Source organism: Notamacropus eugenii, chromosome 2 (genome assembly GCF_028372415.1).
Source record: "Notamacropus eugenii isolate mMacEug1 chromosome 2, mMacEug1.pri_v2, whole genome shotgun sequence".
In the NCBI taxonomy this organism is placed as follows: Eukaryota; Metazoa; Chordata; class Mammalia; order Diprotodontia; family Macropodidae; genus Notamacropus; species Notamacropus eugenii.
In genome coordinates, this window is record NC_092873.1 from 383175230 (window position 1) to 383463587 (window position 288358).

The following is a 288358-nucleotide window of genomic DNA, read 5'->3' on the forward strand; positions in this document are numbered from 1 at the left end:
ATAAATACCCAAATTATGCATGAAGAATATAGGAAGAAAGGTGGTATCTGCCTCCTGATAAAGAAGTGAAGGACCAAAGAATATATAGAATAATTTTACATGTATACATACCATCTCTAGAGTAGGGTTGGGGAAAGAAAAAAAGAAATTTACCTGATAATATTCTTTTTTATTCTAAAGGAATAGCAAGTTTTGCATAGTAGATTTGCAGTTTCATGTACAATCATCTTTTTTATTATACTCTATCATAGAAATGCTTACTTTATTCTGTATATTAAAAATAAAATTAAAAAAACTTAAAAAAATAAAAGTCTAACTTGTAATTGATAAAACTGTCCTGCTTGTGTCTGTCTTTATGAGGCACAGATTTCTCAACATGCAAATACAGTAAACAAAAATAATTTCTTACTTAGATTACGTCAAAGGTTATGTTTTATTCTGTGTGCTGAGTTTAATAACTCTCTCAAGAGGTAGATATCATGCTGTATCATCAGTCCTTTGGAATTATGGTTTTTTGTTGCCATGATCAGAGTTCTCAAATCTTTCTTTATTGATATTGTACACATTGTTCTCCTCATTCTGCTTATTTCATTCTTCCCACATCTTACCAGGTTTCTTTGAAATAATCTATTTCATCATTTCTTAAAGGCAATAGTATTATATTATGTTCATATATCATAATTTATCCAGTATCCCTTCAATTTTCAGTTCTTTACTACTAGAAAAAGATGTATGTATGAGTGTGCATATATATAAGTACACATGTAGTATACATACACAAATAATGTATAAAATATATATTATATAAAATATATGTGATATGTCTTATGTATAACCATTAATCTTTTATATGTGATCTGTTTCCTCCTTTTATAACCTCTTTCAGACGTAGCTCTTATAAAGGTAAAGCTGAGTAAGACAATTTGCACAGTTTACTGACTGTTGGGACCTTGTTCCAAATTATTTTCCAGAGTTGCTGGACCAAGTCACAGCTCTATGAATAGGTGCATTAGTGTGCATGTTTTCCCATATCCTATACAAGAATGACTGATTTTTTTAAATCAACGACTGATCTGATAGGTGTGTAATGTGATCTTGGACTTATTTTTATCTCTAGGTGAATATAATGCATATTATTGCACCTTAAGAAATGATGACATCCTCAGATAAACCTTGGAATACCTCCATGAACCAATACGTACTGAAGAAATCAGAGCCAGCAGAATAATTTATATAAAAAGAAAAATACTACAAACAAAAAATGAAAGATTTGATTTCTGTAAATATTAGTGTTTTGGACTATTTTTAAAGATTATTGTTTTTTTATTTTTGCATAACCTTTGAGTATGTATTGGGAAATGGACTTAATTTCTTACACATTTGAATCAGTTGTTTATATATTTCTTGAGTATTAAACATTCATCAGAAAAAGGCTTTTCTTCATTTAATAGTAACCCTTATATTTCAACTGATTTCATTGATTTTTTCCTTTTTATGCAAATACTTTTAAATTTTATTTATTAGAAATGTCTGTTTTTATTCTTCTGTGAGCCTCTTATTTAGTCAGAAAATATTTTCCTATCCATGGATCCAGAAGACACATTTTTCTCTCTGATTCTTCTAATTTAATTGTCCAACCCCTTACATATAAATCATGAATCCTTTAGGAACCTCTTTGGTTACATGTGGCAAAATGTTTGTCTTTACTTACTTTTTACCATATTGCTTTAGAGTTTCCTTAGCAAGGTTTGAAACAGTAAGTCCTCATCTTAGGAGTTGGGATCTTTGAGTTTATAGAGTAAATCACTGTGTTTGTTTGCTTCAGTATATTGTATCCCTAATCTATTCCACTGACTTCTCTATTATTTCAACTAGTGCCAAATCCTTTTATTTCCAATGCTTTGTAGTATATGTTGAGACTTGGCACTTCTAGGTCCTCTTATGTCCTCCTTTTTTCCATTATTTCACTTTCGATTCATGACCTTTTGAATGCAATGAATTTTATTATTTTTTCACCCCATATGGTATAGAGATGGGAAGGCAGGCATTAACTCAATTATTTACAGATTATAACAAAATAAAAATTAAAGTCAATGAGATCAGGATAAACAAAGAATTCAGACTTAAATGATGACTAAATAATTGAATCATAAATAATAAATGTTAAAAACAAATCATTGCTCTTTGCCTCTTAGACCTATGGATAAGGGAAGAATTTATGATGAAACAAGAGATGGAAAAGATCACAGGTAGTAAAACAGACAATTTTTTTACATGAAATTTAAAAGGTTTTACACAAAGAAAACCAATGTAGTCAAAATTAGAAGGAAGGCAGAAGGCTGGGGAAAGGGGGGAAACGTTTAGTAAGTTTCTCTGATAAAGGTCTCATTTCTCAAATATATAGGAAAATGAGTTAAATTTATAAAAATAGGAGCAATTTTCCAATTAATATAATATCAAAGGATATGAACAGGTGGTTTTCAGAAGAATAAATCAAAGTTATCTGTAGTCTCATGAAAAAATGTAACAAATGTCTTTTGATTAGAAAAATGCAAATGAAAACAACTCTGAGATACCACCTCACACTCATCACATTGGTTAGCCTGACAGAAAAGGAAAATAATAAATACTAGATGCAGTGCGGAAAAATAGAGACACTGAAATAATGTTGGTAGAGCTGTCAATTCAGGAGAACAATTTGGAACTTTACCAAAAGGACTATAAAATTTCACATTCCCTTTGACTCAGCAATAACTCTACTAGGTCTATATCTGAAAGAGATCAAAGAAAAATGAACAGGATGTACACTTATAAAAAATATTTATAGTAGTTCTTTTCGTGTTGGTAGAGAACGTGAAATTGAGGGTATGCCCATTAACTGGAGAATGGCTAAAAAATTTGATATATCATTGTGATGGAATATTATTGTGATATATGAAATGATAAACAGATTGTCTTCAGAAAATCTGCAAGATAGATATTAACTAACGAAAAGTGAAGTGAGCAGAGACAGAAGAACATTGTACAAAACTGCAAAATTGTAACGATGATCCACTGTGAAAGACTTAGCTATTCTAACCAATACAGTGATCCAAAACAATTCCAAAAGACTCAAAATGTAAAATTCTATCTACTTCTAGAGTGAAAAAAAGATGAACGCTGCATGCAGAATAAAGGATTATTTTTCCATTTATATTTCTTGCTTTTGTGGAGCAAGACTAATTTGAAAATGTATTTTCCTGACTTCACATGTGTAATTGATATCAAATTGCTTTATTCTCAATGGATGGGGGAGAGACTAATGCAAAGGAGAAAATTTGGAATTCAAATTTTATATTTTTCCTTAATAGTATTTTATTTGTCCAATTACACACAAAGTTTCCAACGTTATTTTTTGTAAAATTTTGATTTCCAAATTTTTCCCTTCCCTCTTTTCCCTCTTCCTCTTCAAGACAATAAGCAATCTGATATAAATTATAGGTACACAATCATGTTAAATATATTTCCACATTAGTCATGTTGTGAAAGAAGAATCAGAACAAAAGGGAAAAATCACAATAAAGAAAAAAACAACAAAGAGTGAAAAAGTCATGTTTCGATCTGCATTCAAACTCTATAGATTTTTGTCTGGATGTGGTTAGTATTTTCTATCATGTGTCTTTTGGAATTTTTTGGATCATTGTACTGCTGAGAAGAGTTGTCTGTTATAGTTAATCATCACACAATGTTGCTATTGGTGTGTACAATGTTCTCCTGGTTCTGTTCACTTCACCCTGAATCAGTTCATGTAAATCTTTCAAAGTTTTTTTTCTAATATTTGCCTACTCATTATTTCTTATATCAGAAAACTATTTCCTTATATTCATTTACATTTATATCAACAACAACAAAAAATTATTAGTGAACTAAACAGATAATTGAAAAATAGAACCTGGAAAATGTGTAGATTAATAATTCCCAATAAATAAAAAAAGGAGACATTCAAAGTCAAAGAGGTTTTTTAAAATTAAAAACCAGACTAATTATAAAACAAATAGAATAGTGAAGCAACAGAAGAACATGAACAAGAAAAAGAAGAATATATAACATAACGCAGATAGTGCATGATTTGTTTTGTTTGATTATACTTTTTTGTTAAAAGGAAGGGCTACTACTTGGAGGGTGTTGTGGGTAAATAGTGATAGATACAAAACTTAATATCAGTGAAACATGCTTAAAAGGTCTCCAGTGAAAGAAAATGTAAATGCAACAGGAGATACAAATACAAGAATTTTACAACTATTGTGCATAATATCCATCATACACACATACACACACATATATAAAGTACAAATATACATATAATTCGTGTGTATGTAACAGTGTATATACATTCTGTAACAATCTTGCAACAATTCTTATCGATTCAACTAGGGGATGGTCCTATGCGGATGACTCCCAAATAAATATATCAAGCTCTAAGCTCTCTCTTGTGTTCTAGTTCCACATTACCAAATATCTTCTTGCTATTTCTGCCTATATCCTTTAGGTATCTCAAACTTGTCAGGTTTGTAAAAAACTCTCTATTATCCTCATTCCCGCAAAGCCATCCTTCTTCTAACCTTCTCCATCTCCCTTGATGTTGCCACCTTCTTTCCACTCACTCTTCCCTTGAGTACTCTCCCTTGACATCTATACCCAGTCAAATGCCATTTTTTAAAGTCTTAGCTCCCTAACATTTTTTACATCTCCATTTTCACAGCTTAATTTATCCTAATTTGAGCCCCGATAGCCTTTAGCCTGGATCTTTGTAATTGTACCCTAACTGATATCACTGAACCCAATTTCTTACCTCTCCTGACCTGTTTGTCTTTATATTACCTAGTAATCTCTCTGGACATTTGCCATCTGGCATGATGCTCTGTAGAAAAAATAGTTAATACCTTGATTCCATATAATGCAAGCTCCTTGAAGGAAAGCATTGCTTTTGTTTTTATTTGTACCATGAACACCTATCAGGAAAAAAATCACTAAAAGGTATGCAGCACAATTGAGAAAATGTTTGGCAAAATTAGGGCAAGAAATTGTCAAGAGTTTTATGGGATCCATTGATGGGTCATGATCTGTATTATTACAGAAAGCTATTAATTGATGAGATCCCAAATATAATCGAGTACAGTATTTATCCTGATTGTTTATATTTTTCTTTAGACCAGACTTTTGATTCCATGAGTGTAATAAAGTCCTTAACATATTTTTGATGAAGTGTTGGATGAATCATTGCTTCCTTGGAAAAGGTATGTGCTATTTATGATGTATATATATAAACTATGCCCACATACATTCAAGAATAGTGTCCATACATGGAAAAGCAATTCAAACAAATTCAAGAGTGACAGTAGGCTCTGCACTCTCCCACATACATTCTTTGCTCTCACACTGATGTTGGTTCACAAAATCACAGTCTCTTTGTCCATGCCCTGGAACTCTGGGCACTCAGACTACATTCCAGTCACCCCTCACCATATAGATCACATACCTTCCAAATCTCCAAAGTGTTTTACATATATTGTCTCATATGTACCTCAAAACAATACTGTGAGGTAGGTACAATAGGTATTATTGCCCCATTTTACAAATGAAGAAGGTTCAGAGAAGTTTAATTAATTGTCCAGAGTTATAAAGTAAACATAAGAAGTGTAATTTAGTATCATGTATTCTTGACTCCTAAAAAAATACTATCTATTATGGCATGCTGTCTCATGATACATCATATAATATTCTTGGTATTTCATCTGCAAATCAGGCCTCATTGGTCACCTCCTTAAATGTTTCTATTGAATATTTATGCGTAATAATAAAAATCCAAATACAAATTTAGAAAGTTTATTCTGTCTCTGAGAATAGCATTCAACCCATGGCTATGACCACACCAATCACATATTCAACCATATATCCACACAGTTATTTGCCAGCAGTTCTAAAATGCTGAAGTTATAGGATTTTATGGGAAAACTTTCTGCCACTGATAACTTTCCAAATGGCCATCTGGACATCCCTGTTCCTGAGGCTATAAACCATGGGATTCAGCAAGGGGGTGATAACAGTGTAAATCACTGTCACCAACTGGTCTTTATCAGATGTGACCTTGGATGAGGGTCTCAGGTACACAAAGGATGCACATTCATAGTGGACTATAACTACTGTGAGATGGGAAGCACAGGTAGAAAAGGCCTTTTGCTTCCCTACAGTTGATGGAATCCTCAAGATGGTTCTGACAACGAAACCATAAGAGATGCAGACAAAAAGCAAGGGGACTACAAGCACTAGGACACCACAGATGAATATGGTCATCTCATTGACATGGGTGTCACCACAGGCAAGGTGAATAAGAGGTGAGATGTCACAGAAATAGTGGTTGACCTTATTAGAGTTACAGAAGGGAAGAATGAAGACCAAAGTTGTGCCAACCACTGAGATCAGGATTCCACTCACCCCACAAGTAGCTGCTAGCAGTCTGCATGTCCCCCAATTCATGAGGACTGAGTAGCGTAGAGGGTGACAGATGGCAGCATAGCGATCATAACCCATTACGCTCAACAATAAGCAGTTGTTGATGGCAAAGGAAAGAAAGAAGAACATTTGGATAGCACAGCTGGTAAAGGAGATGGTCCTGAGAAGAGAGAGAAGATTGAGGAGCATCTTGGGCAAAATGACAAAGGTGTAACAGATCTCAGAGACAGAGAGGACACCTAGAAAGAAATACATGGGGGTGTGGAGGTTGTGCTCAAGGAGGATGACTGTAACAATAGTGATGTTCCCACACAGGATGATTATGTAGAGGCAGAAAAAGACAGCAAAAAGCACAAGCTGCAGTTCTTGGAGGTTGGAAAAGCCCAGCAAAAGGAACTCGGTGACCATGGTAAAGTTCTCTGGAAGAAGTTGTTTCCAGGGAAACATCTGCAGGAAAGAGTGAGAGAAAAGGATGCTCAGTTCAATAAACTGAGGGAATTGGGGGATATTTATATTAAATTTTCTTGGAAGTTGTCACTAACTTGGGTTCATTCAGTAAGCAATTAGGCAAGGGAAAAAGAAGAAAGAAGAGGAAGAGGTAAAATGAAAGGAGAAAGTAATTACAACAGAAATTACTCTGGTCATTAAAAGGAATGTGAATAAACAAAAGAGGATCCATCATACTCATTGGACTGTAGCCAAATGACAACTGATTGAGCAGGTTGAATGCTCTAACCTAGATAAGAGATGGCGAAAAAAATTGTAGGTATCTTTAAGTGTACTGAAATCTGTGGTGTAATAGAGGGATGAGATTCATTATGCTTGACCTCAGGGGCAGAGCTAGTAGTGATACATAGAGGTTGCAGAGAGAAAGATTTTGGCATTTATATAAGGAAAACATTCTTAGTAAAGCTGAAAACATAATAGAGATATAACTCTGTGGTCCCGAGAACTGTCACAGGCATTCACAGGGAGTCAGATGGCTTGAGGGTTCCAGTTGCCTAAAGGAAAGATTTTCTTCAGATATTTGGGGCACAGCAAACATTGAGGCTGAGAGTTGACATTGAGATACAAAATGGTGAGGGTATGAACCTGAGAGTGAAAGGAGAGAAGTCAGATAGAAGAGTGGCAAAGCCATGGACTGGATCTGAGACCCTGGCGACCAGACTAGCAATTATGGACATTGGGTATAGGTAGCATGAATGGAGTCCAATCAGTAATGCTTCATTCCTTGGGTTTCCCAATGCAAAATAGTAACTGTGTCTGGGAACACAGTCACAGCCTCATTTTTATTGTTTAATTAATTAATATTTTTAGTACTTGAAAATATTCTTAATAAACTATACAACCACTTCTAGTGATTGTTGGATAAGACTATAAGTTTATGGATTGAGATGAAGAGAAGAGAATCTTGGACATGCATCAAGAGATTTCTTTTATTCCAAGGAGAGCACCACAGAGCAGTTTTCTAATTTTCATGTCAGATAAGGTCAACTCTAGAATTTTACCTGCAAAATTTTCCTCCCCTTCTAATGCTGTTATCAAAGATTCAATGATTTTTTTCATATTATTTTTTTAAAATTTGACTATGTGCATGTGGGAGAGATGTAGACAGTGGCAGAGAGACAGGAATAGGGAGCAATCATATGTCAATTTAGTCACTCTTTTTGCAGTAGTAATAGAATGAAATTTCCCCCCACACACACACACCTTTAGCATCTTTCCTTTCCACCTTTACATAAGAAGCAATCCCTCAATTATATCAAAATTGTGTCACTTCTGAAAGCATCGTACCTGTACAATTGAAATACCCTATTGTTTTACCTGTCTTTGATGTCTTTAGTGCAATTTCCAACTTCTCTATAAGCAATATGATGCTGTGATGTTAAAATCTGTATTAAACCCATATAAACAGACATAGGTTTATATCACACACACACACACACACACACACATATATGTAGCAATTTTCATCTTTCTTCTCTCTGTTATCTCTCTAGTTTCATCCATAAACATTCTCAGGATCACATTGCCTAATTGGACCTCTTGCCAAGCATTTTTTAAAAATTGGTTTTATACTTCATCCTTCAAATATTCCAAATAATGCTCAATTCTGATCATCACATCCACTTCAGTGGATCCTTCCTGTCTATGAGATAAAATACAACCTTTCTCAGCCTCATCTTTAAGGTCCTCCACCATCTGACTCCCATTTGCCTTTCCAGCTCACTTAATAGAATTTCACTTGACTTTCTAAGCATTCCTGCTTTTACCAGTGTTTAGGCTGCTTTTCCATTTTACCCAATTTCCCCCCAGCATTCAATAAATTCACCCACATGAGTGTCCCTCATACCTAGAATGTTCTCCCTCTTTTGACTTTTTAAATTCTTCATTTCCATGAATGTTGACAACTAAGGTGCCACTTCCTCCTCCAAAGTTTACCTATTCCAATTAGCTAAAAATATTCTCCTTCAGATTTTCTTAGATTCTTGGTCAATATTTTTCCTGAGACTTCTAACAGTCTACCTTATCTCAAAGTGCCTGGTGTCCCAGTAATTTCCTCACTTGTAGATTGTAATCTCTTTGAGGTAAGGAACAAGGTTGTTTTTTTTTTTCATTGTATACACTATGTCAAATAATGCACCTTGCAATAAATGTTTATGAATGTTTTATCATTTCCATCTCTAATTATCATGTGTTTACTGTTAACTACCTTTCCGGTTTTTCCTTATTAGTTTATTTGAAGAAGACATATGTTAGGTTAAGGGAAGCAGATGTCAGAAGTAAAACAAATTTTTGAGGAGGGACAGGATAAAATGAGAAAGAGAAGGATAAACAGAAGAAAATAGGCTGTAGGGATGTATACAGCTAGTTACTACATCTATAAAACTGTTGTTCAGTCATTCAGTCATGTCCACTATATATGACCATTAGAGTTTTTCACAGTGTTTTCTTGGCAAAGATACTAAGGTGGTGTGCCATATTCTTCTCCACTGTGTCTCAGTTTAAGAGATGAGGAACTGAGGCAAATAAGGGTTAAGTGACTTGCTCTGGGTCATACAGCTACTAAGTGTCTGAAGGCAGATTTGAATTCAGATCCTCCTGACTCCAAGTCCTGTGCTCTATCCCCTGTACCACCTGCCCTCATCTATAAAACAGAAGAAACAAAACTTATGCTGAAAACACAAGTTCCTTCACTTCAATTAATATTCACAGAATATCAATTTGGAAAGGATTATTTACCCTACCAAAGCCAACTTACAACTAAACAATAAATCTATCCCCAATATTGCCAACAAAAGATCAATGAATCTTGTCTTGAAGACCTCAAGTTAAAAAGAATTATCTGTCCATTGTTTTTGAAGAGGACCATGACATCAGGGAAATGATTTAACTTGCATTTGACTGATTTAAGTGGGAAAGGGCCGTGCAAGGTCACCAGCCTCTGTTTCTCCTCCAGTCATTTGGACTCAGTGACAAGATATTCTTCAAAATGACTGGTGATGACCCAGGATGCAATGGGAGAACTTGGCCCATCATGCCATCTTCCAAGTAGCAAATTCCAATATTGGGTAGTTCTAATGGTCAGAAGAATTTTTTTCCTACTTTAAGTCAAAGTTGACTTTCTTGTTACTACTATCCACTGTAACTGATTCTGTCCTCTGGGACCGTGAACAACAAGTATAATCCACATCATCATTCTTCAAACACTCAAAAATAGTTATTATGCCTTCTCTCAATTCAAGTCTACAAATATATAGTAAGTGACCTAGCAAAAGTTTCCGAACTCCTCACTATCTTCATCTTTATTTGTACATTCCACAATCTGACCCAGGGAATAAATTCTCTCACATATATAGATGTTAGTCACTTAATGTATTGCCCCCTCTTATCCTGTTGCTTTTCACCTCCTTTCTTTGACTCATGTCAATTCTCTCTTCCCCCAATAGCCTCCTCTTGAATTTCCGCTTAGGAAAATGTAACCGATTTTTCAAAATCTAGTTTAAATGTGACCTCCTGTAAGAAGCCTTCCCTTACCTCCCCAGACCGAAGTGATTTCTTTCTCTTCTGAAATTTTTTCACATGTAATTTTTTCATCATTTATGGAACGTAGTACATGATGCCTTCTATGGAAGTTTCCATATCTCAACTAACCAAGCAAGGAAGTAAGTTCTGTAAAGCTAGGAATTGTCTCTTCATTTCTATTTTATCCTTGATGGCTAATACAGTAACTGACCCAAAAGACCTCAACAACTTTGATGAATGAATGAACGAATGAATGAATGAATGAATGAATGAATATTACATAGTTTGATCCCATGTCTCCTATTTTTTGTTGAAACCCTCCAGCAAGGTAATTAATGTCTTGATGCCTTATTTTCTGCATTAGTAAAATAAGGAAGTCAGAGAAGATGATCTTTAAGGCTACTATCAGCTCTAAATTTTATGATCCCTTACCTTGCTGTCCAGTCTCAAGGCTAATGACACTAAGCAAGATGGAGTAGGAAGAAGGGAACCCAATGTCCTTTCTCCCTGTTCTACTGCTCTGTAAGTGTATCATCAAATGTTTTGCATGAATATCCTGTCCTGCCTTTTCAGCAAGAAGCAAACTACTTGAAAATGAGAAAGAAGGTGATATGTGTGTGTGACTATGTTGCTACATATACAGATATAGATATAAAAGTCTTTTATTTTCAAGTATATATGTGTACGTTTATATGTAATATATTGCAAATAGAAAATAGAAAAATTTTAATATATATTAATGCATACATACACATATATTTATATACATACATATTATATGTATATGTCTATTAAGAATGAATTTAATACCAAATAATGAATCAGAAGTATAAAAATCTATTATTTTATCTGACTCTCACAACATTGTTGAGTAATACATTATTATTCATTGTCAGACATGAATTGGATTAGGAGGTAGCTGTAGCTGAGACTACTTCTAACTAAAATTCAGTGAAACCTATTTTACAGATCATGAAATTAAGACCCAGAGACAGTGAGTGATGTATCCAAATTTGGAAAGCTACCAAGTCAGGCCAAGGAAGAAATCCTAGATTTTTCTGACAATGAGTCCTTTGTTTTCTCCTTTCTACCCCCAATGAGGGACCAGAGTTGCTTTCTGAGACAGCACAGCTGATGTAAATTACATGCCCAGAGAGAATGAAATTTCTGTCACTACTGGATGAATGGCCAAGTGACTGACTGAAAGACAGGTAGTCCAATGCAACGAATACTTGAAGTATTTTTACCAGCACATGGAACTTACCTCATCACTGTTCAAGCTCTTCATCCTGGAAATTGTAGCAGAGATATCCCCAGAATGACACAGGAAAGTGAGATCCAAGGAAATCAAGGAAGAAAGTCATGTTATAGTCACCCCTCATTCAAACTCTCATTACTTTTCACCTGAAATATTGTAATAACCTTCTAATTAGTTTTCCAACCTCAAGTTTCTCCACCCACCACCACTATCCATCCTCCACTCAAAAACCAAAGTGATATGTCTAGCTGTGTCAATCCCTTTACGCAACTAACCAACAAATACCATTGTCTCTCTGCTTCCCCCAGGATCATGTATAAAAGATTGTGTTTGGAATTTAAATCTCTTTAAAAAAATGACCTTTTCTACCTTTGCAACATCCTTATGTGTTATTTTCCATTGTGTACTACACTATCCAGATGCACTAGCCTAGTTACTTCCTCACACATAATGCTCTATTTCTTATCTCTGTGTCTTTGCACTTGCTGTCTCTTGTGGCTACAATACTCTACTTCCTCACCTCTACCTCTGAATTCCTTCAAGGTTCAGCACCACTTTCTGAAGGCAGCCTTTCCCATTTCTCATAGGTGCTAATGTCTTCTCTTTGACATTGTGAGATTATGTACTCTCTCTGTATATACATACATATGTGTGTGTAAATAAGTATGTGTGTATATATATATATATATATAGATAGATAGATAGATAGATATACAAAGATAGTTATACACACATATCTAAAGACATATAGATATGAGTTTTTAAAATTTTGTATTTTCTTGATACTCTCTCCATCATTGGAATATGAGCAGCCTAAGGGCAGAATTTTTTCTCTTTATTTTTTTGTATCCTCCATCCTGAGTAGAATGACTGGTACACAATACATGTTTAATAAAGTTTTACTGACCTACTGGATGACTCAGTCTTTCTCACTGGCTTTCCCTTTTTTACGTACAAGGTGCCTTAAGTAACAATTTTACCAGGTTCTAGAGTTACAAAGTCCAGGAAACGGTATAATTTGTGGGATAATTCTTTTCAGACAAGAGTGTAGGCTAAGGTTTTTCCATTTACATCAACTGGAGGAGGCTACCTGAAGATCATATTTGATGGCTGAAGGATCAGGCAAACTGGGATGAGGTAATTGAGAAATAGGGATGCAGAATACTGAAACTGAAAAGGAAGGTAGTTGTAAGCATGTGAGTGGCTGAGAGGGAGAGAGGTGAGAGGAAAGTGAGTTGTCAGATGGGATGATAAGGATATTTTCCTGAAAAGTGAAAGTGACACACAGGTCACAGAATTTTCTAAAACAGAGAAGGTTCTGGGGGGCGACATAAAGTCAGCGTTTGCTTGTTCTGTAGTTTTCCTGTACTTTCCTGTACTTATCTAGTTGGTTATTGAATACAATGATTTTTCAGCCCCCATTTCAATGGAAGCACTGCCTCTTCTCACTTATTCATTCCTTAACTCCCAGCCCTTACTCCCAGTCTTTGGTCTTCTTTAAGCCCTTTTTATGCCTTCACCTTCATTCTTGCCTAATGCCAACCTTCCTCATCTCCTTACTCAAGGATGGCAAAAATGGACTATAGCTCCGAGGAGAATCAGGTCATGCATTAAGTGAACAAATAAGTCTTGAGATATTTGTCTTTCTATCCCAGAGACAGGAAGGTCCTGATGATTTAAAATCTGCTTTTCCTCAATGGTGTCCTCCCCTCATATTAAACATAATTTACTTCAAGGTCCTGCCTCAAATATAAGTGCCAGCATCCAATGATTTGGGATGTGCTCTCATTTAATCTGTCATTTCCAAGGATCTCCCAACTGAAACTGTCGTCTAAGATCTCTACATGACATCTTCTCAGGGTCCCTCCATAATTCCTAGTACCTATGGCCTCACTGAAGGAGACTCAAGTCCTTCCAGATATCCCTCTATCTCATTGCTCCCACCTCAAGTCTTCATAGTCTCCTGGATCTGGTCTCCATGGACCTTTCTCCAAACTGTCATCCCAATGAGCCTTGTAAATGATATTTTACTTTTCCTCTATCACTGATAGCCAAAGTACCTTTATCAGTACCTTTATTGTTACCTTGAGCTTTGGGAGTCCTTACTATACTGGATAATTTGACATAAGTCCTTCCACCTACAATTATCTAATAGAATTCAATAGGGACAACCAGAGCTGGAACAACGACCTCAAAGCTCCATGCCAGTGTTGTAGACATCAAGACATACATTGGGGAAAGCATTTGGTCTCATCCTGAAGGTTCCCTGCAGGCTCATTAAGGATCAGGTAGTTAGCCGGAATCATCAACAGAGTCAAAAAAATCTCCTCCCTCAGGTCTACCTACCTATCTCTATCAGATCTTTGTCACCCTCACCCAACTCCATTTCCTGTGTCTTCTCCTAAGGGGAATAAGTAGGTTGTGAAGGATGAAGGATGAAATTTTGGATGAGCAGAGAAAGAAGGGACCCTATAGTTACAACAATTCAAAAACACATCTGGGAGATGGAGGGGAGTGGTGAAATATTCAGATCCAGTTATAAGTAGCACCCAAAGGATCAATAAATGCTTTCCTTATCTTAGAGTAAAAGAGTTCTATGTCCAGAAAATCCTTCCTATTAAATTAGCTGGAGGCAAAATTTACACAGGTCTTCCTATGAGGCTCAGGAAAGCTCCAATTGCCTCCCCTCATTTTCCCCATAGGAATCCAGCTTCACATCAGGTTATAACAGTACTAAGCATGAGTTTTAGGCAGAACAACCATAACTCCATTTGAAAGATCCCTAGGAGGACAAGTAATCCCACAGACATAGAGAGTGATGAAAGTTTAATGCAAATCCTGCCTCTCACAGTAGTCCTTTCAAGTCCACGGGGACAGAGGACCTGGCCATGAGTATGCCAGTGTGAAAGGTGGTGCATTTTATTTATCTCTACCATGAGGCAGATGATTTCTGTAGTCTGCTAAAGTAACCCGATACTCTGGAAAGAACAGCTGTCATTTAGTCCAGACTCCATTTGAAGTCCCAACTGACTCATTCACTTAGAGCTTATGATACAGAGCCTTCCTGAACCTCAGTGGCTTCTTCCGTAGAATGAGGATAATCACGTCATAGGATTATTGTGAGGAAAATTTTTTTTGTTAACTTAAAATTCTCTACGGTATCTGTTACATAAAGGAAACTCTTGCCAACCTCTTCCCACTTTGAGTGTCCAATCTGTAACTAGTAACATCTCTTCTTTGAGGAAACACCTCAGCCACTCGACACGTTCCTCTCAACTCTCCAGGCTTCTTTTTTTTTTGTCAGTCCTAGAACCTCTTTACACGTACCTCCTAGAACCTTTTTATATGAACTCTTGCAAGCAGTTCTGGAACAATGAACCATAATCCAATCAGTTCTGGAATTCTTTCTGTGTGTAATGTGCTCAGTCTTTCCCCCTAAGATTCTACTTACTCTCCCTGAAAATTGCCAAAACAAAGTGCTCTCATACGGTCACTACTCTACTTCAAGGACTGTCTCCCCCTGAGAATGTAAGATGGTAGAGGAGGAATGTAAGGAGGATAGAGACCATCTTCCTTTTTGTATTTGTATGCCTGCCCATTGTTTAGCCTACTATAAGTATTTAGGAAATTCCTTTTCCATCATTTTGACAGGAAGTTGCTTTCAAGAACTCAGGGCATCTTCAATGATACAATAAATTCGAGTTTAACTAAACTGATCTCCATCCATACCTCTGTTACTCATGCTGCTGCTGCTGCTGCTAACAGTAATTGCATTTATAAAGCACTTTCAGGTTGGCAAGTTACTTTATAAATACTGCCTCATTTGATCTTCACAATAACCATGCGAGGTAGATGCTATTATTGTTCACTTTATAGATAAGGAAATTGAGGCAGATAGAAGCTAAATGACATCACACATCACACAATTTTTAAGGGTCTGAGGCCAGATTTGAACCCAGGCCTATCCTAACTCCAAATCCAATGCTCTATCAACTGACTCATCTAGTTACCTCTCAAGTCTCAATGTTCATACTTATGTTGTCTTTTCCATAGAGGGAAGTGTTTCATTTTTAGGTCACTATCAAAAACGTATATTCTATATCAGCCTTAACATTCCAATCACTATATTGTGATTATTTGGATTTGGTTTCAGGATGCAAGGTGCAGCTCTACCACTTAATGATTATTAAACTGAACAACATAAATTTTTGAATTCGAGTTTCATCATCTGTAAAATGGAGATAATAATCCTCTTAACCTTATGAATGGAAAAGATTACCAGCATTGTAGGACCTATAGTAGAATGATGGCATGATAGAAAGTGGAAGGATTGAAATAAAAGCAAATAAAGGGCTATTTCTCAACCCAATGTGGTGATAGCATCCCACTAAGGAACAACTTGGGGAGGAAGCAAGAGATATATATCTGCAATGGAAGATGGTGACCTTACAATTGTTCTAATTTGGGGCTATTAGTGCACAGGAAAACCATATCTTCTTTGAAAGTAGTGTGCTTTTATGGACAACATGGTGCCTCAAGGAAAGGGGAACAAAACTCTGGGAGGATAACTGGCACTTAATAGGGTGAAAGGACATGGACACAGAAAATAGAGTCCGTGGTAGATGGAAACAAGATTGATCCTGGGTTGAGCAGGAGATAGCATCAAAGCACAAGATTTATGGACGCGAGATGATTTCTATCATGCTGTAAGGCTTCTCTACTCATCACCTCCCTCATAAATTGAAGGTTCTAAGAGTTAGGAAAAACAGAAAACAAAGGGATGGTGGGACAATATCTACAAAGACAACAATATAGAGATTTTTGAAAAGAGGAGGAAGAAGAAGAAGAAGAAGAAGAAGAAGAAGAAGAAGAAGAAAAGAAGAAAAGAAGAAGAAGAAAAGAAGGAGGAGGAGGAGGAGGAGGAGAAATAAGGTATAGAATTAGAGCAAATAAACAAAAAATAAAAATAATTATACTAAAGAATTAAAATATGGGAGGTGGCAGGGTAGGGCAATTAAGAAAGGAGTTGGCCCCAATGGCAATCAGCTGCACCCTCCTCTCCTCCTTCTGTGACTCTTCATCTTCTTCTTTCTTCCCCTTCTTAGTCCCCTCTCCTTGTCACTTCTTCCTCTCCCCTTCCCTTTCCTTCCCCTTCCTCCTACATACCCACCTTTCCCTCCATCCTTTCTCCCTCCTCCCTTCCCTGGCCTAGATGATGCCATGGTGGAGAAGGAGCCCCTCGAGGTGGACATCATGGGACTGTACTGGACATGTTCTCCAAAATGCTGCATACCTGATGGGCAAGCTGACAGCCACCAGTAAAGACTACAAACTTCTGGAAAATATGAACAAATATGAACAAACTGACTAGCTTGTATTATTTAGAAATGTCAGATATTGCAGTAAACATAAATAGATACCAAAGGGATGTAAACCAGAAATAGGCAACACTTCAGCCTTATTTGGATCAGATCACTTTAACTGAGGAGCACATACCAGCTCTTGAGCAAGCAGCTTACAAGTTGGATGCATATACAAAGAAAATAGAAGCAAAGTGCAAGAAGTTAGAAAGACAATGAAATAAAAATAGCAAAGCATCCTACATGAACAAAAATATTTATAGCCGCTCTCTTTGTGGCAGCCAAAAACTGGAAATCAAGGGGATGATCATCAATTGGGGAATGGCTGAATAAATTGTGGTATATGAAGGTAAATGGAATTTTATTGTGCTATAAGAAATGATGAACAGGAAGACTTCAGAGAGGCCTGATAAGACTTATATGAACTGATGCTGAATGACAGAAGCAGAACCAGGAGAACTTTGTACACAGCCACAACCAACGTGTGCCAGAAATTTTTCTGGTAGACTTAGTACTTCATTAGAATGCAAGGACTTAAATAATTTCCAAAGATGTCTTAAGGCAAAATGTCTTTCACATCCAGAGAAAGAACTAAGGAACTTTAATCACAGAATGAAGCAGATCATTTTCTTTCGTATTATGTTTTATTTTTATGGTTTCTCCCATTCATTTTAATTCTTCTATGCAACATAAGGTGAAAATATGTTTAATAGGAATGCAGTTGTAGAACCTATATAAAATTATATGCCATCTCGGGGAGGGAGTGGGGAGGTAGGGGGGAATGGCGAGATGGAGAGGAAAAAAATCTAAGATACATGAAAGTGATTGTAGAACACTGAAAACAAATAAAATAATAAAAAAGAAAGGCAACAAAACACTTCTTCAGAACAAATACTTTACAAGAATGTTTTGTAAGAGCTGAAATAAATGAGATGGAACTTAAGTTCCATCTCACTATGCTTCCACTATGCTTCACTTCTTAAAAGGAAGCAGTGTTGTTGGTCCAAGGTGAATCCCAACCCTCACTTCTGGTTGGATGTGTACCTCTGGCCATATCGTGTGGTTACTTGTGTGCCCTGAAGCAAAGTTCAGAAATCACAGACGCAGATGAGAGGTTCTCGTCTCCAGGTCTCCTACCTTCTTCCCTCTCCTCAAAGCACCCCACTCCCTTCATAACCTGTTCTTTATCTTAAATAATAAATTCTGACCCATAAAAATAAAATGGAAAAGGCAATGTACAAAAAGAGGCAGGAACATGTAGGGGGATGGGACATCAGGAGGTACCTGGTGCAGGAACATCTTGTTCTGTTCTGTGGACCTGAAACCAGGCTGAGCAGCAAATGCAAAATGGAGCTAGTTGAGTCCAATTTCTGTGTTCTATAAAGTCAGGCATTAGGAGGAGGTTGGTGCGTAGCCCTCCAAATCTCCAATCAGAGAGGAGAGGAGGCTGAGGGAGGTGGTATCAATCAAGGCTTTAGTTAGCAGCTTGGTGGTGAGTTTCAAAGCCATAAGCTTATACTAGCAGGGGCATCTTGTTCCCTGGAACGGAAGCCAGATAGAGCAGCAGATGAAATGTGAAACTATCTTACATTTTCTTCTTTTTTTCAGTCTTTTGAATCTTGCAAGCTGCATGATTCAATGGAAAGATCACTGGACCTAGAGTCAGGAAGAATCAGTTGAAATCAAGCCTCAGAAGCTTACTAGCTTTGTGATCAGAGTAAGTCATTTAATCTTTGCCTTAGTTTCCTTAACTCTAAAACAGAGTTATAACAGCATCTACCTCACAGGCTTATTGAAAGGATCAAATGAAATAATGTTTGTCAAGCACTTAGCACAGTGTCTGGAATATAGTAGGTGCTTAATACATATTAGGCAACTAGGTGGCAAAGTGAATAGTGTGTCAGACCGGGAGTCAGGAAGACCTGAGTTCAAATTTAGCCTCAGACACTTATTAGTTGTCTGACCCTGGGCAAGTCACTTCACCCTGTTTTCCTCCATTTCTTCATCTGTAAAATGAGCTGTAGAGGAGAATGGCAAATCACTCTGGTATCTTTAAACCCCAAATGGAGTCACAAAGAGTCAGAAATGACTAAAATGACTAAACAACAGTAAATAAATGCTTGTTATGCCTCCTTTTCAAGGAATCATTGATTTTTTTTTGATCTATTATAGTTTCCAGGGGTCTATTTCGTGGGTAAGATTAATCACTTTTTCTTGTAATCTATTTATTTTTCCTTTTAATCCTTTCCACCAGAACTTTTATTTCTCTTTTTTTATCCCCACCTTCCTTTATTCTAGCTATTTATGTAGAAAAATCCATTTTTTCCTTTGTGTCTCTCTTTACAGATGTTATAGAGTTTGATTTTTCAATTTTTAAAAATGTTGGACATATTCTTTGATTTCTTAATCTCTAAGCATAGTTACTGACTTGATAGAATTTTGAGTGTGGTGGTCTCACCCTGGGTCTCTTGCCTTTTTTAGCTGACTTCTAACTTCCAAGATTCAGCACCCATGAATCTTTGAGCTTCAGAATGCTGGATGTTAGAGACCTTCTCTGGCATTTCAGGCCTGAGTGCTTGTGACCTCAGATCTCTGAGCTGTCTCTTGATGATAACGCTGTGGCACCACAATGGAAACCTTGTTCTGGTTGTTGCCATTGTTCTGGGCTACCAAGGTTCCTACCCTGGGACTTACTGATTGTCTTGGGGCTTTCTGACATTGCTGTACCTGTTCCAGGGGAGCTTCTGCTCTTGTTGCCTTTAGATGCAGAGCATTTTAGGTTACATATGCCTCTGGCTATCTCTGGTAGAGCTGAAAATTATTTTGTTTGGGGGTGGAGGAGGAAGGTATTCCTATTTTAATCCCTCAGATTTTGGCTGACTTTTTGCGCAGTTGTAGAATAGAAGAAGTCTCCAGTACTTTCATAAATGATTCATTGGTCATTATTCTATTGTGAATTTGGGGGTGCTGAAATTTGTGTAGGATAGATAAAAAGCCTGCCTCCCATTCAGGTGAACATCTTGGAAGGAAAATAATATACTTGTATTTTCATGGACCCTCATACTGACTATTTTCATGTTTTGTCATGTTTTCCAATTTTCTGGTTATGAGTTGAAACATAGAATTATTCTGATCTATATTTCTTTTACCACTGAAGATTTGAAACAATATTTCATATTTAATTCAATCATTTTTCAGTTATGTCTGACTTTTTGTGACTCAATTTGAGTCTTTCTTGGCAATGATACTGGAGTTGTTTGCCATTTCCTCCTCCAGTTTATTTTATAGATGACAAACCAGGCAAACAGGATTAAGTGACTTAGCCAGGATCACACAATTAGTAAGTGTCTAAGACTGGATTTGAATTCAGGAAAATGATTCTTTCTTACTCCAGGCCATTGTCCTATATAGGCATCTCTGACCATAAAACTTCAGAAGCTCCTAATGAAGTCCATCTCTTCATGAACAGACGGGATTTGCAAGAAAAGGCCTTCTCTTCCTCCAGCTCTCCATCTTGCTGCCTGTTCATTAACACAGATTTGTTAAACATTCATGTGACCCCAGGACAGGGGTCACTCACCAGTGCAACACAAACCAGATTAAAATGAAATTGGAAAATAACAAAGTAAGTTAAAATACAATAAAGCATAGATAATGTAAATATATTGTTAGTAGAAATCCTTACTTAGTGACTGCTATTTCTATTTGATTTTGACAACACTGTGTTAACAGATATTGTTACATATTCCACTCATTTCTTTACCTCAGTGTTTCTGGTGACATATTTTTTTTCTTCAACTCTAAAGATTGGAGCAGAAAGCCATACCTCTGCCTAAATGTTATGATTTTCCTCTGAGCTATTGCGATTAAGGCATGGCTTAATATAAACCCCATAAAGTAGTAAAGAATGGAGCAGCATGGCCTAAGGGGCCACTATAATGTCCCATTCTAAAAATGAGCTAATTCTTGTAATAGGACGCAACATATTAAATATGCAGAGAGAAAGAAGGCAGGAAAGAGAGGGTGATGATAATATCTACTGGACAACTGCATCCCCACAGCTACATCCAGAACCACTAATGTTATACTTGCTTTTCTGTAGAGAAATAGTAAGGAACGGAAATAATTAGAGTAGAAAAACTTAAAATTATAGTGGTAAGTCCCTCCAAAGAAGTGAAAGACAGAAAAAAATAGGGAATATAAATATGCTGAAGTAAAGGACTACTTGGAAGTAGAGAAGCAAACAAAGTAATAAGATTAAGCAACACATGATTTCTATACAAAAAAATGCACTGATCTTGAAGACTATTCATAGATAACTTAACAATAACAAATCTCCCAGAAGAAGATGATATATTGAAATACTGGAGCACCAGAATTAAGAAATAGTAAAAAAAGTTCCCCTGTATCTTCTGTATTCTAAATATGAATTGAAAGAATTCAAAAATCATGTTGAAGAAAAGTAAACCAAAACCAAAACTTTGTGCTTCAAACTCCAAGACACACAGTAGTTACACTTAATAATTCCAATGACAAGCAGCAAATTCTGAGAATTCAATTCCTGGAAGAAGAAATTCTGAATACAAAATAGTAGAAAGATATTGAAATGTAAAAGAAAGAAAATTTGAGTAATACCCAGTAGGAAATGTTGAAAAGAATGAAATGATATTTTCTGAAAACAAGAGCACTCAAGTTACAACATAGAATGATATAACTTGCAAAACCATGTCCAATCATTATTGAAAAATATGAAAATTCATTTACCATGAGGCATTTGAAGCATTCCTGCAAGGGGAAGAGAAAGAAACAAATTTAAATACATTATCTGATTTAAAACACATCAAATAACCAAAATGCAAGAAATTTAAGTAAATATGCCTACTAAGGAATGAATAAGTAATGAAATAAATTATCTAATCTCGAGTGAATAACAAAAACAAGCTAGGAAGAGAAAAAAAAACTTTTATTGGATTAAACAACAACTATAACAAAGGTACCATGAAGAGATTTATTTCTAAGAGTACACAAGACAATAAAGATGAAAGTATAACTTAAAGGCAGAAATGGAGACAGAGGAGGCCTAAAATGTTATGGAGGAAATTCCAGAATTCAATTGAAAAAGTGAGTCAATATATTTTCTGGGATTAAATTGCTAATGGCTAAACAAATTGTGGTATGTGAATGCAGTGAAATCTTTTTGTGCCACAAGAAATGATATAATGGACAATTTTGCTCTAAATTACTATTGATTAGAGAAGTACAAATTAACTCTGAGTCTATAATATTTCTAGGAGTTTTCTTTTTGGTTTCTCTTTTAGGGAATGATTGGTGAATTCTTTCGACATCTGTGTTACCCTCCGGTTCAAAAATATCAGGACAGTTTTTGTTGATAAATTCATGAAAGATGATGTCTAGGGAGCCAAGATAGTGGAGTGAGAGCAACTATTCACCTATGTTCTAAGACAAACTCTTTCCAATACCTCTAAAAAGAGAATCTGAATGAATTTTGGAGGGGCAGAATCCAATAGAAGACAGACTGTGGCAGGTCAGGACAGACTGAAAGGTTGATGGGAAGGATGTGTTGCACAGGGTTGGAAGAGCACACAGTGTGCAAAAGCTGTACCAGTGCAGTCCCTGCCATGGCAGGGCCAAGCAGGAAGCTATTTGAAGCTGAAGATGTGCGACAATTCTCAAGCATATCAACTCAGGACGGGAGTCCAGTAGAAATGAGGGAGAGAGAAATGCAGAACCCAATGTAATAGAAGCATCTGCTCCTGAGACAATCAGACTGCCGATTAAATGTCCGTAAGTCACCTACTTGAACTTCCAGAAGTCAAGATGGTGGAGTAATCAGTAATTGCTATCTCCCTTGTTGACCTTGTTGACCTTGAAGAGCCCAGAGACTATTTCACCAGGAAAAATCTTGGAACAGTGGGATCAACTGAAGGGGTAAATAGTCTCTTAGTCCATGAGACAAAGAAAATCCCTGAGGAGGGTCCCTCTTGCTATGCCTGAAGGGGACCAGTGCAGGACCAAAGTTGTCCCATACAGCCCCACCTCAGCGAACCAGTAGGAGATTCTGAAACCCAGGGGGGCAGAGCACCCAACTGCCAACATCAGGAACCCATGCATGCCTCAGCACCCCAGGGAAAAGGGGAAGACACTAGCATAGATGTGTTCAACAAACACTGAGCTTTCCTATGCTCTAGCTCAGCAGAGGGAACCTCCTGTGGCCAGACCCCTCCCCACCCCTGACACACACACTTAACCCAGCAAGCTCCAGGGTAATTCTGGGGTAAATCCAAAAGGCTTCACCTAGCCTCTGCTTTCCAAAACCAGTCAGCTCAGCACCAGGTAAGCTGAAGCATTTTAGCTACTAGCTGAAAGAACCAGAGACCACAACACACAGACCTTCAAGTTCTAGGCACAAGAACTGGGAGACAGAGCCCCTGTGCCCCAGAAGCAGAGATTTACTTTAAAAGCCAGGAAAAGGGTGATCATCATAAGAAACAAAGCTGAAAAGACCATAGAATCTTTCTAGGGGACAAGGACAAAAACAAAAATACCAAAGAGGTCAGCCTTGAGACTTTACTCCCATTTCAAACTTCAGAAGGGAATATGAATTGGTCTGAAGCCCAAAGAGCATTCTTGGAAGAGCTCAGGAAGGATTTTAAAACCCAAAGTTGAGAAATAGAAGAAAATTTGGCCAATGATTTTAAAAATATGAAAAAAGAGATCACAGAAGAATTTAAAAGGAAAACTGAACAAATGGAAAAAGGAAGTACAAAACCTAACTGGAGAAAATAACTCCTTAAAAAGAACCATTGAACAGATGGAAAAGAAGTTGCAAAATTTAACTGAAGAAAACAATGTGATAAAAATTGGAATCAAGTAAGTAGAAGTTAAGGACTCTATGAGACATCAAGAATCAGTCAAACAGAATCTAAAGAATGAAAAAATAGAACAAAATGCAAAATATTAAATTGGAAAAACAATTGACATGGAAAACAGATCCAGGAGAGAAAATCTAAGGATTATGGGCCTACCAGAAAGCCACAATGAAAAAAAGAGCCTGGAAAATATCTTCCAAGAAATTTGCAAGCAAAACTGCCCAGAAGTCCTAGAACTAAAGGGCAAAATAGGCATTTAAAGAATCCACCATTCACCTCCTGAAAGGGATCCCAGACTAAAAATACCAAGAAATATCATTGCCAAATTCCAGAACTATCAAACAAAGAGGAAAATACTGCAGGCAGTCAGAAAGAAACAATTGAAATATGGAGGAGCTACCATCAGGATCATGTAGGACCTCGCAGCTTCTACATTAAACGATCTGAGGGATTGGCATATGATATTTTGTAAGGCAAAGGAGCTGGGACTACAAACAAGGATCAATTACCCAGCAAAGTTAAGCATAATATTTGAGGTAAGGAGATGGACATTCAACGAAATGAGGAAATTACAAGACCTACCTGATGAAAAGGGCAGAGCTCAATATAAAGTTCAATCTTCAAACACAGGTCTCAAGAGAGACATCAAAAGGTAAACAAGGGGGATAAAGCTTGTTATTCAGTATGGGTAAATGGTTCACATCCCTGTAAGAGAAGGTGATACTTGTTAAAGCTGAGAATCGCACATTCATTGTGATATATAAAGTGGATATACATAGATAGAGGGAGTGGTATGAAGTAAATGATGTAATGATAAAAATGTGATTTAACCATGAGAAGGGGTTGTAATTGGAGATGTGAAAAGGAGGAGGCAGAAAAAGGTAAATAACATCACAGGAAAAGGCACAAAAATAGAAATGTTAGCTGTAGCAATAAGAAAAGAAAAAGTAATTGAAGGAATTAGAATAGGCAAGAAGAAAAGTAAGTTATCACTCTTTGCAGATGATATGATGATATATTTAGAGAATCCCAGAGAATCAAGTGAAAAACTACCTAAAATAATAAACACCTTTGGCAAAATTGCAGGTTACAAAATAAACCCATATAAATCACTTGCATTTATACACACACACACACACACACACACACACACACACATATATATACATATATATATGTATATATATATGAATATATATACATATATATGTATATGTGTGTGTATATATATATATACATATATATGTGTGTGTGTGTGTGTATATATATATATATATATATATATATATATATATATATATATATATATATATATATATATATATTACTAACAAACCCCAACATCAAGAGATAGAAAGAGAAGTCTCATTTAAAACTATGGTAGACACTCTAAAATATTTGGGAGTCTATCTGCCAAAACAAACCTAGGGACTATACGAACACAATTACAAAACATTTTTTCACAGATAAAGTCAGATCTAAGTAAGTAGAAAAACATCAGTTGCTCATGGGTAGGCCAAGCAAATGTGATAAAAATGACAATTCTACCTATATTAATTTACTTATTCAGTGTCATACCAATGAAACTACCAGATAATTATTTTCTAGAGCTAGAAAAAATAATATCAAAATTCATCTGGAAGAACAAAAGGTCCAGAACATCAAGGGAACTAATGAATAGAAATACTTTGGAAGGTGTCCTAGCCCTACCTGATTTCAAATTGTATTATAGAGTAGCAGTCATTAAAACCACTTGGTACTGGCTAAGAAACAGAGGGGTAGACCAGTGGAATAGTTTAAGTATCCAGGACACAGTAGTCAATAAATATAGCAATCTACTGTTTGATAGACCCAAGGACTCCAGCTTCTTGGATAAGAACTCACTGTTTGATAAAAATAGCTGGGAAAACTGGATAACGGTGTGGCAGAAACTAGGCATAGATCAATTCCTGTCACTGTACACAAGAATGAATTGCAAATGAACACATGATCTATGTATAAAGACTGATAGTATAAACAAATTGATGGAGCAAGGTATAGTATATTTATTAGATTTATGGAGAATAGAAAAATTTTTGAATAAACAAGAGATGGAGAATATTATGAAGTACAAAATGGATAATTTTGATTATATTAAATTGAAAAGTTTTGCCCAAACCCAATGCAACCAAGATTGGGAGGGAAGCAGAAACTGGGAAACAAGTTTTGCAACTAGTGTGTCTGATAAAGGCCTCATATCTAAAATATATAGAGAACTGATGTACATGTACAGGAATACAAGTCATTTCCCAATTGAAAAAATGGTCAAAGGATATTTACAGGGAGTTTTCAGAGGAAGAAATTAAAACTTTATATAGTCATAAGAAAAAATGCTCTAAATCTCTATTGATTAGGAAATGCAAATCAAAACAACTCTGAGGTACCACATCACATCTATTAGCTTGGTTAACATGACAAAACAGGAAGATGACAAATGTTAGAGAAGTTGTGAGAGAATTGAAACACTAGTTCATTGTTGGTGGAGCTGTGAGGTGATCCAACCATTCTCAAGAGGAATTTGGAACTATGCCCAAAGGGCTACAAAAATGTTTATACCCTTTGACCCAGCAATATCACTTCTGGGACTCTATCCCAAAAAGATCATAGAAATGGGAAAGGGTCCCACATGTACAAAAATATTTATAACAGCTCTCTTTGTGGTGGCCAAAAGCTGGAAATCAAGGGAATGACTATCAATTGGGGAATGGTTGACACCTCTAAAAAGAGAATCTGAGCAAAATTTGGAGGTGCAGAATCCAATAACAGATTGGCAAAATTAGTCTATTTGGTGTTGTTGCTTTGGGAAAGATGGTATGGATTATGAAAAACCTTTCTTGATAATTCTTTCCTACATGGTGCCCATATCAGTGGCCAAAGTAGGCTGGTAACTGACAGTAGAGGGGATTCTACCTAGTAAATCAGACACCTCTGAGCAAGTCTGAGTGAATGGGAAGATATTATCAATAAAAAGCAGTGCATCTTGACCCTCTTGGTCTCTGAAGTGTTCAGCCATAGTGAGGCCAGTCAAGGCTATCTGAGCCTGAGTGCCAGGTGGCTCATTCATTTGGTCATACACCAATGTTACCTTGGAAGTGGCATCCTTCTGATTGACAACACCAGACTCAATCATCTCATGGTACAACTCATTGTCTTCTTGGTCCATTCATCAACATCAGCAAACATAGAATGACCACCATGGGCCTTGGCAATATTGTTGATTATTTTCATAATCCATACCATCTTTCCCAAATCAACACCACCAAATAGACTAATTTTGCCACTCTTGGCATAGGGGGCCAAAAGTTCCACAACTTTGATGCCAGGGACCAGAATTTCTTGCTCTACACTCATCTCTATGAATTCAGGAGACTCAGCATGAAAAGCAGCAAACCATTTGGTTTTGATTGAACCCCTTTCATTGATAGGTTCTCCAATCACATTCATGTTTCTTTCTAAGGTCTCAGGCCCTGTAGGAATTTTGATTGGGTTGCCAGAATCCAGGACCCTCTGCCCTCTGACCAATCCTTCAGTGTCATCCATAACAATGGTCTGGACTGTGCTCTTACCCAGATATTGGGTGTCCTCCAGAACTAGACTGGTTTCCTTGTCCTGCACTTCAAGGGCATTGAGGATGGGAGGGAACCCCTCATCAAACTGCACTTTCACCATGGCCCTGATGACCACCACGATGAGCCTGCTGACCTCCCCACTCTTGGGGGCAGGGGATGTCATGGTCATTGTCCTCATCTGACTGGAGCGTGGCTGGGGCCACCGGCAATAAGGTCTGGGCTTAGGCAACAGCACCAAGGCCTAGGCAGCCGCAGCATGACTGAACAGCCCCAACACAGTAGCGTCTGAGGAGAGATCAAGCCGTGGTTTCTGATTGCAATGATGGGTGTTTTTGGTCTTAAGCCTATTTGTTTGCTGCTCCAACTGGGTCCATCACTACTTCCATGACATTGTACCTGTCAGTCATTTCTTTTGGCCCCCTATGCCAAGAGTGGCAAAATTAGTCTATTTGGTGGTGTTGATTTGGGAAAGATGGTATGGATTATGAAAATAATCAACAATATTGCCAAGGCCCATGGTGGTTATTCTATGTTTGCTGATGTTGATGAATGGACCAAGAAGGCAATGAGTTGTACCATGAGATGATTGAGTCTGGTGTTGTCAATCAGAAGGATGCCACTTCCAAGGTAACATTGGTGTATGACCAAATGAATGAGCCACCTGGCACTCAGGCTCAGATAGCCTTGACTGGCCTCACTATGGCTGAATACTTCAGAGACCAAGGGCAAGATGCACTGCTTTTTATTGATAATATCTTCCCATTCACTCAGACTTGCTCAGAGGTGTCTGATTTACTAGGTAGAATCCCCTCTACTGTCAGTTACCAGCCTACTTTGGCCACTGATATGGGCACCATGTAGGAAAGAATTATCAAGAAAGGTTCTATCACCTCTGTGCAAGCCATCTATGTCCCTGGTGATGACTTGACTGACCCCACTCCTGCCACCTTGGCCCAGTTGTATACTACCATATTTCTCTCCTGAACCATTGCTGAGCTGGTCCTAGCTTGGAGATAAGCTAGATGCATTTCCAATAAGATCAGGGGTGAAACAAGAATGCCCATTATCACCACTATTATTCAATATGGTACTAGAAATGTTAGCTGTAGCAATTAGACAGGGTAAAGAAATTGAAGGAATTAGAACAGACAAATAGAAAACTAAGTTATCACTCTTTGCAGATGACATGATGATATACTTAGAGAATCCCAGAGATTCAGGCCACCTCAGGGGTTTCCTGCTCAGCCACACTTTATGAGCTGTGCTGTGTGCTGTGGGCTAATCCCTGTGGAACAGATCCTTTCCGTAGACTTTTCACCCTGTCCTTGTCTGTGAATCTGCCACAATCTGTTACTGGATTCTGCACCTCCAAATTTTGCTCAGATTCTCTTTTTAGAGGTGTCTAAAGGAGTTTGTCTAAAAGTGTAGGTGAGTAGTTGCTCTCACTCCACCATATTGGCTCTGCTTGTAGGAAACTCATTCTTAACTATTCTAAAAATTCCTGTAACTTACAGTTATTGTTAATAGTTCTTTCTACGTACTCTCTATGATGCATTTTTCCTACCATTCTTCTCTTCATCAAATAATTTGGCATCTGATTTATAAATCAAGTTTTTAAATCTCTTGCTTCATATGAAGCACATCTTCCATTTTCCTTAGCACACCACAGACTTGTAAAGTTATTCTAATTTATTGCCTGCACATTAGGATTTGACAACACGGGAAAACAGAGCCAACTGCAACTTGGAGCTTTCAATATATTTTCCTTCCTCCAATCACTGATGAAAACATTCATTTACAATCATCCTAGCATGAATCCCTGCAGAACCTCACTTTTCCTACTTCATCCAGATAAGAGCCTGTTAAATCTTAACTACTGTTTCCAATTTTTAATTAAGTTATCTCCCTGTACTCAACCAAATATCCTTCCCATTTCTTTTGGAGTTTCTTTTTATTAACTCTGACATATAACTGGGTAAAATAATATTCAAAAGTTCAAAGAAATTATATTGATAAGCTCTCCTTATCAATAGGCTTACAAACTCCTTCTAAGAACAATAATAGATTTTTCAGATTTTTTTGAGCTAGGTGGTAGAGTGAATAGAGTACTGAACCTTGAGTCAGGAAGACCTAAATTTACATCCAGCCTCAGAGTCTTGATAGTGTGTGACCCTGGGCATCCCACCTAATTTCTGTTTGTCTGTTTCTTCAACTGTGAAATGGAAATAATAATAATATATATCTCACAAAGTTGTAGTGAAGATCAAATGAAATACGTGTAAAACACTTCATACAGTGCCTGGCTTACAACAGGTACTTAACAACAACAATAGATGCTTGTTCCCTTCTCTTTCCCATGTAGCAATAATGTTGACTTTCCCCACCAGATTACATTTTAATGTATAATGATTATGTAAGGTTACATATTTCTGACTTGAATCATAGTTCAACATAGTCTCCAATTCCTAAGGCGTACACTGAATTCTTATCTTGGATGAGAGCAAAAAATACTAGAGGCTATTTGATAGTCAAGCAACAAAAAGGGGACTGATAACCGCAGGTTGCTCATTTTACCTAGTGGTTTTACAGTTTTACCCCAACGTCATATTGACGCCATCTTGTCCAGGGTGTTTCTCCACATATGCCCTGTATTTGAGGTCTGGAGTATTTTGTTTACTGTTCTGATTTCAAAAAGAGTTTAGGACTTCTAGGAAGACTAATTGATTTTTTTATTTAGTATTTTATTTTCCCTCTGTTACATGTAAAAACAATTTTTAACATTTGTCTGTTTTTTAAACTTTGAGTCCAAATTCTTTCCCTTCCTCCCTCCCCAAACCCCTCATTTATCAGGCAAGAAATCTGGTAAGCGTTATAAGTGGTCATGCATAATATTTCTGTATTAGTCATGTTGTGAAAAAATAGACAAAAAATCAAGAAAACTAAAGAAAGCAAAATAAGTATGCTTCAGTTTGTATTCAGACATCATCAGTTCTTTCTCTGGGAATGAATAGCATTTGTTTTGGACATTGTATTGCTAAGAATAGCTAAGTCATTCACAGCTGATCATCTTACAATATTACTGTAACTTTGTACACAATGCATGTCAGTTTGCATCAGTTTCTGTAAGTCTCAGGTTTCTCTGACAGCATCCTGTTCATTATTTCCTATGCACAATAATTTCACATAGCACAATAATTCCATCACAATCACAAACCACAATTTTTCAGCCATTTCCCATGATGGACATTCTCTCATTTTCCAATTCTTTGCCACCAGAAAATATCTGCTATTAATATTTTCATGCCTATAGGTCTTTTTTCTTTTTCATCTCTTTGGGGATACAGATCTAATGGCAATATTGCTAGGTTAAAGGGTATAAATGGTTTTAAAACCCTTAGAGCATAGTTACAAATTGCTCTCCAGAGTGGTTGGATCAGTTCACAACTCCATCAATAGTTCATTAATGTCATGTTTCTTGCCCCCTCCCATCCTCTCCATCATTTTTTATTTACCATTTTTGTCCTCTTAGACACCTTGGAAGAACTGAAAACTTACAGGTTCCTAGAAGCATCTCTGAAAATAGCTACACAAACACCTTGAAGGTTGGGACAGTGCACTCTCCATCTTTAAAGCAGAGCCCTGTTTTAACAATGAGTTAAAAGTCAAGAAGTAGAATGATATTCTAGAACTAGAGGATAAAATGGAAACTGAAAATAACCATTGATCACCTCCTGAAAGATTTTGAAAAGCAGAATTGGCCAATTCCACTTTTTAAAGGAGTTTTTTTCTTCAGTGAATTTGTATGCCTCTTTTTAAAAAAAAATTGTCCAACACTGCTTCTCAATGCATTCTTCTCATTGGTTTTGTTGTACATCTTTTACCATTTGACCTGTTTTGTCTTTTAAGGTGTTACTTTCTTCAGTGTGGTGATGTGTGTGTGTGTGTGTGTGTGTGTGTGTGTGTGTGTGTAGAACTCTTTTATCAAAGCTGTTTACTCTTTTTTTCAGGATTTTCTTATATCACTCGTATTTCTCTTCCCAATTTTTCTCTACTTTGCTTACTTGATTTTCAAAATCGTTTTTGAGCTCTTCTATGGCCTGAGAACAATTCACATTTTTCTTGGAGGCCTTGGATATAGGAGATTTGACTTTGTTATTGTTTTCTGAGTGTGTATTTTGATCTCCCTTTTCACCATAGTAACTTTTTTATTTTAATTGATTTATTTATTTTTAGTTTTTAACATTTCTTTCCACAAGATTTTGAGTTCCAAATTTTCTCCCCATGTGTCCCATCTGCCCACACCAAGACAGTGCACATTCTGATTACCCCTTCCCCCAATCTGCCTTCCCTTCTATCATACCCCTCCCTTCTATTATCCCCATCTACTCTATTTTCTTGTAGGGCAAGATAGATTTCTGTAGCCCATTGCTTGTATATCTTATTTCCCAGTTGAATGTAAACACAATTTTTAACAGTCATTTTTAAAACTTTGAGTTCCAACTACTCTCCCTTTCTCCCTCCCCACCCATCCGCACTGAGAAGGCAAGCAATTCAATATAGATTATGCATGTGTAGTTTTGCAAAACATTTCCATGACAGTAATATTATGAGAGATTAACTGTATTTCCCTCCATCCTTTCCTACCCCTCATTTATTCTATTATCTTTGACCCTGTCCTTCCTCAAAATTGTTTACTTCTAATTACCACCTCCTACGATTTGCCCTTCCTTCTATCATCCCCACCCCTGCTTATCCCCTTCCCCCCTACTTTCCTATAGTGTAAGCTAGATTTTCATACCAACTGAGTGTGCATGTTGTTCCCTCCTTTAGCCAAATGTGATGAGAATAAGCTTCACTATTTCCCTATCACCTTCCTACTCTTCCCCTCCATAGAAAAAGCTTTTTCTTGCCTCTTTTACATGAGATAATTTACCCCATTTTATTTATTCCTTTCTCCTCCCAATATATTCCTCTCTCATCCCTTAATTTTATTTTTTATGTCATCCCTACCTATTCAACTCTGTATATGTATATATGTATATATATATATATATATATATATATAAAATCCCTCCAACTAGCCTAATACTGAGAAAATTCTCAAGATTTACAAATATTATCTTTCCATGTAAGAATATAAACCATTCAGCTTTAGTAAGTCCCTTATTGTTTCTCTCTCCTGTTTGCATTATTATGTTTCTCATGTGTTCTCTCTCTTGTGTTTGAAAGTTAAATTTTTTATTCAACTCTTGTTGTTTCAAAAAGAATGCTTGAAAGTCCTTTTTTTCATTAACCATTCCACCCCACCACCCTGAAGTATTATACTCAGTTTTGCTGGGTAGGTGATTCTTGGTTTTAATCCTAGCTCCTTTGACCTCTGGAATATCATATTCCAAGCCCTTCAATCTCTAAATGTAGAAGCTGCCAGATCTAGTATTATCCTGATGGATATTTCCACAATATTTGAATTTTTTCTGCTACTTACAATATTTTCTCCTTGACTTGGGAGCTCTGGAATTTTGTTAAAATATTCCTAGGAATTTTCCTTTGGGGATCTCATTCAGGAGGCAATCAGTGGATTCTTTCAATATCTATTTTACTTTCTGATTTTACAATATCAGGACAATTTTCCTTGATAATTTCTTGAAAACTCATGTGTAGGCACTTCTATGGATCATGATTTTCAGGTAGTCCAAAGATTTCTAAATTATCTCTCCTGGATCTATTTGCTAAGTCGGTTGTTTTTCCAATGGGATATTTCACATTGTCTGCTATTTTTTCATTCCTTTGTCTTTGTTTCACAATTTCTTGACTTTTCATAAGATCTTTAGCTTCTGTCTGCTCCATTCTAATTTTGAAAGAATTATTTTCTTCAGTGAGCTTTTGGATCTCTTTTTTCATCTGACTAGCTCTGGTTTTTAGGCAGTCTTCTACTCATTGGCTTTTTGGATCTCTTTTGTCATTTGGGTTAGTCTATTTTTTAAAGTGTTATTTTCTTCAGCATTTCTGGGATCTCCTTTAACAAACAGTTGACTCTTTTTTCATGATTTTTCTTGCATCACTGTCATTTCTCTTCCCAATTTTTTCTCTACTTCTTTTACTTGATTTTCAAAATCATTTTTGAACCCTTCCATGGCATGAGACCAATACATATTTTTCTTGGAGGTTTTGGATAGAGGAGCTTTGACTTTGCTGTCTTCTGTTTGTATGCTTTGGTGTTCCTTGTCACCAAAGTAAGATTGTATAGTCTGATTCTTTTTCTGGTTTTTGCTCATTTCCCCAGCCACTTACTTGACTTTTGAACTCTTTGTCAAGGTAGTGCTCTGCTTCCAGTGAAGGTGTACTTTCAGTCCCTTGATCTCCCCACAATCTGTGATCCTAGAACTCCAGAAACAGTGGCTGCTGCTCCTGCTGCTTCCACAAGCTCCTTCTTCTTGGACTCCTCTACCCCCTCTGCCACCCTGGGGCTGGGACTCAAGCACTCTACTCTCTCATGCAGGTTTTTTCCATTGACCTTCCAATTTGTCCTCAGTGTTTCAGGGTCATGAAGTCTGGAAACCACCACAGGTGCCGGAGGTTCAATCCCCCCAAGACCTTCTCAGGTTCAGTTTGTGCTGGCATGGCTCACACTAGACTGCACTCTGGTCCTAGTATGGCATGATAGACACTTTCCAGCAACCTTCCAGGTTGCATTGGACTGAAGATTTGCTTCCATCCATCATTCTGTGGGTTCTACAGATCCAGAATTTATTTAGACTCATTTTTGCGGGTATTTGGATGGATTTGTGGGGAGAGTGTTAGCAAGTCCATGCTGTTACTCCATCATCTTGACTCCACCACCATAGTAATTTTCTATAGTCAGAATTATTTTTTCTGTTGTTTGCTCATTTTCTAGTTTGTTTCTTGACTTTTAATTCATTGTTAAGTTGAGTCTCTTGTTCCAGGATGGAGGGTGCACTGTCCCAAGTTTCAGGATTTTTGTGCAGTTGTTCTCAGATATACTTCTAGGATCCTGTAAGTTTTCACAATCTACCAAGATTGTGTGATCTAAGGAGAGGTGTTTAATACTCTCTTGGACTGTACTCTGCTCTATAAGTAACCAAAAGCACTCTTTTCTGTCCTGAAACTGTGACAAGGGTCCCTGTTTCACTGTGGTCCACAAGCTCTGGTGTGCTTGTGCTCCTCCTTGCCCTGGAACAGAATTACACTAATAAAGAAAATTCTTAAAGCCACAGAAATAATAAATTATATAGGCATGTGTGTACATATATGCACACACATGCATATATGTGTGTATATATGTATATATGCATACACACACATATATATGTTGTCATTTGTCATTCATTTTATAAGAGGACCAATGATATCATGGGGTGATGTCATGAGTCATGTGCTATTTAGATTTAAGGGAGGCAGAGTTGCACAAAGTTGTCAGTTTTACTGTCTCTTTCAGAGTCATCAAAGTCCAATGGTAACACAAAAATCAACATGACTGATGATGGCCTGAGATGTAGTGGATGACCTCAGTATCTTCAGTGCCTGACCAAACTCTAAGCGACTCCACAATGCCTGCTTCAGCCACCTTCATGGACATTGGAACAAATGGTTATGTGCCCATTCCATTGATGGAAGTCTTCACATGCTTGGAGTAGACACTTCTGTCACTCATTGATGGATTTGAGCCCTGTATGTATGTATGAGTGTATGTGTATATACATAGATGATTCTGCACCCAATGCAGCCTCTGAGGTTCAGATGCAGCACGATAGTATTGATTGATTCTTTGTTGCTTTTGCTAATTTTGGTCTGTTTATGGTGTATGGTACCAAGAAAACAGAGGTTTTCCATCAGTCAGAACTACACCATCCATATGTGGAACTGTGGAGAAATTTTGCATGCTATGGATAATTTCACCTAAAGCGGAGGTACTTTCCAGGGATGTACCTGAGGATGATGAGGTTGACATATGCATTGCCAGAACTAACTCAGTATTTGGGAGGCTCTGAATGAAAGTATCTAGAGAGTTGTTGTACTGACTTCATTGTGTTATGCCTATGAAACCTGGACCATATACCATATACCATGCCATGAAACTGAATTCCTTTGATTTGAATTGTTTTAGGAAGATTCTGAAGATCATCTGGAATGATAAGGTACCATACACTGAGGTCCTTTCTTGAGCTGAATTGCCAAGCATTCAAACTCTACTGCAGAGAGCACAACTCTGAAGGGCTGACCATGTTGTCTGAATGTCAAATACAACTTTGCCTAAAAGACTATTTTACAAAGGACAAATAAAAGGCAAGTGCTCACGTGAAGGTCAGAAGAAATAATGGATACTCTCAAGGTCTCTCAGAAGAATTTTGCAATCAGTTGTGAGATATGGGAAACAATATAGTGTGCCAGCATCAAAAAAAGGCGCTGTACTTTATGAGCAAAGCAGAACTTCAGCAGCCCAAAAGAAACATGAGATACACAAATTTAGACTTCTCCACTCCAAATGTTCATGTGGACTATTTGTGCTTGACCTGTGGCTGAGCCTTCCAAGTTTGTAATGGCTTAATCAGTCATGGCTGGACACACTGTTCCTGGACCCCAATGTAGTAATGTCATTTTGGCCCTCTTTGAGCATAGACAACAACCAATCAATATGTGTTTGTGTGTGTATGCATGTATACATACATACATACATACATATGTGTGTATGCATATATATGTATGTGTATATGTATGTCTATGTATATATACAGAAATATACATATATTATATATAATCAATTTATGTATCATATATCATCTATCTGTATTACATACGCAATCTATGTATATAGGTTATACATAGTGTATAGACTTTATGTACTATATGGAGAGATTTTACCATTTTTCTCTTAAAAAAACCTGACTATGGTATTATGTGTATATATATTTATATTGACATATATACATACATACATACACACACATATATATGTGTGTGTGTATATATATATATATATATATATATATATATATATATATATACATATATATATATATATACGTATATATAATTTTTCAGTGTGGTTCCCCTAAACCGTTTCTTGACCTTCCCTTCTGTCAAGACCATCACCAGGTTTGTAACCATGGAGTTACTACTCTTCTATACTCTTCCTTCTCCTTCACTCCATGTAGCCAATCATTTGCCAAGTTCTGTTGACTGTATCCCACAGCATCTCATCTAGTCTTCCCTTTCTCTCCACTCACAGTCATTACTGTAGTTTAGACTCTCATCAACTCTCATTTGGACAGTTATATAGCCTCTTAATTGGTCTTTCTTCCTCAAGTATTTTCATGTCCAACCTTTTCTCTCCACTGTTTTCCAATTGATAACCCTAAAGCATGGGTCTAATCCCATTACTCCTCTGCTCATAAAGGCTCAATGGTTTTTTGTTGTCTGAACAATAAAATACATGCTGTTTTTGGGAGTTAAAGCCCTTCCCAATCTATTTCCAGCATATCTTCTTAGCTTATATTATATTACTCTCCCTTGTGTGCTCTATATAGGAAATATAAAAAGATCACACTTTCAGAGAAAGAAATAAAAATTCTTGTAACAGCCATAAGCATTTGAAAAAAATGGGTTTAGAGACACAAATCATAATATATACTATAATAAATTACAATTGCATTAATAATATGAGTATAAAGTAAATTATTAAAAATGGAAGAAAAATTATAGTTTTATCTTGATTGTAGAGAGTTAAAAACATTTTTTTCTATTAAGCATATAAAAATTGGCAGCAAAATGAATTGATTTAATATATGTAAAAATATGTTAAACAGAACAATAAATATAACCTTTTAAGGAAATATGTTGGAAAATTATTATGGTAAAATTAAGAAAAATCTGACAGCTTGATTCTAGGGAGGCTAGACAAAAAATTGCAAAAACTGGTTTTTCATTGAATAAATTATTACATCAAAATGAATTATCAGAGTAATAGTAAAGTGACAAAGATAGGAAATATATGTGAATATATTGATTTATGCAAAGTTACTTAGAGCAAATAATTTACAATTCAAAGATCATGCACCTGGCTATAGTTTTTTTTTTAAAGAAAACTTCATAAGTATCCCCACAGAATTTAATCCAGAAAAGGACACAAAACAAACCACTATAACTTTATTAAAATTTCTATTATTTCCTTTTGAAAAATGTAAATAATTTGGGTGACCTCTTTACCTAGGGTTTCATTTTTTATTTTGTTTATTTATATTTCTTAAGTTTGGTTCAGGAGCCTGGGAAGGAGTTCTGATTTCAGTTAGCCTGGGGATCTCCTGTTCCGGGATCGTCATTTGCCAACCATACGCAACCTTTCTATGGCTTACTAGGTAAGTCCTAGTGAGTCACAGGGTTAAGTAACCTTACCTAATTCCCATCTTCTCATTATTACAGAGAGAATAAATGACAGAGGCAGGATTTGAAAGTAGAGCTTTCCAAATCCAGACCCAGTGCTCTACTCATCGTGTGACCATGTCATTCCATTGTTCAACAACCCTCAATAGATCTTTAGTGATGATGATGATCATAATATGCTTTGGTACCAGGCACTGTGCTAAGTGCTTTACAGTTATTAAATCATTTGATGCTCACAACAGTACTCTGAGGATGATGCTGTTATTATCCCCATTTTACAGATGAGGAAATGGAAGCAAACAGAGGTTAGGTAACTTGCCCAGGGTCACACAGTAGGTGTCTGAGGCCAAATTTAAACACAATTCTTCCTGACTCCAAGACCAGTGTTCTATTCACTTTGCTACCTACTTACCTCCACAATAAATTGCATACTCCTTAGCCTTTCATTTAAGGCTAAAGCCTTAAATAAATCTAGAGTCAACTTATTCATCAAGCCTTACTTATTACTCCTTCCTTCTATTCACTATATTCCAATAAAACTGGACTATCTGCTTGCTTTCCAATTTTATTCTGCTCTTTTCCATCTCAGTGCACTCCAGTGTTCAAACTGCCCTACTCACTCCATCTAGAACCCTCTCCTATATCTCTATCTATTGAAATTCTTCTCTTCTTTCTAGGTTTGGTTGGCTCAGGTGTCATTTTCTCCATGAAGTCTTCTATAGAAGTACCAAATAGAGGTAGACTTTCCCTTCTCAGATTTTCTGAGAACATTGTCTGAATTTTTGCTTTTAGTTTTCATACTCTATTTTGTGTTGTACTTCTTTGTTACATATCAAGTCAAATCAACTAGTGGTTACTAAGTGCGCACTGTGTGCTAGGTTCTATACCATGGGCTGGGGTACAAAAAAGTTTCCCCAAAAGTCCAAGATTTCAAGGAGCTCAGTCTAATGGGAGAGGGGGAGATAATGTACAAACAACTATGTGCAAAGATTTAACAGGATAAATTCGGAGTAGTTTCAGAAGGAAGACACATACCCTTTAGTAGCACTGAGCTATTTTTTTTTAATCTTTGTATGGCTAATGCACAATGCCTTGCATTGCCCTTTAGTAGCACTGAGCTATTTTTTTTTAATCTTTGTATGGCTAATGCACAATGCCTTGCAAACAGTAGGCACTGAATAATTGCTGATTTGAAGTGATAGAATTTATACTTCATTATAATCTTTAGTAATCAGATTGTCACTATAATATCTAGCTGCCATCTGTCCTCTTTCTCAATCTCTTTTTCTAGATCCTCTTCTAGATCACGCCTTCTAACTGCAGGCATTTCTGAGGATTCTGTCCTGAGCCCTCTTCTCTTCTCCCTCTATACAACTTCACTTACTGGTCTCATCGACTTCCATGACCATCTCAGTGTTTATGATTCTCAAGTCTACCTATCCTTGCCCCAATCTCTCCAATCCATCTTCCATTCAGCCAAAAAAATATTACTTTCCTAAAACACAGATCCAACCATCTCAATTCTCCTTAGTAAATAAATTCCAGTGGCTCCCTATTGTTTCTGGAAACAAATACAAAAATTGTTCTGTTTGTGCAGAACCCTTCCTAACCTGCCTGCTTCACACCTTTCCAGTTTACTGATACCTTCCCCCACACCCACCCCAAATACTCCTTGATTCAGTGACTATTCCTGGCTTCTGGGCTATTTCACAATCAAGACACTCTCTGCTCTGGGCACTTTCTCTGACTGTCTTCCATGCCTTGAGTGTTCTCTCTCTCTCTCTCTCTCCTCCTATCAAGTTTCCTGCCTTCCTTTAAGTCATAATTAAAATTTCATCTTTCATAGGGATTCTTTTCAAATCCCTATTAATTCTAGTGCCTTCTTTCTCTTAATTTTCCCCATTTATCCTATGTAGGGCAGGAAGGTGGTAGAGTGAATAGAGTACTGAATAAAGTGCTGAGCCTGGAGTCGGAAGACTCATTTTTGTGTGTTCAAATCTGACCTCAGACACTTATTAGCTGTATGATCCTGGGCAAGCCACTTGACACTGTTTACCTCAGTTTCCTCATTTGGAAAATGAGCTGGAAAAGGAAAGTGGCAAACGACTTGTAATGTTAATGCGCTATTCCAATATTTTTGCCTGGAAAACCCCAAATGGGGTCGCAAAGAGTCAGACATGACTGAGAATGACTGGATAACAACAAAAACATTTATCCTACATCCAGCTTGCTTTGTATGTATTTGTTTGCATATTGCCTCCCCCACTATTAGCTTCTCAAAAACAGGGAGTGTCTTTTGCCTCATTTTGTATCTCTAGCACTTAGCACAGTACATAGAAGGTAATAGAACCCTAGTAAATGTTCATTAATTGATTGTCTACTAGTTTATTTAAAGGACTTCATATTGTTAGCTTTGACTTCTCTGAAAAGGTGTTTTAAAAAACAAAGCTTCTTTCTTCTTTCTAAGTTTTCCCTGATGTCTAGGGCCAACTTTCAGCAAAGTTTTAGAGCAATAATGTTTATATGTTGATATCCCACCTCATCTTTTGATGTTTTTATCCCCTTTATATCCACAGCATGATCCTACCATTGTCTAGCAGTGTATTCCCAGGTGCTTTCTAGAATTTTAGGATGTTAGAATTGAATGAGATCTTTGAGATTTTTCCAGACCAACCCTTATCTAAACCAGGGCATCTTAAAGTTTTTCCAGTTGCAATTCCTTTTCACCCAAGAAATTTTTACATGACTCCAGTATACAGGTATATAAAATAGGTATACAAATCAAACATTTACTGATAATAAATCATAAAGAAATTTATTTTAAAACAATTCTGTTTTATAATAAAATTTTACCATTTATTAAAAATGAAATCCAATTTGCATACTAATGAGATGGATGTGTCTACTTAGTTTTGCATAAAGAATTAAAACTTGGCAGAATATTTGATACTGCAGGACATAGAGCATCTTCAACATTTTTCAGAGTCGATCAATATTGTGATTTTATAAGTATCTTCAGTGCTCTGTTCATAACGAAGGCTTCAAAGTAACACAGTCAAGCACAGCCAGAAATACTTCAGATTCATTACATCTTTGATTTTGAATTAATTTTTGGTGTTTTTGTGTTCAGAAACCTTTTGCTGTTGCCAAATTTTTCATGAACCCTGCATTCAGTTATGCATCCACATATGGAGTCACAACTCACAGTTTAAGAAACTAATCTCAACCATGAATTCCTTCTATTACACTCCCAGGATGCAGACTGTTTACACTTGTAGTGACAAGAAGTTTAATACGTCATAAAGCATAGCAGTCCATATTTAGACAGTCTCATTGTTAGTTTCTTCCTTATATTGAGTTATGTCTACACCTTCTACCTCTTAGTTTAAATGGTTCCTTCTGGGGTTAAGGTATGAGAATGTAAACTTTCTTCTTTATAACAGCTTTTCAAATATTAGAAGACAGTTATCATCATCCAACCCTACTCCTAGTAATGTTCTTTTATATAGGCTAAACATTCCCAGTAACTTTCATTCAGTGCATAGAATCAGAAAATCTCATAATTGGTTTGCATTGAATTGACCAAAAATCCCCATACAATAATATGCTGTAAATGTAGGTAACTTCCTGTACCTAAAAATTTCCAGTGAGGAATACTACTGTGCTATAAGAAATGATGAACAGGAAGACTTCAGAGAGACCTGGAAGGATTTATATGAATTGATGCTGAGTGAAATGAGCAGAACCAGGAGAACATTGTACACAGAAATAGCCACAGTGTGTGAGGAATTTTTCTGGTAGACTTAGCCCTTCACATCAATGCAAGGACCTAAAACATTCTCAAAGGACTCTTGAGGGAAAATGTCATCCACATCCAGAAAAAGAACTATAGAAGTGGAATGCAGAATGAAGCAGAATATTTTTTCATGTGCTATTTTTTGTTTTCATTTGTTTTTTCCTCATGGTTACATCCATTCATTTTAATTCCTCTGTATAACATGACTACTGTGAAAATGTGCTCAGTAAGAAAGTATGTATAGAAACCATATAAGATTGCATGCCATCTTGGGGAGGGATTGGGAGGGAGCGGGAGAAAGTCTAAGACTTACAGAGTCAATTGTAAAAAACTGAAAACAAATAAATTAATAACGAAAAACAAAAGCTTCCAATGAGAGGGAACTCATTACCTTCTGAAGTATCCCATTACACTAGGAGACAATACTAATTGTAAGGAAAGTTTTTTTTATTACACGAAGATTTAATGTCTCCTCACAATTTTCATCCATTTTGCATAGTTTTACCCTCTAGAATCAATTAAGACAAGTCTAACCTGTCTTCCACCTGATAGTTCTGCAATTCTTAAAGAATATTATTTTAGCATGTTGGACTTCATTCATTATACAACTTAATCTTTTGTCTCCAGAAATCTGCCCTTTGGTACCTGGCAATTGTTTTTACTCATGAAATATGTTACTCCCTCATATCTCCCCCTGTAAAAATGCCACATTTTTCAAGACCCAGTGCTAACGTTGCCCCTTTCACAAGGCTATTGTTCAACTCTCTAGCATAGAAGAAATGATTTCTTCCTCCTCTGAACTCTCAAAATACCTTGTTTGCACAACTTTTATAACGTTTATGTTCGTTGGTTACTATTATATATAATCTCTCCTACTAGATTTTAAGCAGTGATTATGCCTTTTTCTATAAGACCAATGAATATGTCTTCTCTACGTTTGTATCCCCAGTGTATATTACTCAAAAGTATAAATGAATAGATGATGGATGTTTGTGTTTTGAAAGGAAGATCCTGGATAGGTTAATACTTTGTCAAAAGTATAGAATGGAATGTTAGAATTTCAGGCATCATGGCATCTGGGCATAAGGGATGGGACAGATATTTGGGGGGGCCTTTCTAGGACTATTCAAAATCCACCACAAAACATACTTATACTTTCTATTCTCACTTAATCTCTCTTCTTTTTCTGCTTTTCCTCAGCAATAAATTTTTCACACTTTGCCAAGGGAACACATAGGGCTTTATCTCCTAATCTGGTCTTCAGGTATTTAACACAAAGAATAGGACTAAACACTTGTGGCATTGCTGTTTGTCCAGAGTTCTGTTTTTATTGGCATAAGGAACTCCCAGTGAGGAAACTTCCTCTACCAAAGCAGAGCAACAGCTGTTCTGCTCTTTTTTATATTGGGGAGTTGTAGGCACTGAGAAGTTGAGTGACTCACTGCTAGTCAAACATCCAATATGTTTCAGTAGTAAGACTTGAAGCCACATCTTCCTAAGAAGCTAGTTCTCTCTTCATTTTGCAAGGCAGCCTTACTTAATTGAAATAATGCCATTCTCTGTTAATTGTCATCCTTATTTTCCCCAGTACCCCTCTTGGATTTTTTGAGAGACAGTCTATTATACTAAAATAGGGATTGGAATCAGGAGATTTGGGGTTGAGTACCCACCCTGCCATTACTAACTGTGCAACCAGTTTCCTCATCTGTGAAATATGAGTAATGATGCTTACACTGTTGGTATATTTGTCCTTCAATGCTGAAGAAGACCAGACTCTCAGAGAAATGATGACATGACTTGCACTTGACTTTGTTTCAAGTGAGGGAGGGCTGTGCAAGATCACCAGCCTCACTTTCTCTTCTGGAGCCATCTGTATCCAGTCACCAGATATTCATCAGGATGACTGGAGATGGCCCAGAATACAATGGGAAACCTTGGTCCCTTTAGGCCAAGGCCTATTCAGGTACTCAATTAGGGTGAGGTAATGCCCATTCAGTGAATAGATCTGTTTAAGAAGTAGTCAGGGGATGGTCCCTTTAATGAGACAAAGAAAAATAACTCAATCAAGCTGGGAGAGAAAAAAACAACATTTACTATTGATAACCCCTCTTAAGCAAGGAGGGTCCAGAAAACAGCCCTTAAGTTGAACTTGGGCAGGGGGGAAGGGAAGGGAAGGGAATAGAAGGGAAAGGAAGGGAAAGAAAGGGAAGGGAAGGAAGAGGGACCAGAGGTGTGATTTCATTGAAACACAGATAAATAAGTTATCTATACCAATATGGATCAGTACCTTTTCTGTAACATATGTTTTTGGAAAGTTGTTTAGAGTGTTGAGAGATTAAATGACTTGGCCAAGGGGCCCACCCAGTCAATGTCAGAGGCAGGACCTCATCCCAAGCTTTCCAGAGTCAGAACTCAGCTCTTCATCACTATGCTATGAATGAGTCTCAGTAAAAGAAACAATCTATAAATACTATAAATTTAACTTATTATTATTCTAGGTTTTTCCTTTTACCACCAACAAACAAAACTTAGTTCCATTGGGATGATTATTATAAGGCAGCTCACAAAATGAATTCCTTTGCCAGATTCTATTCATTAATCAGGACTAAGAATAACGTATCTTTTCTTTAGGGGATACAGAACTCATTGTTTTAAGTAGCAGTCTGATACTATATGAAAACTTATTAAAAGGCAGGGAGATGTAGTGGAAAGGAATGAGCAGATGAATTTGAATCCTAGGTCTGCTTCTTACTGGCTGTATGGCCTTGGATAAATCTCTTAAACCTTCTCTCTCACTCAGCTTCCCCATTTACAAAATGAGTGGGTTACACTACATGATCTCTACAGTGTCTTCCATCTCTCCGTTTTATCCAAGGATAGGAACTTTCTATTTATTTTATTTCTCCTACCATTACCCCCAATACTGGACAAAAAGAATTCCTTACACTCATATAGTGCTTGTTATTTGTTTGTCCTTTATTCTACAAGTAGATCATGCCATCAGGACTTGACAGATTTTTAAAATCACTTTCAAATCCATCATCTGATTGATTTCTTGTAATCACCCTAGTAGGTTTACAATACCAATGTTATTTCTCCCAGTGTACAGATAAGGTAACTGAGGCCCTAAGAGGCACTTGCTTAAGTCCCTTGCTTAAGCTTAGGTGTCTGGTAGTAGACAGAAGCAGTTTCCTGACCCCCAGTTCTATGCTCTTTCCATTTTTATTCCAAGCTGGGACCAGAGTTGTTTGTTGATTCATCATGGCCCCACTATATTCTGTGCCCAAGAAGGGTAAAATTCTTGCTGGTAAAGGACCAAACGACTGACTGAGAGACAGCTTGATGCATCAGGTATGACCATGATTTTCCTCAGACCAGTGGGCACTCTTAGCTCACCAGTGATCTGGTTCTTCATCTCTGACATTGAGTCTTTGGTAGAGTCATTCTCAGATTTAGACAGAAAGGTGGGATCTAAGGACAGCAAGGCTTTCTAGGTCAAAGCAGTAATGTTGCAAACTTACTTCACCATTATTTTCTTGCATTTTTTGCTTTTTTCTCAATCCTAAGTTAGATCTCTGAGGACACTTCTCTTTCCCATGAAAGAGTGGCAATGGGTAGAAAATTACTGGGGAACATGCATTTCACAGGAGGAACTTGAATAAACCATTGCTACTCACAACAACCTAGGGAGTCTTACTGGAAGAGGATGTTTTGGAGAAGTTTGAAAGATTAGAGAGGAAGCATGGCATAGGATATAGAGGACTTTCCATGGAGTTATGAATACCAAGTACCAACTAGCAGCTATGAATGCCAACTAGCCATGTATCAAGGACAAATTGCTTAACCTCTAAGTGACCCAAGAGTATTGTTTGAGACTTTAATTTACAAACTTTTGTCAATTTGCTTCAATGGGGAGAGTTTCCACACTGAGATTTCCACCCCAAACTCATGTCAGCAACACACACACTCATACACACATACACACACACGCATACAAACACACACAAATTTAAGGTTTAAAGATCAGGGAGGTGCAATATTTGACTTAGAAGGGCAATGCATTTGTATGGAGGGATTGGGGAAAAGTTTTTAGAGAGAAGAGACTGAGTAAGAAAAGAGAGTAATGAAGCATTTTGTGTGAGAGGTAAGGGGTGCAGGTAAGGTAGAAAAATAAAGTTTTCTTCAATAGAAAAGTTTTCATAGGACTCACAAGGCTAGGAGCAATTAAGACTATGTTGGAAGCTACTCCTATTGGCCATAAAACCCTTACTGTGACCAATTCAGCATCATCAGTTCTGTCCTTCTTCCAAACTGCCTACCCACTGTCCCTGTCACTAAGCCTCATCCCCATTATTTCCCTTTCCCTCAGCCTTCTGCTTTCCATTAGTTTGCTTCTCTCTCAGCAACTTGTCCCCATCTACTTAACTTGTCACCATTCCCTACCCAAAACCCAACCAATGACTGAAGATAAATAGACACTGGCTTGGGGAAAAGCTGGGTCACCCATGAAATGAATAAAACACCTTTAAGTCATGAAACTGATTTTTCTATTTATTAATGCTTGGCAAATCCCAATGTGAGTTAAGATTCCTAAAATCCTTAACAAAACATCTTCAACTTTAGAACTCCAAGATTTCTAGGTAAATATGTCTCAGGTCCCCACAGATGTGAGTACTTGACTGTAATGACTCCTGGGTATGTCTCTCTTTCTGTTGCCTATCACTCCCAAGTAAGATTCCCCAAACTATCCCCACTCTCCAACTCCTCTGCCTCCTCTCTGCCATGCTCAGAAATCCTATAACTGAATGAAAGAGACCTAGCTTCCTCTAGCTGTTCCCTTGTTCTACTGTTCTTACCTCAGTCCCTTGCAGTGTCCCTCCCCAACCAGACTCCTCTCCAAGGACATTCCTCTAAACTGTCCCAATGAGTATCTTCAATGTCTTCTTTTGTCTTTTTGTCAAGTGATTCCCACACCCTGATCAGTAACTGTGTCTCTATAACCCTGGGGAGCCATTACCACCCAGATCCTTCCTTCCCCTAATTAGTTACTAGGGTACATCCAAGTGGGGACATCCAAGCTTAGGACAATGAATACCTAAGCTCTGTGGTCAAATTGGGTCAAATCTTAGGAGAATTTCTTGGTTTCCTCTGGTAGCTTTCTTTGGTTCTCACTAGGGAAGCATGTGTAAAGACAACAAGTCTGTGCCAATTCCCTCTATGAGATTTTTCTTGTCTGGTTTCTACCTTCTCAAATTATGAGATCAACCTTGGTCGACCTGTGTAATCCTCATCTTCATTTCTATGCTTCCCCTTAGAATGGTAGCTGAGCACAGTGAGTAGGGCATCAAAGTTAGAATCAGGATTGAGTCCTGTCTTGAGTACTAACAATCTGGTGACTCTCAGCAAGTCACTTAGCCCCTCTGTATCTCAGTTTCCTTATCTGTAAAATTAGGAGGTTGGGTTCTATAGCATCAAAGGTGCCTTCCTGTTCCAAATATATGATCCTATTATTTTCAGAAGTGGCTAGAACTAGCAAGGGAGAGCCTGCTGTGATAGCAATAATGAGCAACTGGGCAGCAGAGAGAAGTGGGGTATGTCTAAGATCAGTTTGCAAAGTGATACCAAAAGATGTTCAGTTTTTTCTTCCAGCTTCAGGGACATAACATATCTCTATGTTGAAGGTGGGGAGGGGAGAGGAAAATCTATAGGAAATTAGCTAGATAGGGAACGAGCCAAGATGACGGAGTAGAAAGATACACATATGCTAGCTCCAAACCCACAGCCCATAAATTACCTGTACAGAAGAACTCCCAACAAATTCTGGAGCAGCAGAAGCCACAGAACAATGGAGTGGAGGAGATTATTGTTCCAGAGAGCCCTGAAAAACTGACCCAAAAGGTCCGTCACACCCTGAACCTGGGAGCAGAGCCCAGCCCTGCCTTGGCAGTGCAGCACCAAAAGGAGCAGATCCGAGCAGGATCCAGGTACAGAATCTCCAGCAGCTGAGCAGGTCCCTCCACCCACAGGTGACAAAGGTCAGTGAGAGGTCTTTTCAGCTGGCTGAGAGGGGAGTGGGGTGTCCCCATAACTCAGGCCCCCTCAGCATGCAGCAGCAGAGGAGGCAGCAGACAGGGGCTCCCAAAGCAGGCAGGAGCCTGGATCCATTGTTGAAGGTCTCCACATAAACCCCCCGAGGGAACTGAGCCCTGTGTGGTGGCCCTGCTCCCATCTGAGCACCTGAACTTAATCTCAACTGAATAGCAGCCCCGCCCCTGCCGAAAGCCCTGAGGCTGGGAAGCACCATTTGAATCTCAGATCTGGAGGTGAGGTGCGTGTGAAGAGGAAGCTCAGAAGTCAAGTCACTGGCTGGGAAAATGCCCAGAAAAGTGAAAAAAAAATAAGACCATAGAAGGTTACTTTCTTGGTGAACAGATATCTCCTCCCTTCCTTTTGGATGAAGAAGAACAATGCTTACCATCTGGGAAAGACATAAACGTCAAGGCTTCTGTATCCCAAACAGACAAAATAAATATTCAGTGGGCTCAGGCCATGGAAGAGCTCAAAAAGGATTTTGAAAATCAAGTTAGAGAGGTGGAGGAAATTAGCTAGATAGGTGACAGTAGACAGATTTCCAAAGGAGGCTCAGACTTGACTCCCAGCTAACTGGTCTCCACAACCTCAGCCTCAGCTCATTCCAGAAAATCTGCAGTGAAGGGCAGGAGGAGTAGGGGCATTGCATCTAGGCATGCCAACCTATGCCTACAGGTATACTCATGAAAGAAAGCTAAAGCCTGTCATTCAAGGGAAGAGTTTCTTCAGAAGGGAGAGGTTTAGTGTCATTGGCCCTAATTATCTGGGCCAGAAAGGTGCAAGTTTGCTACTCTCTACAACCTGAACCAGATGGTCAATGCATGTGGTTAGGGCACAATAGCGTGGGGGAAATAGTACTAGCTTTGGAATCAGAAGGCCTCAGGTAGAGTCTAGACTTTGACACTAACTACCTTACTTGACCCTAAGTTAGCCACTTAAATTTCTATTGGCCTAAGACTTCTCATCCACAAAATTGGGATAATAATATAATACCTGTCTCATAAAGTTGTTGTGATGAAAGCAATGTATGTTTTGTTTCATCATTACATAATTATCATTACACATTGTGACTTATTATGAGCATTATTCTTGTGGAGAGAATTTGTTTTCTTTATTGGTGTCCTTATTTTTAACTTAGACGTACATCCCTAATAGGAGACAAAGTTACCAAAATCCCCATGCATGCCCTCTGGTATGATGGTTAGTTTTATCTTTTGGTTTACTTTTCTTGTCAAATCCCAGGACAATACACAAGTACCTTGTTTCAGCCCAGATGCCACAGTCATGACCTCCTACCCAAGTGACCATTGATTCACCTTCTGCACCTAGAATCTCAGAGTTGGAAGGCACTTTAGAAGCCAGATAATACAACATATGCCTTAACAATAGTCCTCTCTCCAATACCTCTAAAATATAGTCATCTAGCACGGAATCACAAAGACATATGGAAGGTGGGTGGGAGAGGAGAGAGAGAAGAACCAATACTTCCCAAGATAAACCATTTTACTTTTTGGCAGCTCTCCTAGAAAGAGTTCCCTCCTCCTCTCCAGTCCTCTTAAGGCAACTGTTTTTATCTCTGTAGCATGCTACTTCAAATTCGGGTAGCTAGGCAGTGCAGTGGATAGATCACTGGGTCTAAAGTCAGTAATAGTCATCTTCATCTTCCTAAATTCAGTTCTGGCCTCAAACACTTACTAGGTATATGAACCTGAGCAAGTCACTTAACTCTGTTTACCTCAGTTTCTTTATCTGTAAAATGAGCTGGAGAAAGAAATGGCAAACCACAAAGATATCTTTGCTGCAGAAGCACCAAATGGGGACACAAAGAGTCAGACATATCTGATTAACAGAAACCTCATATTTAAACCCCTTCCTCGTGATGTCCAGGAAACAGAAAAGGTTGAAAACCTCTGGTATAGGGTAAACATCCCTTATTTCTTCAACCAGCCTCCATATGACATGATTTCAAGGTCTTTTATCATTCAGGTTGCTCTCTCAATATCCTTCCTAAAACATGGTGTCCAGAACTGAACACATATACTGTAGCCTGACTGGGTAATAATAAATGAGAAAACCATCTCCCCAAGTGATGGGCAATACATCTTTCTTAATTTGCCCTAAGATCACATGATTTTGACTTCTGTATCATACTACTGATTTATACTGAGCTTGTAGGTGAATAAAAAATATATATATATGTATACATGCAAACATGTGCAATAGAAAATATATGCATATGTACATGCACACATATACACATACACATGTACATGTGCTGTATGTATATATAACCAAATGAATATTTATATATACATTTACACAATATGCTATCTATATATGTGCATAGATGTGTATATTTTGCATGCTCATAAATATGTGAACTCTATTATTCTTTTGTTGATCAATTATTGCAGTTGTCTTTAACTTTGTGATCCCATCTGGGGTTTTCTTGACAAAGGTACTAGAGTAGTTTGCCATTTCCTTCTCCAGCTCATTTTACAAATGAGAAAACTGAGACAAACAGACTTAAATCACTTGCCCAGGTCACACTTCCAGGAAGTATCTGAAGCCAGATCAGAACTCATGAAGGTAAATCTTCCTGAATTTAAGCCCCAAACTCTGTCCACTATGCCACCTGGTTTTCTCCAGATTCCTACATACATATACATATATGGATTTATTACACATATATGTTTACATGTATAGGTATATATTATATTTTTTCTAGACAAACTACTGTTTGGCTACTTTCCTCACATTTTGGATTTCTGAAGTTGATTTTTTGAAGTCAAGTATTTGATTTTACATTTATATTACATTTCAGAGTCTTTAATTTAGTTCATCAGTGTACCCTATAAACATTTTTCTGGCTCATTGTCTTCACACTTCCCCTCAGTTTTGTGCAATCTGCAAATCTGATGAGTATGTCAAGCACCTCTTTATCATGGCCACTGATATAATTTGTTAAAAGCACCAAGGAAAAAATCCCAGGGGGCATTTTCTAGAATCCTTCCAACTATTCTTTGGGTACAATCATTTGATAAATTTCCAGTTCATCTATCTCTACAATTATCTAGCTTGCATCTTTTCATCTTCTTCACAAACATAACATGATAGACTTTGTCAAATGCTTTCTTGAAAAATACATTAATTTAACTCTGACATTAGTCCATCAATCTAGTAACATTTTGACATTATTTCATATGTCTACATGTATATGTCACTGTATATGCATACATCATACATATGATATATATGTATATATACATGCATATTTTTGTATGAATATAATTGACACTTCCCAAACACTCAGGAGCCCCTTTTAAATATATTCCTTGAAAATAGTTAAAGAAATCTGTCTACTAGGGTGATTGAAAATGAGAGGGAAAGGGAGAAATCAAGAAGCACTTCTTCTAAACAACAGTCCCTGAGCTGATTTTTGAATGGCCCTAGGGATTCCCCACAGTGGACTTAGGAATGAAGAACATTCTAGCTATGAGGAGACCACCTGGCCAAAGGCACTGTGGTGGAAAATGGAATATCATGAGTCCTGATGCATTCACAATTCAAGTGATATTCTAAAGAACAATTAGTACTAATATTATACAAGTTACTCTCAAAAGCTGAGAGAAAAAAAAAAGCATCTTACCATATTCTTTTTATGACACAAATATACTTTTAACACTTAAACCATGAAAGGACAAGTCACAGAAGGGGAACCAAAATCATTAATGAGTATCAATTAAAAAATTTAAAGTCAAATCCTGTTAAACGATATACTGATTCAGAACAGAGCCAAGATGGCAGAGTAGAAAGATGCACATATGTTAGCTCTTCCCCCACAGCCCATAAAATACCTGTACAAAATGACTCTCAACAAATTCTAGAGCATCAGAAGCCATAGAACAACAGAGTGAAAGAGATTTCCAGTTAAAGATAACCTGGAAGGCTGAGAGGAAAGGTCTATCTCACTGGACACTGAGCAGAGCAAAGCCCAGCCCTGGCCGCATGGCACCAGAAGGAATAGGACCAGACCAGGCCTTTGGGGCAGAATTCCCAGGAGGGAGGGCCTCAGATCCCTCAACCACACAAGTGCCAAAGAAAACTTCAAATGTTGGTAAGTGGACTTTCCCAACTGGGTGAAGGGGGACCAGGGTGCCCCCCAGCACTGGCCCCAGGCATCAGCAGCAGGGTGCATCTATTGTGAAGCACACAACCTAAAGCCTTTGGAGGAACTGAGCAGCTGATCTGCACTTCTACTCTGAGCACAGTCCTGGGGGGAGGAGGAGCACTAGGACTCTCCTCTTGACAAGGAATTCAGAAGTCAAGTAACTGGCTGGGAAAATGCCCAAAAAAGGGAAAAAGATAAGACCATATATGGTTACTTTCTCGGGAGAACAAGTATTTCCTTCCATCCTTTCAGATGAGGAAGAACAATCCATACTGTAAGAGGAAGTCAAGGCTTCTGCATCCAGTACCTCCAAAATGAATATGCAATAGGCTCAGGCCATGGAAGACCTTGGAAAGTGAGCCAACAGCTTGCTAAAGGAGACCCCAAAAAATGCTGAGGAAAATAACACCTTTAAAAATAGACTAACTCAATTGGAAAAAGAGGTCCAAAAAGCCAATGAGGAGAAGAAGGCTTTAAAAAGCAGAATTAGCTAAATGGAAAAGGAAGTTGAAAAGCTCACTGAAGAATATACCTCTTTAAAAATAAGAGTGGATTTCAGGGAAGTTAATGACCACATGATAAACCAAGACGTTAAAAAACAAAACCAAAGGGATGAAAAAATAGAAGATAATGTGAAATATCTCACCGGAAAGACAACTGACCTGGAAATAGATTCAGGAGAGACAATTTAAAAATTATGGGACTACCTGAAAACTATGATCAAAAAAGAACCTAGACATTATCTTTCATGAAATTATCAAAGAAAACTGCCCTGAAATTCTAGACCTAGAGGGCAAAATGTTGAAAGAATCCACAGATCACCTCCTGAAAGAGACCTGAAAAGAGAAACTTCTGGGAATATTGTGGCCAAATTTCAAAATTCCCAGGTCAAGGAGAAAATATTGCAAGCAGCTAGAAAGAAACAATTCAAACATAGGATCTGGCAGCTTCTGCATTAATGGATCGAAGGGCTTGGAATAGCATATTCCAGAAGTCAAAGGAACTGGGATTAAAACCAAGAATCACCTACCCAGCAAAACTGAATATAATAGTTCAGGGGAAAAAATGGTCCTTCAATGATACAGGTGACTTTCAAGCATTCTTGTTGAAAAGACCAGAACTGAAGAGAAAATGTGACTTTCAAAGACAAGAATCAAAATGACACATATATAGCCTGTACCAAATTGCCTTCTCAGTGGGGATGGGTGGGGAGGGAGGAAGGGAGAGAGGAAGGCAGAGAAGTTGGAATTCAAAGTATTAGAAATGAATGTTGAGAATTGGTATTGCATATAACTGGGAAATAAGAAATACAGGTAATGGGATACAGAAATCTATCTTGTCCTACAAGAAGAAAAAGAAGATGGTTATAAGAGCAGGGCAGGGTATGATAGAAGGGAGGACTCATTGAGGGAAAGGGTAATCAGAATGCAAGGTGTTACGAGGTGGGGAGAGGAGAGAGATGGGGAGAAGAATTGGAACTCAAAATTTTGTGGAAATGAATGTTAAAATCTAAAAATAAAGAAAGCTATAAAAAACAAACAATATAGCGATTCATCCAAATAATCATTCATTATGATCAACTTGGATTTAAACTAGATAGAAGGGTCCTTCTATATTAGGAAAAGAGACAACATAATTACTCATATCAAAAGTAAGAATTCTAAAAGTTCCAAAAACAACAACAACAACAACAGTAACAATTATAGTATTTGTGAGGAGCAGAGCCAAGATGGCAGAGTAGAAAGATACATATATGCAGGGTCTCCCCACACAGCCCATAAAATACCTGTAGAGAGGGACTCCCAACAAATTTTGGAGCAGCAGAAGTGGAGAACAACAGAGTGGAGATTTCCAGCCCAGAGTGACCTGAAAGGCCCACGGGAAATGTCAGTTGCACACCATGCAGAGCAGAGCCCAGCCCAGCCTTGGCTGTGCAATGCATGGCTCAAGAACAGCCTTTGGGGGTGGAATCTCCAGTCACAATAGCAGCAAGTTCGAAAATCCCTCAACCCACAGGCATCAAAGGTGAGTGACAGGGTTTTTTTCAGCTGGCCAGGAAGGGAGAAGGGCATTACCATAGCTCCAGCCTCAGGCAGCAGCCACAGAGGCCACACTAGTCAGGCAGGCAGCAGTTCCTACAGCAGCCCCTACAGCAACCCTCATCCATTGTTGGATTGTAAAAACCGTGGGGGCACTGAGTAACCCATTCTTACCTCAGCCCTGTGTAGAGGCCCTGAGGGAGCTGATCTTTATCTCACACTGAATGGTGGCCCTGCCCATGAAGCTTGTCTGAATCTCAGCCCCTAGTACTGTCTTGGAGGAACTGGAGGCCAGGTGGCTGTGGAGAGGAAACTCTGCTAAGGTTCTGGGCACAAAAATCTCTTCTTGCTCCCAGACCAGTGTACACGTTTGATTATGCCACCTTGGAGGAACTGAGATCTTAAAGATTTCCAGAGTATACCCTACTCTTGACAAAAGACCCAAAAGTCAAGTAACTGGTTGGGAAATACTCAAAAAGTGAAAAAAGATGAGACTATAAAAAGCTACTTTCTTGGTGAAAGATCCTTTCAGATGAGGAAGAACAATGCTTACCATGAGGGAAAGACATAAAAGTCAAGGCTTCTGTATCCCAAACATCCAAAATAAATATTCAATGGTCTCAGGCCATGGAAGAGCTCAAAAAGGATTTTGAAAATCAAGTAAAAGAGGTGGAGGAAAAATTGGGAAAAGAAAAGAGATGCCAGAAAGTTATGAAAAGTGAGTCAACACCTTGCTAAAGGAGACCCAAAAAATGCTGAAGAAAATAACACCTTGATAAATAGGCTAACTCAATTGGCAAAAGAGGGTCAAAAAGTCAATGAGGAGAAGAATGCTTTAAAAGGCAGAATTAGTCAAATGGAAAAGGAGGTTCAAAAGCTCACTGAAGAAAATTGTTCTTTTAAAATTAGAATGGAACAGATGGAGGCTAATGACTTTATGAGAAACCAAGAAATCACAAAACAAAACCAAAAGAATGAAAAAATGGAAGATAATGTAAAATATCTCATGGGAAAAACAACTGTCCTGGACAATAGATCCAGGAGAGACAATTTCAAAATTATGGGACTACTTGAAAGCTATGATCAAAAAAAGAGCCTAGACATCATCTTTCATGAAATTATCAGGGAAAACTGCCCTGATATTCTAGAACCAGGGGACAAAATAAATATTGAAAGAATCGACCAATCACCTCCTGAAAGAGATCCAAAAAAAGAAACTGCTAGGAACATTGTGGCCAACTTCAAGAGTTCCCAGGTCAAGGAGAAAATATTGCAAGCAACTAGAAAGAAGCAATTCAAGTACTGTGGAAATACAGTCAGGGTAACACAAGATCTAGCAGCTTCTACATTAAGGGATTGAAGGACATGGTATATGATATTCCAGAAGTCAAAGGAACTAGGACTAAAACCAAGAATCACCTACCCAGCAAAACTGAGTATAATACTTCAGGGGAACAAATGGTCTTTCAAGAAATAGAGGACTTTCAAGCATTCTTGATGAAAAGACCAGAGTTGAAAAGAAAATTTGACTTTCAAACACAAGAATCAAGAGAAGGATGAAAAGGTAAACAGGAAAGAGAAATCATAAGGGACATACTGAAGTTGAACTGTTTACATTCCTACATGGAAAGACAATATTTGTAACTCTTGAACCTTTTTTCAGTATCTGGGTAGTTGGTGGGATTACACACACACACACACACACACACACACACACACACACACACACACACACGTTATCTGAGCAATTACTTTTCTTCTTACAAGCAGATTTTTAAAATTAATGCATACCTCTTTTAGAACTATTTTTGTTGGACTAATTGGGACAGAGTCAAGATGGAAAGAGGAAGCACTCAGCTGAGCCTTCCCAAACAACTTTAAAATAACACCATAAATCAATTCTGAAATGACAAAGCCCACAAAAGGTCAGAGTAGGACATTCTTCCAGTTCAACAACTTAAAAGTTTAGAAAGAGACATCTGTGATACCAGGTTGGAGGCTGACTGGCAGCCCACACAGATGAAACATCAGTGATAGAACAAAGTCGTGGTTATAGAAGCAGCAGCAGCTTTGGGAGCTCTCTAGCTAGAAGTAGTAAGAGGACCAGAGACCTCAAACAACCCTTGTCTTGGAATTGGAAAGATGTCATTACACAACTTCATTTCCTATACCCACTTACAAGTCATAGTTCAAAGGTAGGGGGAAGCATTTTCAGTCAAGAGAAAATGAAAGTCTGAGGGGCAGTATCACTTTCAGTCCCAAGGAATCAGAGACCTTGAGGAGCATTATCAATTGCAATCCCAAGGGCTCAGGGGCCTTTCCTGGGTAAGGACCAGAGTGCAGAATACAAGACTAGTTATCACAACTTCCCAGACCTCACCACTTTGGAAGCCCTGAAAACTTCCAAACCCCTAGAAAGTGAATTTGATGCAAGTCCAACAAAAACTCCTGGAAGAGCGAAAACCTTATTTTCTAAATCAGAGTGGTAGAGGAAAAATAAGCAAAGAAATGAAAGCAAAGAAAGGGAAATATAAAAAGGAAAATTAACAGTTTAATAGAAAGAGCACAAAAATAATCAAGAAAATGACAACTTAAAAAACAGAAATGACAAAAGGGGAGGAAAACAACTAGGTACAATAATTCATTGATGAAAAGAACTCCTTAAAAAGTAGAATTGGTCAAATGGAAAAAGAGGTGTCAAAGTTCAATGAAGAAAATAAATCTTTAAAAATTGCAATTGGTCAAATGGAAGCTAATGAGTCTATATGACATCAAGAAGCAATAAAACAAAATCAAGAAAATAAAATTATCAAAAAAGTGAAATATCTCATCAGAAAAAATAACTTGGAAAACAGATTGAAGAGAGATAATTTAAGAATTATTGAACTGTCTCAAAGGAGGAGTCTAGACATCATATTTCAAGAACTTGTCAAGGAAAACTCCCTAGATATCTTCAAACCAGAGGGTAAAATAGAAATAGAAAGTATCCAATGAACCACACTTGAACGAGATTTTAAAATGAAAATTTCCAAAAACATAATGTATCACCAATATAGCAGCACATCTGAGGACTGCTATTGTCAATAATTTCAAGGGTCTAATTTCATAGTATAGCAATCTGTCTATTCAGCAGTAAACTAAACATTGTTCAATAAAGTAAAGCATAACATTCATAGCAATATCCTTAATCAATATCAAATGTCTAAGTAAAGTCCACACCATCCATTCCTAGGTCACAATAATAACAATATTCCTAGTCAATACCAAGTGTCCAAGTAAAGTCCTCTTTCTTTTTAACTTGAGGTTGACTTCCAAGTTCCATGGCTCTTCCTCTGTGGGCTGACCACTCCTGACTGTCAACTAGATTCACACACACAGGCAGTTCTCTGCTCCTGTTCCATGTCTCAGCTTAGGGGTACTGCTCCACTTTGCAACTTCTCCCTCTGAGAAAACAAAGCTCAAAAGGATAGCACAATACTGAAATACACTACCAGCACCCTCATCTCAATTCACCTCCAAAGTACAGAGACTCTGTTTTAATAGCTTAGTTCACTTTAACAACTCTCAAAAGGAGTTTAGCTCCATGGGTGTGTTTCTGCCCTACAGCTCTATTCCCTTTCAAAATTTGGAGACTCCTTCATCAAGTCTCTGCCATCAGAGGTCTTCTCTCTCAGCCCAGAGGTCTCCTTTCCCTGTTCAGAGGTCTCCTCCTGGCTCTCAGGTCCCCTCTTGGCTCTCTTCTTCTCAACGCTTCATTGCTGGCTCTCTTCATGTCTGCCCTGTCAACAATAGCTCTCTCATTACATGCAGTTCCACTCAGTATCTGATTGGCTAGAACCCACATGTATATATCTGGTTGGCTGAAGTTCACATGCACATATCTAACTGGTTAAAACTCAATCCAGAGAATCACAAAGATCCTACTTTGCTTGTTGTTACACAAAACCAAATACCAAATCTTTGAGCCATAAATAAACCATTCAAATATTGTGGAGTCATAGTCAGTATCACATAAGATTTAGCAGTTACTACATTAAAGGAGTAGAGGGCTGTTCTAAAATGATGTTCTAAAAGATGGAAGACCTGAAATTACAGCCAAGAATAATCTACCCAGAAAAACTGAATATAGTTCTTCAAGGGAAAAAAATAGATAGTTAAAGAAATAGAGGACTTTGAAGCATCCCTGATGAAAACACTGGAGCTGAATAGAGCATTTGGAATTCAAAGAGAAAACTCAAGAGAAGCATAGAAAAGTAAACATGAAAGAGAAATCACAAGGGATTCAATAAGGATAAACTGTTTACTTCTCTGCATGGAATGACTATGCATATATCTTTTAAGATTTTGTTTCTCAGTTTTAGGACAGTTAGAAGGATTCTACATAGAAAGAAGGTGTAGCAGTGAGTTGATTATGTTGGTGTGATGTAAAAAAAAGGGACAGGCAAGAAAGAGAAATCCCTTAGGAGAAGGGGTAATGGAGGGGAAGAATGGAAAAAATTATCTCAAACAAAAGATATGTGTAATTGAGAGCTTGTATAATGGAGAAGAAAATGATGTGTATGGAGGTAGGAGGTACTTGCACCTTACTCACATCTAAATTGGTTTAGAGAGGAAATATTACTCAACAGGCACATAGGAGGTGGAAGGGAATAACAGAAGGAAAAGTGATTGGTAAAAATGAGGACAAATAAAACAGTGATCAGAAGCAAAACAGACTTTAAACTAGAAATAGTATAAAAAAATGAAACAACGATAAATGGAAAAAATAGAATAGAGGGCAATACACAGTATTCATAACTATGAATGTGAATGTGATGAACTCACCCAGAAAAAGAAAGCAGATAGCAGAATAGATTAGACACCAGAATCCAAAAAAATATATTTGTTTGGTTTTTTGGTCTTTTTTTCTTAACACAAAATGTACTTGAAGCAGAGAGACACACAGGGACTAGGGGCTAGAGCAGAATCAATTATGCTTCAGCTGAAGTAAAAATGACAGGGGTAGCAATAATGACCTCAGAAAAAGCAAAAGCAAAAAAGAGAGCTAGTTAAAAGGGATAGTCAGAGAAGCTATATTTTGCTAAAAGGATCTACAGACGATGAAATAATATTAATGCTTAAGATGTATACACAAATAAATGACATATCATCCAAATATTTAAAGGAAAATTTAAATGAATTACAGGAGAAAATTGACAGTAACATTATGCCAGTGGGAATATCAACTTTTCCTTCTCAGATCTAGATAAATTGAACCATAAAATAAATAAGAAAGAAGTCAGGGAGATGAAAAGAATCTTAGAAAAGTTTGATATAATAGACCTTTTGAGAAAAGTGAATGGAAATGGAAAGAAAAATATCTTTTTTTCTCATCTGTACATGGAATCTTTAGAAAAAAAATGACCGTTTATTAGGACATAAAAACTTCACAAATTCAGAATAGCAGAAATATTACATGAGTATTTTTCAGATCATGATGCAATAAAAATCACTTTAATAAAAGGCCACAGAAGCATAGATTAAAATTTAATTATAAACTTAATAGTCTAATCCTAATGAATGAGTGGATCAAAGAGCTAATCATAGAAACAATCATTTTTTTTTTTCATTAAAGAGAATGCTGACAATGAGACAACATTCCAAAATGTTCCAAAGCAGTACTTGGGGGAAAAATTATATCTCATAATGTGCGCATCAAAAAATATATATAGAGAGAGAAAGAAAGAGTAGAGATAAGTGAATTGGATATGCATTCCCCCCAAAAAACCCTAGAAAAAGAACAAAAAACCTCCAATGAAACACCAAAAGAGAGACTAATAAAATTGAAAGTAAGAAAATCATTGAGTTAATAAATAAAACTTAGAGCTGGTTTTATTAAAAAAAACAAAATAAAACCATAATAAAATAGATAAATCATTAATTAATTAGATTTTAAGAAAGAAAGAAAACCAAATTACTAATAGCAAAAATGAAGAGAGTGAATGCACCACCAATGAAGATGTAATCAAAGCAATTTGTGGAAGTTATTTACTCTATTATATGGCAGTGGAACTGACAATCTAAGTGAAATGGACAAGCACTTACAAAAATATTAATTGCTTAGATTAACAGAAGAGGAAATAGAATACCTAAGCAACCCTACATTAGAAAAAAGAAATTGAACAAGCCATCAATGAACTTTCTAAGAAAAAAATCCCCAGGGCCAGATGGATTCAAAAGCAAATCCTACCAAACATTTAAGAAACAATTAATCCCAATACTAAATTAATTATTAGACAAAATAGGTAAAGAGAGATTCATACCAGCTTCCTTTTATGACGCAAATAGGTGCTGATACCTAAACCATGAAAGCAAAAGCAGAGAAAGAAAATTATAGACTAATTTTTCTAATGAATATTGATGCAAAATTTTTAAATAAAATAGTAGCAAGGTGATTACAGCAATATATCACAAAGATTATGGGTTATATCAGGTAGGATTTCTACCACAAATTCAGTGTTGATTTAATATTACGAAAACTATCAATATAATTGACTATATCAATAACACAAACAACAAAAATCATATTATTACCTTAGTAGATGCTGAAAAAGCCTTTTACAAAATACCACTTTATTCCTATTTAAAACACTAGAAAGTATAGGAATCAATAGAGGCTTTCTTAAAATGTTATGGTGGTATACCCAGAGAATTCTAGAAAATCAATTAAAATAATTAGTTAAAACAACTAACAACTTCAGTAGAAGTATAAAAAATAAACAATCTTACTTTAATTAAACAATGCAGACAGGTAAGTAGAACGAACTGAGTATTCAAGAAAAAATTTGATAGACACGGCTCCAACTGTCATAACAGACTAATAGATATCTAATCACCAGAGCAGGGAGCACCAACATCTGAATTCATAAAGCTGAGATGCTTCTTAACAATGGCTACCCAGAGTCTATCTGGCCAAATCACAAAGAAACATTCTTCCCATGAGTGGGCCCCAAAATAAAATACCACCCTCCCAGTATATATATATATAGTTTTCAGCTAATAAGCTCAGAGCCACAAGGTATCACAACCCACATTATTCAGTGCCTAATTGGCCCTATGTTAAAAGGTGTGAAAGCCTTCATGCAAGCAAGTCCCCTTAAGAAAGCTTCCCCCTGAAGATGGCAGAGTTGAAAGAAGTACATACACTTAGCCCTTACCCCACAGCCCATAAAATACCTGTAAAGAAGTACTCTCAACAAATTCTAGAGCAGCAGAAGCCACAGAACAATGGAGTGAAGGAGATTTCTGTTCCAGAGAGACATGAAAAACGAACAGGAAAGGTCTGTCATGCATCTGGATGCGGAGCAGAGCCCAGCCCTGCTTTGACCATGCAGCACCTAGAGGAGCAGATCTGAGCAGGCTTCAGGGACAGAGAATCTCCAGCCACAGCACAGGTCCCTCAACCTACAGGTGCCGAAGGTCAGTGAGAGGTCTTTTCAGCTGGCTGAGAGGGGAGTGGGGTGTCCCCGTAACTCAGGCTCCCTCAGGAGGCAGCAGTAGGGGCAGCAGCAGACAGGGGTTCCCAAAGCTGGCAGTAGCCTGCATCCATTATTGAAGGTCTCCTTGTAAACCCCCTGAGGGAACTGGGCCCCATTGTGGCCTCCCTGTTCCCACCTGATCAGCTGAACTTAATCTCACACTGAATAGCAGCCCTAACCCTGCCGAAAACCCCTAAGGCTTGGGAGCAACTCATTCGAATCTCAGACCCCAAGTGCTGGCTTGGAAGAACTGGAGGTGAGCTGGTTGTGGAGAGGAAACTCAGAAGTCAAGTAACTGGCTGGGAAAATGCCCAAAAAAGGGAAAAAAAGTAAGACCATAGAAGGTTACTTTCTTGGGGAACAGGTTTCTCCCCCCATCCTTTTGGATGAGGAAGAACAAGGCATACTGTCAGAGGAAGTCAAGGCCCTTGCCTCCAAAGGGAACTTAAACTGGACTCAAGTGAAAGAAGACCTTAAAAAACAAGTTAGCAGCTTACTAAAGGGGAACCAAAAAAATGCTGAGGAAAATAACAGCTTTAAAAAGAGGCTAACTCAATTGGAAAAAGAGGTCCAAAAAGCCAATGAGGAGAAGGAGGTTTTAAAAGCAGAATTAGCCAAGTGGAGGAGAAGGTTCAAAAGCTCACTGAAGAAAATAATTTGTTGAAAGTGAGAATTGAGTTCAGGGAAACGAATGACTATGAGTTAAACCAAGAAGTTAGTAAACAAAACCAAAAATCTGAAAAAAATGGAAGATAATGTGAAGCAACTCATTGGAAAAACAACTGACCTGCAAAATAGATCTAGGAGAAATAATTTAAAAATTATTGGACTGGAAAACTGCCCTGATGTTATATAATCAGAGGGCAAAATGGATATTGAAAGAATTCATCGATTACCTCCTGAAGGAAACCTGAACAGAAAAACTCTTAGGAATATTGTGTCCAAATTTCAGAGTTCCCAGATCAAGGAGAAAATACCGCAAGCAGCTAGAAAGAAACAATTTGAATACTATGGAAATACAATCAGGATAACACAGGATCTGGCAGCTTCAACATTAAGGGATCGAAGGGCTTGGAGTGGGATATTTCAGAAGTCAAAGGAACTGGGACTGAAACCAAGAATCACCTACCCAGCAAATTCGAATGTAATCCTTCAAGGGAAAAAATGGTCATTCAGTGATATAGACCACTTTCAAGAATTCATGTTGAGGAGAAGATGAAATCTGTATTTAAAAATTTGACTTCCCAAGACAAGAATCAAGAGAAGCATGAAAAGGTAAACAAAAAAGAAAAATCATAAAAGACTCTCTAAAGCTGAACTGTTTACATTACTGCATGGAAAGAAAATATTTTTAACTCTTGAATCTTTTCTCAGTATTTGGGTAGTTGGAGAGATTGTACATACACACACACATACACATACATACACAGATAAATAGAGAGTACAGGGCGTGTTGTATCAGAAGAGATGATATCTACACACACAAAAAATAAAATAAAATAAAAATTAAGGGATGAAGGAGGAAAATTCTGGGAAGAGAAAGGGAGTAATGGAATGGGGCAGGCTATAACTCATAAAAGAGATAAGATAAATCTTATTCAGTGGAGGAGATAAGGGAGAAGGGGAGAGGGGAAAAAATAAAGCTACTCTCCCCACGTGCGGCTGAAGGAGGGAATAACATGCTTACTAAACTTGATATGAAAATATATATACACCAGAGGAAAGTAGGAGAAGAGGCAACAAGTGGAGCAAGGAGAACATTAGAAGGAAGGGCAAATGAGAGAAGGGAGTCACTAGAAATAAACACTTTTGAGAAGAGACAAGGTCAATTGTAGGGGAGAAAAATAAGGGGAAATAGGGTAGGTCAGAGGGCAATATTATTAGTATTACACAACATGATTATTATGGAAGTCTTTTGCAAAATAACACATATTTAGTCTGTATTGAATTGTTTACCTTCTCAGTGGGGCTGGGGAGGGAGTGGGGGAGGGAGAGAAGTTGGAATTCAAAGTATTAGAAACTAATGTTGAGAATTTTTATTGCATATAATCGGGTAATAAGAACTACAGGGATAGGGGTATGGAAATTTATCTTGCCCTGTAAGAAAAGAGAGAGAATGGGGATAGGAGAGGAGTGAGGTGTGATGGAGGGGAGGGTACATTGAGGGAAGGAGTAATCAGAGTGCAAGGTATTAGGAAGCAGGGGGAGGGGAGTGATGGGGAGAAAAATTGGACACGTTACAAAGCGAGGTAAAAGCAGTTAGTATTAAAACAATTGACAGAATTAATTACTGAGAATAAATCAATGACATCTTTAGTTTGGGGAAAAGAATTTTAGTCTAAATTTCCTAAAGGAAGGTAACTGAATAAAATTTGGCATTGACGGAAAAGTTAAGGTTTTAATGGTAAATTTGATTTTATGATTGCTATCTAATCAGGAACTAGAACATGTATAGAAAGGCATGTAAGCCACTTAAGACTTGCCTCAAAAGATGTTCCTTAGCCAAAATGAAATTATAATCATAATTTGAAACCTGGTTATTAGAACTAGCCATTTTTAGATGCTATGGGACTATTAAGTGATTGTTCTTCTGTGTCTAACTCCAGGTATGGGTAGCAAGAAAGGCGATCTGAGCCTCCAATCCATGATGCCAGTAAGCTGATGAGATGCTGGTATGAACTGCAAAGATGATCTCAAGGGAAAGGTGGGAGAGCGGCTATTCAGCATGGACTGAGGTGGGATTCTCCTGACTCAATTTTCCCACTGACACCTGGCAGACTTTAAGCCTGACTGAATGCAAGTGGATAATCTAATCCTGCCTGGAATTGACATGAAGTTGGGGAGATATTGTATCCCTGCAATGTCCTTATTATTGGTGGCAATTTCCTATAGTCAAAAAGTTTGTAATCTTAATACCAGATCTATTCAGTTATAGATTATTGGTAGGGGAACATCTGAGGTTGTCTAAAATTAAGGTATTAGGCATGGGACTTTAGACCAACAACAATAAGCCAGGGTCCTTTAATTCTTGGTATTACTGTAGAGACAATTTGGTCAAGAGCTTGTGAAGTTAGCAACATAAATATCATTTGTGTCTCAGTTGGTTAATGTTTAAAAAAAAATTCTTTTGTAGTCCATATTGTAAATGCTTTAAAAAGAAGTGTCACCTGACCAAAAGTTTGAATTGCTTTATCTGTTATAAACTGTGTTAAAAATAAAAAATAATAAAAAAATTTAGTATCTATCAATCTGTTTCCTAAATTCTAAGATGAGCATAATATTACTTGTTCTCCTTATCTCACAGGTTATCATGATAATAAAATTTAAGAGTGTAAAAAAAAAAAAAAAGAAAGAAAGCTTCCCCCTAAGCAAGCTTCCCCTTAGCCAAGTTCCTCCTCCAAGACAATATAAATCTCCCTGAATCACCTGATGGGCTCTATGTGACTCAGGATGTGTCACAGCTGTGAACTGGGCCCCAAATTCAAAGCAGCAAGACATCCATGATTGAAATACGTGTGTATATTTAGACCTGGGAACATGACCCATGTAACAAGGGAAAAAGGAACACATGGTCACATAGGCCTATTAATGGACAGGGAAGATTTTATATTCCATTAACCCTACAGTGGCCTACCAGTTCCAGATTTCAAACTATATCATAAAGCAATAATCATCAAAATAATTTGATATTGACTAAGAAATAGAATGATGGATCACTGGAATAGATTAGTTACACACACAGTTGTACATAGCATATTAACAAGGGTTTAAAAATGCATAGATGTAAGCTTTGGGGTAAGTACTGAACGTTTGACAAAATTGCTAAGAGAACTAGAAAACAGTTTGTTAGAAACTAGTTATAGATTAATATCTCAGACAATATACTAAAATAAGGTCAAATATGATATGATAAGCAAATTAGAAGAACATAAAAATATACCATTAGATTTATGAACAAAGTAAGAATCTATGACCAAATAAAAGATGGAGAGGATTATGGAAAGGAAAATAGATAATTTTAGTTACATGAAATTAAAAAGCTTTTGCATAAACAAGATTCATACAGATAAAATTATAAGGGAAACAGATAACTGGGAAAACAAATTACAGTGTTTTTCCAATAAAGGCCTAATTTTTCAACTATATAGAGAACTAACCCAAATTTATAAAAATAAGAGCCATTACCCAGTTGAAAAATTGTAAAAGGATAGAAACAGGCAAAAGCAGAAAAAAAAGGAGAAAAAAAGGAAAAAGAAAGCTATTAATAATCACATTAAAATGTTCCAAATCATTGCTGTTCAGAGAAATGCAAATTCAAAAAACTGAAATATCACCTCACACTTACCAGACTGTCATTTTCATCCTTACAAGTTCTCTTCCAACAGTGTGTCCTTCATTCATACAAGATTCCTCAAAATCATAGGAGATTTCTCAAAAGACATAATGGGCAAACCCTATTAAGCAAATCTGGTCATAATCATCATAAAACTGAAATGTTCATCCTTGTCATAAAGGCGACTTAACAAGAGTTTAAGAAGGATTCCTTGTGGATATCGAATCCCCCAAATCAACTATTTTGTCAATGACATCATGATGGTAAATCAAGTCCTAGAAGACTGCATGGCCTCCTGGAAGTAATAAATAATTACTCCAAGACTTTGATCTGATCACCCACCCAAGAAAGATCAAGCAAATGAATAAACTCTATTGCCTAATTTATGATATAGGTTTAGAAGGATAAGTTTAAAAGCTAATGAATCAGACAAACTGTATTCTTAGGTCCTGAAGTAACTCAGATGGGTGAGCCAGTGCCAGTGGTATTTGAAAGATAATGAGAAATGAAAGAGGCATCACAACTTTGGAGGACAAATCATCCAATTTTCCAAAAAGAGAAAACTATAGGTCAGTGAACTGCACTTGGATTTCTTAGAAAATTTTTGAGCATATTATTAAAAATATCATTGACCAAGTGTTTTATTAGACTGGGCAAGACTAGAAGACAGCTGTCTTATCAGAAGTTGACTTCCCAGAGACAGAGTCCAAGGTTTCATAGAGTGAGAGATAAGGATAAGTATTTGAGTTCAACTAACCTGTTATGGATGGGTGGATGGATGGATGGATGGATGGATGGATGGATGGATGGATGGATGACTGGAAAGTAGACTGTAGGCTTGGTTTGGGAGATTTATTTCAAGTTCAGTTATCAGAGCAGAACTTCCCAGAATCAGAGTCCAATGTCCCAGTGGAAGAGATATGAGGATGATGACCAGAACACAGATAATATCATACAGAAATATGTGAATATATTGTGCATATTTGTGTTTATGTGTATATATAAGAAAACTATACACATATTTGTATGTGTATATACGCATACAGACATACATATTTATTTTCTAGTATTCCAATGAATTTGTGAAATTGTCACTTTTGATATTCCTTTTAATACTGTAGATGACAACCAGTCCATGATTATCCATCCTGTGAAATCTGTCTTCTTACAAGTTCACCACAGGGAGTACACACAATTTATCAGGCCTTTCTTCACTTTGTTTTGACATTGTATAGGATATTAATAGAATACACAGGCTGTCACTCAGTTTCACTATGGGACCAATTCCTATTTTTTAAATGGTCCTGTTTTCTTCCTATTACATCATTTATATCATTTTTAATAACTTCTTGTTTGTAGTAAATTCTAGCCTATCCATTTTCACATACACCACAACATTGTTTTTTGTGTAATCCTCAACTTCGATTTTTTGGAGACTACAATGTTCCATGATTTAAAACCAAGAGTTGATCTAGTAAATGTTTAATAAGTAGCTCTTCAAAAATGAAATTAAACATATATTTTAAGTTTAATTTGCATTATTGCCATTTTCTCCATCACTTTTTTACCTCCCAACACTAAAAAAAGAAATTCACGAGAAAATCAAACCAAAATAAACAAACAGAAAACAACAAATAAACCCTTGATTTTTACTGTTTGCCAATTTATTAGGTATAAATTCTCACATTAAATATTTGATAATCTGCACTCAGGAGCCAGTTGGAGTTGACACTAGCACACACTCCTGCTTGTGTGTGTGTGTGTGTGTGTGCATGTGCATGTGTGTGTGTGTGTGAAGTAGTCAAAGTCTTTCTTTACTCAATCAGTCAACAAGCACTTATTAAGTTTATACTATATGCCAAGCATTGAGCTAGGCTCTGGGATACAAATATAGCAAGAAAATTATACCTACCCTCAAAGAGTTTATGTTCTTTTTAAAAATTGTATTTATTTTATTCTGAACTTAAGGAAAAAAAAACACAAGAATTGCCATAGAATAGGATGGGAAGAAAATTATTGCACATGAAACTGTAAATCTGTTATATACATCTTGTCAATCCATTTAAATATGTAATATCATATAACTCTCTTTGTTTTCCTTTTTTTCTTCCCTCCCCATCCCACTCCACCCCATCCCCACCTTAGAGGTAGCTACTATTAGAGAGAAATAAATGTGTTTCTGTGTGTGTGTGCATGTGTGTGCACATATCACACAAATATGTAAAATCATACTTCACATACTTCTATTTTTCAGTTCTTTCTTTGGATAGAAATAACATCTTCTTTCATAGGTTTGCATATTAGTAGATAATTTGTACCTAATCCAGGTATTTATATTAGTGGAAATTATTTAGTCACTCAAAGCTGTTCCTAAAACAATATTGCTGTTACTCTATACTCTATACTCTATACAACATCTAAGATCATCAAGCTTATTGTTTCTCATAGTATGGTAATATTCCATCACAAATATATTGCCACAACTTGTTCAGCCATTCCCCAGTTGACAGACATTCCAGCTATTTTCATTTCTTCTCCATTAAAAAAAAAGCTGCTATAAATATTTTTAGAACACATTGGTTCTTTTTTCATATTCCCTATACTCCATATACAACATCACCATAGGATTATTATTATTATTATTATTATTATTATTATTATTATTAAATAGACAGGCTCTTATTTTAAGAAGAAGCTTTGTCATCCTTAAAAAAGACTGTAACTTTCAAATGGCAATGCTACCTACTGTCCAGGTCCTAGTAAATTTGGGCTCCAGATCATTGAATATCTACAGTTTCTGTCGAAGAGAAATATATTGATGGATAAGCTCTATGGGTTGTTTGTTCAATTACATTCCATCATTGGCAAAACAGGCATTCTTCTTCTTGTTGTTTTATCTTGCATAGGTCATTAGTACAAATGCTTTTGAATGGTTTTATATCTCATTTAGGAGGCTCTTCAATATTCCAAGGTTTATGCAATCAGCATGCTGTGAGTCACAAGTAGAAGCACTTGCAGTGCCTCATCATTTCCTGTATAGGGAAGATTTCAACTTGCTGTCAGCTGTTTCCTCTCAAAGACAGTGGTCAGCATAGTCAGTACACATTGTTTTCTTTTATGCTTCCCTTGATGTTAATAATAAAAGACTCATTTAATCAGTTTATCTTTGTTGTTTTATCTCTCAAAGGAATTGTATTGTCTTGATGTGTATGACAGAAATCTTATTGGTAGAGAGTTTTCCTTCTGGTGGAATTTTACTCTACTTAATCAAAAGTCTTTTAATAGTTCAAAACACAAACCATAATGGGATTCTACACTCTATATTTTTCAGTTAATTGTGTGATGATAAAAATGTATTCTACTATGAAATATTCCTTAAAAAATCTGTCTTTCCCTTTTTAATATATAAAAGTATGATCATACCTTTTATATATAGATGAGAAATTAGGCACATTGATCAGTGTTTATTGATATTCATTTGTCTTTTTTTCTAACTAAACATTCATAAGTATATTTATGCATATGCATCACCTATGTGCATATGGACTCTGCATTTGAAGTGATGGAAAATAATTTTATTTTTGGTAGATATTATTAAAATAAAAAATGAAATTAGAATAGTATATCTCAATTAAAAATAAATTGATCATTTATTAAGAGGCTATTATTTGCCACACATTGTGCTGAGCACTTTAAAATACTATCTCATTTTGTCCTCATAATAATTCTGAAAATGAGATGCTATTTCTCTTGCCATCTTACAGATAAGGAAATAAAGGAAGACAAAAGTTGTTTGACTTTCTAAGAGTCACATATCTAGCAAGAATCTAAAATCAGATTTGAACTCAGGTCTTCCTGACCCCAGGTCTAGTGTTGTGTTCACTGTAACATCTAGCTGCCTCTAATTATCTAACCAAAACTTGAAATTCTTAATTTGGTATAAATATATCATATTTTATTGTTTTCTTCTGTTTTTCCCCAATCCCTTTATTTAAAATGGCTGATTAAATTAATCCCCTAGGAAATATTGACTGGTTTTACTTATGTTCTGATTTTAGACAAAATTTTTCACATTTCCTTACTCTTCTTCTCCCATTTTGGTATCCAACTCCTTATCAGTGTTATCTAAATATAAAGCTGCCACTTCTTCTAAGTCTCTTAAATTTTTCTCATAAGATGGAAATTCTCTGTGTAGGTCACTTCTGATACTTCTTTTCATAATATGGTTAAAGAAATATCATTATATGCATGAAACATTGATTTGGTTTATGCATTAATAAACTAGTTGTGATCATTTTCAAATTTTTTTTTTTGTAGATTGAGGTCACACAAAATCTATCTGCTACTTGATTGAAGTTCTAGTTGTTACAAAGGTATGTCTTTCAACTTCAATTTGCCTTTGGCATAACAATCAATTCTCTGAGTCAGTTGTTCATCATTGGGAGAAGCAGAAACAGGCACCATGGGAACATTTCAATAACTGCCCTTCCTTCACCATAGCTCTCATTGCCATTTTCCCACCTGATGGTGAGTGTCCCTAACCCTCTGGATACTGATTCTCCTCTCATTCTTTTCTATTCCCAAAGATAACCACTAGCCCTATTTTGCTAATACCCTTGGAATCACTAATGTCTTTGCAATAGTCATCAATCATGGACAAAACCACTTACTCTCCTTGGATGAACAGGAAACTTTCAGCTACAATCCTTCCAATAAACTAGAAGACTCCTGGGCCTTACCATCTACTCTGCTGATTTGCCCTCTTGATCCACCTCCAGGTTTTCCCATCTGCCATGTATCTGAAATCTCTTATGTTTGAACTCCTTGAAACTTAATCCATAATTAGAATGTGAGGTCCAGGAGAAAAGGGATTGTCTTGCTTTTCTATTTGTATACCCTACCATGAGTATAGTGTCAGACACATAACAAGTATTAAAACATGGCTTTCCATTCCACATCTGTCTTTCCTTTTTCTTTCTGATCATCTTCCAGAACTGAACCTGGTAACTTTAATGTTCTTCCCAACTCATTACCTGACAGCATCTTTATAGATTTTATTGCACAGATAAAATTATTTTCTGTGAGATTATGGGAAAATTATGCATGAGCGAGGGGAAAAATTCAATTATTTCTCAAAGAGTAAAGCATTTCTTTTCTTGCTTGATATGTGGAGAAAAAGGTAAAGAAGGTGGGAAAGGATGATACATTGAGATAATAGTGATTAATAAAGGGCCAAAAGGTTATAGTAAGAGCTAAAACTAAGCTGTTTGTGTGAAAGAGTGATAGGGAATAAAAGATAGGAGACCATGGTTAGAACAAGTAATTACAAAGTTCTGTATATGAAAACGGTATAATCCTGAGAGATGATAGGATCTAAAATATTACTGTGCTGGTGTGGATTAGAAGTAGTGTGGGGAAGGAAGTCATCAACAATAAAGAAATTTAGGAATTTTACAGTCTAGATATAAGCCAGGTTGTTACTGAAGTTCATGATGATGTCAGGTGATGAGGTGAAGAAAATCCTGAGATACATACTAAATTCAGTGAAAAAGTTGAGATAATTTCTTGTAAACTGGTAGATAGTAAAAAAAAAAAAAAAACAAAGCAATAGCTACATGTGATGCAAGAGGATTGCAGTGATCTTTAAAGATGATAGGCGGTAGAGGAATGGCTAGCAGATGGTAGAGGTGCTTGGGAACAAGGAGGAAGTTCACCCCTCATGCTGGCCCCAGGAACTGGCTGTAGTGGGAGGTTCAGGCGCAGTGATAATGGTTGTAAGGTGTGTCATGTCTCTGGGGGAAGATCCAGGTTTTTACCAAAGGAAAAAGGTGCAGAATTTTAAGTTCTTTGAAAAGATTGAGAATATAGATGAATTTGTTAATAATAGAATGGGAGTTCCAAAGAGTATCATGTTATTGACTAGGTAATGGGTGTACCTTGTTGGAGTTAAATCGAGGTAATTTAGGAATCATTTGAATATGAGTCAGGGTTTAGAATTAGGGAATGTTAGAATACAGCCTCCTCCTAAGAACATAAAACAGAAACCCAGAAAGCATCTGATCTGGTATGATATGTCATAATTCTGATGGTCAAAGTGATAAAAACAGATTTACTAGTGAGATGCTCTTATTAATTGTGCAAACTCAGTAACTAAAATATCTAAAGGAGACTATCTTATCATTACAAAACAACAACAAAGAAGAGAGAAAAAAAATCCCCTTCAAGTCTCTTGAAAGATTTCATTTATTTGGACTTTATTCTCCTCATCTATAAAATTCCAGGATTGGACTAAATGTTTTGTAAGGTCCCTTTCCAAACTGACATTCTTTTATTCTGCTTCTCTCCCCCCTCATTGGTCGCACAACCATCCTTCATTTGGAAGATCTCTATGAGTTGTTATGTATTGAGAAGAGTTTAATAGAACTTTCTTCCATGGCCCTTTCCTGGGTCTCCTCTCCCATTATGCTTATAAATTTATGAGGATTATATATCTCTTGAATTCTGTTACCATCTCTTTCCACTTTTGAGACAGTTTCTGAGTGTGTCCTGTACTTCTAGAATCTCCTGAAGGAAAGGTTTAAAGTTCAGAAAGACTTTAACAGGTCCAAGTTGAACTATGAACCCCAAAACACTCCTACATAGTTCTTTTCGTGGTGAATAAAGTTAAATAATGGGGGACCCTCTCCCCACTTGAAGCATATCCTGGGAAATAAAACAGCATAACTAAAATGATTGTACTACCACCAGAGTAGTCACAGATTTGTCCTAGATGAGGTCCCAGAACTAAAATTACTTATGCCCTCTCCCCAAATCCATCCACAGATCTGTAAGGAGTTGGGTGACTACAAAGTCTTTGTGTGAGTTGTGGACCCTGGCCCCCCATTCAATGTGAAGACTGGAGACCATCTTTCACCTCCATTACTTACAAAAACATATTCCTTTTCTCCCTGAACCCTGAGCTTCCTCCATATACCTCTTTGCTTTTCACACTTAAATGTTCCCTTCTCATTCTTATGGTCTCTGTGCCTCCTATATCCTCAGCTGGAAAAATGAGAGGAGGTAGATTTGGTAGGCTCTAAATTTCCATCCATCTTTTAATCTATATTTCTGTAATCCTGGGACAGCTAGGTTGTGCAGTGGATAGAGCACCATGGCAGGAGTCAGGAGAACCTGAGTTCAAATCTCACCTTAGACATTTGACATTCATTTGCTGTGTGACCTTGGGCAAGTCACTTAACCCCAATTGCCTCATCCTGGGTCATCTCTAGTCATCCTGATGAATATTTGGTCACTAGATTCAGAAGACTCTGGAGAAGAAGTGAGGGTGGTGACCTGCACAGCCCCCTTCACTTAAAACAAAGTCAAGTGCAAGTCATGTCATTATTTCTCTGATGGCATGGTCTTCTTCATCAATGAAGGATGAACATACACATTTCTGCAATTCTAAGAGATTCAGGGCAGCAATGACTGATACAGACTCTGAAATCAAGATCTAGTCATTGAAAGAATTAGATGTGGTAGAGAGAACAGTGGATTCAGAGTCAAAGTCTGATATTCAATGCTATCTCTATTACTTATTACTTATGTGACCTTGGAAAAGTCACTTTTCATCTGTATGCCTCAGTTTTCTCATTTGAAAAATGAGGGGGCTGGAGTAAATTATCTATAACGTCATTTCTAGATGTTTTTCTTTGTTTGTTTGAGATCTTGTGATCTCTCCATTATCCATCTATGGATTATTTATAGAAAATTATATGTAAATATATATAAATTAAATTATATAAAATATATGAATTATAAATTTTAGACTGATTTCCCTTATGCCCCTTTTCTCTTTTTCTTTTTTTCTTTTTTTCGTCTTTCAATGTATATTAACTCAACTCAGTTTAGTTCAATTCAACAAACATTTATTATGCTAGGATTGGCAATTCAACAACTGAAAGGAAGTCAAGGAGCCAGAATTTTACTGCATTTGGAGATCAGCTATGTCATTCTGAATTCTTAGCTATTGGGAATTATTTATGCAGTATCCTCTATCCTTTTGAATGTGTGTAAATCTTTAATTCAAATTCCTCAGAATAATTTCTTACATGATTGGGTTCAATACAGGGGCCCAAAGTTAGAAGTTGTTCAGGATCTCATTTCTTCTGTTTACAGGTGATGTCTTCACATCCCTGGCACTGTTATTTCTATGTGTTGTTCTGGGAATAAAGAAAAGAAAGGAAAAGAAAGGAATGGAGGAAGGAAGAGAGGAAGGACAGAAGGAACTATGATAGTATGTGAGTTACTTGTGGCAATGTACCTGTTCAGCTACCATTGTCTGTTAAATGAAAATAAACCTGGGGGCTTATCTTCCTCTCAATGGGGACAATCTTGCTTGCTTATCAGAGACACAAGGTTCTTCAACACCAGAAGTCTCTAAGTGTGTGATTAAGGTTAAAGGTGCCCTGGAAAACCACCTTCTACCTCTCCTCAGAGGGACCCAAGGAAAAGTAATATCTGTCCGGGGAGGGGGAAGGGAGGGCAGAACCATGATGGTTGAATAACAGCACAGACTTTCTATAGTGCTGCCCCTAAACCCATCCAAATATCTGTAAAAAAAATGGCACTAAACAAATTCTGGAGCTGTAGAACTCACAGAATGATGGAGTGAAGCAAATCTCTAGCCCAAGATGAAGTATCTATCATGTCAAGCAGGGGGCAGGACACAGTCCAGCAGCACAGACAAGACCTGAGCAGGCCTTGGGGAGACTGAGTCTTTCACATCTGTGGTGGTTTCTAGACTTCATGACTCCAAAATGCTGAGGATAAATTGGAAGGTCAGTGTGAAAAGCCTGTGGGACCAGTGCAGGAGAGTGGAGTGGCCTAGCCCCAGCCCCAGGGCAGCAGAGAGGGAAGGGAGCAGAGGAACCCATGGAAACCACAGCTGCAGCAGGGACAGCTGCAGTCGCTTTCTGGAGCTCAAGGTTCACAGATTGTGAGGGGATCAAGGGACTAACAGTATACCACCCACCCCCACTGGAAGCAGAGAACTACCATGACAAAGAGTTCAAAAAGCAAGTAAATAGCTAGGGAAATGAGCAAAAACTGGAAAAAGAATCAGATTATAGAATCTTACTTTGGTGACAAGGAAGACAAAAGCATGCAAAAAGAACAAAACAAAATCAAAGCTCCTGCATCCAAAACCTCCAAGAAAATTATGAACTGGTCCCAGGCCATGGAAGAACTCAAAATGGATTTTGAAAATCAATTAAGAGAAGTTGAGCAAAAATTGGGAAGAGAAATGAGAGTGATACAAGAAAATCATGAAAAACGAGTCAACTGCTTGTTAAAGGAGACCCAAAAAATGCTGAAGAAAATAACACTTTAATAAATAGACTAACCCAAATGGCAAAAGAGATCCAAAAAGTCAATGAGGAGAAGAACGCCTTAAAAAGCAGAACTGGTCAGGTGGAAAAGGAGATCCAAAAGCTCACTGAAGAAAATAATTCCTTCAAAATTAGAATGCAGCAGATGGAAGCTAATGACTTTATGAAAAATCAAGAAATTATAAAACAAAAGCAAAGGAGTGAAAAAATAGCAAACAATATGAAATATCTCATTGGAAAAACAACTGACCTGGAAAATATATCCAGGAGAGACAATTTCAAAATTATGGGCCTACCTGAAAGCCATGATCAAGAAAAGAGCTTAAACATCATCTTTCATGAAATTGTCAAGGAAAACTGCCCTGATATTCTAGAATCAGAGGGTGGAATAAATATTGAAAGAATCCACCAATCACCTCCTGAAAGAGATCTTAAAAGAAAAACTCTTAGGAATATTGTAGCCAAATTACAGAGTTCCCAGGTCAAGAAGAAAATATTTTGAGCAGTCAGAAAGAAACAATTCGAGTATTGTGGAAATATTACCATGATAACACAAGATCTAGCAGCTTTTACATTAAGGGATCAAATGGCTTAGAATATGATATTTCAGAAGTCGAAGGAGCTAGGATTAAAATCAAGAATCACCTACCCAGCAAAACTGAGTACACCTCAGGGGAAAACATGGTCATTCAATGAAATAGAAGACTTTCAAGCATTTTTGATGAAAAGACCAGAGCTGAATAGAAAATTTGACTTTCAAGCACAAGAATCAAGATAAGCATGAAAAGGTAAATAGGAAAGAGAAATCTTAAGGGATTTGCTAAAGTTGAACTGTTTACATTCATACATGGAAAGATATTTGTAGCTCTTGAGACTTTTCTCAGTATTTGGGTAGTTGGAGGGATTATGAACATATATGCAGAGGGCACAGGGTGAGTTGAATAGGAAGGGATAGTATCTAAAAAAAAATTAAGGGGTGAGAGAGGAATATATTGGGAGGAGAAAGGGAGAAATGGAATGGGGCAAATTATCTGTCATAAAAAAGGCAAGAAATTTTTTTTTCCAATGGAGGGAAAAGCAGGGAGGTGGGAGGGAATAAGTGAAGCTTACTGTCATCACATTTGGCTAAATAACAGGAATAACATGCACACTCAATTTGGTATGAAAAATCTATCTTACACTACAGGAAAGTAGGGGAGAAGGGTATAAGTGGGGCATGGGGGGATGATAGAAGGGAGGGCAGTTTGGGGAAAGGAGTAATCAGAATGCATGGTGTCTTGGGGTGGGGAGAGAGGACAGATGGGGAGAAAATGTGAAATTCAAAATTTTATGGAAACGAATGTTGAAAATTAAAATTAATTAATTTAAAAAAGAAACATCTGTCCTAAACTTGCAATTTGTTCTCATTAATCTCAAAGTCTTTATAATAGGTGACTTAGACAATTCTTTAATGAAGAGCTGGAGGATTGAACTCAGTACACCTTTTAGAAATCCATACATCCTATTTCCTAAAACCCAGTTTGATATTTCATATGAGTATTCATAAATGAAAGGGCAAGAACATGAAAACAATTATCTCAAAAAATTTTTATTTATATTTCTCCCCTGCTCAGATTCCTACTAAGGCTTCTTATCATTAATAGACTGATCAAATGATTAGTTCATCCATTCATAAATTCTATACATACCTGGTTATGTTCAGCACTATGCAGTGCTGAATGCTGTAGATAAAATACTATATGACCTTACAGTCTAGTAGGGGTAAAAAGACTAACACATATGATGAGTTGAATGATATTTTGAAGAAGCATATGATTAAGAGATGAGAAGAAATGATGGAGAATCATTTAAGGGAAAAAGAAGACTAGGGAAAAATCCCCAAAATACAGTGGTGAAAAATGGTTAAGAAAAAAATCAAAAGACAAGATTGCAGGAATAAAACTAAGACTATTGAATCTGAAGTAAAAATAAGCTGAGATAATCTAATAATCATGTCTTCCATAATGAACTAAAAAGACTAAATACTATCCCATAATAATATTGTAAATCATGGGAAAATTTCACAGTAGTAGTTGTAATTGAAAGCAAAATACAGATCTATAGGATTCACAGCTCACCAAGAGAGGGTAGCACCAAATTTGACTCAACAAAAAGTTATGTTCCAGAGCTTCAGAGCTGTAACATTAACAAAAAAATAAATACTGTAGGCAATGAGGAGGAAATCCTTCACTTATGAAGGAAAAGCAACTTGCATCATCCAAGATTTCTCTCTGGTTTTGAGAAATCAAAGTAAAATTGTAATATGATATTATGGAAAACAAAGATCAGTTTTGTTTTTCTATTCTGCCATCACAAGAAATCACAAGAGAATTGCAATAATGTATTTCAAAAAGTAAAACTGAAGCTTCAACACTAAATTAAGAAGGAGGAGGAGGAGCAAAAGGAAAAGGAGGAAGAGAAGAAGGAGGATGAAGAGTAGGAGAAGAAGAAAAGGTAGAAAAGAAAGAAGTAAAGCAAAAGGAGGAAGAAGAGATGGAAGATGAGAAGATTCAGCTTGCAAATATCTTTTGTCTTCGTGGAGGAAGTATATGAAGTTTATTCCTGTAGTGACCTTGTCATGAGTTTAGGTTGTGCTAAACTCAACATAATTTCCCCTTTCATATGAAACTTAATCATCAATGAAAAAAGATGGAATTTCAACGAAAAGGTACTATTTGAGATGTTTCTTCAAAAAGAAAACCTCATAAGTGATTTTGGCATTTGACAAGTATGATGCTAAAGTGGCAGTACCTCTAATGTGGATGCCCACATTCACTCGGTAGCTTGGCTCACTCCCCCAAACCTATCCTCACATAAGGAGGTCTGAATTTTCATGAAGCTGCACTTAGGCTTTCTCAGAGTCTCCAGGGTAACTTTGATATGGCAGATACACTCTACCTATTCACTGATGTGATTTCATTGGTGTGTGTGTATTTGTCCTTCGTTGCTGAAGAAGACCATGCCATCAGAGAAATAATGACATGAATTGCACTCAGAGAAATAATGACATGACTTGCACTTGACTTTGTTTTGAGTGAGGGAGGGCTGTGCAGATCACCAGCCTCACTTCTCCTCCAGAGCCATCTGAATCCAGTGACTAGACATTCATCAGGTTGACTGAAGATGACCCAGGATGAGACAACTGGGGTTAAGTGACTTGCCAAGGTCACACAGCTAGTGAGTGTCAAGTGTCTAGGGTGAGATTTGAACTCAGGTCCTCCTGACTCCTGCACTGGTGTTCTATCTACTGTACCACCTAGATGCCCCATTTACACAAACCCAGACATTCATAATTACTGATATATTGGATTGCAAACGTAAACATTTGATTAACAGTAAGATAAAACAAAAACATATACTAGGTAAGGAAATTAAATTTATTCATATAAGGCAATATAAGAATAACAAATGTCATAGCCCACATATACATAATCACACTCTTTCAATATGAAAGCCAAACATAGGATCCTATATTTGATCCTGAAGGTGATAAAGAACCAGGGGTTTGATTTGGAGAAGTGGATAATTGTTGGACTTGTGCTTTAAGAAAGTCATTCGGCAGCTGAGTGGAAGATTTTATTTGAATTGTCCATTTATTTCTCTTCCTTTTATTTATTTAGTTGTAATTTTTTCTTTTGTACTCTTTCTTCTATTCAGTTGATTAATTCAAAGTATTCTCTCCCTCTTTGAACCTTTTATTTTTTATATTCTTTCATTAAATCTTTTTCTAAGAATTTTTTTCATTTTTTGTCTTATTCATCATTTATCTTTCCTTGTAATCTGTTTTGAACTTAATTATTTAATTTGTGGACTATAACTTTCTCTGTCTCTCTCTCTCTCTCTCTCTCTGTCTGTGTCTCTCTCTCTCTCCCCCCCCCTCTGTCTTTTACTCTGTGTCTTTGATATGTTTTAAAGATTCTCAGATTCCAAATATGAACTTCCTTTTCTTCACATTTTCTAAGTTATCAGTTGCCTTTATAGATATTGCCTCATCCTCCCCCTTTATTCAGTCTATGAAGAATGAACTTTTGAGAGAAGCAATGTCAAATAAAAGTAGCACCACGTGATTAAAGTTATTTTATGATCCAAATTTTATGGGATCTAGGGCCATTCCCTAGCCTCACCATGATCACTGCCCTTCTTAAAGAAAAGAGCTATCTGATATCTGGTTCTTTATTATTCTTAGACTATCAGCATTGTAGTTGTCAGCTACTTCTAGTAAATCACACATGTTTTATTCTAGGGTTTTGTACTATCCATAAAGCTATAACACTTCCTCGGATACACAGAATATCCTCAACGTAAACTCATGACAAGGTCACCACAGGAATAAACTTCATATACTTCCTCCACCAAGACAAACGATATTTGCAAGCTGAATCTTCTCATCTTCCATCTCTTCTTCCTTCTTTTTCTTTACTTCTTTCTCTTCTACCTTTTCTTTTTTTATCTTCTTCTTCTCCTACTTTTCCTCCTCCTCCTCTTCTTCCTCCTCCATTTGCTCCTCCTCCTTCTTTCTTCTTAATTTAGTGTTGAAGCTTCAGCTTTACTTTTTGAAATACATTATTGTAATTCTCTTGTAATTTCTTGTGATGGCAGAATAGAATTATGTAATATGAATTTTCTCCTTCATGTTTCAAAATTTTTCTCCCGGGTGTTTAAAAAAATTATTCCACGTCATTGAAATTGTGAAATTTAACTTCTATATTTCTTAGAGCTCAGGTTTTATTCTTCTACCTAAAGGTAGTTTTTGGATTCTCTTGAACAATAATTTGTTTTCTATATTCACAAATGATTGACAGTTTTGTTGTTTTGTTTTATAGATTAGCCTATATATATATATACCTATATATACTATGTATAAATATGTTATATATTTGTTTATATATTAGCACAATGTAGGCACACATACTTATCTTTGAACAACAAACTTTCAATCTTCAATCAATGTCGGAACAACCTATCAGAGTTTATGTTGCCTTTTACTAATTTCCTGCCAGATTTTCCTCCACTTCAATATTTTTTGTGTTCCAAATATACTTTTATCTTACTTGTGGAGGCTCTCTAGCATGTATTCAGTTTTCCACAATCTGCTAATTGTGTTTTTAATCCTGTGTTGAAAAAAGTCATTTCTGACATATTCACTTTTAATTCCTTTGCTTATGATTTTTTTTTCTCTTTTGACCATTCTGAAATTTCTTCTTGTTCGTGCTTGCTCTGTGGGGAGTCAACATGGTTCTATCTTTGAATAGATAACTATCAGTTTATTTTTCTTTGTATCATAATATTTAAAAGAGTTTTGCATTCTTTTTGTGGTTCTACTCATTCTGAATTTTATGTTTAGGTTCCTCTTTGTTCATTTATTTGTGCTTGTGTGCTTGGATGTTGATTTCTTATTGTTATCTCTTGATATCTTTAGTGTTTTAGATTTTTTCTTATTGTTCAGTTATTTCAGTTGTGTGTCAGTCTTTGTGACCCTATTTTGGGATTTTCTTAGAAAAGATACTATAGTAGTTTGTCATTTCCTTCTCCAGCTCATTTTACAAATGAGGAAACTGAGGCAAAGTAGGTGAAATGACTTGCCCAGGGTCAGACAATGAGTATCTGAAGCCAGATTTGAACTCAGGAAGATGAATATTCCTAATTCCAAGCCCAATGCTCTATCCACTGTGCCACATAGATGCCCCTTTGTTTCTTCTATTTCCCATTAATTGTTTTCTTTATTTATCCCCTTTGCTGGTTAGCAGGCACCTGTACCTTACTAGGCTTTTTCATTATCGTGAGTAACTTGGGTGGAGAGGAGGAGGAATAGTGACCATATTACCAGTTGGCTTTCCTTTCCTTCAGGCTCGATGATACTGCATATGCTGGCATCCTACATAGTTCCTCCCTCTTATCTTCTCCAGTCAATGATAGTTGAGCAAAATCAGTATTTTCTGCTTCTTGAAGTGAGGGACATGGAGTTTGGTGGTTCAGGCAGAGTCCTCACACTGTGGGGAATCCCAAAGCAAGCTCTCAGGCATAAATATGTTTGTGTTGTTTTCCCTGCCCTTATCTGTAGGTTGATGGGGAAGAAGGCTGTTTAATGAGTGTTGTAAGTACTAAAGATCTGTCCATGACAAATCATAAAGGATTTACCGTGTCGTTACCTTGCAATTTTGCCTTTTCATGTGGATTCAGCTGTAAATATACTTCACTTGCACTAAATACTAAAAGTGTGAAGAGTTTTGACTGCTTGCTGGACCCACGATTTCATCTCCACAGTTCTATCTATGATTTTATATGTAATAATTCTGTTATGACTACATATTCATGTATCAGATACATATTGGTAGTAAATACCTTTATCACATTTACTTGGAGTATTTGTATTTGTGGCATGGTCACATAGGAAAAAAAAATCTGGGAAAAGGGATTTGAATAAAGTTGGAGTGCAATATCTAATTGAGCCACTAGGTGGTAACCTAGCTATTCTCTCTGACCTATGCTTATGTAAATCTATGACTCTTTTATAGGCTGCAAAATCCCCACTGGCCACTAGAGTGAATTCAAGCCTGCAAATTCTGGTTCTCTCTGTAATACTCCCCACCTTGCTTCCCCTAAGGATTTTAGCATACTTTTGCCCTTTAGTTTATCTCCTTGTGATGTACTGTCTTGATCTAAGAAATGAAATATAAAATCATTAATGCATATTTTTTAAATTTATAAAAAATGACTCCTACTTGTCTCATTCCATTAAAATTCATAATACCTTCCCAAATCCCCCTACCTACTCCCAGATCTGGGTGTTTGCCCTGACATCTTTTCTTTCTGGACTCCAGCAAGATTTATGGATAGATTTTGTGTTCAGAGGACAATAGACTCTGATCACCCAAGAGAGATGGATAGAAGCTACCTAATAGACAAAATGACTGTAATTACAACTCATAGAACTTCTCTCTGATGTGATTACCCAGTACTGTGTACTGTCATGCCTCTCATGTTTTACTGGTATTCCTGCAGTCAACATTCCAACCTGATTGTTTAGGACAGCCAAGTCACTTCACCCATAATTCTGTTTCTGTGACATGTTAACAAAATGGAAGAAAAAAAAATTATCCAGGCAAAAGTTACAATGGCATTAGATCTTCTATAGCTAACATGAAAATGTATTTAATAACAATGTATGTATAGAGTCCACATAAGATTGCATACCGTTTGGGGTAGGAAGGGAGAGGGAGGTGGAGAAAATTTAAAACTTATGGAAGTGATTGTTGAAAATTGAAAACAAACAAACAAATAAATTTTGGGGAAAAATGGTACAATGGCAATCAGAGGCATTCAATCAGTACCCATTAAATGAATCTGAGGAAACTACAACTCTCTGTTGCCTGGGTCTTTCTATATCTTATCCAGATTTTCTAGTCCTATTTCTACACTACCACTATCCCAAAACAGAAGTGGAGTACTGTTTCTACATGGATCAGTAGCTTTATGTCCCAACATAGAGTTAAAGAACCATGAAATTTGAAGAGATTTCCAAGGTCATTGAGTTCTACCCATACCCCTCTCCAGCATCCTTGACAGGTAGTGATACATTTCTTTCCCCAGAGCATATTCCCATTCTCTGTCAGCAGCTCTACTATAGAACCAACAGCTCACACATAGTTCAGTGTAAAAGCCTTGAACTCTGATTTTTTGATTGTCCCTGCTTCCCAGAGATCAGCTTTCTCTAACTCATGCCTCCCCTACCTCCATTCACCATCCTCAGATATAACGCCTGCACATACCATTTGCACTAGGCCTTACTTACATTCTGCACAAGGTTGTCCCACAAGGGATAAATTATGCACTCAACCTGAGAACAGATTGATTGGTGCACATACCCAGCCAATTCCTGTTTGAGATGACTGCTGTGATATATATTTCTTCTCTTTCTTAGAACCTGCATCCTTTTTAATGGGTGATAACAAAATTTATTGTTTTATGTACCCATTCAGCTGCTCAGGAGAAAGAGGAGAGAAAATGTCCATCTCCCCTCATTGACCTAGGTATCATTTGTACATAATGGATGGAGGCTTAATACAGGGCAGTTCAGCGACACATGACTTAGGGTGGTGGCTCCTTGGAGACTAGCCAAGCATTACTGGAACAAAGAATCAAGACTCCTCATACATATTTCTTCCTCCACTAAGACTATAATAGAGATGAACAACAGAGATGAGTGCTCTGTTTCTGTGTTGTGATAATATTCTATTTATTGGCAATCTCTTTTATTTAGTGGTGCTTACAATTCTCCAGGTACAGGAAGCCAGAGATGCACTAAATAAAGTTGATTCCACTTCTGAACAAGTGGAGGCTACTGATATCCACATTAATAAACTCTTCTAGCTTTGTAATTTTTTTCTTGCTTATTTAATCACTTTTAGAGTCTTATAATTTGAGCATCAATTGGTTAGTCTATCCAGCTAACACACTTAGGTTAGTTCTGTTACAAATACAATCCATGGGCCAAGCTTCATCAATGATCACCAGTCAGTGTTAATTAGACCCACTAATAAGAAATAACTCCCATCTGAAAGTTCTCATTATTGTTGTTCAGTCATATCTGACTCTGTGATCCCATTTGGGTTTTTTTTTTTGTAAAAGATACTGGAGTGGTTTGACATTTCTTTCTTCAACTTGCTTTCACAAATGAAACAAACAGGGCTAAGTGACTTGCTCAGGGTCACACAGCTGCCAACTATTTGAGGCCAGATTTGAACTCAGGAAGAAGAACCTTCCTGACTTTAGATCCGACTCAATCTACTGTGCCATCTAGCTATCCTAGAATCAATCACGATGAGGAAGATTTGAGAATTAAAGCCTATTTAAGTATAATGTGGTTCCTACCAAGCCCAAACTTATGAGGAAGCACATAAGTTCACTTAGAGAAAACAGGGTAGGGCACCAAACCTCTGGAGGAGGCTAACCTTAGCCAGATGTCCTATAAGAATGTACTTGAGGAAGTTTGAGAGTCTGTCTGTGTGCACTGAAAGTAAATATACTAGTGAAGCGGATAAGCAGGGAGGAATACCAGAGGTAACTAACAATAAGGAATTCTTCTTGCTAGTTTGTATTGTCTATTCATGACTTAGTTGGTTAGAGGCAGAATGGCCCATGCTTCCACTTAATAAGCAGTAGCCCTACCAGTGTGACCTCAATCTGTTAATACTGATTAAGCAATTAGTGTTTACTGACACTGAGGAAGGTAAATTACACATACATACTTGCCTTGCCAGAGCTCTTAGTCTACAAAAGACAAGACATCTTTGTATACACTTGTTAGTTTGGAGTAGTAGGTGTACACACACACATACACACACACACACACACACATGGAAAGTATATACATGGAATATATATATATATATAATACACATATATATAGATATATATTTATGGAAACTATATATGTGGAAACAGAAAACCTGGGTTCAAATCCTGATGCTGTCCTTTACTATCAGTATCTCCTTGGGGAAGTCACTTAACCTCTTAGGCTCTCAGATTCTTTATCGATAAAAAAAAAAAAGGGAATGAGGGTGGAGCCAAGATGTTGGAGGAAAGGCGGCGATTCAGTAGAGCTCTCCCAAACTTTTCTCTTCCAAACAATTTTAAAATGACACCTCAAAAAGAATTTGGAGCAGCAGAACCAACAAAAAGTCAGGATGAAACAACTTTTCAGCTTCAGACTACTTAGAAAGTTGGCAGGAAAGGTCATGCTGGGGTGTGAGTTGAGTATAGGAGGACCCAGGGCAGGCAGCACCCAGGAAACCAGGAGAAAGACTTGAGGTGACTGAACCTGTGGTGGTAGAAGCTTCCAAAACACTTAGTCCAAAGGCAGTAAGGGGGTGAGACAACTGGACAGAAGGAGATTATAGGGGGCACTTTGCTGGCACTCGAAGCAAAACTCTGTTGCGTTGCCCATGTATGGTTCTGGGTTGCAATCCCAGGGTGAGGAGGCATACTGTCAAGAGTGGGGACCCTGGTCACAGTTTCAGGGCAGAAAATAGTGCTTGTGGTAGTTCAAAGCACAGCCCAGGAGAACAGTGACCACACCTCCTGTTAGATCATACCACCTGGGAAGAACTGAACACTTACAGCCCTTCAGAACTATCTCTGAAAACACCAGCATGAAAAACCTGAAGCTTTGGACAGTGCTCCCTTCATCCCAGGAGAAGCATCCAAATCTAAAGTAATGTTATAAGTAGAGAAATGGGCTGAAAAATCAGCAAACAAGGGCAAAAAAAAGAACCTGATCATAGAAAGTTACTGTGGTGACAGGGAAGATTAAAACACAAACTCAGAACAGGACAGCAAAATCAAAACAGCTACATACAAAACATCATAGAAAAATATGAATGGAGAGAAGGATAAACAGGGAAGAAATGGGATGGAGGGAAATACACAGTTAATAATCATGACTATGAAAGTGAATGTGATGAACTCACTTCCTAGAAGGAAGCAGATAGCAGAGTGGATTAAAAATCAGAATCTTACAATATAGTGTTTACAGGATATACACTTGAAGCAGAAACACACACAGAGTAAAGGTAAGGGGTTGGAACAGACTCTATTAAGCTTTAGTTGAAGTTAAAAAAAAAAAACCCAACAAGGTTAGCAATCATGATCCTAGATAAAGCAAAAGCAAGAATAATTAAAAGAGATAAGCAAGGAAAACTTCATCTTGCTAATAGGCACCACAGACAATGAAGTAATATCAATGCTACGTGTATATGTACCAAATGGTATAGCATCCAAACACTTAGAGGCAAAGTTAGATGACTTAAAGTAGGAAATAGCAAAATGATATTAATAGGAGAGTTCAACTCTCCCCTATCAGAACCAGATAAATATAACCAAAAAATAAACAAGAAAGAAGTTAAAGAGATAAATAGAAATTCATAAAAGGTTAGATATGATAGACCTCTAGAAAAAAAAGTGAATAGAAATAGAAAGGGAAATGTCTTTTCCCCTTCTGGGGTACAGGGCACCTGCACAAAAACTTGACCATGTCATAGGGTATAAAAACCCACAAAAGCAAATGCAGAAAAGCAGAAATATTAAATGCATCCTTTTCAGATCATAATGTAATAAAAAAATTACATTTAATAAAGAGCCATGGAAAGTAGATTAAAAATTAATTGGAAACTAAATAATTTAATCCTAAAGAATGAGTGGGTCAAAGAACAAATCATGAAAATATAGTAACAATCAATAATTTCATTAAGGAGAATGACAAAAATGATACAACATATCAAAATTTATGGAAACAGTCAAAGCAGTACTTAGAGGAAAATTTATATCTTTAAATGCTTACATCAATAAAACAGAGAACAAGTAGATCAATGAATTGGGCATTTAACAACAGCAACAAAAACAACCTAGAAAATATGATAAATTAAAATTCCCCTATTAAACAACAAATTGGGAAAACTGAAAGTCAAAGGAGGGGTTATTAAATTTGAAATTAAGAAAACCATTGAACTAATAAATAAAACAATAAGCTGGTTTTATGAAAAAAATCTCAATAAGTAGAACATTGATTAATTTGATTTTAAAAAAAGAAAGAAGAAAATCGAATTACTAGTATCAGAAATTAAAAGGATGAACTCACTACCAATCAGGAAGAAATGAAATCAATGATTAAAAATTATTTTGCTAAAATATATTCCAGTAAATCTGATGGTCTAATAAAATGAATATTTACTCTCTCTCTCTCTCACTCTTTCTCTCTCTCTCTCTCTCTCTCTCTCTCTCTCTCTCTCTCTCTCTCTCTCTCTCCATATGCATACATATATAATATATATAAAATACACACACGTATACATATATGTAAAATATATACACAAATGCATAATACATATATGTCTTATGTAAACATAAAAACACATATACACATACATGCATGTACAATATATATGTATGTATATATGTTGGCCAGATTAACTGAAGAAGAAATAGAATTCTTAAGTAATCTCATTTTAGAAAAAAAAAAGAAATTAAGTCATTAATGGTTTCCCTAAGAAAAAATCCCTAGGATCAGATAAGTCAATTCTACCAAACATTTAATGAACAATTAATTCCAGTATTATATAAAACTATTTGACAAAAATAGACAAAGAGGTAGTCCTACAAAATTCTTTGTATAATACAAATTTGGTGCTGATACCTACCAGAAAGAGCAAAAAACAGAAAAAGAAAAATATAGACCAATTACCCTAATGAATATCAATGCAGAAATTTTAAATAAAGTACTAGCAAGGAGATTACAGCAATATATCACAAAGATCAGATATTATTGCAAAATGGGACTTATACCAGGAATGCAGGGGTAGTTCAGTATTAGGAAAACTATTTGCATGCTTGACCATATCAATGACAAAATCAACAAGGAAGTCATATAATTATTTCAATATATGTAGAAAAAAGCTTTTGACAAAATGCAATGTTCATTTTTATTAAAAACAATTAACATGAAAATAGAGCTTTCATTAAAATCATAAATAGTATTTATCCAAAAACCATCAGCGAGCATTATATGTAATGGTTATAAGCTAGAAGTCTTTCCAATAAGATCAGTAAAGGAGTAAAATTAGGATGTACAGTATCAGCATTATTATTCAATATTGCATCAAAAATGCTATCTATAGCAATAAGAGAAGAAAAAAAGAAATTGAAGAAATTAGAATAGACAATGAGGAAACAAAACTATCATTTCTTGCTGATGATATGAAGATATACTTAGAGAATCAACAAAAGAATATTTGAAATAATTAACAATTTTAGCAAATTTGTAAAATATAAAATAAATCCACACAAGTCAGCATTTCTACATATCACCAACCAAGTTGAGTAGCAAGAGATAGAAAGAAAAATTTCATTTAAAACAACTGTAGATAATGTAAAATACTTGAAAGTCTACCTCCCAAGACAAATCCAGGTACTATATAAACAGAGTTACAAGACACTTTTTATGCAAATAAAGTTAAATCTGAAAAATACTAACTGTTCATAAGTGGAATAAGCCAATATAATTAAAAAATGACAATTCTGCTTAATTAATTTACTTATTCAACGTCATACCAATCAAACTACAAAAAAAAATTTATGTTAATCTAGGAAAAAAATATAAAATTCATCTAGAAGAACAAATGTTCAAGAATATCACGGAATTAATGAAAAAAGTGAGGGAAGGTGTCTTAGCTACATTACATCTCATACTATTACAACATGGTGGTCATCAAAATAGTATGACACCAGCTAAGAGAGCAATGGATCAGCGGAATAGAGTCAGTCCACAATACACATTAGGTAATGACCATAGTAGCCTAGTATTTGATAAATCCCAAATCCAAGCTTTTGGGAAAAGAACTCACTATGTGACAAAAAATTTTTGAGAACACTGGAAAAATTTGCCAAAAACTAGGTAAAGACCAATAATACCTAGTACCATGTGCCAAGATAAGGTTGAAAATCCCTGATTTAGATGATTAGATATAAATTGTGATATTATAAGCAAAATAGGTTAACATGGAATAGTTTCTCTTTTGCATATATGGTTAAGGAAAAACTTTTGACCCAATAAGAAATAGAGAGAATCACAGGATGTAAAATTAATAATTTTGATTACCTTAAATTAAAAAAAAAAAAACATCTTGCGCAAACAAAATCAATGCAGCCAAGATTAGAAAGAAAACAGAAAAATGGGGAAATATTTTTAAAGCCATTTTCTGTGATGAAGGCCTTATTTCTCAAATAAATAGAAAGGTGAGCCAAATTTATAAGAATACAAATTATTTTCCAGCTGATGAATGGTAAAAAGATATGAAAAGGCACTTTTCAGACAAAGAAATCAAAACTATGTTTGATCATATAAAAATGCCCTAAATTTCTATTAATTAGAGAAGTACACTTTTTTTTTCCATTTGAGGTTTTCTTTATTTTCTATAATTTAGTATTTTATTTTCCCCCAATTCATGTATAAGCAATTTTCTGTATGAGGTTTTAAAATTAAATTCCAAATTCTCACCCTCCCTTCCCAATCCCTCATTGAGAACACAAACAATCTGATATAGGTTATACATGTGTGGTCATGCAAAATATATTTCCATATTAGTCATGTTGTGAAATACAATATAGACCAAAATTTATAAACAATCAAACAAACAAAAACCCAAGAAAGATAAAGTTTTTTTCAAAAAAGTACACTTTGATTTATATTCAGATTCCCTTAATTCTCTCTCTGGAGAAGGATCACAATTTTCATTATAAGTCCTTCAAATTTTCTTGTATTATTGTATTGCTGAAAACAGCTAAGTTATTCAAGCTGCTCATTTTACAATATTGCTGCTACTGTGTGCAATTTTGTCCTGGTTCTACTCATTTATTTCACTCTGCATCAGTTCATGTAAGTCTTTCCAGGTTTTTCTTAGAGCATCTAGCTCATCATTTCTTATACCACAACAGTATGGCTATAGAGAGCTTTGATAATTTCATCTGAAAACTAATTGTACTTATTTTATCAATTGGGCTATGGCTGTTATTCCAATACTACTCTTGAATCCTGTATTTGAAAGTCATATTTTCTATTCAACTCTGGTCTTTTCCTCAGAAAAGCTTGAAAGTCCTCTATTTCATTGAATGTCTATTTTTCCCCTGAAGGATTATACAGAGTTTTGTTGAGTAGGTTATTCTTGGTTGCAATTCTAGCTCCTTTGCCTTCCAGAATATCACATTCCAAATGCTGTAATCCTTTAATGTCAAAACTGATAAACTTTGCATCCATGAAATTTAATTTTTCTTTTTTAAGGCTGCTTGAAATATTTCTCTTAACATGGGAGCTCTGGAATTTGTCTGTAACATTCCTGGGAATTTTCATTTTGGGTTCTCTTTAAGCAGGTGATCAGTGGATTTTTTCATTGTTCATTTTACCCTCATGTTCTGGAATATCAGAGCAGTTTTCCTGGACAATATCTTGAAAGATGATGTCTAGGCTCTTTTTCAATAGTGTCTTTCAGGTCAATAATTTTTAAAATATTTCCCAGGTCAGTTGTTTTTCCAGTGAGATATTTCACACTGTCTTCTTTTTTTTCATTCTTTTGGTTTTGTTTTATTGTTTCTTGATTTCTTGTAGAGTTATTACCTTCCATTTGGTCTATCATAATTTTCAAGGAATTATTTTCTTCACTGAGTTTTTGGACTTCCTTTTCCATTTGGCCAATTCTATTTTTAAGGAGTTTTTCTCTTCAGTGAATTTTTGTGCCCTTTATTTTTCCATTTGTCCAATTTTGCTTTCCAAGGCATTCTTCTCTTCGCTGACATTTTTGCCTCTTATACCATTTGGTCTAGTCTGTTTTTAAAGGTGTTCTTTTCTTTTTTTATGTTTTTAAAATTTATTTAAATATAATTAATTTATTGTCAGTTTTCAATGTTCACTTCCACAAGATTTTGAATTCCAAACTTTCTCCCCATCTTTCCCTTCCCCTATCACAGGACAGCATACACCCCAACCATGGTAATAGTGATATTGTACGATGATGATCAGCTATGAAAAACCCAGCTGTCCTCACCAATATCAAGATCTAAGACAATACCAAAAGATTTATGATGAGAAATGCCATACATCTCCAGAGAAAGAACTAATGGGGTATGAATCAGATTGAGGCATACTATTTTTTACTTTCTTTATTTTGTGTGGGTTTTCTTTTTGTCTGTGACTAATATGGAAATATGTTTTATATGACTGCACATGTATACCTATATCAAATTTCTTGCTTTCTCATCTGGGGGGAGGGAGATAATTTATCCTAAAAAAGAATGCTAAAAATTGTTTTTATGAGTAATTGAAAAATGAAATATTAATTGAAAAATAAGGATATGAGAGTGGACAGTCTTTTAGGTTCATTGCAGTTTTAGAATGTATGACCCCTTGCATCCTTTTGCTTGAGTTTCCTCTTCTTTAAAAAGGACTTGGACTAAACAGCCTAGAAAGCTTCTTTCTGTTTTAAATCTATGATCCTAAGATATTTATGATCTCTTTTGCCCCTGGGATGTAATGAAATACCCCAAATAGCTTTCTATGTATATGTATATGTATATAAATATATATACATACATACACATACACACACACATATATATGCGTATATACACCACACTATTTTATTATGACATATGTATTTTAATAGTATAATATATAATTTTTATACATACTATATTGTGTATAATATACTACAACAATTACACAATTATATTAGATATTCTATATCTATCTATCTATAGCAACTAGGTTATATAATGGATAAAGCACTGGGCCTGGAGTCAGGAAAATCTGAGCTCAAATTTAGTCTCAGACATCTACTGTGTGACACTGGGCAAGTCACTTAACCTTTATTTGACTTAATTTCCTCATCTATAAAATGAGGATAATAATAGTACCTACTTCTCAGTGTTGTTGTGAGGATCAAATGAAATAATAATAAAGTAAATCTCTCAGCACAGTGACTGACATATAGTAAGCACAATATAAATGTTAGCTATCTTTAAATACACACATATTAAAAAAGAAATGCTGATCATATAAGATAAGCTACATAATTATAACTAAAGAACCAGTATACATGTACAATCTCTACTTGCTAGATATAAGTTCATTTTAGGAGTGGAAAGTAATAGAAACATATTCTTGGATTAAGACAAAGAGTATCCATGGGGATCCAGAAATCATGGGATTGAAAGACAATACATATCTCTAATTGATCTTGTAAAACTTTCTGTTTTATGATATTAGAGGTTGAGAAACTGACAAAATGAGGGAAGGTGGACTGACAAAGAAGAGAAGTCATAGAGAAGCCAACAAAAAAAGGAGTAGCTTGAGTGAAGAACATTGAGTCTATGAGACATGCAAATCAATTGAAGCAAGAAGAGATAACTTAGAAGGAATATCATAGTTATATTCAAATATTGAAGGGCTATTTGTAAAAGGGAGATTAGCATTGTTCTCCCAAACCCTGATCTATCAGACCAAGTAAGTAATTGGTGGAAGTTTACCATTTTGTTTTTATGGCAGCAAAATATTTCAAACAATTAGAGCTATTAGAAAAAGAAAAAAGAATGTCCTGATTCAAGCGTTTGTGGATTTTTTCCCTCAAGGGGAGGTCTTTAAATAAAAACTAGGTGACCTCTTATTGAGTGTGTTGGAGCCCGAAACAGTCAATTCCTATTTCTTTGTTCACCTTTTGTATATTCTCCTTTCCCCTAAAAGATATTCCCTGATGATGAGCAAGCTTCTAAATCCACATTAGGGGAGATGGGGAGTCCTCGGAGAATAAATTTGTTTGTCTGGCAACTGATATAATCTACAAGTGAGTCTGGAGAAGCATGAGGAGACTTTACTAACAAATGGAAATGTAGCTTAGTCCCTCAAGAGCAAGAATTTGTAGGATGATGCCCTAGGTCCACCATTTACAGCTATTAGTAGTAGTGGTCATAGCCACGGAGGTATTGGAATGAGCAGAAAATGAGAGGTCAGGCCTCTGCAGGTAAACAGAGAGGTCTCCTCCAGCTTAGTCCTAATGCAAACCACGGCAAATTCTTTAGAGCAGCGTTTCCCAAACTAATTTGGCACTGGAACACTTTGGGACTTGAAGTAGATAGAACTGAAAAATTCTGGTCTAGAGAGACTGGGTACATGGCATATTTCTTGGAGTAAAGGGGATTAAGGAAATTTTGGAGCAAAACAGAAACAATCAAATCTATTTTTGTAGTAAAAAATGCTGCTATACATAATCAGTTTTTGTTCATTCATATGTAATTTCATATTAGATACTTTTGGAGGGTACCATCAAAAGCATAACAGTGTTCTCGTGGGTCAGTCCTATCATATGGAACTCCAGAGTCATAGGACCTTGACTTGAGAGAGACCTTAGAGATGATCTGCCCCAACCATGTCATTTTATAAATAAAAAAATAAATCCAAGTCCAGAGAGTTGTCCAAGGTTACAGAAATAATAAAAATAAGGAGGATTCTAATTGAGATTATCTTTCTTCAGATTCAGTGCTCTTTCCATTCATTGTCTCTCACTGGCTTTTGACACAGCATGGAAAACGCTTATTCTAGAGGCAGCAGAGTCTGATTACTGGGGTACTGAGTTGGGGAGTCAGCAGATCTGGGCTCTCAGCCAACTTGGGCCCTGGAGCCCCCTCAGACCCTTCGGGTATTCTCTCTGTAACAGGAAGCAAGGGGGATAATGATCTCAGCATCTCCCTCTCACTTTATTCCCTGGTCCCTCCCAAAGAGAATAAAATAAAGAGAAGCCAAAAGTAATAAATTCTATGTCTCTGAAATGTATTTTGACTGTGATGATGAACAGTCTCTTGTTCTGAGTCTGTGGGTGTCCAGAGAAGCAGAAGGGTGAAAAGAGTATTATTATTAAATTGGAATGACTCTTGTTTCTTTCTCAAAGTACTTATGTAATCTTGGGCAAGTCATTCTCTGGATCTTAATTTTCTCATTTGCAAATGAAGGAGTTGGATTAGGTGATTCTAAGAAAATTTTTATTCCTAACAAGCTATGATTTTAGTTCTATGGCATAAGTCTATTTGTGCATGTGTATTTATGTATTTAATTTGAATATAACTATATGCCTTTACATAAAAGATAACACTAAGTTTTGGCTAATGTTTTAGAGCCAGTTCTTCATCCCTAGGACTCCACAGGCTGTGGGAAAAAAGACTCCCCATCTTCCTCTTGCAGTGAGCCCTAGCTTCATTGATAAGGTAGGTATCCCTTACAGAGTACAGAGTCAGACACACTCTGAGGAAAGCCTTCTCTTCTTCCTCATACTCAGGATGGGACTGTGGAATGAAACCACTTGGAGGGACTTTGTCTTCTTGGGCTTCTCCAGTTTTGGGAATCTGCAGTTCCTGCTCTTTGCCATCTTCCTCTTCCTCTACCTCATCACCCTGACCAGCAATGTCTTCATCATTGTCATCATTCAGCTGGATAGTCATCTTCACACCCCCATGTACCTTTTCCTTTCTGTCCTCTCTTTCTCTGAAACCTGTTACACTCTGGGGATCATCCCCAAGATGCTTTTAAATCTGGCAGTTGGGAGCCAGGCCATCTCCTACATGGGTTGTGCTATCCAGATGGACTTCTCTGCCTCATGGGCCTGCACTAATTGCTTCCTCCTGGCAGTGATGGGCTTTGACAGGTATGTGGCCATCTGTGCCCCACTCCACTATGCTAGCCGTATGCACCCCACTCTCTGCACCCAACTAGTTGGCACTTCTTTTCTTAGTGGGTATCTCGTAGGGATGGGGATGACACTAGTTATTTTCCAACTCCCATTCTGTGGCTCCCATGAAATACATCACTTTTTCTGTGACACCCCCCCAGTGCTGAGCCTGGCCTGTGGGGACACTAGCATGAGTGAGCTGGGGATCCTTATCCTCAGCCTTCTGGTCCTCCTGGTCTCTTTTTCACTCATAACCATCTCCTACGTCAACATCTTGGTGACCATTCTGAGAATACCCTCAGCAAAAGGGAAGCAAAAGGCCTTCTCCACCTGTGCTTCCCACCTCACTGTGGTCATTGTGCACTATGGTTGTGCTTCTTTCATGTACCTTAGGCCCAAGGCTAGTTATTCCCTGGAGCGTGATCAACTCATTGCAGTCACCTACACGGTAGTGACCCCACTCCTCAACCCCATAGTCTATAGCCTGAGGAACCAGGCTGTCCAGGCTGCCTTTAAGAATGCCCTCCAGGGGAAACTTCTGGGCAAAAGATAAGAGCAATGAAGGCAGCCAAAGATCTTATTAGACAGAAAGCTCAAGATGGAAAGGAATGTAAGCTTCTTTAAGGCAGGCACTGTTTTTTCTTCTTTGTACCCCCAAAACTGAGAACACTAAATATTTTAAAATATTTGTTGGATGAAATTACTGAATTTGAATCACAATCATGAGACTTAGTTTCTATGTGGCTATGGGCATCTAATTTCTCTGTTCCTCACTTTCTTCTTCGGTGAAATGGTGATAAAAAATACTTGCACCAGGGGTAATGTGAGAAAAAACTTCGCAAACATTAAAGTGATAGAGAATTGTAAGCTATTATTGTGGAAGGCCTGAGAGGGATAATTTTCTTAGAAGGCTGGGCACATCTTCAAGATATAAACCATTGAATTGTCTGGGACTTAGACAATTACCCTTTTGCTTCCAGCTCATTCTAAAGGAGAATGGATTCCTCCCATAATTACTCTTGTAAACTCTTGGAGTCTGCTTGGAAGCATGTGATACAGAAGAAAGAACATTAGATGTGGAGTCCAAACACCTGAATTTGAGTCTAGGCACTCCCGTCTACCACCTGTGTGACCTTGGGCAAATTGCTTTAATATCTGGGCTATGGTTTCCTGCTCTATAAAATGAGGGGTCAGAATAAATGACTTCCAAGAAGGTCCCTTCCTATTCCAAATGTATGATCCTATGACTTGGAATGGAAAAGGCAAGCTGCCTATGTAACAACCTCATCACCTGTAATCAAATTCTGGCTCTGATACTAGCCAACTGGATAACCACATTACTTAATCTTTGAACTCTATTTCCTCACATACAGAATGAGTATAACAATTCCTGTAGCAACCAAGGCAGAGTTGTTATGAAGATTAAATGAGATGTGTATATATAGTGCTTTGAAAATCATAAAGCATAAAAAACACGTTAGTTATTATTATTCGTTTTATTTTTCAGTTTCAGCCGCACATTACCTCCTTGGGCTTCCATTTCCTTATATGTGAAATGAAGGGAAAGGATTACATAATCTCTAGGGTGCTTTCTAGCTCTACTCTGATAATTTGATTCTCTGTGGATTCTACTCCTTTTTCATGCGTCATGCTGAGATGTATAGGAGATAATCTCTCTATCCAACTCCACTCATCTCCTTTCCAATATTACTCCACTTCCAGCCCCATTTCTATGATGGGTACCCATTCATTGTCATTGAGTTGATTCTTGGAAGGGCATTGATTCTTGGAAGGGCAGATCTCTACCCTCGAAGGGTTAGTTCCCAATACTCTTCTAGCTACCTTCTCAGTCTGGGCTTCAGAACACTTACTAGAGGATTATTTAAATAATTTTTATTTTTTTCCATTGTATTGACCTTAGACTTGAATACATTACTTTGTTCTCCCCCTTGCATCTTCCTCCTACTCCAGAAGGCTACGATGAAGGGTGCATTTATTCATATATAAATATAGCTATATACATACACATATACATGTATAATATACATGCATTCATACAGATAGAGACATATACTTTCCCTAACAGATTCTACTCCTGATCTTTGTTTTTATGTCTATGTATATCTCTCTTACTTCCTGTCCCTGCTGACTCCTCTACTTAACTTCTACATGCTACCTTGCCCTCCTATTACTTGACCTACCCCTCCCTCCAAGGATCCCTCCCTTATCCTCCCATTCTCATGGATCTAAATACCCTTCTACATTCCCCTTTGACCTATTTCCTCACCTTCCCCTCTAAAGATCCCTCCCTTACCCTCTCCCCACTCCCTATCCTCTTAACATCATATTACTCTCTGAATTTAGAAGACTTCTGTACTTTTCTGGATATATATGTGTTGTTCCTTCTTAAACCCATTCCCTATGAAAGTAAGTTTTCTGAACTAACAGCCTTCCTCTGCTATTTAATTCCTTTGTGTTGGTTCTTCCTCTTGTACCATATTTGTTTAAGATAATTATTCTTTTTAGCTATTGCTAAACAGTTTAACTTTTTAAAATCATGTCATACTCAGGTCTATCTCAATCATTCTTACAAACTATCCAATTACTAAGAGCAACTTAGACATTTCTTTTACATTTTATATACAAAAAATAGTCTGTCCTTATTTATTCCCTTGTAATTAGTCTTTGGTATATTTCTCTTGGTTCTTGTATGTGAAATCTAGATTTTTTTTAAGCAAAATCCTGAAAGTCTGACAGTTCACTAAATGTCCATGTTTTTTTTTTTTCATTCAGGATTATGCTTAGCTTTACTGAGTATATTTTCAGTGAGAATCATAGTTCTTTTGCTCTTTGATGTATAGTATTCCAAGACCTGTGGTCTTTCAGTATTGTTGCTGCTAGGTCTTGTGTGATTCTACTTGTGGCACTGCCATATGTAAAGTGTTTTTTTTTCTTGTTGCTTGTGATATCTTATCCTTGAGCTGGGAGTTTTGGAATTTGACTATAACATTCCTATAAGTTTTCCTCATAGGATCTCTCTTAGATGGGGATTGGTGGATTTCTTCTTCTTTTTTTTTCTATTTCTACTTTCCCCTTTTGCTCTAATGCTTCAGGATAGTTTTCTTTCATTATTTCTTGTATTATTGTGTGAAGATTCTTTTTCTTTAATCATAACTTTCAGGGAGTCTCATTATTCCTATATTTTTTCTTTTTGACCTGTTCTCCAGATCAGTTGTTTTCCTTATGTTTCACATTCTCTTATATTTTTTCATTCTTTATATTTTGTTTTAAATGTGTGATCTGTTATAATTTTGCTGGCTTCCCCTTCTACAATTATGGTTTTCAAGGAGTTGTTCTCTTCCTTGAGATTCTGAATTTCCTTTTCTAAGTGGTTTACTTTCTTTTCATAATCTTCTTGTATTTTTCTTTTATTTGTTTATGTTTTTTCCTCACTCTCTCATTTGATTTTTAAAGTTTTTATAAGTTCTTCTATGATGTTTTTTGGGGGACTGGTGACCATTTAGCATTGTTCTTTGGGATAGAAGAGGGTTTCTTTGCTTCACAATCCTCCTGTGAAGATGAACCCTGGTCTTCTCTGTTCCCATAGTAACTCTCTGTGGATGGATTTTTTTTCCTTTGTCTGTGCATTTTTTTTTATTTGTAATAAATAAATTTTTATAATCACCTCTAGTCCTAGGGTATGGGGGATAGTGCCTTTAGCCTCAGATACTCCTTCAGTTCTCCCCTCCAGCCTGGTACTACAACCAAGAGCTTCAGCCCTCCTGTAAGTGCCCACAGCCAGTGGCATCCCCATCCCACTGCTTCTGCACTCACTAGGCCTGTGCTGGTTCATTCTTACCCTGGCTGGTCTCTGTAGCACAGCTGGGTCTGGCAATCTTCTCCCACTCAGACACTTTACTCTACTCATTGTCTCAGGGGTAAAAGTTCCTGTGGCTGGGCTGAAGCATCTTCCCAGTCCAACTAATGCCAGGGCTTACTGCTTGTTGTTTATGGGAACATAGGCTCTAACCTGAAGGTGTTTATTCTTCCCAGGGACCAAACCTCATGTTGAGATTTTTCTTCAGATCTTCTTCAGTTGTCCCAGGAGGACCCCAGTTTTTCTTTACTCTTATTTTTACCACTCTATGTTCACCCTGAGGCACTAGTTCATCTCTTTTGTGGGGGGAAAACTTGAGAGCTTGGAATTTTCTCATCTACTCTACATTCTTCCCAGAATCCTCTCATTTAAATAAAATTGTAAATTGTACTTAAACTCTCCAAGTCTGTTTCCTTACTGACAAAATGTGGGGCTTAGACTAGAAGATCTAGAAGGTGTTTTATTCTTTCACTTTTTATGACATAGTTATGTGAGATATGAGGCAGCTGGGTGGCATCATGGATAGGGCACAGGGTCTAGAGTCAGAAAGATCAGAGTTTAAATCTGACCTCAGATCCTTTCCAGCTGTGTGACCCTGGCCAAGTCACTTAACTTCTGCTTGTATATAACTAGAGAATGAAATGGTAAATCACTCCAATCTTTGTTAAGAAAATTCTACAGGTAACAAAGAGTCAGAAATGGCTGATCTGAACAATAACAACAACAGTGTGTGGTATACTGGGATCAGGAAGATTAGAGTCAGAAAGACCTAGGTTCAAATCCTATCTTTGAAATTTGCTGTGTGACCAAGGACAATTCATTTAATTGCCCCATGCCTCAGTTTCCTCAGCAGTAAAATATGGTTATGATGTCTAAGGTCTTTTTTCAGCTCTAACTCTATTATCCTCTGCTCCTATGTCCATTTGTGGGTACCAATTGTGTATGAAAGAAAGAAGGGAAGAGAGAGAAAATCAGAGAGAGGTAGCAAAGGCAGAGGGACAGAAGCAAGAAAGAGCGAAAGACAGAAAGGCAAACAAAGACAGAGAGACAAATAGAGAGATAAACACTCTTAGGCTAGGGTTTTGTATTATTCTGAAAGGCAATTCCATCCAATCTAATTGTGAAACAGAGATCATGGAAACATTTAGCAAAAAACCAGAGACAAAGCCTCAGCATTGGGATCTCAATCAGTAGGTCCATTATGTTGTTTGCAATGTATGCACTTGGAAGCAGAAGGCACAAGTCTGAGACCTGTTTCCACAGTTTGCTAGCTGTGTGAGCATCAGTAAATCACTTTTCTATTTTTTTAAATACCTTTTCATTATCTTTGGAAAATGCAGAAAGTAATACCTGTCTGCCTAGCCCACATGATTGTTGAGATGATCAAAAGAGACCATACGTGACAGTGCTTTGTAATTTATGAGGTACTTCAGTAATGCAGCAGAATTATGTGAAGGATGTGACCAGGACTTGTACAATAAAATGATACGCTTTGTCTCTGAAGATACCTATCTCCTTTGGGAAGAGAAGGACTTGACTTTACTTCAACATCCTGAAATCATGGATTGAGGGCTGAAAAGGACCTTAGGGACCAGCAAATCATCTAGCTCCCTCATTTTATAGATGAGGAAACTGAGGCTTAAAAAGGAGAAGCAAATTATCCAAAGTCATACAGGCAGTAAGTCATAGAGCCAGGATTGTCTCAGTTTTTTGACACCATGTTCAGTGCTTTGTATTCTATTTCACATGCTGATTGTGTCATCAAAGACATCTCTTTGATGTGATGTTGAGATTACTCTTGGACTACTGACCTACTGAAATGTTATTGAAGATGACTGAGGGATGACTTTTGTGGATTTGTCTTGATCTCTTGTACTCAGGCCTATAAAGATGACTTTGGTCCAAAGGAAAAAGAAAAGCAGCTTCCTTCCTGCCATCCTCCTTCCTCTTTTCAGCTTCCTTTTGTGGTATCACCTCTCCCATTAAATTGTACATTTCTTGAGGTCAGGGACTTTCTTTTATTCTTATTTGTATCCCCAAAACTTAGTATAGAACATAGTATCACCTTCCATGAGGGAGCAGTATTATCTACCAGACTTAGAGTGTTACCCTAAGATTTAGGGTTTCTATAAAAGGAGATTTTGCATTTGGGAGGCCATTAGTGAAGGCCAAGGTTCCAAGTTTGCTCCTTTGCTATTCTTTTCTGCTAAAGGCTTGGCTTGGGTTCTTGAGTGGAAATCCAATTCGTTCCAGAATACTGGGTCAAGTAACTGAATGCTATTCAAGATAGAGCCTTCTCCTTGCATAAGAGGCTAGATCTAGAAATTGAAGTAGAACTTCTCTTTGCTCTTACAGGTGCAGGCTAGGAGTACTCATTTTTTTATAGTTACCTCTAGCTACTCACATATATCTGGGATCAGATAAGGGTAGGCATTTTGGTAAGTCAGACTTACCTTCTTCCAAGGACCCTAGTCTAGTCTGATTTTTGCTTATGCTTAGTTCTCTCAGGATCTCTCTCATCTTTGGCACATTGACTTGCTCTATTTTGTGGGCCCACCCAAAGTTATGATTCCAGTATTTAATTTTCTTGACTCAATTAGTTGTCCTCAGTGAGATTTCAATGGTTCAAGGGACCTACTCACACACAGTTGAACAGGTGCCCTTAATCATCTTGTGGTATCATTGGAGATGTTTCCACCTTCCAGAGGAAGATGGTTTTAAAGATGTGATCATTTATTTTGTCAGCCCTCATCAAGTTCCTCTAGGTAATATACTCTCTTATAATGATATGCCAAGGGTAAAAAAAAATATATGTTCCAGTATTAAATGGAAATGATTTGATGATTATCCATACCAACTTGTTCTTTTTTATGGATAATAAAGAACTGTTTGTACTTAGCCATGAATCCATTAATTCTAGAAAGCACAAAATACCAGTTTGCATCAGTAGGACTTTAATTCAGGTCATCCCATTACAAAGGGAGATCTTGGTTTTACACTCACACATTCTCCCCCTCCCTCCTTTTTTTTCCACAGTGACTAAAACTACTCTTGAACCTGGAGTTCTTAGAAATATCCAGGTTCTTGCCAGGATAAAATATACTCTTTGCCCATCCTCCTCCTTCCCTAGCCATATCAGGATCTTCTCATCAGTTACCAAAGTATGAATTTGTGAATCCAACGTAGTCATAGCCAGCAGTACGACCACGAGGATCTGTGTATGGTTGCATTCGTGAGGCACAGAATTGTACCTGCTCTGGAGTGAGGGCCTGGAAGACAGAAAGCTATGTTGGTAAACATTCTAGGGAAAACAGTTACTTCAGTCTCCAAGCCCAGTGATGGAGGAGGCAACAGATATGGGAGATAGCTCTATTTTCCCTTTCACTGACCTATCTCACCAACTCTATACCTATAAATTAATTAAGAGGGTCTTGAAATTCCTACAACTCATCTCATCCAAGAAGCCCTTCTTGATATGTGAGTGACCACTGCATAAACTTGGAAGCAATAATCTGTAAACTATTCCTTTATATTTGTCTTTTCAATGTCTGCTACTTCCTCTATGACTCCCCAATCAGATAAGGAGCAACCTTATCTGAAGGAAAACGAAGCCATGACTTCCTCCATCCTCATCCCTTCTCTCTCCCCTTCTTCCCCAACCAGGACCCTAGTAGAACAAGTTGTGTTGGTACCTTTGTTCCTTAATCTTCCTACCAATGTCCTCACTCCATTCCTTTTCCTGAATGAATAGTGACCCTCACCCTTATGGGAAAAAATCCATAATCTTTATTCCACACAGACACTCAAGGTCTACAACCCACCTTTCCAGTGAATTGTGTACAGGGACCTCTACCTCTGGAACATACATGGCTGTTCAAACTACTGGGATAAGCAGGAAGCCACCAACTATGATACTACTAGGAGGTTTTAGGATTACCAAGGCTAACCCTCTCTCTTGCTTTTCCATTCTAAAGTTCCTGGGGCCTGATCATCAGATTTATTTCTATACCTTCCAAACCCAATTCACTCTCATCTGATCTGTATCATTACATATCTTATGGACTCCTAGACCTTGCCACCCACCCCAGTGCTATAACCCTAAGAATGCAGGGTCTTTGCATATACTCTATAGCTGAACTATCTAATATTTGTTGTCTCCCTGATTAGAATATGACCTCCATGAGTCCAGGGACTATCTCAGTTTTCAATTTGTATTTTTAGGGCTTCCCACTGTGTTTGACTCATAATAATCACCTATGCTTTTTCATTTAGTCATTCTTTTTTTCCTTCTGGAAATCATTTCAGTGCTCAGCCTAGAGCTCTTGTTAGAGGGACTGAGTGAGAAAGCATAGAGGAAAAAATTAGAATTTGTGCACAAATGACCATAGAAGACTCATAAAGAAGCATCTAAATAACATAGGGTGATCACTGACCCAGTTAAGTATCTAAAAATTGGGTTGATCCTCACTGAAAACAACAACAACAAAACCAACAACAAACAAAAACAAAAGAAGACAAGAGTACAACCAGGAAGGAGAGGGGGCAAAATTTCTCAGGGAAAGGGACTGACTCATACAAGGGCTCAGAAGGAATTCAGGTGCAGGGTGTGGGAAGTTTATTGACCTTCACAGCACTAGAACTAGATATAGAGTTGGAAGACTCTGGCTCCTTGGCTCTTCTACTTAGTATGAGCTTAGGCAAGTAGGACCTTGGACAAATCATTTTTGTCTCTCTTGAGTTTCAGTTTCCTCACCTACAAAATGGGGAGCTCAGGTGATATTGGAGGAGCCTTCTAGTTACGTCTTTAGAGAGTACATGCTCATCATAGATATTACTGATCCCAAAGATTAGTATCATTAATTAATAAATAAAAGTAATAGAGTCCAGTTGGGGGAGAGGAATCTTTAAAACAAATACAGAATGGTTCAGATCTTTTGAGAGTATCCAATAATTACTATATTGATCACAAAGATTAGTTTAATTAAGTAATAAGGGTAATGGAGTCGAATTTGTGTGTGGGTGGTGGTGGTGATGGTGATCTTTAAAGTAAATGCAGAAGGGTTCAGAGCTTCTGAGCATGTACATGAACTCTTATACTGATCACAAAAATTAATATAATTAACTAACAAGGATAATGGGGTTCAATTAGAGAATCTATAAAGAAAATGTGGAAGGGTTCAAATTTGATATGGCACTCAAAAGAGAGATATTTTACATTCTTGTGTAGGAGAGACACATAAGTGAATGTCAGTTCATAGGAGCATAAATTTAGAATGGAAGAGATTTTAGAAATCATCTAGCGATCCAACCCCCTCATTTTATGAAGGAGGAAACTGAGGACCAGAGAAGTAAATGATTTGAGCAAGGTAGCAAGTGGTGGTAAGTGACAAAACTATATATATTTTCTCTAAATCCAAAACTCTTTTTAGTGTTTTACTATAACGTTAATTATGTTAGGGAAAGTTAAAGATCTTTCCTACCCATTAATGGGCCTGTCCATTAAGGGAAGGTTGATTAGGAGAGATTTGTTTTGTGGGAAGATGTGATGGAAAGCAAAATAGGATCTTTTGCTATTTTTGTTTTAGTATAATTAAGTGCCTCTGATTGAATCTTGCCTTTATCAATCAAGAGTCTTTACTAGGAGTACAGTAGAGAAACAAGAGTTTCTTTTAACGAGAAACAGTATATGTATTTGTATTGTTAATTTTTTGAATGTGACTAAAGATCTTCCCCACCCATTAATGGGTCCATTAAGGGAGTTTGATTAAGGAAGATTTGTATGAAGGCCCAAACCTTTTGTTAATGAGGCACTGGTTCTCAAGGATTGTGATGCTTTATGGCTCTAAAAAAGGTATAAATACTCTGAGTTGATTCTTTTCTTTGGGGCTTATTGGACATGTTTGTTTGGTCAGATGAGGACTCTGGGAGGCTGCTAAGTAGCCCTCCCTGCCCTGGCTTTGAAAACCCAGATGTCTGTGCTTCCCTCTTTGGTAACTATGATCAGACAGTTGAACCAGACTGTTGAATTATGGTCAGGCAGAGGAAGTCATGTCTGTTGATCTTTGATTTCTCTATATTTTCTTTGAAGTTCAGGGTGCTGATTCCTCTGAACTAGGTGATTGATATATGTACTTGGTTAAAGGAAAGATACATGAGATTGATTAAAGTGATTGTTAACCCCTCAAAGGTTGCCTTTCCTTTTAATGAACGCAGATCTAAGAACCTATGGTAATAGCGCCCCCTTGTGTATGTTGGGGTGCTTACTGATACAGAAGGCTCACACTTTTTGTTAATGTCTAATGAGGCATTGGTTCTCAAGGATTGTGATGCCCTTTGGCTCTGAAAAGCGTGTAAATCCTCTGAAATGAGGTTTTGTTTTGGGATTTACTCACTGGAAATGTCTATTTGGCCAGATGAAACTCTGGCTAGTCACTAAGAAGCCCCCCAGCTTTGAAAACCCTTTTGTTAGTGCTTCTTTCTCTGGTAACTATGTATGCATGTATTTATGTGTATATAATGGTCAGACAGTGGGATTTGTCTGTTGATCTGTGATGTATGTATTGCTTACGGTCAGAGAGCTGGAAGCCCTGTCTCTTGGTCTTTATTTCTCTGTATTTTCCCTGAAGTTCAGGGTGCTGACCTTTTCCCCTGAACTAAGTGAATGATATTTGTGCTTGATTAAAGAAGATCAGTGACCCCTCAAAAGTTGCTTTCCTTTTAGAAAAGCAGATCTAAGAGCCTGTACAGCAAGTTCTCCTGTGCCGGGGTTCTTGCTGTTACAATTACCCAAGTTATTTTAGCAGTCATGTGTAGGATGACCTGGTAGAAAAAAACACCAGTAATACTAGTAAGTCAGGCAAGAGAAAGTTGAGGTCTACATTCAGATGGTGTGTAAGCAAGGTAGGTGCAGGAATGGAGACGAAGGGATGGCTTGTAGAGTCTGACCTGTTTCAGATCATCCTTTGTGATGTAAGGTTTGCCCTCAGCCAGGGCCTGGAAGCCATTCTCAATTTCCTCACTGGACTTAATGTTCTCTGACTCCTTGTCAATCAGGAATGAGGTATATTCCTCCAGTGAGATGTAGCCCTTTCTGGGAGAGAGGGATGAGAAGGGAATATTTTAGTAGTTATATCCTTCTTAAGAGGAATAATTCACCTTCGAGTTCAAAACGCATGGCTTAAAGAACTTTTGTCTAGGTTTTCCTAGGTATTGGAGAGAAAGATTGACCACAAAGATAAAATATGAAAGCTGTCTTCATATTTCAGTGGTTGTGATCTTAACCTTGGTCTTTGACTTTCAACTCTGTTTGCTCCCTTGGAGCTGCCTGACACACTGTTCCTATGTGTGACCATCTGTAAGATGAGGATGTCAGATGTCCTCAGGTCCCTTCCAGCAGACAGGCCCCTCCATCTCTGGACCTTTTAAAATTTTGTTTGACAACTGGATCTTTGACCTCATTCACTAAATCTACAACATCTCTCTCCATGAACTTAGGACAGATCTTACTTTTCCACTGCTGTGGCTCCCTGAGTGACACCCCATGGAAATCTTCTACCTTTCTCATGTTTCTACTTCTGATTCCAGAATTGGAATGATTCCATTCTGATTCCATTGTTGTATAGGACCAGAGCAAATATGGCTCCTTCATAGATGGGGCTGAATCATCTATTCCCCTTCCTCTACTACCCTTAAAGAATAGGACAGAGCTTAAAGCCATGGTTAATAATTATGGCTGACAATATTCTTAATAGCTGACATTAACTTTGCTTCCTTCTGCAAATCCTCCCACTTGCTACTTCATTTTTCTTTCTTTTTAAAATTATTTTATTTTTAATTTATAGAATAAAATAAGCATTTCCATAACACAGTATAATTTAAAAAAATGACTGTATATTTCACATTCTCTCTCTCTCCTGTCATTGTCCACCATAATTTCTTCTTTTTCCTACTTGCACTATCACCTCCTCCATGTCGATTTCTGTTATGGTAATTAATTTTGGGAGTCTAGAATGTATCTCCAGATATCCTGGCTGGATTAGGGGACTCAGAGCCAACTAAGGATCTCAAAACATATTGTCAATTTCCTTCATCCTACCTACTTAGAGGAGAAGGCCAGTGAGTAAGTAAAGAATCTATTCTTCCATCATTTCTGAAAACTTTCTTACTGATGACTTGCAATTGCTGCCTTCATTTCTATCCTTGTTATCCTTCTTACCTTCCAGGATCCACAGCATCCAGGAACTTTTCAAACTTGGGCTCAGGTTCCCCTTCCTCCACCATGGGCAAGTAGTAATTGAGGCCTCTGAGGCAGGACCGAAATTCTTTGTGGCTCAGCCGTCCAGTCAAGGTCTCATCAAAGTGTCTGGATGAGAAAATATTGAATACTGATACTTCTTCATAGACCAGTATCAGTAAGTCAGTCAGTCAACAATCATTTAATTAAGCACTTACTAAGTGCCAGGCACTGTGCTAAGGTCTGTTGCTTCAAACAAAAGCAAAAATCACTTCCTGCTCTCACAGAGAGTTCATTCTAATGTGAAAAGCAACATATAAATAATTAGGTAATACAAGATATATACAGAGCAGGTTGAAGTTAATCTGAAAAGAACAATTTCCTTTGTCTTCTAAATATTGTATACTCCCAGTCCTGTGGGAGTATAGCCTTCTTACACAGGACTATGCTGGCGTTCGTTTGTACCAGCTCAGGAAAGTAAAGTTAAATTTTCAGCACAAGTCTATATATGTCAGAAATCAGCAAATACTACAAATCAGAACTTGATTTTGCTAATTGTCTACACTTAAGAAAATGATAAAGACAGTGTAAAAGGAGCAGATTCAATTTGAAATTGTGTCCTGTGCACATTTATGTTTTCCTAGAGAGTCAATTGTTAAATATTTACCAGCACAATCCTGGTCTCATACTTACTGATAAGTTGTACTAAATTCCTTGAGAGTCTCTTCACTCACACCAATCATGTCCCTGCAAAGAATAATCATAATATCTTATACAAAATACTTTCTCATATATGCCTCCCAGCTCTACCGTCTCCCACTGAAAGAGACAGTATCACTATCTGCTAATATCAGCTTGAGATTGAAAGGAATTCCCTTCGCAATGATAAGAATGGCCCATCGGCCATGAAACAAAAACTGGGAAAGATATCAGTGCCTTGGGGCATTTACAGCTGTTGACTATAACTATGTCCAGAGCAAAACAAAGAGTGTTCAGAGATGCGGAGACTGTAAACCAGGTAGGTAGGGTAACCCCACCCATAGGTCATCATATTAGAGAATCCTGGAGATGGAAGGAACCCAATTGGTGATTTAATTCAGTTTCTCATTGCTATTTCTCAGTCTCTTAGCATTGGAAATTTCCTAATGCTGCTCATTCTGACTGACTTCATTTCATCTTCACTGGGGAGCGGGAAAGTGAGTCAGTCAACCAGCATTTATTAAATGTTTACTTTATGATTATTGGGATTGTGTAGAAAGGGGAAGCTCCTACAATGGTTGGGATCCACTTTGGCCTCAGGGAAATGAGTCAGAGAGGCCTTAAATTTGAGTTTAAAGAAACAAAAACAAGAATATAAGGCATTTGGGAGAAATTTCAGGCCAGGATCAAATATTGTCCCAAATCACTGAGCTGTCCTTGAAAAGAAACTCTGTGAGTGTATAAAATGTGTAAAGTGTTTTGAAGGGTATTAGATTGAATGCTGAACTTGAAATCAGGAGTCTCTGGGATCAAATTCCACATCCAACACATATTAGATGCATGACCATGGGCACGTTATTTAATGTCTATAAACCTTAGTTTCCTCAGCTGTAAAATGGGGATACTGATACACATCAAACAACTTACACTATTATGAGGCTCTAATGAGATAACATAATTTTTGAAAACTTTAAAGTGCTATTTATATGTCAGATATTATTATTATTATGATGATAGTTAGAATATGCAGGTAATCATAAGGTGCTCACTGAAAAATAATTCCATTGAAAAGGTAGTACTATTAGCTTCTGTTTCTTTTCTCTCTTCCCTACATGGTAAGCTCCTTGTCCTCTCCCATCCACTGTGCTTTTGTCCCCAGTTTCTCACTAGACCCTCTGGAGTTCTCATCCCTTCATCCAAGCCTAGTCAAAGTCTGGAGGATTCCTAGATTTCCCATAGCCCCACAGTACTTGGCTTGGATCTGCTGTTCAAGATTATGCTGCATCCTCATTCCTAGTTGGTGAAGTTGGTCCCACTGTTGGGCTAAGCCGATGGTGCTGTATTTGATGTCCAGGATCAAGGCATCCTCCATAGTATCCCCCAGGTCCTCAATCTTGCTCAATTGACGTTTCATCACCTGAATTTCCTTCTGTTTCCGCTGGAGAGGAAGAGGAACAAAGAAAGATTAAGGTTGATCAGTGGAGTGACAGCAACCCAGAGAGATATATTTGCTGGAGGGTCTTAGTCCTGTTCTGCTCAGAAGCCTGGGGTGATGGACACAATGCCTACCTTGAAGCCAGGAAGACCTTGGTTCAAATGTTGTTTCTGTACAAATCTGGGCAAATCTTCCAACCTCCCAATACTTTAGGCTAATACTATAGGTTTTATTATAGTTTTATAGTTTCTAATGCTATAGGTTTTTGTTCAGTCAGTTTTAGTTGTATCTGACTCTTCATGACCCCAATTGGGATTTTCTTGCAAAGATGTTAGAGTGGTTTGCCATTTCCTTCTCCAGCTTATTGTACAGATGAAGAACTGAGGCAAATAGGGGTTAAGTGACTAGCCCAGAGTCACACAGCTAATAAAGCTAATCAATGTCTGAAGCTGAATTTGAGCTCAGATCTTCCTGACTCCAGACCTGGAATGCTATTCACTGTGCCACCTAGCTGCCCAGTGAGGGAAAGAGGGTACTAAATGATCTCTGGACTCTCTTGCAGGTTTAAACTTATGATATAACAATATAAGGATAAATATAAATTCCTGCATTAATATTTAAAAACAATTTTACCTCTTAAGTATAAGAGAGAGTCATCTATTACATTCCATGTTAAAAAAAAAAACCAGGATCTTAGCTAACAACAAACTTAATATGAAACAATGCAAATATGTGGCTGCTTAAAATAAAAACAAGGAGAAAAAAAGCTCTCATTATATTATGCTGTATTAATAGAAGGATAGTGTCCAGGACAAAGGAAGTAGTAGTCATAGTTTACTCTCCTTGGTCAACTACATTGATAATACTAGTTGTGTGTGATATATGTTTGGAAGGACACACAGGTAAGCTAGAGTGTGTCAATTAACTGACTGTCCAGAAGATAGTAACCAGGATAGTGGAAAAATGGAGAATAAGGCACCTCAGGATTGGTTGAACATATACTGGAGTTATTTAGGCTGGAGAAGAGAATATTTAGAATGAACAGGACTCCCAGTCATCAAGTATTTGAAAGGCTGTCATAGGAAACAGCGCTTGGCACATAGTGGTGCTTATTAAATGTTTATTGAATTGAATTGAGATTTGACTTGTTCAATATGGCCCCAGAAGGAAGAATTGAGAATAATAGGTGGAAGTTTCCTACAGGTTGGTTTTGACTGTTTCTAAGGAAAAAACTCTTAGCAATTAGAACTATGGGAATTGAACAGACTGTAGTGAACTTCCCATCAGAGAGACTGAATGCCCATTTATAAGAAATGTGGTAGGGGAAATTCATGCTTCAGGTAAAGACTGGACTAGATGAATATAAAAGTTCCTTCTAACTCTTATTCTGACAGTTATCTATGTCATGAACTGAGGGAGAAGAGGCAGATAGGATTCTAGCATGTTTCAGTTGATTGATGGTCCTCAATTATCTAGGATCTCCATTTTTCCCATGAAAATTGGAAAAGAGCACACAGCTATAAACTAAGGGAAAAAATGGTAGAGGGATATCCATGATGCATATTCTGTCAATTTCAAGATAACTGCCCAGTAGTTACTGTCTACACTCTCACATCTTCTCAACCACCCAGCAAGTTCTTTGCACTCCCCATCAGCATCAGGCCTGCTCTTCACAGCCAGCCTCTTCCAACAAAACATTGGGACTATATGGAATTTTGATCTATCCTGGCTAATTTTTTCTTTCCATTATCATGCATAAATATATTACTCTGCCACCCAATCAGATTGGAATAGCCTCCTTAGAGCAAATTAGGAAAGCCCCTGGTAGGTCACACCATAAAGTTCACAGGTTGTGAGATCAATGCTATTTCTTCCCCCAACCTTGAATTTCATAATATTCCTACCATGGAGTTCACTTTCATTAATTTTTACAGGGATAGTTATTCTAACTAATGGAAAGAAACTTAGGCACAAATAATCCAAAATGTTAAATTATCCCCAAAGAACTCCATTTTGATTTGGGAATGTATTTTATGATATTTTGTAATCATTTCTCTTTCTGAATTCTGATTAGAGGGAAAAAAGCTATCTATGTATAGCTATATCTCTAACAAGACCTATACCTATATCTTTATATCTATCAGAATAAACACATAAATACTCTTTATAATACCATAATGGGAGGCCTTTACTTCTGAAGCTCTAGTAAAAAGAGAAGGGAAAGAAGAGAAAAAAACATGACATATCAGCTTGGGGGCCCAGAATTTGACAACACTATAATGGCTCTGGCTAATGGTAAAATTGCTCTTCATTTTCTGGACATAATTTGACTGACAATGAGAGGAAGATAGCCCTAGGTTTTATGAGGAAACAGCATGGGATTAAACATTTATACATAGCATAGTATAGTGGAAATAGCATTGCGCTCAGGGACAGAAAAATTGAGGTTCAAATTCTGTCTGAGGCTACTTTGTGACTTTGGGAAAGTCCTTCTTAGGGGCCCCTCTTAAGGTCTCAGCTTTCTTATCTATGAAATGAGGTATTTGAACTAGATAATCTCTCAGGTTCAGTCCATCTTTTCAATGACTAATTGGATAATAGAGTTGTGAGACCTCCACATTGATCTAGATATCACACTGGTACCCCTTGAAGTACTTGCTGCTCTATAAATAAGACACTCAGTCTCTTGGCTGTGGGCATTTCCCTCAGCTGTCACTCATGATAGAAATTCTCTTTTCTTCTTATCTCCACCCTCTGGCTTTCCTGGCTTCCTTAAAGTCTCAACTAAAACCTCACCTTCTGTAGGAAACCTTTCCCATGTTTGCCATTTGTTCAGTCATTTCAGTCATGTCTGACCTTTCTTGATCCCCTTTGGGATTTTCTTGGCAAAGATACTGGAGTGGCCTGCCATTTCCTTCTCCAGCAAATAGGGTGTTAAGTGACTTGCATAGAGTCACATAATCTAGTAATTTCTGAGGCCAGATTTTAACTCAGGAAGATGCATCTTCTTGATTCCAAGTTCAGTGCTCTATCCCCTGTGACACCTAATTACTTTAGCCTTTCTCAATCCCTCTTAAGTCTGGTGACTTCTCCCTATTCATCATTTCCTGTTGATCTTATATATGGCTTGTTTGTTTATATCTTTGTTTGCTTGTTTCTCCCTCATTAGATCGTGAGCTCTTTGAGGACAGGGACTTTTCCCTCTTTTTGTATGAATAGGGTATAGCACAATATCTAAAATATCATACATGCTTAATAAATGTTTATTGACCAACTAAGATATTAAAAGAAACCAAGGAAGGCCTTGTGCACATTGGACAGGAGGAACTGAGGGGAAAAACATGCAAAAAAATTATACAAGATTATAAGGATGGGTAGTACTGAAATCAGCATCAGGAAATAAGAACCCAAATGGATAAGTTCATGGACTCATCATAGTTGAAGATTACAACCAGGCTATGTGGCATTACAGCAACCAGTCAAAAGATGGAAAACTTCCATGGGGTCACATGCCACCATTTTTTTGAGCTACATGACATGACATAAATATTTTGATTAATGCCTTCCATTGAATTGATTAGATCAGAGAATCACAGAATTTGATAGTTAGAAGGGACCTCAGCAGCTATGTAGCCTAACCCTCTTCAGATTGCTTGGAAGCCTCATAAAAAGGAGGTGAGAGAAAGAACTAGATTAAAGAATTAAAGACTCAACCAACTAATTAAAAAGAAAATGATTCATATTTTTAAAATCTTGAGTCTTACTGCTAGCAGCCTTCCTTGGCCCGTCCCACTCTGGGGCGGCTCTAATTGCTAAAGAGCAGCTTTTGGCATTTCGGTTTTGGTTTGAATTGCTTGACATAAAGCCCAAATTGGTCTTTTTATGCACTGGAGGCCCCTAAGTTTCCCTTCTGGGTGCAAATAAAATAAGTCTAATTTTTCCGCTATGTGATGTTTGAATGAACATGTTGAAGGCATCAGCTCATCCCTCTAAGCCAGGCTTTCTTGCTCTCTGTGATTCAAGCAGCCACAGGCATTGCAGGCACTTACTTTATTAGCTTCCAGCTGAGATTCCAGGGTTCCAGTTTCCTTGAGCAATGATCTAGTCAGAAAAGCAGAGGAAAATGTAATAAATTATAGAAATTGACAGCACCTGTGGAGTTTCACCTGCTCAAAGTCTCTTCATTTCTGTGTCTCCTCTTCTGCTCCCCATTGTTTCCTGGGTTATGCTATGCATGTGAAATGTTCTCCCACTTTGCATCTTCCCTGTGCTCCAATTATCCCTGAAATTCTCATTTCCTAAGAAGCTTTCCTGAATTAATAAGAGAGGATGATTTTTTCCCTAGCTTATTTAGCCTAGGATGGGGCTCCTATAATTCCAAATCACTCTGTGCCCAATCTTTCCCTCACCAATTCCTATTTCTTTTGATACTAACAAGTTAGAGTGTAATGCCAAGGGTAGAAATTAAGATCCAGAAACCAAAATTGGCTTCATAGGGACTGTTTCATTTGTTTGTTTCTACTCTTTCCCCTCACACTACATATAGTCCAGCCTACTTATTTTCCTTACACTTGACACCCTAGCTTTTATCTCCATCTTTGTATTAGCTGCATCCAGTGCCTAGAATGCTCTGCCTCCTAGCTTCCAACTCTTAGAATCTTTGGCTTTCTTTAAGACAACTCAAACACCACCAAGAGGTCTTTTTCAGTAGCTTCTAACAGCTAGTGCCTTCTTTTATAAAGCTACATTTTACCTAACGTGAGTGTTCAAGAATGAGGCTAAAGACTGCGCAGCTCTGCCTCACTTAAATCCAATTCATGCACAAGTCATCATCACCCATGAAGTCACTGAACCTCTTCAAAAATGAAGGAGTAACAACAATTTATCTTTGATGCATACATTTTGCGCATATTGTTTCCTCATTACAGTATAAACCTCTTCAAAACAGGGACTATGTTGGCTTTTTCTTTTTATTCTAAGGCTTATCACAGTACCTGTCACACAGGAAGTGTTTAATAAATAAATGCTTTTGGATTGATTGATTTTTTCATGCATCCTGAAGGGTGTGCCTGGGATTATTATAATTATAATAGTTCAAATTTGCATAAGAGTTTAGAATGACAAAATGTTTTTTCCCACAGGATCTTAACTAATACAAGCCCCGAGTGGATGTGTGATCTCATTAAGGTAGGTACTCCCTGGAATGCCTTCTCAATCTATCTTATACATGCCTTCCAATAAATCTTCCATGGACTCTCCAGGGGGCTGGTAGGGATCTCTTTCTAGACGTTCTGACATTACCTGAAGTACTAATACAGAACACCTTTTATTCTTTGACCAGTCTACCTCTTTTTCTGGTGGTAACATTTCTTTGATGATTTTTCTATGCCATTTTTGTGGATGCAATTCATCATTTGTAATATACTGAAACCTATTTACACTCACCACGCATCTCTCCATTACCCTTTGGGTGACCTGCAATTTCTATTCCCCTGATTGCAGGCAGAGAGCCATAGCAGAAGAATATGCTTGTTTACAAGGTGGGATTCTGTTTCAGGGAGAAGCTCAAAGTCACTGAAAACGCTACTGCTTCTCAAATTCTGTCCAATTCATTGTGTTCCTTCTTTATACAACCCCAGTCTCAGTACATTGTCTGTCTGCAGCAGCTCTCCAGCATCTGTCTACTGACAGATTAGAACTGTGGGCTGGGCTTACAAATGAGTATAGTCTAGCCAGTAGGTACTCTTCAGTCGCTTTAATATTTGCTCTATACAATCCAAGAACAAAGGATGTCATAATTCACATTTTGCAAATGAGGACATCTAGCCTCAAAGAATCCAAACATCTTGCCCAAGTTCAAGCAGTTAATGGTAGAAATGGAACTAGAATAAAAGATCTCTGTCTCTAAATCTGGAGTTCCTTCTATGATACCAGTTTGTCACTATAATGTAAGTGGAGAAGGCTGGGAATCAGAGCTGTTTCATTACTTTACCATGGTGATGGTGATGAATTTTTTAAGCTAATTGGTAGGATGTTACATGCCTACCTGTCTTTCTTTGTCTGTGACTTCCCATAGGGCAGAAACTAGATCAATATGAAGAAAACCCTGGATTTCTAGAGCAAAGGTCTGGCTCTGCCACTTAATTAAGTGGACTTAGGTAAATTGCTTTGTTTCTTTAACCTTAATTTCTTCACCCATAAAATGGGACAGTGTAACATGATAGGTAGAGGATAAATCTTGATTCAGAAAGAACTGAATTCAAATCCTTCCTCTGGCATGTTCTGGCTATGTGACAATAGGTAAACTTTATTTTTCTTTTTGTCTCAATTTATAATTTAATCAATGTGAGGAACTTCTAGTGTGAAAACTCCCTCCACTGATAATCAGAAACTCCTCCTTAACAGAAATAGGAACCAGTAAGGGCTTTACAAGTGTCTGCTTCATTCCCCCTAATTTTACAGATGAGAAAACGTTCAGGACAATTATCTTGGGCCTTGAAAGTGAGGACAATGATTCTACTTTGTCTATCTCCCAAGAATATCATAATATCAACTAAAATGATGGAAATAAAGTGTTTTGACAACACATTCATAGTTATGGAAATATAAACCATCATTAGTATTGGTACTTACTCACTATAGCCTGCAGTCCCCTAGCTTAATCAAGGATGAGGACTACAATATTTAGGCACCAAGCAACCTCTGACTAACTTACTTACCATTTGATTCCTTCCATCCCTTTGACCACATTAAATATAAGGTTCAATACTAACCCATCTAGGAAATAAGCCCTGAACAGAAGGTTCCAGGAACAGGAGCCAGCAGAAAGAAGGAAAAAAAGAAAGCAGATCAGTCAAGTTACTTAACACAAAGGCATCTTATTTGCCTGAATTTTTAATTTTCAAACTGTGACCAAGATCTTAGCCTTCAAATCTCTGGTATCAAAAGTCAATTAGACTGCCAGTTGTGTACCAGCCCCACTCATCTGCCCCCAAATCCCCACCTTTTGATCAAGCCCACCTGTTCTTCTGTGCCCACAGCACTGACAACTCCCATCTCAACAAATTTAAAGAATATCACACTCTGCCTTTAACGGAATCTACCAGACTTCCCACGGAACACGCAAAAGAAAAGCATAAAAAGGGAGAGGTTATGGTGAGCAATTTCTTTTATGCCTGCCATTTGATTTCCATGAGTCTCACTTCTTGATTTCCTTCAGACCACTGTCTTTTCTTTTCTTGGCCCAGAATGGATGGGACCATTTTATTTTGTGTTTTTCTGAAGTACCTGATTTGATCCTCAGACAGGCATTGCTTTATGGTATAGGCTGAGCATGAACTCAGTGATGCACTGAAGTTTTTCTGAGAGTAGGGACAGAGACACTTTTATTCTATCTCTCATCTATCACCTGCTACAATTAAAAAAAATTACACCAATGGAAATTAGTTCCTTTGGCTTAAGTTATTGCCATCTCCAAACCCTCTCTTTTTCCAAAAAAACCAAAAATGTCACCCAAATAGGGAGATATAAGAAGTCTTAGATAAGTAATCTCTGTAGACCCTAATTGTCTCATCTGTCAAATGAAAATGGTCTACTGGATGATCTCTAAAATCTCTTTTTTTTCTCCCAATTCTATGACAAGCCACGAGCAAACATTCACACTTTATTGTAAATTAACTCATCAAACATGTCCCTCTATAACAGTTACCTAGGACCAAGGCAATTTGTTATAATGTATGAGTAATGAGAGAATGAAAGAGGTATAATTTCATGACAATGCCTAGGCAGGTAGGTCTCTGTGGGATACCACAATGACTGCAGTGAAAGCTGAGACAGTGATACACTGTAGACCCCAAGCTACTTTGAACTTTTGCCTATGCTTGGTCTCTTTTTCAACCCTTCTCTCAAAGCAAATTGATGCCAATATTGCAAGGAGGGAGAGAGGAGAGTAGAGGCATTGACGCCCCTCTGGGAGTGTGGTGTTGTTCCCCATAGGATCTCCCATTCAGGGAAAATACACTCTGGCCTCCAGCTTTTAGGGTCTGATGAATCCCTCCCCAGTAGAAGTTGAGGGACCCACATGGGACAGCCCACCTGGTTTCCTGGATCCATTGGGAGAATACACTGGCTTCTTGTTCAAACTCTAGGCACAGCTCATGATTCCTCAGTTGTCTTTCTTCCTCTTTGTGCAGTTCCTCCTCTCGTTCCTGCAAGCCCAAGCCAGAGACTAAGGTAATAATTCTTTGGAAGCCCCTTCTTAGACCAGTAAGTCACCCATCTATATCCCCAGTTGTATCTCATTTTCCTCTTCTCACATGGAAACTGTCACCTAAGCAGTCCCATGTGCCTCTGCCTCTCTACCTTACCTTTTAACTCCTTCTCCTATGGTATCGTTCTGAAACAAGTCATTCCTAATCTCTGCCTATCAAAATCCTATCTATGGCTTAACTTAGTGGCCATGGAACCTTCCTTTATCACCCCAACAATAAATGACTATGCCTGAGCTTCATTGGCATGTTGTTTGTCCTACTGGAATATATTGGAAAGGACAATGGATTTGAAGATAGAAGACGTGGATTTGAGGCTTGGATCTACATCTTATTAGCCATGTGACTCGAGGCAAGCCATTTTATATTGATGGTACTCAGTTTTCTCATTTCTAAAATGGAGATAACAATAATTATAAATATGAAAGGACAGCATAACTATAAGTTATTGGTAATTATCACAAGCTCCTCTGTGTTGTGTGCTGCATCATATCTGTTTACATATCATCAGAGTTCCTACTAGATTGTAAGTACATTAAAGTCAGGTGAGGACTGCATCTTACACATCTTTATATTGCTCTGTTAAAGTGGATAGAGAACATGATGTGGAGTCGGGAAAACTCATTTTCCTAAGTTCAAATTTGGCCTCAGACACCTACAAGTTGTGTGACCTTGAGCAAGTCACTTAACCCGGTCTACTTCAGTTTCTTCATCTATAAAATGAACTGGAGAAGGAAATGCAGAACCACTCCAGTATCTTTGCCAAAAAAACCCTAAAATATTGGACATGACTGAAGTGACTGAAGTAAGATTCACTATCTAACATAAGGTCTGGCACATAATAGTGTACGGATAGGTACTGAACTTGGGATTTCATTGTTACAAGGAAATCTCAAATGAAGAAATTCCCTCTCCCAATGCAGGTCAGTATCTTCCCTATAATACATAATCATAAAAAGTTAACTAGAGGCTGCTAGGTAGCATATTGGATAGTGGGTCTGGAGTCAGGAAGACTTGAATTCAGATCTGGCCTCAGACAGTTACTAGCTCTGTGATCTTGGGCAAGTCACTCAATCTCTGTGTGCCTCAGTTTTCTCAACTGTAAAATGGATATAATAATATCACCCACCTCCAAAAGTTGTGGAATCAAATGATATATTTGTAAAGCTCTTAGAACAGTGACTGGCATATAATATATGCTAGCTTTAAAACAGCAAGACATTAAGACTTGCTGAGGGTTACATAACCAGCATGCACTAAAGGGTAGAAGTGAACCCATATCTTCCTACCCCTGAAGGCAATTTCTTTCTTTCTTTCTTTTTTTCTGGTACTGTGTTGCTGTAATGGTTATTTATTGAATGAAAGTTGCAGTTCAAAATTATCTCCAGGAAGCCTTCCAGTACTGCTCTGTCCCAGCACCCCATTCTCCACCAATATAATATTTGATGAAGACATTTTTATAAACAGTCAGTTCTAAGTTATAAATGCAAATAGCCATGACAAAAGCAATAATCCCCAATAATGGGTAATCTGAAGGGAGTAAAGTCTCCCAAATTTGAGTGAGTGGTAGGAAGACCTGGATTGTAATCTTGGTTTAGCTGCATTACCTTGGGTCTTCACTAACCCTTTATGGGCCTAGCTGTTCACAATTAAAAATCAATATCAACAGGTAGAATTGATTAAAAACAAAAACAACAAGCAAAACTTCAAGGTTTGCAAAGCACTTTACATATATTAACTCATTTGATCCTCACAACATCCCTGTGAATTAGTTACTGTTATCATTCTAATTTTAGAGATAAGGAAACTAAGGCTAATAGGTTAAATGATCAGTAAGTGTCTAAGGCAGAATTTGAACTCAGGTCTTCCTGGCTCCAACTCCCATGCCCTATATCCACGGAGCTACCTAACTGCCTAAAATTAAGTTGTTAGACTCGATGATATCGATGGTCCTGCCTAGTGCTGTCATTCTATGATTCTATTTTTCATTTGGCTTTGGAATTCTACATAAAAATCTTTAGTAGAAGCAACTTGAATTTTAAAAACTAATATTAAGCAGAGTTTTTATTCTTTGGACTAAATCAGCAGATGGTGCTCAGAAGGGATATGGCTCAAGGGCATTGTGAGCAAAAGGGAAAACAGACTGTGACCTAGACAAGTTTCAAGTCAAATAATCCACATACAGATAATCAATACCTAAATATGCATTTTTTAAGACTCTGTGTGTATGTCTGTGTTTGCATGCACAGGCATGTGTGTATCCTTGAATGGTCTCCTTTACCCATCTGTCAGCATCCTAAGAACAGAAGCTATTGCTATTTCCTAATACTATCCTCAAACATCCCCGTTTGTGAACTGGCAGACTAAGAGTAAATGGGTTGACCACCATGAAACTTCAAGCCAGTTCAAGGATGACTCAGGATGTTCTGAATTATACATAGAAATTCATGCCCAAACTCTAGTTCCCTTTAAACAAGTCAGTTTGGGGAGAGGGTACTTGCCCTAGAAAAAGGAATTCTTAACTTGGCGATTGCTCATTTAAAATACATATTTTCATGACGACTTCTATAAGTGGTTTCCTTTTTAATTCTATTATTTTAGAAACTTGAGAATATTATTTTGAGAAGAGATCATAGGTTCACCAGTCTACCACAAGAGTCCATTTCCTCTATGCCTGGAATGCTCTCCTTCCTTGCCCACATTTTGCAAGAAACTCTTCCTCGTACCTCCCCTCCCCCACTAATAATGCCTTTCCTCTGAGATTATGTCCTATTCCTACTGATATATCTCATATGTATGTAGTTTACATGTTATCTCCTTCCTTTAGAATGCGAACTCCTTCTGGGCAAGGACTGAGTCTTTGTCTTTGTATTGTCAGCACTTGCACAGTTCCTGGAATACAGTACTTGATGAATGCTGGATGATGTTGATATTAATGATGAAGATGATGATGATGATGGTGATGGTGATGGTATGACACAAAATCTTTTAAGAACAACTGTGATGTGTGTGGTTGAGGAACTACAGATATCACATGATGACTCTTCCCAACACCTAACCTTCACCTCTCAAGCTATAAGATTGATTTTTTTTTAAATTTTGTGGCTTGAGAGGTCAGTATCATTGTTATAAAATATTTCCCAAACTAGAAAACCATAATTAATTTACATCTCAGACTTCCCTTTCCTAGAACGTATAATCCTAGCTCTTTCAGCCTTTGCTTCTCCTTTGGTCTTTCCTCCAAAGTTCCCTGTATTGTTTCCTGCCCTTGACTCCTAAACTAAGCACAAGTGGGATACAATAAATTGGTTGATATCCCTGATGTCAAGGCCATTAGTGGTGTCAGCAGAATTAGGTTATTTTTGTCTTCCTCTCCCCTGTCCTGAGAAAGCACTGAGGTTGCTTCCTAGAAATGCCTGACGATCTTCTGGATGGTGCTACTAGTGAAGGCCTCTCTCAGCAGGTATGTAGTTCCCTAGCAGGCATTATTTCTATTGGAAATGTAATAAGGCATAAATCTTTCTATGTTTTCATTTTCCATTCCCCAGCATTCTTATGCTTGGTTTCAGTGACTTATGACTTCATCAGTAGGAGTATTCACTCCACTAACGCTGATTGCATCCATCTACCTTTGAGTAAATCATATTCATAATTGCTCTTGCATCCCAAATTCATCATCTGGCTACCATCTTTCTGGTGATGAACCTCTCTAAATTAACCTAGTTGAATCTCATATGACAGACTCATAGTCTATTATTGGATCTTTAATTAAAGTTTTTCCAGTTTGGTAGGGCTTTCCAAATCTTGCATTCCACAGCCTTTGAGAAGCCAAGGTCAACACCACCAAGATGAAGCAATGGAACAGGAGGTTCACAGTCCTGACAGAATTCTGGGCAAAGAGACCAGATGAAATCTGGTCAAAATAATAGCAAAAGTAGCCTTCAAAGGCAAAAGAAGTCATAGAAGAGCAGCTTATGAGGTAGTGGACGAAGTGCTCAGGCTGGAGACAGGAAGACTTGAGATCAAATCCAGCCTCAGATATTTACTATGTGACCTTGGACAAATCACTTAACCTCTCTCTGTCTCAGTTTCCTTCTCTATAAAATAAAGATAATGATATCACCTACTTCCCAGGATTCTTATTAGGATAAATAAGAGAACATTTGCAAAGTGCTTTGCAAACCTTAAAGTGCTATATAAATGCTTCTCCTACTCCTCCTCCCTCCTTTCTTTTCCTTCTTTTTTCTTCTTCCTTCTTCCTCCTCTTTCTCCTCTCCTTCCTCCCCCCTCTTCCTCATTATAGAGGCGAGGGAAAGGTGAGGGGTAAGAGGTGGCTCTTACCCCTGGCAATACTATGTATGTGTTGGGAATGGAATGAAGGGGGGGGGGAGGAAAGGGGGCCTTTGAGCATGATTATGTTTATGAGAACCTCATCTTTATTTTTAAACAGAAATTGGCACTGAAACCCCTTGTATATATACCAGCTACCTTCCTGGGCTAGTGTCCAACTACCCTGAGCCCTGCATGATGGATGGCTCCTCTTGTCTGTGACATGGGGATGGGTTGGGTTATAAAAAGGTCAAACAATTCAGAGTGGTGAAGAAAGAGATTATCTAGTCTAACTTTCTCACTTCATAGATGAGGAAAACTGAGGAATATAGATCCTAAAAGTGTTTGCCTAAAGCTATGCATGAAATAACTATCAAAGTTAGGAAACAAAGACATTTCTTCTGATTCCAAGTCTAATGTTCTTTTGACTATAGTTTGTTGCCCCTAGGACTAGCCCCACGATACCTTGATGATGTTGGGCAGGTTCAGCCAGATGCCTTCTAGAACCTCCACAGTTAGCCAGGTGTATGGACTGGAAGGCATGTTCAAGGCCTTTATTTGCTGATCCAATTCCACCAAGTGGTCAAAGTCAGCTCGAGCTCCTGGGAGGGAGGCCACAAAGGCTTCATGGTCCTTCTGAAGCTGCCGGATCTCTTCTAAGGAGACACAGTGTACAGGTTGCGAGAGGTCCTCCTCTGCATTCTCACACCAGTTATTGAAGGCTGAAGCCTTCTGGGCAAACTCTAAGAATAAGTCCTCAGCCTGGGAAAAGAAAGGAAGAGAGAGAGACAGAGACAAAGAGACAGACACAGAGACAGAGAGACAGAGAGAGCATTTTCCTTTATCATTCATTCATTTTCTGGAGAAAGAGACATTTCTCAGAGACATGATGATTGTTTCTCTAAAATAACAGAAAAGTTTTCTTATCCTGTACAGCTCAAAGGGGCAAGACTAAGAACATTAGGTGGACAGTACAGAGAGCCAGACTTTGGGTCAGTACATAGAAGAATTTCTTCAGTTTCTATTTCCTTCTGCCCTTGTACCCCTCCTTTCTTCCATTAGTGAATTCTCCCCAAAACTTCTATTTGAGAAGATCTCCCTAGCCACTGACTACCCTCCAAATCTGGCATGTTCTCTCTTTAGCTCTACCTCTTGTCTTCCTTTAAGACTCAGTTCAAATTTGACCTTCTGCATGAAGCCTTTCCCAGTCTTCCTCACTGCTAGTGCCTTCTCACTGTAATTAACTGCCATTTATACTGTATATATAAATTGTTTGCATGTTGTCTCCTCAATTAGACTATTAGATCCTTGAGAGCAGGAGGTTTCCCCCTTTCTTTGTATCCCCAGAACTGAATGCTACATTTATAGCACATGATGTGTGAAGTATGCTATCTCTTTAAGAAACATATCAATGATAAGAAAAGTAGAAAAAAATATGTAAAGGAAGAGATTTACATTCATTGTCAAAGATCATTAAGATATTGCTACTTTTTCTATTATGGATAAAAATATTGATACATAACACAAGTAGACAAAGAACTTTTTTGAATATGCCCTTCTAAAATGTGCATAATGAAGAAACAAGTTCTAGAAAGGATTTGGGCAGTTTTGAAAATGATCAATGTGTGGATTTGAGGACCTGGATTTCTTTGTTAACAATGTAGAATGAGGTCTCAATTCCGTGGAAAGAGTTTAATGTAAAGATTAAGGATCTTTTATTTATTAAAAACTAGAAATATGTGATTGTGAGAAATGTGATTTCAAGTACATGAAAGAAATAGACTTCTTTGTTGGAGACCAGAATTGAGGCATGATAGTTACCTCAGATAATTCGCATTTACATGTTTTGTGATAAAAGAAGGTAAAACTAAAAAAAAATAGCTAATAAAAAAATGAGAAATTGGAGAACCATTGGGTGACAAGTAGGTTTAACAAAGAACTATGGGTTCCGTTGCGGAAATTTGAAGAGGTGGAACTTTTTCACTAAACCGCAAGCCACTGAAGGCTCTTGCTTATGACACTGAACTCAAGAACAGGGATAGTAGCATCAGCAGAAAGAGAAGGAAAGGAACTTGAGGGGAGGAGTCAAAAACATTTCAGGGGATCAGAAAAGCTGCTCAGCTTGAGAAGCAATCAGTTTAGAGAAGCTTCAGCTGAATGATTCCTGATTGGACCAGAGAATGTTGTCATTAGTCCAAAGCTCTTTTAACAGCTATTGTTTTTTAGCACCACCTAGAGCTGGAGAAAGGGAAAGTTATTCATAGGGGCTTTGCTCTCTGCTGCAGCTGCTTCTGGCTTGAAAAGGAAGAGCAGGACTTCTTAGCTTCAGTATGAGATTCAAACATAAATGTGAAATGGGTTGCTGTGGAATGGAACTGTGTTGCTCTATTCTGATTGGACAGTGCAAAACTCTGATGAGCAAATAATTGACTGAATTGGACTGTGTTTATATATTGTGATGTATTCGATTATTTACATATTTGCTTTAATTAATTATTTTCTCAAAATTCTATCATTATAAATATTATTATAATATTATTTATGTTTATTATTACTTTATTATTATGAAGTGGTTATATTTAAAATCTAAAATGTCATTATTATGAAAGGATGGTTGCACAAATGTTGCACACTGTGGATACGTTGCCTTGTGAGTGGCTAGATGTGTAGAGAACACGTTGGATGGGGGCCAAAGAGCTAGCAAGATTAATAGGGGAAATATATTTTCCTTCAGTAGGGCTGTGCCTCAGACCCTGAGAGTTTGAATGTAACCACATAGCGATGGTCTATCAGTGGGAATTTAGATCTCCTAGTGAGAGTAGGTTGGAGTTAGTGAGTCAAACCCAGAGATTAGTGGTGTTTTCCATGGGCCTGAATGAGAGATTGAGTGATAGGTAGTGTACACACATGAAAATCCCATTGGAGGTGGTTCCACCTTAATATACTTAACCTCATTATATTTGGGGTGGAGTGGGGAATAGAACTGACCACATCCACTTGTGTCCTTATATAAGCCCTTAATAATTACGTGGTGATTGACTGATCCTAGTGAGAATCCGTCCCATTGCAAAAACTGCATTTGGAATTTATGCTGGTTCATTGCTAACCCAGATGCTACTAATATCTCCCTTGTGTGGTTACCTTCTGAAGGGGTAGTTGCTCCTCCAGCAGTTTTGCCCTTCTGGCTGCAGCCATAGCCAGTAACTGGTCCCAACGTTTGAGAAGGGCAGCATGCCTGTCCTCAATGGTGCTTGCCCTGCTGTGCTCCCCAGCTACCAGCTGATCTTTTAAGTCTGTTATTTCTGACAGCTGCTCCTGCTCAAAGCTTTTCAGTCCGTCATCCAGTGTATCCTACAGTAGGGCAATGGAGAGGGGTAAGCTGGGGTTATCCATGTGGAGACCAAGGGAGTCTCTGTACCTGGCAATCCACCAGCTTTAAAGTACAGTTTGAGTAACATGTTGTGTGAGGGTCAACATGATGGTCAAGATAAGATCTACATAGGTGATTTAGGAACCTTAGGTTAAAAGTATTAACACATTTAGAGTTAGAAAAGATCGAACCTAGTTCTCTTATTATATATATATATATATATATATATATATGAATATGTATATATATATGTATATGTATATACACACAAATACATATATACATGCACATATTGTATATAAAACAGAGGCTGAGAGAAATGAGGCTGGAAGTTGAACCTCAGCCCTCTACCTACAAATCTTACATATTTTCTACTATACCTCACTTAACAAGGATTATGTCTAGTGTCACAAGAAGGGGTGGGAGCCAAGGTTTTCTCATTAAATCATTCACTCAGTCATCCCACTACAACAATATAAGCTGTGTTAAACCAGAAAAGAGAATCTTATTTAAATTTTGTAGGTCCCTTCAGTGTAGCACAGTACTCTGCATAGAGTAGTTCCTTGATAAATACTTTGTGATTGAACATGATATTTGAGAACAGAATTTCCATTAAAACAGAGAGTAGGGTCTTATCCAAATTTTGTAGCTCCCTCAGGACCTAAGAGAGAGACTAATAAAATGCAGAGGCAGAAGAGACTTTAGGATTCATATAACCCAAGGCCCTGATTTTACAGATGGGGGCAGAATTCAGCACTGGTACTAAAACTCAGGTCTTCTGATTCTCTCCAGCCCAGGATGCTGTCTATTCACTGCATCACACACTACCTCTACTTTGGAAACCAGGTGGAGAATTTTCAAACATGGATCTCAAAATAAAAATCGTACCAACAGAGCCTTTAGGAGCTGGGATTATAAAAATTCCTACTTGGTAAGAGCTGTTAATAGAAAAATCAAAATAATTTAAGCCAGAATGAAATAATTTAGGAGGATAAGGTTTCCCTTCCTTTCCCAGATCCCTCATTACACAGACTTCTCCACTGGCTAACTTTCTGGCAAGGGGTAACTCCCATTCTTACCTGCCTGGTGAGGAGCATACGGTAAGCAGCAAGGTCCCCTCCATTTCCATTGATTTTCAGGGTGGATTCTTTATCAGCTGGAAAGCATAGGCTACAGTCATGAGCATAATCACAATTCATGGGACGGGATTGGACAATGACAAGAGTAGGACCAAATTTCTTTAAAGCATAACAAGAAATGATTAGACTGCATACCACCTTCCTAACTCTAAGAGTTATGAATCATTGAAATGTATAATGCCTTTTAAAGTGTTTTGCGCCCTCATTAAGGTGAGCCAGTAGGGTTGAGATTTTAAGATCTCAAGATAATAAAATTAAGCATTTAAAAAGACTTTTAAGTCTTCTGGTCCAATTCCATCATTTTATGGATAAAGAAATCAAGAGGTTAAATCAATTGTTCAAAATAACATGAATAATAATTATCACAATTGCAATTCAAACCTAGGTCAAGTTTAGTGCAATTTTTTATTTTGTTTTTGTTGTACACATCATGTGAAAAGGGACAAAAGAAAAATGCAACAATGACTATTTCCACATTTAAAAAATAAGATGTGCAAGAAGAGTGAGCTAGAAGCAACTCCAATTAGCTCGTCAGTACCAGATGTTAAATTTTCAGTGTATTTACATCTTGGAAATAGACAAATGTTACGAATCAGATCCTGATTTATTATCCTGTGATTGCCTAGACTTAAAGTGATGGAGAAAATGCTAATAATTCATATTAAACTTAATAATGTGCTGTAAATGATTTTTTTTCAGAGAGGTGGTTGTTAAACATTTGCCAGCACACCCCTAAAAGTAAGGTATATATGAATCATATAAAAATCATATTTTATTAAGTACTTAAAAGGAATAGAAATTTGTATATAATAGATTTGTAATTTCATGTGCAATCACATTTTATCTTATACTATGCTATGCAAATGCTTGTTTTATTCCATAAATTAAAAGTAAAATAAATAAAAATTGTATTGCAGTGGCTACTTGAATTGTGGCCACTTTCCTGAGTGGAGGTGAGTGGAAGTTGAAAGCTGTTTCTTGACTTTGTTGGTTATACTTGGAAATCTCAAGAAATCATCATCTCTGATATAAAAAAAAATTTGCTTGTCCACAGCACTGTGAGGGATTCCAAAAGGATAATGTGAAAATGTGTAAAGATCCCAAGTCCAGATGACCCTGCCCATTAGCTCCTCAATGCAGGGGACACTGAGTTCATGCAGGACATACCTATCCAGGACTCCACTGTGTCAGCCTTCCAGTTAAACAATTGGAAAGCAGCATCGTCTTCCAGCTGGGACTTCCAAGCTGCAATTGCCTTGGCCAGAGCAGGGATCTTTGAAGTCAGGCCATCGATCTTGGCCTTGATTTTCTCTTTCTGCTGTGTGTCCTCCTGCCTCACAGAGATAGAAAGAAAGGAGAAGAATCAACTAATCAATTAGCAAGTATTTATCCCTTACAACTGACAACTATCCAGTCCAAAGCTAAGAACTTGGAAAGCTTCACATGTTACTCAAACGTAATTATCTTTTTGACCTGGGAGGGAGATGTGTGTGTGTGTGGCTGTCACATTAGATGGGAATGTTGGGGATCAAAGAGAACTAAGAGGACATTGCAGGTGACCTGTTCCTGTACAGGAATTCCCTTTATAGCTTTCTTTACTAATGGTCATCCTGCCTCCACCAGTGATGGGAAGTCTACCAGTAGAGGTAGGATGTATCATAACCTTAGGAGGCGAAATTTACTCTTGGTTATATCTAATTATAAGAGAAATTTCCCTGTCTCCCTTTCAGCTTTCTGAATCTATCTACCTAACAATGGGTGAATCTAATAATAAATTTATAGTTTTATGTGCACTGACTTAACATCTCAGTCCACTGAAGTGATCCATTTGGTTTGATTGTCTATAAAACCATCAGGAACAGTTTGTTAGTACTGGTGAACTCTCCTATTATCCTCCTTCTTTCCCTTCCACAGAAGTAGCCATAGAGTCATAAGATCTTAGAATTTAGAACTTAAAAAATGACTACAGATATCACCTAGTTTAGCACCTTCATTTTACAGTGGAGGATACTGAGAGAGGTGAAACACAACTAGCACAATTAGGTTCAGTAAAAGTAAATACTTACTAGATATTTGTATTTGTCTTTACTCTATATGTTATGCAGGTTCACAAATAGCCATAGTAGATGTGATATGATATGTATGTACTAGATATGATCAATATGATGTCTCTACTCAGTAAAGATATCATAGATGATAATGAGGAAGCTGTAATATAGTTAAAAACATTATATCAAAAGTCAGAGGATTTAGGTTTGAATCCTGGAACTACCCCCTACTCTCTGCCTGACCTTGAGCTAGTCACCCGCTTACTTGTGGCCTCAGTTTCCTCATCTGGAAAATGAGAAGATTGGATTAGTTAATATTTAAGATAGCTTGCAGCTCTAAGATATATGATTCCATTCAATCATTTTATTAAGTGCCTACTATATGTGATGAGCTGTGCCAGATTCTGGTGATACAAAGAAGAAAAACTATATATTCCCTGCCTACATGGAAATTATAATCTGTTGGGGCAAGTCATGAATGAATTAAAAGAATAATTTATTAAGTGATTAATATATGTCAAGCACTATACTAGGGGGTGTAGGTATGGATGAAAATATAATAAAAAGACAAGAAAACCAGTCCCTACCCACTTGTATTCTAATAGAGAGAACTAACATATATAGGGAAGGAATAACCAACGAGAGGTGTTTTGGTTTAAGAATCATAGGAATGGTGAATCAGGAGTTAGGGACATTACTCAATATAAACATAAGTAAGTGGGATCCAAGACATAATGCAATAATTCAGATGATTACACAAGACTTCAGCTATTCCATAATATTCCAATACAGAAGGGAGGAAAGCAATACACTCAATCAGTAAACATTTATTAAGCGCCTACTATGTTCCAGACACTGTGCTCAGCCCTGGGGATATGCAAGGAGACAAAGAAAGACAGTGCCTTACTCAAGGTACTTAAAATCTAAAGGGGGGAGGGGGTAATTTGCAAAAATAATCTATACAAAGGAAGCTATATACGAGATAAATTACATATAATCAACAGAGGAAAGGCTCTAGAATTAAGAAGAGCTGAAGAGGACTTCTGTAGAAGGCGGGATTTGACTGAAGACTTAAAGGAAGCCAGGGAGGTAAGTCGTTGCAGCAGAGGAGGGAGAGTGTTCCAGACATTGGGGTAGTCAGAAAGAATTCCTAGAATGGTTTCTTCCTCTTTCCTGTCGCCTAAAATAGACCTCTAGTCACTATTTTAAAAAAGTTAAGCCGTGATATCCTTCACTTACCTTGCTCAGAAGGTCTTCTCCTTCAATGCATATTTCCTGCACTCGAGTCTCATGGTTTGCAAAATCATTCTCCAAAGCCTCATGCTTCTTAAGCAAGCTCTGTATGAAAAGATCACATACCAGTCAGTTCAAAATCACCAGACAGAAAGGTGAGAGTCTAAATAGGCAGAATGTGCCACACATTTTGGGACATGGCCAAAGTGCATATTTTTTAAAGATGTTCTCTCTCTGTCTCTCTGTCTCTGTCTCTGTCTCTGTCTCTGTGTCTCTCTGTCTCTCTGTCTCTGTCTCTCTGTCTCTCTCTCTCTCCTTTTCCCTCTGTCTCTCTCTCCCCCCACAGGTAAGGGTGATAGAGAGAGAAAATGAATATTTATCAATTAAAAAAACATGAAACATAAAAAATAAATAAATAAATATTTTTAAAATTTGGTTTTAAAAAATAAAAAGAAATCTTCCACAAAGTGAATCCCAATCACATCTGCCCTTTTCTTATCATGGTACCACCATTTTTCCAGTTACCCAGCGTCCAAGTCTTTGATTATGATCTGCTCCTACCTTTCCACGCTATTGACTCTCCTTTGAAAAGAGAACTTCCTTCTCAATCTCACTGTGATAATTGTTTTGTGAGCCTGCATCACCTCCTGCCAGGGTTATTTTAGCACATTCAGGAAGGCAAAAGAGTTGAGCTGTGAGAGGAGGAAAGTAGCAGATGCTGCCAAGAAACACAGAGAGGGCACCAACCTCAGTGCCATTCTACAGCTGCTACTAAGCATCATAGAAATGCAGCAACAGTACAGGACTTCAAGAGTGTGTTTCTATACTGAGAGACAACATGAAATTAGAAAGAACTCTGGAATTGAAGTCAGAAGACCCAGGTTTGAATCCCATTGCTGTTACTTACTTCCTATGTGACTTGGGGAAGTTCCTTATCTATTGTGGGGTTCAGTTTCTCTATCTGTAAATGGAGTTCCTCCAGATGATCTCTAAAGTTCTTTCCAGATCTAAATTCTATGAACCCTTATTACTGTTGCTGTAAATCCGGTTGTGTAGGAAGGAGGCTGATCAAGAGACTGAGGGCAGAATTCTCTTTAGTAAGGCAGTATGGCTCTGGAAGAGTCTGGTTACTCTGGCTGTGTACCTTGTCTGCATTTGCTATGCTCCCTTATGTTGTGTGTCAGTAGAAAAGTCTTGTGCATTGACATGTATTTTCTGAAGCTGAGGAATGTCAATGACGCTGTTAGATCACAAAGTCAGTGACAGTTTCATAAGGTGCAGTGGACAGAGCTCTGGGTCTGGAGCTTGAAAGATCTGAGATGCTTACTAGCTGTTAGCTCTTAGGCAAGTCACTTTTCCTCTATCTCAGTTTCTTCTGATTATAAAATGGGGATAACAGTAGTACCTACCTCCCAGAGTTGTTAGGAGGATCAAATAAAGTAATATTCATAAAACACTTGGTGCACAGTGCCTGGTACATTCTAGATGCCATAAAATATTAGTTGTCATTATTATTAGTAGCAGTATATTAGTACTTTCTGAACCTTTCTTATTCTCTTGAGTTGCCCTGTATCAGAGGTTGAGAGACCCTGGCAGTGAGCATTTTCTAGATCCGAGTAGACCATTGTGTTTCCTTGCTTCTCTTCTCTCTCTTTTACAATTCATCCTGCAAACAACTACTAAGATCACTAATTTAGCTGTTATTTCCCTATTCAAGAACTTATAGTGACTCCCTACTGCCACCTTCATTAAGTCCTGGGCATGGTTTTTAAAGCCTTTCAGCCAGTGTTAACAGGAGAGGTTCCTTTCTCCTCCTTTGAAAGACAAGTAGTGTTCTCAATCAACCATTAAAGGACTGATTTAGTTACTTTTAGCTAAGACTCCATTATATTTGTCAAATGATTTAATCTTTTAAATTTATAAACAAAACCTTGATGGTAGGACCATCATCATTATTATAGTAAGCTACCTGGCTCAAACCCAGTTTGGGTTCATTTGTGAACCATAAGAAGGGCAGCTTGGTGACGCAGCAGATAGAGCATCAGGTCTAAAGTCAAGAAGACTCATCTTCCTCAGTTCGAATCTGGCCTCAAACATTTACTAGTTGTCTAAGTCACTTAACCTTGTTTGTCTCCATTCCTCATCTGTAAAATGAGCTGCAGGAGGAACTGGCAAACCACAACAACACCTCTACCAAGAAAACTACAAAGGAGGTCATGAAAAGCTGGGCACTACTGAAATGACCCCAAAATAATATTATCAAAAGCAGCAGAATCTGGGATCCTTAGAATGTAACACCCCAAACTGATCCAAGTTATTTGCAAAATTCCTAGTACTTCCTTTATCAATTTCCAAGGCCTCGTATAGTTGAATGTATGTGGCTCACTCATAGATTGAGACCTGGGATGGATCTTAGAATTCACTGATTACTACTTCTCATTTCGTAGATGAGGAGAGTGAGGCACAGACAGGTTTCTGTCTTGCCCAGTTAACAAAGCTAAGGCCCTGAAACAGAATTTGAACTCTCATCTTTCTGACTCCAAATGTCATGCTCCATCCATTATCTTGGACTGTTTTTCATTTAAATGAACCTCTGATCTTTCCTGAATTGTCAGAGAATAATAGAAGGTTAAGACTGAGAGGAAACGTAATAATCTTCTAGTCCAAAGGCTGGCAAATTCTAGCCCATACAGCCCATGACTTAAGAATTTTTATCACTCAAATAAAGTTTTATTTTATTTAAAAATAAAAAGACCATTCTTAGGTCACAGTTCCACCAAAACAGGCAGCAGGGTGGAACTGGCACTTGGGCTATAGTTTGCCCACCTCTGTCTGTGGCAAAAGCATTTATTTAACAAAAGGAGAAACTGAGGAAGAAGTAGACTGACTTGTTCAGTCATAAAATGAGTTAGTGACAAAGCTGAGAGGAGACCCTAGGTGTCTTTGACTCCTTATCCAAGGATCTTTTCACTATACTTGGTACTAACTCTATAAACATGGTCAGTTAGGTGGCACCAGGTCCACAGAGTACCAGGCTTATAGTTAGTAAGATTTATCTTCCAGAGTTCAAATCTAGCCTCTGACACTTACTAGCTATATGACTCTGGGCAAGTCACTTACTCCTGTTTGCAACATGTAAAATGAGTTGCAGAAGGAAATGACAACCACTCCAGTATCTTTGCCAAGAAAACCCCAAATGGGATCATGAAGAATCAGAAAAGATGGATGAATGATTAAGCTCTCTAAACAATTCAGGCATATTTTTGTTAAAATCTGTTTTGGTTCTGTTTAAATATTTTAAGTGGGCTCCTTATTGCTGTATTCTGAAGGGAAAAGGCCTGGCCCTTCTAAGAGAGAAGCAGATTTACAAGGGAATGGAAGCTTGAAAAAGTCAGTAAAGAAGCTTAAACAATGTACTCATAGATATAAGTAAATAACATCTTCTAAATACCAACTCTGAACTCTAAAGGATAGGATGCTGAGCAGGATAAGACCAAAGATGAAAAAATATTATATTAAGACTAGGAAAGGATAGTTACAGGATTTATAAAGGAAATATGAACAGTGGTCAAAATCTCTCGGAGTTGAAGCAATTTCACATGAAGTAAAGAATTCAAGAGGCAGAAAGCCAATTTCTCCTTCATGAAATGGGGTGCAGGGATATACTGAGCTCTTAGCTCAGCTGAAGAGCAAATTAGAATTGTTTAAAAATCAATAAATATTTCCCAAGTGTCTGCAATGAGAATGGCCCTGGATCAGGACATGTAGAGGCAAAGATAAAAATAAAACAGTCCCTGACCTCAGGGAGTTTATTTTCTACTCAAATGGCAAATCAATGCCTTGTTGTTGATACATGCTAAGAGAGTAATTAAATGATGCCCTTGAAATGTGTGTGTGGGAGAAAACTAGAAAGATTTTGGGGATCGAGATGCTCTGAAATCTCACAGTTCTGAAGCAAAAGCAGGTGCTGTATATGTGACCTCAAAAGTTTCTGACTCAAAGACAAAACTTAAGGCTTATCATTTTACATAGCCTCAGAGAGAATAGTAATGACTGACCTAATAATGGAACATTTCTGAGGAAGTACTTGGCTCTATCTCAGTATTGTTTTTGTTTTCTTGTTGTTTCTTATCTTGGCCTAAACCGTGAGAGGCAGCGTGACCTATATGATAAAGACTGTCTCAGACATTTATTACCTATGTGAGTACGGGCAAGCAACAACCTCTCAGAGTCTGTCTTTGGGATAATAGTTTGGTTTTTTTTTTTTAACCTGTCTTAAGGGTGATGTGAGGAAAGTGCTACAGAAATGTGAGAGGGTTTTATCTGTTCACATTGAGTAATGAGAGATAAATTCATTGGTATACTTGACTATTTTAATAACTTTTTAAACACGGAAAAGTCATTGATTATATTGGATGCTATTATCTATGTGCTCTCCTATCTGCACTTGGAAATTGCTAAAAGTGCAAGTTACCCTTTGGACCGTGGGGACATGACTCATATGTGGCCTTCTGGAGGAGTCCAAATCTGTATCAGTCAAATAGGAGGTTACTCATCCCTGGAAACAGCAATCCTAGAAATTCCATTTGCAAAAATGCTATCTCCTTAACAGTAGCTAACACAGTAGTTCTATCTAGAGGAAAATTTCCTTCAAGATAGTGGGAGCTCTGAGTTTGGATCAAGTTTTGCTTGTGCTTTTGAAGGAAGTTGCCCTTATAAGAAGAACCCTTTGTAGTTGAACTTTCTAGTTTCCCATATGTCTTCCCTTCATGTGTAGAACCCCAAAGATAAAGGTTAGATTTCAATTCTTTTCCATTCCCTTTCACTTGTGAGTTGGAGAAATCCCCTTGGACCCTCAGAATATAAGTATCCCTTAACTGGCATAAAAAATAAAACAGTCCCTGACCTCAGGGAGTTTATTTATAATCTGGCATCAAACACTTACTATGTGACCCTGGGCAAGTCACTTAACCCTGTTTGATCATCTATAAGTATCCCTCCCCTCTGTAAAAAGGGATAAACAATCCATACCTTCCTTCCTAAGGTGTCATCACTGTGCAGTGGGGAAAACTGGAGTAGAAGTCAGGAGACCTGGGTTCTGTTCCTGGCTCTTCCATTTACTAAGTGTACAATCATGATTAAGTCATTTCATTCCTCAAGGTCTCAGCTTCCTCATCTTACAAATGAGGAGGTCTGACTGACTGATTTCTGAGGCTCCTCATTCTATTTTTCCCAGGCACAGATCCCTTTCTACCCCTTCCATCCAACCATTTGAGAGAAACAATAAGGTAGTATAGATGAGATCATAGTATCTAAGAAGACAGGCACTCTATAAACACAACAGGCAACTAAGAGAAAGTGAGATCCATTCAAGCCACTCGTCACCTGAGTGGCAGGTAATATGTCTCCTGCATCTCCTTGGGCAACAAGAGCTGTCTTCTCATTGATCCATGCTTCCTCTTCTTCAGCATTCTCCATGAACTGCAGATACTGCTGGGATTCATCTAGTCGGAGTCCTCTGTAAGGGTTTTAAAGACAAGAATCAAATGGTGTCACTCAAGGACTGGAGAGTGTAAATGAATGAATTTCTTCATTACACTAGACAGGATGCAACAACTCCATGGGACAATCAAAGAAGTCAGGAAATTGTTAGGTCTTGTGTATATCTCTTAGTTTGGCTTCAGGATTTAGGGGCTTGAGAGTAGTTGGGTACCTTAGGGGCCTGTGAGGTAACCAACATATCCTTCCCTACCATTGGTGTCAGATGATCATAGTGACAATTTCATAAAACTTATGATTGAGTACAGGAGTAAGTGGTGTGGAGAGACAGAAAGAACAGTGATTTGGACATGGTTTTGAATTCCAGCTCTGTTGTTTACTGGGGCAGCTAGGTGGCTCAGTGGATAGAGCACTGACCCTGGAGCCAGAAGGACCTGAGTTCAAATCTGGCATCAAACACTTACTGTGTGACCCTGGGAAAGTCACTTAACCCTGTTTGATCATCTATAAAAAGAGCTGGAGAAGAAAATGGTACACAACTCCTGTTATTGCCAAGAACCTCCCCAGCGGAGTCACAGGGAGTCAGACACAACCGAAATGACTCAACCAAAAACAAAATCTATCATGTGCTACTTGCCTGTCTTTAGACAATTGCTTTGGACTCTCTGGGCCTTGGTTTCCTCTTTTATGAAATAAAGGAGGTAGAATAGAAAGAACTAAGATACAGAAGGAGTGCTTTGTTTAGAGTCAGAGATCATGAATCCAAATTACTGCTTAGCTACTTATTACTTGAGTGACCAGGTCACAAATCACTCAACTTGATCTTTAAAATAAAGAAGTGTTAGCAAGTCCTATGGTCTTGAGGCCACATGTAGTCTTCTAGGTCTTTGGGTACAGCTTTTTGACTGAGTACAAGTTTTACGGAACAAATTCTTTTATTAAGGGGATTTGCTCTATGAAGTTTGGATTCAGTGAAAGGGTTGCACTTGAGGACCTGGAGGATCACATGTGACCTTGAGGCTACAGGTTTTTCACCCCTGGACTGGAGTCACTTGTAACTCTAAATTCCTATGATCCTATGACATATTCTGCTCTGGAGATACTTCTGGATTTTCCCTATTGCTGCCAAGGCCAAGTAAGTGGTGAGTTCAACCTCTAAATCATTCCCAGTGATAGTATAGGCACTACCAAATCCCAAGATGCTTCTTCTCCAGTCCCCTTATAGTCCTTTCCTCCTTAGAAATTCTACCCAGAGTACAAAATCAAGAGTTTTTGTTCACCCCAAAAAGGAGCTGATTGCTCAACACTGTGTGTATGATTGGAGGAATACAAGGGCCTCTTAATGTTCTTGTGGAGTAGGGGTTGGTGGGTTGAAATGTGTGTGGGGGATAGGCATAGAGAGATAGACAGAGACAGAAAGAGACAAAAGTAGAGGCAGAGATTGACAGACAGGCACACAGAAGAAAACAGAGAACCATTTGGGCTCCCCATAAGGTACAAAGACCTCAAGATGGAGCCTCAAGAAGATATGCCAATCATTGCTACCATCCTGTGCCCTTCTTTCCAGCTCCTGGAAAGAATTCAGTCTAACATCTGGCACTCACCGAATCTTGGCCAACTCCTTCAGCTCATTCCAATGCTGCACCAGTTGAGCCAGCCTCTCCTGGATCTCCTCCCTACCCACAGCATCACTGTCTCCTAGTTTTTCTGCCATTTCCAGTACTCCCTGTGAAATAAATGCCTTTGTTCAATGTTAAGGCAGTTCTAGAATGATCTATTTACCATCCCATGACTTTAGAGCCATTTCTCATCTCAGCCATGCCTTTGTATTACTCCATTTCCTGATTTCCCTTTCCTTCCTATGGTCCTCAGTTTTTAGAACCATTTTAGGAATACTGGGAGAAAATAAAATCATCAGCAACATCTGCATTGACCAAATTATGTAGATGTTTTTGCAAATCGTTCACCAACATCTTGTAATAGAGCAAAGAGTCACCTCCCGCCCACTATGACCATGTACAGGCAGTTTTTCCCAGTGCCTCTCAGCCCTATCCTAAATATAGCAAATGCACCGTTATTGTTAAGGTTAAAGTATCAATAACTAAATAAGAGAGTGAACCTGGAAAGACAGTCTTCCCAGGGGTGTTTGGATCCAGCTCAAGAGAACCAATTGCCATATTTTTCAGTGTGGGTATTTAAACCTTAGAAATGGGCAAATGCTATTAATCAGGGATTGCTTTAGTGTTCTGTTGATGGTCTGGATTTAAGAATATGATAGACAAAATTTTCATAATGTAGGTTAAAATTAAAATGGCATGCATGCATTTCCCCCAAGAGAACTGGATGGTCAACATTTACCTGAACATCTCTGGTCCTACCTGGATGGCTGGTTCATGGGCATCCAGCTCCCCCTCCAGGCGCTTATGTTTTCTCTGTAGATTTTGCACACCAGGCAGGTCCCGTCCATAGTCCTTGGAGCTCACTCGAAGCAGCTTTTCCCTGGGGTCCAGAATAAAACCCAGATCTGAGACATTTCTCATTAGAGCAGAACTCTGGTTCTCAAAGGAAAGAGCAGGAGGTGAGAGGGACATTTGGGTTACAAGCACCCAGCCAGTCGTTTGCTGTCAGTTGGAGCAACCTCTGACAATGACCTCAGACTTCTGTCAGCAGTTTTATTACATTTATTGATTTCCCTTCTGCCCCCTAGGGTGTTCAAAACTTGTCTAGTCACCTTCCCTATTAAACTCTTTTCTCTTACCCATCCCTTCTTTCCCTCTTCTTCCAAGGACAAACATACCTGTCACTTTCTTTCCAAACAGCCTGGAAAACCTGACAAGGTTTTTGTTTCTTTTTTGTTTTTTGTTTTTTTGTTATAAATTTATGCGGGCTGGTGAGGGTTGGGGAGTAGAATTGAGAGGGGGAGAGAGACAGACAGAGAGAGACAGACACACAGACAGACAGAGACAGAGACACACAGAGAGACAGAGAGACACAAAGAGAGACAAACAGAGAGATAGCAATGGAGACACAGAGAAACACAGAGATACCCAGAGAGATAGAGACAGAGACAGAGAGATAAGCACAGAAAAACAGACACAGAGATAGAACAGGAGAGACACAGAGAGACAGCAATAGACACAGAGAGACAAATGGAGAGAGAGGAAAGAGAAGAGATGAACAGAGTGAGACGTGCATAGCAAAATAGATTGGCCTGTGAAATAAGTGACCCTGGGTAAGAGATGCCATCTAGGAAGAAGGAAATTCCTTCTTACAAGATACTCTAAAGTGGCAATCTGTGGTAGGGATTAGAAACCTATTATTAACCTTGAGTTTGAGAATTTAGAAGGGAAGGGAAAAAAATCACATCCTTATTTTCAGTAATCTATAACTGGAATTCATATGTGTGTATGTATGGTGTATATTTGTATGTTTGTGTGTGTACACCATGTACTTATATGTGTATGTGTATAAGTGTGTATGCATGGGGCAGTCAGCTGTCATACTGAATAGAGTGCTGGACATGGAGTGAGGAGGGCTTTTCTTCCTGAGTTCAAATTCAGCCTCAGGTCACACTAGCTCTGTTACCCTGAGCAAGTCACATGACTTTATTTGCCATAGTTCCACATCTATATTATGGACTGGTTTAGGAAATGACAGATCACTCCAGGATATTTGCCAAGAAAGGTCCAAATGGGATCATGAGTTGGACATTACTGCAACACTGAAAAGCACACACATATGTGTGTATGTGTGTAGATATATGCACACATACATACATATACATATATATGCATACCCACATGTATGTGTGCACACATAGATACACATATACATTTGTGTATATTTTATATTCATACATAAGAAAGGAAGGCTGAATTTCCATATACTACATATTTGTATAATGTATGCATGTATGTATTATATAATATATGAAATTATAATGATATAACATATAATATGTACTTATATACACAATTTTATGTATACACATCATATATTATATTTCATGCACATATTATATGTGTAGATATGTATAATGTATATTATATATTTATGTACTAATGTACATACATATATGTATATGCTATGTATATGTATGTATGTGTGTACATGTGTGTATGTGTGTATTCTTTCAACATATTTCCAGAGGGCTCCCTGGCACAAAGAAAGGTCAAGAACTCTTGGATTTGAGGATAGACACTTAGGGAGAAGAGACCCACAGTCTTCTCTGCTAGTTAAAGATGTCAAGACATACTTGATCCAGGATTCTTCATCATCCAGGTCCTGGAAGAACTGGAAAAGGGCATGGGCCTCCTTGAGCTTTTTGTGATGTGCAGCAGCCAGATTCTGAACATTCAGGAATCGGTTATTGACACTGTCCAGTTTCTCCTTGATCTCATCAGCGTTGAAAGCTCCACTGTCAAGCAGGTGAGTAGCCAACTCATTTAAGTCCTTAAGAAAATCCTGTAAACCCAGAGTGGACTCCATGAGCAGAGGCAGTAGAATGGCTAGCTCTCCTATGCCCCACTCCCCTAGGCTCCAATGTGTCAGCTTTGCTGGACAAAGACCTTTCAATTTTTTTAAATGCTATAACTTCTTCAGCTCAAGTTGGAGAAGAATTGATGGGAAGAAAAGTATAACCTAAATACAAAACTGATGTACACCATGCAATTTGCTACTCAACTCTACCTTTCACTAGTATGTAATTCTTTCTTGTGTTCTCTCTCTCTTAACTAGATTGTAATCTCCTGGAGATGAGAGATCATTCCACATTTAGTATCTTTTGTATAATCCTCCACCACAACAAGTAAAATCATTAACATATAGTAAGTACTCAAAATATTCAATCCAATCATTTCTTGAAAATCATGCACAACTACTGATATTTTTGAAATTGAGCCCTAAAAATTTACATGATCATTTTGTTGTATATTTGAAGGGAATAGTAAATTATACATAGTAGATTTGCAGTTTCATATGCAATCATCTTTTTTTGTTATACTATGTTATAGAAGTGTTTTGATTCCATAAACTAAAAATAATTTTTTAAAATATCATCATCGAGGGTGAAATAATTTTTTTAAGTCATCATCAACAATGAAAAATACTAGGGCACTCTCTAGCATCTAAATATTTAAATTACATGGGCCACAACTGATTCCAGCACCTCTGACCTCCTGCAGATTTAAAAGCCTCATTGGAAAGAGGTGGCATCCCTACCAACACATAGAAACTACTTAACAACTGTATGTATACATATTATTTAACCCCTCAGAGCCACAATTTTCACATAGGCAAAATTGAGGCAGTAACAACAGGTAGCATTTATGCAGAACTTTTAAGAATTACAGAACACTTTATACATCATTTTATTTGATTCACACAGCAACCCTTGGAGTTGGATACTATTATTATTTCCATTTAACAGATGAGGAAACTGTGGTACAGAGAGGTAAAGTCAATCAGTCAGTAAGCACTTATTAAGCGATTACTATATGCCAAACATTGTATTAAACACTGAGAATAAAAAGAAAGGCAAAAAAAGAAATCGGTTTTGTTCTCAAGGAGCTCAGTCAGTTAGCCAGCGACTGAAGTTAGACTTCAATTAAGCTCTTCTTGACTTGAGGTCTCTCACTCTATCCAGTGTGCCATCTGGCTTCTCTGCTAATAAATGTGATATCACTTTACTGCATACCTCACAGGATTGTTAAGAGGAAAGCACTTTGCTAACTTGAAGCACAACTATGAATTATAATTATAGTAACAAATTATTATCATTACTATATAAAACACTGACATATATGCTTATAGATTCTCATAGTCTAGATAGAAATGTCCTCATGCCACCCTGGGCATTCCCTGCTGCAGTTCAGAAATGACAGTCTTGGAACGTGCCAACCAGATATTTATATTTCCTTTTAAGGATAGAATACAAGAGACCTGTGTGTGGGTAATGCAAGCATTTTTATTCCCCTTACAAGTGAAGAAAGTGAGGGTCAGAGAGAAAGAGTGTGCATGATTTAGAATTAGGAAAAACTAGGTCTACATTCCTCTTCAGACATTTCCTATTTCTATGATCCTGGGCAAGTCACTTAACCTTTCTGTGCCTCAGTTTCCTCATCTGCAAAATAAGGAAAGGCCACACAGTGGCCTTTATATTTCCTTCCACTCATAACTCTATTATCTTGTGAATTGTTCATGAGTTTACAACCAGTAATAGTCCTCACATTTGCCTATGATCACACAACAGTAGTGGTTTCCTATTGAAGCCAAGACTTAAAAGCTTTTTTTTTTTAAATTTCAAATCCAAAGATATTTCCACTTTACTAAGTTTTTTAAAGCTTTGCAGCCCAGGTTTAGGACCAGGAAAGCAGCTTACTCATTGGCCAAGATAAGGGACTTTCTATAACACTCTCTGATGAGGGAAAAAATCAGAAAACCTCTATTATGGGTGAGAAGGAGGAATTTCAGCTGGCATTTACCTCACGAGTTGACATCTCTGTTTCCAGCAGTTGATGCTTCTTAAGTAAGTTGGCTGCTGAAGACAAGTCTCTGGCTTGATCTTTCATTGCCAGCAGGGTCTCTGCCTTAAATAAACAAATGAACGAACAAATGAACACATACATAAATAAGATAGCTACATAGTGAAAAAACAATGAAGAGGAAAGCTGCTATTTGGTTAAAGATCACTCTTCAAGAGGGGTGGCCATCCTCTGACATCCTACGAATGAATCTATGGACTCATATCTAACTTAGGCACTACCTTCTCAATCCAAAGATCACCAATATAATGAAAAGAAGATAAAAGATTCACAATATTTTCTGACAGAAAGTTTGTACCTCTGAAGAGGACCTGGGAAAATCCAAGGAAATAATGAAGTTACAAAAAGTTAAAGTTGTTTAGAGGGGCTAATAAGCTAACAAGAACAACAAATGAGATGGTGTGCTTGCTACTCTGAGTACTCTTTCCGCTCTATTGTACTTCCAGTCTTTCAGATCAACATCAATGCCAAGATGATACCAGAAGTAAAGGGGTCCCCAATAGCCATTTGCTGGGGGAGGAGGGACCATGAGAGGTAGGAAGAGAGAGACTAAAGAGATTACACCAACAAAAATAATAATGTTTACAAAGCATTTTAAGGTTTGCAAAGCACTTTACATATCTTATTTCATTTGGTCTAGACTGGTTAGGGGCTTTGAAGAGTTATGGAATAAAATAAGATGATTTTAAAAAGGTAAAAGTTAGGTTTGCTACAGACTTGGAAAACTAGAGAAAGGGAAAATTACTTAGTCAGCCACTTTGAACTTCATCTTTAAAAGAATGGGGCTGGACAAGATGATGCCTAAGTTCACTCCCAGCATCCTATTTTGTAACATGATGTGTTTTATCTACATTATGACATAATAGAAAAGCTAACAAAAGTATAGAACAACTATGAAATCCAGCTGTGCATGCAGGGATGTGGTGAAATTTAGAGTGACATATAGACTCTAAGTTGCTCTAAAATCCCTTCTTTCCTGGATCGCCAAATCTCATGCCTAGCTGAAGCCCCTGCTTTCTCTCTATGCCTTCCTTTTTGTTAGTCTCAGTCTTGGCTACACTTGGCCCTATTTTCTTTCTCTTCTTGACTGTCTATTGCACACAATCTCTCATCATCATTGCAAAAGTCATAATTATACTGGGTGCTCAGTTCCTATCTCAACCTCTTAATTCTTGGGAAGATCTCAGCACTATCTCATTACAGAATTCTAACCTCTCCTCATCTTCCTATTTAGGCTATAGCCTAGCGTCATCACCCGTCTCTCCACCTCCTGCCTCCAGGCAGATTACCTCAGAGAGCCAGAATTCAAAGTCACGGATGCCGGTGTTGAATCTCTGTTGCCGGCTTGCCTCGTTCAGCTTCTGCCCTTTGTCTTTGGTTTTCTCCAGAAGGTAGTTCCAGCGTTCATTCAGCCTAGATAGTCGTTCCTGCCAAAGATATAGATTACATATACCTATATCTATAAACACATAGGCTTATGTGCATATATATGTACATATGCATGTATATGTATGTGTATATACATATATATGTATTTGTATATATGGAGACATAGATATCTACATCTCTCTATATACATCTATATCTATCTACATATCTCCATCTATATTTATATATCTATATTTGTCTGTCTGTCTATCTATCATCATCTATCTGTATGAATATGGCTCTTGGTGATATATGGAAATCAGACTCCAGGAGAATCTGAGAGAGTGGTGGAGGTGGAGGAAGGAACTGAGGAAGGAAAAAGATACTCCTTTCTCATTCTAGGTAAATGGTTCTAATACTGGGAGTCAGACTGACCAGGGAAATAGAAGAGGGTCCTGGGAGGGAGGAGTTCTGAACTGTTCACATGAACAACGAGCATGCTGAGTATAGATGACTGTAATAGTAGTCTAATTTTCCAGCTGTTGATGACATATACAAATATGAGATCAAGGAGATTATGTAAGCCCTACATATTGTTGTGGGGAAAGGAACAAAAGGTTTGTGATTCCAGGACAAAAAAGCCTCAGAATCTCAGGTCTCCTACATGCAATGGGACAGGTCTTCTAATAGGAATGCTAACTAAATCATCTCCATTCCTAGAAATAGGAAAAGATAAGAGGATTTAGACCATCTGCCTTCTTAGAACACATAAATCCCCTGGCCTCAGCACCTTGCCATGACCTGAGGGCATTGCAACTATACCTTCATATCTTCCTCCTGGCCATCACATGCCCCCCTATCAATAAGGGAGTTCCCCAGACTGATGACACCTTCAACTTGGTCAGTCCGGCCATAGACTTCATTTTCAAATGTCTGATGCTTCAAGTATTTTCTCTGGAGACAAAACAGAAACAACAGTTTTGCCAACCTACCTGGAAAAGGTGGGAATAAGGTATTCTCCACATTCATGAGAAAAGATTCCTTAGGCAAATCATCCAAGTGGAGCTTTTCTAAGGGTTGCTGGCCTCTCTTGGGTGTAAAAACTCTTCATTAATTAGATGGAGCAATCCCAGAGGACCAGGCCAGTGTTCCTCTGGATCTCTCAGTCCTCCTCCCCTTACTCTTACCTAGGTTGTTCAGCACTCAAGGAACAGCTGACTGATTCAGGAAATGGGCCCATGCCCAGAAATTTAACAAACCACCAAGAACTAACCTGAATATTAGTGGGATCTTTGTAATTCTCATCGCAAGCGGTGGGCAGCATTTCACTGATCCAGTCTTCCAGATCTTCAATGTCACGGTAGAACTGTTTAAGGTCTGCATAATCCCCAAGCTTGGCTCTGGCTGCCATCATCTGTTCTTTGAGAGCACTCCACCTGATGGAGGAGGCCAACCAAGGTCACTCTTTACTTTAAAATCCTTCCCTAGGGGACTCTGGTTTCCCTCTCATCTTCACTTCTCTTTATATTACAACTTGGCCTTTCCACTCTTCTCAGACATACCTGTTTGAAGCCCTTTTTTCATTCTTTCATCCACTACCTTATGTCTACATTGGCCATATTCCTAAGATATCCTCCTTGACCTCCCTTCTCAAAGCAATCTCTTGGCTATGTGGTGCAATACATAGAATACTAGACTTTGGGTTGTGAAGGCATGAGTTTGAATCCTACCTCTGACACTTTAGATCCTAGACAAGTTGCTTAACTGTTTTGTTCCTCAGTTTACTCATCTGTAAAATAAGAATAATAGCATCTATATTGTGGGGTTATTGTGAGGATCAACTGAAATAACATTTGTAAAACCATTCTCAAACCTCAAAGTGTTATATAAATACTAGCTAGTGTTGCTCAAATGTTCCCCAGTATCGTTCTCTTCTAGGAATCTTCCCTAAATGGATCATAGGAAAGCAGTTGCCCCCGATGGCCAACCTCTTCCTAGTATCTTCCCTCTATTGGCTCAAGTACCTTCATCTCAGAAACTGGCCTCCATTTCAGGTAAAATGAGAAGTAACATTTTCCTTTATTCAGTTCCCTTAAGGCTTGTCACTTCTGCCCTTGCTTCTAGACTCAAAAAACACCATTCTTTATCTGGAAATTTAGATTAGCACACCTATAAGGCTAATCTCAATAGGAGCCAGCCAAGAGACTGCTTACTCAAATGAGAGTCCCTGTGACCATAAATGTATCTGTACTATCTATATTGCTTTAAGAAAAGTTGTCCTGGCCTGCTATGAGAAAGCCATGGTCCTTTCACCACCACACTCTCTTCATCCAGGATAATAATTCAACCCAATGGCCCTCTTGTTCTAAAGTACTCTTAACCCTTATTAAATTTACTTTTATCTAGTTATGGGTCTTAATATTCTTCCTCTACACATTTTATACAATTGTTCATTACAGGGGCTCGATTGCCATTTTAAAGGGATGTTATAAAATGGAATCATGAATTATATTGGGAGTTGGACTACAGCAATTCCTTCAGACAATTAATTGTTGACTTATTTATTAATTCAACAAATATTTATTGTACATCTTCTAAGTGCAGGTTCTGGTATTGGATCTAAATGATCTTCATAGCTCCATTCCAACTGTAAACATTCCACAATTCTATGAATGATTTTTAAAAACTGAGGACCCCCCCCCATGAAACTCAACAGATGAAGCAGCTTTAACTAGGAAGCTCACTTTGCACAAATATTAATTCAATCCACACACAGTACCCCAGTACTTAGTACAGTGCCTGGCACATAGTAAGCACTTGAATTTTCTTTGACTGAAAGATTATTTGCAGAAGTTCTCTTATGCAAGATCAGCATCATGTGTGATTTGACATTTATTAAAGGCTTTCTGGTTATGAAAATGATAGAGATGAGAGCAGCCGTTTATTCCCAGAACCTGCCTCTTTCTCCCACTCATCTCTTAGAGTAGACCGCCTCTTTTGCATGTCTCATATAAAATCCCACTATGATTATCTGGGAGCTTTTGTCTCCTCTCAGGCTTTCCACTGCAAGTCCTTAGCTAGAGGTGATCTCTCCCTCTTGGTAGAGCATAGGGACAGGGATTTAAAGGTATAAAGGACCTGAGAGTTCATCTATTTTGATCTCTTCATTTTATAGGAAACTGAAGTCCAGAGAGGTAAGTTCAAGGTCCCAAAGCTAGTAAATGCTGAACAGAGATTCGAACAAAGATCCTTGGACTCAGATTCAGTACATTCATGGCACAGTGCTGCTTTATGCACTTTCCCACTTCTCTTTGTATTCTGACTCCTCACATTTGTGCCTCATTCTGCCTACAAGATTACATGACATTTGAAAGCAAGGACTGTATCACATTCATTTTTGTCTGTCCTTCAGTACCTAGCATGCTGTGTCATGAAGAACAAAGAACTCAGGAAATTCATGTGAAATTGAATAGAATTCTCAGAATCAAGGATGCCCAACCTGGTCTCAAGTTCCAGGCATACTGCTTTGTATGGGCCTAGGGTGGAATTCTAGGATGCTCCACCTGCTCACACACACATACACACACGCACACACACAGACACACAAACACACACATTCCTGATGACATTCATACTGCTGCTGCTGGGTGTTATCTAGTCTATGTTTTCCTGACTCTTACTTCCCCTTTCTAGTTTCTCTGTCAGTCACCTAGAATGGAGTAGAGCAAGACCTAAAATATGAGCATGCAAGGCCCAGTTAGACCATTTACTACCTCTGAGATATTGCTTGAGTGAGTCATTTAATTTCTTTGGGCCTCAATTTCCTTTTATGTAAAACAAGAGATAAGAGTAGATGCTTTAAAATCTCTTCTAGCTTTAAAATCAATTTTCTTATGAAACAATGGACAGGGAGATATTAACTAGTAGAAGGTGCAAGGAGCTTTGCCACAGAGAGTCTACATCTCAGGAGAGGTGAGACCCACATTTCGTACCTTACCTTGAGGTTCAGTATAGGCCTAAATCATCACAAAACATAACTTTTCCCAGCTTATTGCTTCTACATTCACCCTAAGGTTCTGTCACTTTGGCCCCCTCTCATAAAGTCATCTAGACTCCTGAATCCCTATGAGGACAAAAATAAAATTATTCCTTTTCCTATACTGCATTTAAACTTGTGCTGTTCTCTGGGCTAATATTCTACCAATATGTTCCCTGCACCTCAACTGTTTATGTTTCAAGCAAAAACATCCCTAGCACAGGGGGCATTTTTGTACTCTTTCAGTTAGGTCAATGAATTTTACCAAGTTTTACCATGGATTAATAACCAAATAAGAATGGTAAATGCCTCCCCAAACTAAGCTCTTGAGGACAGGACTTTTTTTTTTTTTTTTTTTTTTTTTACATTTTTATCTTTTTATCCCTAGCACAATACTTGGAACAAAACAGATGCTTAAAAAATACCTATTGACTGACTGGGTAACCATCCGACCCCTACCCAAGAAACAGTTTTGGAGAGGGAAACCATCAGCCACCAACAATTGCATGTCATAGAAGGAAATGATTGGTGATGCCTGACCTGTCCAGCACTTTCTGAAGTCGGTCAGCAATCTCTTCCTTGGCATAGTGGTCGTCATCTATGAGCCGCTCTGCAAAACTTTTCAGTGAATTGATCTTTTCTTCCTGGACAAAGGAAAAGTGAGAGGAAACACGGTGTAAAAGAAAAAATGTGGAACTGGGAATCAGGATACTGGGTCAAATCCTAGGTATGATTGCTAATAGTCATGTAACTATGGCCACTTGACTTTATATCTCTAAAGTTCAGTTTCTTCAGCTAGTACTATTAGATGGGGATCAAGCACTATAGTTACAGAATTATTGAGAAGAAATTGATTTGAATGGCACAGATACTCCACCCCACCCCCAAGATTTAAGTGGCAAACTTAGCCAAACTCTCCTTCTTAGACATCCTGCCTGTTGATATCTTGGGAAAGGGAAAGAGATCCTTTCTGTCTGCTCCACTGATGATGGTGATGAATACAGGACCTTGCTAGTAATCCTACAGATGAACTTTTCTATATGAGTTGTATGCCCCTTATGCTCCTTGAGAGCAGGGACTTTCTAGCTGTTCATTTTGCACTGTATTTTGCATTTTCTTATTGTATTTCTTTTTGTATGCAAAGGGCTTAGCACCTAGAAAGCACTTACTAATGCATTTTCATTAATTCATTCATTTCCAAAGTGCACTGGGTGGAGACAAAAAAAAACCCAAACAAAACATACACCACACAAGAAAGATCTTTAGCTTCCTTTCTTGTTGTTCAGGTTTTTTTGCCTACTCCATCTGGCTCTGCTCCAAGTTTCAAAAAGCAGTTTTTCCCTTCCCATTTGCAGACCATCTAATAACTCTCTTACACAGTTGGCATTCATGATTTGTACTGAATAATATGAAAAATTTACAAGCAACAATCCATAAATCTGCACCTTGTGTGCATTCTTGAAGAGATGTACATAAATCATTTTTTTAAATGATCATATTTAAAATGAGCCAGAGGAGCTTGTGATTTAATAGAATCCTAGAATTTTAGGACGATTTCTTCTATGAAGTGAACAATTATATAAAAATTCATTTATTTGGGAAACTGGGATATTCATACATGTATATACACATATACACATATATTTGTTCATATACATTTAATATACACATACATCTCAATTTCCCAAACAAAATTTTAGTAATATATTTTATATACACATACATACACACATCTATATGTATATGTGTATACATACACACATACATATATATACATATTCATGATATATATGAACATCCTAATTTCCTAAATAAGTATGCATGCATATGTAAATATATGTATATAATAGATATAATCCATATATGTTTTATACATATATATACATATATACATACACACAACACACACACACATATATATAAAAACACAGATATGTAATACTGTAATGTTACATATCTCTGAATGTACGGGCTCTGAAAAGTGTATATATACTCTTAGGTAAGGTCTTGCTTTGGGGGCTTGAAAGAAGGTTCATATGCTAGATGAAACTCTGGGTACTCACTAAGGAGCCCTCTCTTCATCCCCCCTTCCCCTGGCTTTGAAAACCCAGATGTTGGTGCTTCTCTCTTTGATAACTATATGTGTATATAATGGTCAGGCTGTTGGATCTGTCTGTTGATCTGTGATGTGTGTATTGCTTATGGTCAGACAGAAGCCCTGTCTGTTGGTCTTTATTTCTCTGCTTGTATTTTCTCTGTTAAGTGAAAGTAATGAAAGTAGGTTGTTGACCCCTCAAAAGCTGCTTTCGTTTTAGAAAAGCAGATCTAAGAACTTGTGTTAGCAGGCCATGCTGGATGTGTCAGGGTGCTTGCTGCTACAAACATACATGTATTTAATGTGTTACATAGCACATAATATACCTAGCTATAATATACAGATATAATATAAAACATACGATATTGATAAATGATGCTTTCTTTTACTTCACCAAGAGTTTCCCTATACATCTTTATGGTCTAGAAAGTCAAGAAAAATTTAGAGAAGCTTCATAATTTTAAGAATTCAGGAAATCTATTCTCCAAACCTTAATCAGAATGGGGATCTCAATTGGCCAGCACCCACCTAACTAGGGAGACTGGAAACACTTATCCTTTCATTCAAGAGGAATTTGACTCCCAAATTCAAGCCTCAATGAGATTTCCAAGTACCCTTATCATACACACACATACACATATTATACACACACACACATATACACACACATATATTTATATCTACATCTATATATATATATATACTAGGTACATATCCATCCATACATATATATTATATATACATACACATGTGTGTATGTGTATGGATATTGTCTATTTCCATGTTTTTTAATGAGAGACAAATAAGTTGTTGCAGTGGATGGAACTCTGGACCTCAGTTTAGGAAGACCTGAGTTTAAATCTGGTCATGGACACTTACTACTTGTATGATCATGAGCAATTCACTTAACCTCTTCCTGCCTCACTTTTCTCTGTAAAATAGGAATCATAAAAGCACCTGCCTCCTAGAGTTGTTGTGAGGATCAAATGAGAGAATATTTATAAAGCACTTAGCATAGTATCTGGCACATAGTAGGCCTTTAAAAAATGATTCTTTCCTTCAATAAACTAGAGAAATAGGTAGTACAAGGTCTAGTTTCCCCATTTATAGATGGAGAAACTGAGGTTTGGAGAAGACCATAGAATTTAGAGGTAGAAAGGAAGTTAGAGATAAGTCAATCCAACCCCTTAATTTTTCCAACTTGTTCACTGAGGTTCAAAGAGCTTGAGTCACTTGTATAAGATGACTCAGTTAATGAATCACAGATTTCAAAAATCAGTTACTGTGATTCCCTGTCTAGTCATCTTTCTTACCATACAATTCCATTGCTCAGTCATGAATGTGACTCTAGCAGACTCTGTTTCTGCATTTTCTTGGTTCCAACTGTTAAGCAGATTGTTTTGGTGACATGTTCTGATCTCACCCCACCTTCCCAAATTGCACTACTCTAAATTAACCCTTCATGTGGGTTTAGCCAGTGACACCTAGGGGTCAAGACATCAACGACATAGTTCAGTCTATACCTGGGCATTGATTGCCTTATCTAAATCATCACGCTTCTTCATCAAGGCCTCCAGACTATCCAGGGAGCTTTTGTCCTCTGTCCTCAGGGAACTCTCTCGGGCCACCATCCAGCTCTCTGCTTGATCACAGTCTCCCTGAAAGAGCTGTGAAGATCAAAGAAAAAAAATCTATTAATATTTCTATAACACAGTCTTTTCTCCAACAATGACAGTGGAGTCACCACATTCAGAAGTTAACATCACAGTTCTTAATGTGCTGCATGAAGAAGCAGGATTAACATCAAGGGAAACAAATTTCTCCTTTTAATATTTAAACCCCTTTTACAGTCTGGCTATCTTTCCAGGCTTATTTGTTTTTCATTTCACTTCTCTATCTTCCTTCTTTCTTCCCTCTATCCTGGAGCTTCCTTCAGTCCTTGGGACTTCCTTGTCCTACAACATCAATCAACACCTGCAGCTTCTTAACCTGGAACATCCCTTTGTAAGACCTTCCCCCCTCTCCCACTGATGATTTCCTATTGGAATTAATGTAGCTTTTGGAGGGAATGTTCTAGGCTGGCCTTCATCCCCGCCTAGTGTCATTCCTGACTACTGAACTTCAACCACCCCTCCCCACTTCCACTCCCTATACTTTTCAGCTCCCTTTCAAATACTCTCTTTCCCCTGTACAACATAAGCTTCTTGAGTGCAGGGACTTGTTTTTTTTAGCTTGTATTTGAATCCCTAGCACTTAGTATAATGCATGGCACATTGTAAGAACTTAATAAGTCTTTCCTCCCTTCCTTCCTCAATTCTACCCTTCTTTGATTCCCTTTAGAATACAGCTGGAAACACATAATTCAACATACTCAAGAACACAATCACCCCACTCCAGCCAATTCCAATTCCTTTTTTGCTTGGCTCTTTTGTCTATAGTTTTAGGAGAGGGTGTCAAACTTGAGGTTAAGAGGAAATTATCAACTCACAAAGGGGATAAACAAGAGCTGAATCTTCACAAACAGCAGAGGAAGGCCAGTGTTCTAGGAAGATCTCATGGTAAATACAGATTGTATATGTGTGACTGATCAAAACTAAGATCCAATTATTGGCCTGGGAGCAGAAATTGACCATACCTGGAAATCCAGACATTGATCAAGCATCTTCTTTCGCCGCTCCCAAGATTTCTCCAGATCATCTCTCTCAAGTTTCACATATTGTAGCTTCCCTTCTATCTCAGGGCCAGCCCGATGCCCACTGCTCAGAAGGTCTATACCAAAATCTTCCAGGGCTTGGAAAGTAGGAGCCTCAGCCTTCATTTCATCATAGTGTTCCTATCAGTTGAAAGGAAGTAACCATTAACATCAGAAGATGAACTGAGCCAAAATTAGGACATATAATTCAAAGAAAAATACCTTCGATGGCTATGGCCCTACCTGATGTCTCTCTAGTAAGATCTCAGTCCCCGTAAGGTCTTCAGCCAATTCTTCTGAGGACACAGGGCCATGAATGCCACTGATCCATGACAATATTTCCCTATGGAAACAAGCATCTGTATTCATAAGATGAAATTCACAAGGCAAGAGATCTCTCTATTCTTGATGTAAGTGAGGGAAGAGGGATCAAGGCGAAGCCTTGGGGAGAGATATATATCTGTAATTCAAGGGCATATTGTGAATATCAATGTACCAAAGGAGACTGAGAAGGGGCTGAATTAGTGGTAGACAATTAGGAAGAGAACCAAGAGGAAGCAGACTCATGAAAACCGAGAGAAAAGTAAATATCCAGGACACCTGAGCAATCAGCTGTGTCAAATGCTGCAGAGAGATCAAGAAGGATAAGGAGTGAGAAAAGACCATTAGATCTTTAGAAGCCAATTGTAAAACCTGTTTCTCACTCACCTTATAACTCCTCTAGTAATAACATCTCACATTTTAGTAGCTCTTTAAGATTCTCAATTAAGTTTCCTCATAGCAATTCAGTTAAGCTAGGTAGTATAACTGAGTGGTTTTGGGATGTCATGAAAAGACATGAAATTTGGAGCTAAAAGACCTGAGTATCAAATCTATATCTCATGCATATTACTCACAGGAACTTTTGCAAGTTCTTTGACTTCACTGGGCTTCCGTTCCTCCATTTGTAAGCTAGATAGAATAAAATTAATAGTTTTAAGGAGTTCCCAAAATCATATGATCATGGATTTAAAGTCAGAAGGCACTTTAGAAGCCATCATCTGCTCAGAATCTGTAATGGCAAGTAAAGTAGGATGTTTTTCTGTTTTTGCTTTAGTATAATCAAGAAGGATAATGTCTCTATCCATTCCAGGATCCATGACCCTTTAGATTGTAGGATTGCGAGGGCAAGCAAAGTAGGATCTTTTGTTGTTTTTATTTTACTAAAAGTGCTTCTGATTGAATAATGTAATTGAGGAGGATCTTTCCCATCCATCAATGGGCCTGAAAAGATTTGTTGGAAGACCCACAGCTTTTGCTAATGAGGCACTGGTTCTCAGGGGAAGTGATGCCCTCTGGCTCTAAAAAAATGTCTAAATACTCTGAGGGTGAGGTTTTACTTTGGGGCTTAGATTTTGGAAGAAGATTTTTGTGCCAGATGAGATTTTGGGAAGCTGCTAAGCATCCCTCCAGCTTTGAAAACCCAGATGTTGGTGCTTCTCTCTCTGGTAACTGTGTATGGATGGTCAGACAGTTATCTGTCAATCTGTGACGTATGTCAGACAGTTTGGAAGCGCTGTCTGTCAATTTAGATTTCTCTGTATTTTCTCTGAAGTTCAGGGTGCTGACTTTTTCCCCTGGACTGAGTGAATGATACATGTGCTTGATTAAATAAGATTGTTAACCCCTAAAAATTTCCTTTCCTTTTACAAATGAACATCTAAGAACCTATGACAGCAGACCCTCCCTGTGTATGTTGGGGTGCTTACTGATTCAGAGTCTCAGAGAGGTAAGGTGACCTACAAGTGGGATTTGAAACTGAGTCTCTTAATTTCAACTTCTGGGTTCTTTGTTCTAAACCCAACCACTTGATTTCTTGACAGGTAACCTGCATTTATTCTCTTTCTAGGGAATAGCAATACCTTTAGACCTCAGCACTGTCAAAGACAGAGGAATGTCCTGAGCAGGAACAATTTCCCATCCATAATGGTGACCCCAATGTAATTGTCACTTCCCCCCTTTCCCCCATCCCTGTCCCTGAGAAGTGGCTCTGCCCCTCACCTGGCCTGATTGAGGAATAAGTAGAGCTTCTGTGCCTCACTCAGGTCATCTTTTCTTTCTTCTGTGTGCCGAAGTAAATTATCCCAAGCCCCTTCAAGTTCCGTCCGTTGCCTCCGCAGGTCATCAATGGCATCTGGGTGGGATTCAATGAGCCTCTCTGCTGTTTCTCCCAAAGTAGTCACCTAGGAAAGTGCCAGAACCCTGCTCATCAAAAGTCATTAGTCTATGAGATCATATACTGCTATAACACGCAATTAGCACGATACATAGCCCTCAGGTATTCTTGTGAACACACTCATCCAGTTATACATAGTGAATACACTATCTTCAAATTGCCATGACTTTTACGAGAAATGCCAATGAGGTAAACATGAAAAACTCAATCATTTTCAACTTGGTTAAAGTAATAGCAATAATTCTTATATTTGTGTAGCATGTTATATTCAATGTAGTTTCATATATATTATCTTTTTATATAATTAATAATAATAACTAACATTTACATGGAACTTTAAAGTTTACACCATATTTTATAAATTTTGATCAACATATCTCATCTGAGCTTCACAGCCACCCTCTGAGATAGGTACTATTATTATCTTTATTTTATAGATGAGGAAACTGAGACAAACAGAGGTTAAGTGACTTGCCCAGGGTCATACATCTAGTACATGTCTGAGTCTAGATTTGAACTAAGGTCACCTTGACTCCGCATCCAGTGCTCTATCCACTGTGCCACCTAATTACTCACTTTGTAGAGCTAGAAAGGGCAGCCACAGCTGGAATATGGTTTTGCAAGAGTAAACCATACTCAAATAGAATCTCTTTCACATACTATAAAGGTGTATAATTATTTCAGTCAGCAATATACCCTGGTAAATTGTGACCCTTCCACAATGTAGTCTTCTGACTTGCTATGGCCAAAAAAGAAAAAAAATCACTTCTACAACCAGACACCCAGTGACCAGCCCCTTCAAATGCTGCTAGGCTGGTGCTCAGGCAGCAAATAGATAGTTTATCACTGGACTTACAGTTTAAGTACTTCTAGCTTGGAAATCCTAAAAGAGCTTCTAGTCTACTGGAATAGCATTTGACAAGCCAGGGTCTACTCCATACCATTCAGGAGAAACACAATATATAAAAGTAGTAGAATAGCACTGATCATTAAGAAGATATATCATATTTGTTTGAGGAAATCTAGGAGGTTAAAGAGGGGATAATAAAAATGTATAAAAATCAAGGAAGAGAAAAACAGAAATTATTTAGTCATAGGAATATATACTATAGACCACTTATCCAGAAGGAAAAATTAGAATAGGAGTTCAGGAAACATATTCCAGATTTATCTTGGAAAGAGTCCTGGAAGGCTCTAAGTATCTTAACAACTTTTTTGGCTTTCTCTCTCTCACTGACAAAAACTGTGACTTTTATTAATTTCATCCTTCAAAAGTTAAGAGAAGCACCAAAGGGAGCTGGCCTTCTGGACCTGGTTCTAATAATTTCAGTTCAGATTTGCTGAGGTAGAAATAATAGGAACCTTGACAGCAACAATGGTCTGTAATTTCATAGAATTTATGATGGAAAAGGAAATATGGGATGGTAAATATTCTAGGTTTGGAGAGAGCAAATTTAAAAAGTTCAGAGAAAGGATAAGAAAGATCCAACGCACTAATGTTTTGTAGGGGAAGATGGCCTGAGGATAGAAAGTTTTCCAGTAGGAAAAAAAAAGGAAAAAAGAAACTGACAACTTTATTATACATTTGAAAGGAATAGCAAGTTGTACATAAGAGATTTGCAATTGTGTGTGCAATCATCTTTTTTTGAAATTATATTATGGAAATGCTAGTTTTATTCCATAAATTAAAAATAAAATAACTAAAAATAGAAATCTAAAGACAAGCAAAAAAATTATTCCTATGAGCAGGGAGGTTGATGGAGCCTAGTGACAAGAGGACTGTCATGTGGGAGATGGTTTAGATTTGTTCTGTTTGTCCCCAGAGCTCAAAGGCAAGAGGAAAGGGTGGAAGATGGAAGGCATATTTTGACTTCCTAACCACTAAAGCTGTCTAAAAGTTGTATGGGTTGCCTTAGGGGGTGAGCAATGTATTGCGCCTCACTAGAGGCGTTCAAATAAAAAGCTGCATAATTAATAATCGGAAGTGTCATGCAAGGGATTCTTGATCAGGTACCAGTTAGATTAGGTAATTATTAAGATTCCTTCTACACCCCCAACCTACCCCTTCGTGGAAGTGGGAGGTCTATGAGGGTAACACATTGCACATGTTTGCACTCTTTCTCAATGTATCGATTAGTTGTGCTGACGTTTTTTTCTCTCTGAAAAAATACTATTTGTCATATGGGATAGCTCTCAAGGAAAGGGAGTGGGAGGGATAAATGGGATGCATCTTGTATCTCCAGGGCAATGTAAGAAACAGAAGACATCAATAAATTTTTTTTTAAAAGATTCCTCCTAACTCAGTGTCCATATTTCTTTGAGAAGAGAAGTAGGGGGAACATGATAACTCTCTTGAAGTATGTGAATATGGAATATGGCTTAAACTGGCCTTACATGGTCCTGCCTTAGGACCAGTCATGGCAGTTAGAGGAAGGGGCAATTAAGTTTAACATAAAGAAAAAAGCTTTCTGACAATTAGAGCCCTCTAAAAGTAGATTAGGCTACTTTTGTTGGAGGTGAGGTATACCCCATTGCTAGAGCTATACATGTAGAGACTGACAACCACTGGACAGGGATGATGGAGAGAATAGAAAGATCTTTGTAAGGGGGAACAAAAGCCCCTTATAACCCTTAATGTTCCATGATCATTGCCCCCATTTTAAAGATAAAAAAGCAATTAAGCGATTTGTACAAAGTTGCTTTATATTCAGAAAACCTGAATTCTACTTTCAGCTAGTTGTATAACCATGGACTATTCATTTAATTTCTCTGAACTTCAGGTTTCCCATATGTAAAGTGGAAATAGCAATACCTCTTACACTAATGGGAAGCTGAAATTTAAGATAATGTATATGCAGCACCAGGGTAGGTAGATGGTATAGCAGTTAGAGCACTGGGCTTGGAGTCAGAAAGACCTGAGTTCAAATCTGGTCTCAGACACTTACTATCTGTGTGAACCTAGGCAAGTCACTTAACCCTGTTGACCTCAGTTCCCTCATCTGTAAAATGAACTGGAGAGGGAAATGGTAAACCACTCCATCGTCTTTGCCAAGAAAACCCCAGATGGGATCACCAAGAGTCAGACACAACGGAAAGTGACTGAATAAAAACAAATATACAGCACTATAGGCATCTTATGGTAGGCATCTCCACATTCTCTCCTTGCATCCTCTTCTAAACCCTTTGTAAATCTGGCTTCCTACTTCATCATTCTCTCTTCATCGTTACCAATGATCACTTACTTTCCAGACCTTAATATTTTCTCTGTTCTGACCTTTCTAGAGCTCAGCGGTCTTTGACAGTATGGATCACCTTCTCCCAGATATACTGTTTTCTCTAGGTTTTCATGACACTGCTCTTTCCTAGTTCTTCTACCTATCTGACCTCTTTTCAGTCTCTTTTGTCAATTTTGTCATGCCCACTAACCATGGGTTAGTGTTTTGCCCTGGGCCTTCTACTCTTTTCCCTTTATCTTACCTCACAAGCTGATTTCATGTACTCCCCTGGATTCAATTATCATTCCTATGCACACAATTCTCAGATCTATATACTCAGACTTAAATTCTCTCCCACGCTTCAATCTCACATCCCTATCTGCCTCTTGGCTATCTTAAAGTGGATGTCCCATACACATCTCAAACTCAAACTGTTCAAAAAAGAACTAATTTTCTTTTCCTCTCTTCTCTCTTCTTAAATTTTCTACTAATATTAAGAGCATCACTATCTTTCCAGCCAGTAAGGCTCATGATTCCTTATTCCCTTTCATTCCATATAACTAACCTATTTTCAACTGTTATCCTTACTGACTTTACAATATGTCTCCTATTCACCCTTTTCCCACTCATGTAACAAGTAAGATCCTCATTGCCCCATGACTGGATTATTGCAATAGCCTTCTACTTGGTCTCTTTTCTTCATACCAAAGTGATTGTCCTAAAGCACAGGTCTGAGAACACCACCCATCTCTTCCAGTTCCTGTTACCTCCAGAGCCAAATATACAGTACCCTGTTTTCCATTTAAAATTCTATGAAAATTGGTCCTTTCTTACCTTGTTAGTCTTTTTGTACTTTACTCCTCTGCATGTGCTGTCTACAATCTAGCTTCACCATTCTACTATTATACTAGCTGCTACTATTTTACTCAGATCCTGTATCTACTACTTTACTAGATCCTGTATCTCCCAAACAGGGATTTCTGAGTTGTCCTGACAACCTTACTAGCATGTAGTGTACTGTGACTGAGCTTGCCTTCTCAGTCCCAAATAACTGGCCTACAAACAATCCATTCAACTGTCTACACATGGCACAGTATAAACCTGAATATTGTGTTTACAGAAATAGGCAGGAAGTGTTCTGGTTTGTATTATTATGGTAGGGAGGAGAGAACAAGCATTTATTAAATGCTTACTATATTTTCCAAAACTCTGTGCTAAGTCCTTTACAAGTACTATCTCATGTGAACTTCACAACAACCCTGGGATGGAAGGGCTATTTTGATCCCTATTTCACATTTGAGAAATATAAGGAAGACAGAGGTTAAATGGCTTGTTCAGGGTCACACAGCTAGTAAGTATCTGAGGTTGGATTTGAACTGATTCCAAGTTTAGCACTCTATCTAATGTGTCACCTAACTATTGTTGTTTTAGTAATAGTAATCAATATCTATTACTATCATTCAATTGCTTTTTATCTCTGTTATGATATAGTAAGGTCAGGCTGTGCAACCAGTACCTCTTGACTAAATCCAAAAGTGATAAGTCCTCAGATCTACTTTTTAGTTATGGCTGCTGTTGTTGAGTCATTTCAGCGGTATCTGGTTCTTTGTGACCCCATTTGTGGTTTATCTTGGCAAAGATACTAGAGTAGTTTGCCATTTCCTTCTCCAGCTCATTTTATAGGTGAGGAAACTGAGGCAAATAGGGTTAAGTGACTTGTCCAGGGTTGGCATAGCCAATAGGTGTCTGAAGCTGAATTTGAATTCACAAAGATAAGTCTACTAGATCACAAGTCCAGTGCTCTACCCACTGCACCACCTAGCTGCTCAGGTCTGCTTTAAGGGTTTAAATAAGCCCAAGACAGGCCTGACTTCAGAAAGGTTTCTATAGTTCCAGGTCAGCTTGATGTCTGGGAGATATTAAGGAGATTGGCTGTAGAATCCCTCAGGTCTAAATTATGTGTAGGGAAATGGTGGGGGAGGGAGGTTCTAGATCACTCAGGTATAGGATGCCAGTTATTGACCCACATGAATCCTTTGTTAGATATGGTTTTAAATTAGAGGGATGAGGGGCAATTTCCTTTGGAGATCACTTTATCTGAGGGGAAAAGGGAAGAGAAGGATGAAAATGAGAGTAAAAGTAAAATGAGAATGAAAGCATTAGAGGCATAGACAAAGGGCTTCAGATAGGAGCCTGAGTCTGGGAGAAGCCCCAAAGAATCAGAGCTTGAAGTGAGAATATGAGTTGGCTCACCTTCTCTCCAAGAGGTTCCAGGTCCCTCTCAAAAGCATCATGGCGACGCTGAAGCGCCTGGACGCTGAACAAATCTGAGCCAGGGTCTGCAGTCTTCAGGGCCTGACTCTTCTTCTCAATGCGATCTTTGGTGTCCTCCGCATCTCTGGGCAATGGGAGAATGAAGAGCTCAGAAAAGGTAGCGAGGAGAGCAAGGAAAAGCCCAGCAAAGTTTGGGTTAATGCTATGGTATTAGAAAGAGCTGACCCATCCTGGTCAGAAATGAATCATCAACTCCCCACCCCACCTCCTCTGCCACTGCTTATGGTATGAAGTTCCAAGTATCATCCGGAAAGCTCCTTATCATCACTTGGGATCTTAGATTTAAAGTTGGAAGGGACCTTAGAGGTCATATTATTCAACTTCTTCACTGTACAGATGAGGAAACTTGGGTTTGCCTCAAGTCATGCAGGTAGTAGGTGGGAGAGCTGGAATTTAAGCCTGGATCTTCTGGCTCCAAGACCAGTGTTCTCCCCAGAGTAGTACACTGAGTCTTCCCAAGGGCTCCTTTCCCAGAAAATGGTTATGGAACAGTACGTTAGGGTTTGATTCTGTTCCTGATTCTGACACTTACTGACTATGGTCTTGGGCAAATCCCTTAACCACCCTGAGGCTCAACTTCTTTGTATGTAATAAGAAAATAATAATTCTCATAAGATTGTAAGGAATATGTGAGATGAGGGTGTATATACAGTGCTTTGTAAGCTACAAAGTGTTATATTCTTTTTTATTACTAATTAAATTATAAAATTTAAATAAGTTACAAATTTTTATTAATTAAAATAATTAATTAATTAATTAATTTTTATTAATCAAATGAGATATTTATCAATGTGTCTGGCAACAGTTAGTACCAGTGCTTAATAAATGTTTCTTTCCCTCTCTTCTTCCTTCTTCTTGTCATGATTACCACTGTTACTATTATTATCAGCTGTTATCATTTTTGACTAAATAAGGACATTCAATTAGATGAATTCTGCTTTAACATTTTGATTTTATGATTCTTTCCCTTCTGGTCATCTAGGTCATTGTCCTCCTTGTCCCAAAGTGTCTCCTTGAATGCAGCCATCACTCCCTTTAAAAGGCATTTATTAATTGTCTTCTCTTTATACGGCACTGTGTTAGGCATGAGGGACACAAAGACCCACTAGATATGGTCCCTTAGGCTTAAGACTTGCAGCAATATCAAATAGATAGATTGTTGTGTATGTAAGCATATACAAAGACATACATATATACATATGTGTATATACGTACACAGATCCATGACATATTAGATAGAGAGATAGATAATTATATTATCGTTAACAGTGAAGTCAATGTGTGCTAAGTGCCAGCTGAGTATCGTAGACCCATAGTACTAGCAGTGTGGACACAGTAACCATGTCACCGTGAGTCTTGCTTCTCCTCCTGCGGTACTATGGGATCAAAAATAAATAAAAATAAATGAATGCAGTGTCCGAAATCACTCAAAGATCCCTTAAAATAAAGTGATTTCCCCCCACACCCATTTCCGCTCGAAGATAGCTGCAATGCCAGTGTGGTATCTGGCACCCTCTGCTGGCAGCTTCCTGAATAGACGGGTTGGCTTTCAACCTTTTCTTCTGCATTTTTTCTTTTTCTGTGAGACTAACGGATCTCAGAGACAAAAGGTATACTAAAAGTTGAGAAAGTGATGCTGGGTGGGGAGCGGGATAACTACTGACTTATGAGTAGTTTCCTTTGGGAGTCCCCAGTCTGTGCTACTTGTAGGTTTAAAAAATGGAAATCTTACCTGTGGAACATTTGGACAGCATGGGCACTGCCCAGCAGCTGGCGCTGCTCCTCTGCAAGTCTCTGCAGGGAGTCCCAACGGGTATTTAACTCCTAAGGGAAGGGGGAAAAACTACATTTCAGTTCAATCCTGTGAAAAAGGGGCTGAAGAATAAATAGAGTTTGGTGTGTACTTCTGTGTGTGGTGGGAGGATGGAAGAAGAGGGTCTCATTATTATCACTATTCCCATTGTTTTCTCTTCTAGAATCAGAGTCCCTGAATCATCTCTGTGTTTGATTCTTCCTGTTGTTATGGAGGAATATTCCCTGACCATGAAAGATAGAGAAGTCTTTTCTGATCCCTTCTAGACATCATTTGATTGTAGAGCTAAGCTAAAATTCTGGAGGAATTTGCTGACCCTGTATTTGAGGCACTCAACTATAAATCTTTGAAAAATGCATGTGAAAATATTGTTCGTAGTAGGTAGAGTTCAATATTTTACCCTAAGAAAAGTTCTGAATCTCTCTACAAGGGTAAAGCGCAGGAAATAAGTAGGTACTCCCTATAGGAAATATGTAGATTTTTTTCTCCATTCTTTCTACAAATATGCAGAGGGTTGTCTTCCACAGCTCAGGTCCCAGAAAGAGAATCAAATTGTAAATTTTGTTTTTTGTTTTTTTTTTCTGAACACAGATCCTAGGCAATTAGTTTTCTTTTTAACTTTCCTTCTTCCACCACACTTCCTCTTTCAAAACCTGGAACAAAGTGGACATTTTCCACCAAGCTTGCCTTGATTAACATCATCCCATTTGAATCACCCTGACCTTAGATTTATGGACTATATTTGCACCTTCCATATGTATGTATGTTCATCATGTTCAAAATGATCAATCAGGCTTTGAGCTCCTTGAATGGAAGCCCTCTAAGTATGACACACTTGTTTGAGAATCTGCTTTAGTAAATTCAGTTTTAACTGTGGAGAAGTCAAAAGTGGGTTGGGTTTCATCTTACTTAACCTGAAATGACTCCCAGTCCTGCCCACTACCATCATCCCAATCATCAAAGCTAATGACACCTAGCCACCAGCCAGGGCTACCCTAGCTCCAACCTGGGCACCTATTCTCCTCATTCCCTTAAATGTCCTCTGTACAATGAAACTGAGTGAGATGGGGAGAATAAGGGCACAGAAGAGGCTCATCTGGATGGAACAGGAAAAACAACAGAGAAAGGGGCAAGGATCAGTAAAAGGAGAGTGACATTATTCACCTGCTGAATTTCAGCTCCTTGTGGAGTCAAAAGGTCTTCCAAACGAAGATCATCAGCCACCTGGTTAATGTCCCTTAGTCGAGGTTCATTGGATTTCAGATCCTGGAAGAAAACAGAGGATGAGAATATAAAGCTACTAAAGAAGAAGAGGTATGGAGTTGTTTTCAGTTTTGTTCTTTTCCAAGGGTCTGTTTCATGTGTAGACTCATGTAAGGGAAAGATATTAGAAGAAACTGAAGAGAGAGAGAGAGAGAGAGAGAGAGAGAGAGAGAGAGAGAGAGAGAGAGAGAAAGAGAGAGAGAGAGGCAACCTGAATGAAAGGTTCATCCATTCTTGGTGTTGACAATGCCTCTAAATAGATTGAGGATCTTTATGTAGAAAAGAAATTGGGGGGAGGCAGAGGGAGGCAATAAGAAGCCTGGGGAAGACTATAGTGTGTAAAGGTTGGTCTCTTCTCACCGTCTGGAAGTCATCAAACTTTTTCTGCAGCTCATAGACATCTTCCAATTCTATCCCAGTGTTCTCTGCCTTCTTCTCTTGGATCCAGTCCAGCATGTCTCCTGCCTCGTAGGCTAACAGAAACTCTTTGTATCTCTGTAAAAGGCGGCGCCGACGTTCCTCTGCCCGCTCCAGGAGGGAACGGTACCTGGAGAAGGGGAAAAAACAAACAAACAAAAAAGTGGTGAGAGAGGTAAGAATAGTCAAAGATCACTGAAGATGAGTTGAGAAAGCAAGAAAAGGGAGGAGAGAAAGACGAACCAAAGGAGAGAAAAGGAAAAGGAAAAAGCAAAGAGGGAGTGAGGGAAAGGAGAAGAAACGACCAGTGAGATAGACAATCAAAGATGATAAAAGTACTTAAATAATAATTAGCTGACATTTATATAGCATTTATATATGTATATATATATATAACTTTCAAACTACATTACATAAATGATCTCATTAGAGAACAACACTATTTTTTTTTTAACAGCACTACAAATATGAGAATATATTACAGGTGTTGTTATCACCATCTTATAGAAGAGGAATCTGAGACTTAGAAAAGTGAAATAATTAACCCAAAGACACACAGCTAGTAAAAGAGGTAGGTTTTGAATCTAAGGCTTCCGGGATTCAGAGAGTCCAACACTATCTATGATCCTTCATTACCTTAGGTCTCCTACAAAACGCACTCGCAAGACACCCCCGCGCTCCAAACTAACCTGCCGCAGATGTCCACTCTATCTTGTTTCTTACACCAAAATCCCCTGGGCCACCTGGAAGCACCCTTGAGAACTAGACCTTCCACTCAGCACAATGTTTGGCATATAGTGAGCAGTCAATAAATGTGGTTTTGTTTGTTCGTTTTAATTTATTGTAAGAAATATGGCCCAGGATGGAATAACAGCTCTTCAACCAGACCATATTAGAATAGGCTTATTAGAGATAGGTATGGCGTTCCTTCTGCCCACTTTCTGATCCTTTGTCTCAATCTTTCAAGTCTTACTTGTTCTCAATTTGTTCCTGGCGCTGGGCAATGTCACTTGGCTCCTCTTTTCGCCGCCGCTCAGGCCTGGGGAGCTCATCCCGAGCCAATCTCCTGACATACACAGCTGGAACAAAGCCCTGGTGATCATCAGCTTCTACCTTCCACCAGTCCTGGAAGGATAACAAAATCCCACACAGGGCTCTTAACAAGAGTGGCTCAATGGGACATAACTGGAAAGCATCCCAATCTCCAGATGCCAGAGTAAGCAGAATAGAGTTGAGCATTTGCCTATTTTTTCTTTTTTCATTTCTCAAGTTCAAGAGGGTAATTGGATGGAATACAATGGAATCATAGAATTTCTGAGTTTAAAGAGAATGTTTATATTTCCGCTTGAGTAGTAATGTTGTCCACAGCATTGACAAGTGGTCTTCAAGTATCCACTCACAGACCGCCAGCAATGGAAAAATCATTATATTGGGAGGTAGCCTATTCCACTCTTGTATAGCTCCAGTTCTTAAAAAGACTTTTTTTCTTTATATTGAGCCTATCTGATTCTGCAACATATGCATATGGTTCCTAGTTTTTTCCCTCTGAGTCCAAGGACAAGTTTAATGCCAGTTTTGTATGAGAGTTCTTTAGATGCTTAAAGATAGCCATCATATTTCCCCTGAATTTTACCTTCTCTAGGTTCAACAGCCTCAGTCCCTTCAACAAATTTTCTTATTTCGTGATCTGATGTCTACTTATCATCCTGGTAATCATTGTTCAAATCCAGTCTAGCTTGTAAACACCATTTCTACAATCCCATATGCGACTTAGGGAACTGGAAACTATTCTGAGCTGGGATTCAGCCTTACAAGAATAAGAAAAATCTATTGTCACATCCTAGAGAGAGTCTCCCACAAAAAAGAGCAAAATTGCTCATAGAAGAAGGGTCAGATTCCATGAAGGAGGGTATTGAGCTAGACTTCCTGACACCTAAGGTTTATGAGACTGATGATATAACTAGAATGAGAAGCCAGAGGCTTTTCATTTTCCCCAATATCCTAAGAAAATATGGGCTACTGTGTCTTTATACTTGGAATGCTCTCTGAAGTGGTCCTGCTCTGGGGCCCAGAAATTTAACTTTTGGTTGATAAATTAATCTGTTTCCTTGAGGAAAATGTTGTAAAATGTGTGTTCTCATACACATAAAATATCTGTGTGGTCAACTAGCTCATCTCCTGTTGGGACTGGAAGCTCAATTCCGTGTGGACAGTCTCGGGCAGGTAAAAGTGGGACTTCTAAATCTTAGAGTCTTACGAGGCCCTCCATGAACAGCGGGGGTTCGAGAAGGTCAGACCGAGCTAGCTCGGCTAGCTCGGGTATTTCCGCCTCTCCCCCGGAGATACCTGATGGGTGGAGTCTCCCTGCCCTCGAGGTCATCCCGGATTGGAGCACACCTAGTTACCTAACAGCACGGTATTGAGATGCAAACTGTGTGGCTGCAGATTAAGTAGGATTGAGGAAGCCTAAAAGCTCTTAGCACGTGTGGAGCCAAAGAGAAAAGTAGGGCTCCTCTTCTTTTCTTTCCTCTCTCCCCTCCCCCTCTCTCCCCGCTTGTACTTCTACTTCCAATCCCTTAAGCTTAGCCTTCTTAGGAAATCTCCCCCTCTTCGTCCTAAGAAAGAAGATCCCCTGCACTTGTAACCGAAACCCTGTAATAAAGCTCAACCCCTGTTTGACTCTGGAACGTCCTTTCTCTCATACGTGCATCCGGCGTGGCCAGCCGAAGACCTCGGGAGGTGAGGTAAGAAAGACTCGGGTAGCCCAATACAGGCCTCTAGGCTTGGCAATCTCCTTTGTTTGGTAGAAAAGGAAAGTCACTTGTCTAAAGCCACTTACCTGATTGACGATGACAGAGTTTAAACTAGAACCTAGGTCTTCTGACTTTAAATCTAGGTCTCTTTCTAGATTCATGAGACCTATGCGTACCACTTAAATTCAGCCAAGAACTAATGACTCAGATTTATACAGCATAAAATACTTTCCTAATAATAATCACAAAGTAAGGAGAACAAGTATTACTATTCCCATTTGAAGGATGAGGGAACTGAGTGTCAGAAAGGGGAAGGAAGGTGTCAAGAGTCATACAGTGAGTAAGAAAGACAGGATGTGAATCCAAGTATCCTGGTTCTAATTCCAATGTCCTCCCTACCATACTGCACTGTCATCTTAGTAAATCCCAGACTCTTCTGTTCCTACTTCCCTCTGAGAGATTTGTGAAGATGAATCCCTTCAAAAATAAACAGGAAGAGTGACTGGCTAAGCATTTCATCAGTGGAGGTAGGTGATGAAGGCAGGGTGGGGAGGGGAGAACAAGGGAGCTCTTTCTGCTAATGCAGGTTAGTAATTTATAATCTTAAGAGTTGTCCAAGCATGAACCAGATTGAAATGTAACTGGGAAGTGTTTAACAAAATAAAGAAAATTACAAGGTAGATAATGTTAATTTGAGGTTTTCTAAGTCAATATGGTCCATGGGGATCTGTCTTTCTTTGAGTTTGATATCATTATCCTAGAACATTAAGGCAGCTAGGTGGTACAGTGGATAGACAACCAGTACAGGAGTCAGGAGGACCTGAGTTCAAATGTCACTGCAATGTCAATTTGACACTCACTAGCTGTGTGACCTTGGGCAAGTCATTTAACCCCAACTGCCTCATCCTGGGTCATCTCCAGTCATCCTGATGAATATCTGGCCACTGGATTCAGATGATTCTGGAGGAGAAGTGAGGCTGGTGACCTGCACAGCCCTCCCTCACTCAAAACAAAGTCAAGTGCAAGTCATGTCATCATTTCTCTGATGGCATGGTCTTCTTGGGCAACGAAGGATGAACACACACTCCTAGAACATTAAAATATTAAGTTACCTGACTAAGGTCAGACAACCAATATGTGCCAGTAGTGGGACCTAAATCTGTGTCATCCTGGTTTTAATACCAACTCCTCAACCATTACAACACACTAACAATCCCTTGAAAGAAAATACAAGATAAATGTCCATGTATCATTGAGCTGTCAGACTCATTTCTTAAAGGGATATCAGGCTGGGGGAGATGAAGTATTAGAATAAAATGTAAAACCTTTAAGTGACTACTTGTTACATCTTATTATCTAATGTGGCACCATGAGGAAACAGAGACTAGCAAGGAGGTAAGGGGGTAAGGGAATTGGAAAAAGTAGGAGAGCAATGGGGGCTACATGATTTACCACATGAGTGGGTAATAACGGGACCCTTGGGTCAGAAACTAGAAGAGGTAAAGGTTAAGCATGTCACCTTGTTGATGGAGCTGAGGAGAGTTAATACATCATCTTTCTTCATGGTGACTTCTCTGGAGTTCCTGGCCTCAAAGTCATATAAAGCTATGACTCGTTCTTCTTGAGCAGCCCCTTCCACAGGTTCAGCTTGTTGCTAAATGTGATCCAAAGCCAAAGAAGTTTGTCAAAAGATAGAAGTGCTTTCAATCAAAAAACACTTATTAGGAGCCTACTCTAGGAAAATCTCTGTGTTAGATATTTAAAAAGCCAGCGTACAAAGACAAAAGAACAATTATTTCTCTTAAACACCTTAAATTCTAATGTACCTCTACCACACAGACCTAGGCAGTCTTATGGGCAATTCTTGTATTTCCATTCAGTTTGTCTCATCAAGATCCAATCCCCTCTTCTCCATATCAATAGAAATTTAATGTAGAATTGAGGTCATTGATAAATTTCTCTCTGCTTGACCCTATGGGAGTAATATATAGTCACACATGGATCAAACAATCATATTTATCTCCAACGTAGGATTAGACTTTTATTTTATTTGCAGAGTAGGATTTAAATTTTTAGCCAGTTGTGACTAATGTGGGTGTCAACAGAAAATTTCAAGTCCCAGTGACTAGATTCCTCTATTTCTGATAGCTGTTTGGTGGTGACAGTATGAATGGAAAAGACCTCATGTCTACTTCCTGGTCACCTCTACTCTCCCTCCTCACTATCCTCCTTGACTTCTAAATAAGCGTGTTCAAGAGCTCTGGGTCCTCAGTTTTGTAGTGGAGGGAGAATGGGACATGGATTGACTGAAGGAAGGAGAGGTGGTTCAGATCTAAGATAAAAAAAAAAAAACTTGAGAAGATAAGGTACATTGTAAAAGATACTTCATTTACCTTAAACTCGTATCATCCTTTTCTCTGACAAGAGACTTTTTTCTATTTCTTACTTTTACCAGGCATTTAAGCATTGAGAATTCAAGCAAGATCAGAGACTGTCCTCTGGACCAACCACATCCTTACCCTTCTTAAAATTTCCCTTCAAGACAAATCTTTTCCCAAACTTCCCTGCCTCACTCTATTTGCAAATCATATAATTATTGCATCTTCTCAATGCATCTTTTCATGGTCCAGAGGGTATTCATTTAGACTTATTTCCATGCAAACTCTGTGGCCCAGAGCTCAGAGATGGCACATAACGCTTGCTCAAGCACTTGGCTCATCTTGGCTTGCTCTCAGTTTCTTATGTCTATTTCCTTTGAGTTCCCATCTCTCCCATTAGTCTGGGTTCCCTAAAGGCAGGGACTGTATTGTTTCCTTCGCTTGAATAAAGCAGGAGCTACTGAATGAAATGCAGAAACTCAGAGTTCAAAAGAATCTCAGAAACCAACTAGTCCAACTGTCATCTGAACTAGATCTGATCTACAATATCCTTTAAAAGAAGTTATATCCAGCCTGTACTGGAAGGCTTCACAATGTACAACCTCAATATTTTTAGAGGAAGCCCATTCCACCTGGAGGCTGATTTTAAGAAATGTTGTCCTCATATGATTGGGTCTAAATCTGCCTGCAAAATTTCTATCCACTTGTCTTGTTCTGTCCTCTGGGGCTGAGAACTATAGACCTAATATAATTCCTCTTTCATACGGCAGCTCTTTGAATACTTGCAGGTAGAGGACATTCTTTCCCCTTGGCCCCCATTCTGGTGGATGAGTTACAGTGATGTTTGGTAACAGTGACTCTGTTGAAAGTGAGAAATAGGATCCAGTAGTTAATTGAATCCATTTTACTTGTTGATAGGACAGCAGATCACCATCATTTCTCACCTTCCACTTACCCGACATGCCTCTGCCTGCTCCCTCAGAGCCTGCATGCTGGTTCCAAAGGCATTCAGATCTACCAGGAAGGCTTCATGCTTCTTCAGAAGAGCCTAGAAACAAAGGGAAGTTATCAGAGGGAGTCCAGGGGCTATGGAGAGGAAAACAAGGCATTCATCTGCCAGAGGAGAGATGAAGGTAAAGAGAAGGAGGGGGGGTTGGATTGTCCAACTGTGACCTAGACAAGAGCTCCTATCTCTGGGACATAGTTTCCTCACATATAAAAGAAGGTCATTGGGTTAGGTTTAATGCAATCCATTTCAAAAGGCATTTTTATTAGACATGTACTACACACAAGGCATTGTGTTAAGTATTGATCAGTTTTTTTCAGATTCTTGGTAACTCCTTTTTAGAGTTTTCTTGGCAAAGATACTATAGTGGTTTACCATTTCCTTCTCCAGCTCATTTTACAGATGAGGAAACTGAGGCCAACAGGATTAAGTGACTTGCTCAGGGTCACACAGCTACTAAATGTCTGAGGCCAGATTTTAACTCACAAATAGGAGTCTTCCTATCTCCGGACTCAACATTCTATCTACTGTTCCACCTAAATTCCCATTGTGTTAGGTACTAGGGATATAATGAGAAACACAAAATAGTCTTTGATCTCTGTTGGGGAGGTATATGTTATCTAACTATGTAAGCATAGGGACTAGACTTTTGATTTTATTGACATAGGGGCCATGTGGATGAGCCTACTCCCTCTAACAATGAAAGTCCACAACTCTTCCATGCTTTATAAACCTAGAGAGTGGCTTCAAAAACTGAGAAGGAAAATGACTTATCTAAGGTCACACACCTAATATGTGTCAGAGACAGGACTTGACCCCAAGTCTTCCTGGCTCCAAGTTCTGTTCTCTCTCCAGTACATCACACTGTCTAGATGGCATTAACAATTAAGCAGAAATTCCTAACCAATGATTCCATGACTTTTTTTTTTAACATTTTGATAACAGTGTTTCACTATAGTGAGTTTCCTTTGCAAGCCCATATTTTGTTTCAAAACCATTATTCTGAAAAAAAAAAGAGTTCCTAGAATTCACCAGATTTCCAAAAGGACTCATGGCACAAAAAAAGTTTAATATCGGTTTGAACTAAGAGGAATCAGAAAGGCCTTTTTAGAGGTGGTGGTGAATTAGCTAATCCCTAAATGAAACTAGAAATTTTCTAAGGTTTCTGCCACCCCTAATTCATGATCATATGACTTGGTGTCTACCCAGACCTGGCAAAACATTGGACTCATTTGAGATCTGACTTTGCTTATTGTCTCTGTAGGTGCTGGGATCCCCAAGTCCAGTTGGGAATTCATAGCAAAGAAGCTTTGGGAGTTTATAAGGCCCCAGAGGCCACATCTCCTGCAGCAACATGAGAAGAAGCAGACAAGGAAGGTGAGGCTCTGGTCAACACTGATTCCATGCATGAGTCCTGTTAATGAAAGATGGGGCATGTCTAAATCTTCCCAAAGGTAAGGTGCCTTGTGGATCTATGGAACACAAATGTAGGCTTCAGTTGGCTGATGGAATAGGAATTGAGGCTATTTTTGCAGTTGACCAGTAGCTTACAGGGGAGTTTTGTATATTTACTGACAAGATACTGGGGAGCAGTTGCAGGTACACTACCTCTAACCCTACCTCTCCACTACTGCCATTCTAAGGGAAAGTAACAGTCTATTATCAAAACAATCTTTAAATAGCAAGGATTTTGAGAAGTCATTGTTTAGCTCTGAACTCAAGGAGCTGTTCCTATTGTGGGAAGAGAACAAGATTTGGAATCAGAGGATCTAAGTTGGAATTCTGGTTCTGTCACTAACTGACTAAGTGACCTTAGTCAAGTCAGTAACATCTCTAGGCCTCCATTTTTTCCATCTATTAAAAAATTTGATTGGATTCAATGACTGTTAGGATCTCTTCCACAGGTGCAGCTATGATCCTATGATTGGACTACACATACTTCCCAGAAGCAGAGATAGGTGGTGAGAGAGTCCTAGACTTAAGATGACTTAAGTTCAAATCATCCCTCAGACCCTCACTAGTCATGAGACTATAGACAAATAATTTCCTTAGCCTTAGTTTCCTCATCTATAAAGGGGATAATAATAGCCCTGGGGGGAAGCTAGGTGATGCAGTGGATAGAGCACTGGGCCTATAGTCAGGAAGACCTGAGTTCAAATAAGACTTCAGATACTTCCCAGCTGTGTGACCTGGGGCAAGTCACTGTTACCACTGGAGAAGGAAATGGCAAACCATTCCAATATCTTTGTCAAGAAAACCCCACGTACCTCACAAGTCAAACATGACTGAAATGACCAGACAGCAACAATAGCACGTACCTCACAGATTTGTTGTAAGGATCAAATGAAATAATATATGTAAAGTCCTTCAAAAACATTAAAGCTATTTACTTAAAGCTAGTATACCTTTACTTGTATGTAGCTTATATTTAAAAATTTTACTTTTTTGTTGTTTAGTTGTTTCAGTTGTGTCTAACTCTCTATGACCCCATTTGGGGTTTTCTTGGCAAAGACACTGGAGTGGTTTGCCATTTCCTTCTCCTGCTCATTTTACAAATGAGGGAACTGAGGCCAATATGGTTAAGTGACTTGCCCAGAGTCACACAGTTAGTAAGTACCTGAAGCCAGATTTGAACTCAGGAAGATGAGTCTTCTTGATTCCAGGCCTAGCATTCTGTCCACTGTGCCACCTAGCTGCTCTACATATACTTAAATACTTAAAGCTAATACAACTCTTATAAGGTTTTAAGAAAGCACAGTTCAAATTCATGATGAGATAACACGATACAATGGAAATAGTTCTAGTTTTGGAATCAGAGGATGTGGGTTTTAATCCTGACCCTGCTCTTTCCTGATCATATGACCTTAGACAAATAATTTAGTTTCTCTCACCCTTTGTTTTCTCATTTGTAAAATGAGGGAGTTGGATTAAAAGACCTCAAATTTCCCTCCCAGTTCTAAACCTGTGTTTCTAAATTCTAAGGCTTTGTCAACTCCATTTTGGGCTACGTCTTTTAACCTAGTTTGATAAAGCCCTGGAAACACTCTCTCCATTACTACTCAGGCATTTTAGAAGCATTATTTGTAATCCTAACTTCATCATAATCCCCAGTAGATGATTCAGAATTGTAAATTATAGTTTCGATATATTCTCTTCAGTTGTGAGTATATTCAGATGAATATAAGGACTTCACAGAAATACTACATAGGATTACAGATCTCTAGAACTTAAAGGGATCTCAGAGTTTCTCTCTTGTCATTTTAAAGATCAAGAAAATAAGAGAATTAAATTTAGATTTTAGAGTCAACTCCTTCATTGACCAGATGGAGGAACTGAAGCCCAAATGACTTGTCCAAGGTCACACAGGTAAGAATTGCCCAACACAGGATTTGAACCCAGATCTTCCTGACACCAGATTCAATACCCTAACCACTATACCAAGCAGCCTCTCAAACAAAAAAATAAACAAACAAGCAACTACTTCTGAAACTCTGGGCTTTTCAGATCTTGAATCTGACATTCTCCCAACTAAGTTATTCTAGAAGCCTTTGAACAAAAGTAAGGACCCTTTGGGAGTGTACATCAATTTTAAAGGTCTACCACAATATCCTATTGATTCTAATGGATTTCCAAATATGTAATGCTAGATTAGATTCTTCCAGGGTCTTCAAAGTAACATTGAATGTTACAGCTTGAAGGAAACTTAGGAATCACTGGTCTAAGCCCTTGATTCTCCAGATGAGAAAACTGAGGCCTAGAGACAGAGGTGCTGGAACCAGCTCATAGAACCAATTGGTAAATTATTAGGGTGAGAATTTGCACCTTAGAAATCAGCAAATAATATAAATCAGAGTTCAAATTATTGTTTTGTTGGTTGTCTGGGCTTAAGTGATGGAGCAAATGTCAATAACTAAAGTTAAATATCAAAATGTACATGCATATGTTATATTTTCCTAGAGTCAGTTATAAAAGTTACCAGTATATCCCTGCCTAGAGAAGGCAAGAAATTTGCTAAAAGTCACATGGGTAGAAGTAACAGAACTAAAACATGAACATGTATTTGTAGCCCACATCTACTATTCTTTTCACTACCAATGCACTGGATTCATTAAGGCTTTATTAAGCACTGAGTGACTTATGCTCCATCTAGGTGGGCCCTCTGTTCCAGCCTACCCCAGCAGTTTCCTCATCAGCCCCATAGTTTGTGTTGTCCACAATGGGTTCCTTCTCATGGATCCAGGTCTCTGCTTCATGTAGATCTGCAAGGTACTGCTGGAACTGTACATTGTCCTCCAGGTCACGCTGTCTCCGGGCAGCCCGGGCCTGAAGGGACTCCATGTTCTCATTCATACTCTTGACCCTAGAGGCTACATCATCTGCAGCAAAGTGCCCTGTAGAGCAGGGGATAGAGAATGTTTATCAACTCTCTTCCCCACTATACAGATAGTCCTAAAGTATATTTAAGAGTGAATAAATTAATTGTAAGGAGATCACCTGTGGTGTAAGCAACAGGTGGCATAATTGGTCATTGGAGTTGTAGGATGGAGATGGTGTTGAAAGGGTTCTTGCAATAAATTTTGAGGATAGCTAGGAATGAGTGAACCTCAAAGTTTCTAGAAGGTCCCTAGAGTATGAAGAATGGGAGAACTCTAGGAATCCTCATAATCCACCTTACCAGAGTTGTTGACTAGCCATCTTCTTAAAAGTCTTTGGAAGATCTTGGAAACTGGCAAGTGAACAGGAGTGGCTTACTGACTCAGTTATGGATAGAAATAATTGCTATCATGTGCGTTAGTCAGACCACATATGAAATACCATATTGGATTCTGGGTCATGCATTTTAAGAGGAACATTGATAAATTAGGGGAAGCTCAGAGGAGGATGATCAGGATAGTTAATTGTAATATTAATTAGAGAGTTAAAGATATTCCCTACTCATTGATGGGCCTGCTCAGTCAAGGAAACTTGATAAGGGGAGGCCAACACCTTTTATTAATTTCTAATGCACCAGTCCTCAAGGGCTGTGATGCCCTCTCTGAGGTGAAGTTTTACTTTGGGTCTTACTCATTGGAAGTGTTTGGCCACATGAGACTCAGGGCAGCTGCTAAGGAGCCCCTGGTTTTGAAAAATCAGATATTGGTGCTTCTCTCTCTGTATAAATGGTCAGACAGTTGGATATGTCTGTTGATCTGTGATGTATGTATTGCACATAGTCAGACAGTTGGAACTCCTATCTATTGATCTCTCTGAAGTTCAGGGTGCTGACTTTTTCTCCTGAACTAAGTGAATGATATATTTGTTTGATTAAAGTGATTTTTGACCTCTCAAAAGCTGCTTTCCTTTTAGAAAAGCAGACCTAAGAACCTGTACAGCAAGTCCTCCTGTGTATGCTGGGGTCCTTGCTGATACATTAACAAATCCGAAATCTATATCTTGAGAAACTTAAAAGGAAAGGGAGCATTTCATCTAGAGAACAGGAGGGAGATGTGATAGTTGGCTTCAAGTATATGAAGGCATATAATTAAGATGAATAAGGGAATAAAGTTATTCTCTCCTATGCCTTACTCTAGAGGGCAGAACTTACAAAGCGACTAGGTTCTGGGTAAATCTAAATGGCTTCTGAGATCACTTCTATACATTTGGGCCTATAAGTAGAAGATATGAGATCAATTTGATCTAATGAAAGGGAGAACAAAAAAAACTTTTAAACAATTATTGTTGAATTACAACAGAATGAACTCTCCACTTAGAGGAGAACTTAAGTAGAGGTTGGATGATCCCATGCTGTGAATACAGTAGAAGAGATTCTTATATTGGAGGGGGAAAGGGAAAGGTTAAGCATTGTTCAAGTACCTACTATGCAGAGGCATTGTACTAAGAGCTTTATAAATTTTATCTCATTTTATCTTCACAACAACGTTGGGAAGTGGTTGCTATTATGGTCCCCATTTTAGAATTGAGGAAACTGAGGCAGAAAGAGCTGAAATGACTTACCCAGAATCATACAGCTGGTAAGGGCCTGAGTCTGGATTCGACTCAGGTCTTCTTGACTTAAGGCCTAGATCTCTTTCTACTGTACCACTTAATGGCAGATGTTAGGACAAGAGATTAACTCAATAAGGTCTAAGGTTCTTCCTAACTCTGAGGTACAAAGTTATCCCAGAGGGCTGTGGGACAATGAGGATGCATCTAGCCTCCATCACCATACCTTCTTCCACCATTTTGTTTCCTTTCTCTGTGATGATGCGAATGCGAGGTTCATGACTGGCAATGTCAGCCAAGATGACTTGGTGTCTATTCAACAGATTCTGAGAAGCAATTAGGTCCTTTCCTAGAAAGAGAAAAATGGTTCTTAGGCTCCCAATTCACAAATCTTCCAAGTCCTTACATCTAGTGGGGAGAAGAAAGATCATTTGGACTTGATCCAGAACCCCTTCATTCTTTAACTCATGGGACTGAAAATTCATCCCAAAGAACCTCTGCCTGGTGACTAGGTATCCTGGGAACTGACCCTTCCATCTGGATGGATATCATTCAACTTCACTTAGTCTCTTTCCTCTTACTCCCTCAAGACATACTAATTACTTCATAAAAGGCAAGGGAGTATTTTTCCCTCATCCTCTCTAACAGTCTGAGGAAAAGATACTATTTTCTCAAAGTGCTTTTAACTCTTTTTTGGTCCCATACAAATGCCCTTCATTTCTTGTGACTCCTCTTGGTTTAGAGTTTCTGCTCCAACCAAGTAAAACAACCAGGTTTACTCCTACTCAGACTTGACTATCACTTGTCTCCAGCTTTATTCTATTCTTCTTATCTAGGATTTCCTGCCTGTTTTCCTCTGTACAAACCCTCCCACCCTGCAAGGCTTAAAGAAGCTTTCTGTCCAGAAATAACCCGACATAGTTCTAGTCATATTCTAATCCTTCACTGTCTCAGGACTTAAACCCACATTTTACTCCATGATATTTATAGCTAACGTGTATACATACACATTTAACATATTAGGAAACTGAGATCTAAATACATGAAATGACTTACATAGAGATATACAGTTTGCAAACAGGGGATCTTGGAGGCAAAACTAATGAATGAAACTTAAATATCAATCTCTCTCTCTGTCTGTCTGTTTGTCTGTCTGTCTCTCTCTATTCATATATATATATATGTATATCCGTATATGTATTCATATATATATATATATATCCGTGTGTGTGTGCACACACACATATGAAGAGTTCCCCCAAAGCACAGACCCTGGCTTATCCATCCTCGACATCTCCCACACCACTCTATATCCCATTTAATGTATGCAAATTATATAGTCTAAAGAGCATTCCCTAAAACAGGATTTAAACTCTAATTCTGATTAACATTTTTATCCATCATCATTAAACGAAAGGAAGAGGGAAAAGCAGTATCCTGAGACCATATAAATTCCTCCCAGTGTTCTGACAAGAGAATTTGACCAAGTCTGTGGAAGTTGCCAAACCCTAAAGATAGCCCTCATCCGGACTGGACAACCTTCCCCAAGAGGAATAAGCAAATTCCCATAAAGATGATAGGTAGGAACTAAGAAGTCCTTTACCATTTCCCACGTTCAGTTTGTTCATATCTGTTTTCTTCCTTAGCATGTGACATTCCCCAACTTGAGAAGCCCTTTCTTCTAGCCTTTTCCCCTACTCCCAAATACCCACCTCATAGGTAATGAATGACAAAGATACCATTAACTTCCTCTTGTAGTGAGACAGTTCTGGGAGCCTTCAGTTCAGAGTGTACTAACCAAGGTAAGTGGAGGCAGCAGAAGGCTCAGTCTCTTGGATCCAAGCCTCCTCATCCTCTGTATCCCGGCAGATCTGTTGTAGTAGCAGAAGATCAATAAGCTTCTTCTTCCTTTTGGCCAGTGGTTCCTTTAGGGCATCATAACGTGACACCAGTGACTCCTGCCTTAATTTCATTTCTCCAGCATCAGGATGTTTCACTTCCTCAAAATATGTAGCCAGGTCTGTGATTGTGTCTACTTGGTCCTAATAGTGAAAAAGAATATGCAGTTACTTCTTTACTACAGTCAATGCAAATGGACCCAAGGGAAGATCAGCACTTAGATGTTAAGCAAGGTAGTGTTTCTATCAATTAATTCTAGGGAATTCTACTGAGGCTATTCTCTCTGTTCTGCCCCAAATTCATAAGTTTATAAAAAGCTAGGGTGAAAAGAGGTGAAATCATCCACTCCAACCTGGGAATTTTACAAAGGAAAAAACTAATGTAAACTGGCTTGCTCAACAGCTAAGTTGGTAAGAATTCGAAATCTAATTAATTCTAGTGGTCTTCTAAACACAAAACCAAAGGGAGAATGGAAGTCACAAGTATGGGTACGTGGGAATAAAAGTAAAGATGGCATGACACAGTGGAAACATGAACTTGGTATCAGAAGAAATTTTGATTCAAGTCTAATCCCTGACACTTAGTGTATGTATAGCTACATAACTATGCTTAAACTTCTTAAGTCCATCTTCTTGTCTATAAAATGTACATAATAACCCCCCCCCCACCTAAAATTTTATCTATCTCAATCCTCAGAAGCAAAGGAGATAATGAAGATTTTAAACCTTCTAAACTCCTAAATGTTTTGTGTCAAACACTTATCCCCAGCAGCAAGCAATCCTGAAAACTGCTGTGCTGCCCCAACCAGATTAAAATGTAATTGAGAAATGTTTAACAAAACAAACAAAATACTATACAACAAAGATAATGCTAGTTTATGGTTTTCTAAGTCAATATGCACCAAAGGTCCATTTCTATTTGGGTTTGACACCACTGTCCTAGATTTTTATTAGTATGGGAACTCCCAGGTAAAGGAACTCCCTCTAGCAATAGCAAGTCAGATGAACTGGAGAAGAAAATGGCAAATCACTGCAGTATCTTTGCCAAGAAAACCACAAATGGGGTCACAAAGAGCCCAACAGGACTGAAAAAGGACTGAACAACAACTGACCTTTCTCTACCACATATAGACTTAGTGAGTTGCCTAGAGAGTGTTAAACCTGACCCAATAGGTCATATTCAAACTCCTTATTTAGTGGCATAGTTCAACCTGCTGTCCTATATACAGCTCTCTTGAGGACAAGACACTACTCACTTGTTGATTTCAACCCTCCTCTCTGCTCAAAGTTTAATAGTGACTCCCAATTAATTATTTAATGGAGGCAACATGACCTGCTTGACAGAGTACTCAACTTGGAGGCAGATAAACTTGGAGTCAAATCCTAACTGTGACACTAACTGTATTTCTTCTCTGAGCCTCATTCTCTTCATTTGTAAAATAAGAAGAATGTCTTCAGTGTCTTCTTCACAGACTTGCTGTGAGGCTCAAATGAGAGAGTATTTAATAATGTACAATTGTCTATCACAGTTACTATTAATAAATAAATGTGTACTCCCCAATGCCTATTTTAAAAGTTCTCCACCAAATGCCTCCCATTCTGATCATTTTAAAAGGGGCTATTTTGGTTCGGATTCTACTCCCCAGTCAGGAAATTCTGCAACTGGTTTCAGTCTTTCCATCTCAGTCTTCACTTGGGTTATTTATAGGTTCTTAATTGCTTCCTTTACTACCTCTCCTCTTCCACCACCCAAAAACATCCTTTATCCAGAGATTTCCATCCTTTACACACCCACTAGAAGCCTACTCAGACTTATCTTATATGGCTAGATCTCTCCCAGTATTCTCTGCTCTGATATCTAGAGGTTTTTCCACCTACATTGTAGGCCCTTATCTCTATATCTTTAGGTCTATAGTCTATACCTAGGCCCTGTCTATTACATAATAAGTATAATTCACATTTCTATGATACTTTAAGGATTATAGAGCACTTTACTCACAATAATCCTGTGAATTAGGTTATTTACATATTGGTAAAGAAATTGAGATTCAGAGAGACTCATTCATTGGCACAAGATGACATAGCAGGTAAGTGGCGGAAACAGGAACAGAAACCAAGTCTTCCAGGGGAAGTCTTGTGTGTGCTCTTGCCAGTACACTTGGGTGCCCCTCATTCATCCTCTCTTTTTATTACCCTGAGATAGACTAAGATAAATAAACATTCTGTTCGTAAAGGTTATTCAGATTAGAAGAGAATCTCTTAACTTTTAATCTCTACTTTTTGCATAAATATCCTTACTTTCTCCTGAGTGCCCAGTCAGTTAGTCAATAAACATTATTTGAGTACCTACTATGTATCAGGCACTGTGCTAAGTGCTAGAGACCCAGAAGAGCCAAAGGACAATCCCTTCCCTCAATAAGCTCATAGTCTAAAGGCCCATAGCCACCACCCTCAATATACCTCCATAGTTGAAGAGTCTAGGTACCTGATGAGCATCCACACTGGTCTCTAAGAGTATGTGTTTCCTAAGAAGATTCTGGACATCAGCCAGGCCTTTCCCATAATCCTCAGAGGCAACCTGACCATCCACTTCTTCCAACCAGCGTGCTAAGTCTTCCACATTCTGTTCAAACTGTTGCTGCTTGTTGGCTTCAAGCAGTTGAGCTCCTGTAGGGAGACATGAAGGTCAGGCCCAGGAAAAGACTTATCTTACTGTAGCAGAAAGGATAGATTGCTGGGTCTGGAGTCAGGAAGACCTGAATTCAAATACTACCTCAGATACTAGTTATGTGACCCTGGGAAAGTCACTTAACCTCTGCCTCACTTTTCTCAATGATAAAATAGGGATCATAATAGCACCCACCTCCCCAAGCTGTTCTGAGGGTCAAATAAGATAATGTTTATATAGTGCTTCATATGTTGTTGTTGTTGTATTTGTCCTATGTTTCTGAAGAAGACTATGTCATCAGAGAAATGATGACATGACTTGCACTTGACTTTGTTTTGAGTGAGGGAGAGCCGTGCAGGTCACCAACCTCACTTTCTCCTTCTGAGCCATCTGGATCCAGTGACCAGTTATTCATCAGGATGACTGGAGATAGCCTAGGGTGCAATGAGAGACCTTGGTCCCTTTAGGCCAAGGCCTATTCAGGTACACTTAGGGTAAGGTAATTCCCATTCAGTGAAAAGGTCTGTTAAAGAAGAAGTCAGGGGATGGCCCCTTTAATGAGACAAAGAAAAAATAACTAAATCAAGCTGGGAGGGAAACAGTTACAATTACTATTGATTATCACTCTTAAGCTTGGGGGATTCAGAAAACAACCCTTAAGTTGAGCTTGGGCAGAGGCCTTCAGAATGCAGTAGGTTTAAGGTTTTTGGAAGGGAAAGGAAAGAAAAGAAAAGAAAAGGAAAAGGAAGGGAAGGGAAGGGAAGGGAAGGGAAGGGAAGGGAAGGGAAGGGAAGGGAAGGGAAGGGAAGGGAAGGGAAGGGAAGGGAAGGGAAGGGAAGGGAAGAAGGACTTTATAGTGCTCCAAAGTTCTTTCTGCTAGAATGGATATCCAGAGGTCATGGTGTACTTGTATCTGTGTGCCCTTGAGGAAGTGCATAGTAGATTGACACTTCTAGAGCTGTTGAAACTGCTAGAAAAAAAATTAAATATTATTGATTGTTAACAACTGGCCAGTTGAGTGAATGAAATGGGACCAATGAACAGAGGTAAATGAGATTGTGAGATGATCCTCAGTGGATATTGGTACATTTTCTTAGAGGACTGTCCTTGCCTAGGTTGCAGCAGGGAAGCAGCACACAATCAACCTTCAATTCCTACCCCTAATCTTGCCTTGTGTGACATCACTTGGGATAATGTCAATCTTTAAAAGTCCAGTTAATAGCTTTAACATTACGGAAATTTGCCCAGCCTATTGAAAGGAAGAAATACATACCTCATCATGAGAAAGTAAATATTAGCATATTAGGCTCTTAGCCAGCACTAAAATTCTTTTGGATTGATTTATTGATTATTTAAACCAGAAAAAAAAATGTTAAGAGAAAAGGAAGAGAGTGGAATAGTATATTCAAGAATAGGAAAACTCCAGAGAGGTACAAACAAGAGCAAATGGGCTGGCATAGCAGAAGGGTAGATGCATATTAGACAGCAAAGATGGTTGGAATATATAGTAGTGGGAATTATGCCAGCCTTTGGCCAGGGCTTTTTTCCCCCTTGGTTTGTATTACTCCATTATTATTCCAGGGGTGGGGGAGTAGAGTTAGGAAGGGAGAGTATTGTATTTTTCTACAAGATTCATAAGTGGAAATGTTTAAGGAAAAAAGAAAAAATATTGATATTTAATAATAAGAGTTAATATTTACAATGAGCTTTAAGGTTTGTGAAACACTTCAATATATTATCTCATTTGATCATCACAACCACCCTACGATAAAAATTTGATTAATATCTCCATTTTACAAATAAAAAACCTGAGGTTGAGAGAAATTAAACAATTTGTCAAGAGTCACATAGCCACTCAGTGTCTGAGGCAGGATTTGAACTTATGTCTCTCTGATTCTAAGGCCAGAATTCTATACCTTATACCACCTAATTTCCTTAAAAATTCAGGTCTTAGGACATTGTACACAGTAACAGCCCCAATGTGTGAAGACTGACTTGGATAGACTTATCTCTTCTTAGTAATGCAAGAATCTAAGACAACTCCAAAGGATTCATGATGGAAAATGCTGTCTGCATCCAGAAAAAGAACTAGAGTCTGAATGCAAATTGAAGAATATTATTTGCTCGCTCTCTCTCTCTGTCTCTCTGTCTCTCTGCCTGTCTGTCTGTCTGTCTGTCTCTCTCTTTCTCTTTCTCTCTCTCATTTGTTTCTTCTTTCTTGTGGTTTTTCGCATTGGTTCAAATTCTTTACAACATGACAAATGTGAAAATAGGTTCAATAGGAATGTATATATAGAACCTATATAAAAGTACATGCTGTCTTGTGGGGAGGGGAGAGGTGGGGAGAAAATTTGGAACTCAAAATCTTATGGGAGTGAGTGTGGAAAACTAAAAATAAATAAATAAATACTATCTTAAGAAAAATAAATCAGGTCCTAGTCATAAGGGCAGAATCACTTTGCTCCATAGAGTGGCCTAATAGCATGGAGGTGGGAGAATGGGAGGCATTGATCATCTTGTAATGCCTTTCTATAAGTTGGCTATATAAAAGAAATGTGGCTCCAGAAATAAGGGTTATTCTCTTGGTCTTCATGTCATGGAGCAGTACTATTTAGTATTCCTCTGGTAGAGTTAACAACGAATTATCACAGTATCCTCCCTGTGCTATCCTTTTGAGTCATGGAACCAAGTTAACTCAAGAAGGCTCAGAAAATTCTAGCTGAAATAAGGACTTGCTGACTGTAATGTAGCCTCTGGGAAGCACAACTAAAGGAAAGAGGGAAATCTTTAGGTTAGCTTTAGTCAGATAATAAGAACGATATTCATATTTGCGATAATAAAAGTAGAAAGACCCTGATCAGAAACATGGTCAATAACAAAATTGGCCTATCTTGAGACATCATTCTTCTAACCTTTTTGCTCTGTGGTTTCCAGGAGCTCCTTCCAGAGGGCAGTGACCTCACCAATGCGGGCAGTCACATTGTCAGAGGCATAGTGGTTGTCATCAATCATCTCTTGGCCAGTTTTCTTCAGGTTGTTGAGGAGCATCTCATTAGCCATCAGCTCTTGTGAAAATGCTTGCTGCTTTTGAACTCGGCTCTTTAGATTCTGCACATCCTGGGGGAAAGAGGGACATAGAAATGAAAAGCAGTGTTAGAACTAAGTGAGGATTCTGGAGGTAAGAGAGAGAATGTAGAATCTGCAGGACATCTCTCTTGAAAAACCTAACCATATTGACAAAGAAATGGAGGATTGTTCTTAACATCCTAAATGCCTATTTATTCATTCAGGGGTGGGGAACCTGTGGTCTCAAGGTCACATGTGACATTCTAGGTCCTTTAGAATCATTTGATTGAGTCCAAGTTTTACAGATCAAATCCTTTTATTGAAGGGATTTGTTCTGTGAAGTTTGGATTCAGTCAAAGGGCAGCACTTGAGGACCTAGTGGGCTACATGTGACCTCGAGGCTGCAGATTCTCCACCCCTTTTATACAACAATATCTCTCCCCTCTATACATACAATGATGGTCAACACACAAATATAGAGGAAGTATCCCACCAACAGAGGCATACGCTGGAAAGATATTAGGAGAGGAGGCCAGAGGTAGGAAGACTAGTTTGTATGGTTGTCATAATAAACAAGGTGATGGCTGATAACAACATCAAACTGGGCAGTTATATCAAGAATGGGTAGATGAGAGTCAACAAGAGTTGGCACCTGATTGTTGAGGGATGTGAGTGAGACATGTGGTTGGAGGATATGAGTGAAACATGAGTCAAAGGCAGCTGAGTTATTGAGTCTGAGTGACCAGAAGGATGATGGTGCCACTAACAAAAGTAACGCATTGTGCTCATTGACTGAATGGCTAAACAAGTAGTGGTAAATGAATGTAATGAAATATTTCTGTACCATAAGAAATTATGGATATGAAGAATACAGAGACTTAGATAAATGGATGCAAAGTGAAATCAGCACCATCAGGAAAACAATATATACAATAGCTGCAGATATAAATTAAAAGAATAGCAGCAAACTAGGAAACAATTGAGTACTGTGCAACTACAATGATCGCTCTTGGTATCAAAGAAGATATGTGAAAATCAACTTCTCTTCCTTCTTGGCAAAACTGTGGACTGTAAGTGTAGAATGTGGGTGCATAGATTGTCAAACAAATATATGTTGGTTCATTTTGCTGAACTGCTTTTTCCCCCTCTCCTTGTCATATATAGACCATGGCATTCAGGATGGAGGAGGGGATACAGATATAGTCTCTTCTTAAATGTGGGTCATGATCCCATATGTGGTCATGAAAATTTTGGCAACAGTAAAAGATTTCTGAAAGCACAACTAAAACATAATTAAAAATCAAATGCGGAATGAATCTCAGGTGTTTCTGGCAGCGCTTGCCCATGTTGCATTATGCAACTTCACTGCAGCCTTGGTTCTGAACACAAAGCATGTGCACTTTCCATGACACATGTCCTTAGGTCATGCAATGCCAACAAATGCTGCCGAAAAGTGAAAAGGGGTTGTGAATGGAAAAAAAGTTTAAGAAGCTCTGATATAGAGTATATGTAGAAATAAACATTAGATAGAAACAAAATATATCAACAAAAATTTTAAAAAATTGAAATAGAGAAATTTAGTTTTGGACATAATAAGTTTGAGAAACTTCAAACAGAGATGTAAACATCTCTCTGCATACAATTGTACATTAAGCTTTGGGGAGAGAGTTAATCTAGAGGGACAGATTTTAGAGTCATATATTTAGAAGTGGTAACTGAGGGAATGTTCATGAGAGAAAAGAAAACTGAGGACAGCGCCTTGGGAAATGCCTGCGTTTAAGAGACAAGAGAATGAGGAATCTGTGAAGAGACCAAGAATGAGATGTTGGAGGTAGGAGTAGGATGGTTATAGTGTAACATCATGGAGGTTAAAGGATAAAAAAAATATCAAAAGGGATAAATCATTTCTCCTCCATGGACTTCAGTTCTCTAATCTGTACAATGTGTGGGTTGACAAGATGGGCTCTTGCAACTCTAAAATGCATAATTGTAGACTAAAGCTGGCCTGTTTGAGGGTCCCAGCTTCCAGTCTCTTATGTTAGCAATACAAACATCACTCCCCTAACATGGGAGGCACAAAGTGACCGAAAGGATATGACAGAAGAAACGTCCAGGAAACAGACAGAAACATGACTTTCCAAACTACTGGGAATGAGGGAGGATCAGTTGCCTATTGAAGAGAGGTGGAATTAGACTTTGCCCACCTTGTAATCCTCATCATCTGCCAACTTTTTCTTCTTATTGATCCAGTTCTTCAAGTCATCAGAGTCTTGGTAGAGCTGCTGCAGAAGTAGGGCATCTTTCAGCTGCCTCCGTCTGGCAGCAGCCCGGGAACGCAGGGCATCTCGCCGTGCCAGAAGCTACAAAAGAACCACAGGTAACATTGCCATCAGGGCTATGCAAAAGCACCAGCAGTACCTGCCACCCCAGCAGTCACCACACTAAGTCCCTAGAACAGAATTGAAGGATATCCCAGTCATGGCTATAGAACACACAGACATACCCCATCCCTGATTGCAGCGATGTTTTTTGAATCATAATGGTCATTGTCGATCAGTTTGGTCGCTGTGTTGTCCAGTGTCTTGGGAGAGAGAGAGAGAGAGAGAGTGGTTTCTCTTTGTTTGCCACAAAGATGGTAGACACTGATTATGTGAATTATTAAAAAACAAAACAAAAGAAAAACCTTCCCTTGAAAACTAAGTGCTTTGCAAAGAAATAAGGATCAGATCTTCTAGAAGTAGGTGACATTACCTATGATATCTCTGAAAGGAATGGTTAGAAATTAGACAGAGAAGACTTGACAATCCTAGTTGTTCTTTTTACCAGGAGTGAGAAAAGTTGAGCATGAGATCATCACAGAGGTCAACAATGGATGAGAAGCTCTGGCTCAATGGATAGAGCACCAGGTGTGGAGTAAGGAAGACCTAAATTCAAATCTGACATTAGACTGTTAATAGCTGTGTGATCCTTGGCAAGTCATTTAACCCTTTTGCCTCAGTTTCCTCATTTGTAAAATAGGGATAATAATAGCACCTACCTCCTAGAGTTGTGAAAATCAAATGAGAAAAGAATTGTAATACACTTACCATAGTGCCTGGAATATAGTAAGTACTACGTAAATGTTACCTATTATTATTTTTACTGTGATTCGAGACTATGGTCTCGAGGATAACTGAGAGACAATTATGGCAGATAAGAACTGAAAAAGACTGATCATGAAGCAGAAATCCAAACTTGTTGTGTTTAAGGTGCTTTTCAATTATTTTTAAAACATGAAAAAAATCTTGGTAAGAACCAAAAGATATACAGTAGGTTAAAATCATGAATCTGTTGTTTTGATCTAGACAGACTTTGATTAGAATCTTAATGCCAATGCTGTGCTCCACAGCTTAATTAGGATAGGGAAAACTTCGGTAGGAAACAGAGGAGAAACAAGGGCAAAAAAATACTATAAGATAATTCAATTCAATGTAATTCAACAAACATTCAATGTGCCTAGTCTGTGCCAGGGGTTATGCTAAAAATTGGGGATGTAAGCACAATCTTGCCCTCAAGGAACTTCATTCTATGAGAGAAAAATATGCACGGAGAAGTAAATAGGTACAACTTAGGAATTCAGATATGATTCTGAAAAATTTTTTTTTAATGAACTATTCAGACTACAGAAGAGAAAGTGAAAGGCTAATTGTTTCATGATTCAAACACATGGGGAATGGTTAAATAGAATATTGAAGAGCATTGCCTTCTGTCTTTGCTGAAGTCAAGAAAAGGAGAATTTATGCACTACAGCAGAAAAGATTTAGAACAGATGTCAGGAAAACCTTCTTGGCAGTGAGAGTTGTTAGAAACTAGAAAGAATAAGAAAAAGAAGGCATGAGATTGTCTCTTCCAGAATATATCCCCCCCCACACACCAAAATCTACAACTGCATATATTTGAGACAGTATAGGAGCAGTCTTGACAGGAAACAGTAAGGTGGAAGAGCTCACTGTCAAAATTCAAGATTCAGGACTTACTGTAATCTTTTCCTCTTGGGCATCAAAGGCCTCCTCAAAGTCATCATGCTTCTGAAGAAGTGCTTCCACACTGCCCAGGGAGTTCCCCAAGTCCTCAATCTCCAAGAAGGCCTATAGAGAGGATACCAACAGAAGAGTCAGGTTCTCAAGTGAATAAACAGAAACAAATCAGAAAACCATTGGAGCTGAGGGCTTACTAATTATTCCCCACTTACAAAAAATCTCCTCTCAGCCTTCCTCCCTTTAAAGCAGATGGCATTTCCAAAGGTGAGGAGGCCCTTTCTACCTAGATCCCCTTTACTAATCTACATACCTTTTTCCCTTTCATATCTACCACAGGACACATCCTGCTATGTGAAGTCTTCTCTCCTTAACTTTGGATGCTCTTTTAATGTCCTGTCCACCCCTGTCCATTGCAGCATTGTATTCATTTGTACCAGCTTGTTATCTTTGTGTTTTGTGCCTTTTTCATTGTCTCTGTTCTGACACCACAAATGAACAATATGACCTCTAAGAGAGCAGCTTTGAACCTTCTCCCCCTACTATCCAGGGCAGTATAGGCTGACCCTGTGGTCTCTCCTTACCTCTTGTCTGCTCATCCAACTGTCCACTTGCTCACTGTCTCTATAGAAAAGGTGCAGGTCCAGGCACTGCTCATATTGGTGATGGCGTCTCTCCCATAATTCCAAGAGTGCAGTATGATCATTATCAAGAGAAGTCATCTTTGGAGAAGAGGGGGAACAGGTCAGGTTGATTGGGGGAAGGGTCTTGTGGAGGTAAGATCTATGATTGTCCAACTGAGCTGAGTCCCAGTTTGCTTTGGTGATGGGAGTAGTGTGGTGTCATGATAAGAGCCTAAAGATCAGGGAATTCCAAAAACCAAATTGCATGCTATATGACCTTTGCTTCATTTTACCTCTCTGAGATTCAACTCCTCTATCTGTGAAATGGGGATAATAGCACTACCTCACAGAACTGTTGTGAGGATCAAATTAAATAACACATGTAAGGTGCTTCACAAACCTTGCAGCACCATATAAATGCCGGATATTATTATTTCTACTCTGTCTTAGCGAACTCACTCAGCAACTTTCTGTCACTGAGGAAACCAGATGAGTTCCCTAATTTGCAGTCCCAGCAGGAATCACTTTTGTACAGTCAATAGCTATGGGGCTACAAGCTTCAAAGTAAGATGGACACCCAGACTGAGTGACAAAATGAGAAAGCCAGGAGCAGCATGAGATAATGGAAATTAGAACAATTGGAATCAACACGCTTGGATTCTTGCCCCAGTTCCACCTAGTGCCCCTTAGGTGACCTTTGGCAATTTACCTCTCTGGGGCCTCATCTAAAGAAGGAGGGCTTTGGGTTCTCTAAGTTCTTTCAAGCTCCATATAATAGATCTAAGGACTACCTAGTGAAGATGATTCTAGAACACTAAACTGACAAGTAAGATAATGAACGCAGAAATTCCATCCACATTCCTGGAATTGTGGAAATTTCAGGTTTTGGTAACAGACATACCCATATCTGTTATCGGTTGGATGAAGTTCCACTCATTAATTTTGAAGCCTAAGAGACCTTAAAATAATTTAATCTCACAGAGAAGGATTTCTCTAAATGCTTTCCTGGAGTCTCACTTATTTCAGACTTTTAGTATATTCTGAACCTTTGTTGGGGGTAAAAAGGGGAGCAAATTGCTAGTCATTAATGTGTCCAAATTACCTTTTCACGAACTTCTTCAGAGGCCTCATGGTCAGCATCCAACAGATCCTGGCCAGTCACTGCTGCTGACTCAAATCGCTCTTCATAGGAATCAATTTCATGCTATGATTACAAGACAAAATGTGCTTAAGTTGGTCAGAAGAATTCAGATTTTTTCTACCACAGAAAACTGGGGAAAACTAACCTTGACATGGTCAAAGGAAGCTATGGAATCTTGTTGATAGAGATATGACCTCACTCCATGACTCTTGATTTTTGTCTAGTTCAGGGATTGGCAATCTATGACCTGTGGGCAAAATCCTGATTTTGTGTGGCCTGCTAGCTAAGGATGGGTTTTCGATTTTTAAAGTTCACAGGCCATACAAAGAAAAGTAGAGAGTTGGATTTGAACCTCAAGCCATCATTTGCTGACCTTTGATCTAGTCATATCAGAACATCATTTCCAAGTAGTCTGTCCAAAATGTGACAGAGACTTTATACAAACAACTGAAGTCATTTAAAGAAGAGGACAACCAGTGCTTAGACACCCCTAATTCCCAATGCTTCAGGGCCAATTTAGGATTAGGCTAACTAAAGGATCCTAGAGTAATTCATTCTTATGATTTTAGAATTTGTTCACTATTTGTGATGCTATGAGGTCATAATCGATGCTGATCACAATATATGATGTTATTCAGAGACTAATAATAAAGACTGTTCTCATCTTCAATTATCTCCTTGAGGAAAATGACTCATAGATGGTCTGAATCATCATTCTCTCCATAAAGGCAATACTGAGGTTGTGGACAGCATGTCTCTGGCCACAAACTAAGTGTAAGACAAAAGTGGTCAAGGCTGGAGCTTTGGGCCTTACAAATATGGAGAGAGATTTCTCCTGATCTCTTACAAGGTCTACACAGATCTACCCATATCACCTTCCGTTTCAAAAAACCTTTAGTGGTCTCCTTATGAATAATGTATAGACTCCTTATCCAAGTAGTTACATCCTCTTCACCCTCCTCCCAATCTACTTTTAATTTTATTTGCTTTTATACCCCTTCTTTCATTCTACATTCTAGCCAGATTGTCATTGGCTGTTCTGTGATGTCCTCTTGAAGGTGCCTACCTCCATATATCCAGGAAATTGTCCCCATACCCTGAATACACTTGCTCCTAACCTCAGCTTTAAAGACCCAATCCAAGTACTTACCTCTTGTTTTTTCTTGTTTTTTTAATTTAACTTTTTTTTGTATTTGTAACCCCATTGCTTAGCATGTCTTGCACATAGTAGTTGTTTTAATAAATGTTTATTTGCTTACTGGCCTCCTCCATGATGACTTTCTCGTTCCCTGTTGATAAAAAGTCATACCTCCCTCCTTGGATGTTTCTCAAATAGTTTGCCTGGGTTTCTCCTTTGTCCTTATAATATGATTATAATATAATAATATAATATAAATAATTATTGTGTTTCCCCAGTGTCTAATACTGTGACCTCTTCTTACCTATATATCATAGACCCAAAGCCTATGAGATACAGCTTCACTTGAAGAAGGCATGGAATGTATGTTTTTGATTCAGCATTGGGAGAAAGCAGTTTGCTGTAAATGGGGTCCTCATAAGTCCTACTGAGAAATGAATTATGAAGAGGAACTGATCCGGGGGAATAGATGCTGTACCTTGTGCTGTTGGTGCCTGTCTAGCAGGGCTTCCCCACCTGCCACATCTGTTGGCAGCTCATCTGCATTGATAAGGGACGTTTTTTCTACCATCCAGCCAGTGAGTTCATTAAAGTCAGACAAGAAACGCTGGTACCTAAGATAGAGAGAGGGCAAAGGAGCAAGAGAGGAGACAGTCAGTCAGTCTACCTAACTAATTAGGGCCGCTGCGAAGAGAAAAAATAACCAATGGGCTTAAGTTTCCACTAAAGAAATATAACTCTACAGACTTCCTGATTGGAGGGTTTGGGAATACTAAAATGGATAGTTAAAAGATGATACAGAAATTCTCTGTCCCTGAGGATCAAAGCTCAAGGAACCAGATCTTTCTTCAACTGAAAGTAAACATTTACTCAGTGAAAATTTATTGTGTTTTCATATGGGGAAAAAAAAAACCAGGAAGTTAAAATGAAGTACTCAAGGTCATATAAAAAGTCAAAATCAAAAATCTGACTGGCACCATCTTGATCTTTATGTGGATTATCTATTTGGTGACTTGTCCACAACACAAATTTTAAGTCAGGTATGTATTTCTCTCTTGCCCTCTTTCTCCCTTGAGTTGGTCTTCACTTCTCATAAATGAACACAGTCCCTTGCTCAAAGACACTCAAAACTGTTTGCTGTTTGCTTAATCTTTGCTCAGGTAATTTGTGTTGCAGACTAAGGAAAACATATAGGAATATAAGTCTATGCAAAATTTCTTCCAGAGCTAAATATAAATTATATTTTATTGGTTTTTAATTATCTGTTGATCTCAAATAGCTTGCACTGAGGTGACTGTGGAACTCTTGACACTGTATCTACTCACTTTACATATCACATTCTCTATATTAGTTTAGCAAGCATTGGAGTACTGGTTTCTAGTACCTCTTCTACAACTACCTAACTTTATGACTCCAAGGAAGTCACTGAAACTGACCTGCTTCACTTTCCATATATAAAGATAGATAATATATAACTCTATGTCTTACCAAATATAAGGGTTAACATGATGACAAAATGCAAACCCTGTTTTGGAAGAATTTCACAAAATTAGGAGTACTTTATTATTATCAGGGATTACCATCATTCAGATTAATTTTGTTCAACAGCATAAACTTTACTGGTCATCTTCTGTTCTTAGAAGTAATTAGAAATACCACCTTTCAGAACTGTTGCTAAGGTGATGTCAACCAGAACACTTGCAAACTGTTTAACTACATGAAACAAACCATAGGCTCTTACAGCTAGATCTAGAAAAGATCTCGTGGATCTAGATTGACTCGTAGATCTAATTAGGGCTGGAAGGAAGTTTAGAAGTCAATGACGACAATGCCCTCATTTTATAAATGAGGAAACTTGGACCACCCTAGTTAAAAGGATGAAAACTGACCTATATATGTGGGTATATCTATAGAAGCATCGTAATACCTATAAGGACCCATATGTGTGCAGTGTGTGTGTGTGTGTGTGTGTGTGTGTGTGTGTGTATAAAACACATACATATGTGTACACATATATCCTTATACACATTCATTGATCTACTATCTATTCATGTAGGTATATAAATATTACATATATAATTTGCATTCTTATAACTAAGATGAACCAATCTGTCTGCCTTTCTATCTATCCATCTATCTATCCATCCATCCATCCATCTATCTATCTATCTATCTATCTATCTATCTATCTATCTATCTATCTATCTATCTATCTATCTGTGTTTGTGTGTGTGTATGTACGTACGTATGTATATATGTGTGTATATATCTCTTTATATATAATACTATATATAATTCATATACCTATGTGTATATATGTGTATTTACACAACACATATATGTATTTATCTATATGAATATATTTATGTATATATACCCACATAGATATTTATGTATATACATATGCATGCACACGTTTCTTCAGTGAGGGAAACCACTGAGAACAAAGGAAACTAATCTTCCTAATTTTCTGTTAGTGTACAGAGGGTTTATGCACACAGATTTATACTTTCATTCCCCATCGAAGCACTAGTTTGGAGATCCTTGTTATAGTTTTTACCACATTGTCTTGTTCATGTTTGACTTAGACATGCTTATCCCCCCCACCCAGATCTGGAAGTGAAGAGACCCTCCCTGGGGTGGGAATTTTTCCTACCAGTATGAAGCTTGAAGCTTTGCATATCTTTTGGTGGCTAGAGCCCGGATATGTGCCCAGTTGGAGTCTAGGTCTTCTTTCTTCTCCTGGATCTGAGGTGCATCGGAGGGATGGGAAATCTGTAGCCTATCTGCCTTAGCACACAGTTCTTTCACCTATAAGACAAAAAATTGATTTCAGTACTCACCTAGAATCACTTGGTCTGGATGATTACTTCCTTTTAATTGGCAAAGCAAATATCTAGTGTCATAAATTTAGAAGTAAGTAGTAGGGACCTTTGAGATCATTTTATCCAATCCTACTTTCCTCATTTTACAGACAAGGAAACTGAGGCCCAGAGTGAGGTGTCTTATCTAAATCTACACAGATAGTGAGTGGCAAAGCTAGGATTTTAACTCAGCTTCCCAGGCTGTAAATCCAGTGCTCTTCCCAGATTCTACCAGATGAGTGTGAGTATTCTAAATCAAAGCTTCAAGGAAATGATGATGTCCTACTCATGGACATTTTTCTTTTTATTTACTATGGAGGGGCTATGAATATATACTTCATTAGACCTAATAGCTGTCACATTGTGTCTGTAGTCTAGGGATTCATATTGGATTCCCTAATTAGACATTGACATGGAGAGGGATAACTGTAAGGAAAGGGCCAAAGACCTAAAACTAGGGGGCAGAGCCATGAAAGTGGAATGGCAAATGCAACTTTGCTCTGATGAGTAAGCAGCTCAATGTTAAAAGACATTGGTGGTTACTGGGTTGGGGAGTTATTAGGCTATCCTTGACCAGGTTCTAGAATACCTATACTTAGCATTAAATGATATTGGAGATTGCTGGGGTTAGAGAGTTATTAAGTAATTAAGCAATTCTTGGTCAAGCTCTAGAATACCTCTGCTACTGCTTTGCCTAAGTGAGAGGAAAAGGTAGCATCATCCAGCCTGAAGAAACACTTGGAAAGGGATTGAACAATGGATTTCTAGTATTTTAGGGAGAGAGAGAAGTCATAGGCAGGACCTAAAGAAATAGAAAAGCTGTATCCTCAAGTCTTTGTTAGATAGAAGCAAGAGCTTCTGAGCCAGAAACTGATTAGAATTTTCTGTTTGCCATTTTTATATATATAACTTTTCATCCATTCATGGTGATTTAGTTGCATATGGTCCTGGGCAAAGGTAAATGATCAAGATAACATCTCATTTTGAGTAGTTAGCCATTCCTGGTGCTCACCTTGTCCTCCATGACAGCCAGGTTCCTTTCCAGCCGCTTGTGACTGTGGAACAGAGCTTCAGAGCTAACTAGGTCTTTTCCAAAGTCTTCTGAGGTGAGAAGAGGCTCCTTCTCCTTGATCCACTGAATGGCTTCAGCCACATCCCTAACAGACACATCAGTAAGTTAAAAATTTGGGAGGGTTCAAGGGAACTAGGGGAGCCAAGGGAATAACATCAAAACCACAGAGCAACTAGCAGAGGGCATTACTGCCAAAGTAAAACCCTGCCCTCCCTAGTGCTAGCCTATATGCTGAGCAGTAGACTGTGGAACACTATCAGATAGTCTGCGCAGTGTCCATGACCAATAAACCAGCACTAACATGAGCATAAATGAATGTTTATATGAATCGAACTTTATATGAGTCAAAGGATTATTTCACCAATATCAACTGCACTGCTTCAGAAAGTATTCTTCCAGACTTTGGTGCTCTGTCTTTGAACTATTGCCATAAACTGCTTTTCTGGTTCCTGTTTTAGTCATTTGGATTTGGTAGCCCTATATGAACTCTGGCTGTATCATGCAAAGCACTCCATTTACTCTCTCTTTTCAAAACTTGGATCCTACCCTTTCCTCAGGGTTTCACTTCCACAGGTCCTGTTCATTGACTCCCGATCACCAACAAGCATTAGGGTTTTTGCAGGGGGTAGGGAAGGAGGGAGGAGCAATTCACCACCCTGTTCTTTTTCAAAAGGAAGGTGGCAGAGGAATGGTACAGCAAGCAATCCTTCAGGCTCCTTTTTAATGTTATCTCTTAAGTTATAACTAACTCCCAGGAGGCTTATCCATGAACACACTTTCTGACATGGTGATTCATTCTTTCTAAATGGCAAATGCTCCCTTACAAAAAGTAAGGGAGTGCTAAGCATCCAGTATTAGGACCATGCATTCAAGGACTTGAAGCTGTAAGGACTTCAACTCTAAATCCCTCCCTATCCCCAATAATACTCGTACCACTAACATTTTAGCACCTCCATCCCCCAACTATGATACTTGCCACCACCACACCAAGATGCTTCTAATTAAATAATTGGTATGAAAGAATAAATTACATAATATAAAATTTCCTAGCCCCAGAGGTCACACTCCATCGTAGCCTTAAGAGTCTCCAGAGTTAATGCCTTAGTACCTGTTGAAGCTCTGCAAGTCAGCAGCTCCAGACAGAGTGCCCCGCCTCTGGAGAGCTAACCCCCGGAGACGTTCCCAATTGGTATTTACTTCATCCTGCTTTGACTTGATTAGGTCCAGTTGTGGGTAATCTTCCTTTGGGACCAAAACAATACAGAAGTTAGGGGGTTACTGGAAGTAGACAACGTATAACACAAAGGGATTTTTTTCCACCAGTATGTCATGAAGGTAGTCCATACTCCTCTAACTGTGGAATGGTCCACACTAATCTGATGTGATGGAGCTCCCTTCTCCTTTCTTCCTAGGTTTGCTTTGAGTGGCATTTACAAAATTCTACAAACTTTAATGCCAAAAATTCTAAACAAATGGAGTCTTACTCTGATTTTCAAACTTCTGCTCTGTTGCTCTCCTGTAACCTTTATCTATTAGAATTCTCTAATAATTTCTCTCTCTCTCTCTCCCCACCCCACCCCTTGGCTATTCTGAGCTACTCTTTTATGGCCAACCCCTGCCTTCACCTGAGCACAGCACACCCTGTTCATGAGTGTTGTAGCCTAGGGTGACCATGAGGATCTAGTCTTGTCGATAAAGCTATATTCTCATTAGCCTCTGTTCCTGCATCTGAGGTAGCTTTACAACAAGAAGGAGTATAAGTCAATGCCCCTCTTATACTGTGCAACACTTTGGGTTAGGACTAAGAACTAAACATATGATTTCATCAGCACAGGAATCTCCCAGGTCAGGGACACCCCCTCACAACAATGCAGATCAGCAACTAGGGCTTTTACTCTTAGAGAATTGCACATAGTACTGAGACATTAAATGGCTTCCCAGGATCGCAAAGCCAATATTTATCAAAGGTATGTGAACCCAAGACTTTCTGGTTCTGAGGCCAAATCTCTAGCCATAATGCCATACTGCTTAAAAAAATTCAGAGTGAAAGATGGAAATTTGGAAAGGTCAGTACATACTTCTGAGTAGAAACAGTTTTTAATTAGTCATCAGTACATATAAGCTTTTGTCCTGGATCCCATGCTATACTTACTATAGGCAAGTCACTATCATCAACAACATGGGCAGACTAATCTTTATGGTTCAAGGTTATCCTATAAATAAAACGAGATAATGGGACAGCACTAGATATTCACCTTCTAGTTATATCTATGTGGATAATCAATAATGAGTTAGTTATACCCTTGTACTATATACTAACAAAGTTTAATCTGCCTTCCTCCTGTTACCTAGAATACCCATATGGTGTTTGTCCCAAAGTAGGTCTGTGTTTAACATTAATATGAATGCTCATTTTACAATTAGCTTTAAGAATAGAAGGAAAATCTCTTTCCTTTGGGAAAAGAAAAATCTGTAATTCACTCCAAAGTCAAGTAGGAATGACTTATCTGACTTTTTGTTTCATCACAGCACTGTTTGATGCTGTGAGTATGGAAAATCAAAAACTGGTTGTTATCATCTAGTGGTACTCCTCCCTATCCTTCTAAAAGACTGCACTGGAACCAGAAATGACAGTCAGCAACTGTGCCCAGGGCCCTTTTCTTAGAAGATAAGCACTCCTCTTTCTCCCTAGATGTGTTCCACCCACCGCTCCACTGCATCTATCATGGTTTGTCAAGCACCTGTCACCTACCATGGCCACTGTGCTCCCCCAGGACTATATTTCCCGCTCCCATGTTACCTGAGTGCACTGGTTGGCAAACTCATTCACTGCAACCACTCGCCGTTCACGAGCTTCCAAATCATTCTGAAACTCCTCAAATTTCTTGTGCAGGATTTCGGTACGCTCCCAGTCTTCACCCAGTTCTACTGATGTCACAATGGCTTCCTGTAGGGGTATAGTACCATTCAAGAAATTCTCTATCTGGGTCTAGAACCCCAAAACATCACGTGGGCAGAAAGTGAATAAGGAGAACATTAAAAGAGGAGCCAAGGTTAACCCAGTTAGGGGGGATTAAATGGTAGGATAGAATTCCTCTTGGCACATGTGGCATTTGCCTCATGACCCATTGCAGTCATATGCTCTTAACTTCCACTGACGGAGAAGACAGTAGTCACAGAAACACTTAAAAACACTGCCTGGTGACTTAAAACCATCACAATTTGCATACACATTTTGAGACAGCTCATTCAACCCAAGGACTATTCTTTTAGTGTCCAGAAGGCACACATCTTTCCAAGGTATCACTAATAGTACAGTAACATGGGTACCTATCAAAAGGATAGAGTCACTGAGGCATGAAAGATGAGGCTGGAGCTGAAAATGTTTATCAAACATATCCTAGAATAATTATAAAGTTTCTTGAGAGACGTCCAGTATTGTGGTAGGAGGGAAGAAAGCAGTCACTTAGATTCTCTGATATTTAACTCTTTTTAATATGTATAATGGGAGTGGGGAGAAGGATAGATTAGATTATCTCTAAAGTATTTTTCAGCTTCAGCATAACTATAAATATAAGAAATTACATAGATTCTAATAATTATATAGATTCCTTTATATTTTGAGATAAATATTTGGTATTTCTTGTTTTCAGTTCCTCTTATGTATGAGCAGTTTGGAGTGTTTATCATTATTCTGGAATAAAATCTTGTCTGGGGTAACCTTTTCTCCTCCCCCATCCCAATTCCCACAAGATTCATCCATTGCCATTCTTTATCAGGGCTCTTCTTCCTCCATCACTACTAGGAAGCAAAACATCCCTATTTGCACTGTTTTTTTCATTCCCTTTCATTCAGTTGATATTAGCTCAAGGTGGCAGGCGAGCCATGGGCCACTCTGTTTCTTACCTTGTCACTTATCCATTCCAGGATGTCAGCACAGTCCTGCCAGTACTGCTGCAGCTTCAGGACCTGCCACAGTCGGGCACCCTTCTCCTTCATCAGCTCCAAGAGCAAATCCCATAGTTTCTTCAGCTCTTCCAGATGTGCCTAGAGGGAGTAATAAGCAGCACAAGTCTCATGCCTCTTCAAAATACAGTCCTGAAGCCCTTGAATAAAGCTCAAGTGTCTCCAAAGTCTTCCTCTCTCCAGATTTTACATCCTCAATTCTTTGGACCAATTACCCTATGACATAGTCTCCAGTCTTCTCATTATCCAGTTGCTCTTTGTTGGACATGCTTCAGAAGAACAGAAAAGGGAAGTGAATGGTAAAGCAGGAACCTATATCCTGCCTTGGCTAGCACTTCATCAGAATGTCCTTAGAATGGAGTGGGGGGTGGGTGGGGCAAGGAAGTGAGGCAATTGATGGTGTTTTTAAATCTAAAGGACATTCACTTCCTGCCTACACGTAAGTGAAATCTCCTATTGGGTTACCACTGGATGATAAAAGATAGTGCAGATTTAGAGATAGGAGAAAGAAAAGGACGGATATGATAATTCCCAGTGGAACATAATCTCTTCTGGAATGGTCTCATGAAAATAGGTGCATGTGTATATGTATACATACATATATATGTATACATATACATATATATTGAATCTTGAAGGGAGTGATTATGTATATATGTGTATGTGTGTGTGTGTGCATGCGTAGGTACTGAATGTATATGTGTGTGTGAAATCACATGTGAAAGGTACTTGAATCTTAAAGGGAGTGACTCAATATATGCATATGCATATGTATATAATATTCAATACATAATATATTTAATATATAGATGTCATATATATGTAAACATATATAAACATTCCTTTAAAGATTCAAGTACTTTCTACATGGTATCATCATCTGAATATGTACATGTAGATAATGATAATAGAGTACTTAGATAAATACATAATTAGTTAGCAAATAGAAAAATAAATGATACCATGTAGGAGGTACTTGAATCTTGAAGTTAGCAAATCAATGAGACAGAGGTCAGGAGGGTCCTCTCTGTACAAGATAAGATTTAAGTACTTTCTATATGAAGATTCCCACCAACTTCTAATGCCCTCCCTCCACTCTAACAATTTTATACATTTAACAATCTTGCATTTATTTCGCATTCATTTTTTAGGTAATATTATAGGTCCATTTTGTCTCTCCTTACAGAACAAATATAAGCTCCTTGAGAATGAGTAGTTTCATTTTCTACCAAGACCCAGTTGAGTGCCTGGAAAAACTGTATGTATTTAATAAGTACTTCTTGCTTGACCAATTGATTGATTCTAGAACCCTACTCACCTTGGTGTCCTCATGAGCAAAATGTCCTTCAACAAATCGAACTGTCCTGATTTCCTCCAGTTCAGGAATCACCCTAGATTTTGCTTGCACCTCACTTTCAAAGGATTGATGTTTCAGGTATTTCCCCTGTAGTTTAGAAGCCAGAGAAGACAGTTAGGGCATTCCAGACCCTACTCCGACTTTCCAAGATCCTTTAGAAATCATTAGAGTTCACCTTGTCCCTTCTTTCATTCTGAAGTGAATTGATAACTAATGGATATGACTAGGGTATCCACATTTTAGAATAAATTGTTCTCTAGGGAAAGGAAGGAGAAGAATATTCATAATAAAATTTTTAAGAAACCCAGATACCAAAGGTTAGGGACTGTGTATGTTCATTATAAAGATAATGTCACCTAAAAATCAAATTAAGAAAAGTTAAATTCAAACAGAAAACTAAAGGTTTAAGATCCATCCCAGCTCTAAATATATGATCTTATGACATTCAGTCATTTTTAGTTTTCCATAAAGGAAGCATACTCACATACATAGACTTCTCTGACATAATATGTATACTTCAAAGAGCTGTGAATGTTACCGTATGTACATTTTCACTATTGTAGAAAACTTCTCTCGCTTCCCCTCCTCATGCCTTAGGAATCTTGTTGAGTTGCTATGACAAAACCATTTCTTGGTGGCCAACTTCTGGTAAAGAGTTTCTCTGAAGTAAGTCAGAGAGATCCTAAGATAACATACACAGGTATTGTATTCAAAACCCATGTGGTTTGATGGAAATTACTAGAGCTTGTTCTTCCCATGCAAAGATTTCAAAATGCCTAGAGTCATCTTTTGACCACAGTGAGAATAAAAGCATTAGTGGAAGAACAAAATAATTATAATCTTTTATTTTCTCGGGCATACTTTTCCATTCTCTTTATCATCATATACTGAGTTTGTTCCTTTTTTTTTTAAAAAACATGGTCATAGTCAGTGTGTGTTATCAGTTCTTTCTTTACCTTGAATGATTTTGCCTAAATGGTCCTGTCCTTACCTACATAGCTCTGAGCACCATTCCCAAGTAATTCTACCACCACCATCATACCTCTATGATCTCAACTGCCTTATTCAATGGGGAATAAAGTAAATTAAATGTTTCTCCTTTCCAGGGGAAAGAAATAACTAAATATTGCTGAAAATGGGTCCATCACATTTAGCTTTCTGTCCCTTATGCCATTTCCTCCATTCTACATTTGTCCTTCCTGTCAGAAGAGTCTCCACTTTCCTCCTCTTGCTTTCCCCTATGATAACACCTAGTTCAACTGCTACAACACAGACTTATCTCTGTATTGAACTGCCTTTTCTCATATGTTCTCTTACTGGATTACATGTGGTTCAAGACTATCTCTTTGGAAAATTGTATATTGAGGGTAACCAAAGATTCCCTGAAATAGATGCAATAATGAGACATTAAGTTTTGCCTCCATAGTACTCTACTTCAAATCTCATCTCCTGGTGGCATCACATGGGGTGTCATGAAAACTCAATCCTTGGAAGATCTACTCTCTAGACTAACATTATAGGACTTTGACTGGCCAATTGGTGGTCATACAAAATTTTGTATGATATTTAGACCAAATGAACCTATCTCTTTTTACATCACTCCCTCCTTCTATAGTCTCACTTCTCCAAGATTTCATCTGGCAACTTGGTAAAAGAGTAAGATATCATCTTTCCTTCTGGAACACTCCTTCATGCTCCTACTCCACTGACTCTTTCTTCTTTCCTTATGACCCTGATCCTGTATAGCTTTTGTCTTTCCTAAGGTCAAAAGCCTTTCCCCTAAGTGACCTGTATATTAGTTGGGTCTTTGTAATTCTCATCAGAAGCAATGTTAAGTTTCTCCATGATCCATTTCTCCAGGTCATCTGCATCTCGCCGGAAAACCTGATAGTGATAGGATTCTTCAAGCTTCTGACCACGTTCAGCAACACGCTCTTTGAAATGTTGGTACCGACTCAACACCTCGCGTCGCCTTTCCTGGATCTCTTCAGCTGTTTCCAGCACTTTTATTCCAGTACTCTCCATTATCTATAAGATTAAAAACTTCTGTCAATAGCTTGCTGAGAAATTTTTATTTTGCTTTCTATAATATCTCCTCTACTCAGGGCTCTGCCAAGATAGATTTTTTAAAATGTCTTTATTTTTATTATGACCTAAACAGACATCAATAGATGTGAACAATACACAAGAACAGAAAGATACAATGTGAAAAGCTATATATCTTTATGACATAGAACTCTTTTAAAAGTATATGTTAAACTTAACATGACAGCTATCAACACTGCTTTTCATGTCTATATCTCCTTCTGAACTTCCTTTTTCTCTCTTCTGTGTATTTTTTAATGCTTCATTATGCTTTTTGCTTATCTTTTTGCATTACTACCATTATCACTACCCATCTCTTCCTCCTCCTCACCTTGACAGATACATAAATATAGTCAAGCAAAACAAATTTACTCATTGGCCATGTATGTCTCATTCTGTACCTCCTGAAACATTTTTTAGCCTATAGCAGTATTACAGGCCTTAACTATTCACAGCATACCCACAACCACCATCACTAAAATAAACCTCCCTTTCTCCTTACTTAAGCTATGACATAGGCTAGTAACATTGGCTTTGAATCAAAGGACCAGGGCTTTTACTGGCTTAATTGTTTGTTCCCTGTGTAACTTGGGACAAGTCACAAACTCTCTGGCCCTTAATTTCCTTTTACACAAATAAGGAATCATATTATGTTACCACTCAGGTCCATTTCAGGCCTGAAGCCTATGATCCTATAAAGTTCAATAACTTCCTAGAGGACGGATCATTGGGAAAAGTCCAAATCTGCTCCACCAACTTTCCTAAAGTCTTTGTTCTGCCAACTAATATAGGTACAGTAAAATTCTGCTAATTTTGCTAAACTATTAGGGATTTGTAAGAAGTCTGAATTACAGAATATTTTAAAGGAATATAATTAATTTGTTTTCAAAGATTTAGAGCAATAGGAATTTATTTGAGGAGTATTTTCTTCTAGATTTGCTTTGATGGAAAGGGACAGTTTGACATTGTGCAAATATATACTCAAAACTTTTCAAAAAATCTCTGATTATAGAAATATCCAAAAATATTTAATTATAAAGTCTCTAAGATTAGAGATTATGCCATGTTTCATCTTTGTATCAGCAATGCCTAGCACATGCATTTAGTTGATTGTTAAGAAATGGTGAATAGATAGAGTAACTTGGGCACATTATCAATTTGTTTAGTAATCCCTGTTGTCATAGATAATACACCAAGCTAAATTTCAGTGTAGCTACCATGTATTTGTCATGAATACTGAATATGGGAGAAGCGAATTCATAAACTTTTATGTTGTCTTCAGCACTATAAATTCCATTCCCTCTCTCTGTACAAAGAAGCTTGCCCTAGCAATCTTCCCTACATAATGATCAAAACCTGCTACTCTAAACACTGGTCATTCCCATGCAGAGTGGCATCTCTATGAGTACCAACCAATTCACTTGGAGTCATGTGCAATGACTTCTTATTTAGCCAAGTTTTTGAACCTTCCCTTGATTCCTTCGACTGTAATTTATTACCGGCTACAACTGGTATATTCATAGAATGGGCTCATTCTTTGAATTTATTGCTCAAAAGTCCAAATCCCAGGTAAAAATTATAATATGTCTCCAAATAGCACAATGAGCCAAGGATTGTTGGCAAATCCTCACTTCATTCAGAACTCAAGGATGCAATACCTCATGAGAATTGTTGTCCCTAATGGAAAAATTAAAAATAAAAAGTCTTCTGTTTTCTGAACAACAACAAACCACAATATCTTCACTGAAATCCCTTGTTAGAGATGAGATAGAAAGAACAAGTTTGATTTATAGCATTTTGTACTAAGGGGAATTCTGTACTCACAATCTCCCTTGGTAAGAGTTCCCTCTTTTGCTGAACAACTGGTTCCAATGGAGACCAAACCCCAAATAGTCTTCTCCAAGTGGGAGAGAAGATTTGCTGAGGACAGTGTAACCCAACTGACTATTGGAAGTGTGGGCGGGAAATGGAGAGATGCAGCTGGCCCTAGGCCCAGAGTCCTACCATGAAGAATCTACATTATCTATACCAGACAGAAACAACTCAGTACTCTCTCCAGTTGCTACATGACTCATCAGGTTCCTAAGGTGTCTCTCAGTCTTCAAAAGAGGGTAAAAAAGCCTAATGGTCAGTTTGGAAAACATTGTCTTGGGTATAAGTCAAGGAGCATGTTTCTGATTGTCTTGTCTTGTTTTTAAGGAAGAACAAACTCAACATATGAGTAAGCACCTAGTAAATGCCTACTATGTCATAGGCACTGTGCTAAGTACTAAGGAATACAGAGAAAGGCAAGAACAGCACTAGAGAATCACAAGGATTCCTAATTTGCAACCTAGTGCTCATTTTATTGATTCAAATAACAGCTAGTAAGAGGAGGGGGAACAAGAAGAGGAAAAGAGAAAGGAGAAACAGATGACTTGTTTGTTAGAAACTTAGCTTGAAAATTTTTAGTTTGGATGTATTCAATTTCCAAAATTATTTTTGTTGATGAAGTTTTACATTTCTCAGGATAATTGCCAAGGATGAAGCTAGGTGGCCCAGTGAACTGAGTGTGGGGCTGTGAGTCAGGAAGACTTATCTTTGTGAGTTCAAATTCAGCCTCAGATATTCACTAAATTGTGTGACCCAGGCAAGTCACTTAATTCTGTTTGCTTCAGTTTCCTCATCTGCAAAATGAGTTGAAGAAGAAAATGGAACCACTCCAGCATCTTTGCCCAGAAAATCCCATATGGAGTCACAAAGAATTGTACACAACTAAAAAGTAGCTGATCTTAGAGATGTCATATGTTCTTCTATGCACTCAGCCATGGAGGATGGGGTTGGGGGAGTGGGTGGGGTTGATAAGGCTATGTATAGCTGACTATCTATTAAGGATGGATCTGTTGATGATGACTATTTGGGAGGAGACCTTACCCAGGAAAGATAAATGAAAAAAGAGGGTTAGAGAACTGCTCTTAACTAGACAATTTCCCCCAATAGAAAATAAGGGAAGAGATATGTTAGTGAGTTAGGCTTGTTGGATATGGATGAGTTTATGACAATAAATCCATGAGTACCTACCGTGTGACAGATAGTGTGTTTGGAAGAATACAAAGGCAAAAGTGATACACTTTCTATCCTCAAGAAGGGTATTTACATTCCAAACACAGGCTGGGAAAGGAAGCCTCCACCATAGGGGGTTGAATATGAGATAAAATATATGTGTATGTGTGCCTATGTGTGTGTGTGTGTGTGTGTGTGTGTGTGTGTGTGTGTGCGTTACTACTTACATGTCTGCTACTCCTTCAGTATTATCCTTTCTGTAATTCTTAAGTGAGGCGACCCAGGGGAAAGAGTGCTGGGTCTGGGATTAGGAGGTCCTGAGTTCAAATCTGGCCAAACACTGGCTGTGTAACATAGGTAAGTCACTTCACCTCTATCTTTGTTTCCTTGACTATAAAATGGGAATAATAATAATAGTGACTCCTTTGCAGGATTGTTATGAAAATCCAATGAGATAATATTTCTAAAAAGTACTTAGCTCAGTACCTAGTGCACAGTAGGAGCTATATAAATACTTTTATTTCTTCCCTCTCTTCTTTGATTCAAAGTGTATCTTTCAAATAGAAGAGACCCAAGACCTTTGTGCCCTCTCTTTCTGGTCCTTTTATGGTATAAACAGCTAAACATCAAGCCATATTTAATTCTTGTAGACAAGAAAATAGATAGAAGTTATGGTGACCCTACAAGGGAAAACAAGGAAAGTGTTTACAGAAGTCCAGGAACCTTTTTGTAAGAGGTAGGCATAATTTTGCACTAACTATATTTACAAAAATGCTTTTAGTTGAAATGTCAATGGATCCAATGTCAGTGGCTCATCAGTGTCAATCATGCCTTTCCATCTTCTGTGACCCTAGTCTATGTCCTCCCTTAATTATTCCACAAGCGGTCTGCCCAAGGTACTGGATAAATTCATGAAAGTTTATTAACATCATGTAGTAATAAAGGCAGCATTTGCCTTATTCATTCATTATCCTTTTCTCTTGCTCCCCAACAAGCCTATTTCCTTCTCTGGCTATATAGCTTTTCAGTAATATTTATTTGAATCATTTTTGCATGTAAAATTTTATTGATCATGTGCTGCACCTAAAATTTTGATTAATCTGAGATTATGAAGTTTCATTACTTGCAGCATCTCCAAAAGAATACTGGTGTTAAAAATACATTTTTTTTTCAGGGAATGACTTGTTGCCATTGTATATATTGTACAATTTTCCAAATGCAATCCATCCAGCTTTCATATTTCTCTTCAAGTTTGAACCCAGATCATTATTCATCTGCAATATCTGTCAAAGATATGTTTAACAATGAACCAGCACTGTTGGCTAGCCATATAATAACATGTATATGTTTATAGTATGTTTATAGAATGACAAGCATGTTTTATACACTTGGTGTTTCCTGTGTGGATTCTTATGCAGAATTATTTTAACTGATCTCATTTTGAAAGTTCTACACTGTTCCAAGGACTGAGTCAATTAGTACAATAATAGTCATAGGATCATCCATAGAATCTCACCAACTATAGTGAATCCCTAATCCATTTGGATTCAATGTTGGTCATTCTCTGATGGCAGGGGCAAGCACTCTTTGGAAGTATACTTGGCTCCACGTTTTGCTTGTGAGGTTGTCCGTATAGTTGCATGCATTAGGGAATCCTCTCTGACTTTAACATATGAGTGGTAAATGCCTTGTTGAAATAGTTTTTAAGATTCTCTTCTGCACCCTAATCTATTGCATGAATGGATATGGATATAGATATATATGCAGAAATAGATATATTTTATAATATTGGTTAAATAAATGAATTTTGTTTTTGCCCAAATCCATATTTGTTCTAGCTAATAATGATCCCTCCCATCATTATTCCCATACATTAGCCATTTTTGATAATTATATTTGCATTCTTATACCAAGCAATGATACTAATTGAAAGCAACATTGTTTCATGGCTACCAATCCAGGTCATGAGAGATGAGTGTTATGGACTAGGTCATGACTAGCATGGAGAGATAGGTAAGATAGGTAAGCTAAGTAACAAAGATACTCAAAAAAAGTGAATAAAGAATGACTATCACCCAAACCGTTCTATGCCATTTTAACAGATAGCTCATAAAACAGATTCATAATGGACACTAAAGAGTGTGTGTGCTCATCCTTCATTGCCAGAGAACACCATGCTATCAGAGAAATAATGACATGACTTGTACTTGACTTTGTTTTGAGTAAGGGAGGGCTGTGCAAGTCACCAGCTTCACTTCTCCAGAGCCATCTGAATCCAGTGGCCAGATATTCATCAGGATGACTGGAGATGACCTAGGATGCCCACACCTTCTACCCCATTCCTGAAGCCCTTTATGTATTTGAGGGTCAGAGGACCTGAGTTCAAATTATGACTGTCACTGTCACTTCCTTCTCTAGGCCTGTTTCTCTTCCAGTTCTAAAAGCCTATGATCAATATCACCTGAGCAGCCTGACCTGGGCTCTGGGTTACAAGTACCAGCACCTATATGGCCCAAGTAAGAAAAAGCCTGGGGCTGTAACTGCCTCAACCAGATTCAAGTGGTGTTTTATATTAGGGAAGTCAGGTCTATCTGCTCAGCTCCATCTTGACAATCCAGGCCTTCTGTGGTTAAAGAGCTTCGCTGATCCCTAAGGAGAATCATTCATTGTCAACATTATCTGCCTGGTGCACATTTTTGGGAAAGTCTTGAAGGAAAGTTAGGACCTAAGAGTCCTCACTTTGTTTTCACTGACATTTTAATTATACAAAGAAAGGGTAACAATTTGGCACCATAAGTGTCCAATCCAAGAGGAGCAGACAGACTGAGAAACAGAAAGACAAAATATATAGACAGATAAATAGATAGATAGATAGATAGATAGATAGATAGATAGACAGATAAATAGATAGATAGATGAATATACACAGAGACTAAACATTAATTAAGCACTTACTATGTTCCAGGCACTCTGCTAAGCACTGGATATACAAACTAAAGCAAGTAAGATAGTCCCTCCCCTCCAGGAACTTACATTTTAATGAGGGAAAACATCATTAATGTAGGTACTAGAAAGTCAGGTGAAAGGGAGGGCAGAAGTAGACATTTGGTGAAGTGACTGGAGATTTCTGGAAACTGTAATGAGATTAGGAAGAGCAGGTGGAGGCCTAGAATTAAGCAAGAATAGACTGAAGCTGGCCCATCAAAGCTCAGGGTGAAACTCCATTCTCAGATGGGGAAGGAGTAGAAATCATGGTCCAATGCAGGACAGGTAGCAGGACTAGAAATAGATTGAAGAAGAGACAAAGTTCCTTGAAGCTATCAAAGTCGCTTCAGGTCTAAGAGGGATGATTGAAGAAATTATGTTAAAAACATGACATATGCAAAAGACCCAAAGAATCACCTAGGGACCACCAAGGTGTTTGAAGCCCAATATTTATCAAGAGTTGGGAAAGTAGAAGAAAAGCCAGGGAGGAGGAGAATAATAATGAAGGCTACATAAAGTATGTCAGGGAAAGCATTCCAGAAGATAGAATTAGAGCTTTGAAAATAGAGGAGGAGATACATAATTTGGCAACAAAGGGAATGGAAAGCATGTCATCTTGGAGGAGTGACCTGCCTGTTAGAAGTGAAAACTAGTGAAAGAAGTGTTACTGGAGAGAGCTGATAATGATATTGAGTTCTGTATTATTTTGCCTTTCTTCTTAAGAGTCCATAATACTAACAATTTTTTTCATATATAGTCAAAGTGATCTTTGAGGCAGGCAGGAAAAGAATTGGATCCCTGTATTTGTGGATAAAAAACAAACAAACAAAACTGAAGCCTAGAATGCTAGACACATAATAAGAACTTAATACATGCTTGCTGACTGTTCCATGGCCACATGGAAAGTCAGGAGAGGACTCGGGGCTGTAAGGCATGTCCTTTTTCCTCACCTGGTTAAGATGACAGGGACTTCCTCTGTTCAATATAAACAAGACACTATTTCTTATCCTGAAACAAGGAAGGTACGTGTGTATGTGTGTGTGTGTGTGTGTGTGTGTGTGTGTGTGTTCTTGGGAGCAGAAAGAAGAAAAGTCTCCAGATTCCCCATGTAAGTCCCTACCCCTTTGACATTTTCCTGTCTTTTAACATGAAGGGTATAAAGGGTCCCATAGAAAAGAGAACAGTCTAACAGGAGAGATGCTCATGTATGATTATCAGCTCTGAGCAGATCTGGTCTTCCCACAGCAAACTAATCAGGTCTTCCCAGACAGCTCTTCTCTGCCCCACCTCACCGTCACCAGAGCCAAGTCCTGGGCATGACATCAGCCTCTAAAGCTCTTTCTCTTCTCAAATTTCTCCTTGATTCAGCCTTCAAAGTAAATTTCTTAAAGCACAAGTCTGACCATGTCACTCCTTAAGGTCAAATGCATACTTTTCTATTTGGCATTTAAAACCCTTTGCAACCTGGCATCAACCTACTTTTCTAGTCTAATGGATTAGTCCCTTAACATTCTACAATACAGACAAATTTCTTGCTGTCCCCCACACAGTCTGTTCCATCTTCCTAACTTTGTACTGACTTTCCCTCCTGCCTGGAATGTACTCCCTCCTCAGCTCCACCACTGACAATTCCTAGTTTCCTTCAAAACAGCTCAATTTCTACCTTCTGCATTAAGTTTTCCCTGATTACCACAGCTGATAGTATTTTTGCATTCTGCCACACCCTAAAATTATCCTATATTTTATATTTTGCATGAAAGGTGATGCAGCGGCCTGGGTTCAAGTCTTGCCCCTAACTCATACTGATTGTGTGATCCTGGGACAAACCTCTGAGACATTCAGTGATTCAGGCAGCATTTTAAGAAAAACGGTTTATAGGAACAGCTAGGTGGCTCAGTAGATACAGCATGGGCCCCAGAGTCAATAGGACCTGAGTTCAAATCTGACTTCAGACATATGTGACCCTGGGTAAGTCATTTAACATCGATTATCCCTAAAAAATAGAAGGAAAGAAAGAAAGAAAAGTGGCTTATATACATTGGCAGAAGAAATTCCTTACTGAGAACCCTCTATATTGCTAAAATCCAGGACCTCATATATTATATAGCTATAAGTAAAGCCATGTACATCTTCATATGTGTGTATATATACATACATGTTGCTTGTCTGAGAGATATAAACTTCTTGAGAATAGAGACTGTTTCATTTCTGACTGCATCTCCACACCCTGACAAAATACCTGGCAAATGGTAAGCTATAAATACTTCATCAATTGATAAGGGGTCCTAGGCTTCCTTATCCTGAAAGTATTTTCAAGTTAGATTCTAAGACTCAGCCTAGCCTGGAACCTATCTTCAAGTTGAGGGTTTTATGCCTTTTGTTGATTTTTGCCATTTTAGGAATCATTTTATCGGTTACTTTTCTTGTGACATTCTTACTTTCTTCAGAATTAATTCTCATTTTCAAAAGTCTCTAAAAGCCCACCTGATGAAAGGATTAGCCAGTAACTAAATCTCATTCAGTCTGGTATTCCTATCAAAGTCAGCAATAATTGCATTCATTCTTTTGGAGTCAAGTTGCCCAACAAAACAAGCGTGCAAATTCCCATGCCAAGGGGTTAGGTAGCCATTCCAGGGTGGTAGGTCATTGTTGCTTTGATACCTACACCTCAACTCCATCAAAAAAATCCAAAAAGCACTGCTTTCTAGGCAAGTCACCTAAGAAAAGCCCAACCACCTTTGGGGTTAATCCTACATCTACTCAGATGCTGTCACTATTTTTACAAGCCTGACTATGCCAGAGAAACTTTCTGGTTGCCATGAAAATATGAATATCTCAATATGAAATAGCAACAGTATTGATGTGAGCTTGTATTTCTCTAGTTCTTTATAACATATATATATATATATATATATATATATATATATATATATATATATATATATATATATATATATATATACACATACATACATACATACAAACATACTTGTGTGTGCTTTTCTCAAAAACAACCCTCTAAGGTGAGTAATATAGTTATTTCTACCATACTACAAATGGTGAAACTGAGTCCCAGAATGGTTAAGTGACTTATTCAAGGTAATATATCTAGTAAATTAAAACTCAGTTTTTGTTATTCTTAGGCCAGTGTTTTTTCCATTATATCTTGCTTACCTCATAAACATACTACCTGGCTCATATAAGGAGCTTAATAAATGATTTCTGAATATAAAAGCCTGAAAGCTATCTGGTACTTTTACTAGTAAAATTCCCAGAACATTAACTGCATTTTGCATTTCCTTCTAAATGTAAGTACAAAAACATATTTATCAAATAATCTACCATTTTGAATTATCTATGTCACTGTTCTCCACAAATAAGAACTGACTGGATTTGCTAATAGAAATTGCATACAGCTTTGCAATGTCTTGCCTGTATCTGAGGGATATGGCATTTACCTTTCTGATCCCTCAGGAAAATGTTAAGGGAAGAAGAGATCTCAATCTGATTTTAAAAGAACAGCCATTCAAGAAACTATCAATTCTTTCTATCCAGCTTTGGTCATGCTGGTTATTGATTCCTCTACTTCATTTCTGGCCATATTTAAAAGACTGGCAAAAAACAGAAAAGTCTGACCTTACCATTTACCATATAGTAACAGAGAAAATAAACACAGGTACAGTATCCTTTATTATACATATGTAGACAGCCATTCAATAAAAATTTATTAAGTATCTACTCTATACTAGGCATTGTGCTAAGCCCTGGGGATACAGGGAAAGTGAAAAGGCAGTCCCTGCCCTCAAGGAGCTCATAACCTAATAAGGGAGACACACAACAAGCAACAAGCAGGTACAAACAAGCTATATACTGGACAAATAGGAAAGAACCAAGAGAGGGAAAGCATTAGAATTAAGAGGAATTCAGATAGGCTCCCTATAGAAGGTGAGATTTTAATTGGAACTTGAAGGAAGCCACAGAAGCCAGAAGGTGGATATGTGTACAAAGTAGAATCACACACTTTTAGTGCTTAAAGCTTTCCAAGTTTCCACTTTCTAGTAGCTGTCCCATTTCAGTTAACTGGCAGAGCAGGTGAAAATCTTTGACTGGCACATATATTTTTTGATGGCCCCCTTAATCTCCTTATTTCTCAGACTGTAAATAATGGGGTTGAAGAAAGGAGATAATACAGCAAACATCAGAGTAATGGTAGTGTCCCAAAAAAAAGAATACTTAGCATTGAAGCGCAGGTACATGAGAGCTACACTCCCAAAAAAGGTCAAGAAAATAGCAAGATGGGAGGCACAGGTAGAGAAGGCTTTGTGACGTCCCGCAGAGGATCGGATCCTTAGAATCACCCCAATGATCTGTATGTAGGCCAAAGTCACCAGTGAAATGGCTGAGATGATTTCTATGGCATGGACAATATCCACCACCTTAATCAACACAATAGAGCCTGTGTCCATACAAGCTAGGTTCAGTATGGGGTCAAAGTCACAGAAGATATTGTTAATTTGGTTGGGACCACAAAATGGCAGTGTGGAAATCCAAGCAATTTCAGGGAGTGGAGTAAAGAAGCCAAAGAAGCAGCAGCCCAGGGTCAGCCGAATATAAAGCTGTGAAGTCATAATGGTTGGGTAGCGGAGAGGATAACAGATGGCTAAATATCTATCCATGGCCATGGTGGTCAAGAGGTAAACTTCAGTGATACCAATGGAATGGAAGAAATACATCTGCAGGAGGCAACCAGCAATGGAGATGGTCTTCTGCTCACTTATCAGGTTGGTGAGCATCTTTGGGATGGTGGTCGTGGTGTACCAAATCTCCAGGAAAGCAAGGACTCCAATGAAGAAGTACATGGGTGTGTGGAGACGAGACTCTAGAATTACAGCAATGAAGACCATGGAGTTGCCTATGATGATGAATAGGTAAATGAAGAGCAGGAGGATGAAGAAAAGAAAACCACCTTCCTGGAAATGGGGGAATGCGGTGAAGAGAAATTCAATAACCACTGTCTGGTTCTCATTCTCCATTCCCTTAGTGACATCACCTTTGAAGGCAAAATAAGAGATTTCTGGTACTCTAAACTGGAGAATGAGATATGCTGGCTATTATTTACTCTCTGATAAGATAATCGTTTAATTATTTCATGTTCACTATTATATTAGGCCCCCAAATATGGCATTCCTCTACTTCCCAATAATCCATTACCTTCCCCAAATGGTAACAAATATTGAAATAAACTTACATAATAACACTTATATTTATCAGGGTGACATATAGCATTCAGGCTTCCTGATTTTCCTGCCTTCTCTTCTGCTCATTGACTTCCATATTCTATATTGACCCGTTTCTTATTTAGAATTCAAAAAAAGTATATAAATATATATATGTATATATATGTGTGTGTGCATACAGACACATATATTCATACATGTCTATGTTTATATACACATACATGAAAGAAGGAAGTAGTATTCATGTTATTAATAAGACAGAGATCTTGGCATCCTGGCTCAGTGGCTATGGAAGCTCAGAGCTGCCTATTGAGAGCTAGTGAAAAATGCTAAAAGCCAGTGTGGCCATCCTTCATTCTGTCCTTCCTTTCTTCTTCTTTTCCTTCATTCAAGAAACTATTACTAAGTCTTCCATATATGAGGCACTGAAACAACTGAAAGGGGAAGTACAAGAATAAATTAAATATAATCCCTGACCTCAAGGAAGATAATTACAATCTGGTGAAAAGAGATAAGAAATGTTCCAAATATCAATAATGCAAAATACAATATGATAAGGGAAGAAAAACAGAATTAAAAACAAAGTTCCCTGAAGGCTCAGAGAAAGTAGAGATGATGTGTGACCAGACAGGACAAGAAAGGATCCACATAGTGGACATCATTTGAGCTGGGGTCCCATGAAGGAGGGGTGAATACTCCATCTGTAAGCAACATCAGAAACAAAAAAAGACAGAAGGGTACTAAGGATGGATATGTTCAGGAAGAGGAAGTAGCCCAGTTTGTCAGTGGCTTGGGGCATTGAATAGAGTCTAAAAAACCTGGAACTGAGTCCTATCTTCACCAATTTCTAATTCTATGCTAGAAATTAATCACAACCACCTGAAGCCTCAGTTTCCTTATCTGAAAAATGAGGGTAATTATACTTACAATACTTACTTCACAAGACTTTTGCAGAGAAAGTAATTTGAAAATTATAAAGTACTCATCATGAATCATAAAGAACTCATTATTACATAGGAAGGAATGCTGGAAAAGTTTGAAAGATTTGAATCAGATTGTGAATCAACAAAAATTTCTGGCAAAACCAGAAAAAAGTGTCAAAGAAACTAGGTTTAAACTAGTACTGTACACCATATGCAAAAACAAATTTCAAACAGATTCACGATCTAAGTGGAAAGGTCTTATTATAAACAAATTTAGAGGAGAATAGAAGGAGATATCTTCCACAACAACAAAAATACCCAACAATTTCTATAGTTTTTATTATGTGTCAAGTACTATGCTAAGTTCTTTACAATTATTATCTTACTTGATCCTTACAACAGCTCTGGGAGGTAGGCAGTCATTATTATACTCATTTTACAGATGAGAAAACTGAGGTAAACAAAGGACAAGTGACTTGCCCAGGGTCACATAGGTAGTTAGTGTCTGAGTCTGGATTTGAACTCAGGTCTTCTAACTCCAGCCTTGATGTTCTATCCACTGCACCAGCTAGCCACCCCCTAACTTTGGAAGAAATAGGCAGAATTTTTAACTAAATAGTAAGAGAATTGAAATTAACATAGACAATTCTAATTACATAACATTGAAACAGTTTTGTATGAACAAAATCAATGCAGTTAAAATTAGAAATGAAGTAATTAATGAGGAAAATCCTTGTAGTAAATATTTCAGATAAAGATCTGATATCAATGTAATGTACAAAACTTATGTCAATACATGAGAACAAGAGTTATTCCCTCAGGAGATAAGTTGTCAAAAGCTATAAGGATGTGAATAAACAATTTTCAAAAGGAGGGATGAAAACTAAGAACCATGTGAAAGAACATTCCAAATCATTAATGAGAAAAAATCAAATTAAAACACTGAGGTTTCACTTTACACAATCAGACTGGCAAAGATAAGAAAAGATGAAAATGGAAATGTGAGAGAAACTGGAAAGACAGATGCACTAAAGGATTCAGCAGATATGTGAATTTGTCAAAGGTTCAGGAAAACGATCTACAACTATGCTCTCCACCCCCAACAAATAAACCTATATGCCCTTTAGCACCATCAGATCAAAACTAGGCATACGTCCCAAAGAGGTTAAAAAAGAAAGAAAAAAGCTCAAATTCAATCCAGCTCTGATTTTGTCTAGCTGAGATTCTATCTGGCCAATTTGTCAATAAAAGCATCACAAATGGTTAGGCTTCTTAAGAGTCAACCTAATATGGTGGGTCTTCAATAAACTTTGTTTTACCTTGGCTGAAAACAAAAGATAAAGAGGAAATGGATCCATATATCCAAGAGCATTCATAGCAACACTCTTTGAAGTAGCAAAGAATGTGAAATAATGAAAGTCCTCATAAGTAGGGGAATGACTGAATATGTTATAGTATGTGAATATAATGGAATATTACTGACCCATAAAATTCCTGCATATGGAGAATTCAGAAAACTTAGGAATACTTGCATTAACCGATGCAAAGTGAAATGATTAGAATCAGGAGAAAAAAATAGATGATGACTCTAACAATGTAGTAGGAACAATGTTGAAAAACTTCAGAATTTTGATGAACGTAACACCCAGTCATGACTTCAGAAGAACGATGATGAATCAATCATGCTTCTCCTAGAAGAAAGATGATAGATTAGAGCAGGGCCCAAAATGTCCAATTGAGCATAATTTGCTGACCTCTGGACTTGGGGTGCACAACGAGACATACATTTTCATATTCAGCTAATTTGTTGGATTTGTTTTGATTAATTACATTTATTTGCTACAAGGGAAGGATTCAGGAATGGAAAGAAGGATGACATTGCAAATGATAGAGATGCAAAAGGGAAAAAAGCAACACAATATAATAATGTATACAGAGAAAAGCAAAAAAAAATACAGAAGGGGAAACAAAGAGGAAAATTTTGTTATTACTTTGGTAAGTTTCAGCTTTAGAGTTACAATAAAAACCCAACCTGTATATAGCAGAAGTTCATAGTTTGTTATACAATCTTTAAAAAAAAAAAAAAACTTTGAATGTCCCGTTTCTTGCAGATTAAATTAAAAATTAAAATTAAAATAATCAGATTCTCTGAATGCCAAAGTAAGCTATTTGAACTTCATTCCATTAGCAATTGGGAGAAATTGAAAAGTTTTGAGCCGAGGAATGATGTAATTTGAGCAGTGCATTAGGAAGATGAATCTGGCAACTGATACATCTGGGCTGGCACTCCCTTACATTTTCCAGCTGACTCATTTAGGAAAAAGGAAAGACACTTGGCAGTCAAATAAGGTCCTGACAATATAGAAGGAAGAGGGAAAGTCCCTGCCCCCTACCTCCTACTCCTCCACCACAATTTGTATAGACCTTTCTTCTGCATTATCTCAGTCAGGATTTTCTGAAGAAGAACTGCACTTGGACCACTCACAAAAGTGAAAACTCACCTGGTAGACTAATCCTAGGAACCTAGTCCCACTCTTCAAAATAATGCTGCTGAGAAAAAAGCATGTGCCTGACTAAACAAAAAAATTTCTTATGAATAGCAGAGAAATTGGACTAGTGGAATAAAGTTAATTGGAAAAACAAATTCTCTCCTGTATACAACCATCACCATGTTTGTGTGCCCTCACATATTGAAAAGAGATGGGGAAAGGAGCAACATTTATATAGCACTTACTATGGGTCAAGCACTGTGCAAAGAATTTTTACAAATATTATGTCATAGGACCAGGTGGATTTGTAAGTAAATTTTACCAAACATTTAAAAAACAATTAATTCCAACACTATATAAACTATTTGGAAAAATAGGCAGATTCCTACTAAATTCATTTTGTGACACAAATATGGTGCTGATACCTAAATTAGGAAGAGCCAAAACAGAGAAAGAAAACTATAGAGAAATTTTCCTAGTAAATTTTGATGCAGAAATTTTAAATAAAATATTAGCAAATGGATTACAGAATTTATTACCAGGATGATACATTATGACCAGGTGGAATTTGTAGCAGGAATAGGCATAACTGACCATATCGGTAACAAAACTAACAGAAATAATATGGTTATCTCAATAGATATAGAAAAAATATTTTGACAAAATATAGCAAATATTGATATTTAAAAAAAACTAGAGAACATAGGACTAAATGGAGGTTTCCATAAAATAATAAGTAGTATCTATTTAAAACCATCAGTAATCATTATATGAAATGAGGATAAGCTAAAAGCATTCCCAGTAAGATGAGGGATGAAACAAGGATGCCCATTGTCACCACTATTATTCAATATTGTATTAGAAATGTTAGCATTAGCAATAAGAGAAGAAAAAGAAATAGAAGAAATTGGAAGGTGCAATGAGGAAACAAAACTACCCCTCTTTGCATATGTTATGAGGGTATATTTAGAGAATTCTAGAAAATTAACTAAAAAACTACTTGAAATGATTAACAATGTTAGCAAAGTTGAAGGATATAAAATAAGCTCATATAAATCATCAACATGTTTATATATTACCAGCAAAGTTCTGTAAGAAGAGATAGAAAAAGAAATTCCATTTAAAAATAACTGTAGACAGTATAAACTATTTGGGAGTCTATCAGCCAAGACAAACCCAGTAACTATAGGAACATAACTACAAAATTCTTCTCACACAAATAAAGTCAGGTCTAAACTATTGGAAAACTACCAATTGTTCATGGACAAGATGAGCTAATATAATTTTTAAAATGACAATTATATCTAAATTAATTTACTTGTTCAGTGCCATACCAATCAAACTATCAAAAAAAAAAGTTTGATAGAGCTAAAAAAAAAATAGTAAAATCTAACTGGAAGAACAAAAGGTCAAGAATATCAATGCAACTAATAAAAAAAAACAAAACAAAGGAATGTGGCTTAGATATACCAGATCCAAAACAGTAATAATCGAAGCTGTTTGGTACTAACTAAGAAATGGAGTGGTGGATTGGTGGAATAGGTTAGGTACAGAAGGCATAGTGGTCAATGACTATAATAATCTAATGTTTAATAAACTCAAGGACTCCAGCTTCTGGGATAAGAACCCACTATTTGACAAAAATCTGCTAGGAAAACTGTAAAATAGTATGGCAGAAACTAGACGCAGACCAATATCTCATACCATATGCCAAGATAAGGTTGAAATGGGTACATGATTTAGACTTCAGGGATGACACCATAAGCAAATTAAGAGAGCAAGGAACAGTTTACCTGTCAGATCTATGGAGAAAGGAAGGATTTATTTTATATTTTTCAATATTTTTAATAGTTTATTGGCATATTTACAAACTCCTTTTCAGAATGATTGGACCAATTCATAGCTTTACCAACAAGGACCCAATTTATTAAGTGGAAGATGAAACTTCAAAGTCAAATGTCTTTTAGTGTTGGTTTTCTTTGTGTGATTGTAGTTATGTATACTTAACATGTTACTTGTTTCTTTCTCTTTGTCTTTTTGTCTGTCTCTTTTTAAAAATTTATTTATTTTGAGTTTTCAACATTCACTTCCACAAAAGTTTGAATTTCAAATTTTCCCCCATCTCTCCCCTCACCTCACACTGAGACAGCATGTATTCTGATTACCATTTTCTCTAATCTGCCATTCCTTCATTCCCCCCAGTCATCCTCTTCTCCTCTATTTTCCTGTAGGGCAAGATAGATTTCTATACCCCATTACCTATATATCTTATTTCTTAGTTGCATGTAAAAACAATTTTTAAGATTCATTTTTGAAGCTTTGAGTTCTGTTTTGTAATTCCTTGTTTTCTCATAAAGTCATTAGTTTCCTTTTGCTCCATTCTAATTTTTAAGGAATTATTTTCTTCAGTGAGCCTGTGGACCTCTTTTTCCATTTGATCCATTCTGCTTGTTAAGGCTTTCTTCTGTTCATTTACTTTTTGAACCTCTTTTGTCATTTTGGTTAGTCTAATTTTAAAAGTGTTATTTTCATCAACATTTTGGGGGGATTTCCTTTTGCAAGCTATTGATTCATTTTCCATGATTTTCTTGCATCATTTTCATTTATCTTCCCAATTTTTCCTCTACTTCTTTTACTTGATTTTCAGATCCTTTTTGAGCTCTTCCATGGCTTGAGACCATTTCATATTTTTCTTGGAGGCTTTGGATACTGGGGCTTAAACTTTGCTGTATTCTTCTAGTTGTATGTTTTGATCTATCTTGTCACTGAGAAAGTAAAAATCTATAGTCTGTTTCTTCCTTCCCACCCCTCCCACCCCCACTGGCTCATTTCCCCAGTTAGTTCCTTGACTTTTGAGCTCTTTGTTAAGTGGAGGGCTACAGAAGCAGCCTCTGTTCCAGCAGTAGCTGTCACTGTCCTGGGGCTATGTCTGGGGCAGCCTCTGGGACCAGGTCTGGTGCTAAGTCTGGGGTTGGGTCCAAGGCTGGGCCTGGGCCTGGGACCCAACCACACGCCCCTCTCAGCCAGGTGACAGATTTTTCCCATAGACTTTCAAAGGTGTCTCTAGCTCCTATAGGTTGAGAAGTTTGGAAACTGCAGCAGTCTCCAGTGATTCAGTCCCCTAAGGCCACCTCCAGCTCCTTCCACATTGGTGTGACTCATGCTGAACTATAGTCAGGTCTCAGTCCAGTGGGACTGACCCTCAACCTTCCAGATTGTCTTGGACTGGTAATCTGCTTTAATCCATCATTCTGTGGCTTCTGTTGCTCCAGAGTTTGTTCAGAGTCATTTATTTACAGGTTTTTTGAGGGGTTTGGGAAGAGAGCTCTAACAGGTCCCTGCTTTTACTCCACTATCTTGGCTCCACCTCCCCAAAGGGAAGAATTTATTACCAAACAAGAGATAGAGAACATTATGAAATGCAAAATGGATAATTTTGATTACAGTAAATTAAAAAGATTTTGCACAAACAAAACCAATGCAACCAAGATTAGAAGGAAATCAATGCTTGGAAACAATATTTTCAGCCAGTTTTTCTAATAAATGCCTCATTTGTAAAATATATGGAGAATTGAGTCAAGTTTATAGGAAGACAAGTGATTCCCCAATTGACAAATGGTCAAAGAAAATGAACAGGAGGTTTTCAGAGGAAGAAATTAAAGTTATCTGTGGTCATATGAAAAAATGATCTAAATTGCTATTGAGTAGAAAAATGCAAATTAAAATAACTTCAAGGTACTTCACACCTATCATATAGTCTAATATGGCAAAAAAAATGATAAATTTTGGAGAAAATCTGGGAGAATTGGAACACTGTTGTTTTGTTTTTAGAGTTGAGAACTGATCTAACCATTCTGGAGAGCAATTTGGAACTATGCTCCATAAGTTATAAAACTGCATAGCTTTTGATGCAGCACTACTAGGTCTGTATTCAAAAGAGGTCATAAAAAAGGAAAAAGGATGTACATGTACAAAAATATTCACAGAATCTCTTTTTATGTTGACAAGGATTGCAAATTGAGGGGATATCCATCAAATGAGGAATGGCTAAACAAGTTGTGGTATATGAATGTAATGGAATACTATGGTTTCCATAAGAAAGAGTGAATAGGTGGATTTCAAAAAAATCTGGAAAGATTCACATGAACTGATGATGAGTGAAGTGAGCAAAACCAGGAGAACAATGTACACAACAACAGATATATTGCATGATTATTAAGTATGATAGACTTAGCTCTTCTCAGCAATACAATGGTCCTAGATAATTCCAAAAGACTCTTGATGGAAAATGCTATTCAATACAGAGAAAGAACTGTGGACTCTGAATGCAGGTTGAAGCATACTGTTTTCTCTTTTTTCTTTCTTTTGTTTTTTTTCTTTATTTCCTGATTCTTCTTTCACAGTATGACTAATGTGGAAATATGTTTAATGTTATTGTACATGTATAACCTATATCAGATTTCTTGCTCTCTCAAGGAGGAGGGTAGGGAGAAAAATTTGGAAGTCAAAAATTAATGCTGAAAACTATCTTTCTATGTAATTGGGAAAAAATGCTATTGAGGAAAAAATGTATTACATCATTTGATCCTCACAATAATCCTGTGAGGTAGGTGTTGTTTTTATCTATATTTTATAATAAAAGGAAATGAAGAAATTAAAGGTTAAGTGATTGCCCAGGGTCATATGGCTACTAAGTATCTGAAAGTAGATTTGAACTTGGGTCTTCCTGACTACCAAGTCAGGACTCCCAACTACCCTGCCCACTGTACCACCAACTGCCTCTAATGTCCTTCCTATTTTTTGTCTTCTTATTTTGTGGCAATTATTGCTTTCAAGAAGTAGCATGGCTTAATGGGATAGTTAGTCAGGCAGTAGTCCATAATATCAAGACTCTATTATTGACTGAGACATAATTGACTGTGTGTGACCAGTCCTTTAATCTCTCAGTATCCACAAATAGCAATAAGCTACAGGTCTCCTTTGGTAGAAGGAATTTCCTCATGGGAAGTTTCCTTCACCAATGAAATCACTAATTTTTATTTATTTTTTTAAAAAATAATCTTATTATGTCATTGATTTTTTAAAAAATTGTTCCTCAAATTCTTTTTCAAGATGTCCATTACTTGGCTAAGACTTCCAGCTTCTGTTCTAATTCATTAATTCTTCTTTGGGGCTTTCATTAAGGACTCAAATTGCTTTCTTTATCTCTTCCTTCAGTTCTTTATTAAGTCTTCCTACCATTCCCAGGGTTGTTCTGGCCACTCCATTCTTCCCTACTCCGACCCCTGGTCCCCAAGAGAGGGATAAGGGGCGGGAGGGGGGAACTATGAAGAGATATGGTATAAATATTCCTTCTAAGACATTTTCCACAACAGTCTCCTACCTTTTTGTAATCTTTTAAAATTAAGAGCTTTTATTTGTTCATTTCCTTAGCTCTCTGTGAGTTTTTCTGTGAAGATTCCTTTATTTCTCTTTTTTTTAACTGCTGTTATTTCAAAATTTCTTTGGGCTATTTTGAGGTGATTAGGGGAAGTTGAACTTATTAAATGAAATTATATAGGGAAAATGCTTGGCAAACACTAAAATATTAAATAAATGTTTACTATTATTATTATTGCTATTATTAAACCAAAGCTTTTACTCAGCCAACTGGATGGAAATCTACTATCTCCTCATGCTACTTAAATCTACTTGGACGGCTGAAATGTGTATGTTTATAAATCCTAGCATTTGGAGCTGGAAGGAAGTTTAGAGATCTTCCAGGGGCTAGATTATAATCCAACCCCCTCCTTTACAGATAATAAAACAGAGGCCTAGAGAGAGTTAAAGGAAGTTGCCCAAGATTCCAGAAGTATTTGAACTCCATTCCCTCATATGTTTCACTATAATCCACTTAAAAAACTGTGATAACCTTGCTCAATGACAATATGCTTGTTTTCTTGTTTTAGGGTTCCTTAAACTATATACAAGGTATAACAGCCATTCTCCTTATCCCAGAAAAATCCAGACATTCTCTCTCTCTCTCTCTCTCTCTCTCTCTCTCTCTCTCTCTCTCTCTCTCTCTCTCTCTCTCTCTCCCCTCTAAAATATGAGTTCTTCAACTTCTTGAGGATGGGGGACAGCAAGTAGGTGTCACCAAAAGACAAGCAGCTCTTAGCTGCTGCCTCATTTTTCTCCCTCAGTACAAGTACATATGCACGAACCTAGGATTCTGCATTGCAGGGGGAATAAAGATCTATTTATTTGAAAGTCCTTATTATCAGTACAGTCAGTAACACTAGCCCTGAGCCATCATATCCATTTGTACAGAAGCCAGGTGTTATAAATTATAGTGCTTACAAAGCCAAGCAGGGGAGAGGTAGACCCATCAATTCTCTACCTCAATTTGTTCAACCAGAACCATTTCCTTACTTGAGAGACAGTGTTGTTCCTATGCCTTTGCTCATAAATCCCAGATCTGTAGGATGCATCAAGTATGTGACCAATCTGAAAAGTGGTGAATAGGGGACTACCTTGTACTAGAGGCTACAAAAGTCGACATCTTCTCTCAGAGACTCCTTCCCAAGGCATTCCGACACTGTCACTGAGCATTGGAATGGCAAATACCATCTACCCTTCAGAGCAGTCTCATCCTCCTTTGGGTTGAATGAAGGGTAAGGAAAAATAAGAATCTTAATCAGATGTATACAGTGAATATGTCACCACTGCAGGGAAACCTTCTACCTCTATACCCTGGGGCTCCCTGTCTTCTGCTGTGCTGTTAATTCTGTAGCACAACTTCCATGGCTTCATTTCTTAACCCCTGCCCCTCAAAATGAAATCACCTCGCTCCCATCAATAGTTTTAGCCTCACCCCAGACTGTGAACCATCTGGTCCCTAGGCAAGGTTCTATCATAAGTCACTCTTGCTGCCCCCAATGTTTTTCTCCAATCTTGGAACCCATTTCTTAAAAATCAGCACCTGCTTTTTTCATTTATCCTTATCTTTGTCTTGTTTCCCAGAGTTTTTGTGTCTATCCTGGTATTGTTGCATGTACCCTGGTTCCCCTAGGAATGGAGAACTGGATTATTTTTTTCCCTTCCTCATGAGTACTTGATCTCTGCTTTATATCTCAGTAGTCCCTATGACTGGGCCTCTGATATCTGATTCTAGATTTCCCTGATGGTAGGTAGCTTGCCTCTTCCTTTCTGTGCTCCTTGTCACCAGGCTAGCCTTATGATATATTATTCCAGTTTTCCAGGACATGGTCCTTGACACATTAAAGGACTCCTGTTAAGCTCCCCTTATTTCCTGTAGCAAATTATTCTCCCAGTGCTCCATCTTTTTGCACAGACATCTTAGAATGCATGCACTTCTGGCACCTTGTGGGAATGTTTGCCCCATAGTTGTGCATCTGTTTAGTCTGAGTCCCATTTATTCCCAGTCTGTTCCCTTCTGCTATCCACTTAGATTCAGCACTGATAAGCCCATTTATTTCTCCCTTCCTTGAACTTACTCAGCATTTGAATTTAAACCATAAAAATAAACTATCAGGTGTTTTGTCTCTCAAGACATGTTATAAGTTCATTGAAGCATATATCTCCTTTTTTTCATAGTGCCTAACACAATGTTGAATACTTAACTGGACCCCAATAAATAGTTGCTGGATTTATTGGTAGGTAGATGGATGTTTGAGTCACATGATGAGAAAATTTTAATCCAGTGACTTCCCCCTTTGTTCCTCTTAACTCTATGGTACTGTTCCAGAAACAAATATAGCCACATACTCACCTCACCTTGAAACCAGTAGGATTCTCTATTCTCCCTTTCCTCTGGAAGATGGGTTTATGTAGAAGATACAAGAGACTTTTCTGGAAAGAGGGGTAACAGCAATTTTTCTCCTGGGATTTTCTCCCAAAATAACTAGGAGTTTGGAGAAAAACATTTCCTTCCCTTAAGACTAATTAGGGGTGGGGGGGAATTCTAACATGCAATTTAAAAGGTTTCCCCACATCTTAGGGTCCTCTCTTCTGAGTAGGTCCCTAGAGTATAATGAATTCAGAACCCTAAGAGATGAGGAACAGATAATGAGGAGAGACAAAATGTGATGGAAAAAGAATTCAGGGAAAGAGGAAAGGAAAAAAAAATGGGATTTTCACAGAGGGCATGGGCCAGTCTCTTAAACATAACAACATATGATATAAAGCTGGAAGAGAACCTCTGTTCAGAATTCCTAGATGCCTGAACCAGCTCCCTCCCAGAACCTTCCTGGGATATCCATTTCCTGTGCCCCAGAAAGTGTTTGAACAACAGATTCAGCCACAATGTCCTTAGATTCTTATATCATTTTCAGTTGTGTCTGCCTCTCTGTGGTGACCCTGTTTGGATTTTCTTGGTAAAGTTACAGAAAAGTTGGCCATGTCCCTCTTCAGTTCATTTTACAGATAAGGAACTGAGGCAAATTGGGGTAAGTGACTTGTCAGGGTCTCACAGTTAGTAAGTCTCTGAGGCTGAATTAGAACTCAGATCCTCCTGACTCTAGGTCTTGCTATCTATCCATTTCACTACCTCACTGCCTGATTAGATTCTACTATGGCCCAATTCATTGGCCACTAATTTATGAACAGGAGAGGAAGATCTAGGAAAGACCAAAGTGAAGACATAGACTCAAGGTTTAAGAATTGGATGAATAGGAGCTCAGAGGCCATCTGCTCCAAACCACACAGGAATCTTCTCTATGACTTCATGTATAGAGTCTCTCAAACACACTCTAGTGATAATGTGTCTAAGTTTCAGAAAGTCTCCTTATCAAAGATGCAGTCAGCCTGCACTGGCTCAAAGTGACTTTCTCATCACCAATTCCTATGAAACAGAAAACTACCTTACTCTCCACCCACAGCCCCACCCACTAAGGAAAGCACCATGCTAACCACACCATTCATGACACCACAGAATGCAGAAAACACAATGCTCCTCAGGCTGCCTTACCATGGATCAGTATTAAAGAGAGGAAAAAAAAGAAGAAAGAAATTTTTCTTCCTCACAAAATCTTTCTAGAGAACCCAGGCAATTAAGCCATTCCCTTTCCAAGCCCAAGAGGCTTATCTGTGTCTGAATTATACTTGACAAACAACTGAAGCTGTTACAATTGTGACCTGTCTAATTATTCACCAACAACAATCCAATCCTCCTTCTCCTCCTCCTTAAACATCCCAGCTACATACTGAGAGGGGAGACTTTGCCAGTCCTAAAGGACTGGATAAATGTGAGCTAATTTATTATTATTATGGCCCTACAGATAAGTACAAGGAGTTGCAATAAAGTTTATAGCTTCTGGTCCCCCTAGCCATAGTGCTGACCAACAATTACAAGTCATTCTCCTGTCTGCTTAAAGCCCTCTAGTGACATCGCAATCACTACTTCCCCAAGTGAATCATCCTTCCATTCCAGTATGTCTCTAGCTCTTAGGAAGATTTGTTCTTTTTTTTTTTTTTTTAAATTTAATCTCTTTACTACATGATAGCCCTTCAAATATTTGAAAACAAATATCACCAATACCATTAGTATCATCAAGTTAAACATTCTTATGTCATAATTTCCAATTTCCTTGTCATTGTAATGCCACATGGTATAGTATCCTCAGAATATGATCCATATTTCAATTGAAGACCCATTTCCATTCAGTTGGATGATCCAAAACAGTCTGGATTCATTTTATGTATCAGATATATCTTTTGGCTAACAAAGTCATAAAATAATAAGTGCTTTATCTACTTAATGCTGAGGAAACATGATATAATGAATAGCATGCTATACTTGGAGTCAGGATAAGCTAGATTCAAATTCCACCTCAGATACTTTCTTCTTGTATGACCCTGGCCAAGTCACTTAATTTCACTGGTTCTAAGTTAATTTGTCTATAAAATGAAGTTGAAGCAATGGCCACTATGTTTTCTTCTAGTTTTAAACTATGATCAGTTGAATTGCTTTGAGGATGAAATAAATTAACATGTGGGAAAGAGCACTGAAGTAATGTAGATGGCAGAGTGAATAGAGCATTGGACCTGGAGTCACAAATATCCAAGTTCAAATCCTGCCTTTGACACTTCTGAGCTGTGTGACCTCGAAGTAAGTTACCTTCCTCTATCTACCTCAGCTTCCTTCACTGAAAAATGGAGATCATAATAATATCTACCTCCCAGGGTTATTGTCAAGATCAGATGAGGTAATACTCATAAAGTACTTGGCATAGTGCCTGGCATATAGTAGGTATTTTATAAATATTAACTATTATTATTAATGGGCTATCCAAAGGATTTTATTGTTCCAGAAGCTGTATATCAAGTGAAAACCTGCATATTGAATGTTGTTTTCCTTTGGACATTCATTATCATTTCAAAGATACAGCACCATGATGGGGGGGGGGGGGCAGGGAGGAGGGGAAGGAGGGCAATGAGTAGTAATGGTCAATCACGCAACAAAAATCTTATTTAGAAATTCTAAAATTTACTCTAAAATACATTAAAAGTCATACTTCAGAATCCTAACGTTTACTTCAAAGAACGTTCTGCCTTTACCAAAGGGCAACCTTCCACACTCCTTCTACAAGAAAAGTAAATCAAATGGGCAGCCTATCCACTTTATGTTGGCACACTTGGTGAGAACATACACGTAGTAAAATGCACCAGGCACTAAACGATCATTTCACTGCCAGTTCTGCTGGCTCCACAGGACTTGAATATTGAAACAGCTGCAGTGACTTTGCCATGGCTTTAAGTATGCAGCAGAAGCTGCTGCTGACTGAATTCACTACTATCTGAGGCCACACCAGTTCACTAATATAGCATCCAGTTGTATGAATTTAGCAAGTGTTTAGATAGAATGTAAAGAAGAAGACTAAAATCCTCTGGATAGACAGAAGACCCTGTTATCAGCTTTTCAAGTAATCATTAGTATCTGTTTTTAAAAGGAAATATCTTAGGGGTATTGATGTGCTCTCTCTCTCTCTCTCTCTCTCTCTCTCTCTCTCTCTCTCTCTCTCTCTCTCTCTCTCTCTCCTCTCTCTGTCCCCCTTCTTTTCTCTCCCTTCTGTTTCTTTTCTGTTTCTATCATTCTCTCCACCTCTCTTCACCTCTCATCTCCCCTCCCCTCTCCTTCCTTCCCCTCCCCTCCCCTTCCCTTTTCACTTCCCCCCTTTCCCCTTCTCTTCCCTTCCCCTCTCTTCTCTTCCCTTCCCCTCCCTTTCATTCCCTTCTTTTCCTTTGTCTTCCCTTCCCTTGCCTTGCCTTCCTTTCCCTTCCCCTCCCTTCTCTTTTCCCTTCCCCTCCCTTCCCTTCCCTTCCCCTCCCTTGCCTTCTCTTCCCTTCCCTTGCCTTCTCTTCCCTTCCCTTGCCTTCCTTCTCTTCCCTCCCCTTCTCTTCCCTTCCTTTCCCTTCCCTTCCCTCTTCTCATCTCTCTTCTTTGTCTCTGCTTTCCCCTCCTTTCTCTCTGTTTCCCTCCCCTTTTTCTCTCTCATCTCTGCCCCTTTTCTGTATCTCTTCCATCTTTTTGTTTCCATATATTGGAGGCAGTTCATTACATTGACCAAATAATTTCCTACTTTATTAAACATGTGAAAATAATCTTTTTTTTGGGGGGGGTCATATTTATGAAATAAATCATGTAAAATTCCAAATAAAGAAATTTCACTTTTTGAACATCTTTTGTGGTTTTTAAAACACTACAGGTCTGGCCACAGCCCAAAGTTGATTTGGTCAGTTTCTTAACCCTTTCACAAAGACTTCTGCCATGGTGTTATAAACTGTCCAGTTATGGATCTTTTTGTCCTTCCATTCATTTCTCACACTTAGGGTAGGGAGGAGGCTTAGCCTACTGATTCCCTTTCTGCACATTTGAGTAAATCAGCTTGTGATGGTAAGAGTGGTATCAATGAATTAGTCCACACAACTGGCAAGGCAGTTTTCAGTTCGAGAATCTAGCTGGCTTCCTGGTTTTTCAACACATTTATCCCAGCTCAGATCCATGAAGTGGTGTAACTGTGTAGTGAACTGGACCTTCTGCTGTTCAGCTGCCACCAGACGCTGCAGTTCGGCCTCATCAACCTCGACCAATTCCACCATGGCCGCTTCTCCCGAAACATGCAAAAATAATCTTAACCAGATGAATATTAAAAATGTAAACTGGTCTTGAATTAGACCCAGGACCCTTTCCTTGGATTCGGTTACCCTAATCACATAATTCCGTAACTCCTCTGTGAATAGCCTCTCTGAAACTACTTATCTTCCGTATTCTAACAGGACACTTTAAATAAAGGAACTCTGGGAAATAATCTCCTGTAATCTGTGTTCTGATACAAGAGGAGCAAAGGGGAGGCTAAGGTTGAGATTCTGAATCTAGTCCGCTTCCCAATCTCAAGGGAGAAACTTGCACCCTTTCTGTGGGTCAGGAAACAGAAGGATACAGGACAATGGAGAATGTGGAGAAGTCTCAGTAAGTGATTGAGGTGACTACAGTGCTGAGTCTCTGAGATTCCTCTTAACACTGATGCTTGTATTGTGAGAAATTAATACTGTAGAGTCACATGGTCATTTAGGAAAGTGGCTGGACACCATGCATTTCAAATCCCTCTTTAAATGACTATGGGCACTGCCCCTTTCAAAGGCTCAGTTTCTGTATCTCCAGCATTTTACCTTCATCTCCACCTCATAAAATCCTTTCTTCAAGAGGTAATCTAATCACCATCTTTTACTTAGTTTTCCCCAGTTCCCCAAACTCTCCCACAGTTTAAGAGTAAGAGAGCAATTAGACACAGGCCTTGAAACTCCTAAACCTGGATTCCAGGTGCAACATCCAATAACAGTGTCAGTCAGTCCTTAGTACTTATTAAGTGCTACTAGGTTTCAGGCATTGTGCTAAGTATTGGGCTATTTCCTCTGAAATATTCAATCACATATTTGATGATTCATTTCAAAGAATCTGTTAGAGAAAGTAAGTGATCACAAGAGACTAACACCTTCCCAGTAGCCAGAGTTATATCTAGGATGGGGGCAAACAGGACTCTGTGGTAGGGAGCCAAACTTAGGAGGAATATTGACAATATTTTCAGCCCTTCAACAGAATAGAAAAAACTGTCCTCCTCAGAAAGAGATTGTATCTCTGTATAGTTCCAGAGAAAGGGAATTTTTTAGGAAGGCAGAAAGAGTATCCCCAGCCTCTTGGGTCCAGCAGGAGCTCTATGTTCATGTCTTAGAGACCATTCCCCTAAAGAGAGGTAGAGGCTCTTTTTCTGGCATGATGGTCCATTTGGCTCCTATACTGTAATCCTGAGGGAAACCACTTACAATTGAAGCATAGCTCGTTCCTAAGCTTTCCCTAAAAAAGAATAGAAAGTTACTCGCTGAGCAGCATGGAACAGGTATAGGAGAGCCATTTATTTTTTACACACAAAAGACATATTTGATCACAAAAGGATGAAGGTGCACAATGGGGAAGATTTAAACATGAAGCAACAATTGATAACTCTCATTATACTTTCCCAGAAGGCTGATACCCAAAATATGAAACACCAAAACATGAAACATTTTATGAGACTGCTTAATAACCTTCCTTTCAGCACCACAAAGTATATTAAACTCTCTCAAGGTAGGTGTTTTCTGACAAGACAGGCTAGGGGTTAGATCCCTCCTCCTTTTGAAAGAGGTCTATTCCAAGAAGCATCATGGAAGATGTAAGGGACTTCTCCCAAAGTACAGTGGACAGCAACTGAGGAACCCAGGAATTATCCCTGAACAGTCTAACTCTCAGGCCCACTGTTTAGGTACTTATTATAACAAAGAAATAGAAAGCAGAGAAAGTTAAGGGTCATCTAGGCAGCACTTATATTTGAAGCAAGCACAACTGAGAGAGAGACAGACAGACAGACAGAGACAGACAGAGAGACAAAGACAGGCACAGAGAGAGACAGAGACAAAGAGAGACAGAGACAAAGAGAGACAGAGAGATACACAGGCAGAGACAGAGAGACAAAGACAGAGACAGAGAAAGAGAATCAGAAACAGAGAAACAGAGAAAGACAGAGACAGAGAGACACAGGCAGAGTGAAACAGAGATAGAGACAGACAGAGGGAGACAGACACAGAAAGAAAGACAGTAATAGACATAGAAAGATAGAGACACGGAGACATTTGCCATATGTTCCAGGAAGAGACTGTGCCAGAAAACAAAGATATTCTTTTTAATGTTAACTACTGTCAGTTCTTATTTGGGCAAAATAAAAGAGTAGTCCAGTTCGACTAAAACTTTTGAATCCCAATATATGAAGAAAAATGGGATAAATTTGAAAACATGGGTTGGGGACAATTTTGAGTGACAAGTTAAAGCAAGCAACATAGAGCCACAGAGGATTTTTGAGCATAAACATGACATGACAGTGCTGTGCTTGAGGAACACTAATTGGACAGCAACATATAGAATGATCAAATTGGGTGAAAGAGGGAAGTTGGGGATACTTTTTAGAAGACTGTTTAAATCATTCAGGCTAGAGCTAAAGAGGGACTTTAATAGAGTGGTGCTCAGAAGAAAAATGAAGGGATAGATATACGAAGTTTCAGAGGGATAGAATGGACAAGATTTGGTTCTCTATTAAATGTAGGAAGGCAGAAAAGATGAAAGAGTCTGATGACTCATATTTGAAGCTTAGGTTACTTTAAGAATAGGGAAATCAACCCAGAGAGGGAGAGGGAGAGGAGAAAGAGATAGAGAGGGAAAGAGAGAATAAGTTATGGGTAGATGAATCTGGCTTTAAAAAGGCGGGTTTGACAGGTTTGACATAACCAACAAGGTCACTCAGATTGATTTATCCAGGCTGAAATTTAGGTGACTTGTCTGGAGACTGAAAAGGAAGTCAGAGATGGAGATTCAGATATAATAAAAATAGCTAACATTTATATCATGCTTTAAGGTAAGGAAAGTGTTTTCCATATATGATCTCATTTTATCTTCACAATAGCCCTGGGAAAAGGGTGCTATTATTATCCCTATTTTCCATGTAAAGAAACTGAGACAGAGATTGACTTGCCCAGGATTTATCAGCTAGGATCCTAAACAGGATTTGACGGTGGACTTTTTTTGATTCCAGTTCCAACACTCTATCTACACACCCCTTTACTGATGTGGGAGTCATCTGAATAAAGGTAATGAATAAAGCATAGCATTGCTTAGGGAGAATGGGTAGATAGATAAAAGCAGAGGTGCTGAGTATGAAGTCTTCAACCATGTTTTCATTTACAGTAGGATGCAGAAGAAGAGGCCATAGAGATGGAGAAAGAAGTGTCAGAGATTAGGAGAATCAGGAAAAGTGTTGCCAAGGAAACCCAGGGAAGAGAGAGAAGCCACAAGAAGCAGATGGCTTTTGGGTAGGGCTAGCACAGAAGATGCCTGAATAGGAGATTCATCAAAAGAGATAGAGAAAGTCTTATAGAAAACCCCATTTAAGGGATTCAGTGTGGATAGTAAGTTGGCAGCTTGTATTTATGGAGCCCTGGGTCCTGGGCACAGCACATGGGGATGTCAGAAGCATTTGAGGAAACCTGTGGTGACCTTCAAATTCTGGAATTCATCTGGACACTGGCCAGGAAGCCGCAGCTGCCTCTAAAGAAATCACAGTGTAATCTCTCCTCACAGCAGATTAAGGCCATGGCTTTTCCTGTATTTATGACTGCAATACTTTGTGAAGGGAGCCCAGGAATTCTTCTCTTCAAACAACCTTTGCATATGGATCTTACCTTGGTGAGAATTACACTGATGTCTCAGACACTAATAGGGACAGCTGCTTCTGACAGGAGGGACAATTGCTCACCTTCTACAATGTTTAGTCACTAAGAGTTGTAAGGTATTGTAAAAGTTCTGGCTTTATGCCATGAAAGCTAAAATATAGATGTGATTTGGGGGCATCATAAAGTTGAAAAGACCATTTTTAATGGAATGGAGGGCAAATATGAGAGAATTATAATAAGTTTATGGAATATTGTACACTATTTGAAAAATTCTTTAAACTCTAGATCAAAGCAAGAACTCAAGTGAGGGGCAGAGTAGAAGAGAAAGAAGCACTTCCTGCCATATATGCAGAGACATAGGCTACCAGCCTAGTTGTTCATGCTTGAGGGCTGGTACTGGTAGCCCCATCTTGGAGCTCTCCCTAGTGATCCACACTAAGATTGCACTTTGAACTGCTATTCCAGACCACATTCCAGGAGGCACAGGGGCATTGATGCATAACCAGCTGTCTTCCTTCTTCATCACTCAAGCAAAAGGAAGATAAATTAGTAAAGAGAACAACTTCCTGAAACACCAACAAACATTTTTCATTTTCTTCTTCTTTAAACCCCAAATAAAATGCCATTTACTCAAAGAAGCCTGGCATTTTGTTAATGATAATCTTCCTTCTTCTAGTTAGCATAATGATGATAGAAATTATGTAGCACTTTAAAGTTTGCAAAGCACTTTACAAATAATATCTCATTTTATCCTCCCAGCAACCCAGGGAGGTAGGTGCTAATATTGTCCCCATTTTGTTGTTGTCCTTCAGTTGTTACAATCATGTCTGACTCTTCCTGATCCCATTTAGGGTTTTCTTGGCAAAGATAACTAGAGTTTTTTGCCATGTCCTTCTCCAGGTCTTTTTACAGATGAGGAAATTAAGGCAAATAGGATTAAGTGACTTGTCTTCCATCATGCAGCCAGTAAATGTCTAAGGCAGGATTTGAACTCAGATTTTTCTAACTCCAGGTCCAGCACTTTATCTGCTGTGCTACACTAAGTGCCTCTACATTAATATTTGTTTATGTAATCCTGTATAGTATACTCCCTATACATAATAAATCTTAAGAAAATTTACTGATTTGTATTGAATTTAATATCAAGTTGAAAGGGAAGGTATGCATGTAGGTCAGGTAGGAAGAGGGTGTATATTAGTTTTTCAAAAGTCAAGGAAATAGCTGGGAGCCAAGATGGCGGAGTGAAAGCAACGACTCACCTAAGCTCCTGGAAAAACTCCTTTGGATATTTCTGGGGGGAGAGTCTCACCAGACTTTGGAGGTGTAGAATCCAGTGGGAGACGGACTTTGACAGATTCGGAGCCCAGGCTGGACTGGAAGGTCCACGGGAGGGATCTGTTCCACGGGGGTAAGAGCCCGGCGCACAGCGCAGCGCGGTCGGCGCGGCAGGGCGGAGGCGACCCGAGGGGCCCGAGAGTGGCGGGCGAGACCAGCAGAGCAGGAGATAAGCCAGGCCGAGCCAACGATATCAGCGCAACAGCCTTTGAAATCTTCAGCCTAAAGACGGGACTTCAGTGGGTCACTACTTGAACATCCAGAAGCTGGGATGCCGGAGTGATCAGTAAGTGCTCTCCCCTCCCCCCCGATGACCGTGAGGGAACCATAAAATTCTTCCCCAGATTGATCCTGGATCAGTGGGAGCAGCAGAAGGGGGCGGGTGGTCTCATAACACCAGAGGCTGGAGAGGTGGCAAAGGGGGATTCTTCCCACCGTGGTGGAGGCTATCTGGAGGGACAGATGACCCAGGGCAGAGAAAAATTCTCACTGAGACCCAGGCAAGCCGCAGCCCGGGAGACGAGCCCCAGGAGGGGCGGGAACACGCATTAGCCTCTAGGCGTGCCCCAGCCCTCCAGGGGAAAAGGGAAGACAATAGGGAAGCTGGGATCACCATCCCCCTGGACCTTGCCTTTGCCTCAGGCCAGCTGAGGAGATAGCCTGAGACCAGACCACCCCTCGCACACACCTATCAAGCTAACCCCAGGGTTGATCTGGGAAACAACAACAACAACAACAAAAAAAAGCCTGCTTTTAGCCTAGACAAACATCAACTCAACTTAAAAGATCTGTATCTTCTGACTGAAAGAACCAAAAGCTACAACACTCAGCCAACATCATGAATCGGAAAAAGCAGACGAAAAGTGAAAAAACCATAGAATCTTTCTATGGGGATAAGGACCAAAACACAAACACCAAAGAGGTCAGAGCTGAGACTGTACTTCCATCTGAAACCTCAGATGGGATTATGAATTTCTCGCAAGCACAACTAGATTACCTGGAACGTCTGAAGAAGGATATAAAAGAAAAACTGGCCAATGATTTTAAAACCATAAAAAAAGAATTCACTGATGAGAACATCAATCTGAAAAAGAAAATTGAAGAAATGGAAAAGGAAGTTCAAAAATTAACTGGAGAGAATAATTCCCTAAAAGGAAGAGTTAATCAAACGGAAAAGGAAACTCAAAACCTAATAGGGAAAATTGATCAGATGGAAAAGGAAACCCAAAACCTAACTGGGAAAATTGGTCGAATGGAAAAAGAAGTACAAAAATTAAATGGAGAAAATAGCTCCTTAAAGGGAAAAATTGGCCAGATGGAAAAGGAGATGCGAAAGCTAACTGAAGAAAACAATACGATCAAGATTAGAATTGGGCAAGTAGAAACTAATGACTCAATGAGGCAACAAGAGTCAGTCAAACAAAATCTAAAGAATGAAAAGATGGAAGAAAATCTAAAATATTTAATTGGAAAAACAACTGACCTGGAAAATAGATCCAGGAGAGAAAATCTAAGAATTATTGGCCTGCCAGAAACCCATGATGAAGAAAAGAGTCTGGACAATATCTTCCAGGAAATCATCAAGGAAAACTGCCCAGAAGTACTAGACTCAGAGGGCAAAATAGTCATCGAAAGAATCCACCGTTCCCCACCGGAAAGGGATCCCAAACTCAAAACCCCAAGAAATATAGTTGCCAAATTCCAGAGCTATCAAGTGAAGGAGAAAATACTACAAGCAGCCAGAAAGAAACAATTTAAATATCAAGGTCACACAGTCAGGATCACACAGGACCTTGCAGCTTCTACATTAAAAGATCGAAAGAATTGGAACCCAATATTCCGTAAGGCAAAGGAGTTGGGACTCCAACCGAGGATCAACTACCCAGCAAAGTTCAGCATAACATTTCAGGCAAGGAGAAAGTCATTCAACGAAATAAGGGATTTCCAGAGCTTCCTGACCAAAACACCAGAACTCAATAGACAATTTGATCTTCAAATGCAGGTCTCCAGAGAATCATAAAAAGGTAAACAGAGGGGAAAAAACAAAAACAAAAACTTGCAACTCAATTAGGGCAATCTGTTTACCTCCCTGTAAGGGAAGATGCTACCAGTTAATCTTGAGAACTGTGCAGCTATTATGATAAAAGGGATATATGTAGAGGGAATGGGCATAAAGTAAATGATGTCATGGCAAAAATATGATTTAAGTATGAGAAGGGAATGTAATAGGAGGTGTGGAAAGGGGGAAGCAGAAAATGGCAAATTATATCACAGGAAGAAGTACAAAACCATAGTAGAGGGAAGGAGGGGAGGGAGATGAGCATTGTTTGAGAGGTACTCTCATCTGATTTGTTCAAAGGAGGGAACAATAACCTTAAGCAGATAATCCTAACTAGCTCTATAGGTAGTAGGAGGGGAAGGGGGAAGAAAGGGGAGGGTGGCTAAAAGGGAGGAAAGAAGCAATAAGAGTAAAGGGGACTAAAAGGGAGGGGGGCTAAAAGAAGGAGGGGAAGGCTGCAGGAGGAGGGGGAGAAAAGTGAATACTATTGAGGAGGGGAAGGGAGACGGGAGAGTTAAAAGCACAAATGGTGGGAAAGAGGGTGGAGGGAAATACACAGATTGTAATCATAACTGTGAATGTGAATGGGATGAACTCTCCCATAAAACGGAGACGGATAGCAGAATGGATTAAAAGCCATAATCCAACAATATGCTGCTTACAAGAAACACATTTGAAACGGGGGGATACACATAGGATAAAGGTCAAAGGATGGAGCAGAATATATTGTGCTTCAGCTCATGTAAGAAAGGCAGGAGTAGCAATCCTAAACTCAGACAAAGCAAAAGCAGAAATAGATCTAATCAAAAGGGATAAGGATGGAAACTATATCCTACTAAAAGGCACCATAGACAATGAAGCAATATCATTACTAAACATGTATGCTCCAAGTGGTATAGCATCCAGATTCTTAGAGGAGAGGTTGGGGGAGTTGAAGGAAGAAATTGATAGCAAAACTATACTAGTGGGGGACCTCAACCTCCCCCTCTCTGAACTCGATAAATCCAACCTTAAAATAAACAAGAAAGAGGTTAAGGAGGTAAATAAAACTCTGGATAAGGTAGATATGATAGATCTTTGGAGAAAATTAAATGGGAATAGAAAGGAATATACCTTTTTCTCAGCGGTACATGGAACATTTACAAAAATTGACCATGTACTAGGACATAAAAATCTCACAATCCAGTGCAGAAAGGTAGAGATAATCAATGCATCCTTTTCAGATCATAATGCATTAAAAATTACATGTAATAAAAGGCCATGGAAAGAGAAACCAAAAATCAATTGGAAACTAAATAATCTAATTCTAAAGAAGGATTGGGTTAAAGAAGAAATCATAGAAACAATCAACAACTTCATTCAAGAGAATGACAATAGTGAGACAACGTACCAAAACTTATGGGACACTGCAAAAGCAGTTATTAGGGGAAGTTTTATATCTCTGAATGCTTACATAAATAAAATAGAGAAAGAGGAGATCAATGACTTAGGCTTGCAGTTGAAAAAGCTAGAAAAAGAACAAATTGAAAATCCCCAAGTAAATACCAAATTAGAAATACTGAAAACCAAAGGAGAGATTAATAAAATTGAAATAAAGAAAACTATTGAATTAATAAATAAAACCAATAGTTGGTTTTATGAAAAAACTAATAAAATTGATAAACCTTTGGTTAATCTGATCAAAAAAAAAGAAAGAAGAAAACCAAATTACTAACATTAAAAATGAAAGGGGTGAACTCACCTCCAATGAGGAGGAAATTAAAACAATAATTAGAAACTACTTTGCCCAACTTTATGCCCACAAATTCGATAATCTAAACGAGATGGATGAATATTTTAAAAAATACAAATTGCCCAGATTAACAGAAGAGGAAGTTGAATACTTAAACAACCCCATCTCAGAAAAAGAAATTGAACAAGCCATCAATGAACTCCCTAGGAAAAAATCTCCAGGGCCAGATGGATTCACAAGTGAATTCTATCAAACATTTAAAGAACAGTTAATTCCAATACTACATACACTATTCTTGAAAATTGGGGAAGAAGGAGTCCTCCCAAATTCTTTCTATGATACAAATATGGTTTTGATACCCAAACCAGGAAGAGACAAAACAGAGAAAGAAAATTATAGACCAATTTCCCTAATGAATATAGATGCAAAAATTTTAAATAAGATTTTAGCAAAACGAATACAGCATCTAATCACGAGATTAATACATTATGATCAGGTAGGATTCATACCAGGACTACAGGGCTGGTTCAATATTAGGAAAACTATTAGCATTATCGACCACATCAACAACAAAGCTAACAAAAACCACATGATTATCTCAATAGATGCAGAAAAAGCTTTTGACAAAATACAACATCCATTCCTACTAAAAACATTGGAGAACGTAGGAATAAAGGGAACTTTCCATAAAATAATAAGCAGTATCTATCTAAAACCTTCAGCAAGCATTATATGCAATGGGGATAAGCTAGATGCATTCCCAATAAGATCAGGGGTGAAACAAGGTTGTCCATTATCACCACTATTATTCAATATGGTACTAGAAATGTTAGCTGTAGCAATTAGACAAGATAAAGATATTCAAGGAATTAGAATAGCCAAAGAAGAAACTAAGTTATCACTCTTTGCAGATGATATGATGATTTACTTAGAGAATCCCAGAGATTCAAGTAAAAAATTACTTGAATTAATAAACAACTTTGGCAAAGTTGCAGGGTACAAAATAAACCCACACAAATCCTCTGCATTCCTATATATTAGCAACAAAGTTCAACAGCAAGAGATAGAAAGAGAAATCCCATTTAAAGTTAGGGTAGACAGTATAAAATACTTAGGAGTCTACCTGCCAAAACAAACCCAGGGACTATATGAACACAATTACAAGACACTTTTTGCACAAACAAAGTCAGATTTAAGTAAGTGGAAAAACATTAGTTGCTCATGGGTAGGCCGTGCTAATATAATAAAAATGACAATTCTACCCAAATTAATATACTTATTTAGTACCATACCAATTAAACTATCAGACAATTACTTTCTAGAGCTGGATAAAATAATATCAAAATTCATTTGGAAAAACAAAAGGTCCAGAATATCAAAGGGACTAATGAAAAGAAATGCTTGGGAAGGTGGCCTAGCGCTACCAGACCTTAAACTGTACTATAAAGCAGCAATTATCAAAACCACTTGGTATTGGTTAAGAAACAGAGAGGTAGACAAGTGGAATAGACTTGGCACTCAAGATGCAGTAGGCAAGGAATATAGCAACCTTCTGTTTGATAAACCCAAGGACCCCAGCTTCTGGGATAAGAACTCATTGTTTGACAAAAATTGCTGGGAAAACTGGATAACAGTGTGGCGGAAATTAGGCATAGACCCATACCTGACACCGTACACAAGAATAAAGTCCAAATGGGTACATGATTTAGGTATAAAGATTGATACCATGAATAAACTGGAGAAGCAAGGAATAGTGTATTTATCAGATCTATGGAGAAGGGAAGAATTCTTTACTAAAGGAGAGATAGAATGCATTATGAAATGCAAAATGGATAACTTTGAGTACATTAAACTGAGAAGTTTTTGCACAACCAAACCCAATGCAACCAAAATCCGGAGGGATGTAGTAAATTGGGAAAAAATTTTTACAGCTAAGCTCGGGGATAAAGGCCTCATTTCTAGAATATATAGAGAACTGACCCAAATGTATAATCATACAAGTCATTCCCCAATTGATAAATGGTCAAAGGATATGAACAGGCAATTTTCAGAGGAAGAAATTAAAGCTATCTATAATCATATGAAAAAATGCTCTAAATCACTATTGGTTAGAGAGATGCAAATCAAAACAACTCTGAGGTACCACATCACACCTATAAGATTGGCAAACATGACAGAACAAGAAAATGATAAATGCTGGAGAGGATGTGGGAGAGTTGGAACACTAATTCATTGTTGGTGGAGCTGTGAGCGCATCCAACCATTCTGGAGAGCAATTTGGAACTATGCCCAAAGGGCTACAAAAATGTGCATACCCTTTGACCCAGCAATATCGCTACTAGGACTATATCCCCAAGAGATCATAAAAATGGGAAAGGGTCCCACATGTACAAAAATATTTATAGCAGCACTCTATGTAGTTGCCAAAAACTGGAAGTCAAGGGGATGTCCATCAATTGGGGAATGGCTGAATAAATTATGGTATATGAATGTAATGGAGTACTATTGTGCTATAAGAAATGATGAACAAGAAGACTTCAGAGAGGCCTGGAAGGACTTATATGACCTGATGCTGAGTGAAAGGAGCAGAACCAGGAGAACTTTATGCACAGCAACAACCACAGTGTGTGAGAGTTTTTTCTGGTAGACTTAGATTTTTGTAATAACACAAGAACTTCTGAAAAAAAAAAAAAATCCCAATGGTGGACCTCAAGGCAAAAAGCCTTCCACACTCAGAGAGAGAAATATGGAAGTCACTCACATAATGTAGCAGATCATGTTTGTGTATGTGTATCTGTTTGTGTATCATGTTCTGATTTGTTATACGGATTCTTTCATTTATCTTAGTCTGACTACATAGCATGACGATAGTGAAAATATACTCAATAGGAAAGTATATGTAGAATCTATACAGAATTGTATGCAGTCGTGGGGAGGGAGGGAGGTAGTGGGGGGTGGGTGGGGAGGGATAAAATCGCAATTGTATGGCAGTGATTGTTAAACATTAAAAAAAATAAAAAAATTAATTAAAAAAAAAAAAAGCCAAAAAAAAAAAAACAAAACAAAACAAAAAAAAAAAAAAAAAAGTCAAGGAAATAGGGGCGGAGCCAAGATGGCGTAGTAGAAAGACGCACATACACATAGCTCCGAACCCACAACCCATAGAACAACTACAAAGAAGTAACTCACGGCGAATTCTGCACCCAGAGGCCACAGAACATTGGAGCGAGGGAGATTTCTGTTCCGGAGAGACCTGCAAACCTCTCGTAAAAGGTCCTTCGTGCTGTGGACTGGGCGCCGGGACTGGGAGCTGAGTACAGCCCTGCCGTGGCCGCGGCACCGAGAGGAACAGATCCGAGCGGGCTTCAGGGACGGGATCTCCAGCGGCCGCACAAGTACCTCCACCCACAGGTGACGGGAGTCGGTGAGAGAGTCCCTTTGGCGGGTCGAGGGGGGAGTGGGGTGCCCCCATGGCTCGGGCCCCCTCGGGAGACAGAAGCTGAGGGGCAGCGGCAGACCAGAGCTCCCCAAGCAGGGAGGAGCTTGGATCCATTGTTGAAGGTCTGTGCATAAACTCCCTGAGGGAACTGAGCCTGAGAGGCAGCCCTGCCCTCACCTGAGCATCTGAATTTAATCTCACACTGAATAGCAGCCCTGCCCCCACCCAAAGCCCTGAGGCTGGAAGCAGCATTTGAATCTCAGACCCCAAACACTGGCTGGGAGGATCAGGAGGTGAGGTGGGTGTGAGGAAAATATTCAGAGGTCAAGTCACTGGCTGGGAAAATGCCCAGAAAAGGGAAAAGAAATAAGACTATAGAAGGTTACTTTCTTGGTGAACAGGCATTTCCTCCCTTCCTTTCTGATGAGGAAGAACAATGCTTACCATCAGGCAAAGACACAGAAATCAAGGCTTCTGTGTCTCAGCCCACTCAATGGGCTCAGGCCATGGAAGAGCTCAAAAAGAATTTTGAAAATCAAGTTAGAGAGGTGGAGGAAAAGCTGGGAAGAGAAATGAGAGACATGAAGTCAAAGCATGAACAGCAGATCAGCTCCCTGCTAAAGGAGACCCAAAAAAATGTTGAAGAAAATAACACCTTGAAAACTAGCCTAACTCAATTGGCAAAAGAGGTTCAAAAAGCCAATGAGGAGAAGAATGCTTTCAAAAGCAGAATTAGCCAAATGGAAAAGGAGATTCAAAAGCTCACTGAAGAAAATAGTTCTTTCAAAATTAGAATGGCACAGATGGAGGCTAAGGACTGTATGAGAAAGCAAGAAATCACAGAACAAAGCCAGAGGAATGGAAAAATGGAAGATAATGTGAAATATCTCATTGGAAAAACAACTGACCTTGAAAATAGATCCAGGAGAGACAATTTAAAAATTCTGGGACTACCTGAAAGCCATGATCAAAAGAAGAGCCTAGACATCATCTTTCATGAAATTATCAATGAAAACTGCCCTGAGATTCTAGAACCAGAGGGCAAAATAAATATTCAAGGAATCCACAGAACACCACATGAAAGAGATCCAAAAAGAGAAACTCCTAGGAACATTGTGGCCAAATTCCAGAACTCTCAGGTGAAAGAGAAAATATTGCAAGCAGCTAGAAAGAAACAATTCAAGTATTGTGGAAATACAATCAGGATAACACAAGATCTAGCAGCTTCTACATTAAGGGATCGAAGGGCATGGAATAGGATATTCCAGAAGTCAAAGGAACTAGGACTAAAACCAAGAATCACCTACCCAGCAAAACTGAGTATAATACTTCAGGGGAAAAATTGGTCTTTCAATGAAATAGAGGATTTTCAAGCATTCTTGATGAAAAGACCAGAGCTGAAAAGAAAATTTGACTTCCAAACACAAGAATGAAGAGAACCATGAAAAGGTGAACAGCAAAGAGAAGTCATAAGGGACTTACTAAAGTTGAACTGTTTACATTCCTACATGGAAAGACAATATTTGTAACTCTTGAAACATTTCAGTATCTGGGTACTGGGTGGGATTACACACACACACATGCACACAAGCACACACACATAGAGACAGAGTGCACAGAGTGAATTGAAGACGATGGGATCATATCTTAACAAAAATGAAATCAAGCAGTGAGAGAGAAAGATATTGGGAGGAAAAAGGGAGAATTGAATGGGGCAAATTATCTCTCATAAAAGAGGCAAGCAAAAGACTCATTAGTGGAGGGATAAAGAGGGGAGGTGAGAGAAAAACATGACGTCTACTCTCATCACATTCCACTAAAGGAAAGAATAAAATGCACACTCATTTTGGTATGAAAACCTATCTTACAACACAGGAAAGTGGAGGATAAGGGGATAAGCAGAGTGGGGGGGGATGATAGAAGGGAGGGCATGGGGAGGAGAGTGCAATTTGAGGTTAACACTCATGGGGAGGGATAGGATCAAAAGAGAATAGAAGTAATGGGGGACAGGATAGGATGGAGGGAAATATAGTTAGTCCTATACAACACAACTATTATGGAAGTCATTTGCAAAACTACACAGATTTGGCCTATATTGAATTGCTTGCCTTCCAAAGGGAAGGGGTGGAGAGGGAGGGAGCTAAAGAAGTGGGAACTCAAAGTGTTAGGATCAACTGTAATGTTCTTACCACTAGGAAATAAGAAATACAGGTAAAGGGGTATAGAAAGCTATCTGGCCCTACAGGACAAAAGAGAAGACAGAGACAAGGGCAGAGAGGGATGATAGAAGAGAGAGCAGATTGGTCATAGGGGCAATTAGAATGCTTGGTGTTTGGGGGGGGAGGGGAGAAAAGGGGAGAAAATTTGTAACCCAAAATTTTGTGAAAATGAATGTTAAAAGCTAAATAAAAAAAAATGTCAAAAAAAAAAAAAAGTCAAGGAAATAGCTCTGATAGATAACTTTCAAGAAACTCTAGTTTCTTCTGGTTTCTCCTTCTTTGTCTGACTCCTGAGAATCTGAATAGTTTTGTTTCCCTTTTGTTTTAATCTCTGAATCAAGTCCCCACCTAAATATACTCTGACTGAAATTGCTTATCTTAAGTACCCACTTGATTCACCCTTTTCACTAGCACCAGAAGAGACCACAATAGTAGGATTGGAAACCTGATCTTCCTCGGAGGTAACATTACTATCTCCTAGACCAACTTGAAAGAGGGACTTGAAGTGGGCTTATGGTGGATTTTACCTAGAGTGCTTTCTGCAACAATAAAATGCTGCCATGTTGAAGGCTTGTTCATCTCATGCTTGATTTCCTGATATCCAACACAATCCACTACAACAGCTGGGTCTCTTGTTAATTAGTCTCTGTGAATACTTAGAAGAATCGCAGAAGAGGAAATAATCTCTGTACTTAAGGTTAGTAAATTTCAGTGGCTTACAAAAGCACATGATAAACACACATAATCACACATAGACTGTAATATAGCCTGTTCAATGTACTTTTTAATGACTGTATTTACAGATCTGTTGTTTGTACTACACTGTGTATTTTACAACATGGTTAGAGGTGATCTAACACTTCATTGCAAACTGCTCCCTGCTTTATGGACTTAAGGTTTGTGTTTCCCCAACACAGCTTCCTTAAGGGAAAAGATGGCCATTTTCTTCCCCTGATTCCTCTACATTATCACATTGACACTCAATAAATAAAAAAAAAAATTAATAAGTAGTCAACAAATACATGCTGAATTATTTTTTTCTTATATCCCCAAGGAAGTTCCCTCTACAAGTTTTTCAAGAGATTATTCTTTATTCTATATGGCCACTGTGCTGTTAAATATGTTGTGGGTATTCAGTAAGTTTCAACTAAACCAAATCATAAAGCTTATACAATATATACCTGAATGCATTTATTTTGATTTAAAAACAATATAGGTATTGACATATGTGCAACCAGGGGCTCAAACCCATTTGCATAAGACTCTTTTAATTGGTAGAGATGGATTACCAAGTGATTTATGCCTACATGAAGGGTAGACTTGGCAAGAGCTTGGGGAAGAGAGATCCTGGTTTTCTGACTTACAGCTTTGAAAGAAAAGACATGTGGTTCCAGATTGTTTTCATGGAGAGGTCCCTGAAGGGAGAGAAAGACTCTGGGAAAAAACTGACATGTAAAGTAACCTTGATCATTCCCCTATCCCCAGTTTGCCAGGGTCTCCCATTTCATCCTGGGCCATCTCCAGCCATCCTGATCAATATCAGGCCACTGGACCCAGATGACTCAGGAGATGAAAGTGAGGTTGGTGACCTTGCACAGCTCTCCCTCACTCAGATCCAAGTCAACTGCAAGTCATGTCATCATCTTGATGTCATGGTCTTCTTGGAGAATTAAGAATAAACACAACTTGTGAGTGAGTAGCAGCTCCTCTCCTCCTCATCCTTCTGGTGTTCCACCCCCAAAAGCACTGCCTTTATCCCTCAGGGTTTACTGGCTACATTTCTTGATCAAAGATGAAGCCTGAAATCCAATTCACTCTGGATCTCATAGACTGGACAACAAGTCCCCACCCACCTAACACACAATGGATTTAAATACTGAATAGTAATTGTTTCTCTTTTACTCAGGAACTCTGAGGGTCTTCTCCTCCCAGTTTGATTTTTTTGAACAACTACTTAATGAAGCCTATTCATTGGGTGTATCTCACTCAAGTGAATGGGTGTATCTCACTCAAAGGGGAATACTATAGGACCTTAGCTTGAAAGGGTCAGGGTCTCACATTGCATCCTGGACCATCTCCAGTCATCCTGATGAAGATCAGACCACTGGACCCAGATGGCTTAGGAGGAGAAAATGAAGTTGGTGACCTTGCATAGCCCTTCCTCACTCAAATCAAAGTCAACTGCAAGTCATGTCATCATCTTGATGTCATGATCATCTTTGAGAATGAAGGACAAACACAACAAAGACAATACTCAGTCTGCATATTTCAGGGAGACTTCAGGTAATTTCCCCTTGGGTGAGATCTAGGACTCTCTTCCCCTTCCCCCTTCTCCTTATCCTCCTCCTCCTTCTCCTTCTTCTTCTTCTTCTTTTTCTTCTTCTTCTTCTTCATTTTCTTCTTCTTCTTCCTGTTCCTACTCTTCTTCCTTTTCTGTCTGTCTCTCTGTCTCTATCTCTCCACTTCCATCTCTGTCTCTGTCTCCATTTTAGTCTTTGTTTCCATCTGTCTCTGTCCCTCTTCCCCAGAAGGAAAGCTCATTTATCATATGTTTCATCTGGCTTATTTTTATCTGTATGACTTCTCTGATTTCTGTCTGCTATGAGCTTCAATATATAGGTTTATTTCCAGTACTCTATATGTGGTCTTTATATAACTGGCACTTGGTGAGAAGGGATTCAAGCCTTTGTATACATAACCTGGGTGCAACCTGAACCCAAAAATCATCTCTCTTGGACTAAAAATATTTTAGGGACAAGATAAGCATATCTTTTCCCCAGTAATCCTTCTTTAGTAGAGCAGAGCAGACAATCTCATGGCCCCATTTTCTCGCTCTGCTCGTAGAGAAATCAAATTCTCCCTTAGAGAAAGATGGATAGAGGAGACTCTAAAGAAATCCATTCATGTCTCCTTGTGAGTTATATGTAGTTGTTTGATTGTTGTCCTTCATGCTTGAAGAGGACAAAAATGACATCATTATATTAGGGTTAAGGTATAGTGTGTCCAACTGTGGCTGATCAGACCAATATAAACTCAGAGGGCTCTAACATATGTTGTGCATAAATAGCCCAAATGAACATTTGGAGTGGAGATGTCTCTAAATTTGTGTATCTTATGTTTCTTTTGAGCTACTGCAATTCTGTATTGTTCATAGAGCACAGAGCCTTTTTTGATGTGGGTATACCATGTTGGGTGATCCTGCGCCAGTGTCTACATGATGTGACATGACATGATGTGCTCTCACATCTCACAACTGATTTCAGAATTCTTCAGAAAGACCTTGTATTGAGAACGTCCTTGTATTGCTCCTTCTGACCTGTGTGAGCACTTGACTTGTGAGAACATAACACTTGACTTGTGTAAAATAGTCTTTTAGGTAAAAACAAAAACAAAAAATATATGTTTGGCATTCATATGGGCAACATGAACTCACTTAAACCTTATGTATAAATGAAAGTTTTGCTCAATGCTTCTTTATCACTTAATGGCTAATCGATTTTAATTAACTGACAGAGTATGTGATCATTTTTGGCTGGTATATGTTTTTTTTTTTTTAATAGCCTCTTCAATGCCCTTGTTCTTCAGACAGTTAGTAATGGCATTTTACAAAGGTTATATGGGGGGATGTGGCCCTTCAAGGAGAACTAACATTTCTGATATGAGGGCTTGCAAGCCCATTTTAGGGCTGCTTGTTCAACTTTGCTGTCTCCTTTCACCCAATTCTTGCCTGTGGCTATAAGAAACTAGCATGTATAGTGTGCACACCCCAGTAAACTGTCTTGGCAGATGGGCTAAACCAGGCTGAGGGAAACTGACAGGACTCAAACTCATAAGTGAGTTAGGGAAATGTCTACCCCAGGCATGTGAAGATTTCCCCTGGCAGAATGGAAATATGAGAACAATTTGTTCTAATGGCCATGAAGGCAGCTGAAGCAGGCACTGTGGAGTGCTTAGAGCTTGGTCAGCTTCAAAGATGCCAAAATCTTCTACTGAATCCAGGGCCATTGGCACTCATCTTGACTTTTATCCTGCCACTGAATGTCAATGACTCTGGAAGAGAGAATGAGCTGATGGCTTTTCTGCCTCACTTTAATCCAATTCATGCATAAGTCAAAACATCACCCTATGATGTCTTTGGTCCTCTTAGAAAATGAAGGATAAACAACAATGGAGTTAAACAAAGTAGTTAGTAATCTAAATATCAAAAGTGATATCTCTACCAGATCATTATGTGCCTATGTTTGCATAGTATCTTTTCCTGTTGTATTTCTTCTTTTATGATCTTAGGTGAATGAGTCTCCTGAGATAAGAGAGCCCAGATAACTGGCGAGACTAGTGAATCACAGGTATTCTAGGTCCCACTAACAAGCAGTATCCCAGAATCAATGGCAGCAGTAGCTAGTCTGGTGAGAAAACCAAAGCATCCCCAAAGAGTTACCCGCTTGATCTGACCCATTAAGGAGCCATACCAGTTGAACAAAGAAGCAAATAGCTCATTGATTGGCTATATTACACTCAGAAGGAAATTTGGTGGGGATTTTGCAAAGAGAGAAAAAGAGCACTAGGAAGTAGGAAGTACCCCTAGTGGTGGTGGGGGAAAGGCAATGAACATTTTATAATGACCACTTTTAAGTTCAAATATACTCTCCCCAGGAACCAAGTGGACATGTACAGAGAATGCCATTGGTTGGTGGGATGTCAATATACTTCTGTCCTTGCTATTCCTTTTCAGTAAATATCATTTTGTAAATGTGACTTGCTTTTACTTGGTTAATTGATGTTACAGAAATGTCAACTAGTTGAATGATATTGGGAGGCACAATGGTGGAATTTAATGACTGATAGGTAAGGATTCCCAACCCCTCAGGGTTACCCTAAATCCTGAAGAATAGCAGTAATCAGCCAGCTTCTGGAGACCCATATCAAGGTAAGTGGGGATTGCTCAGAGGGATCATTACATCTGTTTGATATCCCCTGGGACACCACATGTAAATAATCTCATTTCAGCCTTATAAGGTAGATTCTCCATTATCTCCATTCTATAGATGATGAAATTGAGGCTAAGAGAAGTTGTGACTTATCTGTGGTAATACATTTAGTAAATTTCTGAGGCACAATTTGAATCAAATTATACTTGTCTCCAAGCCTTACACTCTACCCATAATGCTAAGTGAAGGAGAGGCTCTTTATAATAAAGTGGGGTGTGTGTTTGTCTTACCTCCATCAATTAATGGAGTAACTAGCATACTAGGCAGGTAATTTTAAAAGAAGAATCAAGCTAACCATGAGAAGAAAGTGGACTATTGACATCTTATTAGAGGAGGACATGTACTTTTCCTCTCTGGCTGCTTATGCAGAAATTAAAGATAAAAGTCATTTATACCCTGTTGGCGAAAGGTCTTTCTCATTCTTTCTAGGGGAAAGGGGACAAAGAAGCTATTAAATGAATATCTATCCAGGAAAAAGATACTTTGGGTCTGAAGAACAAAGATGGGATCGATAAAATAAGGAATCAGTAGTAGATACAATGTCTGTTTGCTCAAGCCATGTTTGAAAACTCCAAAGAATATCTAGAGTGCAGTTCCCTGAGTTCCTGAATCAATCCCACTGCATGGGTACTGACCCCTCTGGAAAGTTTGGTATTAGTGGAAAAAGCTTAATATAGATCCTTATTAGGCCCCTGTAGGAGCAGCTGAGAGGAGAAAATACATTCAGAATTAAGAGATAAGTAAAAAAAAAAAATGCTCAAAACGCAATATAAATTAAATTGAAACAAATAAGTAATTTGTACCCAAAAAAAGAGGGTTAAGTAATGGACACTCATACATTTGACAAACAAAAGCAGAGGCATTTCCATCCCAGGACATAGTCTTTGGCCTACAATCAGGAAAGAGCAAACCCAAAAGAGGCAGCCTAAACAGTTTCAGATTTGTCTAAGACGGACATGTGCTTCAGTTGCCATATGCTCTCAGTTGCATGTAGTGAGGGGTGGGAAAGTGGGTCAGCCACATCTCCCCAAATGTCTTTCAGAATGTAGCTTAACACAGTCCTTCATGATTCACAGCCAAAAAGAAAGAGAGCTGAGTAAGCAGGCTCTTCTATGTTTAAAGCCAATAATGGAATCCATCATGTCTCCATGCAAGCTCTACAGCATGAGTCACATCATCCCTCCTCCATCTCGCTTCCATGAGGTCACCCAGATATAAGAATAGCAACTCTAAACACGTTCCAAAAAGATGGCCCTCCCTACACGAACCTTCTCATCCATTTCCTACAGTTCTTGGAAGCTGGACAGTATCCAGCTTTCACTCCCACACTGAAGCAAGTATGTAGATCTTATGGAAATGAGGGAAATCTTTAATCATAGTTTCATATAGAAGAGTTATAGAAGCATTATGAAGAAGTATTGATGGAGGAAATTTTAGAGAAACTCTCCAGAATGTGAGGAAGGAAACAGATATTGGGAAGTCAAGCTATTCATTCTCATTCCTTGGATTTGTGGAAAAATTAAAAAGTATGGGTGTCAGTAAATTGAGAAGCAGCAATGTTTATCCCTAACCCCATAAAATATGCTCATTTCACAAAAAGTTGAAAAGGGCCCAATATTGTATCAGGAATGAGTTCTCTGCTGCCTTCCAATCTCACATCTCTAATTTCCTTTCAGACATCACAAACTGGATATCCAGGAGATATCTGAAACTCAACATGTCCAAAACTGAATTTAATATATGTATCCCTAAACCTTCCCTTCCTCCAAACATTTCTATTACTGTCAAGGGAAACACTATCTTCCCAGTCCCTCAGGCTCACAACCTAAGTGTTATTCTCAGTTCCTCACTATCTCTCACCTCCCAAATCCAATTTCTTACCAAGGTATTTCACTTTGGTAAATCATATGAATATTCTCCTTTCATTCTCTGACACTGTTACAGTTCCAGTGCAGGCCCTCAGGACCTCATGCATGGACTGTTACAATGGCTGCCTCAAGTTTCTTCCCTACTTTAATTCATCCTCTTCAGTCATCCAAGTGATTTTCCTAAAGTGCAGATCCAACCATGTCACCTCCTCCAAAGAAACTCCAGGACCCTCAGGATCAAATTCCACATCCTCTGGTTGTCATTCAAAGTCCTTCATGACCTATCCTTCTCCTACCTTTCCAGTCTTCTTACGATTTATTCCCCAATAGGTATTCTTCAATCCAGTGACACTAGCCTCCTGGTTGTTCCACAAACTAGACGCTGTCTATCACAAACTATCTCTTGATTGGGCATTTTCTCCAGTTCTCCCTCATGAACGGAAAGCTCTTGCTGCTCATCTTTACCTCTTGACTTCCCTGGCTTCCTTTAACTAAAGTCTCATCTTCCATGTGAAGCCTCTACAAACCCCTCTTAATTCTAGTCCCTTCCCTCTTTTAATTATTCCTTATTTATTCTGTATTTTTTTTGTGCATTTTTTTTTTTTGCATTTTACCTCTCCTAATAGATTGTGAACCTCTTGAGGACAGGCACTATTTTTTTGGCTCTTTTTGTATCCCTGGTATTTAGCATAGGGACTGGCCCATAGTAGACATTTAATAAATACTGATTGATGAAATACAAATTTCTTTTCATTTGCCTATATTAAAAATTGTGTCTCTTACAAAACAAGTGTTCATATCGGACATTTGGACAATATTCCAGTATGTTCAGAAAACTGTCATTTGTCTGTGCTAATAGGAGAGGTTCATAATACTAACCTTGGAGATTCTATATGGCACCACTACTGTTATCCTACTCTTCCTCTGGTAGATAGGAGGCTCCAGTAGTCCCTCAGGAATGTGCCCAGACAACACTGGAATGCAAATAGTAGGAGTGTAAGAATGCCTGTTAGGCTAATGTAGAAGACAACTTGGATAAAATTATTTTCAACTCTAAGAATAGGAGGTAAGCAAAAATGAAGCCTGAACCAGTAATGTTTTCATTGAGAATTAAATTGAATTGAATTTGGTTTTTTTAATTGTTAAACCACTGGAATGAACTTGTGAATAAAATTAAATATATAGAATGAAGATAAGCTAGGATAACATGCAGACTAAAGGAAAGTCAAATAGTATGCCTTACTTAGAATAAATACTGGATATTTGTCAAAAATGTGGTAAAGAAAATAAAATATCTTATAGACTGCTCATGTGGAACCCCAGTGTTATGAGGAATCAATCTTTGTCTCTGTCTCTGTCTCTGTTTCTCTCTCTCTCTGTTTCTCTCTCTCTCTCTGTTTCTCTCTCTCTCTCTCTCTCTCTCTCTCTCTCTCTCTCTCTCTCTCTCTCCCTCTCTCTCTCTCTCTGTCATACAAAGGGGATTTATTTTAAAGGCCTAGGAGGAAAAACTTGTAAAATTAATGGAGATTCTTTTTCTTAAAATGTGAAGTTATAACTAATACTTCTTCAGGAGAAAGATAATGGCTTAATAATGGTTGATAGCTGCAGTAACAAAGTCATATTTGAAAAGGCCAGCTAAGGTCATCATACTACGAAGGAAATTAAAACAGACTGACTTAGTTAAGTTTGCCTATAGGACTTATATTAAGATTACTTTAAAATTCTATGACCACATTGCCTCTATCCAGAAAGGTGTCAAGTACAACCCAAGTTTTTCTACTTAATGCATTAAAGGCCAGTGATCTCTTTACTTCTGCAAGACAGAGACAGACAGACAGAAGAAAAGCAAAACAATACAAAAACTGTTATATACTCTTCTACTGAGCAGGTCCGGTCAGAAGGGAAAGTGAAGAGCTATTGTAGTAACTCAGCAGGCTATTGTAATAGTACAGGTATGAGGTAACAAGGGCCTGAACCAGAGTTGTCGCAGTGTCAGAGGATATTGCAAAGGTGAAATTGAAGTCCCTTCAGGATGCCATTGGGCTTCCAGGGAAGTCCTGCATACATAGCTCTTCTACTGACTGTCTTTAAGTCTTATCTATTGCTTTCAAAATAGTCAATTTTTCAGGTTATGTCCTAGAGTCTTCATTCTTGCTACACATCGTTCTAAATGTCATGCATTCACATATACACATATATGTGTATGTGTGTATATATGTATATACACACATATATACATATATGAATATGAACATTTATGCATGTTATTCATTCATATATATATTAATATGAATGAGATGTAACAAGAATGAAGATGCTAGGGCAATGATAGTAATATGTAGCATAAAGTCTAAGCTAGATATTACATTCATTGGTGGTGTTTACCCTTTTAAAGGAACAAGTCAGTTTTGAATGGAAGGAAGTCCAATCCTGTTCACAACAGAAAGATAACATCTCAATTCATTTGTGTTACTTCTCAGGGTCCAGTTTACTGAGATCTAGGACTCTGGATGAATTTAAGTATGAGAGAGACCAGTAATTGTGCCTCCACCACACACACACACACACACACACACACACACACACACACACACACACACACACACACACACACATACACACACACATTCCAAAACTAGAATATGACCCTTGTCAGATGATAACACATACTGCTAACATTTGGTACCCTTTCTCAGAATACCTAACATATAGTTTAAAGGATTTTTTCATTCTACAAGTCCTTAAACATGTATTTATTATCAATCATTATGTGTATCAGTTTGTTAATGTGTGTATTTATTTCAACATGTATACTTTGTAAACTCATGTCAGTAACTCTTAAATGCCACTTTCTTCTCTGAAGTGAAATAGGGAATTGTCACCATCTCTCTTTATAAACAGGTAGTACACAAAGCTCAAAGAAGAGAAGTTTATTTAAAGGTCAAAGAAAATAAAGAGCACTTTTATTTGAGCCTGTGGAATATAATACCACCTACTGATGAGGAATCTATCCCCAGAGACCTGCATAGACTCAGTAATCACAATCCAGGCAGAGCTCAGCTCCCACATTGTCTTGCCTCTTGGAGCTCTCCATGGTTCTTTGCAGGCAGCACTTGTTACTCCTCTATCATTCTCTGGCTGTCAATGTTGATTGTCACTCAGTGTGCTATTCACCTCTTAGTTAGCTCTGGATCTGTTGTTCTGCCTACAGTTTTTTGTGGCTTCCAAGAGGTGCCATAGCTAGCCTTTCCAAAGGAGGACCCCATGTTAATATGCAGAAGGGGCTACTTCAGAGTTTTTCTGGCATATGAACATTCCGGCTCAAATACTGGAACAGATTAAAGTGCTTCTGGTCTGAAGTTTCTCCCTCTTGTTCTAGTTCCCATTGACCTCCAGCGTCATAAATGTTTGCCCAGCAGTCAGGAACACAAATCTGACCCCACTCAACTTTCTGCTGGTTTCTATCATCAATGCTTGGAATGGTTTGGGTGCTTTCTTCCCTGTCGACTCCCTGGTTAACAAGTTCAACTCTTGACCTTTTCTTTCTGCCCTACTTAAAATCTTGTTCTGTCAAACCTCAGTCTCACCATCCTCTGCCTTCACTCCTACATGCTTGATTTTGAACAAAACTAGAGAAAAACATGAAACCATGCTGACTGGATCAATTACAAATTTATTTTACATAATCTCATTGGGTCCTCAATGAGGCAAGGGAACCGTTTTACACTTCACTAATCGCTTCACTATCCCACTCAACACAGTGCCTTTTGCAAATCTTTTCATGCTTTTTATGGCACACCCTCACCCTACACTTTCAGGTGAGAACCTTGCTTCATATTTTACTGAAAGAAATTGAGGCCATTTTACATGAGCTCTCTCTCTTCTCCCTTCCCCCACATCGCATACTCTTCAGGTCTTTTCTGTCAATATCTCTTTCTTTATCCTTGGCTCACATAAAGAAATGGGCCTTATCTATGCCAAGGTAAACCCTTCTACATGCACAAGTGATTCCATTTCATCCTGTCAGCTCCAGAAGATTGTCCCCTCTGTCATGTCCACTCTCTTATTTTCAGTCTCTCTGTTCTCTGCTTCCCTAAAGCATACAAACACGCTTATATCTCCCCCATCTTCAAAAGTCCTTCACTTGACCCATTCATTCCCACCAACTAGCCTTCCATATCCTTACTCCTCCCTTTTGTAACTAAATTCTGTGAGGTCACTTATAATAGGTGCCTCCACTTCCTTGCCTCTAATTCTCTTAACCATCTACACTCTGATTTCTGACCTTTTCTTTGAAGTGAAGCTACTCTTTCCAAAATTATTAACCGTCTCTAATTGGGAAATACAGTAACCTTTTCTCAATTCTTATTCTCATTGACTTTTCTTCCGCCTTTGACACTGTTGACCACCTCTCCCTGACACTCTGGAAGAAAGGATGGAAGGAAGGATGGAAGGAAGGAAGGAAGGAAGGAAGGAAGGAAGGAAGGAAGGAAGGAAGGAAGGAAGGAAGGAAGGAAAGAAAGAATAGGGGCAGAGGCATGATGCAGAGTAAAGGGACTTCCCTGAGCTCTCCCCCAAAGCCCTTCAAATACCTGTCAATAATGACTTTAAACAAATTCTAGAGCTACAGAACCCACAAAATGACAGAGTGAAACAAATCCCTAGGCCAAGACAACTTGGAAAGTCAACAGGAAGGTTCTTTTGCACCAGGCAGGAAGGGGGATCACAGTTTAGCATGGGCAGTACCAGCACAGATGGTCCAGAGCAGTCCTCAGGGGACTGAACCATTGGCTGCTGTAGCAGTTGACAGACTTCTCAATCCACAAACTCCAAAAATGTCAGTGGGAAAACACTGTAGGGCCTGGGTGAAAGAGGAGCAGTGTGATCTGACCCCAGCCCCAGAGTGCTGGAGGTGGTGGCTGCAGCAGCAGCAGCAGATGCTGCTTCCAGAACTCTGGGCCCATAGATAGTGGGGGACTGATAATCCCTAAAGCCTGGGAAAGTACACCCATCCCTTTCCCCATATCCTTGAACAAAAAATATTTTCTTAAAATAAATTTTACCAGTTGCATTCCAAATACTCCCTTTTTCTCCCTTGATTGATCTCCCATGCACAACCCCAACACACACACACACACACACACACACACACACACACACACACACACACACACACACACCTCTCAACTCATCCTTCTTTTGTCAAATGCTTTACTTTTCTATCCTAAGCTGCTACAGAATGTTGATGATTGGCTATGTACTTGATTCTCTGAAACGTCATAAAAACCAAATTTATATGCTAGGAAAATGAAGCTGCTATTCAATAAAAGCAATATTCCATAACATGTTAGTAAGTTTCTTCGCTTATAGTTTGGCTTCCAATCCTTGACCCACAGTCATTAGACCCCTTCTGGTAGTTACACCTCTATCAAGAGGTACTGTTTCTTTCAGTTGAAAGAATTCCCCAACAGCCAGAATGAAGGACAACCAAGTTCCCAGTGAGAGCAATAGTGCAAGTAATTTGAGGTTTGTTACATCTCCTGAGAGGAATTATTCAAAATAATTCTTAGGTATTACCATAGAATTTGTTATCCAAATTTCCTACCATAGCTGTCTGAATGGAAGAGGGATTCAATTCTATATCCAGAGTATGTAGTTTCTTGCTTCCATCCAATTCTGCCTATCCAGGACACTTTCACAGAGAACTTGCTTAAAATGTTCATTTCTACTGAGGCAAACTTACAGAGATCTCCAAACTCCCTTACACAGGATAGGGCCTTACCCAAACCACCTTATCTGGTCCAATCTTAAGATGATCTTGACCTCCACTCCTATAAATTATTTTTTCCATTGACCTTACTGAGCTCAGTGATGTATTGCAACACATCTCAACATTTACTAAGTGCCTGCTATGTGCAGGGTATTGATCTGGGCACAAGGGGAGATACAAAGTTCAGAAAAGATATGGCCCCTCATGGAGCTTAAATTATAGTATGGAAATGCTAGCACACCAACTCAGATGAAATTACACAAAACATCATCTTTAAGCATTTTGTTTTGTTTTTTAGTTGAATCTTTCATTTGAACATAAGTAGCAAAGCTGAAGACGTCAGAGTCTGTGGAGGCACAAAGTGAAAGTCTCTCATGACTTCTTCAGATTCAGCATTGACATCATGTAGGCTTTAGAAACATTTGAGATGATTTAGAGAATACAGATTTCAGTGTACTCGGGTTCACCAAAGACTCAGAAAAAAATCATTTTAAGCCTCTGAACTCTGATCTCGATTCTTATGATTGAAAATATGCTAACAATACTATCAGCCCTATCAACCTCACTAACATTGAATGTCTTATTCTGATATACCAAGAATGCATTGGGGGCAGGGGTGGGACACTCAGACTGCCCCATTCTCTGCTACCTCCCTTAATCAATTCGCCAAAGAGCTGAGCTTGTGCAAAAAAGATAAATATACTAAGTACTCAAAACAGAATATGTGGGGAATGAATAGCTCTGGAAACATGGATGGGCAAAGAAGAAAAAAAGGAAAGTGAATAGAAAATGCTGGTAGTTAGGAAGGAAACATTATTTAGTAAGTGTCTACTATGTGGCAGGCACTGTGCTTAAGTGCTATGTAAATATAATCCCATTGGATCTTCACAGTAGTACTATGAGGTAGGTGCTATAATCATCCTCACTTTAGAGATGAGGAAAGTGAAACAGATAGAAGATAAGTGACTTGCCCAGAGTCACATAACTAGTATGTGTCTGGGGCTGAATTTAAATTTAAGTCTTCCTGACTGCAAGTCCAGAAAGTCTATCCACTGTACCACCTGGCTGCCTCAACATTCCAGTCAATGGACAGAGAGATATGGGCTTTATATAAACATGGACTCCAGAATGTAAAGGTCAAGTCATGGAGGGCTGCCATCTAAATTAATGGGATTGAAGCTCTGAAGAATGTCCATTCCATGTATGGATGAGCTTAGGCTGACAGCTTACTGGTAAGAGTCAAATGACTGCCCTTCATCAGGAAGCAGTCAACCTAAAGTATAATCTATAAGTCTGGCAATTATACCTATGAGTCTTTTGAAATGAAAAGTGTTAATCATAATAGTTTAATTAAACATTCAATTCAATCAACTTTAAATACAACAAATTTTATTATATGATAGGCCCTTAAGGCACAGAAATAAAAACTAAATAGTCCTTGCTGGCAGAGAGCTTAGAGTTTAATAAGTGATAAAAGATGAGTACATAGATGAGAATGATACAGAATAAAACATGATGGTGGCAAAGAAGAGCCTTGAAAAGCAGCATGAGTAATTTGAGGAAGAAGAGCTTTTGTTCACCCGCTAGCATAGAGAGGACTTTACAGAAGAAGTAACTTTTGAATGGAACATTGAAGGATATCAATAGACAGAAATACTGGAGAGAAGCATATATTCAAAGGGGGGGGTCAGTGGGAACAAAGATGGGAGAGGGTAGGATGAGAAAGGGAAAGAGAAAGCAGTTCCTTTTGTCTGGGAGATAAGATGTCAAGAAAAGTAACAAGTGATGAGGCTAGGCAAGGTGGAAGTCCTTGAATTTAACCACTAGCCTTTACTGAGTGGGAAAAGAGAAGGAAAAGACTGGTGATGTTTTTCATTGCCTCTGAGAAAAAGAGAACTGGGACTAAGCCAAGATGGCAGAGTAAAAGCAGGAACTTATGAGAGTTCTCCCTCAAACCCCTCCAAATGCCTATGAAAATGACTCCAAAGAAATTCTAGAGCTGCAGAACTCACAAAATGACCAAGTAAACAAATCTTCAGTCCAAGACAGCCTAGAAGGTTATGGGAACTGATCTGACTGGGATCCAGCCTCAAATACTGGGAGGAGGAGGAGGCAATGCCAGTGGCCATGGTGGCCACAGCAGTAGTTGCTGTTGCTTCTGGAGTTACCAGCCCACAGATGGTGGGGGATCAAGCAGCAGATACAAAACCCCTGAAACTGGGACAATACACCCACATCCACACTTATACCCACAGGAAACAGAATCCTACCTTGGTAAAGAGTTAGAAAATCAAGTATTTGGTTGAGAACATGAGCAAACAGCATTAAACAAACAAACAAACAAAACCTCAGACTGTAGAATCTTACTTTGGTGGCAAAGGTCAAAACATACCAGAAAAAGACAACAAAGTCAAAGCTCCTAGATCAAAAACCTCCAATAAAAATATGCATTGGTCATAGGCCATAGAAGAGGTCAAAAAGGATTTTGAAAATCAAATAAAAAAAGTAGAAGAGAAATTGGGAAGAGAAATGAGAGTGATGCAAGAAAATCATGATAAACGAGTCAACAGCTTGCTAAAGGAAACCCCAAAAAATGCTAAAGAAAATAACACTTTAAAAAATAGACTAGCCCAAATGGCAAGAGGTCCAAAAAGCTAATGAGGAGAAGAATGTCCTAAAAAACAGGATTGGCCCAGTGGAAAAAGAGGTCCAAAAGTTCACTGAAGAAAATAATTCTTTCATAATTAGAATGGAGCAAATGGAAACTAATGACTTTATGAGAAATCAAGAAATTGTAAAACAAAACCAAAAGAATGGAAAAATAGAAGACAATATGAAGTATCTCACTGGAAAAAACAACTGATCTGGAAAATGGATTCAGGAGAGATCATTTAAAAATGATTGGACTACCTGAAAGCCATAATTAGAAAAAAAGAGCCTAGACATCATCTTTCAAAAATTATTAAGGAAAACTGCCCTGATTTACTAAAACCAGAGGGGAAAATAGAAAATGAAAGAATCTACTGATTGCCTCTTGAAAGAGATCCCGAAAGGAAAACTCCTGGGAATATTGTAACCAAATTCCAAAGTTCCCAGGTCAAGGAGGAAATATTGTAAGCAGGCAGAAAGAAACAATACAAGTGTTGTAGAAGTACAATCAGGATAACACAAGATCTAGCAGCTTCTACATTAAGGGACTGAAGGGCTTGGAATAGAATATAATATTCCAGAAGTTAAAGGAGCTAGGATTACAACCAAGAATCACCAACCCAACAAAACTGAATATAAAACTTCAGGGGAAAACGTGGAATTACAATGAAATGGAGGACTTTCAAGCATTCTTGCTGAAAAGACCAGATCTGAATATAAAATCTGACTTCCAGATACAAGAAACAAGAGAAACATGAAATTGCAAACCTGAAAGAGAAATCATAAGAGACTTATTAAAGTTGAACTGTTTACATTCCTACATGGAAAGATGATATTTATAACTCATGAGACTTTTCTTAGTATTAGGGTAGTTGGAGGAAATGCAGATAGGTAGATAGATAAATAGATAGATAGATAGATAGATAGATAGATAGATAGATAGATAGATAGATAGATAGATAGATAGATGGCACATGGTGAGTTGAATATGAAGGAATGGTATGTAAAAAATACAATTAAGGGGTGAGAGAAGAATATTTTCAGAGCAGGAGCAAAGGAGAGATAGAAAGAGGCAAATTATCTCACATAAAAGAGGCAAGAAAAAAGTTTTACAATGGAGGGGAAGAAGTGCAAGGTGAGAAGGAATGAGTGAACCTTGTTCTCATCAGATTTGGCTTAAGGAGGGAATAACATACACACTCAATTGGGCATCTTACCCTACAGGAAAGTAGGGGGAGGGCATAAGGGGGATGATAGAAGGGAGGACAGATTGGGGGAGGGGGAGTCAGAAGCAAACACTTTAGAAAAGAGACAGAGTCTCCTTTGACAGGGTCAAAGGAGAAAATAGAATAATTGAGGGGCAAGATAGCATGGAGTGAAATATAATTGTCTTTCACAACATGATTATTATGGAGGTGTTTTGCATAACTATACACTTATAACCTATATTTAATTGTTTGCCTTCTCAATGGAGGTAGGTAGGAAATGAGGAAGAGAAAGAATTTGGAACTCAAAGTTTTAAAAACAAATGTTAAAAAATTGTTTTTACATGCAACTGGGAAATAAAACACAGGCAATGTGGTGCATAAATCTATCTTGCCCATCAAGGAAGAAAATGGGAAAGGGATAAGGGGGGGGGAGTGATAAAAGGGAGGGAAGACTGAGGCAAAGGGTAATCAAAATTAATGCTATCTTGAATGGGAGAAGTGAAAAATGGGGAGAAAATTTGGAACTCAAAATCTTGTGGAAATGAATGTCGAAAACTAAAAATCAATAAATGAATGAATAACATTTAAAAATATATAAAATAAATAGAATTTTAAATTTTTTTAGAAAAAGAAAGGTGGAAGGAAGAAGGAAAGAGATGGAGAGAGGAAGAGAAAAGGGAGTTAGTGTGGGAGGATGAGAGGAAAGAAAGAAAGAGAAAAGGAAGCAAGAAAAGAGGGAGGAAGGGAGAGTGAGAGGAAAGAAGGGAAGAAGAGAGGGAAGGAAGGAAGAAAAAAAGTGTGTTAATTAAGTGCCTCCTGTGGGCCAGGCACTATGCTAATTGCTAAGAATGTAAAGAACATAATTGCTAAGAATATAAATATAAACAAAAAGAACAAAAAGCTCCCTGTCCTCAAGGAGGTTAGTTCTGATGAGGGAAGAACAATTCACAAAAAATAACAGAAAAGAAGGGAAGGGAGGGAGGAGGAAGTAACTTGACATGGAACATAGTTCTGAAATCCAGAAAGTTAGGAACATGGTGAGGGAGAAAATGAAGGCAGGTCATTAAGACCTTCCTCTTCCCCCAGGAGGAATTCACCAATGGGAGATGAGCAGGAGAAGGGCAGAGATCTTGTGGAAGAATATTCCAGTGTGAGCAAGCTGAATGGGTAGTAGGCTGTTCAGCGAACAGAGACCCTAGGAACTGAGGACAGTTCCAAGACAAGCCAACAATAGAGAGTACATGGTTCTGAAGTGCAGAAAGTTAGGGGCCAGACCAGGAAGAGAACAGTTAGGACACTGCTCTCTCCTGCTTCTAGTCCTACACTTTGACCATTCCTTCTCAATCCTCTTTGCTAGATTGCCATAAGGGTCGCATTGCCTAACCATGGATGTCTCCTAAGCCCCTGTACTGGGTCTTATCTTCTCCCCCCATACTATTTGTTTTGTGACATCATCAACTCCCATAGATTCAATTATCATCTTTATGCTCAAGTCATTATTTAGCCCTAACTTCTCACCTCCATTTTCACATTTCCAACTGTTTTGGACATCCACTTTGAACTGGATGTCCTCTAGGCATCTTAAACTCAGTGTGTTCAAAAGTGAATTCATTAACCAAGAGAAATTATTATTTTGCTATTTTGTTAATAACCAATTATTAAATTAGGATCTAGGTTTTTCATCTTTTATTTCCTCATTTAGGGCCCAGTCCCTAGTCTCTGCAAGACTTGACTGATTGATGAAATTTCCTAAAGCTCAGGGAACATATTCCTCCAGATTAGGAGAATTTACTTCATTTAAAAGGTAAACAGAATGTAGTCTAGGCAAGCTCTTACCCTGAGGAAATGATCCCCTGTCCTTGTAACTCTTCATTAGAATTTAGGGTGACCCAGTTCATGAAGGAGAAAGCCAACCAAAGTGATCTAGGTGAAGATGGATTCTCCCCCTCCCCCTCCTGCCCCATGCCCCCTGCCCCTTGCCTGCCCCCATCTATATTACTGGGGGCAGCTGAATCTCATGGTAAAGCCACATTCTCAGCAGGAAGAATTGAAGACTCCTAGCCCAACTCCTCGTTAAATGTCCACCAATCAAGGTTGATTTTCACTTGTCAGGAGCATCCCTTTTTACAAGGGTTTTTAAAGCATTCAATGTCTCCCCTGGGGATTTTTGATTTTCTGAGAGGAACCACCAATCATCAGTTTATTGATTATTAGTTAGCCTAATCAGTAAGGTATTTTTTAATTACCCAGAAACACTGTCTCTCAGGGTTTTTCATTCATCACATTAACACCCCACTCTCCCTCCCTGTCCAAATCCTCCCCTCTTCTAATTCCTTTTTATTTTCAAGGGTACCACCCTTCCTCTAAAACAGGCTTGCAGGCACAGGACCTGCAAGCCAGGTCTCATCCTTAATTTCTCTTTCTCTCTCTTAACTCATATCCAATCTTTTGCCAATTCTTGTCTTTCTACCTTTGTAACACCTCTCATATGTGACGTATCTCTCCTTTAACACTGCCAACACCCTTCTACAGTCCCTTATCACCTCATGCCTGGATGATTGCAATTGCCTTTGAACGGAGCTATTCACTACAAATCTTTTTTCACTCCAATCCATTCTCCTCTCAATTGTCAGTGATTTTCCTACAGCACAGGTCTCACCATGTCACCTCTCCCCCACCTGCTACAATCCCTCTACCCTGTGAACTCCAGTGTATCCCTATCACTTCTGTTTGGAATTTAAAACTCTATAACATAGCTGTGCCTCCAACTTTTCTGGTTTCTTACAACTTATACTCAGCTGCACACACACACACACACACACACACACACACACACACACACACATACACACGTGCTTTAGTCTAATGATACTGGCTTCCTTCCTATTCCTTAAATAAAACACTGTATATTCTGACTCTGAATTTTTGCTGACTGTCCCTCATGCCAAGAACTCTTTCTCCTCCTCATCCCCATCTCCTGGTTTCCCCAGCTTCTTTTGTCTCAGCTATAGTCCCAGGTTCTGCAAGAAGGTTTTCTGATCTTCTTCAATTAATCAATCAATCAATATGTATTAAGCACCTTCTGTGTTGATATTGAGCTAAATGCTGGAGAAACAAAAAGATAGTCCCTACCCTGAAGGAACTTACAGTCTAATGAGAGAGAGAATGTGCAAACAAATATAGTCATAGCAAGCTATACACAAGAAAAATAGGGAATAATTAATGGAAGGAAGACATTAGTTGGGAAAGGCTTCCTGTAAAAGATGCAATTTTAGTTGAGATCTAAAAAAAGCCAGGAAAGTCAGTCAGCAGAGTTAAGTAGGGAAAACATTCCAGAAATGAGGGATAGTCCAAGAAATACCCACGGCGGAGAGACGGAGTATCTTATTTGTGGGAGAATCAGGAGACCAGGGTCACTGAATTGAAGAGTACATATTGAGGAATAAGTTGTAAGAAGATTGCAAAGGTAGGAGGAGACTAGGTTTTTAAGGGCTTTGAATGTCAAACAGAGCATTTTATATTTAATCCTAGAGACGATAGAGAACCAATGGAGTTTATTGAGTAGGGGAGTAACATGGTCAGATCTGTGCCTTAGGAAAATCACTTTTGTGGCTGATTAAAGTATGAATTGGATTGGAGAGATACTTGAGGCAAGCAAGCTCACCAGCAGGTTATTGTAATCATCCAGATGTGAGAGGATGAGGCCCTGCCCTAGGGTTGTGGCCATCTCAGAGGAAAGAAGGGGGCTTATTGGGCAAGGTTGCAGAGGTGGAATCAACAGGACTTGGCAACAGCTTGGACACAGGGAATGAGAGAAAGTGATCAGGAAGCCAAGAAGATCAGTCGAGGATGACACCTAGGTTGTCAGGGTAAGGAGCTTCTTTGATTACATGAGGCAGGTGAAGGAGGAGATTGTGGTAGAAAGCATCTATCTGAGTGTGTAATGAGGAGGAAGGATGGAGAAGAAGGAGCTTGTGGCAAAGGGCCTCAATTTTTTCTGTATAATAGAATTCCTATCTTAGCTGATAGGGTAGCAGGAGGGGGAGCCATGGGTGATTGGAGGAGTGGGGATGAAAAGATTTGGAAGAGAAGCTATGGATAGTGGAACAATCAGTTGATGAGATAGGTATGATAGGATTACCTAGCAACAGTGAGGGTCCAGTTGAAGTTGTATAACTTGCATTCATAATAGACCCAGTCAGAATGTTTGCATCATTTTCTCCACCTTCATTCAACAGCACATGTAAGTATAAAAGAGTGAAAGCATTGATATTAGTACCTTCTTTCTGAGATTGTTTTCAGTTTGTTCTGTGTTTATCTCATTTAAATACAATTATTTACATGTTATCTTTTCCAATATTAGGTTGTGAGCTCTTTGGAAGCAGAGATCATGTGTTTTTACCTTTCTTTGTATCCCCAGTGATTGCCCTAGACAGGGATTTGTTCTTTGAAATTTGGATTCAGTCAAAGACCCCCACTTGAGGACCCAGAGGGTCTCCACCCCAGGCCAATGCTAGTTGTGTATATATATATAAATTTTTTTATCAATATGGCAAATATATTCATGTAAACTCTATGTGCCCACTGGTCTGGAAAGTAGATTTGTTTCTTTTATGATATGCAGGTGAATTGGCAACTTAAGTTACTTCTAAATTCATCTCAAAATCAATAGGGAAATATACAGCTCTGAAGAAGAACAAAATAGCAGGTCAAAGCAAAGTTTCTGAACAGAGGAAATAGAATGCTGTTCAACTTCCTTTCCTAAAGAGGGGAATAAAAAATTGATTTGTTAAAATTTCATTATGAATAATTGTGGTTTTTTTAAATGCAGAAAACACATTATTTGCTTCAGATTTTACTACTAAGACCATATACTAAAGTGTGATGACAAGCAAAGTGGGATCTTTTGCTGTTTTTGTTTTAGTATAATCAAATGCATCTAATTGAATCTTGCCTTAATCAACCAAGAGGCTTTACTAGGAGTAAAGTATAGAAACAAGAGTTTCTAGAAACAGTATGTGTATCGTTAATATGATTAAAGATATTTCCCACCCATTAATAGACCTGTCCATTAAGGGGAGTTTGATTAAGGAGGTTTCATCATGTGGCTGCTGCTGTTTGTCCTTTATCCTACCTGATATCAGGGACGTGATGCCAAGACATTCAAGTGAGTTGGATTTAACTAAGAGAGGGCTGTGCAAAGTGACAAGCCTCACTTTCTCCTCTGGATCCATCTTGCTGCTACATAAATGCTAGCTATCATCATTTCCATCCTTATTTTGCTATATCATCATTTGTTCATTGGATAAAAGAGGTTTTATCAAGATTTTAATTAGTATAAATAATTGCGCTGTGGATAAAATACTGTACTTGGAATCAGGAAGATTCACAGCAGCAGCCACATGATTAACAAGTGCTTGTCCAGAGTAACAGGGCCAGTATGTGACAAACTTTAACCCAGGCGTTACTTACTAATATTACAATCTCTTCTCTGTGTCAATAAAAATCTAGAAAAATGCACTGAAGAAAAATAGCTCAGATGGAGCCATGGACTCAAAGAAGACATTTTTTGTTATCATATTGCTGAAGTGAATATGCATATTTAAAATAAATAAAGTTACAGTAATAAAATAAATAAAACTTACAGCTTTGTGTCTGATCTCTGTCATTCATGCATTTTAATGGTTTTACTGAAGTTGCTAAGCGTAGAATAAATTTAAGCATTTTAACATGTGACTAAAAGACACTATATTATAATGGAAGTGGTAAGGTTCAAGTGTCCCCTATGATACGAACTAATTGTATAAAAGGGCACATTATTTAAGCCCACACAAAACTTTCTAAAATCAAAAGTTATATTCAAGCTTTGGATATGCATCAGTGAAATGAGCTCTTTGTATGAAGGGGTCCACACACTTATGGAATCACTGAACAAGCTCAAACACACACACACACACAAATACAAACATAAACACATATTCTTTATAGCATTCTGGATATTATTCCTGAATGGAAGATCAACAAATATTATCATATTTTCATAATGTAATGCATTTCATATAATTTATTCTTATACTTTTGACAAAATAAATAGGAAAGTTTTATGAGTATAATATTGTTGAATAGATTTGATTTAATTATGGAATCGCTATGTTTAACCTCTGCTGAATGATGTCTCTCTGCTGGAGACCATGGCCTAGTTAAGGCAATCTATTTTACTTTTGAATATTCCAACTTCCTGTTGAAGTTTTTTTTTCCTAACATCAAACTTACACTAGTGCCTTTGAAACTTCAATCCACTATTTTTTATATTATCTTATGCTTTTCCTTGAATAAATTTATCATTTATTTACTTTTCACATTTGAAAAAATTTGTTTCTCATCCTCTGCCTCCACCTTCCCCTCCCCCATTCTCTGAGAAGGCAAACAATCTTCTGTACCTTATACATGTGAAATCAGGCAAATGTGTTTCACATTACCCATATTGCAAACAACAAAAGCAAGAAAACAAAGAGAAGATGGTAGAGTAGAAATATGTACATACTGTAGCTCTTCCCCCACAGCCCATAAAATATCTATAAAGAATGACTCCAAACAAATTCTAGAGCAGCAGGAGCCACAAAACAAGAGTAAAAGAGATTTTCAGTCCAAGGTAGACTGGAAAACTGACAGGAAAGGTCTATCACACAGGGCATGGAGTGGAAAGCAGTGAAGTCTATGGAGCCCAGCCTGGCCCTGGCTGCTCGGCACCAGCAGGAACAGGACCAGAACAGGCCTCAGTGGTGGAATCCCCAGCAGCAGCAATGGTTCTCAGGTCCCTCAACCCGCAAATGCCTAAGAAAGATTCAAAGGTCAGTGAGAAAGATTTTTCATCTGGATGAGAAGGGAACATGGTCTGGCCTCACCAGCAGCAGCCACTGCAGTGTCAGCATCCATTTTTGGAGCCCTGTTCCTGAAGCCCCTGGGGGAATTGAGCAGCCACCAGCTGACCCAGCAGTGAGAAGGAACGCTGGCGTGGCAGAGCTGGAGGTAGTTGTGGAGAGGGAATTCTACTACTCACAGATTCTGGGCAGACAAGTTTTTGGTTGCTCCTAGACCAGTGAACAGGCCAGGAGATCAATAAATTCCTCTCCCTTAATTGTGCCACCTTGGAGGAACTGAGAACTTACAGGTTCCCAGGGCATACCCTCATCTTGAAAAAGGACTCAAAACTCAAGGAACTGGCTGGGAAAATGCTCAAAAAAGGGGAAAAAATAAGGCTATAGAAGGTTACTTTCTTAGTGAACAGGTATTTTCTTCCATTCTTTTGGATGAGGAAGAACAATGCATACCATCAGAGGAAGTCAAGGATTCTGCATCCAATACCTCCAAAATAAATATGCAATGGTCTCAGGTAATGGAAGCTCTCAAAAAGAATTTTGAAAATCAAGTAAGAGAGGTGGGGGAAAAATTGGGAAGAGAAATGAGACTGATACCAGAAAATCATGAAAAATGAGTCAACTGCTTGTTAAAGGAGACCCAAAAAATGCTGAAGAAAATAACACCTTCAAAAATAAGCTAACTTAATTGGCAAAAGAGGTCCAAAAAGCCAATGAGGAGAAGAATGCTTTAAAAAGCAGAATTAGCCAAATGGAAAAGGAGGTTCAAAAGCTCACTAAAGTAAACAATTCTTTAAAAATTAGAATGATTTGAGGTCGACACTCATGGGGAGGGACAGGATCAAAAGAGAGAATAGAAGTAATGGGGGACAGGATAGGATGGAGGGAAATATAGTTAGTCCGATACAACACGACTATTATGGAAGTCATTTGCAAAACTACACAGACTTGGCCTATATTGAACTGCTTGCCTTCCAAAGGGAAGGGGTGGGGAGGGAGGGAGGAAAAGAAGTTGGAACTCAAAGTTTTAGGAACAACTGTCAAGTACTGTTCTTGCCACTAGGAGATAAGAAATACAGGTAAAGGGGTATAGAAAGTTATCTGGCCCTACAGGACAAAAGAGAAGATGGAGACAAGGGCAGAGAGGGATGATAGAGGAGAGAGCAGATTGGTCATAGGGGCAATTAGAATGCTCAGTGTTTTGGGGTGGAGGGAGGGGACAAAAGGGAGAAAATTTGGAACCCAAAATTTTGTGAAAATGAATGTTAAAAGTTAAATAAATAAATAAGTGAAAAGAAAAAAAATAAATAAAAATAAAAATTAGAATGGAGCAGATGGAAGCTAATGACTTTATGAGAAACCAAGAAGTTACAAAACAAAACTAAAAGAATGAAAAAAATAGAAGATGATGTAATATATCTCATTGGAAAAACAACGGAGCCAGAAAATTTAAAAATTATGGGACTACCTGAAAGCCATTATCAAAAAAAGAGCCTAGATATCAGTTTTCATGGAACTATCAAGGAAAACCACCCTGATGTTCTAGAACCAGAGGGCAAAATAAATATGGAAAGAATCCACTGATCACCTCCTGAAAGAGATCTGAAAAGAGAAACTCCTAGGAATATTGTAGCCAAATTGCAGAGTTTCCAGGTCAAGGAGAAAATATTGCAAGTAGCCAGAAAGAAACAATTCAAGTATTGTGGAAATACAATCAGGATAACACAAGATCTAGCAGCTTCTACACTAAGGGATTGAAGGGCTTAGAACAGGATATTCCAGAAGTTAAAGGAACTAGGATTAAAACCAAGAATCACCTAACCAGCAAAACTGAGTATAATACTTCAAGGGAATAAATGTTCATTCATTGAAATAGAGGACTTTCAAGCATTCTTGATGAACAAACCAGAACTGAATAGAAAATTTAACTTTCAAGCATGGGAATCAAGAGAAGTATGAAAAGGTAAACATGAAAGGGAAATCATAAGGGACTTTCTAAAGTTGAACTATTTACATTTCTACTTGGAAAGATAATACTTGTAATTCTTGAGGCTTTTCTCAATGTCTGGGTAGTTGGAGAGATTACACACACACATGTATATACATATATATGTATATATATATATATATATACACATATATATACATATGTGTGTGTCTGTGTGTGTATATATATATATATATATATATATATATATATATAGAGAGAGAGAGAGAGAGAGAGAGAGAGAGAGAGAGAGAGAGAGAGAGAGAGAGAGAGAGCACAAGGTGAGTTGAGTAAGAAGGGATGATATTTAAAAAAATTAAATTAAGGTGTCAGAGAAGAATATATTGGGAGGAAAAAGGGAGAAATGGAATGGGCAAATTATCTTTCATAAAAGAGGCAAGAAAAAGCTTTTTTAATGGGGGAGAAAAGGGAGGAGGTGAGAGGGAAAAAGTGAAGCTTGTTCTCTTCACATTTGGCTTAAGGAGGGAATAACATGCTCACTCAATTTGGTATGAAAATCTGTCTTACAGTACAGGAAAGTAAGGGAGAAGGGGACAAGTGGGGTTGGAGGGATGATAGAAGGGAAGGAAAATGGAAGGAGGGAGTAATTAGAAGTAAACACTTTTGGGGAGGGACAAGGTCAAAAGAAAATAGAATAAATGGGGGGCAAGATAGGATGGAGGGAAATATAGTTAGTCTTATGCAACAGGACAATTATGGAAGTCTTTTGCAAAACTACACATATATAGCCTATATTGAATTGCTTGCCCTCTCAGTGGGGATGGGTGGGGAGGGAGGGAGATAAGTTGGAACTCAAAGTTTTGGGACTGAATGTTGAGAATTGCTTTGGCATACAACTGAGAAATAAGAAATACAGGTAATGGGGTATACAAATCAATCTTGCCCTACAAGAAAAGAGAAAAGATGGGGATAAGGGAAGGGAGTGATAAAAGGATGTGATAGAAGGGAGGGCATATTGAGAGAAAGGGCAATCAGAATGCAAGGTATTATGGAGTGGGGAGGGGAGAGGAGAGATGGGGAGAAAATTTGGAACTCAAAATTTTGTGGAAATGAATGTTGAAAACTAAAAATAAATAAATAAACATTAAAAAAAGAAAACAAACAGAAAAAATATACTTCAATTTGCACTTGGAGTTGATCAGTTCTCTCTCTGGAAGTGGATAACATTTTTTCATTATGAATCCTTAGGAACTGTCTTGGATCATTTTATTGATCAGAGCAGTTTAAATCTTTCACAACTGCTCATCATTGTTATTATGGTGTGCAATGATCTCCTGGCTCACTTCACTTTGCATCAGTTCCAGGTTTTTCTGAAACTGTCCTCTTTGTCCACATCCATAATAGTATTCCATTACAATCATATGCCACATCAGCCATTCTCCAATTCTTGAGCATCTTCTCAATTTTCAATTCTTTGCCACCACAAAAAGTGCTAATGTAAAAATTTCTGTATGTTTAGGTCCTTTTCTTTTTTCTTTCATCTCTTTGAGGTACAGACTTGGCATTGGTATTGCTGAATAAAAGAGTATGCACAGTTCTATAGCCCTTTGGGAATATTTCCAAATTGTACTCCAGAATGTCTGGACCAGTTCACAACACTACCAATAGTTTATTAGTATACCTATTTCCCATAATTCCCTCATCCTTCCAACATTTCTGACAAGAGTGAAGTGGTTCTTCAAAATCATTTTATTTTGCATTTCTATAATTATTGAAATAAAGTATTTTTTCATGTAACTATAGAGAGCTTTGATTTCTTGTTCTGAAAACTGTCTATTCATATCTTTTGGCTATTTATCAATTGGGGAATGGTTCTTATTTTTATAAATTTGACTTGGTTCTCTATATGTTTGAGAGATGAATTCTTTAACAGAGAAACTTGGTGTAAAAACTTTTGTTATTACTTCATTGGCCATGGTACCTTTTAGCAAAATATAGTTTTCTTCATAATTATCTCTTTTAATTAGTTCTATTTTTGCTTTACCTGAAATTATGATTGATACCCCTGCCTTTTTAACTTCAGCTGAAGCATAATAGTTTCTGCTACATCCCTTTAATTTAATTCACTGAGTATGTCTTATTGTTTCAAGTATGTCTCTTTGAAACAACATTTTGTTGACTTCTACTTTCTAACACTTTCTTCTATCCACTTCTATTTTATGGGTGAGCTCATGTCATTCACATCTGTAGTTAAACCCATTGTTCTTTATATTCTTGGGATTAAACTTTTTTTCCTATATGGCAGCCTGGCACCCCTTCAAATACCTCAATAATGACAACTGTCTTGTCCACTTCTTTGCAGACTAGATATTCCCAGTTCTTTACACCAATCCTCAGACAAATTTAAGTTCTTTCTTAAAGGTTCAATAACAATGTTTAATAACAGATCTACTTAAATAAGAAAATTTTTATTGGAATAGAATTATTTGTTTAGAAATATCAACCACAAAATTAAATATTACCATTGTTAAATTATGATAAAGTATTTTTATTATGTTTATAAATTGTTAATTAATCTATTAATTACTCTAGGAAATTTTTCACACTGATGAATTCATATCTTGACATTTCCTTTCTCAATAAAAAATAACATACAGTAATTGCATAATTTGTTCATTTATATGGCAGCAATGGTGATGATTTTGGGTATGATCACTGGGAAATTCAAAACAGGAAAATGAATGCATGACACTTAATCCTTTTGAATAATTTAAATGCTTGCTCCTAAAGGCAATTATTAGTAATGTATAAATATCAAAATTTTAAAAGCATAAGGCAAATGTTAATTTTTGTTTTTCATTTGAGGTTTTTCACCTTTCCTACCCATGAGAATCTCCTATTTTTTTAATGTAACATCCGCATGCTTTTTATACATTTGCAAAAGGGAAACACACTTCTGAGTTACATCTGTGATACTGAAGGGAGTGGCTATACTTCATCTCTCTTAGATCTGCATATCTAGGAAGAAACCTAAATTTCACATGAATTGTTAGCACAATCAGGAAGGCAGGGCATATGAGTTATGGCAACAGAAGTAAATTTTGGCTAATTGCCCAAGGAAGGCATCGTCTTCTTTCCCACTCTATAGTTACCTGTAAACAACATGGTGTTGCTGTGTTGCTGTGTTGCTGTGTTTGTCCTTCATTCTCAAAGAGGACCATGACATCAAGATGGTGACATGACTTGCAGTTGACTTTGATTTGAGTGAGGGAGGGTTGTGCAACTTCACTTTCTTCTCCAGAGCCATCTGGGTCCAGTGGCCTGATATTCATCAGGATCACTGGAGATGGCCTGGGATGCAGTGGGAGACCCTGGCCCTTTTAGGCTAATGTCTTATCACATTCTTACTTTGAGTGAGATACACTCATTCAATGAATAGGCTTCTTTAAGTAGTTTTTATTCAAGGGATGACCCCTTTAATAAAAATAAATCAAACTGGCAGGGGAAGGCCCTCAGGGTTCCTGGGTATAAGAAACACAGGGATAGCATAGATGGACTAGTGTCTATAAACTAGCTTTTATATACGATCTAAAGACAATGTTTTGACAGAAGAGAAAATAAGTGACCTAGTGGATCTTCTGTGTGACAGAGTGTTGAATCTCTGGGGAGTCTGACAATCTTCCTGTGTGTTTATGTCTGTGTTCTCTTATTTTGCGTGTGTATCTGGGAATACTTATGCATCTGATGGCATTATGAGCTACCTGAAGTTATCTCAAAGGACTATACAGTGATGACTCTGTCATATGGTTGACAGAAACTGTATACTTTATAGCATCCACTCAACTCTTCTATTTTCTCAAGCCTTGCCTGTGTCCTTCAGTCTCTTCTTCCTTCTGATTGCAGGCTAAAGTACAAAACTCCTCCCAATATCTTCATTTAGAGATAGCAGAAACTGAACTTTAGGACTTACTTCACTCTGCCTCTGCTGCCCTGTCTGCTTTCTTTTCTTTTTTTTTAAACTCAAGGGAACAAGATGCACCTATTCTAGGTACCCTTTTATGTCTCCCCTGCTCTCAACCCTTTTCCTGCCTCCTTTTGGTGTAGGTTCCCCTGCTAAATTGTAAACTCTTTGAGAGCAAGGACTATATTTGTCTTATTTGCATCTCCAGCATCTAACACAGTAACTGCCACATAGTAGGCATTTAATAAATGTTTATCAGATTGGGTTTGATTTTCAGCATTTTATGGTAATATTAAGTGAGAGAGTATGATAGGTGAACCTCCACCAGGTGGTGCTTTGTTTGAACCACCTTGCCAGCATCTACCTCAGTTCCTCTTTGGTATGAATATTTTATAGCCTTCTTGAAGACTGCAGTATCCCTACTGGTCATCAAAGGGCTATTGGCTTGCAAATAGTTGGGCTACTCTTCTATAACAAAGCTTAATCAACAAGCAATTATTAAGCCCTTGCTATGTATCAGACATTGAAGTAGGCACTAGGGATATGAAGATGAAAATGAAACAATCCCTAATCTTGAGGAGCTTGGATTTTATAGGGGCAATCAGCATGTACATATATATAAAAAGTTACAGCTTATATAAAGTCAGCAAGCAAGTTTGGAGTCAAGCCATATTGGAATGTCTGGTGGTTTACAGGTGAAAGCCTTCCAGTCAAGCCACTGAGGAGGAAATACTTGTTGGGGAAGGACAAAGAGTGCCTCTGCCCCTTCCCTCCTTCCTCCAATAGAGGAGGATCTTGAACTTCAGAACACCAAAAGATTTGAACATTCTCATTGGCTTCCTAGCAGTAGTGTCAGCATTAGGGGCCGAGGACAAACTAGATACACTGAAGAAAGGCAGCTTAAACACTCCACAAGGAGCCCAGTAGGAGAGTTACATCATCCCTAAGTGGATCTTTATGATTACCTCATTAAAACAAAGAAAATAGCCTCTAGGGTCCAGGAATGATGTTGCCTTTTCACCTCATGTGCTCTTTAAACATAAACACACTTCTCCAGTACTTTTATTGCTGATATGAGAGTATATTGCAATATTTTTTTTTGACAAGGAGGGCAGGTTGGGTAGGAGGAGAGGGAAGCAATATTTTGTACCACATTTGCAAAATACTCCTTTCTAGAAATTAATTCTAGAACCCAAACTTTCTAGAAACTAATTAAATCTCAATGACTCGATATCAACTGATAATTATAGGGGGGTAGCACACTAATGAGGACTTATTAACTATAGCATTACCTACCATTCCCCTAAAAACTTGAGGGGAAAAGTTCCCCTCTGGGGGACTCATTCTCTGGAGAAGTTGAAAGAGTAGCTTTAGAGATTGTAGTCTACACATGCACACACATATCCTCTAAAATCATGCTTGTACATTTATACATATGTATTCTCTTTCCAATAATAGCAATGATTTTTATACAATAGTGTGTTAAGGTTTGTGATGCACTTTATGCTTCACTATTTGAACCTCATAATGAACCTGTGAGGTAGGTGCTATTATGACCCCTATTTTACAGAGGAGGAAACTGAGAATGAGAAAATTAAGTGATGTACTCAAGGTCAAATGAGTACTAAGTATTTGGATCAGGATTTGAATTTGGGTCCTTCTGACTCTAAGTCCAACACTATTTACTGTATCACCTAGAATCCACCTAAGCTTCTCATTGTCCATTCAGATAGCTCTAATTGTTAGTTGTTTTGTTTTTTTCCCCTTTGCATTGAGCTGAAATTTAGAATCATAGAAATGCAGAAGCAACCTTAGAGGTCATCTCACCCAAATCGCTCTATTTTTCAGAAGTCCGAAGTGGTTAGGTGACTTGCCCCAGATTGCACAAATACGAAGCTCAAATTCCAAACTAGCTCTTCGACTTCAAGTTCAGAGCCCTTTCCACTCTATCAGTTTTTCACATGCTTCTATTTCTGCCCTCTTGGGAACAAGCAGAACAAGTCTTATCCCACTTACACCTAGCCCTAATTGAAGGAAATAGTGTCTTTTCCCATTTGCCTTTTGTCTGGAGACCAGAAGCCCTCCTCATTTTCAAAAGTCTACTTCTTACTCCTTTTTTTAAAATCATTTCTTGGCAGGGCTGTCCCTAAACCATGAGGGGACAAGAGGATGCCTGCCACCATCTCCCTTATGTAGCCTCCTCATCCTTCCTTAACAGACTGGTGAAGGGCAGGGGCTGTCACAGTACTCTTGAGGGAAAAAAAAAACTCCATGAAGCAAAAAGCTCCTTAGACTCCAATGTCCCCAGTCTTGGCCTGGATATTTAGACTTTTCTAGGGGTCCTATTCCATCTAAGAAAGCAAACCTAGAGAATAAAAGTGGTTCACTCTAAAAAAAAAAAAAAACAAAAAACAAAGAGATGCTGTTTACCATCACCTTGTAAGACAAACAAAACAAAAGAGGTAGTAGATCTCACTCTGTAGCTAAAGGAGTAATAATACAGGAGTAAGAACACAGAAATTAGAATTCTCTCCTCCCCCTCTCACTCCCATGATCAAGATGTTTTAATACATTACTATTTAGCTTTTGGAGACTGGTCACCATAGAGACTGTTACTACCTTCCATTTTACTGTATATAGGGGAAGAAGGATCATTAACATATCTCTGAATATCAGCACCTCCACATATCCAATCCTCTTTCTTTCCTAATTGATTCATTGCAAGAAGGACCTAAGTAGTGAATTCATGACATGAACTTTTTGCCCCTATTTAAGCCATAACTCTGGGTAATTGACAAGTAAATATCTTCAGGACATATTTTTTTTTAACTGATTCTGACACAGGGTTGCCCATCAGCTGTGACTTCACTAGTCTACCCAGTAAGTTACCAGAAAAAGGTCAGTTGCTTTGTCTATTATGATCAATTTTTGTATTATTTTATGTTTTAAATTTTATTAATCCAACAGAGAACTCATGGACTGTGGATGCAGATTTCTGAAAATATGACATAAAAGCTATCAAGCAATTCCTTTTTGAAAAACACATTTCTATTTCTTAAATTATTTACATTAACTTTATTTTAAAAATAACTATAATAAAGGCCTCTCATTCATTTGGTATACCATGTTTGAAAAACATAGAGATTCATGGGCAAGTAATACAATGGGAGATATAGATCCGGGTGTGCCTAGATGGATAAAATCCTGAATGTATTGAAGTGTCAGAGTTCATATTATCTGGTCTTATTGGAAAAGATCCTTGGCTGATTCAGGTACTTTTTTATAGTTTCCTTAATCTCTTTATTCCTCAAACTGTAGATAATGGGGTTAAAAAATGGGCACAAAACTGTGAATGCTAAAGCAGTGGCTAAATCCCAGATTAAGGAGTGGGTATCAGAGAAACGGAGGTATGTGAGTCCCACTGTACTAAAGAATAGTGAAACAACCGTCAAGTGGGAAGCACAAGTAGAGAAGGCTTTACGACGGCCTTCAGCTGAACGGATGCGCAGAACTACTATCACAATGCCAGCATAAGAGAGGAGGATGAAGAAGATATCTGCAACTATCTCCATAGCATGAATCACGTCAACCACCTGGATCAGGAGAATGGCCCGGGTGTCTGTGCAGGCCAGACGGAGCAGTGGGAGGAAGTCACAGAAGACATGTTCTAGGTGATTGGAGCCACAGAATGGCAGTGTGGAGATCCACACAACCTCAGGCAGGGGTGTGATGAAGCCACAGACACAACAGACCAGGGTCAACTGGACACATAGTCTGGGAGTCATGATGGTTGGATAATGAAGGGGTTTGCAGATGGCCAAATAACGATCAAAAGCCATGGCTCCCAAAAGGCACATTTCGCTGATGCCTGTGGAGTGGAAAAAATACAATTGTACCATACAGACATTTAAGGAAATGCTTTTCTTTTCACTAAGCAGGCTTGACAGCATGAGTGGGATACAGGTGGTGGTAAACCAGATCTCCAGGAAAGAGAGAGTACTGATAAAGAAATACATAGGAGTGTGAAGGTGAGAGTTCAGCTGGACAACCATGATGATGATCAGGTTCCCAATAAGGATGAAGGTATAGATGAAGAGCAGTGGGACAAAGCAGGTAATAGCATCTCCCCAGTCCCTGGGGAATGCAGAGAAGATAAATTCTTGGGCAGTGGTCCAGTTGCCATTCTCCATCTGAAGGAAGTGCAAGAGGAAAATGGGTTCTAACGATATACAGGGCTTTTGAAAACAACCTATCTTCAGTCACCCAATGCTCTATGTGAAATGCATTATAAATTATTCCAGTGGATTCATAGTTTCAGGTACAGAATCATCCTTATACTATATGTGGAATGACACAGAATAAAAATAAGACCTAGCCCTCAATTCTGGTAAACTCACACTCTAATGGGGGAAAACTATCTGATGCATATGCTTAAATAATGTACAAAATTCTATTGAAAAATAATAGAAATCACAACAAATATGAAGAAGAAAAGTAACTAGGAGCAGCTCAAAGATGTATTCATACGTTTTGGGAGAATAGTGAATGGAGTGAAGTGTTCCCTCTTCATCATCACTTATGCTCTCCACAGCATTTTCTTCTCCATTACTGTTCCAAACTTTCTTTTGGTAAAGATTTGGAGTAATGGGAAAAAAGTATAAGATTTATAGTCAAGAGATGTAGTTTTAAAGCCCAGCAATAGAGTTTCCTAACTGCCTAACCACAGGAGAGTCATTCACACTGAACCTCAGTTTTCTGATCTGGAAAATGAGAACATTTATGCAAATGGCACTGTAGCATATTGGATAGGGGGTTGGCCTTGGAATCAGGAAGGTCCAGGTGCAAGTCCTCCCTCTGACATATTATACTTGTATTGTCTTGGACAAATCACTCCACCTCTTGATGCTCCAGGGAACTCTCTGATTCTATAAGTTACAGATGAGTTGTTGATCTGCCTTAGTATTCTCTGCACCAATGAATCTGATCCACACCAAGTCTTAGCTGATGACTGGTCTCCCACTGAAAAGATAAAGTCCATCAACATCCCTTATATTTTAAATATCTTGTCTCTGTGCCCATCTTCTCCTTCTTTCCTTCTCTCACAGAAGTTTCCTTTTTCTTTTCCAAAGACCTTTCATCTATGTCTTTACTTCCTCAATGTCTCTTCCTTTTTTAAAATATATTTTACTATTGATGATTCCAGCTCTCTGACATCTTCAACCTCTCCCTCTCCAAGGGCTCCTTCTCATTTTCCTTTAAGCATACATAGATTTTCCCATTTTGATCCTTCTGATTCGCCATCACCTACCTTCTTGTAAACTTCAGTGATTCTATAAGGCACGTTCTATGCCTCTACTCCACTCTGTCTCCAACCTAATGGTTCTGATCCCTCTACTTTACTAAATGCGCTCCTCAAAGTCAATAATGACTTCTAGTTGCCTTTCTTTCTGTCCTCATTTCATCTTACTTCCATGTAACTTTGATACTGTTTATTGGTCACCCATTCCTTCATAAAACTTTCTTCTCCTTCAGTCTCCTGCCCTTGCCCCTTTGAATATTCCCTCAGCTTCTTCACCATTTATCCTCCTCTATCTCCAGTCTCTTAAATGTGTTTATTATCCAAGGTTCAATCCTTTGCAATCTGAACTCACTCTACATTCATTCCTTTGTTGATGTTGCATATTTTATGTCTTTAACTACCACTTCTATGAATGACTTCCAAATACAAAAATTCAGTCCTAAGCCCTCTTCAAAAGGACCAATACTACACTTCTAAAGTCTAGAAATGTAACTCACAGACTGACTTGAGTGCACTCTTTTTCCCGTCCAAACCCAGTTCCTCTTATTTTTGTTACATTCTCAGTCTTCCAGGTTCTAATTCTCAGGTTTAACTCACTTTTTCCTACCTATGTCTAATTAGTGATCAGATAGTGTTGATGCTTTATTTTCAATATGTCTGGATACTATCCTTTTTCTTTCCATTCATATTACTACCCCTTTAATTTAGGCCCTTAACAACTCACACCTGCACTTTGCAAAATCCTCAGATTTGGCAGGCTTGCCTCCAGTTTCACTTGAACAGTGACCACAGGCTAATTTTTCTGAAACACTATGTTCCCTGGATTATTCCTGTACCATCCTCCATGTGTATCTAAACTTAACCATTTGAATAAGGCTAAGCCCCCAAAGTTTTCCCTGAAAAAATTCTCTGGAAATGATCTTTCTTTCAAAAGATAATTATTTAGACCAGGTGTGGTGGTACACACCCATAACTCCTACTACATGGGAGGCTGAGATTGGTGGCTCTGAGCTCCAGTAGAAATAATCAAGTGTCCACCCTAAGGCCAGTACCAATATTGTGATCCCCCTACAATAGGGGTCAGTCAGGTCTGAGTAGAACTGAGTAGAATTCACCCAAATAAGGAAAGGAAGAGGTCAAAGCTTCCACATCAATAAGCAATGTGATAGAGTTTGCTATAACCCCTATGCTTATAGTCTGAGTGAGAAAAGAAAAACTGATCAGAGACCATCTAGCCCAACTCCATCATTCTATCAATGATGAAACTGAGGTAAAGAGAGTATAAGTGATTTGTCCACAGTCACACAGGTAGCAAGTGTCAGTGTTAAGATTTGAATCCAGGTCCTCTGATTTCTGAATCAGTACTCTTTCTAGTGATTCTAGTCTCTCTAGGCTATAAATCTTCATATGGTAAATTTCTACCTGAAATGTTCTTGCATGTCTGCTAAGTCAAATTCTGGTTTATTTTAATCATAACCAAAACTGATTTTCCTCATGGAGATTTCTGACATTAATGCCACCTTTCTCTAATCAAAGTGCTCTGATCGCATGTAAATTTAAATTACAAGTTTTCCATCTGTTTCCATATTTCTCTATAAGCATTCTTGTCTCCTCCTTGTGTTCTTGTGCCTCCTGTAGGATTGAAATTTCATCTTATATGTTGATATTACTTTGCGTCTTTGGAATCACCCCTTTCTGCTTAAGATAGGACTTGACTCATGGTCCACATGGTTGACTGAGCGACCAGGGTCAAATATAGGCCCTTAATCCCTTACAGAGAGGTTGTAAGGTGACAGAAAGGAATAAAAGACTATTCCTGGTGATTTGCAAAAGAACACATTTGTTTCTGCTTCTCATAACAACTCTAGTTCCAATCCTACCTCATGTCTCAGGTCTGTTGAGTACCTATGCCCATGGACAGGAACTGCTGTCTAAATTACTTATGCTGTATTATTTCTGACTAAATAGCCTGTAGTCTACTTGAACTCTGCCCATATAATCGACAATTTGTCTTTCTTAAGCCCTATGAGGTGGTAACTAATAGTCCTTCCTCTGACATACACCTGTGTGACCCATGTGACTTAATTTCCCTGGGCTTCAGTTTTCTCATCTGTAATATGAAGGGGTTGGACCAGATTACCTATGATTCTTGCTTCATCTTTGAGTGTCTTATAATGTCTAGACTTCTAAAATATACACAGTAAGTGCTTAACAAATGTTAGTTGAATTGAAGTGAAATGAGTTTTGATCATTCTTAACTTTTCCTTTTAGAGATAAAATTCCCCCAGCTCTGGCTCTATCACGATTTCCTGGTTTCTGGGTACTTGAGGTTTAAAGCCTTTGTCAAACTTGGCACTTCTCCCAATGGTAGTTCTTCCCAGATTTCTATTCTAAGAATTTAGTACCTGCTCCAAACACATTCATACTCCTAATTACACACTGGACCTAAATTCTGTACGGGAAAGTAATTCTTGCCCAGTGACTATCCCATACTTCAAGGTGAAGCATTTATCCCTACACTGACCTACTGACCTTGTTGCAGCAGATTTAGGGGCTGAAGAAAGTCTACAAGTAGATGTTTTCTTGTTAGCACCCCAGAGTGTCCTCATCCCTCATATTTATGCTTTCTCAGATTCTATGATGAGTCTTCCTCCTTCCATAGCGTTTTCACTCTGTCTCTGCATCCAAATTATCTCCCCACCACTACACAGGGAAATATCTTTGTTGCTTCTCAGGGGAGACATTAGGAAGGCAAAGATTGTCTCTCTTAGGGATTGTACACAGATGACTCAAGATCTGGAAGAAAATGATCCCTAATTAGGAAAAAGTTTCTATCTAGTAATTAGGAGAGCCTAAGTCCAAGTTCTCTCTTCTTCCTTTCTAAGAATCTCAGCTATCCCATGATTATCATCAACCTCTTGGAGTTAAGCCATGGAGCTCCACTGGTATTGAGAAAGTCTAATGAAAGAAACCTGTCTAAAATTTTTAGAGGCTCTGAAAACTGAGAAATGAACAAGAAATGTAAACGTAGAATCCAGTGCCTGGTAAGTACAAGGCATTGTGGGGGATGAAAAGAAGAAAAAAAAACGAACAGGGCCTCAAAGAATTTTTGAACTAATGAGAAAAACAAGGTAATTGTTTCCTGGGTCTTCAATACCCTCCCTCTTCCTCATCACTTGTTGAATTTTTATTTGTTCTTTAAAACTCAATTCAAAAGCCAATTTTCCCATAATATTGTCAGTAGGGTAGAGGTTGGGTGCGTTAATGATGTGTACTGGGCCTTAGAAGACAGAAGATCCTGTACAAAGATGAGAATGAGAGTGAATAGTCCTTAACAACTTTCCTCTCATACCTCAAGTAGCATTTTGACTTGCACATTCATCATGTAATATTGCATGTTAGACTTCCCTATGTATGAGTCTTTTTTTATTAGGTAACTAAGTGGTCTAGTTGACTGAGCCCTGAACTTGTAGTCAGGGAGATCTGAGTGTAAATCTTGCCTAGATACTTATTAACTGCATGGCCCCAGACAAGTCACTTTAATCTATTCTAGCCTCAAGTCTCATCATCTGTAAAATGGAAATAAAAATAGCATCTACTTCTAGGTTGTTTTTTTTTTTAGTGGGGAATTTATTTATTTAAAGTATATTTCAAACCTTAAAGTGTTATACATATTGTTCATGTATATATCTGTACATATAATACATATGTATACATACCTGATAAACATTTATGTCTGGCTATATGGATACATGTATGTACATGGTGGCTGTTTTTCATTCTCAGGACTAAAATGGTATCACTGTGTCAGGGCCAAGATACAGTATGTCTGATCTGGCTGATTGGACCAATTTGATCTCAGCAGGTTCTACCACAATTCAGGCACAAATAGTCCATATGAACATTTGGAGTGGAGACATCTCTAAATTTGCTTGTCTTATATTTCTTTTGAGCTACTACAATTCTGATTTTCTCATAGAACACAGTCATTTCTTTGATGTGGGCATACTGTGCTGGGCGGTGTCTACCATGTCTTACAAATACTTCCATAATTCTTCAGAGACTCCTTGAGAGTATCCTTGACCTCCATGTGACTACTTGTACTGTGTGAGTTCTCTGTAAAATAGTCATTTAGGCAAATGTATGTTTGGCATTTGAATAACATGACCAGCCTATCAGAGTTGTGCTTTCTGCAGTAGAGTTTGAATGCTTGACAATTCAACTTCAGAAGGACTTCAGTATCTGGTACCTTATCTTGTCAGGTGATCATCATAATCTTCTCAAGACAAGTCAAATGGAACAGATTCAGTTTCCTGGAATGGTACTGTTATACTGTCACAGTTTCACAGGCATACAACAATGAGTTCAGCTCTGCAGACCTTCAGTTTGAGAGGCAGTTTAAAGCTCTTCTCTCTTACTTTCCTTCAGAACCCCCTAAACACTAAGCTAACTCTGACAATGCACGCAACATCTCATCTCCAACATTCAAAATTTCTCCATTTACTGTAACTGATGGTTCCATGTATGTGCATATGTTATATGTAATATGCATATGTATGTGTATGTATGCATATACCACCTATCTGTGATAAGTTAAGTGCCTTGAGGACAAGAAACATTTCTCATCTCAACTTTGTACCACCCTCAGTGCCCAGCACAACGGGGTAAGGTAAGTATGTGTAAGGCCTGCAGGTGGGGCTGAATCCTTACAAAAGTAATTGATAGTTGTGAGTAATAATTTGAGTAATCCCACCAATTTGTCGAAAGGAGCTATCTGAGGAAGCAATTGAGGGGCTTGTTCTGTTTCTGAAAAAGCAGGGAATGCTAGAAGTTTAAAGGGTAAGAAAATGTATTCATCATACATAAACATGGGAACTCTCCTGAAGCTAGAGAAAAAGAGATCTGGTTCCCAAGAAGGCTATTGTTTTGTCAGAGGCCATTAGCATTAGAGACATTTAATAGTGTCAAGAAGACCTAATTATACCGTTGCTCTATATCAGGAGCTGTACAACATAAAACCACATAGATAAAAATATATAATTATTTTGTCGTATGACACAAAATCCCAGGTACACTTTGGGAGAATGTTCCCCCTCTCTGGTTTGTTTCTCTTTCTTACGAAATCTATTAAACTCAATTTTATGACAACACATGCTATCACAAGCACCCTTTGCAAGTATATAGTTCACGAAAGTCAAATAAATTTTATGTACCAATAAAAGCAAACAAATATAATTTGCAACAGATAGTTTGAGAGGTCAACAAATCTGTGAGATAATCAATGTGGAAATTCATTCCAACAGTGCAGCTCCTGACCATCCATGCATTCTAAGTAAATTTAGCTTTGAGGCATGGAAAAGCATCCTAATCATTGGAACTTATCATAAGAAGAGTGAGCTGCCATGCTATTGATGGGTTCTGCTTTACTTCAGGTCTTTAAGCTGAGTCCTGATGATCATTTCTCTTTACATTAAGATGAAATCATGCAAGATATGGATTATGACATGGAGCATACATTAACGACTGTGTAATTCTGCATAATGTGCCTGTGTGAATGAAGATTATTCAACCAAGATGAGAAATGACAGAAAAATCTGGAATATCCAAAGTGAAGAAAAATTGATCTTCATTTCTATGTTGCCTGCATAGCAAAATTAGCCATATGATTTGAAGGGGAAAAAATGTAAGTATGACTCTTAAATGGACACTTTATAGAACTAGGAAAAAAAGTAATAAAGTACTTTCCAGTAGATGGTGGAGTAAGTACAGTTATTATCCCTTAAAAGAAAAAAAAAAGAATATAACTGCTCCAAAATAAAAAAAAAAATGGAAGGATTGAATTAAGAAATGAAGGATATTAAGATTAATTTAAGATTTCAAGTATTTTAAAATAGGATTGTTATTCAGAAATAGAACAATAATAACAAAGAAAATAAATAAGCAGAGGGACAAACCCACTAACACGAAAACAAATGCTATGGTTTACGTATGAAGACAAGTAACTGAAAGGGAAAAAATAATAAAAGAGGACCAAAAACTATCCCAGAGATGAAATTTGAACAATTATAAGGTGCATCAAACTGGATAATGAACACATTAAAAGAAATAGATTGAGAAAGATGCAGAAATTGAAAAATAGCTATCAAGTTTTTAATGAGTAAAGCAAATGCCATAGAAAAATAAGAAAGTAACAAAATGTGGGGAAAAAATCTGAAAACAAACGGGAAATTAATGGGAAATGGAACTATTTTCCTGAACTATTATTACCTGAAAGGTAAATGGACAAAATAAGCAAGAAAAATAAATCAAAGATCAACTCAATTAAAAGAAGGATTGAAAAATTTTATAAGTAAAAATGACAATTTAAAGAAACTGTAAACTGAGATTTTTTTCAGTCAAACAGGGAAATGCTTATCAAGGAACTTAAAGATTATTCATCCAAGATGAGAAATAACAGAAAAATCTGGAATATCCTAAGGGTTGCAGCATCATCTGCATAAATTAGTCACATGTTTTGAAGGGGAAGAAATATGTATGACTCTAAGGAATACTTCATGGAATTAGAAAAACTAATAAAATTTAGCTAGATGAACCAAGACCTGGAATTTATTGGGAAACAATGAAAAAGGAGGAATTCAATGAGAATAGCACTTGAAGATTTCAAAACATATTATAAAGCAGTAAAAACAAACACAATATTTGATACTGGTTAAAAAGGGGAAAAGCAAATACTTGGAACTGACTGGATAAGGAAGAATAAGAAAAGATGAACTCAACAATCCAGTGTTAAGTAAATCCCAAAATATAATTTGCTTAGTGATGATTTCCCTATTTGACAAGATCTACTTGGAAAATTGACTTTTCCTCATGGCTAGAATGCTCTTCCTCTTCATCTCTGCCTCCTGCCTTCTCTGACTTCCTTCGAGTCTCAGAAAAAATCCCATCTTCTACAGGAATCCCTTCCTGATCCTCCTTAATTCCAGTGTTTTCCCTCTATTGATTATCTCCAATTTATCCTGGTACATACTAGTTTTCATGTTGTCTCTGTTATTGGAAGATGAGCTCCCTACATTAATATCCTCAGCACACCGTCTATGTCACCTATACTCTTCACCTTTACATAAAGACATTTGGAAGCTGTGAAATTTATTGCTGGCTTCTTTCTTGGAATTTCCCTCCTGTGAATATCTGATATGCTACTCTGCTATCTTTAGATAAATGATATTACATTTAGAACATGACATAAGCAAGCACAAATACCTAGCTACAGCATTACATCCTCACTGATATTTTGTTAGTCAAAAACATTACTTATTTTCCTGAAAGGCAAAGGGGCATCTTGGTTGTCCCTTAAAGGTTTAAGGAGGACATTTCTTTCTAATTTACCCTAAAGTTACTTTAGTAGAGAGTCCCCTACCTGACTCTGGGGTCACTCACTTCTCAGTTTTAGGTTACTATTTGGGGTCAATTTATTACTTAAACCTCCGGCTTGCACCTTTGTCCAGTACACTGTCTTGTAAACCAAACCAGATTTGACACATGAAATTATTAATAGAAGGCATTTAATGAAAACAAAGTAGCGAGGTAAATCAGGGTCTGATTTGAGCAGCTACATTTTTGTTAGCTACACCATATGGCCATTTTCTCTCGCCATATGTGTCTTTTAGAAAGGACTAGAATTGTTCCCATTTAACTCAATGTCTCTCCCACAGTAGAAGAGGGCTACATCTGTCACTCATAAAAGGTGCTACAAAATCTTGTTATAGGCTAATGGGTATTGTCTATTGCAGAATATGGCTGTTCTCCACATCTAATTTCCTGACTCTGATCCCCTTATCCTGGGCTCCTTAGGTTATCTGTGACTGGTTTGGTCACTTCGTTACCAGGTCTCTTCCTTGCTTCTGCTCCTATCCTTGACCATCTTTCTCTTTTCTCCTCCAAAGTTCGCAGATGTCTTCAAGTCATGTTTGTAGTAGACCTCTGGGGCAATATCTCCTAAGAAATTTCCTGTTATTTGAGATATTCTACCTAAAATTCAAGCACAGGCTTCTGGGACATATAGTCCTAAGGTTTTTCTCCCTGATTTAACTCTCTTGGTCTTAGGGCTTGTATGTCTTACTTGACTATTCATTTTACATTTTCCTTTAACTAGAGATGCTCTGAGATATTTGGAATACTAGAGTTTTCAGGAGCTTAGCAGACAACAAAAGCACTATAGCCTCTGATATTCTGCTGAAAGATCTGAATTTCTTTTCAAATAAATCAGAAAGAAAGCATTAAATTGCCTTCCTAGGACCCTCAACTAAGTATGAATATAAGAATTCCTGTCTTGTTCTTTCTGACTCCTCTGTAGCTTTTATAAAAAAAAACACACATAACAACAACAAAAAACTCCCCACAGAAATAGAAAGGGAGATGCATCAGTAGCGCTTGGCCAGGAATCTCCCATAAAATACCAGATTCCTCCCTCTATGATTTCCCTGTCACTTAGCTTCTTATTTGCTATCCACTAAATCCTAATCAGATAAACCATTAGGTGCATCTGTATAAAATTCTTAAAGTTATTCCATAACTACTTGTTCTGTAGGTTGAAGTGGATCTGAATTTCAATACAGTTTTTTCTAAGGGGTTTGAAATGAACAGAAGAAAGCTACTTATGGACTTGTAACAAGACATTATTTGTTGGAAATCAACCATTATAAATAATTAGAAAATAATCAATTATGAAGAAGAAAGTCTCTAGTTTATTGAATAATAAATAATTGTTTAATATTATTATTCAGCTTATAATATTGCATTACTTATATAAAGCATTTATTACTTTCTCTGAAGGAAGATTTACACTTATTTAGTACCTATTAAATTTTTACTAACTTGCCATTTTACAAATGAAAATGCTTTAGGGGCACACAACTTTTTTATGACCTCCTTAATCTCCTTGTTTCTCAGACTATAAATAATGGGGTTAAGGAAAGGAGATTAAAATGCGTACAATAAATTAGTGACTGTTCCACAGAAGGAAAAAGAAAAGAGAACTTTGAAAAACAGAGATACAAAAATAACAGCCACCAAAGAACATCAGTAAGATATGAAATGAAAGATACAGGTAGAGAAGACCTTTCCTTTTCCTTCATAACTGGCAATACAACACTGAAATATCATCACATAGATCTGGATATAGGTAAAGGTCACCAAGAATATGTCACCAATGATTTCTTCTCCATGAATGATATCACACATCTTGACCTTCTTTTCTAGTGTTCATGTAGGCCAGTCTGAAAACAGCCCCCATCATTATCATTGTAATTTTTACCACAAAAAGGCAATATGTAGAAGATTCATTCAGTTTCTGGGAGACATATGATAAAGCAAAAGACACAATAGCAATAGATACATGGGTTAGCTCAGTATGAAGATGAAGAGTCATAATAATTCTAAAATGTAGAGTATTGCAGAAAGCAAGGCAGCTCTGTACAACAATGATGGTCAGGAAGATCTCTTCTGATATTCCAAGTGAATGGAAGAAAAGTACCTGAGAGAAATAGCCGGTGACAAAGTTATGAAAATCATTGAAATTCCAGTGATGAAGAGGATATTGATGAAAGGAAAAGAATGAAGAAACTGAACCTGAAGACTGGAGGAACCAGAGAAGAGGAACTCTTTTCAGTCACTAGTCTGGTTCTAAGTTTCCATTTCCTTTTCTTATCCTAAGGTAGGAAAGAAAACATGATGGACCTAAGTTGCTTGCTAGCTTATCATTTATATTTCATCTGCTAACTATATATGTTCCCTGAGATTTGGCCCTAGGCCCTCTTCTTCCTTTTTTAAAAATAACTTCATTTCTCATTGTCTTAATTATCTTGTCTCTGAAGAATAAGAATCACTCCTCAAATGATAAATTGTCAAAAGATATCAGTTTTCAGAGAAACAAATACAAGGTATTAGTGGCTACATGGAAAAAATACTCTAAATTACTAATGATTAGAGAAATGCAAATTAAACTAACTATAAGGGTCTGTTTCTCACTCATTAGAAGACAAAAAATGACAAATGCTTGAGGGGCTGTTGGAAAACAGGTACATTAATGCGCTGTTGGTGATGTTATCTGATCTAGTCGTTCTGAAAAATCAATTTGAAAGCATAGGGAATTATGCCAAAATATATTAAACTACACATAACCACACTGCTTGCTTTTTCAATGGGTAACAGTGGGGCTGAAGGGAGGGGAAAATTTTGCAATTCAAAAATTTTAAAAGTGGAAAAACCCTAGAGCAGCAGAAGTCACAAAACAATAGAGTGAAAGAGATTTCCAGTCCAAGGCATCCTAGAAGGCTGACAGGAAAGGTCTATCACACCAGGCTCGGAGAGAAGTGCAGCCCAACCTTGGCCGTGCTGCACTGATAGGAACAGGACCAGAGGAGACCTCAGCAGATGTAATCCCTGGCAGCAGCTGCTGTTCCCAGATTGCTCAACCCACAAACGCCAAAGACAACTTCAAAGGTCAGTGACAAAGCTCTCTCACCTGGGTGAGAAGGGAATGTGATCCAGACCTGCCAGCAGCAGAATCTGCAGTGGCAACATCCATTTTTGGAGCCCCTGGCCTAAAGACCCTGGGGGAATTGAGCCACTGATCTGAATCTCAGGCCTGAATGGTAGCCCTAGGGTGAGGAGGAGCACTGGCAGAGGTGGAGCTAGAGGTAGTTGTGGAAAGGGAACCCTACTCCTGGGGAAAAATCCTGGGCAGAGCAGAGTGCTTGTAGTTGCTCACAGACAAGAGCACAGGCTAGGAGAAAAGTAAACCCCTCTCCCTTGATTGAGCCACCTTGGAGGAATTGAGAATTTACAGGTCCCCAGGGTATACCCTTCTCTTGACAAAGGACTCACAAGTCAAGTAACTGGCTGGGAAAATGCCACAAAAAAGGGAAAAAATAAGACTATAGAAGGTTACTTTTTTGGTAAACAGGTATTTTCTTTCATCCTTTCCTATGAGGAAGAACAATGCTTACCATCAGAAGAAGACCTAAAATTCAAGGCTTCTGCATCCAAAATCTCCAAAATAAATATACAATGATCTCAGGTCATGGAAGAGCTAAAAAAAAATTCTGAAAATCAAGTAAGAGAGGTGGAGGAAAAATTGATAAGAGAAATGAATGCAATACAAGAAAATCATAAAAAGTGAGTCAACAGCTTGCTAAAAGAGACAGCAAAAATGCTGAAGAAAATAACATCTTTAAAAATAGGCTAACCCAAATGGTGAAAGAGTTTCAAAAAGCCAATGAGGAGAAGAATGCTTTCAAAAGCAGAATTAGCCCAATGGAAAAGGAGGTTCAAAAGTTCACTGAAGAAAATAGTTATTTAAAAATTAGAATGAAGCAGATGGAAACTAATGACTATGAGAAACTAAGAAATTACAAAACAAAACCAAAAGAAGGAAAAAATAGAAGATAATGTGAAATACACCACTGGAAAAACAATTGACCTAGAAAATAGATCCAAGAGAGACAATTTAAAAATTATGGGACTACCTGAAACCCATGATCAAAAAAAAGAGCCTAGACATCATCTTTCATGAAATTATCAAGGAAAACCCTGATATTCTAGAATCAGGGGGTAAAATAAATATTGAAAGAATCCACCGATCACCTCCTGAAAGAGATATAAAAAGTACAATTCTGAGGAATATTATAGCCAAATTACAGAGTTTCAAGGTCAAGGAGAAAATATTGCAATCAGCTGGAAACAAACAATTCGAGTATTGTGGAAATACAATCAGGACAACACAGGATCTAGCATCTTCCAC

At 38.1% G+C, this 288358-nt stretch overlaps 5 protein-coding genes and 3 pseudogenes across 6 annotated transcripts; 2 read left to right on the forward strand and 6 right to left on the reverse strand.

Moving 5' to 3' along the window:
* Nucleotides 1-5973: 5973 nt before the first annotated feature.
* LOC140523104 (olfactory receptor 10R2-like) lies at nucleotides 5974-11859 on the reverse strand (the record flags this gene model as incomplete). Its single annotated transcript, XM_072638160.1, is given in 3 exon segments — nucleotides 5974-6939; nucleotides 11783-11820; nucleotides 11823-11859. Coding segments are annotated over 3 exon segments (1041 nt in total), but the record flags the coding sequence as incomplete, so codon positions are not given.
* A 15024-nt stretch (nucleotides 11860-26883) lies between these two features.
* On the reverse strand, nucleotides 26884-27855 carry LOC140523105 (ATP synthase subunit beta, mitochondrial pseudogene; annotated as a pseudogene).
* A 35-nt stretch (nucleotides 27856-27890) lies between these two features.
* Nucleotides 27891-28618, forward strand: LOC140523106 (ATP synthase subunit beta, mitochondrial-like; annotated as a pseudogene).
* A 65637-nt stretch (nucleotides 28619-94255) lies between these two features.
* OR10Z1 (olfactory receptor family 10 subfamily Z member 1) lies at nucleotides 94256-95197 on the forward strand. The gene has a single exon (XM_072638576.1). The coding sequence runs from the start codon at nucleotides 94256-94258 to the stop codon at nucleotides 95195-95197; it is 942 nt and encodes a 313-aa protein (XP_072494677.1).
* Nucleotides 95198-101458: 6261 nt separating this feature from the next.
* SPTA1 (spectrin alpha, erythrocytic 1) lies at nucleotides 101459-200716 on the reverse strand. The gene is made up of 51 exons (XM_072647345.1): nucleotides 200480-200716; nucleotides 198653-198778; nucleotides 197275-197415; nucleotides 196169-196315; nucleotides 194477-194610; nucleotides 193309-193453; nucleotides 192089-192243; nucleotides 189911-190046; nucleotides 188256-188357; nucleotides 187115-187252; nucleotides 186531-186641; nucleotides 185018-185095; nucleotides 184719-184874; nucleotides 182361-182565; nucleotides 179266-179447; nucleotides 176681-176924; nucleotides 175109-175231; nucleotides 173074-173291; nucleotides 168850-168942; nucleotides 167036-167170; nucleotides 163737-163888; nucleotides 162707-162893; nucleotides 162248-162349; nucleotides 161003-161094; nucleotides 159190-159334; nucleotides 153547-153728; nucleotides 151750-151849; nucleotides 151450-151647; nucleotides 150338-150481; nucleotides 147260-147363; nucleotides 143957-144119; nucleotides 143506-143637; nucleotides 142605-142742; nucleotides 141256-141360; nucleotides 139029-139237; nucleotides 137152-137272; nucleotides 136378-136499; nucleotides 134660-134792; nucleotides 129281-129379; nucleotides 127161-127323; nucleotides 125934-126010; nucleotides 124626-124835; nucleotides 121950-122246; nucleotides 116983-117095; nucleotides 115662-115679; nucleotides 112938-112989; nucleotides 108704-108891; nucleotides 107448-107501; nucleotides 106737-106883; nucleotides 105467-105611; nucleotides 101459-101790 (listed from the first exon to the last, which is right to left on the reverse strand). Exons 1-51 carry the CDS (start codon nucleotides 200714-200716, stop codon nucleotides 101671-101673), a joined length of 7218 nt encoding a protein of 2405 aa, XP_072503446.1. The 3' UTR covers nucleotides 101459-101670.
* A 10163-nt stretch (nucleotides 200717-210879) lies between these two features.
* Nucleotides 210880-211842, reverse strand: LOC140524074 (olfactory receptor 6K2-like). Its single transcript, XM_072638577.1, has one exon. It carries the CDS (start codon nucleotides 211834-211836, stop codon nucleotides 210880-210882), a length of 957 nt encoding a protein of 318 aa, XP_072494678.1. The 5' UTR covers nucleotides 211837-211842.
* A 15343-nt stretch (nucleotides 211843-227185) lies between these two features.
* On the reverse strand, nucleotides 227186-227551 carry LOC140523107 (mitochondrial import inner membrane translocase subunit Tim8 B pseudogene; annotated as a pseudogene).
* A 41091-nt stretch (nucleotides 227552-268642) lies between these two features.
* Nucleotides 268643-275449, reverse strand: LOC140524075 (olfactory receptor 6K2-like). Of its 2 annotated transcripts, XM_072638578.1 has the most exons (2): nucleotides 274510-275449; nucleotides 268643-268674 (listed from the first exon to the last, which is right to left on the reverse strand). In XM_072638578.1, the coding sequence occupies exons 1-2, from the start codon at nucleotides 275447-275449 to the stop codon at nucleotides 268643-268645; spliced, it is 972 nt and encodes a 323-aa protein (XP_072494679.1). The 2 variants fall into 2 exon arrangements, with proteins under 2 accessions (XP_072494679.1, XP_072494680.1); XM_072638579.1 differs by lacking the exon at nucleotides 268643-268674 and having other exon boundaries at nucleotides 274493-275449.
* Between the last annotated feature and the right edge of the window lie 12909 nt (nucleotides 275450-288358).

Coding starts and splice junctions, on each gene's coding strand:
- OR10Z1 (XM_072638576.1), top strand. CDS start 94,256: ATGGGACTGTGGAATGAAACCACTTGGAGGGACTTTGTCTTCTTGGGC.
- SPTA1 (XM_072647345.1), bottom strand. CDS start 200,716: ATGGAGAGTACTGGAATAAAAGTGCTGGAAACAGCTGAAGAGATCCAG. Junction 185,096..186,530: donor CCCAAGAGGAAAAGATTACA/GTAAGTCCTGAA, acceptor CTCTCTCCCAAG/ACACTGGACAACACAGCGAC. Junction 161,095..162,247: donor AAGGAGCTGAAATTCAGCAG/GTGAATAATGTC, acceptor CCCTTCCCTTAG/GAGTTAAATACCCGTTGGGA.
- LOC140524074 (XM_072638577.1), bottom strand. CDS start 211,836: ATGGAGAATGAGAACCAGACAGTGGTTATTGAATTTCTCTTCACCGCA.
- LOC140524075 (XM_072638578.1), bottom strand. CDS start 275,449: ATGGAGAATGGCAACTGGACCACTGCCCAAGAATTTATCTTCTCTGCA. Junction 268,675..274,509: donor GAATCAGCCAAGGATCTTTT/CCAATAAGACCA, acceptor CAAAGAGGACAG/TTTCAGAAAAACCTGGAACT.